General features: G+C 40.0%; 1 protein-coding gene and 1 long non-coding RNA gene across 4 annotated transcripts; one reads left to right on the top strand and one right to left on the bottom strand.

The window, feature by feature from the left end:
• Positions 1-146,356: 146,356 nt before the first annotated feature.
• Positions 146,357-277,613, bottom strand: ACVR1 (activin A receptor type 1). 3 transcript variants are annotated; one of them, XM_055572513.1, is made up of 12 exons: positions 277,020-277,613; positions 226,345-226,514; positions 219,667-219,842; positions 200,079-200,152; positions 180,277-180,540; positions 177,892-178,103; positions 173,741-173,840; positions 170,039-170,185; positions 162,907-163,182; positions 158,633-158,830; positions 148,306-148,436; positions 146,357-147,576 (listed from the first exon to the last, which is right to left on the bottom strand). In XM_055572513.1, the coding sequence occupies exons 2-12, from the start codon at positions 226,384-226,386 to the stop codon at positions 147,442-147,444; spliced, it is 1,755 nt and encodes a 584-aa protein (XP_055428488.1). In that variant the 5' UTR covers positions 226,387-226,514; positions 277,020-277,613; the 3' UTR covers positions 146,357-147,441. The 3 variants fall into 3 exon arrangements, with proteins under 3 accessions (XP_055428488.1, XP_055428490.1, XP_055428491.1); XM_055572515.1 differs by lacking the exon at positions 226,345-226,514 and having other exon boundaries at positions 277,020-277,609; XM_055572516.1 differs by lacking the exons at positions 219,667-219,842; positions 226,345-226,514.
• Positions 186,141-190,547, top strand: LOC129646407 (uncharacterized). Its single transcript, XR_008711906.1, has 3 exons — positions 186,141-186,277; positions 188,586-188,814; positions 190,431-190,547. It is a non-coding gene; the product is annotated as an uncharacterized LOC129646407 (long non-coding RNA).
• Positions 277,614-280,486: the final 2,873 nt, after the last annotated feature.

Here is a 280,486-nt window from a genome sequence, read left to right as displayed (position 1 = left end):
CTTTACTTCACACTTAAAAGGGACCAAAGAATGTTCACTAAGGAACTCTCTGGCTTGGAGACAAAGTCATCCCAGTAAAAGAAATTTGAGCTCTATATCAGGCAAGGTTTTAGTTGCAAATAAAAGAAACCTACCTTAATAAGTTTAAGCAGGAATTACATTTACTAGAGAATACTAAACAGCTCAAAACTTCTCTAGAAAAGCCCATGAACTAAGCTTGGAAGTTACACAGACAGGGGCAGTATGGCCATCCTGCTGCCATGCTGGCCTTTGAGGTGCTCTGCCTCGTGTCCCAATGGACACATACAGTGCATCTGGCACCATCAACACCCCAAGGCTGGACAGAGGATGATTCTGCTAGGATCGCTCCTGATGTTACATCTGAACACTAACTGTAGCTTTCTTCACTCTAACTGTAGCTTCAAGGAAGGCTTGGGAACCAAGCATCTCGTTTTTATAGTGAGGGATAAGGATGCCTAAGGTAGAGAATTCCCTTCAGATAAGATGAATGTTCAAAGGTGGTTCAAAAGGAATGGCGAGCTGGGAATCAGAAGCCTAGGATTCTAATCACACTTCCAGAATTCAGACAAGTTATTTAATCTTTACAAAGTTAGAACCAGAAATTCATGTTTCAGACCTTATGTAAACCCTATTTGGCCACAACTTTACCACATTTTATATTCTTCATCTATAAAATGGGGAAATCTATCTCCAAGGTTTATTTTGTGAATGGAATACTTTAGATTATTATGCAAATATGTGTTAATAGTTCTATTGTCACAAACTGGGAATAATAATATTTTCCCAAGCAGAAAATCTTTGATAATGAGATAAAAATTATGTGGAAGTCTTTTTGAATTTTTAAAAAAGTTGGACAAATACAAGGAATAGAATTTTAATCACTTATGTGAGAAGGAAATAAATACTTGAATATAATTAAAATTACAAGGATTTAGTATTGTTGGTGGTAAAATTCTTTAGAAAATACTGGATGTTTGCTTTCCTTTTTCTGTTATGATAATAAAGTTTATGTGCAAATATCGGTTGCCATGCTTCCAAATGAAAGGGCCCACATGATTGTGTTTGTTCCTTTCTATTTGCCTGTTTGTCTGGCAGGGCCTTGCTTCTCCATGTTTTTCAAAACAAAATGTAAAACATAAAATACACAAGATAAAAAAGATTGCAAATGACAAAAGTCCTAAAAATAGTTATCAAAACATTCGCTTTCTCTCCTCTAAAAGTAGAATTCTTGCTCCTAACCTCAAAAGTCAGGGATTCTTCTAAAACCTAAAAGGACAAGAAACCAAAACGAACAATGATGGAAAGCATTACTGCCCAAAGCTCCAAAGGAACAAATTTGAGAGTGATGTGAAGGATGCTGAGAGATAACCCCCAAAATTCAAACTCAGTTACTTCCTGTTGGATTACCTGTGATGCGAAGCTTTTACTATACAGCTGCCAAGTAGGGTACTTGTCTTGTGATTGGGGCCCCACATGTGTTCTGCTCTTAGAAGTTCATAATGTCATTATCAAGCCCCTCATTTCCTTCGAGGTGACTCCTACATTAGGATTATCAACTATATAGTAAATCATGACATGTTGGAATATGGGTACATTATTTTCTTGGAATGCCCCTTCTCCTTATCTATTGTACAGAGGTGTAACATATGCTGATACTTCTATTTATGGCTTCTCTGGGGATCAAATACTTAAGAAACTGTTGTGGTTGAAGAAAAATCAGCCAGTACTTGATCCATCACTGAAAACCAAGTTGGCTTATAGTTTATCACTTCCCACTCCTGCAAAAGGACTCATATCCAGTTGAAAGTAAAGTAGCCTCACTTCAAGAAAAGAGGCCAAGGAAGCCCAACTTATCTTTGATATTTCTAGCCTCTCTTATTCCCTACCCTTTTGGCCCCTGTCCTCTACGAAGAGCTCCTAATCTCCCACCCATTCTTCCCATTCAAACAAGGAAGGTTCTGAAATTGTACTGTTCAGTTCAGTTCAATTCAGTCGCTCAGTTGTGCCCGACTCTTTGCGACCCCATGAATCGCAGCACACCAGGCCTCCCTGTCCATCACCAACTCCCGGAGTTCACCCAGACTCACGTCCATCGAGTGGGTGATGCCATCCAGCCATCTCATCCTCTGTTGTCCCCTTTTCCTCCTGCCCCCAATCCCTCCCAGCATCAGTCTTTTCCCATGAGTCAACTCTTCGCATGAGGTGGCCAAAGTACTGCAGTTTCAGCTTTAGCATCATTACTGTTATTGGTCAATAAATATTTCAGAATGAACAAAATTCTATCATTCTAGTACAATAGCTGAATATTTGTATATCATGCCTTCATGGGTGTTTTTTTTTTAAGAAATAAACTTTTTTTTCTTACATGACTTTCAGAAAACAGCAATGATTATGGGGAAAATCTGAGGGCCTATGGAGACACTTACTAGAAAAAGACTCTAAAGATATCCTTCAATTAAAAAACAAATTAATTAAAATAAACAAAATTTAAAAATAAATAAATAAAGAGTCCAGAATCTTGCTCAGTAACTCAAGTCTAATAGCTTCCAAGGTTTCAATAGAGAGAATATTGTCCTGTGGTGAAGAGGTAGATGGATAAACAACTTAATAAACCACTCTGCTACCACCACATGGGCCCAGAGATTGGTGACATGGGGACCTAAATAGAAGAAAATGTTCACCTGTAATAAACCAGCTTAATGTGGAACACAACTGTTCTCTAAATTCCTAGTACTAGAGTTGATCCAGGGATGAAAGAGAGAATCAAACTTCACTTTAAGCTCTGATAGAATAAAAAGGGAAACCAAACCAGAAAGGAGGATACAACCAGGCAACACAGTTAATAAAACATTGGTTGTCCATGGTTTATCGTGGTCTAGAGAGGCATTTCCCAGCTCCCGATTGATTTCTCTGTGGCCTGTCCCACAGAGTCCACTTTAGGGGGAGGCTGACTCCAGAGAGTAACAGACATTTCCTCTTGCTCTTCTAAAGCCCCCTTCTAAATGTTCCTTCTTTTCTGAGAATGCTCCTCTTCACCACATCATCAACTCTAGGACTATCCAACTCTTAAAAGTGAGACCCTTTTTTTTTCCCCCTACCTACACAGATGTGGCCTTACCACTTCACAGAAGAACCATATCAGAATCCAAAGCACCAAAAGAGACACACACTTAGGTGCACACACACACAGTGTAGTAAGGGACCCAGTTCAGTACAGCACCAGATGTATCTGTGGATGACTCATAGATCTGAAATCAAAAGCATCAAATCTGAGTTTTGCTGAAGAGGGTGGCCTGTCCCATTACCCTGAAGCAGTGATCTCTTTAGAGACCAAGCCCAGAGGGAGGCAGTGAAGTGGACAACCAGTTGTCATCTGTTTCTTCCAGGTCTGGGAAGACATATTAGCAAGTTTTTATGTCCTTAAAGTGAAAGTGAAAGTAGCTCGTGTCCGACTCTTTGTGACCCCATGGACTATACGGTCATGGAATTCTCCAGGCCAGAATACTGGAGTGGGTAGCCTTTGCCTTCTCCAAGGGGTCTTCCTAACCCAGATCGAACCCAGGTCTTCCACACTGCAGGCAGATTCTTTACCAGCTGAGCCACAAGGGAAGATAAATGAAAAAGAGAACAGGATTTTTCATACTTTTTCGTAAATCTCAAAGGTCAAAGTATCTGATAGCACATGGCATAGAAACAGATGGAAAACTTGCTATGTTTTATCATGATTTAATTAAGATGGCTCCCACAAGCCCTAAAGTTTCACTTTAGTTTTAAGTTTTATGAAAAATTAATAATTTTCAGTGTGCATATCAAAGCACTACTGCTAAGAGCCTTTCTTCATTCATTCCATAAATGGAGTGACCATAATGTGATGCAAATGCTTTCTTGACACTTGAGTCAAATAGACCTAGATCCCAGCATCTCTTTTTTTTTTTAACAAAAATCTAAATAAGTTGGCATAATTGTTCATAAATATTTATTGAATGCATACAACATAAAAGATATTATCCATAGTCAGAAGATAAATTTGGTCCTATTGTTTCCAAAATGTGAACTTACTTTGTTGAGACCTTTGAATTATTGCCACCTCTGTCATTTGATAATTCTGTAACTATGGTCAACTTATCCTTGGGGTCTCCATTCCTGTCTCATGAATTCTCATTGGCAATTGTGAGAATTACTCTAGAATTAGTATCACTTGATGATCTAAAGCTCTTCTACACTGTAAGCATTCAGTACATGGAAATGCCCATCCTCTTCTAAAAATTTTGTTTAAAATTGACTTATCTGCAAAGGAAATAGAAATAGCAATATTAAAGTACAATAATTTCTGCAAGGTAAAAATCATTTAACTATTTAGAGTGGCATTTTGCCCTAACTTACACAGATGGTTCATCAATTCTTTCTTAATTCACCCAATACCTATTTTATGCAGAACACTGTTTCAGACACTGGTATATAGCCTGAAAAAAAAAAGAAATGTCAACTACTCTTTTGAAATTTATGTCAAACAAAAGGAAAAGATCTTAAAAATTAGTTACATAATTAATTAAAGTGTGATAAGTATTAGAAAGGGCAAATATAGGGTACTATAAAAATTACAACGGGGTGAATCTGTCAGAAGTAGCAAGGAAAGTTTCTGTTAGGAGTGTGTTGAGCAGAACTTGAAAGTAGAATAGAAATTAGTCAGAGGTTGAGTGCTTGCTTGTATGCATGTGTATGTATGTGTGTGTACATGTGTATGAAAGACTCAAGGCAAGTAGGCACTTGGTTTTAGAAAAATATGAATGCTGGAGATGAGTCTGAAGAAGTATTCAGATCACGTGGGTACCTTTTGGCCACATTAAGGATTTGTATCCTGATTTTTAAAGTAATAGGAAGTCGCTGAATTTTTCAATAAAGGGAATGACATGATCAGACTGAAATGTTAAACTATCACCCCAGCTTCTAATGTGGAGAATGGGCTGTGCCTAGGCAAGAGTGAAATCTAGGTCACTAGCTAGAGGATTTCTCAGTCATTTCGATGAAAAAGCCTTTTGGCAGGAACCAATTTTGGCAAAGGAAATAGAAAAAAGAGCAATTTGTTGAAAGAGGAGGGGGGGACAGGAAAGGGAAGAATGATTCAAAGTATCCCTCTGATGTCTGCCCTGGGTGGGCCATTCCACTCAGAAAGGAAACACTGAGGAGAGTCAGGTTGGGATTAGCATATACACACTGCTATATATAAAATAGATAGCCAACAAGGATCTACTGTATAGCTCAGGGACTATACTCAATATTTTGTAATAACCTATAAGGCAAAAGAATCTGAAAAAGCATATATATATTGAATCACTTTGTCTTCTACCTGAAATTAACACAATATTGTAAATCAACTATACTTCAGAAAAAAAGGTTGGAAGTATATGAATTCTATTTCAGATACTGAGCTCAAAATGGTGAGACATTCATTAGAGCTGTGGAGCTGGTAGTGATATATGTAAGTATAAGGTTTATAAGACTGATCTTGGCAAGAAGCACAAATTTGAGAGTTCTTTTGATATACAGGAGGTAATTAAAACCAAGGCTATGGATAAGATTTTCTATATACATTTTTTTTCAGACATCCACTGAAGCTGTCTTATGGTTTTTCCTGACTTTTTACAGTCTCCCAGTATAGTTCCTAATTGGTCCAGTCTGACTTAAAATGTTTTCAAGAATCATGCTCTATGGTACCAACATTTAGACTCTTAACCAATTACTTATTGTAACTCGTTAAGAAAATCCAAAGTTCTTTCCTGAGAAAATGTTGACTGTATGCATAAATATCAGCATACTAGCTAACTCCTATGCTGATATGTTGATCTTTTGATTGGCTAGACTTCACCTTCAGATACTCAAGTATACACAGCCGGGAGAGAACTCTGCCCCATCAAATCTGGGTTTAAACCATATGGTTTTTGTTAGATTCCCAACACAAAATAGCTACTGTACAGCTGCTTCTCAGAAAATCCAATCATGAATGAAAGAAATCCATGTTGCCTGAGAAAATATTTGTGGGGCAGAAGGGAAGCAAGATATAGTCCTCTAAGTTAATCAGTAAGAAAAACGTTTTTCCTTGGAGGCTTTTGTATTATTTTAATCGACTATACTGCCCTAACTGGGGATCATTTCCTTGAAACGATCTTTGAGGGATAAGTGATAAAGAAACAAATATTTTCAAGGTCTTAAAGCTCTGCCTTTCTTTAAACTTTCTGGTTTCTTTAGGGCTTCCCTGGTGGCTCAGAGGGTAAAGCGTCTGCCTGCAATGTGTGAGACCCAGGTTCGATCCCTGGGTCAGGAAGATCCCCTGGAGAAGGAAATGGCAACCCACTCCAGTACTCTTGCCTGGAAAATTCCATGGATGGAGGAACCTGGTAGGCTATAGTGCACGGGGTCACAAAGAGTTGGACATGACTGAGCAACTTCACTTTCTTCTTACTTTTCTTTAAGCATGAAGTAACAGAAAAGAAAGGAAGAAAAGTTAAATTTTAAATTTATAGTTCTCTGTGCTTTATAAAGAATTTGAGATGCTTTAGAAGAATTTATGGAATTCAGACACTGCTTTCTGAAAGATGCCTTGTGTTCACCTTACTTGCTACAAATAATAAATCCTTCCTTCTCCCCACCCCCAAAAATTCATGGAATGAGACATATAAATATTTGTTTATACACACACACACACACAAAACAAGGAAAAATACACAAAGCAGATAAGTATAACTAGGGTGAGGTAAAATGCAAGTATGTAGGCCAAAGATCCCTCCAGAGGTACTAAAGTTGGATTGTAGGTATGAGCCTGACATTTTGGTTTTTGGGTAAAGGGATACATCATCATTTTCTTTGTGAAACATAAGGAAGGTAAATTCTCTCTTCTAAAAGTAATTTATTCCTTGGGGTTTTGTTTAGAAGACACTGAAAGATATATTTAAAAATATTCTAAAGTAAATGCATTAATAGTAGTAGATTTTATATAGCTATTTCTGGTAGTATTCTTCAAGACTAGGACATTATTCCAAAAACAACTTAATGACAGCAATTCTATGCAGTGACAGAAGTAGAGGGAAGATGGTCCATGTGGCTATGTGATGGCCCAACTTAATCCACAGCTAAAATCTGACAGATATAGATGACTGACTCCTTACTGTCTTAGATGAGGTATCCTAAGGGAATATGCTTAAAGCTATGGATCTCCAGAAAAACACACATTGCATGCACAAACACACACAATATAGCATATAAATTCAGAAGGTTCACTAATCCTTTAGTCTTTTAGAATTCCGGTTATAATATCTGGGATCTTAAGTGCCTATAAAAAAATTCTATAAAAAATTAGAGGTACTATGAAGGAGTACTTAAGGTTGTATGCACTACCATCAGACATACTTCAGTTTGATTCCAGGTTCTGCCACTGACTAGCTATAGAGCTTCAAGGAAGCTATTTAAGATATGTAAGCCTCAGTTTTCTGATCTATAAAATGGGGCCCATAATAATCTTAAATTCATAGTCAGTTCAGTTCAGTCACTCAGTCATGTCCAACTCTTTGCAATCCCGTGAACCACAGCAGGCCAGGCCTCCCTGTCCATCACCAACTCCCAGAGTTCACCCAACACATGTCCATTGAGTCAGTGATTCTATCTAACCATCTAATCCTCTTTTGTCCCCTTCTCCTCCTGCCCTCAATCTTTCCCAGCATTGGGATCTTTTCAAAGGAGTCAGCTCTTTGCATCAGGTGGCCAAAGTATTGGAATTTCAGCTTCAGCATCAGTCCTTCCAATGAATATTTAGGACTGATTTCCTTTAGGATGGACTGGTTGGATCTCCTTGCAGTCCAAGGGACTCTCAAGAGTCTTCTCCAACACCACAGTTCAAAAGAATCAATTCTTCAGCGCTTAGCTTTCTTTATAGTCCAACTCTCACATCCATACGTGACCACTGGAAAAACCATAGCCTTGACTAGATGGACCTTTGTTGACAAAGTAATGTCTCTGCTTTTCAATATGCTATCTAGGTTGGTCATAACTTTTCTTCCAAGGAGTAAGCATCTTTTAATTTCATGGTTGCAATCACCATCCGCAGTGATTTTGGAGCCCAAAAAAATAAAGTCTGACACTGTTTCCGCTGTTTCCCCATCTATTTCCCATGAAGTGGTGGGACCGGATGCCATGATCTTAGTTTTCTGAATGTTGAGCTTTAAGCCAACTTTTTCACTCTTCTCTTTCACCTTCATCAAGAAGCTCTTTAGTTCTTCACTTTCTGCCTTAAGGGTGGTGTCATCTACATATCTGAGGTTATTCATATTTCTCCCAGCAATCTTGATTCCAGCTTGTGCTTCCTCCAGCCCAGCGTTTCTCATGATGTACTCTGCATATTAAGTTAAATAAGCAGGGTGACAATATACAGCCTTGACGTACTCCTTTTCCTATTTGGAACCAGTCTGTTGTTCCATGTCCTTTCTAACTGTTGTTTCCTGACCTGCATACAGGTTTCTCAAGAGGTAGGTCAGGTGGTCTGGTATTCCCATCTCTTTCAGAATTATCCACAGTTTATTGTGATCCACACAGTCAAAAGCTTTGGCATAGTCAATAAAGCAGAAATAGATGTTTTTCTGGAGCTCTCTTGCTTTTTCGATGATCCAGTGGATGTTAGCAATTTGATCTCTGGTTCCTCTGCCTTTTCTAAAACCAGCTTGAACATCTGGAAGTTCACATTTCATGTATTGCTGAAGCCTGGCTTGGAGAATTTTAAGCATTACTTTACTAGCGTGTGAGATGAGTGCAATTGTGTGGTAGTTTGAGCATTCTTTGGCCTTGCCTTTCTTTGGGATTGGAATGAAAACTGACCTTTTCCAGTTCTGTGGCCACTGCTGAGTTTTCCAAATTTGCTGGCCTATTGAGTGCAACACTTTCACAGCATCATCTTTTAGGGTTTGAAATAGCTCAACTGGAATTCCATCACCTCCACTAGTTTTGTTTGTAGTGAGGCTTCCTAAGGCCAAGATGAAGATTAAATGAAGTAATGCATATGAAGGGCTTGGCACAATGTCTATACGTTAGTAAGGACTTAACAATAGTAGCTATTAGTTATTAATAGTTTAATTAATAACAGAGTGAAACTATTACTAGTAGTTACATTGTTTCTGTTTCCCTAGATGACCAAGAACATTAGAGAATCGGTAATCAATCCACACTATGCTTGTATGTAAATGTAAATTGTTTCTCTAGGAAGGGTATATATAATCTTTTGTCAAATTTTCAGTGAGGTCCATGAGTGAAAAAATATAAGGACCATGGCAAAAAGGCAAACATGATTTGACTCTGTTCTCTATGAAAGCACAGATCCACACCCACAGTTCCCCACTCAATTCTTTGAGAGGACATTCACCAGCTCAGGGCAAATATTTACCTTATATGTTGTCTTTCTGAGAGACAGTAGCGGCCTCATGGGTCACTATGTGTTACTAAGCTCTTTGAGTGATCTACTTCTAGACACACCATCATTGACCTTAACTTGCCTGACCCACTTCTTAGATCCTTGGATGGGTCAAAAACACATTAACATAAGAAATGATAGAAAACCTCCCAAATAAGTTACTGAGTTATGAAAAATACCTTAAAATCTCTTTCAAAAGGCAAGCAATAGTCATTGCTTCCCTGTTTTAGCCTGCTCACTCCTTTTCTATTTCCTTGGTTATTTCACCCAATGCCTCTACTGTCCTTTTTTTCTTTTTTTTTTCTTGGCCTGCCCCAAACCCCACCCATTTTTATCCTTTTTAAAGCTAACATTGCAGAGAATGCAATGGCAACCCACACCAGTACTCTTGCCTGGGAAATCCCATGGGTGGAGGAGCCTGGTAGGCTGCATGCAGTCCATGGGGTCGCTAGGAGTCAGACACGACTGAGCGACTTCCATTTCACTTTTCACTTTCATGCATTGGAGAAGGAAATGGCAACCCACTCCAGTGTTCTTGCCTGGAGAATCCCAGGGATGGGGAGCCTGGTGGGCTGCTGTCTATGGGTCGCACAGAGTCTGACACAACTGAAGCGACTTAGCAGCAGCAGCAAAGCTAACATTTTCAATAAGAATGTTGGTTTTTTGTTGACCAAACAATCAGGGTACATTGCTTAAATCTTAACTCTTCTTCAGTGTTTATTGCATCTTGCTCAGAGATTTGTTTTTCTTCTTGCTAGACAGAAAACATGATTTACTTTATCCTTTTTCCAATTCTGAACCCTTCTGAATAATTGGTCTCCTTTCACACAAGCAAGAATGCACTATATTGACATGAAAATTTTAAAAGCTTTAGAAATTGGAAACCTTCCAAAAGCCTTGCAAAATTATGGTTAAAGATGAGACCTGTGGATCTGGAGGTCTGTGAGCTTTGCTTTCTGAAGCTCTGCCTTGGTCATGTGTTTGTGCATCATGTGACTCAAATAAAAGACATCTCCAGCTCTTGCGTTTGCTGTTTATTTTTGTTTTAGTGTAAGAATTTGCTATTACAAATTTAATTTAAAAATTAAATTGTTGTGAATTTCTTAGCTCAAGAAATTAATATTAGGACAATATCCTCGCTGTAAACAAACTGGGCCCATTATAAGTACATACAATAAAAAAAGAGGCATATGGTGCTTACTCTGTGCAACATGCATGCTCTTGTGCTGTCATATATTATCCTATTTTATTTTCATCACACTCTCATGAAGACTGCTCCCCTCCCCATTTTATAGGTAAAAGGGACTAAGGCTCACAGAGTTTAAATGACTTAACTTCGGTTATTAAATGTAAAGTTTGGATTTTTAACATGTTTGTCCCTTGTTTCTCTGACTTATCAAGAGGGATCCAATTAAATTAATCAGAAACAACAAAGGAACTTTATGAAATTATACATTTTTGAGCCCCTGAAGCCTCTAATTCAGTAGGTCTAGGTAGAACCTGGAAACCTGGTAAGGACTTGATCAGTTGTATCTGTTGTTAGTTATTAGTTATGCCGCTTCAATTTCTCTAATAAGACCAAGAACATTAGAGAAGGGGGTATTAATATTCAAAGCATTGTGTGAATATGCAAATGTGCATCTCTCTGGGAAGCCTTCCATAACCTTGTTCAGATTCTCAATGAGGCCCTTGAATCAAGAAAGTTAAGAACCACTGGATAGAGGCAAACACAAGTGGATTTGTCCCATTTTTTTTTTTAATGAAGGTTTCTATTAACACCTGAGTACACTTGATTCACCCTTTAAGAATAATGTGCTCAGGGCAGGTGTCTTTATTTTATATAGTGTTACTGTATAGGTCACAAAGTATCTCAAAGCTTTTTTTATTGTTCAAATTACAAATACCTTGGACCATCCCACTTTTCTTACTAATGCCTCTTTATCCATCCCACAGCCTCTTCGAATTTCTAAAGTCCATGTGATTCAGATTCACAGCCAGGTTTGGGAACAACTAGTGTTTACTGAACCTCTTGGTGTAACACTAATTCTATTTATTAATTGAAATCTCTTTATTAACTAGTACCAGTTTGCTGGCCTGAAATAATAAAAGTTTCCCTCAATACATATCACATTTGCATAGATACCAGAGGAGTTTTTAAACAGTATATATCTTATTACTACAGCTAAATTCACAAGAGTTACTTTTGCACACCTTTATCCTCTGAACTATTATGGACATGAATGCCCGATCCTTAGGAATGTCATCTTGGTGTGAGATAACATCCTCCTAGCACTGCAATCTATTCTTCAAATTGATTTCTAAAGGTGATACAGCACACACCCTTGGTTACTGCTCCATCACTTATTATCCTCTTCTATCTGATTTGTTGGTTGCAATGTGTCCAACCCTGTGGAATCAATTACCACTGGTCTAAATCACTCCCCTTTGTCTAGTGGGGCTTCCCTCGTGGCTCAGATGGTAAAGAATCTGCCTGCAATGCAGGAGACCCAGGTTCAATCCCTGGGTGGAAAGATCCCCTGGAGAAGGAAATGGCAATCTACTCCAGTATTCTTGCCTGGAGAATCCCACGGACAGAGAAGCTTGGCAGCTGGCTACATTCCACAGAGTCACAAAGACTTGGACACAACTGAGCAACTAGCACACACACACAGGCATATGACACAATTCTTACTCATTAACAAAAAAAAACTGGAGGTGGGTAGTCTCAGCACTGGCTTGATATATCACATTGTCATAAAGAACCAAGTGTTCCATGCCAGCCTCAACTCTGCATAGACTACATATACCCTTTTTTCAAAAGGATTTAGGTTCATGCTGCTACTGCTGCTGCTAAGTTGCTTCAGTCGTGTCCGACTCTGTGTGACCCCATAGACGGCAGCCCACCAGGCTCCCCCATCCCTGGGATTCTCCAGGCACAACACTGGAGTGAGTTGCCATTTCCTTCTCCAATGCATGAAAGTGAAAAGTGAAAGTGAAGTCGTCCAGTCGTGTCCGACCCTCAGCAACCCCATGGACTGCAGCCTTCCAGGCTCCTCCGTCCATGGGATTTTCCAGGCAAGAGTACTGGAGTGGGGTGCCATTGCCTTCTCCAAGGTTCATACCATATACTAATCTAAATCTATATTTCAGTTCAGTTTAGTTCAGTCACTCAGTCGTGTCCCATTCTTTGCGACCCCATGAGTTGCAGCACGCCAGGCCTCCCTGTCCATCACCAAATCCCTGTCCATATTTAAGCATTATTATTTTCAACAGAAACAGAATAATTTCTGTCAATTTCATAGTTGGAATTATTTGAACATATTTGATGATAACTATTAAAAGATTAATTTTAATAATATCTATTAAAACTGATTAATTTTATATATGATCAAACTAATCAACTTCCAGTGAACATGGCTAACATTAAATTATGTCTTGAAGCTTGTTAGAGGATAATATAAGCAAGGCATGAAAGGGTGTTTTATTGAACAGAACATTATATGCGAAGCTGAGTTGATAAGCAATTGGTTGCCCCACTTCAATGGTAAGATATTCTTTGGTTTCTTCAGATTCGTGAGAATCCTGAAGAATTGATTTAAAAACAAGAACTTCAACATTATGCAATGCTACAATATTTAAAAGAATAATTGATTCACACTATTCACAATGATATGGCTCAAATAATTGTTATAATTTTGGCACGGATTTACAAATGCTCGCCATTTTACAAGCACATTGTCATTGAGAGGACACAGCCAGACATGTCTCCCTTCAGTTCACCTTGGTTGACTTTTTTAAACCACTGGAAGCAAACTGGACTTGAAAGGTACTCAGTGGCTTATACAAATGCTTTACATAATATATTCCATGTGAGGGAAAGAATTTGTCTGTTCATCTCGTCCAAATTTTTATCATTGTTCTCATTTTGTTTTGTTTTTGCTTAAGAATCTTTTCTCTTTACCTTGCACTTACTTTTAAAGGCTCCAACAAAAAGCTCTCATTGCTCAACCCTCTTACTAAGTATTAGGTGTTTAGAGGGCAAGGCCAGTGCCAAAACTAGGAAACTAGTGTGCCATAGAAGAGGATCAATTAAACTTGTTAAGGTAGCTGGAATGAAAGTCAGAAAACGGGTTCTCTTTCTGGTTCTTCCACTAACTACTATGTATTTTAGGAGTACACCAATAGTTAATTAGTCTTCACAACATGTTAGGAATTTTACCAAGCATGATAAAGGGGTTTTCTCATTGAAACAACATGTTATCCCTCTGAGGGACTTAATATTATTTCCTCATCCTCTCATCAGAAAAATGAAGCTTAGAATTTACAGCTTGGTTCCCATGGCTAGGAAGTGGTAAAGCCAGGAGTTGAACCCTGACAGTATGATTCTAGAAACTTAGCTCAACTACACAGATAGTCTTCCTGCCTCTCTTAAACTCATTTTCCTCTTGGATATAATTACAAGAGAAATAAATCAATAAAATAATTTCTAAGGCCCTTCCATGCTTCAACATTTTTTAAACATCTATGATTCCAGGTTTCTTGCCCTGAAACAAGGTATAATTCAACAAGAAAGATAAGTCTCTGCTACAAATATATACATAATACAAGGTTATCCATTGTAAAAATGGCAAAGTTCAATTTAATAAACATCAATTCAGTACTGCAAATGTAGTTTAATGAGGTAATTAATAGTACATTATATATTTATACATATATTAATAAAATATTCAAGATGGGAAAGATTCAAGTTGGGGCTTGAAGCTCTGGGGAGGAAATGGCAAGTGTAAGCTGATCATTTTAATAATATGAATCAAATTCCATGATGGAGATATTTTTAGGAAGCACTTAATTCATCCTGAAACGAAGGGGGAGGGAGAAGAAGTGAGAAAAATCTTCCTCTGAAAGAAGATGTCCATGCTGAGCCTCAGCCAGGGAGTGGAGCTGGCCAGAAAGGGAGGGGGTGAGACATGGAAAGTGCAGGAGCTAAGTCACAGAGCGGCGCAACAGAATGACACATCTGGGAAGCAACACGTACTTTCTTGATACTGGAGCTTCACATATGAGGCAGGATGTAGTGGATGATGAGACTAGAGAAGAAGGTGCGGCCACATCATGGAATTATTTAAATGCTATTTTAAAAAGTGTGGATCCTAGCCAATTGGTCATGGTTAGCAAAGAAACAGCACATGTACCACCGTTCTCCCTGTCTATTCCCAAGGTAGACATCATTAACAGTCATTGATCTTCCCGCTATACCTGGACATAGATAGTCCTCCTCAAATTAATGAGCCAGGAAACTACCATTAATGGATTGCAATTTGCATTCAAGATGGATTTCATCTTCCATTTCAATTTGTAGCTGATCAGGAGCTATCCAGAAGCTCTTGTTGGGCTGGCTGTATACAGTCAATAGAGGAACTTGTTAAAAATATAGTTGCAAATTCAGTACACTGAGTGGTGCGTCATAATCTGAATTTTTAATAGTTTTCACAGATCATCTTTTTGCACTGCCATGTCCGGGGACCTATGTTGCAGAGCATTCGGGACAAGAGTGACATGAAACCAAAGTTGCAAAGTGATCCACAAGCTAAATTTGGCTTCCGTATGTTTTACAGGGCTGGCTAGGTGATTTTTAGGTATTATATTTTGCATATATATTTTATATTTCCCAATATTTAAGAATCACATAAACTCAGAATTTTTTTTCTCCTGAAAAATTAGAAAATCTGCAACACTGATCTTCCGGAATGATAACAACCAGCTGGAACTAAACAATGCTGCCTCTGGATGGAGCAGCACTTACTGTTTTGTCAGTCTTCCTCCTTCCCTGGTATCTCCCTGCTACTGTTGTGAACATCACTGCTGTTTACCATTGTATTTTCACTCTTGCTTTGCTAATGCAAATAGTGTTTACAGACAAGAGGAAAGTGAAATATTTTTTGGTCCTTTGTCTGTGTCAAAAAGCAGGAAAACAGATGACAGACCTAAAAGGCCATTCTTAGAAGCAAAAAATTCATGAATATTAGGGCATCGAGCCCTTTGTCATGAAATTTCAAGAAAGATTAACGATGTTCTTGTGCAATAGCTTTGCCAAACAACTGTAATTCAGTTTCACAATTTTAATGATACCAGGGAAGTTTCATTCTGCCCCTGTTTTTCTTACATGTTAAAGAGCAAAAGTTCAGTCGGATTGCAGCAGAGAAAGAAGCCGGACCCAGAACTTGACACTACTTGCCGCAGTGAAGACTTCAGTATGATGTGGCTGGATGCAGTTTGCCAGCAAAATCATCCATTATAACCTGGCACCACTTCTAATGAAGACCTCGGCATGATCTTAAAACACATACTGCGGTGAAGCGTCCTAAATTCAGTGGTTTATTAACAATACTGTTACACGCCCTAATTATTTGTGACCTTATAAATGGTTTTCCAACTGTATTCTGAAAATGTAAATTATCTTAGGCGAGATTTTAGAAGTAACTATTCATTAAGGGCTTCCCAGGCAGCGCTAGTGATGAAGAACCTGTCTGCCAATGCAGGAGATAAGAGATACAGGTTCAATCCCTGGGTGGGGAAGATTCCCCTGGAGGAGGCCATGGCAACCCACTCCAGTATTCTTGTCTGGAGAATCCCATGGACAGAGGAGCCTGACAGGCCACAGTCCATCGAGTTGCAAACAGTATGACACAACTGAAGTGATTTAGCATGCACACACATTCCATTAAACTTTGCAGCAAGCAGTACTGTGTAGGGACAACCATGATATTTTGTGTTTTAGATACACAAGTACTTGATACAGTCAGTCATCAACCTTTAAACAACAAAGAGAAACAGAGGATACAAAGTGAAAAATCCCCCATATTCTCTCTCCTACCCCCCACCTCCCTTCCCTCAAAGGATCCCACTTTCCTTATCAGAAGCACTCTAAACTATTGGGTTGGCCAAAACACTCATTCGGCTTTCTTCTGTAACAATTTCACTGTAAGAGCTTACAGAGAAAATGGAACGAACGTTTTGGCCAACCCAAGGTACCACTTTTCCAGACATTCCTCCATGTAGTTACATACACGATATATACTTCTGTCCAGAGGATTTCTTATCACTTGTAATCACACTGTACATTTTGTTCTGCAACTTGCACTTTCATATAATGGCATGTTTGTGAAACATTTCCTTGTCGGAATTTACCACATGATTTTTTAACCACTATACAGCATTCCATATCAACCATTCTTCTATTGATGGATATTATAGATTCTTTTTATATTTTCTTCATGATGTGTCAATTAATTCTCTTAATCATATATCTTAGTGCACATGTGTGTAGAAAAGATGTCTCGAAGTGGCATTTTCCAGTTCAGAGTGAATGTATAATTTTTTAGGTACTCCCAAACTGTGTTCCTGGCTATCATAAATATTTTAAATGTCTATCTAAGGACAAAAATATATCTCGGTTTGAATTTACATTTGAGTATTTTCCACATGTTTATTAACCATATATAATTTCTCAAATTTCTATTAGGTTGTTTTTTCTTATTAATTGACATGAAATCTTTAGATCTTAAGGCTGATATCATTTTATGTACATATGTTGCAAAAATTTTTTGTAAGGTTGGCAATTGTCTTTTGACTTTGCTCTTGATATTTATTGCATAGAAATTCTGAACTTTTAAATATTAAAATCATTTGATGCTTTCCTTTATAATTACTGAGTTTATTCAGTAATTATAAATCATTAATTTTAAATTAATAATTATAAATTATTAAATTTCCTGAATTTATTCAGAGTTATAAATATACCCTTCTTCTCTATTTTCTATACTGGTTATTCACCAGACCTACTGGCCTGGACTTGAAGCTCATAATTAGATGAACATGGATCTGCATGCATGCATGCCAAGTTGCTTCAGTCATGTCTGACTTTTTGAGACCCTATGGACTGTAGCCCACCAGGCTTCCCTGTCCATGGGATTCTCCAGGCAAGAATACTGGAGTGGGTTGCCATGCCCTCCTCCACGGGATCTTCCCGACCCAGAGAATGGACCTGCATCTCTTATGCTTCCTGCATTGGCAAGTGAGTTCTTTACCATGAGTGCTATCTGGGAAGCCCTATTTTCTATACTAGTTACTCACCAGGCCTACTGGCCTGGACTTGCTGTAGTCCAAAATGGGTCTACAGCATTCTTAAAAGCTTGGTGGGCAAGCCAGGCTCTTCAGGGGCCCTATGATAATGTGCAGTGAACAATAGGGAACCTACTTTTGTGTATAATCCAGCTCTAAAATCACATGGCTCTGGGAGTGTGGCATGTCTATAGACTGTAACTTAGACAATGACATTCCCATTATATGTATATTTGGCATCATTCAGGCTCTCTCTAGATCAGCAGAGGAATCTATCTCAACTGGGACTCTACACAGCAAACTGACTTTAATAACAATAGCAATAATAAAGCTGTTATTAATTATTAATAATCACATTAACAGTAATGAACATAATAACGCCACATATTGCCAGTTAGGTGAATCAGAATGACATGTATCACCTCATCTAATTTTCTCAGTAACCTTGTGATGTAGGCCTTATTACTGCTATGACCTTCAGCAACTTCTCACATTGCCACAGCTAGTAAACAGCAAAAGTAGATTTTAAATCAAAATCCAGAAGCTATAATTATAGCCAAGAAATTATCCTGCCTCATATCAGATGGGTTATGAAAAACCCCTTTGGGAGTAACCAAAAAACAACTTAAGGACACTAACAAAACGGGTGAGGTCCTGGAATCTAGTTAAGTAGGGTTTTGTGTCATGTAAGTCGAGCACTAAATTAGTATGAGTAAATTCTAAACTTGATATGGGTTTTTTCCAGATGGACATAAGACCTAAACGTGGAAAAATATTAATCCATAGAAGTGATGAAAAGATCATGATTTTTTAACAACTTTCTAATTATCAAACAAAACTCAAAACCACTAAAGATAGATGATAAATTCTACTATGTAAAAATAAAAACTTTCCTCATTGCAAAAGGGACCAAAAGCCACTTTGTGACCAAAGTGACATGACCAAAATGACAACTTTGTGGAGGATGGTGGGAATTTGCAACCAATACCACTAATAGATGATTAATTAATAGAAATTAATAGAAAAGATAATACAAGGGTTATTAAATATATGAATTATTGTTTAGCCTCACTGATACTTTTTAAAAATAGGAAGCAAAATTATAGTGGAGTTACATTTTCATCTACCAGTTTGGCCAGAAAGAGAGAAAAACTAGGCTGGACAGAGTTGAAGGGAAAATACATTTTGCAAAATGAATTATGAAAATACGTATTTCTTATACACTGTCAGTTGAAAAGTATATTGATACAACCTGTCTACAAAGGAAGCTTGCAATTTTAAATTTTTCAAAATAAAATTGCCCATACTCTTTTATCCAACAATTCCCCATTTAAGCATGATGCTACAGAAATGTGAAAATGGTGTGCATATAAAGATACTCACTTTATTGTAATAGCAAAGATAGGAAACAACTTAATAAGGGACTGCTTAATATTTAATAAGATAAATATCACTAATCCATACAAGGGAATACTTAGAGACAATAAAATGAAATAAGTAGCTTAAACAAACCAATCTATTATGAAGTTCAAAAATAAGGTATAGAGGAGTGCATAGATAATAGCAGCATATATGGGGAAAAGATTTATACACACACAAATACACACAGAAAATCTCTGAAGGATTCACAAGAAAAGGAAGGAAATAGAGCAAAATAGGAAAATAGGAGTAGGAGAGAGATTGATTTTTCATCAAATACTCATTTGTACGTTTTAAATTTTCAATTAAGTAGAAATTTTACTTATTAAAATTGTAATGATAAATATTATTGGGAAATATACAAGGATATCTTCAACAGGAAGCCTTATTTATAGAAAAAAGTTGAAGGCAACCTCAATATCTATCAACAAAGAAATAATTTTTTAAAAGGCGATACATGGAATGATAATACTGCTGTAAAAAATAAACTAATCCTTATACATGGTCATTCACTTTTAAGACTAAAAAACATGTTACCATTCAATAAGTTCCAGTGGTTATAAAACAAAGACTGTGTAGGTATGTGTATATGTATATATCTAAGCATGTTTGTGAAAAGAGGGCTTGAATTTTATACTCTATGGATACCTGAAAAACAGGTTAGAGGTAGGTAATCACTGTCATGTTTTATTCACCTCTGTGTTGTTTGAACACAAGGTCGTGTGTTCATTTATTATAAATATATACACTCTTAAAGATAACTAAACAATTATCCATATAATTAAAGTCATTGAGACCTTATTTATGTTTGGAAAATAGAGAAGTCAGTGACCTTGTGGTTAAATATCTTATTATTTTAGAATATATATTACTATTTTATTATTACTTTATTATTTTTCTCTGGGTCTCCCAGACATGCATATTTTCTTTTTAGTGTTAATTTTTTATTTTTAGGCAATTTTAAAGTGACATGCATTTTTTTTACTAAATATATGCAATATACTCAAACCTTAGGAAATGTATGTAAAATAAATGAGAGTTGCTTACCAAATATTAAAGTTTATATTCTGAAATTAGACCTGAAATTAGTCAACATTTAGACCTCAGTGCAAAGAAAAAGCACTTGAATAAGTTAAAAACAACAACTGGGATTTCACATTAAGTTAAGAAAACAGCCTCAATTCTAACTCTGAATTTTTTACTATGTATTTATTCTTTGAAGCTCTATGTCAGGCCAATTTACAGATGGTCTGGTGAGCCATAGGAAAATAACTCCACTTAGCTCATGAATCATAAAGAGTTACTGCAAATAGTTATTAATGCAGCCTCTCAAGGCATCTGCTTTACCCCAAGGGAATATTTTACCCATAAGTTTGAATCATGCTCAAAAGCAAAATAGGTAGATTGCTGCCCTGCTTATAAGTGAAGCTGCTTTATAATGAAGTCCTTTGGGTACTTCATAATCTAAATTCCTCACCACAAATAAAGATTAAAATTAATTTGATTTCATACATAAATTCTGCTCTGTAATTAGCAGAGTTTATAAGAAGAATCATGTTCTATGGTTTCACAATTAAATACAATTGAGTACCCCAAAATACTAGAATTCCTTCACTTTCAGATTTTTTGGAATGCCAGCTGTTAATGGACAGAAAGTGTTTCCACATGTTCTTTAATGTACTTAAATCTTCAGTTGTATTTAACAGATATTAACGAACAATGAGTCTTGCATTTTGAAAAGAACTCACTTATCTTGCATATGCCTATAGAACTAGTCCTGAATGGTTATGGAGTCCTCCAAGGACTGAAGAAGCCAAATCAAGTCCTATTCACACTTATTCAAGTACTGTTCAACCTTACTCTAGGGATGTGGTTATTTAATTTCATTGTTTTAGGGATGAGAAATGTATTGTATACTATAAGTTCTTACAATATAATTCAGTGTGGCTTATTTGTCAATGATATTACCGAGAATAAGAACACTGGATTTACAGCCCTTCATAATATACACATTAGTGATAAAATAACTTCCCTAAAATGCTGAAGATGGTTAACAGAGCTTTACAGGTAGCAGTGAATATAAAAGTATTCCCAGAATCCTATTTTAACAATAGGCTGTCTCCATTCCTACCAAACATTTTATTTATGGAAGAGCAAAATGTTTTAATTTCTACATTTTTCCCCCTATGAAATGGATATTCTGGTAAAGATTGTACTATCTAGAAGATAAGAGCAAATTGCAGTATTGAAAAGATCACTATACTGGAAATCAGGAAATGTGAGTTCTAATCAAAGCTCTGCCAAGAATTGGCCAAAGGAAAGTCAATACACAGTGGTCCTTAGCTTCTCATTTTGCAAAATAAAGGGCTAAAATTAAAATTTCCCTAAAGTCTCACTAGGCCTAAAGCAATACAGACTAATGTTAACTATCCTCATTGATATATACTAGTTGTATAAATTTGGGCCAATAACTAACTTTTTGTGCTTTAGTTTCCTCTTCAGAAAAATCAAGATAATAATAACATCTACTTCAATGGATTATTGGGAGTTACCAAAGAGTTAATCTGTGTCAAGAGCTTAATATATTCTCAATAATAATGATGGCAATGATGAAGATGATGATGACGGTGGTGGTGGCAATGACTATGATTTTATGAACTGAGCATTATGAAAGAAAATGGTAAGGTAAAAATATTTGGATCACCTACAAACTATAAAATTCTAGAAAATACAAAATTCTCATAGTGGCCAAAGAGAATTACAGTTGAGAAAATTTGCAATGTAAGTCTCATCTATGTTTATCATTTTTAAAGCCACTTCTGCCTTAGACCAGAGAAGGCACTGGCACCCCACTCCAGTACTCTTGCCTGGAAAATACTATGGATGGAGGAGCCTGGTAGGCTGCAGTCCATGGGGTCGCTAAGAGTTGGACACGACTGAGCGACTTCACTTTCACTTTTCACTTTCATGCACTGGAGAAGGAAATGGCAACCCACTCCAGTGTTCTTGCCTAGAGAATCCCAGGGACGGGGGAGCCTGGTGGGCTGCCATCTATGGGGTCGCACAGAGTCGGACACGAGTGAAGCGACTTAGCAGCAGTAGCAGCAGCAGTGACTTAGATACTTAATCATTAGATAAATAAATTCCTGATTCTGTTAATTGTTTTAAATACAAAATTAATGAAACTTAAATATCTGAGTTCAAGAACACTGAAAAAGAGTCAAATAAATTTTTTCACTAGACATAGATATTCTTTGAGAGTGATACTGCATGTATTATTCCTTGCCTTACTCTTATCTGGGCTTCCCTTGTGGCTCAGCTGGTAAAGAATCTGCCTGCAATGTGGGAGACCTGGGTTCAATCCCTGGGTTGGGAAGATCCCCTGGAGAAGGGAAAGGGTGCCCACTCCAGTATTCTGGCCTGGAGAATTCCATGGACTGTATAGTCCATGGGGTCGCAAAAGCCAGACAGGACTAGGCATCTTTCACTTTCACTTTAGTCTTATCTAGTGGTATCCCTCATACATGTTTCTCTCACCATCCTGACTCAAAAGACAGATGTTTCCCGGTCATTTGGTCATAAAATGGGAATCTTATCAAAATGAGTTATAAAAACATGAGACTAGTCTGTAGTACAAGTAAACATGAGTCAAGCGATCTGCATTGTATTTCTCCACATTTTGCCTTACTCTGATACCCTTGGTCAAAATTCTACATTACTCTGTGTCCATCTAAGTAATTCTTAAAAGTGACAAGAACACTACATATCCCTTTCCTACATTATTCAAAGAAAATCAAGAATTTGTAGTTGATTTCTCACCTTCAGATTCAGAGATCCATTTTCCCTTAGGTAACTCATACTGTAATTCTTCAAATCATCAAAATGAAGTCTTCCTGGTAGCTTTTTCACTTCCTCTTTTTCTCTCTCCAGAACAGAGCCACCATCAGATACTATATTGTGGGAAATATTTAATCACATACTCATAATAATAATAATAATAATAAAGACTCTTCACAAGTCAACAAAGTAACCTGTGTATCACCTGGGAATGAAGTTCCTAAACCAAGATCCATAATCACTTTGCCTAGATGGCTAGCAATTTTGTCCTTGAATTTAGCATGCCCATCTGTTTCCCTTCTGCTTTGTAGGGCCTCCTTTCTTATTAGAGTAGCTGTTCCCTGGAAAAGACTAGTTAGTGACTAGCAACATCAAGTAAGATAGGCAAGCCTCAGGAAGTACTATTTTGCCAAAAGATAGTGAAACTCTAGCTTGGTGTTTTCCACCTCAAGCCCATGTCCCTGGGAAACTCTGAGGGTTTAACAGATTAAAAGTTCACTCTCATTAGATTTGCAGTAACTCTGTAGTTAATGATTGACTGGGGCTATAATCAACATTATGAGAGCCATGCACACCAACCACTAAGAAATGAGAGGGGATGGAACAAAAGGGTAAAGGATACTGTTACTTCCAATGAAAGACATGGTGGTTTTGAGAAGAGACAAATTCGATCATGCTCTTCATGGGAAAGGCAAATCAAATGTGTTTGTTTTAAACTCCTTCAAACATATTTTCTGCACTATCTCCCAGTTCCAGTAGATAAAATCAGCCTTCAGCAAAATTATTAATAAGTTTTTTTGTGGAAATCTAATCTCTTCTTTTGTTCATCCAATGAACAAGGATAAACACCATTTCTTTTTAAATTTACTGTAAGCTGCAGGCAGATACCCAATTGTGTTAAAATTCTGTGTGAGATAAGAGTAAATTGGTTTAAAGCAAGGGCCTGAATTGTTTTCCTGCAAATAAAGTACGTGAGCTTTAGTAAATAGACTCAGTGACTTCTATTTTGGGTACTCAAAGTTTATTTTTACTTATTGAATGAATGTTGTTTTTCAAAATTTGAGATTCTTCAATTAGCTGTTGTGGCTAATGAGCGTGTTTGCCATTGCCTTACAGCTGTGCAGTCATCTCCATGTCTAGTATATCTGTCAGGAAGTATAAACATTCAGGGCAAAGGCTCTGCCTAAGCCAACTGACCAAGGTCCTACTCAGCGCAGGCCATAACACACGTGCACTCTTAAAGCCAGTAAAAGAAATAAAAGAGAGTTAAAACAATAAAAACAACAACTCAAATTTGTTGAAAAATGAAATCCATCTCTCCCCATTTGGTATAGGTCCCCTGAGAGCAAAGACCTTGTATTGCAGACACTGAATACAGTTCCTGGCATATTGTATATTAGTTACCTTAATCATTACTTGTTGACAATGAATTAACAAAGGAAGATATTTTAATCCACTCATAACCCAATACAGCATGGTGTAGTGGCTAGATTACTCATCTTCTGAGAGTGTTTCCTCATCAGTAAATGAAGTAAATAGATTTAATTTACAAGGCAATTGTAAGGAATAACAGAAAACACATGTGCTCATGCAGGACCTAGCGAGGGGTACTTACCATTTGTTGAATTGGAATCTTTGAAACTTTTAAAATCAATTAATAAGCAAGGAAATACATGAATTCCACTTACTCCAAGAGTTTATTTGGATCAGAACAGCCTGCCTCAAGAAGGGGTGGTGGACTTTCCCTTGACGTGTGGAATATTTTTAGGTAGTCTTCATTCTCTAGACATGGAGGCTGAATTTATAACAGCAAAGGATTTGATGAGAAAAATTTGCTGTAGTCCAGAATCTTAAATCCATTGATATGTTCCCTAGGCTCTGGGGCACTGAGTCATTCAAGGGTACTGGAACACAACTGACATTTAGGACTGTAAACCCAGTTGGACCAGCATGCTCAACTCTGCCCAGCTAAGAGCCTGCTCCAGTGAATCTATACAATCAGCATCCTATTGCAAGGACCTGAAGATCCATTTTGGAGTATACAAATCTCTTCTTTTCCTCTCTCTCTTTTTTTTTCTTCTAGACAAAATTTTTATTTTTACTGACTCATTTGAATCTGCATCAGGGAAATGATAAGTGAGTTAAAATGATACCCAAAATCTAATTTATTAAGTCCTAACTATTGAAATGGGTGTAGTAAGGGCAGGAATGCTGCTGCTGCTAAGTTGCTTCAGTCGTGTCGGACTCTGTGCGACCCCAGAGATGGCAGCCCACGAGGCCCTCCCCCCACCTCCCCCCACTACCCCGTCCCTGGGATTCTCCAGGCAAGAACTCTGGAGTGGGTTGCCATTTCCTTCTCCAATGCATGAAAGTGAAAAGTGAAAGTGAAGTTGCTCAGTCGTGTCCGACTCTTCACGACCCCATGGACTGCAGCCCACCAGGCTCCTCCGTCCATGGGATTTTCCAGGCAAGAGTACTGGAGTGGGGTGCCATCGCCTTCTCCGAAGGGCAGGAATAGATGACATTAAAACCATGGTTTCTAAACCACCCCTGTCCCCTGCTACAGTGCTGAATTGAGAGTGATTAGGGCTATTCTTCTCAGATTCCAAAATAAACAAAATGTACTTCGTCCAAATTAATGAGCTAAAAAATTTTGTGTTCTTTTCTCTTTGACAAAAAGATCTGAACCCAAGGTTAGTGAAATAAAAATCTTGGGCAAAACAACAGCAACAAAAATGGGCAGGCAAACGAATCCAACTTCTTGTGTGTTCCTCGCTGAGACAAAATGTTACAGTGATGAAGCTGACAAGGAGATTTATTCAGTTTCCCAGGTCGACGCTCTAGAACCCCTCGTTTACGGTAACAAAAGAGCACTCTGTGTCCATGAGTCCAGATTTTATTTTGGATTGTTTGGGGAGGGAAAACACAACTGCTTTAAAGAGGAACACCATGTGCTCTTGGAGACATTCAATTACTTGCCTCTAAGTAACTTACAGAATATTCTACAACTCTCACTGGTTTTCACATAAAGCATCGTTTAATGGCAGTCAACCTATTTCTTTTGTTGGAACAGGCTCTATCATGCTGTCTTATGGCTTAATATGATTCTTGCGGGCTTCCAGGAATTGTCCCCTGTGCTATGTCTAAAGAGCAATAGAAAAATAGCTTTTTTTTTTAATGTGACTACTTTTTTTTCATTTTAGAGCCACCAAAACACATTATGGATAGCAAATAACTTTAAAAAAAATTCTCTGCCTTTCCCCCATAAAGTTATTAGTACCAACTACAGATACAGGAGAAGAAGAAATCAGAAACAGTGAGATGGATATGGAGTGGGTATTTTTGTCATTGCAATAAAATGGAGCACTGAGGCATGTAATAAAAAAACGACTGCTTCTGACCAGCACCACTGATCCCCCAGAGCCCCTTTTGAATTCAAAAATACTTGGGGTTTGCCTCCTTCAAAGTATCTGGCTGCCTAATATGTAATTTTGGAGAAGAAAATGGCACCCCGCTCCAGTATTCTTGCCTGGAGAATCCTGTGGACGGGGGAGCCTGGTGCGCTGCAGTCCATGGGGTCGCACAGAGTCAGACATGACTGAAGCAACTTAGCATGCATGCATGCATTGGAGAAGGGAATGGCAACCCACTTCAGTGTTCTTGCCCGGAGAATCTCAGGGACAGAGGAGTCTGGTGGGCTGCCATCTATGGGGTTGCACAGAGTCGGACACGACTGAAGTGACTTAGCAGCAGCTGCTGCAGCAGCAATATGTAATTTTAGGAGTACTTACAGTTTCTCTGGCCCCCAAATAGTCACCTTGTCAGTTTTCATAGTTTTAAGATTCCATTAATGAGGTTTTTATCTTTGAGGTTCTTTTTTTTTTTTAAGATTTATTTATCTATTTATTTTTGGCTGTTCTGGGACTTTGGTTGTATGAGGCCTTTTCTCTAGTTGTTCCAGTCACATCTACTCTCTAGTTGCAGTGTGTGGGCCTCTTATTGTGGCTTCTCTTGTTGTGGAGCACCAGATCTAGGGTGCACAGACTTCAGTAGTTGCACTGCATGGGTTCAGTAGTTGTAGCTCCTCGGCTTTAGAGCACAGTCTCAATAATTGTGGCCCACAGGCTTAGTTGCTCTGGGGCATATGGAATCTTCCAGAAGCGAAGATCAAACCCATGTCCCCTACACTGGCAGGCGGATTCTCAACCACTGGACCACCAGGGAAGCCCCTTCCTTGAGGTTCTGAAGTATGGCATGCTCTCATAATGATATTTCTGAAACCCATAAACGTTCAACCACCATCTAAACTTTCTGCACATCTTAGAGGCAATGTCTTCTCAAGAGTGAGTTCTTTGAGGGGTCTCCTCAATCTCCAGAGGCATCTAAATCAGTGCTCTCCAACCTTGATGTATGAATCACATGAATCACCTGGAAATCTTGTTAACATACAGTCTCTGATTCAATAGGTCTGGTGTTGGGTCCAAGATTTCTATATTCATAATAAGTTTTATGATGCAATTGTCTCTGAGTCACAGACCACTCTTGGAGTAGCAAGCTTCTAGATTCTTCCCAAGGTCTCCCAGATTGGGGCTCAGGATCAGGGGTCAGCAAGCTTTTATTGTAAAAGTTCAAATTATAAATATTTTAAGTTTTGTGGGCTACCGGATCTTCACAGGAACCATTCAAGTCTGCCATATAGCGAGAAAATATCCATAGACAGAATGGAAGTGAATGATTCTATATGACTCCATCGACTGTAGCCCACCAGGATTCTCTGTCCATGGGATTCTCCAGGCAAGAACACTGGAGTGGGTTGCCATGCCCTCCACCAAGGGATCTTCCCGACCCAGAGACTGAACCCAGGTCTCCTGTATTGCAGGCAGACTCTTTACCATTTGAGCCACAAGGGAAGGTTAACAGGCATAACTGTTCCAATAAAGCTTTATTTACAAAAACAGGCAGCAAACCAGATTTGACCCATTGGCCATGGTTTCCAGACCCCTGCTCTACTCATACCTAATCAAGGGAAAGAAAAATGTGTTCAGAATGCAACCAAGAGAGCAACCAGAGAGCAAAAGTTTGGGTTTGAATATTCTCACAGGAAGATCCTGGAAGAGGAAATGGCAACCCATTCCAGTATTCTTGCCTGGATAATCGGACAGAAGAGCCTGGGGGGCTACAGTCCATGAGGTTGAAAAAAGTCAGACACAACTGAGCACAAACACGTGCACAATAGAAAATTTAGAATTCCTTTCAGAAACCTAGCCCAGTGCCCTAAATGGATAGGACCTGAGAAGTGGATGTGAAAGAAAACCTAGCCACCTATAATTTCACAATTGTACCTAAAATTTGCCTTGTGCTCAGTCTGTTTTCCCTAGTGTAGTATGGGACCTAAGTGTGGGAAAGGAACAAGGCAAGTTTACATCTTGTGAGCTCCGGCTTCAACCACCAGTCTTTTCTTGATACAGATGAAATGACACTTAAAATATTTTTTGGAAGCCAGAAAGAGAAAAGACATTCCTGATGGGTGCTGAGGTCCATTGGACCTCACCTCACAGTGACACAGATGGTCCTGCCCTTTGTTTTGCTGAATATTAAACTGCCATTCCATATGTAAGAGCCCAGATGTGTTGATACTCTCGTAGGCATTCTCATATACCCAAATTCCCTCATTTACTCATCAAATATTTACTGAGCATCTATTTTGTAACTGGGATAGCTGTAACTCCTGGGGAAAACATGAGTAAAACAGACATGTTCCCCACCATAGGGTTTTTGGTATAGTGGTGGCCTTAGACAAGTATATACATAATCGAGCTCCAATGTGCTAAGAACCATGAGGCCGAGAATACTGGTTCTCCAAGTGATAGCAAGACAGACATGTAACCGAACTAAGCTGCAACCTGAAGAATGAGCAGTGTTGAAAGAAAATGAAAAGTGGCCCAGAAGAAAAGTGTGGGCAATAGTCTGGAAACAAAAGAAAAAATGTGTCAGGAAACTGGAAAGACATTTAGTTAGCCTGAGACAAAAAATTGAACTAGAAAATGATGAGAGGTAAGACTAGTGAAGTTATGACCAACCTAGATAGCATATTCAAAAGCAGAGAGATTACTTTGTGTACAAAGGTCCATCTAGTCCAGGCTATGGCTTTTCCAGTAGTCATGTATGGATGTGAGAGTTGGACTGTGAAGAAGGCTGAGTGCCGAAGAATTGATGCTTTTGAACTGTGGTGTTGGAGAAGGCTCTTGAGAGTCCCTTGGACTGCAAGGAGATCCAACCAGTCCATTCTGAAGGAGATCAGTCCTGGGTGTTCACTGGAAGGACTGATGCTAAAGCTGAAACTCCAATACTTGGCCACCTGATGCAAAGAGTTGAATCATTGGGAAAGACCATGATGCTGGGAGGGATTGGGACAAGAGGAGAAGGGAACGACAGAGGATGAGATGGCTGGATGACATCACCGACTTGATGGACGTGAGTCTGAGTGAACTCTGGGAGTTGGTGATGGACAGGGAGGCCTGGCGTGCTGCGATTCATGGGGTCACAAAAAGTCGGACACGACTGAGTGACTGAACTGAACTGAACTGAATAAGCTGTAAGTTCCATGAGAGCAAAGTTACGACTTGCTATTTTTTGTAGCTCCCACAGCATTGGGCAAAATTATCATCTGGTCCCATCACTTCATGGGAAATAGATGGGGAAACAGTGGAAACAGTGTCAGACTTTATTTTTGGGGGCTCCAAAATCACTGCAGATGGTGACTGCAGCCATGAAATTAAAAGACGCTTACTCCTTGGAAGGAAAGTTATGACCAACCTAGATAGCATATTGAAAAGCAGAGACATTACTTTGCCAACAAAGGTCCATCTAGTCAAGGCTATGGTTTTTCCAGTGGTCATGTATGGATGTGAGAGCTGGACTGAGGATGAGATGGCTGGATGGCATCACCAACTCGATGGACGTGAATTTGGGTGAACTCCGGGAGTTGGTGATGGACAGGGAGGCCTGGCGTGCTGAGATTCACGGGGTCGCAAAGAGTCGGACATGACTGAGCAACTGAACTGAACTGAAGACTAGGGAGGCATGCAAAACCCAAACAATGAAAAGTCTTATAAATAGGATGAACTTAAAATCTGTTAGCCAACCAGAACACATCTGTGAGTGAAAGAGGGGCTTGTTAGTAATTATGCTGAAATAGCAGGCTAAAACAGACTATTCCAGGAACTTGGAACTTAGGGTCAGCCTACTTATAAACCATATGAAGGAGACAGGTGTGTATACAGAAGTAATGAGAAGCTGTTAAATATTTAGGGTAAGTGGTAACCAGATTTGTGTCTTAAAACAATCTCCTGGCTGCATTATAGCAAGGAGAGTGGGGTCTGGCTTTCAAAGTTATTGAAGTAATTTTAATGCACCCATACTTTAGGAGAATATTCTAAGTTTCCAGAGTTTCAATCCTGACTGAGAGAGAGCTGCTGCTGCTAAGTCGCTTCAGTCGTGTCCGACTCTGTGCAACCCCATAGATGGCAGCCCACTAGGCTCCTCTGTCCCTGGGATTCTCCAGGCAAGAACACTGGAGTGGGTTGCCATTTCCTTCTCCAATGCATGAAAGTGAAAAGTGAAAATGAAGTCGCTCAGTCATGTCCGACTCTTTGCGACCCCATGCACTGCAGCCTACCAGGCTCCTCCATCCATGGGATTGTCCAGGCAAGAGTACTGGAGTGCGGTGCCATCGCCTTCTCCAGAAAGAGAGCTACCACTTTGTAAAGATCAGTCCTGACACTCAGGCACAGCAATCTCCAACAGACTTGTATTTCAGTCCCATTTTTGCTAATTACTAACAATGGATGTGAGAGTTGGACTGTGAAGAAGGCTGAGCACCGAAGAATTGATGCTTTTGAACTGTGGTGTTGGAGAAGACTCTTGAGAGTCCCTTGGACTGCAAGGAGATCCAACCAGTCCATTCTGAAGGAAATCAGCCCTGGGATTTCTTTGGAGGGAATGATGCTGAAGCTGAAACTCCAGTACTTTGGCCACCTCATGCAAAGAGTTGACTCATGGGAAGACTCTGATGCTGGGATGGATTGGGGGCAGGAGGAGAAGGGGAAGACAGAGGATGAGATGGCTGGATAGCATCATTGGATGGACGTGAGTCTGAATGAACTCCAGGATTTGGCAATGGACAGGGAGGCCTGGCGTGCTACGATTCATGGGGTCGCAAAGAGTCGGACATGACTGAGCGACTGAACTGAACTGAACTGAATAATGGTATGCATTCATAATTATATTCAGATGTGTGGGGTTTTTTCTTCAATCACCATGCAATTCTCAGACACTAGCTGAGTGCCCTACAATTCAACTCAATTCTGACATTGTCTACTGGAGATAGCATCAAATCCCACAAGTTAAGGGCTCAGTCCCACAAGACTGCCAGCCCCCATCCCCCATCTTGAAATGCCAATTCTAAATCCAGGTTGTCATCTGTGCTTCTGACCCACTGCCTGTGGATTGGTGGTTCTAATGACCCTTTCCTTGGGTTTGATTCTACAGTGGCTCACAGTACTCAGATAAACACTTTACTCACTAGATTATTGGCTTATTATAAAAAGATACACATCAAGACAACCATGTGGAAGACAAGATAAAAGGAAAGTGGGGAGAAATTCTGTGCTCTCTCTGGGTCTGCATCTTCCCCAATTCAGAAGCTCTCCAAACCTGTGCTTTTGGGTTTTTATGGACACTACATTACACAGGCATGGTTGATTAAATTACTTACATTGGTGATTGAACTCATTCTCCAGCCCCTCTCTCCTTTGAGGTGACAGAACATGTGTGGGTATGGGGAAAGGAAAGTGAAGTCACTCAGTCGTGTCCAATTCTTTGCAACCCCATGGACTGTAGCATACCAGGCTCCTCTGTCCATGGGATTTTCCAGGCAAGGGTACTGGAGTGGATTGCCATTTCCTTCTCCAGTGGGAATGGGGAAGGGGACTGAAATTTCCAATCTTCTAACCACACAGTTAACTCCACTGGCAACCTGCCCCATCCCCAGGTGCTTTCCAAAAGTCACTCATCCACATAACAAAAGCCACTTTTATTGCTCTCATCACAGGAAAATCTAAAGATTTTAGGAGTTTTGTATCAGGAACTGGGATGAATATCAAATATATATTTCTTATTATAAGTCACAAAGTAACATTAGTTGTGCATAACCTCAAGAAAGTTGGTTAACTTAATTGGGCCATTTGTAAAATGGGTAAAATAGCAACTATCTTCTACAATTGTGTGAACATTAGCAATTGTCCATATACAGTGATTAACACAAAGACAATATATAATATGATGGAAACAGCAGTTGCAGGAGTAACAATACTTGTTGTAGGAGTACTGGTAGTGTAGATACTGCCACTAGTAAAATAATAATAGGAGTGGTAGTAGCTGTAAAAGTAGTAATAGCAGTAGAATTAGAAATAGTAGTGAAGAATTAGAAAGAGGTACCTGAGTAATAGAGAACACTGGAATCTGGGGGAGTGGGCTTCATAAGGAAAAAGTAATACTGGGATAAAAGAGCAAGGTAACTGACCTACTTATTCGTCAGTAGTGTCAAAGATGTGGTTGATTGACAGCTCATTAAAGTTGACATATGGTCTTGTCCCATCTACCCTTTTCATGGTGCTCAGCTAAGAGCCCTGTTTACAGTGACTGCTTGGTAAATGTGCCTGTTGAATTCAACTAAACTAAATTTGCCGTTGGAAAACCACAATTTGACTTCTGCACCAGCATTTCTGGAAGTGGAGCCAAGGTAGGGCAGCTAGAATATCACCGGCTTTCTGATGTCCTACAGTTCAGTTAAGAAGGGCAATCCTGTAGGCTCAGCGGGGTGGTTCACAGATGTGTTTTATTTCCAACTTTACTTGAAGAACTGGAAGATGCAGCACCACTGAACCAGCCCAGGATTAGGTACTTTGGGAAAAACTAGCAGCTGCCTCACTTTATGGTATATTTACATTCCTCACCACCTGGTTCCAGCCTTACCGGCAGGGGCTTGTAAACTCAGGTGCATAGAGGAAACAGGCAGGTACAGAGAGGAGCGAAGCAAGCCAAAATGGGACCTCAGTGCCTCGCAGACTGGAGGAACAGTGCTCCACCCAAATCTGGCTGCTTACACTCAGATCCAGTCAATTAACATCATTTGAGAACAAGGGCCCACAGTTTCAGTATTCTGTTTTCCAAGAGAAGTTTACAATCCAAATTTTATATTGAAATTTCCACTTTTTTTTTCATTATTTATTTGCTACTACCACCAAGAGCTGCATCTGTGGTCACTCCACCCGGGTCTACACCCAGGCTTCGCGGCTCCCTGCTGCTCCCTCCTACCCCTGGAGTCACTGCACAGCCCTGGGGCTTTCCGCCGCGGCGGCGGCGGTGGGAGGGGCACGCACAGGGACTATGCACGCACGCAGCTGCAGCGCAAGGACACCGCATGAGGCCACCGCAGCATCTTCACGCTGCGCCCTCCCGACCGTGTACCGCTCTCTCGACTGCCAGCAAAGGCAGGTATGGGCTGCAGGCTCCAGCTTCATCCATTTTCGGGGCGACTTGACTCGGCAGGTGAGTTGTTACACACTGCCCTATCGAGGGTGGGACTGGGTCCCAGTTTGCTGGGGGAGAAGCCGTGAGGGTCAGTTCTGAGGTGGCTCAGTTCAGTTCAGTTCAGTCACTCAGTCGTGTCCGACTCTTGCGACCCCATGAACCGCAGCACGCCAGGCCTCCCTGTCCATCACCAACTCCCGGAGTTCACTCAAACTCACGTCCATCGAGTCGGTGATGCCATCCAGCCATCTCGTCCTCTGTCATCTGCTTTTCCTCCTGCCCCCAGTCCCTCCCGGCATCAGAGTCTTTTCCAATGAGTCAACTCTCCGCGTGAAGTGGCCAAAGTACTGGAGTTTCAGCTTTAGCATCATTCCTTCCAAAGAAATCCCAGGGCTGATCTCCTTCAGAATGGACTGATTGGATCTCCTTGCAGTCCAAGGGACTCTCAAGAGCCTTCTCCAACACCACAGTTCAAAAGCATCAATTCTTCGGCACTCAGCCTTCTTCACAGTCCAACTCTCACATCCATACATGACCACTGGAAAAACCATAGCCTTGACTAGATGGACCTTTGTTGGCAAAGTAATGTCTCTGCTTTTTAATATGCTATCTAGGTTGGTCATAACTTTCCTTCCAAGGAGTAAGTGTCTTTTAATTTCATGGCTGCAATCACCATCTGCAGTGATTTTGGAGCCCAGAAAAATAAAGTCTGACACTGTTTCCACTGTTGCCCCATCTATTTGCCATGAGGTGGCTCAGTTTCCTTTAAACGTGCATTCTCCCCTCTTCCAGCACCGCCACCATCACCCCCGAGCAAGAGGGTCCAGTGTGGGTGTTCAGCATGGTTTAGGGTGCAGACTGTGGTGGTCCGGCTGGGGTCAGAGTCCCAGACTGGGTCTAATGGCTGCCTGTAGAAGCACCAATAAAGGCTTCCCCTGCCTTGCTCAGGCGCTGCTTTGAGTCCGAGCCTCTTGTCTCTCACAGCTGAACTCTGCCAGTCTATGCCATCCCTGCCCTGATTTGGATCTGCACTCCAAACCTGTTGGTTTGCTGAACAGTCAAGGCCTGCATGGACTCTTGAGGTAAGGTTGGAAGACAAGCTGTGGCAGTCTGGCCATAGACAGATCAGGGATGCTTCTGAGGTGCCACCTGTGTGAGCACCAGCAAAGGCTGCCTCTGCCTAATCTGATGTCGCTTTGGGTTTGAACTGCCTTTTGGTCTCACAGCTGAGCCTTCCAGTTGTGAAACACGTGAGACAGGAGCTTTTGCTGGTCTCAGGCTTGGTTGCACACCAGGGCAGTCCCAGGAAACTGGCCAGCTTCCTCTGCAGTTTTCAGTCTACCTTCCCTGCCCTGCTTTAGGAGCGAGCAAGTGTGCTCTCAGGAGTAGAGCCCAGGCCTCCTACAGCCCCCTGTTCGTCCCATTGACCCTCCGACCAGCCAAGGTGGCTTGTGTTTCCTGTATCAGTCCCCAGGACTGGGGTGCCCAATATGTGGCCAGAGCTCACATTCACTGCTCAGGGAGGATCTCCACCTGTGTAATTTCCCTTTTCCTCTGAGTCTCCGCCCAGGGGCACAGGTCCCTACCTGATCCCTTCCCTTCCTACTCGCTTCCACAAGGACCTGTCTTACAGCTTTGGTGTAGAAGAGCTTTTCTGCCAATTTTCAGTTAATATTTTCAGTGAGAAGCATTCCATATGTAGATGTAACTTTTATGTGCTTGTAGGGGAGGTGAGATCCGCACGTACTCCACCATCTTGATCTTCTCTCTAGATGTAGTTTCTTATATTCTGGGAAGCTCTGTAGTATCTCTGTCAGCAGCACACTTTTTGAGATTTTTGGGGAGAAGAGAAAAAGTCATGGCAGAGGAGGATAAGGTGGTTTAGGAATGAGGTGAGGGAATCTGGTATACCAGGATTTAGAACATTTTGTAAGCAGAAATATTAAAACATTGCTTCCTCCGGGAATAGACTTCTCAATTTGATATGATGTCCCTTTGTTGTTGTTGTTCAGTCGCTAAGCCTTGTCGGACTCTTTGTGACCCCATGGATTGCAGCACCCCAGGCTTCCCTGTCGTCCATTATTTCCTGGAGTTTACTCAAGTTCATGTCCATTGAGTTGGTGATGCTATCTAACCATCTCATCCTATTCCATGATTTCTGTTACTCTCATACAGTGTGGGAATTCAAACAGTGATTTTTATGTGAAGTTTTCTGATACATTTGAATGTTTAATATTTTAATAAATTTCTCTTTTAAAATAATTTATTTGAAACTTCATCACTGATTTCTTTCTAAGGTTCTCTCATTCTTTCCTCTTCCCAGATAGAATTGCAGTGGCATCTTAATTTTTCTCTCAACCAGTGTTGGCTTACTTCTCTCTATTGCTGCTGCTGCTGCTGCTAAGTCGCTTCAGTCGTGTCCGACTCCGTGCGACCCCATAGACGGCAGCCCACCAGGCTCCCCTGTCCCTGGGATTCCCCAGGCAAGAACATTGGAGTGGGTTGCCATTTCCTTCTCCAGTGCATGAAAGTGAAAAGTGAAAGTGAAGTCGCTCAGTCGTGCCGGACTCTTAGTGACCCCATGGACTGGAGCCTACCAGGCTCCTCCATCCATGGGATTTTCCAGGCAAAAGTACTGGAGTGGGGTGCCACTGCCTTCTCTAGTCACTCTTTTTACTGCTTCTGTAAACTAGTTCAAACCCATGTGAATCCTCTATCACCAAATTGGGCAACTTGAAACTTTCTTTTTATTGGAGTAATGAGTTTGGATATAGGAACTCCAGGAGTTCCCTGCTGCTGCTGCTGCTAAGTCGCTTCAGTCGTGTCTCTGTGCGACCCCATAGATGGCAGCCCACCAGGCTCTCCCGTCCCTGGGATTCTCCAGGCAAGAACACTGGAGAGGGTTGCCATTTCCTTCTCTAATGCATGAAAGTGAAAAGTCAAAGTGAAGTCACTCAGTCGTGTCCGACTCTTTGCGCCCCCATGGACTGCAGCCTACCAGGCTCCTCCATCCATGGGATTTTCCAGGCAAGAGTACTGGAGTGGGGTGCCATCGCCTTCTCTGCCAGGAGTTCCCTAGGTGGTAGTTTATTCTAAAGACAAAGTTTCTACCCTCAGCTTCTTAATTATGGAAATATCTGTTAGGTATAACACTTTGTTAGCAAGTATGAAAAATTTTAAAGTTGTATTTATTATCACTATAACAGAATGTCTCAGACATCCAGTGTAGAAAGGCTACTGGGCTTCAGGAGAAGACAAGAATGAGATACTGAAAATCTTTCATTCCCTTCTGTCTTAGCATCTCTCTGTACATCTGTTTCCTTCTTATTTCTCTTTGCAGCTAGCTTCCTTTGCCTCTCCAGACCACAGAATAGACAACAACCACCCCCAGCTCCTAGGTTTGCAGATTCTCATTCAATCTATTCACAGACATGAGCTTGTTGTCATTATCATAAATCTGAATTCCAGAAGAGAGCATCTGATTGGTTTCTGCCTGGTCCCATTTACCATACCCAGGTGGCTGAGTCACACCAAATAAACATGGCTGCAGTTCAAGTAAAGGAAATTTCCCAAGACAGTGTGGGATAATTTAGCTTATGTGCTCAGTGTATACCCCAAAGTATGACTCACTGAAAAAAAAAAAAATCTCACTTAACCAATGAGGCTTACCAAACAGGCAGGGTAACATAGTGTATTTGTTTCAGACTTTTGTATCTAGATAACACCATCACAATTTTTCCATTTCCAAGTGCCAACTATTCCATTATTTACTTAATCTATTTCTTGGATCAAATTTAAGATACCATATTTGCATGTTCCTAAGGAATTTTCTAAGTTACAGGGTTGATGTGTTTTATTTTTTTCTAGTATACATCTATAACTACTAAGTTAAGCAGTTAAAATGGGGAAAATTTTTTTTCATGGATGGTCCACTAATGACTCTCTCCTCTGGCCTACCTATTTATCCTCCTAACTAGGCACCTCAGATTCACTCTTGTCCATTTCCAGCCCATTCTCCATATTGCAACCTGAGTGATCCTTTGGACACACATGTGTGATCATGCTGCCTCCCCTTCCCAACTTAAAATGTCTGGTGGCCTTCCTTATTCAGTGCATGGCAACTCCATTCAGCCCATGGTTCGGGTCAGGCCCTTGGGGTTATCCTTGACTCCTTTTCTTTCTCCAGCCCTCTTCATCCTGTTTTCCGTGTATCACGTAGTAGGCTCTATCTCTGAAACACCCAGGATCTGACCTTTCCTCACCACTCCAGTACCACTGTCATGAGAGCCACCATTGGTTTTCCCCGGGTTATTAATCTAGATTCCCAACTGTTCTTTTACCCTTGCCCTCTTACAGTCTATGTCCACAGAGCTGCCAAGGTGATCCCTCTAAAACATAAGTCATACCATATTAGCCTGGTGCTCAAAATGCTCCAAGGACTTCCCATTCCATTTAGAGTCAAAGTCCAGGACTGTACTTCAGCTCCAAGACCCTATTTCCTGCTCCCTCTAAGATCTCTTCTAAAATCCTCACTCTTTCCTTTGCTGGCTATTCCAGGAATACTGGCTTCTCTGCTGTTTTAAGTATTTCAAGTACATTCCCATCTCAGGACCTTTGCCTGAGCTGTTTCCTCTTCTTAGAACACTTCTTCTTATAGCTAAGTGTTTTTCACCCTTACTTCTATCTTTTGCTAAACATTTATCATAACAAAAAAAAAATCTTTCTTTGTCACCCTTTGTATAATAAAATAGGACTTTGCACCACTCTTATTTTTTCCCCTTGCCCTTCTAAATTAATTCTCATGGTACCTATCACTACTTGACACATTACATTTTATTTCTTTATTATCTTTATCTCCCTCCCCATGTAATCCCTATGATGGCAGAGATCGTACATTCATCGTTCAAACTTTGATGATCAGAATAATACTTGTTTCTCATTGGATGTTCAAAAAAATGGTTGAATGACTAAATCAGTGAGGTAAGAATGAATGAATAAAGAAATGAATAAATGAACATAACCTTCATAGTTTCATGGTCTACCTTCAAAGTCCGCCTCCAGTCTTCTCTCTTGCTGTCACGCCTCTCCTCCATGCTCTAGCTTTTAACTTCTGAAACATGCCATGTTCCCTTCTGCACCAGGACCTTTTACTCATATATTGTGTCTGCTAGCAATATACTTTCCTTCATCCCTCTTTGCCTGCTTAAATGTCAAAGAAGAGTTCTTGTATCTATGGGCAGGCCAGATTCTATGTTCTCATAGCACTGTGTACCTTTGGGTCACTTGTCACAGTTCTAATCCTACGTTTATTATTTGATTGCCTTTCCACGAGAGTAGGATAGGGTCCTTCCCATCTGTTGACCAATAAATATTCATTGAATACATAATTGAATGCAGATTCAGGTCCTGGTAATAATTCTGTAGGTAATTTTCTGTGTAAATCTGGACAGGTCACTTTCTTTCTCTGACCATCAGTTTCCCTAATAGTAAAATGGAGAAGCTGGTCTATAAAAGGCCCTGTCCAGTTTTCCCTTCTGTCCCTTTGATTTTCTGTGGATTTGAAGGTAGCCATATTCAATACATGCCTTCTGTTTAGGTGAATGAAATCTAGGTGAATTCAGAATACATCCTACACACTCATTGAAGCAAACTCTGCTTTCTTTGTTCTTGAGCTCAAATCATCTTATAGGAAAAATTTATTCCCTTGGAGTTCTTTTTGTCGTCTTTCTTTTGTTCTCTGATCCTTTCTACTGGGAGGACACAGTTATCATGGAGTCTGTCTAACAATGAGGACATGAGTTATTGAAGAGCTCTGCTAGAATTCTCTACCAATCCTGACTCTTCCCGTAAATTATGCTGCTTCTTGAGAGTGTGTTGACTCCTTTATAGGGTTTGTCTGTTACCTCATTTATCTCAACATAAGAATGTTGAGAACACGCTTTGCTTTAAGAGCCTTATTATGGGATAAAAGAAGGGACTGTGCCCCTATAGATATGAAGCAAGCCCCAGATAAACATTTTATGAAAGGACAGTTTTCCAGTTAAAGCCTTTAGCTTCTATACTTAAGTCATCTTTACATTCGCTGTTTGATCTCTGAGAATTGCAGAATTAACAATAAAGGACCTTATTCAATATAAGCCCCCGAGTCTGTGGATAAAGGAACTGAAACCTAAAAAAACTGACTGCATTGTCTAAGGTTACAGAACTACTTAAATGTAGAACTAGGATTAAAATCTAAATCTGATTTCTGGTCTAGTGTGTTCCTAGGAACACTTAGGTTACTAGGAAACTCTAGGGACCTAAACATCAGTTACCTAAGTTGATGAGGTGGGCATGACTAAGTTAATGCAAATCAGCACTCCCACCACTGAACTCAGCACTGAGTTTCAAGGCCCCACATCACAGCGTGGGGTGTTCAATTATCTCTATTTTTAAGTATTCAACAGTCAGATTGTATTACAGACCAATCTGGGCCTGGTGGAGGCAGAATATCAGCACCCAAAACCCCTTCATTTCAAATTAAATGTAAATTCACTCTATTTTTCTTCAAGGTGGCTCTTTGCTTTAGCTAGAACTTTCCCCTCACAATTGAAAGCCTTTCTTAGGAGGCTCCTATGTGCAAAAATGTTGGCTTCAAGGCCAAGTGGGTCAGAACCAATTGCCAGAGGCAAAAGATGTATTTAATTATAATGTTTTTGTTTCATGTGGGAGAGCAATCTAAGGATATTGGTGAGTGGCTTTTCTTTGAGTACCTATGAAACTCCATGTAGCACTTGACCAAGTATATCTATAGAGTATGTCATTGTGAAGGGCTCAGTGTCTTTTTGATACTGGGAAAGCATAGTCTGAAGGCAGACTATGGAACCCTGTCCTCACATCTCTACTTTTTGCTGTGTAGCCTTAGGCAAGATACTAAATCTCTCTCTGCCTCAGTTTTTAGATATCAAGTGGAGATTAAAAGTATGTACCTGGGAGGATTGTTGTGAGTTTTAAGTGAGTTAAACAAGGAGATCCAACCAGTCCATTCTGAAGGAGATCAGTCCTGGGTGTTCTTTGGAAGGAGTGATGCTAAAGCTGAAACCTCAGTACTTTGGCCACCTCATGGGAAGAGTTGACTCATTGGAAAAGACTCTGATGCTGGAAGGGATTGGGGGCAGGAGGAGAAAGAGATGACAGAGAATGAGATGGCTGGATGGTATCACATCAATGGATGTGAGTCTGAGTGAACTCTGGGAGTTGGTGATGGACAGGGAGGCCTGGCGTGCTGCGATTCATGGGGTCGCATAGAGTCAGACACAACTGAACAACTGAACTGAACTTGGACCATGCCTGGCACATAAAACATAGTCACTACGTTTTTGTTGTTATTATTTCTTGTCTTGGAATCACATCAGTGAAAGGTGGGTGATTTCTAGGAAAAGACTCTGCCCAGAGACCTACATGGCAGCAGATGCCATGTGGGAGACTCTGAGGATCCATATGCTCTTCACTGTCCCCCAGTGTTGGCAGAGGCTTTGTTGGGCCTGACTGTTTGATGTCTCCCTCTGCCCATCCTATCTTCCTCTCCCTCTTATCTTCCTCTTGCCTCACACAGAGGTTGGTCCCTGATAAATACTCCATTTATGTTTGTAAACTCCATCTCAGCATCTGGAGAACACACCCAGTGAAAATTGACTCACAAAGGGTGTTAGTGACATATGGTAGAAGGAATTTGGAAGCAATGACAAAATGTAAAAATATGGAAAAACATTTGAACTCTCAGGGTTTCAGTTTCCCCATCAAACGGAAATTAGGTAAATGAAGGTAATTATCCTTAACATGCAATGTATTATGAGGATTAAGGGAAAGAGTAAAGGGCCAAGTCCGTAGTAGTGAATGTTTTAAGAGTTAATTTGAAACCCCCTCTATTTTACCCTTCTGTTTTCTTCAATTTACTTTTCTCTCTTCCTTTTCCTAACCCAGTCGTTTTTGCCGTTGACTCATATACTCCTTTTCCACTTTGTTTTCTGTCTCTTCACTTGTCACCCCCTTTTAACTTTAATTTAGTCTTTAATCAGTGTTGTTGAGGTCCATTTTACACAAAATGCATACATTTTAACAGTTCAGGTGATGAGCTTTGAAAAGTGTATACACATGTGGATCCACCATCACAATGAAGATACAGAACGTTTCCATCATCACAAAAGGGACAGTACGTACTTTTTTCGTCTGGCATTTTTTTTCTCTCAGCATAATGTTTCTGGGATTATCCATGTTGTGTGTGCACCGTAGTTTGGTCCTTTACATTGCTATGCAGTAGTCTATTTGTGAATGCATTGCAATGTTTCTGCATTTATCAGATGTTGGGCATTTGGCTGTTTCCAAGTTTTGGCTACCATGAATAAATCTGCCACGAACACTGATGTACAAGTCTTTGTGTGGATATAAGTCACCATTTCTTTTCCAGTAGAACTGCTGAATCATATGTTAAGTGTATATTTAACTTTATAAGAAAATGCCAATGTCATGTTGCATTCCACCTAAAAAAGTATGCATGTTTCAGTCGCCCCACATTATCTCCAGCACTTGGCATTCTCAGTCTTTTTTAACTATCCTAATAGATATGAAGTAAAAGTATCTCATTGTGATTTAACCTGCATTTCCCTGATGACTACTAACATTTCACGCTTTAATGGCCTTTTGTGTGTTTTTTGTGATTGGTCTGTTAAAATATTTTTGCCAGGTTTTAATTGTTTTTTTCTTATTACTGAGTTATATAGTTTTGGACATGTATTTTCAATGTAAATTATTTCTCAGATTATGTAGTATAAATATTTTCTCCCAATTTTTGCCTTGTCTTATTTTGGTTTAGATCATTTTTCAGAAAAGTTAAATTTTGATGAAGGCCAATTTATTATTTTTTCTTTTAAAGTGCTCTTTGTGTCCTATTTATAAAATCTTTTGACTACTCCAAGGTTGCAGACTCTCTCATATATTTTCCCCTAGAAGTGGCATAGATTTTACATATTTAGGTTTCCCAATTAGTCTGATAGTCCATTTCAAGTTACTCTTTTTTTTTTTTTTCACATGATACAAGGTACAAGTCTCATTTTTTTCCATATTGATACCCAGTTCTAGTACCATCTGTTGAAAAGTCTTATTTTCCTCCATTGAATTGTTTGGCACCTTTGTCCAAAATTGTGTGACTGTATATATATATATATGTGTGTGTGTGTGTGTGTGTGTATAGAGAGAGAGAATCTATTTCTGTTCCATTATCTGTATGTCTGTCCTTATGTCAGCAACAAATTCTCTTGATTATTGTGACTTTTTAATAGTCTTAAAATAAGATGTGTATATGCCCTCAAACTTTGTTTTTCTTGTCCCAATATAGTCTTTTGGCTACTTTAGGTCCTTTGCATTTCCACACAAGTTTTAGAATCTGCTTGTCAGTTTCTACAAAAAATGCCTGCTCTGATTTTCATTGGAATTTCATTGAATCTATTTAGGGTAAACTGGCATCTTAAAAATATTGTCTTCCTGTCTCAGTATGATGTATCTCTTTATTTAGATCTTATTAATTTTCTTAGTAAGATAATTTAGTTTTTAGTGTAGACATCTTGAATGTCTCTTGAAAAATGTACTCCTAAATGTTTTAGATGTTATTTTAAATGTTTATTTTTTTAGAATTTCACGTCCTAATTGTTTGCTGCTAGAGTAAAGAAGTAACAACTGATTTTGTGTATTAATATTCTTTGATATTGAGATCTTGCTAAATTCACTTACTACTTATAAAAGATTTTTTATGTGGATTTCTTTATACGTGTACGTGGCTAATAATATCATCTGTAAATAAAGACAGCTTTACTTTTTCTTTTCTAATATGTATGCTTTTATTTTTAGTTTTTGCACTGGCTAGAACCCTATAATACAACAATTGAGAATTGGTATGAGTGATAATCTTGTCTTATTCAGTTTCTTCCCATTAAGTTACTTGCAGGTTGTAAATGCCTTTCATTTGGCTTAAAAGCTTCTAGTCCTAGATTGCTGAATTTTTATTGTGAATGGATATTCAGATTTGTCAAATATTTGTTTTTACAGCTATTGATATGATTGTATTTTTTTTATTCTGTTAAGATCATTTCTATCAATTCAGGTTTAAAATATTATACATTTCTGAAATGAGTTTGTGCAGTAATGCCACTTGTCATGGTACACTAGCCCATAGATGTATTGCTGGATTCAATTTGATATTTTCTGTTTGGAGAGGTTTTAAATTATGTTGTTTTGACATAAGGCTATTCAAAGATTTTTTGTTTTTTTGTTTGTTTGTTTGTTTTCCCTTGAGTTGGCTTTGGTGATTTGTGCCTTTCAAGGAATTTTTTTCATTTCCTCTAGTTTGTCAAATCTATTGGCATAAATTTGTTCTGATATTCCCTTACTATTCACTTAAAAGAATCTATAGTAAAATCCCCTTTCATTTATGATATTGGTAAGTTGTATCTGCTCTCCTTTTACTTGTTCAGCTTACATACAAATTTATCAATTTTACTGATTTTTTCAAAATACCAGCTTTTCATTTCATTGATGGTTTTTGTTGTTTGTTTTCTAGTTCATTGATTTCTACTCTTATCTTTGTTTATCTCCTTCTTTCTGCTTACTTTTGCTTCAAACCCAGAAGGTTTGAAGAAAGTTTATAGTCTTCTTCAAATTTGGGAAAATTTTTGGCATTATATGCTTACATGTCTCTCCACCTACCCCCACTCACCATCTTTTTTCCCTCTTCCTGGTATTCCAGTCACATGTATGTCTTGTTGGACCCTTGATGGTGGTGGTGTTATTGTTTAATAATGAAAACAATGTATTTACAGGTTTATAATGAAAAATGTTTAACAATTATGCCACAAAAGAGAGAAGAAAGGAGATACGTTGTTACTGCTGCTATTGTCTTCTTCCTCTCTATCTTCATTTTTGAGAATAAACATTGCATTTTCTTTAAGTCCACCATATTTTTTCCCAATTCCTAATCTCCTGTTAATTATCTCCAGCAAGGGAGATGTTATAGATGTTTTAGATGTTGTAGTTTTCATATGTTGAAGTTCTTTTTTAGTTCCTTTCTATATCTTCTATTTCCATCCTCTTTGGATTCATTTTCCTCTGATTCTCTATTCTCTATTCTGATTCTCTCTTTTTCTTCCTTTCCTCCCTCCCTCTCTTCTTCTTTGCTTTCTTTCTGGCTGCATGACTTGCGGGATCTTAGTTCCCTGACCAGGGATCAGACCCACACCCTTAGCAGTGAAAGCGTGAGTTCTTACCACTGGACCACCAGGGAATTCCCTTCCTCTGAATTCTAAAGCATAATTATCATAATTGTCTTGAAGTTTCTGTCTCCTGATTCCACATTTCTGTGCAATTTCTAGATTTGTTACTATAGACTGATTTTCCTCTTGGTTGGTTATATTTTCTCTTTTTTATACATGTGTAGTGATTTTTTTATTGGATTCTGAACATTGTAAATTTTATGTTATTTGAGAGCTGAATTTTGTTGTAGTCCCTCAAAGAGTGTTTGTTGAGCTTTGTTATATTAATCATTTAGCTTATTGGCAGATAAATTTGATTCTTTCAAAGGTTTTTTTTTTTTAAAGACTTCAATAAAACACATCTAGAGTAGACTTTATAGCTTTATGGCTAGTTAAGACAACATGAGGTTGATTCTTCTGTGGTCTCCATTGAATGCTTTTTCTATTTCATAGGGACTTCTTACCCTGGCTATTTGTGAACTCAGAATATTTCCAGTAATGTGTGAACTCTGGGGGTGTTCTGCTTGCAACTCTCTGGCAGTTGTTCTCCTTAGAAGTTGTCCTTTACATACTTACAGAATTTCACCTTATGAATGTGCAGATTAATACTTAGCCGAATTATAAAGGGGACCCAGTGAATATTTCTCTCTCCATTACTCTTCTCCACATACTCTAGCTCCCTCAGACTCCTTGAACTCTAAATTTTCTCCTCTATCTAGTGAGATTACAAGAGTCCTTTGGGTTCTCTCTTTCTGCGCTAAGTTTGGGAAATTTCCTCCAGGCAGAACTACTAGGACTCATAGGGTTCACCTTCATTAGAGTTTCCCATAAATCAGCTATCAAAGTCTTATGCTACCTGTTGTTCGTATAGTTTGCTCAAGTTTCTAGTTAATTATGGCCTGACAGTAAGTCCAAACTTTGTTTCTTCCTAATGGCTTAAAGCAGAAGTCCAAATTTTCATTGTTATCCAAGGTTATACCAGCACAGAGATTAGAGTCCATTTTCCAATGTTTTTTATAAAGCGAAACAAAGCAGTTGCAGTCCCCTGTCCTTGACCCCAATACTCCCTCCCAAAAGCAATCACTTCCAAATCTTTCTGTTGTTTTCATGTTTCCTTCCGTTTTGTTTATGTTGCTATTTCTTAAGGCTTTTGTTTTTAAAATCTGAATTTCTACTGTGGAATACAGAGATGTGGCTCTTTATCATATTCTTCAGCTTTACTTCATACATGAAACTTTTGCATCACTCCATCTTCCCAACAACCATTATACCATAATTTTGGTTGAGTAAATATTCAGTGTTTACACTATGTTGGTTAGTGGTTATTTTCATAGCTGGACCATATAACATACTATGATTATTTTTATTTCTTGGACACATTTTTGTTTCCCTGGTGGTGGTGGTAAGTTGCTTCAGTCATATTCAACCCTATGGACTGTAGCCCTCCAGGCTCCTATGTCCATGGGATTCTCCAGCAAGAATATTGGAGTGGGTTGCCATAGTTGATAACTATCTTGCTTTTTTAATCACCAATCTCCTCTAGTTATGTATGTATCATCTTGGTATGTCTAAACACTTAAGGTATTCTAGCTTTATCTTATTGAAGAAGATAAAGTCTCTAGAGCCTAATGCCTTTTGACCTGCTTTTATTTGGTCTTGTCATCCAGGTCCTTAGAACATTTTCCCTGATATCTCCCTTTACCATAATCCTAGAGATTGCCTTTGCCTGTTTATTGGTTTAAATTCCCTGTTTCCTGTATCCCATGTTTTCTTCTTGGTTTACCACCTCATTTTTGGTGGATCAAATTCTCTGGTAACTACCTGAGAAAAGATACCTGAGAAATTGTTGTTATTTGTTTTGTTTTTGTGAAGTTGTATGCCTTTATTTTACCTGAATATTTGATCAATAGTTCTGCAGGTTATATTTTTATAAATACTTTTTATTTGATTAAGAGTGTTTTCTCATTTCCTTGTTTGTTAAGAATTTCTTAATAAATAGGTGTTAAATTTTATCAAATGCCTTTTCTGCCTCTGGTTATATGAAAATTTTTTCCTCAGAACTTGGAAAGTTTTGTTTTCTTCTAGCTTTCTAATATTGTTGAGATATTTGATCTCTGTGTGATCTTTTTCTCTCCAGAATCTTTTAGGGTTTTTTTTTTAATCCCTAGTGTTCTGAAATCTCATGATGATGCATCTTTGTATGTTTTAGTGTTGGTTTTCCAGATAAGAAAAAGTTAAGGTTGTATGAGTTTCAAATAGGATTCTGGGACATCCTCCCTCTCTTTAGTGCCAACAGAAAAGCCTCAGGGCAGGAGTCAAGAGGCATGCAGTACTGGCTTGAAGTGAGACATATGTGAACCAGATCTGGTTGCCATAGCAGTGACTGAAACAAGAGACCAGGAGGATCTGATGTTTTACATAAGATACATTGTGGGTCTTTTTGCTTCCATCATGCTGGGGTTCTCATGAGCCCTTTTAGTCTAGAAAGTGATGCTGAGTTTATGAAAAATGTACCAAATTACCTTTTGATGATTCCATCTCCTCATTTTCTCTGTTTTCCTTTTTTGCAACACCTGCTAAGTAGAATTTGGATTTTCTGAATTTTTCCTGAAATCTTATGTTTTCTCCATTATTTCTGTACTATATTGTATTGCCTGACTTTTGGAGAGGTTTTCTCAGCCCCACCTTCTGATTCTTTGTATTTCTTCATTTCCACTCACATCTAAATTGACAAAGAAATTTATTGATGTTTCTGAATATATGTATTTATGTATACACATACACACACATACACATACTGGATGTTATTCAGTGCTTGCAGCATTTGTTTCTGAATTCTCTGAAATATTAACTATAGCTCACGTGTTGTTTTCTGGATTTTCTTCATAAAAATAAAGTCTTTGTTTCCTCTGTGTTTATCTTTTCTTGTTAGTTTTGATCTCTGTATTTGTACTAGTGTTTCTCTCCAGGTGTTTGCTAATTAAGAGTGGAACTCTGAAAAGCTGCCTGAAAGCTCTCTGTGCATGGGTAAAATATAGCTTTCAACATCATCTCAAAGACTTTAATTCTTGGCTGGTCAAATTCCGTAGAGAAAACCCTTATAATCTTTGACCTGAAGGGTATATGACAGGCTGCCAGTGCTCAGGAATCCAAATGGGCAAAAGACTGAGAGCAGGACATTTAATACACAAACTTTTGTGGGTTAAGTATAAAGTAGAAGAGTGCATGCTGTGTTTGTGATTGGAATGTTAAAGGCTTTAGACAATATAATGGAGGTGGGCTTCCCAGGTGGCTCAGTGGTAAAGAATCTGCCTGCCAATGCAGGAGACACAGGTTTGGTCCCTGGGTCAGGAAGATCTCCTGGAGTAGGAAATGGCAACCTGCTCCAGTATTCTTGCCTGGAAAATTCCATGGACAGAGGAGCCTAGCAGGCTACAGTCCATGAGGCTGCAAAGGGTCAGACACAACTGAGGAACTGAGCATGCAAAGAAGGTAGGAAGACTTCATTCAAGAGGCAGATGACTCTATCTAACCAGAGAAGGAATTCATCAAGATGGTTCTTGCTTTTGCTTCTTAGTTGATCCTTATGACTTGGGTGGTAGGAACTCAGGGGACTTATATAGATGTAGCAAGTTGGAATATAGTAGCAGCTGCAATGAGTATCAGATCAGATCAGTCGCTCAGTTGTGTCCGACTCTTTGCGACCCCATGAATCGCAGCACGCCAGGCCTCCCTGTCTATCACCAACTCCCGGAGTTCACTGAGACTAGTTTAGGATATAACTTGGGTTTCCCAAATTTAAAGATATTTCATGTATAATAATATATATTTCAAATATGTGTATAATAGTAATCAAGTTTCTTCTAGTAATAGAAACACATTGTAAAACAAAGTGTTAATCGCTTAGTTATATCTGACTCTTTGCAACCTCATGGACTGAAGCCCACAAGGCTCCTCTGTCCATTGGCTTCTCCAGGCAAGAATACTGGAGTGGGTAGTCATTCCCTTCTCCAGGGGATCTTCCCGACCCAGGGATAGAACCTGGGTCTCCCACATTGTGGGTAGATTCTTTACCATCTGAGCCACCAAGGAAGCCCCTCATTGCAAACTACTTCAAGCCAAAAATAAAATTCTATTGACCAATGTAATTGACAAGGTCAATGATAGAATGGATCAGGTATGATAAGGACTCAATGCTCAAGTAGTATCATCAGGAATTTCCTTTTCTATATCTCTTGGTTTTGCTTTACATTGGCTTGTTTTTTTGGTGGGTTTCTCCATATGGTTGAAATTATGAGCATCAACTGGAGTCATAAGTGACTAGAAAAACTTTCTATATCAGAGAATCTTCCTTCGTAGCTCCTATATTTAGGAAGTGTCATGAGAGGAACTCTGCTGGCCTGCTTTAATGAACCAGTCATGAAGGACAGAGGATGATTAATTGAGTATTAATCACATGGGAAAAGAAGAGCTTGAGTCTGGTGCCTTACCAGGCCAATCTGATACTCTTAGTCACCTGGGACAAAGCAGTTTCTCAGGCAAGAGGAGCCCTAGGAAGGGAGAGTGAAAAGTGTTGTTACAGACCCAAAATTACTCATTTTAGCTTAATTTATACCATTCAGCAGGTAAACATGGCTTTTCCTTGAGTTTCATGTTGTATATAGTAAAAGTCACCACTGACTTTAGACATCTGTAAAAGAATGGAGTGTTGCAGTTGTGGGGCATCACACATTTATGAGTTATCCCAACTTTTAGGTATTTTCCATCATTGAAGACCCCACTGTGGAGAATGTAACTTCCTGGGGAGTCAGCTCCTATCATGACCATCAATAAATCTGGAACTCACAATAGTAATGTGCTGATGGAAAGGGTGATTCTTTTTAGGTACTTTTGTTCATGTTTCCTAGGAGTCTTCACACCTTTTCTCTATAGAAGCACCGGGAATTGTATTTGTTTGTACTTTAAGTCCTTACCTATTGGTAAGACCTTGGTAGCCTAAGAGGAAGAACTGAATCTTCTGAATCCTGTTTCATGTCAGGAGGGAAACAGAGAAATGAAAGTGTCCCAGGCAAAAGACCAAGGCCTTAAGACCTCCTGGAGTTGAAAGGGTAGGGAAAACTGCAAGGCCCCAGGACAATTAAAACCTTAATAACTATTGTAGCTTTTCAGATTCAGGGTTTTTAGGTGGTTCCAGTACATATGAAAGAGAGAAAGAGGCACGATGATTGGGAAAACATGGCTTGGCACATAGGCCAGTGGTATGGATAGAAAAGGCCTGGGCATCAGAGATATTGCCTAGACCTCATCTGGTTGTGTGGTAGTGACTGTCTTGAGCACTCTGTTGAAAAGGGTTCAGAAGCTGCAGGGAGGAGAGCTGTAATTAGTTCAGAAGATCAGTGATGATCTTCTGGGTATGATAGAAGATATATAAGCCTAATAATTCTTTCAAGGACATTTGGTAGAATGGTCTAAGGAGATGTTCAGAACTCAAACCTAAACACAAATACTTAGACTAATGCATGGAACAAGAAATCGGAGTTATAAAATGCTTTAATCTGTCAAATACTGTAGGAATTAAACTGAGAAACACATTGGTGGATTCTTTAAGATTGTTAGTTGGAGGCAGGACTTGGGGGAATCCATGGATAAATACATTCAAAAAATTATGTCAATGACTTCAAAAATCACTTGTGAGTTTTTTTGGGAAAAAATTTGTGCTTATTAGTAACCAAACAAATGCAAGGACTATTAGAGCAGACTGTTAATTAGCTATCAGCCTTGCCTAATCTTAGTGTACTTGTAAGTTTCAGTTGCCACTCAATCATTTTAAGGATGCTACTTTGTATACAAAATAATACAAAGTTTCCAAGCACCTCTAAAAGTGTTTTCCTTCATTCAGAAATCAAATGTTTATTGAGCTTCCACTGCATGCCAGATGTGCTAGGCTCTGGAATATATGACTGGTTATGATACACTTCCTCTCCATGTGAAGTTAAAATGTAACACATGGCAACAGCCACAGAGCTGGAAGAAAAGAGAGGAAGATTCATCCTGCCTTAATATTTGGGGACTACATCACAAAGGAGGTAACATTTGAGATAGGCTTTTAAGGAATGACTAAATATGTTTGCTCCATAAATTCCCCTGATACACCTGTGTGCTTTATTTGTAAATTTCTGAAAAGTTTGAGCTCCTTTATAGATAAGGTATGACAGGGAACTAAACAAAGGAAGACTTGAATTAAAAAAAAAAAGAATGTACCTATATATTATAGTTTAATGGAGTGTTGAAGCATCAAAGGAAGAGCTATAAAACTTGGAGTAAATGAAACAATCTAATTCTATATTACGTGGTGGCAGTTCGTCTATTTTTATTGTAGTAAGAGCACAATATGATCTACCCTCTTAACACATTAAGTATACAATACCATATTGTTAATTATAAGCACAATGTTGTACAACAGAACTTTAGGATTTACTCATTTGGCTTATCTAACACTTTATACCTTTTCTGTAGCTCTCCCTTTTCCCCCTCCCCTATGCCCAGGTGGTGGCAACCACCAGTCTACACTGTTTCTATGAATTTAACTATTTTTAGATACCCCATATAAATGGAATCACGTGAAATTTGTTTTGCAGTGACTGGTTTATTTCACTTGGTATAATATCCTCAGGTTCACCCATGTTGTTGCATATGGCACAACTGCCTCTTTTAAGGTTGAATGATCCTTACTGCCAAATTCAAACTTAAATTGAAGAAAGTAGGTAAAACCACTGAACCATTCAGGTATGACCTAAATCAAATCCCTAATGATTATACAGTGGACATGAAAATAGATTTAAGGGACTAGATCTGATAGAGTGCCTGATGAACTATGGACGGAGGTTCGTGACATTGTGCAGGAGACAGGGAGCAAGACCATCCCCAAGGGAAAAAAATGCAAAAAACCCAAATGGCTGTCTGAAGAGGCCTTACAAATAGCTGTGAAAAGAAGAGAAGCAAAAAACAAAGGAGAAAAGCAAAGATATACCCATCTGATTGCAGAGTTCCAAAGAATAGCAAGGGGAGATAAGAAAACCTTCCTCAGTGATCAGTGCAAAGAAATAGAGAAAAACTATAGAATGGGAAAGACTAGAGATCTCTTCAGGAAAATGAGAGATACCAAGGGAACATTTCATGCAAAGATGGGCTCAATAAAGGACAGAAATGGTAGGGACCTAACAGAAGAAGAAGATATTAAGAAGAGGTGACAAGAATATACAGAAGAACTGTACAAAAAAGATCTTCATGATCCAAATGACCACGATGGTGTGATCACTCACCTAGAGCCAGACATCCTGGAATGTGAAGTCAAGAGGGCCTTAGGAAGCATCACTACAAACAAAGCTAGTGGAAGTGATGGAATTCCAGTTGAGCTATTTCAAATCCTGAAAGATGATGCTGTGAAAGTGCTGCACTCAATATGTCAACAAATTTGGAAAACTCAGCAGTGGCCACAGGACTGGAAAAAGGTCAGTTTTCATTCCAATCTCAAAGAAAGGCAGTGCTAAAGAATGCTCAAACTACTGCACAATTGCACTCATCTCACACACTAGTAAAGTAATGCTCAAAATTCTTCAAGCCAAGCTTCAACAATACGTGAACTGTGAACTTCCATATGTTCAAGCTGGTTTTAAAAAAGGCAGATGAACCAGAGATCAAATCGCCAGCATCCGCTGGATCATCAAAAAAGCACGAGAGTTCTAGAAAACTATCTATTTCTGCTTTATTGACTATGCCAAAGCCTTTGACTGTATGGATCACAATAAACTGTGGAAAATTCTGAAAGAGATGGGAATACCAGACCACATGACCTGCGTCAAGAGAAATCTGTAGGCAGATCAGGAAGCAACAGTTAGAACTGGACATAGAACAACAGACTGGTTCCAAATAGGAAAAGGACGTCAAGGCTGTATATTGTTACTGTGCTTATATAACTTATATGCAGAGTACATCATGAGAAACGCTGGGCTGGATAAAGCCCAAGCTGGAATCAAGATTGCTGGGAGAAATATCAATAACCTCGGATATGCAGATGACACCACCCTTATGGCCGCTGCTTAAGTCACTTCAGTCGTGTCCGACTCTGTGCGACCCCATAGACGGCAGCCCACCAGGCTCCCCCGTCCCTGGGATTCTCCAGGCAAGAACACTGGAGTGGGTTGCCATTTCCTTCTCCAATGCATGAAAGTGAAAAGTGAAAGTCAAGTCAGTCATGTCCAACTCTTAGTGACCCCATGGACTGCAGCCTACCAGGCTCCTCCATCCATGGGATTTGCCTGGCAAGAGTACTAGAGTAGGGTGCCATTGCTTTCTCCACTCTTATGGCAGAAAGTGAAAAAGAACTAAAGAGCCTCTTGATGAAAGTGAAAGAGGAGAGTGAAAAAGTTGGCTTAAACCTCAACATTCAGAAAACTAAGATCATGGCATCCAGTCCTATTGCTTCATGGCAAATAGAAGGAGAAACAGTGGCAGACTTTATTTTTTGGGGCTCCAAAATCACTGCGGATGGTGACTGCAGCCATGAAATAAAAAGACACTCACTCCTTGGAAGATAAGTTATGACCCACCTAGACAGCATATTAAAAAGTAGAGACATTACTTTGCTAACAAAGGTCCATCTAGTCAATGCTATGGCTTTTCCAGTAGTCATGTATGGATGTGAGAGTTGGACTATAAAGAAAGCTGAGCACTGAAGAATCAATGCTTTTGAACTGTGGTGTTGGAGAAGATTCTTGAGAGTCCCTTGGACTGCAAGGAGATCCAACCAGTCCATCCTAAAGGAAATCAGTCCTGAATGTTGATGCAAAGAGCTGATTCATTTGAAAAGACCTTGATGCTGGGAGGGATTGGGGGCAGGAGGAGAAGGGGATGACAGAGGATGAGATGGTTGGATGGCATCACCAACCCAGTGGACATGAGTTTGAGTAAACTCCAGGAATTGGTGATGGACAGGGAGGTCTGGCGTGCTACAGTCCATGGGGTTACAAAGAGTTGGACACGATTGAGTGACTGAACTGAACTGAAACACTATTTTATGTATATACCACATTTCCTTTATCAATTCATCCATTAATGACCTTTTAAGATGTTTTCATAGCTTGGCTGTTTGTGAAAACATGGGAATATATATATATATATATATATATCGTCCTGATTTCAATTCTTTTGAATATGTAATCAAAAGTGAGATTGCTGGATCACATGGTAATTATATTTTTAATTTCTTGAGAAACCTCCATAGTGTATTCCAAAGTGGCTTCACCAGTTTGCCTTCCCACCACAATGTACAGAGATTACATTTTTCCACATCATCACCAACCCTTCTCTTTTATTTGTAATGGCCAGCCCAACTGGTGTGAAGTGGCATCTCATTTTGGTTTTGATTTTCATTTCCCTCTGGATTAGTGATGCTGAGAATCTTTTCATAGCTCTGTTGGCTATTTGTATGTCTTCTTTGGAGAAATGTCTATTCAAGATTTTTGCCTATTTTTTGAATGGGCTTTTTGTTTTATTGGTTTTTCACTATTGAGTTGTAGGAGTTCCTTGTGTATCTTGAATATCAACTATGAAATATATGGTTTGCATGTATTTTCTCCCATTCCGTTGGTTGCCTTTTCAGGCTGTTGATTATTTAATTATGAAGGCTTTTTAGTTTAATGTAGGCCCACTTGTCATTTTTGCATTTGTTGCTTGTGCTTTGGTATCATATTCTGCATGTACTTTAATTTCTGCATTATTTATTGCATATTTACAGAGTATAATCCAGAGACCAAATGAAGACCTGGAGGTGGTAGAAGCAAACCCATGTTTTTCAATAAAAAAGATAATCTTATAGTTCTCAAATAAATTTGGATTCCAAAGGAAATGGCCATCTTTGTTGAGAGACTATATAGCAAAGTGATAAAAAGTGCAATTCTGGAGCCTATCTGCCTATGTTGAGTATATCTTAGACAGTTTTGTTGTTGTTTAGTCGCTAAGTTGTAGCCAACTCTTTGTGACCCCATGGACTGCAGCATACCAGGCTTCCCTGTCCACCACTGTCTCTTGGAGATTGTACAAGTTCATGTCCACTGAGTTGTGATGCTATCTAACCATCTCATCTCCTGCCACCCTCTTCTCCTTTTGCCTTCAATCTTCTCCAACATCAGAGTCTTTTCCAATGAGTTGGCTCTTCTCAGGTGGCCTAAGTATTGGAGCTTTATCTTCAGCATCAGTCCTTTTAGCAGATATTCAGGGTTGAGTTCCTTTAGGATTGACCAATTTGATCTCCTTGCAAGCCAAGGGGCTCTCAAGAATCTTCTTCAGCACCACAGTTTGAAAGCATCAATTCCTTGGTGCTCAGCCCTTTTTCTTTTTTTGATCCAGTTCTCACATTCGTACCTGACTACTGGAGAAATCATTCCTTTGACTAGATAGACCTTCATTGGCAAAGTGATGTCTTTGCTTTTTAATATGCTAATTATGTTTGTCATAGCTTTCCTCTGAAGAAGCAAGCATCTAATAATTTCATAGCTGCAGTCACCATCCACAGTGATTTTGGAGCCCAAGAGAAAAATCTGTCACTGCTTCTACTTTTACCCCTTTCATTTGCCATGAAGTGATGGGATCAGATGCCATGATCTTAGTTTTTTGAATGTTGAGTTTTAAGCCAGTTTTTTTTACTCTGCTCTTTCACCCTCGTGAAGAGACTCTTTTATTCCTCTTCACTTTATGCCATTAGAGTGGTGTCATCTACATATCTGAGGTTGTTTATATTTCTCTTGGCAATCTTGACTCCAGCTTGTAACTCATCCAGCCCAGCATTTCACATGATGTACTCTGCATGGAAGTTAAATAAACATAGTGATAATATACAACCTTGTCATACTCCTTTCCAATTTGGAACCAGTTGGTTGTACCATGTAAGGTTCTACCTGTTGCTTCTTGACCTGCATACAGATTTCTCAGGAGGCTGGTAAAGTGGTCTGGTATTCCCATCTCTTTAAGAATTTTTCCTAGTTTGTTGTGATCCATACAGTCAAAGGCTGTGAAGCAGAAGTACAGTCACTGAAGCAGAAGTAGATGTTTTTCTGGAATTCGCTTGCTTTCTCTGTGATCCAGTGAATGTTGGCAATTTGATATCTGGCTCCTCTGCCTTTTCTAAAGCCAGCTTGTACATCTGGAAGTTCCTGGTACACATACTGCATAAGCCTGGCTTGAAGGATTTTGAGCATAACCCTACTAGCGCATGGAACAAGTGCAGTTGTGCGGTAGTTTGAGCATTCTTTGGCACTGCCCTTCTTTGGAATTGGAATTGGAATGAAAACTGACCTTTTCCAGTCCTATGGCCACTGCTGAGTTTTCCAAATTTGCTGATATATTGAGTGCAGCCCTTTAACAACATCATCATTTAGGATTTCAAATAACTCAGCTGGAATCCCATCAGCTTTACTAGCTTTGTTGGTAGTAATGCTTCCTAAAGCCCACTTAACTACATACTCCAGGATGTCTGACTTTATATGGGTGACCAAACCATTGTGGCTATCCCAGTCATTTAGCCTTTTTTGTATAGTTCTGTGTATTATTGTGACCTTTTCTTAATATCATCTTCTGCTAGGTCCTTACTGTTTCTGTCCTTTATCATGCCCATCCTTGCATGAAATGTTCCCTTGATAGCTCCATTTTCTTGAAGAGATTTCTAGTCTTTCTCATTCTGTTGTTTTCTTCTATTCCTTTGCATTTTTCACTTAAGAAGCCCTATTTATTTTTAATCTCTCCTTGCTGTTCTCTGGAACTCTGCAATCAGTTAGGTATGTCTTTGCCTTCCTCCCTTGCTTTTTGCTTCTATTCTTTCCTCAACTATTTATAAAGCTTCCTCAGACAACTATTTTGCCTTCTTGCATTTCTTTTTTGGGGGATGGTTTTAGTCACTGCCTCCTGTACAGTGTTATAAACCTCTGTCCATAGTTCTTCAGGCACACTATCAATTCTAATTCCTTCAATCTATTCGTCACCTCCACTGTATAATCATAGGGACTTTATTTAGGTCATACCTGAATGAGCTAGTGGTTTTCCCTACTTTCTTTAATTTAAGCCTGAATTTTGCAGTAAGGAACTCATTATCTGAGCCATAGTCAGCTCCAGGTCTTATTTTTTGCTGACTGTATAGAGCTTCTCCATCTTCAGCTGCAAAGAACATAGTCTGATTTTGGTATTGACCATTTGGTGATGTCCATGTGTAGAGTTTTCTCTTCTGTTCTTGGAAAAGGGTGTTTTCTATGACCAGTGTGTTCTCTTGGGAAAATTCTGTTAGCCCTGCCCTGCTTCATTTTGTACTCCAAGGCCAAATTTGCCTGTTACTCTGCATATCTCTTAACTTCCTACTTTTGGATTCCAATCCCCTGTGGTTAAAAGGACACCATTTTTGGTGTTCTAGAAGGTCTTATAAGTCTTCCTAGAAGTGGTCAACTTCAGCTTCTTCATCATCAGTGTTTGGGGCATAGACTTGAATTACTGTGATGTTGAATGCTTTGCCTTGAAAACAAACCAAGATCATTCTGTCGTTTTTGGGATTTTACCCAAGTACTGCATTTCAGACTCTCTTGTTCACTATGAGGGCTTTCCCATTTTTGTAAGGGATTCTTGCCCACAGTGTGTGCTAAGTTGCTTCAGTCATGTCTGACTCCTTGTGACCCTATGGACATGTCTTGACACTATGGACACCCCATGGCCACCAGGCTCTTCTGTCCATGGGATTCACCAGGCAAGAATACTTGAATGGGTTGCCATGTCCTTCTCCAAGGTATCTCCCCAACCCAGGGGTTGAGCCCAAGTCTCTTAAGTCTCCTGCATTGGCAGGTGAGTTCTTTACCACTAGCACCACCTGGGATGCCCTCTTGCCCATATAATGGTCATCTGAATTAAATTTGTCCATCCTGAACCATTTTAGTTCACGGATTCCTAAAATGTCAATGTTTACAATGTTCACAATTTACTGTCTCAATTTCTTTATGTATAATATGGAATAATAATAGTATCTATATCAGGGTTATTGTGAGGATTAAATTAATTAATGCATGATAAATTCCATATTCCTTGGCACATAACTCATTAAATGTTAGCTAATATTATTTTTTATGAAGACAACTAAGCTATATTAATATATTTATTCAGACTTTATTGTATCAGTTCAGTTCAGTCGCTAAGTCGTGTCTGACTCTTCGAGACCCCATGGACTGCAGCACGCCAGGCCTCCCTGTCCATCACCAACTCCTGGAGCCTTCCCAAATTCCTGTCCATTGAGTCGGTGATGCCATCCAACCATCTCATCCTCTGTCGTCCCCTTCTTCTCCTGCCTTCAATCTTTCCCAGCATCAGGGTCTTTTCAAATGAGTCAGCTCTTTGCATGAGGTGGCCAAAGTATTGGAGTTTCAGCTTCAACATTAGTCCTTCCAATGAACATTCAGGACTGACTTCCTTTAGGGTGGACTGGTTGGATTTCCTTGCAGTCCAAGGGACTTTCTTCTCCAACACCACAGTTCAAAAGCATCGATTCTTCAGCACTCAGCTTTCTTCATAGTCCAACTCTCACATCCATACATGACTACTGGAAAAGCCATAGCATTGACTAGATGGACCTTTGTTGGCAAAGTAATGTCTCTGCTTTTTAATATGCTGTCTAGGTTGTTCATAACTTTTCTTCCAAGGAGTAAGCGTCTTTTTATTTCATAGCTGCAATCACCATCTGCAGTGATTTTGGAGCCCCCCCAAAATAAATTCAGCCACCGTTTCCACTATTTCCCCATCTATTTGCCATGAAGTGATGGGACCGGATGCCATGATCTTCGTTTTCTGAATGTTGAGCTTTAAGCTAACTTTTTCACTCTCCTCTTTCACTTTCATCAAAAGGCTCTTTAGTTCTTTTTCACTTTCTGCCATAAGGGTGGTGTCATCTGCATATCTGAGGTTATTGATATTTCTCCCAGCAATCTTGATTCCAGCTTGGGCTTCATCCAGCCCAGCGTTTCTCATGATGTACTCTGCATATAAGTTATATAAGCACGGTAACAATATACAGCCTTGACGTACTCCTTTTCCTATGTGGAACCAGTCTGTTGTTCCATGTCCAGTTCTAACTGTTGCTTCAAAAACGACAGAATGATCTCTGTTCATCTCCAAGGCAAACCGTTCAATATCACGGTAATCCAAGTCTATGCCCAGGCCAGTAATGCTGAAGAAGCTGAAGTTGAACGGTTCTATGAAGACCTACAAGACCTTCTAGAATTAACACCCCCAAAAGATGTCCTTTTCATTATAGGGGACTGGAATGCAAAAGTAGGAAGTCAAGAAATACCTGGAGTAACAGGCAAATTTGGCCATGGAGTACAGAATGAAGCAGGGCAAAGGCTAATAGAGTTCTGCCAAGAGAATGCACTGGTCATAGCAAACACCCTCTTCCAACAACACAAAAGAAGACTCTACACATGGACATCACCAGATGGTCAACACCAAAATCAGATTGGTTATATTTTTTGCAGCCAAAGATGGAAAAGCTCTATACAGTCAGCAAAAACAAGACCAGGAGCTTACTGTGGCTCAGATCATGAACTCCTTATTGCCAAATTCAGACTTAAATTGAAGAAAGTAAAGAAAACCACTAAACCATTCAGGTATAACCTAAATCGAATCCCTAACGATTATACAGTGGAAGTAAGAAATAGATTGTATCAGGTATGATTATTTTTCAGACTTTTGAAACTTTAGGCATCCTAGTTAATCAGATGTGAAACCTAAGTGGGGGCATCTGGTGTATCACAAATGATGAAGTTTGCTTATTTTCTCAATAAATAAAATATAATTTAAATGTTTTCTTAACCCACCAAAATCTTTCTTTGACCACCAATGGCAATCTTCTCTCAAATCTTTGCTTATTTTTATTCTTTAAAAAGAAAATTGAGGTTTAATTAACATAGCAAAATAGACAACTCTAAGTATGCAGCTTAATGTTTGGCTTTATTTTTTTTTACATATATGCATACCGATATAACCATCAGCCAGGTCAAACAGAATATTTCTGTAACCCTACAATGGTCCAAGGGCATTCTTAACTTAAATTTTTATAATACTGATTGTTGGGCCTAGAAGGAGCATGCTTTCTCTTGGTTTTCATCTCAAGTCTCTCACCACATTGCTTTAGATGACATCCCCTGTCTCACTGAAACTTTACATCTCATGGCCTGTCCACTTAGGACATACCTGCCTATTGGTTAAGAAATAAATCAGGTTTATTTCATAGAATGTTAAAAACTAATACTTAAGTTATTACTTTTCCCCTAGATAATATTTTAAATAAAGCTTTCCATGCTTTAATTCCCAGAAATGATTAACAAATGGTAGGAATTTTAGCTATTACTATGGTATTGCTTTGGTATTGTTTTTGCACCAGAGGTCTGTAATACTCCTAAAATTGTGTCATGTTTGTGCTCCTATACACTACTGACATAAATCAAATTCACTCAGCTGGCATAGTGGGATCCTGTAACCTAAAGGTGGGGTCAGCAAATTTTTTTCTGTGAAGGGCCAGATAACATGGCTTTTTTGTTTTGTTTTGTTTTGTGTGCTATGCAGTTCCTGTCAAGACTTCTCTGTCATAACTAATCAACTGCTGTTATAGAGCAAAAGGAACCACAGGCAAGACTATAGAGTTGGGAAGGGCTATGTTCCAATGAAACTTTACTAAAAAAAAAAAAGCAGACCATGGGCCCTTTTTGGCCTGAAGACTGTAGTTTGCCCATCCTTTGTCTGAGCTTAGCCTCATACCAGTTCTGTGACTTAAACTTTTTTTCTTCATCAGTAAATAAGGATACAGCTCCCATCAAATTTTTATAAAATCAATTTTAATTTTTACAAAATCGCTTTTAATTTTTATAAAATCACAAAATCACTAACTGCCTAGTGCCCAACTAATTGGTTCATAATAATAATACATGAGCTTTGAGACTTAACCAACTAATATTGGGGTTCCTGGAAAACTGTCATCTTTGTTTCTTTTCTTCTCTCTACCCTGTTCCCTACTGTTAATCCCTATTCACAATCCCTCCACCAACACACACAAATACCACATCTTTGGATCTCTATTCTCATCTGTTCCAGTTGCCCCCTAGGGCCCCTTTTCCCACGCACACCTACCAGGCTTCATTTTTGCACGTTCCCTATCAGCTCTTCCTCTTCAGATTAGACCTTTAGTGATAGAATAAATATCACGACTGGCCCAACTTTCTAAAAGGAGTGATTTTTAGATAAATGACTTGTTCTAAGATGCCCTTGGAGCATCTCACAATAGCAGTCTAAAAATTCAAGTAGAGTTTGTGATTCTAAGTATGTTAAATTACTTCTGAGAAATTCACTTATAGCCCAAACAGCAGCTCAGCTCTGGCAAACTAGGAGAAATCCAGGCTTAGAGGATGCCATGTGAAACTGTGTACATGCATAGAGTTGTATTTACAAAGGAGGGAGCCACTGACAGCATGCACCTGCAGGTAGGTTAGGGAGAAAGGCTGAATCTAGACCTAGCAAACCACCTGTCAGTTGCTAAAATAGACAAATTAAATAGCAGGTTTGTGGCAGTGCTATGCTGTTAAACCAACTCCCTAAGGGAAAGTGGGACTGCAACCCAGCACCGTTTGTAACACTTACCAATTTCCATGGTGTAAATACTCTCACCATGGCTTCCCTTGTGGGTCAGCAGTAAAAATTCACCTACAGTGCAGGAGACACAGGCTCGATACCTGGGTCAGGAAGGTCCCCTGGAGAAGGAAATGGCAACCCACTTCAGGGAAATCCCATGGACAGAAAAGCCTGGCAGGCTGTAGTACATGGAGTCACAAAAGAGTGACTAAACAACATTTCCACCAGGGATCAATATAACAAACTATCAAGCTACCAATGGATTAACAGCCAGCTCACAGCATCACTGAATATTTCACAGTCACTTGTTCCTGTCAGTGCTTTCGCATCACTGGCTCCATAGCTTCAACTATCAGGCAGGTTGGGTAAGATGAAACAGTTTACCTCTACTGGTCACTAGAGGAATGAAAGCTTCCCAGTTTTCTCACTCAGACCAGATAGGTTTACAGGCGGCGATTTTTCTTGACCCTAGGTCCTAAGAAAATGCATGAATATTAAGCTCTTCCTCTGAATTAAATAGTATAACTAGTTAACATTATTTGATCTACACACACACACCTTACTATATTCTTCATGAGCTGATGACTGATTTCCCCCTCAAAAGTATTCACTCCACACTCTTTGTACATTTAGGAAGATTTTTGACAGAAATCTCAGTCCTTGCCTTTTTCAAAATGTAGTCCTCAAATAAGCAGCGCCACATCACCAGAGAGCATTTTGGAAAGCAAAATTTCAAGTTGCACTTTTCATGTTTTTAAACCAGATTTAAAAATGCATTAAAGTTTGGGAAATGCTGCTTTGTGCTCCATTCAATTTATAGTTAGAAGCTAGACAAAAAAAAAAAAAAACCCTGATGAAATTTGCCATTTACCAGACCACAAAAATAATCAAAATAATCAGGCTTCTCTCTTTGTAGTGATGATTTGAAAAATTCTATACAGATTTGTTTTCACTTGAGATATAAAAATATTCAGAATTAGTCTGATTTAAAACATGAAACTGTCCTTTGCCCAGTCACAGCCATGTACTCTTACTGCTACTGCTAAGTCACTTCAGTCGTGTCCGACTCTGTGCAACCCCATTGACGGCAGCCCACCAGGCTCCCCTGTCCCTGGGATTCTCCAGGCAAGAACTCTAGAGTGGGATGCCATTTCCTTCTCCAATGCATGAAAGTGAAGTCGCTCAGTTGTGTCCGACTCTTAGCCACCCCATGGACTGCAGCCTACCAGGCTCCTCCGCCCATGGGATTTTCCAGGCAAGAATACTGGAGTGGGGTGCCACTGCCTTCTCCGCATGTACTCTTAGGTAACTACTAAAAATGAGGGAAATTGGAAAGATGTTCTTGTCTTCGTTCCACCTTCCCCTTGAGCCTTCTGTCCATCATTTAATCACATTCTGTGGTAGAAAGTGTAGTGCCCCTCCCCCAAGATGGCTGTATCCTAATCCCCAAAACCTGTGACTATGTAATCTTACATGGCCCAGGGAACTTTACAGATGGAATTAATTAAGGATTTCAAGACACTAGAGTATCCAGGTGTGCCCAATGAGGTCAGAGGGCTCTTGAAAGAGAAAAGAGGCAAGCAGGAGTCAGAGGAGCTACCAAGAACACTGGAGTGGGTTGCCATTTCCTTCTTCAACGCATGAAAGTGAAAAAATAAAGTGAAGTTGCTCAGTCGTGTCTGACTCCTAGTGACCCCATGGACTGCAGCCCACCAGGCCCCTCCGTCCATGGGATTTTCCAGGCAAGAGTACTGGAGTGGGGTGCCATTGCCTTCTCCAGTGACCACAGAAGCAGACGTCAAAGTTGTCCAACCACAAATCAAGGAATGTAGTGTCTAAAAGCTGAACAATGGAAAAATAACAACAGTTCTCCCCCACAACCTCCAGAACAACCGTGATCCTGCCAGCATCAGCCCAGTGAAATCTGTTTCAGAGCTCTGACTTTCAGGATGGTAAGATTACAAATTATGCAAATTATGTGACCTTTTTTAAGTCCTAAATGTATAGTAATTTTTCTGTAGCAATAAAAACCCCAAACCTGGCTCCCCAGTTAGAATGTAAGCATTTCAAGACCACAATTGTGTTCTATTTTAACTGTGGTGCCTAACCAATAGGTTCTTCATAAAGGTTTGGAGAAAAAAATGAGTGAATGGGGTAGTAGCCATCCTTTTACTCTGCATCTAAATCTCATCTCACTCTTTCACTACATGAAACTTGCCATGGTTTTCCACTACTCTTAGGATAAACAGAACCCTTGCCATGGCCTGCATGCCTGCTGGGCTAGCCTGGTGCCAGCACTCACTTCTGGCTACGCTGGCAGTTTTTCATGTTTAAATCCCTCACCTCCCCATGTATGTGATTATACCCTATTTCTTATTTCAGAACTTTCTCAAACATCACTTTCTCCAGGGATCTCATCCATCTTTGATTTATATATTGAATTCTTTTTTTTAGCACTTCCATTTGTAAATATAAAAAAATCTTTCTCCAACATGGGATTCTAAGCTGTATGAGAGTAGAGACCATTTCCACCATATATTTCAGTGCCTGGCTTAGAGCAGGAACCCAGTAGTAGTTATGTGTTGAATGAAATTTTTTAAATAAAAATTAGTCATTGCATATATAAAAGAAAAGAGAAAATGCTTTAGTGATTTGAGTCTCACTTGTAAAAAATTATATATTAGAAAAAAAGTTTTAAGAAAAAAATCAGAAGTCTCTATACTATACAGCACTGTTGTTAGATTTCAGTTTCTGACCGCAATTTAGAATCTTCTGTATTGAACTACATTTAATGGTAGTTGATATTTATCTGATAGAGCTGTTGAATGACCTCCCTCTGCCACTCCTCCCTTCCTCCTTTCATCTTTCCTGTACGTACACATATTTCCTGTATGCTATACCTGTACGTACACCCTACTACCTGTAGTCTTTTCTTTCAGAGGTTTATTAAGTGGTACAGAGCTTGATGTTTGCAGCCTTGAGACATTACAAGTTCAACTTGTGGGGACATGAACTTCAAATTCATTGTGTCACTCTACGTTCATTGTATCAGGTCAGATATTGAGAAATTCATGATCCTTCAAACATCAATCTCTCAAGGAGCTCTTCTCCTCAGTCAAAATCAGTTATATTGGAGTGGTCTTCAGTTCCCCCATAATATTAAGAGCTCTTCAAATTCAAATACAGAGCTTTTCCTTGAGGAAGCTGGGCATCAGGTCCTCCAAGGCTTTCAGGAGCAAGAAAGGACAAATCCCAAAGACTTAACTACTCTACATTCACAATTGGTTTATTTCTGTCACTTAATACTATAATAGATAAATGAATATGAGCTCAAAAAGTTTCAGTTCAGTTCAGTTGCTCAGTCATGTCCAACTCTTTGCGACCCCATGAGTTGCAGCATGCCAGACCTCCCTGTCCATCACCATCTCCTGGAGTTCACTCAAACTCACGTCCATTGAGTCGATGATGCCATCCAGCCATCTCATCCTCTGTCTTCCCCTTCTCCTCCTGCCCCCAATCCCTCCCAGCATGAGTCTTTTCCAATGAGTCAACTCTTCGCATGAGGTGGCCAAAGTACTGGAGTTTCAGCTTTAGCATCATTCCTTCCAAAGAACACCCAGGGCTGATCTCCTTTAGAATGGACTTGTTGGATCTCCTTGCAGTCAGGCCATAAGTAAAAACTGTGCTTGAGTATCCCAGCCTAACATTCAAAGCAGCCTTATGGCTTTGGTCATGCATGCATGCTAAGTTATGTAAGTCATATCCAACTCTTTTGTGACCCTATGAATTGTAGCCCACTAGACCTCTGTGTCCATGGGATTCTCCAGGCAAGAATACTGGAGTGGGATGCCAGGCCCTCCTTCATGGGATCTTCCCAATCCACGGATCGAACCCATGTCTCTCAGTCTCCTGCATTGGCAGGCAGATTCTTTACCACTAGCCTCACCTTTGGGCAAGCAAAAGCAGATACTCATCTCTCTACTCTTAAAGTTCTTCTGCCCTCATAAGAAGATAGGATTCTTGTGCTGATCATCTGCTGAGCACTAGCTTTAAGTAGTTAACCTTCTCTTAAGGTGAAAGGTCATGTGATTTTTTTTTTTTTTAGGGCTTCAGTTTACTAAAAGTTCTAATCTCATTTGACAAACGCTTAATGGAGTCACAAACTACATAGTCTGTTTAAAGTCTGTTGGTGCTCTGCACATAGTAAAGTGAAGTCGTGTCCGACTCTCGGCGACCCCATGGACTGCAGCTTACCAGGCTACTCCATCCATGGGATTTTCCAGGCAAGAGTACTGGAGTGGGGTGCCATTGCCTTCTCCTGCACATAGTAGGGTTTTACTAAATGATGGAGAGTGATTTTAACCACTTTCTTATCATTATAAGTGCCCATCAGCATTCAGTAATATAAGTCAGTTGCTTCTTCTTTATTTTCATTTTTTTACCATTTCCACCTTGTTAAGAAATCTTAACCTTTCATCCAGGATATTTTGAATGGTGCTTTAGCTCTTAGCAGTGGTTAGATATGGAAAAGAGAATTTCATTCTTAGTGAACTAAGTGCATAAAAAAAGATTGCAGTACTCTGAAGTTTATTAGTAGATAACAGAACACGTATTAATAAGGATAAAATTAAAATCAAGAAGATGAATTCTTCCAGTCTTACTTGAATTTCATCATTAAAAGAATGGGCCCTCAACTGTTTCTAAATACTTGGAATAAGAAATGCTCTTAAATAAGTAACACCTACAAATGATACTCGGAGAAGGCAATGGCACTCCACTCCAGCACTCTTGCCTGGAAAATCCCATGGACGGAGGATCCTGGTAGGCTACAGTCCATGGGGTCGCAGAGAGTTGGATACGACTGAGCGACTTCACTTTCATTTTCACTTTATCCAGTTTTAAAGTAACTTTTTAATGTTATTCATAAGTGTGTACTCAGCAAAATATTGAAGGGCATTTTGCCAGTAGCTGTTAGTTTAGAATTTAAAATTTTACTTCTGAGATTTTAAAGAATGATTTGCACAAGTATATAAAAATAATCAAGCATGTTTGACTTTGGAAAAAATGAATAGCCTAATTGTCTAATAAGAAATCTATTAACTGCTCAAATCACTAATCATCAGGGAAACGCCCAGTGAGATATCACCTCATACTTGTCAGAAGGGCTATCATCCAAAGAGAAAACAAATAACAAATGTTGGTGAGAGAGTGGAAAAAAGAGAAACCTCGCACACTGTTGGAGGGAATGTAAAGTGGTACAGCCACTGTGGAAAACAGAACGGAGGTTTCTCAAACTAAAAATAGAACTCCAGTGTGACTCAGTGATTCCACTCCTGGGTATATAACCAAAAATAGCAAACACCAGTTCAAAAAGATATATGCACCACAGTGCTCATAACAAAACTATTTATAATTGCCAAGATACAGAAACAAACTGTGCATCAACAGATGAATGGGTGAAGAACATGTAGTATGTATACACATGATGTATGTAATACACATACACAAGACAGATACTACTTGGCTATAAAAAAGAACAAAATACCACCATTTGCATCAATATAGATGGACTTGGCATTATGGTACGTGAAATAAGTCAGACAAAGATGAATATATGTTAAGTCTAAAAGATAACAAACTAGTGAATATAATAAAAAAAAAAAAAGATTCACAGAAAACAAACTAGTAGTTACAAGTGGGGAGAGAAGGGAGGGACAATATATGGATAGTGGGGTGGGAGATAAAAAATACTGGATGAAAGATAGCTCAAAGATGTACAACACAGAGAATATAGTCAGTATTTTTAAATAACTATAAATGGAAAGTGATCTTTAAAAATTGTATTAAATATAGCTTCTGTTACAATTTTGGTATCTATCCTTCCAACAAATTATATAGCATCATATATAATATATATGTGCAAATTATGTAGCATTTGAAAAATTTTTTAAATCTATTAAATTACAGTACAACTATAGCTGTTTGGGAAGAAAGTTATTAACACAAATAATATCCATGCTATATTGTGCTGTGGTAAAACAGGTTATATGACAGTATTATTTATGTGTTTATACATTAAAAACTCTAGAATACTATGGCAAACTATTAAAAGTGGATATATCTAAAAAATGGGATTGGAGAAGGAAGCAATATTTTAACCTTCTATTTTTATATACTTCTATGTCCCTTACTACTACTACTAAGTCACCTCAGTCGTGTCTGACTCTGTGCGACCCCAGAGATGGCAGCCCACCAGGCTCTCCTGGACCTGGGATTCTCCAGGCAAGAACACTGGAGTGGGTTGCCATTTCCCTCTCCAATGCATGAAAGTGAAAAGTGAAAGTGAAGTCGCTCAGTCGTGTCCGACTCTTAGCGACCCCATGGACTGCAGCCTACCAGGCTCCTCCGTCCATGGGATTTTCCAGGCAAGAGTACTGGAGTGGGGTGCCATTGCCTTCTCCAACATTCCTATCAGCAATATGCAAATATGATGCTGTTTGATGCTGTTGTTAGGGATACGTATTGTTTTTTATTTTTTTTCACTATTTCCAACTGTGGGCTGCTAGTATGTAAAGATGCAATTCATTATTGAAAATTGGTCTGGTTAAACTCATTTATTGTAGTGGGTATTTGAATGTTCCTTAGAATTTTCTGTCTACATGATCATGTTATTTAGGAATATAGTTTTACAAGTATTGTTGTTCCATCACTAAGTTGAGTCAGACTCTGCAACGTCCTGGAATGTAATACGCCAGGCATCTTTATCCTTCACTATCTCCTGAAGTTTGCTCAAATTCATGTCCATTGAGTCGGTGGTGCTATCTAACCAGCTCATCCTCTGCTGCCCCTTTCTCCTTTTGCCTTCAGTCTTTACCAGCATCAGGGTCTTCCAATGAGTCAGCTCTTCTCATCAAGTGACCAGAGTATTGGAGCTTTGGTTCAGCATCAGTCCTTCCAATGAATATTCAAGTTTGATTTCCTTTAGGATGGACTGATTTGATCACCTTGCAGTCCAAGGGATTCTCAAGAGTCTTCTCCAGCACCACAATTCAAAAGCATCAATTCTTCAGTGCTCAGCCTTCTTTGTGGTCCAACTCTCACATCCATACATGACTACTGGAAAAACCATAGCTTTGACTATATGGACTTTGTTGCCAAAGTGACGTCTCTGCTTTTTAATATGCTGACTAGGTTTGTCATAGCCTTCCTTCCAAGAAGCCAGTAATTCCATGACTGCAGTCACAGTCCACAGTGATTTCGGAGCCCAAGAAAACAAAATCTGCCCCAGATTCCACTTTTTCCCCCTTGCCATGAAGTGATGGGACTGGATACCATATCTTAGTTTTTGAACATTCAGTTTTAAGGCAGATTTTTCAGTTTCCTCTTTTCACCCTCATCAGGAAGGTCGTTAGTTCCTCTTCACTTTCTGCCATTAGACTGGTGTCATCTGCATATCTGAGGTTGTTGATATTTCTCCCCAGAAATCTTAATCACAGCTTGTGATTCAGCCAGCCAGGCATTTTGCATGATGTACTCTGCATAGCAGTTAAATAAGCAGGGTGACAATACACACCTTTGACTCTGTGAACCAGTCTGTTGTTCCCTTTCTGCTCTACCTTTTGCTTCTTGACCTGCATACAGATTTCTCAGGAGGCAGGAAAGGTGATCTGGTTTTCCCATCTCTTAAGAATTTTCCACAGTTTGTTATGATCCACACAGTCAAAGGCTTTTGTGTAGTCAGTGAAGCAGAAGTAGATACTTTTCTGGAATTCTCTTGCTTTTTCTATGATCCAGTGGATGTTGGCAATTTGATCTCTGGTTCCTCTGCCTTTTCTAAATCCAGCTTGTGCATCTAGAAGTTCTCGGTTCATGTACTGTTGAAGCCTTGCTTGAAGGATTTTGAGCATTACCTTGCTAGCATGTGAAATGTGTATAATTGTGTGGTAGTTTGAACATTCTTTGGCATTGACCTTCTTTGGGATTGGAGTGAAAACGCGTTTTCCAGTCTTATGGCCACTGCTGAGTTTTCCAAATCTGATGGCACATTGAATGCAGCCCTTTAACAGCATCATTGTTTAGGACTTGAAATAGCTCAGCTGGAATTGCCTCACCTCCACTAGCTTTGTTCATAGTGATGTGCTCTAAGGCCCACTTGACTTTGTACTCCAGGATGTCTGGCTCTAGGTGAGTGATCACACCATTATGGTTATCTGGGTCATTAAGATCTTTTTTGTATAGTTCTTCTGTGTATTCTTGCCACCTTTTCTTAATATCTTCTACATCTGTTAGGTCTGTACCATTTCTGTCCTTTATTGAGCCCATCTTTGAATGAAATGTTCCCTTGGTATCTCTAATTTTCTTGAAGAGATGTCTAATCTTTCCTGTTCTTTTGTTTTCCTCTATTTCTTTGCACTGATCACTTAGGAAGGCTTTCTTATCTCTCCTTGCTACTCTTTGGAACTCTGCATTCAAATGGGTATATCTTTCCTTTTCTCCTTTGCCTCTTGTATTCTTGCCACCTCTTCTTAATCTCTTCTGCTTCTGTTAGGTCCTTACCATTTCTGCTCTTTGTCATGCCCTTCCTTGCATGAAATGTTACCTTGATATCTCCAGTTTTCTTAAAAAGATTCTAGTCTTTTTCATTCTTTTGTTTTCCTCTATTTCTTTTCATCATTCACATAGAAAAAATAAATAAAAATACAAGAAAAAAAGAAGGCTTTTTTTTTTTTTTATCTCTTCTTGCTCTTCTCTGGAACTCTGTATTCAGTTGGGTAGATCTTCCCCTTTTCCCTTCCCTTTCACTTCTCTTCTTTTCTCAGCTATTTGTAAAGCTTCCTCAGACAATTACTTTGCCTTCTTGCATTTCTTTCATTTAGGGATGGTTTTGGTCACTGCCTCCTGTACAGTGTTACGAACTTCCATCCATAGTTCTTCAGGCACTCTGTCTACCAGATCTAATCCCTTGAATCTATACATCATCTCCACTACATAATCATAAGAAATTTGATTTATGTCAAATGACCTAGTAATTTCCCCTACTCTCTTCAATTTAAGCCTGTATTTTGCAATAAGGTGCTTATGATCTGAGCCACAGTCTGCTCCCAGTCTTGTTTTTGCTGACTGTATAGAGCTTTTCCATCTTTGGCCACAAAAAACATAATCAGTCTTATTTCCATATTGACCATCTAGTGATGCCCATATCTAGACTTGTCTCGGGTTATTGGAAGAGGGTGTTTGCTGTGACCAGTATCTTCTTTTGACAAAAATCTGTTAGCCTTTATCCTGCTTCATTTTCTACTCCAAGACTAAACTTACCTGTTATTCCAGGCATCTCTTGACTTCCTACTTTTGCATTCCAGTCTCCTATGATGAAAAGGACATTGTTTTGGGGTGTTAGTTCTAAAAAATCTTGTAGGTCTTCGGAGTACCAGTCAACTTCATCTTCTTCAGGATCAGTAGTTGGGGTATAGACTTGGATCACTGTGATGTTGAATGGTTTGCCTTGGAAATGAACTGAAATGACTCTGTTGTTTTTGGGATTGCTCCCTGGTACTGCATTTCAGACTCTTGTTTACTACAAAGGCTGCTCCTTTTCTTCCAAGGGATTCTTGCCCATAGTAGTAGATATAATAGTCATCTGAATTGAATTCTCCCATACCCATCCATTTTATACCCATCCATCAATCCAGTTCATTGATTTCTAAAATGTCGGTATTCACTTTTGCCATCTCCTGGCATCTTCTAAATTGCCCATATCCAATTCTCCTTGATTCATGGACCTAACATTCCAGGTTCCTATGCAATATTGTTCTTTACAACATCTGACTTTACTTTCACCACTAGACATATCCACAGTTGAGCATTGTTTCCACTTTTACCCAGCCACATCATTCTTTCTGGAGCTATTAGTAATTGCTCTCCACTCTTCCCCAGTAGCATATCAGACACCTTCCAGCCTGGGGGGCTTATCTTCCAGAGTCATACCATTTTGCCTTTTCGTACTGTTCATGAGGTTCTTGAGGCAAGTATACTTGAGTGGGTTGCCATTTCCTCCAGTGGATCACGTTTTGCAGTAACTCTTCTCTAATGGGGCTTCCCTTGTGGCACAGCTGGTAAAGGATCAGCCTGCAATGCAGGAGACCTGGGTTCGATCCCTGGGTTGGGAAGATCCCCTGGAGAAGGGAATGGCTACCCACTCCAGTATTCTGGCTTGGAGAATTCCATGGACTTTATAGTCCATGGGTTCGCAAAGAGTCGGACACAACTGAGCAACTTTCACTTTCACGTCACTTCTCTAATGACCTGTCCATCGTGGGTGGTCTTGCATGGCATGACTCATACCTTCATTGAGTTACACAAGTTCCTTCACCATGATAAATCTGTGATCCGTGAAGGTGTTTACAAGTATACTTGTCTTCTAATCTCTGTGCTTTTTGTTCTTTCCTTATTGCCTGAGTGGGACCACTTATACAATGTTAAATATAAGAGATAAAAAGGTATGTTTTGGTCTGGTTTCCAGTCATGTGGACAAAACAACTTATTATTTCATCATTAAATATGATGTTAAATGTAGGCTCTTTATGGATGCCATTCATCAGGTTGAGGAAATTCCCTTCTATTCCCTGCTTCTGAAAGTTTTTTTAATCATGTATGACGTTTGCATGCATGTCAAATACATTTTTCATATCTACTGAAATTATCATATGGTGTTTTATTCCTCTTTTAATATAATGAAATACATTGATTCTTAAATGATAAATCAAACTTGATTTCTTGAAATGGAACTTAATTTTTATAAATTGCTGGATTGAGAATATATGTTGTTGGATTCAATCTTTTTATCCCCCCCCAAGTTTTATTAAAATATAATTGAAATAAAACATCATATTTAAGGTATGCAAAATAATAATTTGATATGTACAGATTGTGGAATGATTACCACAATTTAGTTAACATCCATCATCTCACATTTTGTATATATATATTTTGTGTGTGTGATAAGAACTTTTAAGATCTACTCTCCTAGAAACTTTCAAATTACAGTACTGAACGTAACTAGTCACCATGCTGCACGTTGTGGGTGTTTGTGTGTGCACTCAGTCGTGTCTGACTCTGCAGCCCCATGGACTGTAGCCTGCCAGGCCCCTCTGTCCATGGGATTTTTAGTCAAGAATACTGGAGTCAGTCACCATTTCCTACTCCAGGGGATCTTCCCAACTCAAGAATCAAACTCTTGTTTCTTGCATCTCCTGCATTGGCAGCCAGATTATTTACCACTAGCACTGCCTGGGAAGCTACAGGCAGCGTATATATATCCCCACCACTTGTTTTTTCTGATTATACTCCATTATCAATTATTACAAGATACTGAATATAAATCCTTGTACTGTAGTAATAAATCCTTATTGCTTAGCTATTTTATGTATAGGAGTTTGTGTCTGTTAATCCCATGCTCCTAATTAGTCCCTCCACCCCTCTGTCTTCCCTTTGGTAATCATAGATTTTTTTTTTTTTTAATGTCTGTGTGTCTACTGCTATTTATATAGATTCATTTGTATTTTTATATACCACATGTAAGTAATATCATACAGTATTTGTCTTTCCTGTCTGACTTACTTTGCTTTGTATGATACTTTCTAGGTCCCTTCATGTTTCTGCAAGTGAAAATAGTTCATTCTTTTTCATGGCTGAGTATTATTCCAGTGTGTATATATGAGTGTGTGTGTGTGTGTGTGTGTGTGTGTTAAGTAAATTGTCTGAACACTTGGGTTTTTTCCCATGTCTTAGCTATTGTAAATAGAGATGCTATGAACATTGGGGTTCATCTTTTTAAATTAAAATTTAAAATTTTTCCTGGATATGTACCCAGAAGTAGGATTGCTGGATCATGTAGTAGCTTTATTTTTAGTCTTTTAAGGGACCTCCATACTGTTTCCTATGATGACTGTACCAATTTACGTTCCCACCAACAGTGTATGAAGGTTCCCTTTCCTCCATGCCCTCTCCAGCACTTACCGTTTATAGACTTTTTTATTAGCCATTCTGACAGGTGTCAGGTGATAACTCATTATGGTTTTTATTGGCATTTCTCTAATAACTTGTGATGTTGAACATCTTTTCATGTCTCTGTTGGCCATCTCTAGGTCTTATATGAAAAAAATGTTTAGGTCTTCTGTCCACCTTTTGACTGGGTGGTTTATTTTTTGGATTTGAGTTGTATGACCTATTTGTATATTTTTGAGATTAATCCCTTGTCAGTTACATCATTTGCAGATATTTTCTCCCATTCAATAAGTTATCTTTTCATTTTGTTGATGCTTTACTTTGTTGTACAAAATCTTTTAAGTTTGATTAGGTCACATTTGTTTATTTTTGCTTGTGTTTATTATGACTTGGAAACTAAGAAAATACTGCTGTGAATTATGTCAGAATGGTTTGTTTATGTTCTCTTCTAGGAATTTTAGGCTATCATGTCTTATATTTATGTCTTTATATATATCTTATACATATCATGTCTTGTATTTATGTTTTTATTTTGTATATGGTATGAGGGAGTATTCTAACTTCATTGATTTACATGTAACTGCCCTGATTTCCCAGCTCAACTTGTTGAATAGACTGTCTTTTTTGCATTGTATATTTTTGCCTCTTTTGTCATATATTAATTGACTGTAGGTATGTGGGTTTATTTCTGGGCTGTATATTCTGTTCTTTTGATCTATATAACTGTTTTTGTGCCAATACCACGCTATTAAAAAAAAAAAAACTTTGTATTGGGGTATATCCGATTAACAATATTGTGATAGTTTCAGATGAATAGCAAAGGGACTCAGCCATACATATACATGTGTCCATTCTTCTCCAAAATCCCATCCCATCCAGGCTGACACATAACACCATGTGAGCAGAGTTCCATATGCTTATAGTAGGTCCTTGTTGGTTATCCATTTTAAATATAGCAGAGTATACATGTCCATCCCAAACTCCCTAACTATACCTTGCCCCCATCCTTCCCCCCGGCAACCATAAGCTTGTTCTGTCTCAGTGAGTTTCTTGGCAAATAAGGAGGCTTGTCTCCTCCACACAGAACCCCGGGACTGGGATGCCCAGATTGTGGCTCAGTCTGCTCACTTTGCAGGGAAAGGATACCTTTTTGTTGTTGTTATATTCACTAGTTTGTATTGTTTAGATTTTACATGTAAGTGACATCATACCATATCCTCCTGAATGGAAAAAAATATTTGCATGACTTGACTGATAAGGGGTTATCATCCAACATATATGAACAGCTCATAAAACTCTGCACCAAAAAAATCAAACAACTCAATTAAAAATGGGGAGAAGAATCAAATAGACAACTCTCCAAAGAGAAAGTGTAGGTGGCCAACAGGCACATGAGAAGGTATCGTGAGGACCTTCTCCTCCTACAGATTACTCCTGGGAAATAGGCTCTAACTGATGCCCTACATTTTTCTGGCTACCTGTTTCTATGGAGAACTTTCTTACAGCTTTGGTTGTATAGGATCTCTTTTGCCAGTTTCCAGTTTTCCATGAGAATTGTTCCATATGTAGATGTATTTTTATTTGTTTTTGTGGGGAGGTGCTGAAGAATTGATGCTTTTGAACTGTGGTGTTGGAGAAGACTCTTGAGAGTCCCTTGGACTACAAGGCAATCCAACCAGTCCATCCTAAAGGAGATCAGTCCTGAATGTTCATTGTAAGGACTGATGTTGAAGCTGAAACTCCAACACTTTGGTCACCTGATGTGAAGAGCTGACTTATTTGAAAAGACCCCTGATGCTGGGAAAGATTGAGGACAAGAGGAGAAGGGGACGAAAGGGGATGAGATGGTTGGAAGGCATCACCGACTCAATGGACATAGGTTTGGTTAAACTCCAGGAGTTGGTGATGGACAGGGAGGCCTGGTGTGCTGCAGTTCATGGGGTCGCGAAGAGTCGGATACAACTGAGTAACTGAACTGAACTGAGCTCCATGTTCTCTTACTCTGCCATGTTGATTGTAGCCCCAGAACTTACTAATCTCATAACTGAAAGTTTGTACCTTTTGACTGCTTTCATCTAATTTTCCCACCTCTAACAGCCAAAAATCTGAAACCTGTCTCTATGACTTTGGGGTTTTTTAATTCCATATATCAGATCATATGATATTTGCCTTCCTTTGTCTGACTTACTTAACTTAATCACAATGCCCTTGAGCACCATTCACGTGGTTGAAAACGGCAGGATTGCCTCTTTTATGAATGAATAGTACTCCATTGTATATATACATGCCACATATTCTTTAGCCTTTCATCTGTTAATAGGCTTGTTGTCATACCTTGGTTGTTGTCATATCTTGGCTATTGTAAGTAATGCTGCAGTGAACATGGGGATGCAGATATCTTTTGGGATAGTGTTTTGATTCCTTCATATGTTTACCCAGATGTGAATTTTCTGGATCATATGATAGTTCTGTTTCACTCTGTAAGAAGCCTCTATACAGATGTTTATAGTGGCTACACCAGTTTACCTTTCCACAAACAGTGCACAGGTGCTCCTTTTCACATCCTCACCACTTATTATCTTTTTGATAATACCCATTCTGATAAGTGAGATGAATTATCATTGTTTTAATTTGCATTTCTCTGATCTTGAGCACCTTTTCATGTACAGTTAACCATTCATATATCATCTCTGGAAAAATGTTTATTGAGATCTGTCTTTTTTATTTACTCAGATTGTTCCTTTGCTATTAAGTCATGAGTTCTTTATATATTTGAGCTATTAACCCCTTTTCAGATTTGAAAATATTTTCTTCTATTTCATAGATTGTATTTTCATTTTGTGGATGGTTTCTTTTGCCATGTGGAAGATATATGATATAGTGGTATCTTCTAGAAGTTTCATGGTTTTGTGTGTTACATTCAAGTCTTTAATCCATTTAATGACTTTGCGTGTATGGTGTAAGATAAAGGCCTAGATTTATTTTCTGCATGTAGTTGTCCAGTTTTCCAAGAATTATTTATTGAAAAGTCTATCCTCTCCTCATGGTATGTTCTTAGCTGCTTTGTTGTACATTAATTGACCATATATGTATGTGTTTATTTTTGAGTTCTCTGTTCCACTGGTGTTTGTTTTCGTACCAATACCATACTATTTCAATTACTGTACCTTGGTAATGTGTTTTGAAATTTGGAATTGTGATGCTTCCAGCTTTGTTCTTCTTTCTAACTAGTGATTTGTCTATTCAGGATCTTTTATGGTCCCACATAAATTTAAGAGTTGTATATTCTATTTCTGTGAGAAATGCCATTGGAATTTTGATAGATTGATTAAATAGAAATGGTTTCATGTAGTATGCACAGTAGTGTGCACAGTGGGAGAAGTATTATTGTTAAAATCTATGAGCACAGAATAAATATTACACTTATCAAATTTATTCATCACTGTCTTATGGTTAGCAGTATACAGGTCTTGCACTTCCATGGTGAAATTTGTTCTACATGTTTTATTTTTTGGATGCAATTATAAATGGGATTATTTCAGTTTCTTGTAGCTTATTGTTAGCATATAGAAAGCAACTAACATTATATATCTTTATTTGAATCCTGCAGCTTTAGTGAATTCATTGATTAGGTATAACAGTTTTGTGGGTTTGGGGTTTTTTTTTTTAGTCTTTTTAAGTTTTTCTATATATACCATCTATAAATAAAGATTATCTTTTCCCCAACTTGGATGCCAGTGATAAACCAAACTTACATTCTTGTAACCACTCCAGTACTCTTGCCTGGAAAATCCCAGGGACGGAGGAGCCTGGCAGGCTGCAGTCCATGGGGTCGCTAAGAGTTGGACATGACTGAGCGACTTCACTTTCACTTTCCACTTTCATGCATTGGAGAAGGAAATGGCAACCCACTCCAGTGTCCTTGCCTGGAGAATCCCAGGGACGGGGGAGCCTGGTGGGCTGCCATCTATGGGGTCGCACAGAGTCGGACACGACTGAAGCGACTTAGCAGTAGCAGTGATTTAAAATATGTTGTTCATCTTTCTTTCTTTTTTTTTAATTTAATTTTATTTAACTTTACAATATTGTATTGGTTTTGCCATATATCAAAATGAATCTGCCACAGGTATACATGTGAATTTTTAAAAAGATTTGTGAAAATAAAGATAGCAACTATGTTAAAAAAAAATATGTTGTTCAAACCAATTTCTGTTACAAGTATTTTGATCTATCTCCATGAGAAATACTGGTTTATATTTTATTTATAATATCTTTGATTATGGTAACATGATAATGTTGGCATCAAAAAATAGATGAACAATATTTATTTTGAAACAGTTTGGATAGGCATGGTATTTCTTCCTTAAATACTTGATAAAATTTACCAGTGATAACATCTGTGCCCAGATTTTCTTCATAACCAAGTTTTTAAATGTACTTTCAGATTATTTAACTGATACAAAGTTGTTTAGGTTTTATATTTCTTCTTGAAGAAGTTTCCGTAATATGTTTTTCCAAGAGTTTGTTCATTTCACCCACCCTGGTCATCAAATTCATTGGCATAACTTTGTCCATAATATTTTCTTGTTATCCTTTCGATGTATATAGGGTATCTTCTTTTACTGTTTTTCCTTTTACGGTTTTTCTACTGATAACTTGTGCCTTTCTATCTCTTTCTTGAAACATTGCTTTACAATTTTATTAACATTTTCAAAGAACTCAAGAAGGAACACAAAAGTTTAACAAAGAATTAGAAAATATAAATGATCAAACATAGCTGAAAAATATGATACCTGAAATAATACACTACAAGGAATCAGCAGAATAGGTGATGAAAAGGAGTGAATATGCAGTCTGAAAGACAGTGGAAATCACTGAAACTGAACAGAAAAAAAAATGATAATAATCAGGCAGTTTGAGATCTCTGGGAAAACCTCAAGCATATTACCTTTCACATAATCCAGGAAATAGAAGGTAAAGAGAAAGGGACAGAAAACTTACTTGAAGCAATAATAACTGAAAACTTCCCTAGTGACCTAGGAAAGGAAACAGACATGAGGGTCCAAGAAGCACAGAGTCCCAAACAAGATTAAACCCAGACAGATCCACAATGATACGTTGTCATTAAAGTGGCAAAAATTAAAGAAAGAATCTTGAAAGCAGCAAGGGAAAAGCAACTGGTTACATATAAGGAAGTGCCCAAAAGACAGTAAGCTAACTTTTCAGCAGAAACTGTAGGCCAGAGGTGTGTGGCCTACAGCCTATTAGTAAACATAGAACCAGGAACACTCTACCTGACAAGGCCTTCATCAGATTTGAAGAAGAGAGAAAGAATTCTACAGACAGGCAAAAGCTAAGGGAGTTAAGCAGCATTAAACTGGATCTATAAGAAATGTTAAAAGAAATTCTCTAAGTGGAAAAAAAACAGAACACAAGAAGAAATATGGAAATTATGAAAGAAAACTTCATTGGTAATGGCAGGTATACATAGAAGGCAGTAGATCACCCATTTATAATACTAGTAGGCAGTGAAAGGAAGAAATAAAGTCACTCAGTCGTGTCTGACTCTTTGCAACCCCATGGGCTGTAGCCTACCAGGATCTTCCGTCCATGGGATTTTCCAAGCAGGAATACTGGAGTGGGTTGCCATTTCCTTCTCCAAGTAGGCAGTAGATCAACCATTTATAATACCAGTTCAGTTCAGTTCAGTTCAGTCGCTCAGTCGTGTCCGACTCTTTGCGACCCCATGAATCGCAGCATACCAGGCCTCCCTGTCCATCACCAACTCCCGGAGTTCACTCAGACTCACGTCCTTTCTCTGTGTTGTCTTTCCTGGCTTTCTCTTCCGATAGTGGGTTAGTTCCTCATTGCCCTTTGGGGAAGGGAATTAATGTTAGTGTTTCCTGTGTGCAGGTACCATGCCCAACATATTACACATTTCAACTTATTTTTTGCTACTTCTGTGTGAAGTGATGGTTATCATCCTGGTTCTACCAATGAGGAAAAACTCAGAGGGTGCTTGCTAGTAAGCAGAAGGAACAAAGATTTTGTGGTACTGAAGAAAAATGCACCAGCCTAAAACTTGCGAGTTGAATTTTATTCAAGGACCTTAACTGAGGACTATATTCTCTCTGATAGCTCTGAGGAACTGCTCCGAGGAAGGAGCCAGTATATATAACAGATTTTGTTGGAAATATTTTTGGAAATGTTAAAAGACAAGGCTACTAAAATCATCTGTATCAACAACGAGTAGCTAATGGATGCACAAAACGAAAATGTAAAATATAATGTCAAAAACAGTAAACATAGAGGAAGGAGTAAAACACAAGGTTTTTAGAATGCATTAGAATTTAAGAGATTATCAGCTTAAAATAATAATGTACTTGTTGCTGTATATAAATCTGGTAAGCTCAAACCAAAAATCTATAATAGATACACAAAAAAGAGAAAGGAGTCAAAGATAACACTAAAGCTTGTTATCAAATCACAAGGGAAAATACCTAAACAAGGGGAAAATCTATTTTAAAAAGAAAAACCAATCATAACTCTGAAAACATTTAAGAAAATGTCAGCGAGTACCCACCTATCAATAACTATCCTAAATGTAATGACTAAACGCTCCCATCAAAAACAGTGAGTTTATCTTTGTGTATGGTGTTTGGAAGTTTTCTAATTTCATTTTTTGCATGTAGCTGTCCAGTTTTCCCAGCACCATTTATTGAAGAGATTATCTTTTCTCTATTGTATATTTTTGCCTCCTTTGTCAAAGATAAGGTTCCCCTAGGTGCATGGGTTTATCTCTGGGCTTTCTGTCTTGTTCCACCTTCTAGAGTAATGGCAATAAAAAATAAATAAACAAGTGGGATCTAATTAAACTTACCAGCTTTTGCACAGCAAAGAAAACTATAAACAAGGTGAAAATACGATCCTCAGAAGGGGAGAAAATAATAGCAAATGAAACAACTGTCAAGGATTAATCTCCAAAATTATACAAGCAGCTCATGCCCCTCAATACCAGAAAAATAAACAACCTAAACAAAAAGTGGGCAGAGGACCTGAACAGACATTTCTCCAAAGAAGACATACAGGATGCTAATAAACACATAAAAACACGTTCAACATTACTCATTATTAGAGAAATGCAAATCAAAACTACAACGAGGTATTAACCTCACACTGGTCAGAAAGACCATTATTAAAAAAATCTACAAACAATAAATGCTGGAGAAGTGGTGGAGAAAAGGTAACCCTTTTGTGCTGTTGGTGGGAGTGTAAGTTGATACAGCCACTGTGAAGAACAATATGGAGATTTCTTTAAAAACTAGCAATAAAACTATTAATACCATATGGCTGAACAATCCCACTACTGGGTATATACTCTGAGAAGATGAAAATTGAAAAAATCACATGTACCCCAGTGTTCATCACAGCACTATTTACAATAGCTACGATATGGAAGCAACATAGATGTCCATCAACAGATGAATGGATAAACAAGCTGTGGGACATAAATACAGTGGAATATTACCCAGCCATGAAAAGTAATGCATTTGAGTGCGTTCTAATGAGGTGGATGAACCTAGAGCCTATCATACAGAGTGAAGAAAGCCAGAAAGAGAAAAACCAATGCCATATATTGATGCATACATATGGAATCTAGAAAGATGGTACAGATGAACGTGTTTGCAGGGCAGCAGTGGAGAAGCAGACATAGAAAACAGACTTGTGGACACAGTGGGGGAAGGGGAGTGTGGAACAAATTGAAAGAGTAATGTGGAAACATACATACTGGCGTATGTAAAAAAGATAGCTAGTAGGAATTTGCTGTATGACTCAGGGAGCTCAAACCAGATCTCTGTGACAACGTGATAGGGTGGGAGAAGGGAGGTGGAGGGAGGTTTGAAAAGGAAGGAACATATGTTTAGCTATGGCTGATTCATGTTGATGTGAATCAGAAACCAATATTGTAATGCAGTTATCCTCCAATGAAAAATAGACAGTGGCTGACTGAATACAAAAACAAGATTCATATATGCTGTCTACAGCAAACAGATACACTTCAAATCTAAAGAAACACACAAACTGAACTTGAGGGGGATGAAAAAGGGTATTCCATGTAACTAGAAATGAAAAGAAACCTGGAGAAGTAATATTTTATCATATAAAATAGACTCTAAAATAAAGGCTTAAAAAGAGACAAAGGACATTACAAAAGGATTAATCCAAAAAGAAATAATAATTATAAATGTACCCAAAAGAGTACCTAAATACATAGGATAACAAACATAATGAGAGAAATTGATGATGAAGTGAAGTGAAGTCTCTGTCGTGTCCAACGCTTTGCGACCCCATGGACTGTAGCCTACCAGGCTCCTCCATCCCTGGGATTCTCCAGGCAAGAATACTGGAGTGGGTTGCCATTTCCTTCTCCAGGGATCGAACCCAGGTCTCTTGTATTGCAAGCAGACACTTTACCATCTGAGCCACCAGGGAACTAGTGAATTTTAACACCCCACTTACATCAATGGACAGGTGATCCAAACATATTAGGCCTATTAGGCCACATGAATTTTTTAAAATTTTATATTGGAGAATATTTGATTTACAACGTTGATAGTTTCAGGTATACAACAAAGTGATTTAGTTATACATATATCTATTTTTCAGATTCTTTTTCTGGTCTAGTTTATTATGGAATATTGAGTAGAGTTCCCCTTGCTATACAGTAGGTTCTTGTTGATTATCTGCTTTATATATAGAAATGTATATATATTAATCCCAACCTCCTAATTTATCCCTTCCCCCTCACCTTTCCCCTTTGGTAACCATAAGTTTGTTTTTTAAGCAAGTCTATTTATGTTTTGTAAATAAGTTCATTTGTATCATTTTCTTTAGATTTCACATATAAGTGATATTACATGATATTTGTCTCTGGTTTTCTTCACTTGGTATGATAAATCTCTAGGTCCATCTATGTTGCTGCAAATGGCATTATTTCATTCTTTTTTATGGCTGAGGAGAAGGCAATGGCACCCCACTCCAGTACTCTTGCCTGGAAAATCCCATGGATGGAGGAGCCTGGTGGGCTGCAGTCCATGGGGTCGCTAAGAGTTGGACACGACTGAGCCACTTCACTTTCACTTTTCACTTTCATGCATTGGAGAAGGAAATGGCAACCCACTCTAGTATTCTTTCCTGGAGAATCCCAGGGACGGGGGAGCCTGGTGGGCCGACGTCTATGGGGTCACACAGAGTCGGACACGACTGAAGTGACTTAGCAGCAGCAGCAATATTCCATTTTATGTATGTAGCACATATTATCCATTCTTCTGTCAATGGACATTTAGGTCACTTGCATGTATTGGCTATTGTAAATACTGCTGCAGTGAACGTTGGGGTTCAAGTATTTTTTTAAAGTGTGATTTTTCTCTGTGTATATACTCAAGAGGGGTATTGCTGGATCGTACGTGGCTTTATTTTTAGTTTGCCATAGTGGCTGTAACAATTTATATATTCCTACCAACAGTATAGGAAGGTTCTCTTTTCTCCACACCCTCTCCAATATGTATTGTTTATAGACTTTTTGATGATGGCTGTTGTGACCAGTGTGAAGTAATCCCTCATGGCAGTTTTGATTTGCACTTCTTTAGTCATTAACAATGTTTAGCATCTGTTTAGCACTGAAGAACTGATGCCTTTGAACTGTGGTGCTGGAGAAGACTCTTGAGAATCCCTTGGACTGCAGGGAGGTCAAACCAGTCAGTGCTAAAGGAAGTTAATCCTCATTGTTCTTTGGAAGGACTGATGCTGAAGCTGAAGCTCAAATACTTCGGCCATCTGATGCAAAGAACTGACTCATTGGCAAAGACCCTGATGCTGGGAAAGATTGAAGGCAGGAGGAGAAGGGGATGACAGAGGATGACATGGTTGGATGGCATCACCAGCTCAATGAACATGAGTTTGATTAAGCTCCAGGAGTTGGTGATGGACAGGGAAGCCTGGCATGCTGCAGTCCATGGGGTTGCAGAGTCAGCCACGACTGAGGCACTGAACTGATGGGATTGCAAAAAGTTGGGCAGAACTTAGCAACTTCACAGCAGAAAACTTGACTTATATATTTTATTCCATTTTCTAATTACTTGTGTTAGGAGGGCAGTTCTGTACTTTTGTTACTCTTTCATGGTCAGAAGTGGAAGCATTATGTTTAAGTGAATCTCAATATTTGGAAACAAATTTAAATTATAGAATTTAAAATTTTAAATTTATAGAATTGTTTTAAGATGTGTTAGTTTCCTACTTGCTGCCATAACAAGTTACCACAAACATACTGGCTTAAAAATGGCAATTTATTATCTTACAGGTTTATAAGTCAGAAGCCCACACATGTCTCACTGGGCAACAATAACTGTTAATGGGGCTACATTCCTTCCTAAAAGCTCTAAAGGAAGGTTTATTTCCTGAGCTCTTAAAGCTGCTAACAGGCCCTTCCTTTAACCTCAAAGCCAGCAATATTGCATCTGTCATGCCTGTTTTCCATAATCATATCTCCCTCTAACTACCCTCTTCCTGGATTCCTCTTCCATTTTTAAGAACCTTTGTGATTACATTGGTCCCTCCCAAATAATTCAGGATAATATTCTCTTCTTAAAATCAGCTGAATAGTGACCTTAATTCCAGATGTACCCTTTATTCCCCTTTGTTGTTGTTTAGTCTCTAAATCATGTCTGACTCTTTTGCAACCCCATGGACTGTAGACCACCAGGCTTCTCTGTCCATGGGATTTCACAGGCAAGAATACTATAGTGGGTTGCCATTTGCTTCTCCAGGGGATTTTCCCAAACCAGGGATCAAACCCACGACTCCTACATTGGCAGGTAGATTCTTTACCAGGGAAATATTCACAGTTCTGGAGATTAGGATGAGGATATAGTTGGGGGCTCATACCCCATAAATAGTGTGAAAAGGCAAAAAGATATGACACTAAAAGATGAACTCCCCAGGTCAGTAGGTACCCAATATGCTGCTGGAGAAGAGTGTAGAAATAGCTCCAGAAAGAATGAAGAGGCTGAACCAAAGCAAAAACAGTGCCCACCTATGAATGTGACTGGTGATGGAAGTAAAGTCCGATGCGGTAAAGAACAATACTCCATAGAAACCTGGAATGTTAGGTCCATGAATCAGGGTAAATTGGAAGTGGTCAAACAGGATACGACAAGAGTGAACATTGACATTTTAAGAATCAGTGAACTAAAATGGACCAGAATGGGCAAATTTAAATCAGATAACCATTATATCCACACAGTCAAAGGCTTTGGCATAGTCCATAAAGCAGAAATAGATGTTTTTCTGGAACTTTCTTGCTTTTTTGATGATCCAGTGGAGGTTGGCAATTTGATCTCTGGTTCCTCTGCCTTTTCTAAAACCAGCTTGAACATCTGGAAGTTCACAGTTCACATATTGCTGAAGCCTGGCTTGGAGAATTTTGAGCATTACTTTACTAGCATGTGGGATGAGTGCAATTGTGCAGTAGTTTGAGCATTCTTTGGCATTGCCTTTCTTTGGGATTGGAATGAAAACTGACCTTTTCCAGTCCTGTGGACACTGCTGAGTTTTCCAAATTTGCTGGCATATTGAGTGCAGCACTTTCACAGCATCATCTTTCAGGATTTGAAATAACTCAACTGGAATTCCATCACCTCCACTAGCTTTGTTCGTAGTGATGCTTTCTAAGGCCCACTTGACTTCACATTTCAGGATGTCTGGCTCTAGGTGAGTGATCACACCATCGTGATTATCTGGGTCGTGAAGATCTTTTTTGTACAGTTCTTCTGTGTTCTTGCCACCTCTTCTTAATATCTTCTGCTTCTGTTAGGTCCATACCATTGCTGTCCTTTATTGAGCCCATCTTTGCAGGAAATGTTCCCTTGGTATCTCTAGTTTTCTTGAAGAGATCTCTAGTCTTTCCCATTCTGCTGTTTTCCTCTATTTCTTTGCATTGATCACTGAGGAAGGCTTTCTTATCTCTCCTTGCTATTCTTTGGAACTCTGCATTCAGATGTTTATACCTTTACTTTTCTCCTTTGCTTTTCACTTCTCTCCTTTTCACAGCTATTTGTAAGTCCTCCCCAGACAGCCATTTTGCTTTTTTGCATTTCTTTTCCATGGGGATGGTCTTGATCCCTGTCTCCTGTACAATGTCACGAACCTCCGTCCATAGTTCATCAGGCACTCTATCTATCAGATCTAGGCCCTTAAATCTATTTCTCACTTCCACTGTATAATCATAAGGGATTTGATTTAGGTCATACCTGAATGGTCTAGTGGTTTTCCCTACTTTCTTCAATTTCAGTCTGAATTTGGCAATAAGGAGTTCATGATCTGAGCCACAGTCAGCTCCCAGTCTTGTTTTTGCTGACTGTATAGAGCTTCTCCATCTTTGGCTGCAAAGAATATAATCAGTCTGATTTCGGTGTTGACCATCTGGTCATATCCATGTATAGAGTCTTCTCTTGTGTTGTTGGAAGATGGTGTTTGCTATGTCCAGTGTGTTCTCTTGGCAAAACTCTATTAGACTTTGTCCTGCTTCATTCGGTATTCCAAGGCCAAATTTGCCTGTTACTCCAGGTGTTTCTTGACTTCCTACCTTTGCATTCCAGTCCCCTATAATGAAAAGGACATCTTTTTTGGGTGTTAGTTCTAAAGGGTCTTGTAGGTCTTCATAGAACCGTTCAACTTCAGCTTCTTCAGCATTACTGGTTGGGGCATAGACTTGGATTACTGTGATATTGAATGGTTTGCCTTGGAACCAAACAGAGATCATTCTGTCGTTTTTGAGATTGCATCCAAGTACTGCATTTTGGACTCTTTTGTTGACCATGATGGCTACTCCATTTCTTCTAAGGGATTCTTGCCTGCAGTAGTAGACATAATGGTCATCTGAGTTAAATTCACCCATTCCAGTCCATTTTAGTTCACTGATTCCTAGAATGTCTATGTTCACTCTTGCCATCTCCTGTTTGACCACTACCAATTTGCCTTGATTCATGGACCTGACATTCCAGGTTCCTATGCAATATTGCTCTTTACAGCATCGGACCTTGCTTCCATCACTAGTCACATCCACAACTGGGTATTGTTTTTGCTTTGGCTCCATCCCTTCATTCTTTCTGGAGTTATTTCTCCACTGATCTCCAGTAGCATATTGAAAGGGATGGGAATACCAGACCACCTGACCGGCCTCTTGAGAAACCTATATGCAGGTCAGGAAGGAACAGTTAGAACTGGATATGGAACAACAGACTGGTTCCAAATAGGAAAAGGAGTACGTCAAGGCTGTATATTGTCACCCTGCTTATTTAACTTCTATGCAGAGTACATCATGAGAAAAGCTGGGCTGGATGAAGCACAGGCTGGAATCAAGATTGCTGGGAGAAATATCAATAACCTCAGATATGCAGATGACACCACCCTTATGGCAGAAAGTGAAAAGGAACTAAAAAGCCTCTTGATGAAAGTGAAAGTGGAGAGTGAAAAATTTGGTTTAAAGCTCAACATTCAGAAAACTAAGATCACGGCATCTGGTCCCATCACTTCATGCAAAATAGATGGGGAAGCAGTGGAAACAGTATCAGACTTTATTTTTTTGGGCTGCAAAATCACTGCAGATGGTGATTGCAGCCATGAGATTAAAAGACGTTTACTCCTTGGAAGAAAAATTATGACCAACCGGGATAGCACATTCAAAAGCAGAGACATTACTTTGCCAACAAAGGTCCATCTAGTCAAGGCTATGGTTTTCCCAGTAGTCATGTATGGATGTGAGAGTTGGACTGTGAAGAAGGCTGAGCGCCAAAGAATTGATGCTCCAACTGTGGTGTTGGAAGAAGACTCGTGAGAGTCCCTTGGACTTCAAGGAGATCCAACCAGTCCATTCTAAAGGAGATCAGTTCCGGGTGTTCTTTGGAAGGAGTGATGCTAAAGCCGAAACTCCAGTATTTTGGCCACCTCATGCGAAGAGTTGACTCATTGGAAAAGACCCCGATGCTGGGAGGGATTGGGAGCAGGAGGAGAAAGGGACGACAGAGGATGAGATGGCTGGATGGCATCACCAACTCAATGGACGTGAGTTTGAGTGAACTCCGGGAGTTGGTGATGGACAGGGAGGCCTGGTATGCTGCAATTCATGGGGTCACAAAGAGTTGGACAGGACTGAGTGACTGAACTGAACTGAACCATTATATCTACTATTGTGGCCAAGAATCCCTTAGAAGATATGCAGTAGCCTCATAGTGAACAAAAGAGTCTGAAATGCAGTACTTGGGTGCAATCTCAGAAATGAAATAATGATCTCAGTTTGTTTCCAGGCAAGCCTCTCAATATCACAGTTATCCAAGTCTTTGCATGAACCACTAATGCCAATGAAGCTGAAGTTAAATGGTTCTATGATGACCTACAAAAACTTCTAGAACTAGCACTGAAAAAAAGATGTCCTTTTCATCATAGAGGACTGGAATGCAAAAGTAGGAAGTCAAGGGATACCTGGAGTAACATGCAAGTTTGGCCTTGGAGTACAAAATGAAGCAGAGCAAAGTTTAACAGAAACTTACAAAGAGAACTCATGGGTCATAGCAAACACCCTCTTCCAGCAACACAAGAGACAACTGTACACATGGACATGACCAAATGGTCAATACCAAAATCAGATTCATTTTATTCTTTGTAGCCGAAGGTGCAGAAGCTCTATACGGTCAGCAAAAACAAGACGGATAGCTGACTGTGGCTCAGATCATGAATTCTTTATTGCCAAATTCAGACTTAAATTGAAGAAAGCCGGGAAAACCAGTAGACCTCAGGTATGACCTAAATGAAATCCCTTATGATTATCCAGTGGAAGTGACAAATAGATTCAAGGGATTAGATCTGATAGAGCGCCTGAAGAACTGTGGACGGAGGTTTGTAACACTGTACATGAGGCCGTGATCAAAACCAATCCAAGAAGAAGAAATGCAAAAAGGCAAAATGTTTGTCTGAGGAGGCCTTACAATAGCTGAGAAAAGAAGAGAAGTGAAAGGCAAAGGAGAAAAGAATATATATATCCATCTGAATGCTAAGTTTCAGAGAATAGCAAGGAGAGATAAGAAAGCCTTCCCAAATGATCAGTGCAAAGAAATAGAGGAAAACAAAAGAATGGGAAAGATTAGAGGTCTCTTCAGGAAAATTAGAGATACCAAGGGAACATTCCATGCAACGATGGGTACAATAAAGGAAAGAAACGGTATGGACCTAACAGAAGCAGAAGATATTAAGAAAAGGTGGCAAGAATGCACAGAAGAAATATACAAAAAAGATATTAATGACCCAGATAACCACAATGGTTTGATTGTTCACCTAGAGCCAGACATCCTGGAGTGCAAAATCAAGTGGGTCTTAGGAAGCATCACTACAAACAAAGCTAGTGGAAGTGAGGCAATTCCAGCTGAGCTATTTCAAATCCTAAAAGATGTTGCTGTGAAAGTGCTGCACTCTATATACCAGCAAATATGGAAAACTCAGCAGTGGCCACAGGACTGGAAAAGGTCAATTTTCATTCTGATCACAAATAAAGGCAATGCCAAAGAATGTTCAAACTACTGCACAATTTCACTCATCTCACATCCTAGCAAAGCAGTGCTGAAAATTCTCCAAGCTAGGCTTCAACAGTGCATGAACTGAGAACTTCCAGATGTTCAAACTGGATTTAGAAAAGGCAGAGGAACCAGAGATCAATTTGCCAACATCTGTTGGATTATAGAAAAAGCAAGAGAATTACAGAAAAACATCTACTTCTGCATCATTAACTATGCCAAAGCCTTTGACTGTGTGGATCACAACAAACTGGGGAAAATTCTTAAAGAAATGGGAATACCAGACCGCCCTACCTGCCTCCTGAGAAATGTGTATGCAGGTCAGGAAGCAGTGGTTAGAACCAGACATGGAACAATGGAATAGTTTCAAGTTGAGAAAGGAGTACGTTAAGGCTATATATTATCACCTTGCTTATTTAACTTATATGCAGAGTACATCATGCGAAATGCTGGGCTGGGTGAAGCACAAGCTGGAATCAAGATTGCTGGGAGAAATATCAATAACCTCAGATATGCAGATGACACCACCCTTATGGTGGAAAGCAAAGAGGAACTAAAGGGCCTCTTGGTGAAAGTGAAAGAGGAGAGTGAAAAAGTTGGCTTAAAACTCAGCATTCAGAAAACTAAGATCATGGCATCTAGTCCCATCACTTCATGGCAAATAGATAGGGAAACAGTGGAACAGTGTCAGACTTTATTTTTTTGCGCTCCAAAATCACTGCAGATGGTGACTGCAGCCTGAAATTAAAAGACGCTTACTCCTTGGAAGAAAAGCTATGAAAAACCTAGACAGCATATTAAAAAGCAGAGACATTACCAACAAGGATCCATCTAGTCAAAGCTATGGTTTTTCCAGTAGTCATGTATGGATGTGAGAGTTGGACCATAAAGAAAGCTGAGTGCCGAAGAATTGGTGCTTTTAAACTGTGGTGTTGGAGAAGACTCTTGAAAGTCCCTTGAACAGCAAGGAAATCAAATCAGTCCATCCTAAAGGAAATCTGTCCTGAATATTCATTGGACGGACTGATGCTGAAGCTGAAACTCCAATACTTTGGCCACCTGATGTGAAGAACTGACTCATTGAAAAAGACCCTGAAGCTGGGAAAGATTGAAGGCAGGAGAAGAAGGGGACAACAGAGGATGAGATGGTTGGATGGCATCACTGACTCAATGGATATGAGTTTGAGCAAGCTCTGGGAGTTGGTGATGGACAGGGAAACCTGGTGTGCTGCAATCCATGGGGTCACAAAGAGTCGGACGTGACTGAGCAACTGAACTGATAGCTGGGGGGCTATTAGCCTACCTCAAAGGAGAAATAAACAATATACCATAACATCTTCCAATTTTTGATAATGGGTTTGGCTTAACACCTAAATCAAAAAGAGTAACTTCAACTTAAAAACCCTACTGTTTACAATCTTAAGTATACCATTGACAATAGACTTTAAAAAGTATTAATTTCTGATTTTTTTGGTGAAACAGAATATAGATGTGAAAACAAACTTAATTTTTTTATTCTGTTATCTATAATTACTACTGTTCTTTTTCTTATATTCACAAGTTGTGTTAAATATATAAACAGATGTAGATATAGTGTCGCTATAGTGCACCTCATGTATAGCTTTGCAAATCTTACATAAAGCTATGTGCTTTTATATCGAAGTGAAGTTCCTTTTTCTAAGGATGAGATCTTTCTGTGTGTGTTTTCTAGTTTTGTTGATAAATAATGAACCTACAGCACTGTGCAGATTTGAAGTGTACAGCATAATGATTAGACTTACAAACATTGTGAAAAGATTGCAACCATAAGTTTAGTAAACATCCATCATCTCATACAGATACAGAAAGAAAATTGTCTTCCTTGTGATGAGAACTCTTGGAATCTGCTTTCTTACCTACTTTCTAATATACCTATAGCGATGTTAACTATAATCATTAGGGTTGTATGTTACATTCCTAGTACTTTGTGCATCTTATAATTTGCTGCTGCTGCTGCTACTAAGTCGCTTCAGTCATGTCCCACTCTGTGTGACCCCATAGACGGCCTCCCACCAGGCTCCCCCGTCCCTGGGATTCTCCAGGCAAGAACACTGGAGTGAGTTGCCATTTCCTTCTCCAATGCATGAAAGTGAAAAGTCAAAGTGAAGTCGCTCAGTCGTGTCCAACTCTTAGTGACCTCATGGACTGAAGCCTACCAGGCTGAAGTTTCTAGTATTTTACTACCTTTGTTCAGTTTTCCCTCCTTCCACCATAATTCTGATCTCCTTTTTGTGGATAGTGATCATGGGTAGTGGTGGTGATTTTTTTAGAATCCACCTCTAAGTGCGATCATACTGTATTTGCTTTTCCCTGTTTTGCTAATTTCACCTAGCGCAATTTCCCTCAAAGTCTATTCATGTTGTCACAAGTGTCAAAGTTTCATTCATTTTATGGCTGAATAGTCATTCTCTGTGTGCATGTATGTGTATCACATCTTACTTATTCTTTCATTGTTCAATGGACACTTACGTTGTGTCCATATTTTGGCTATTACAAATAATGCTGCAGTGAAAATGCAGGTGCAGATATCTTTTCAATTTAGAGTTTTTATTTTCTTCAGATAAATGCACAGAGGTAGAATAGCTAGATCATATGGTAGTTTATTTTGAATTTTTTTGAGGCAACTTCATACTCTTACAATGGTTATACCAGTTAACATTCTTATCAGAGTTCACAAGGACCCCCTTTTCTCCATATGCTTGCCAACACTTGTTTTTTGATATAGCCATTCTGACAGGTGTGAGATGATACCTCATGTGGTTTTGATTTGCATTTTCCTGATTAGTGATATTGAGCATCTTTTCATGTGCCTGTCAAGCCATTTTCATGTCCTCTTTGGAAAAATGTCTATTCAGATCCTCTGCTCGTTTTTTACTCAGATTGTTGGGGTTTTTTGTTTGTTTTTGCTATTGAGTTGTATAAGTTCTTTATGTATGATTTTGGGTATTACCCTCTTACCAGATAAATTACTTGCAACCATTTTTTTTTTCCATTCAGTAGTTTGCCTTTTTACTTCTGCTTTTTTTTCTTTTCATGCAAAGCCTTTTTAGTTTGATGTAGTCCCAGTTGTTTGTTTTTGCTTTTGTTGTGTTTGTTTTGAAATAACATCCATAAATCATCAGCAAATCCATTATTAGAAAGCTTACCACCTATGTCTTCTTTTATTAGAAGTTTTATGATTTCAAGTCTTACATTCAGGTTAATTCATTTTGAGTTAATTTTTGTGAGCAGTATAAAATAAGGATCTAGTTTCATTCTTTTACATGTGAATATCCAATTTTCCCAACATCATGTATTGAAAAAACTGTCTTGTTTCCATTAAGTATTCTTGGCCACCTTGTGAAATATTAGTTGATGATACACACATGGGTTTGTTTCTGGGTCTTAATTCTGCTACCTTGGTCTATTTATCTAGTGGCTTTTTTTCTACCTTACTGTTTGATTACTATAGCTTTATAATATAGCTTAAAATCAAGAAATGTAGTGCTTCTTACTTCTTTCTCATGATTGCTTTGACAAATCAAAGTATAGCTTCATATAAGTTTTAGGATTAATTTTTTTCTATTTATGTAAAAACTGCCATTGGAATCTTGACAGAGATTGCACTGAATCTATAGTTCACTTTCAGTACTATGGAAGAGTTAATATTGTTAAATATCTAATCAATAAACATAAAATACTTTTCCATTAATTTAGTCTTCAATTACTTTCATAAATGTCTGCAATTTTCTCTGTAAAGATCATTCATCTCCTTCCTTAAATTTATTCTGTTTTATTATTTTGACACAATAGTAAGAGATTTTTTTAAAATTTGAGATTATTTGTTAGTATTTAGAAACATGGCTTTTTGTATGTTAATTTTGTGTCCTACATTTTACTGAATGTAGGACATTTTTACTGAATTTGTGAAGTAGCTCTAACAGCTTTTATGGTGTGGTCATTAAAATTATAGTAATTATTTGAATATTCTTGCTTTACAATGTTGTATTAATTTCAGGTGTACAGCATGGTGATTCAGTATTTTTGCAGATTATATTCCATTACAGGTTTTTGTACAGTAATGGGTATAGTTCCCTGTGCTATACAGTAAATCCCTTTTTAAAGCTATTTCATATATAAAAGATTTTTTTTTCTGTTAATCCCATTACCCTAATGTGTCCTTCCCTACTTTCTTCTACACTTTGGTAACCATAATTTGTTTTCTTTGTTTGTGAGTCTGTTTCTGTTTGCATATACATTTATTTGTATTATTTCTTAGATTCCACATATAAGTAATAGTATATGGTATTTGTATAGTTTGTCTTTCTTTGGTTTATTTCAGTAAGAATAATATTCTCTAGGTCCATTCACACTGCAGCAAATGGCAGTATTTCATTTATTATGGTTGAGTAATATTCCCTTGTGTGTATATACTACATCTTCTTAATCCAGTCATTTGTTGATGGATACTTAGATTTCTTCCAAGTCTTGGCTATTTTACATAGTGCTGCTGTGAACTTTGGGGTGTGTGGATGTTTACAAATTAGTGTGTTCATTTTTTTGCAGACATATACCCCGACTGGAATGGCTGGGTTGTATGGTAGCTCTGTTTTTAGTTTAAGGAACCCCCATGCTGTTTTCCTTAGAGAAGGCAATGGCACCCCACTCCAGCACTCTTGCCTGGAAAATCCCATGGGCAGAGGAGCCTGGTAGGCTGCAGTCCATGGGGTCGCGAAGAGTCAGACATGATTGAGTGACTTCACTTCCACTTTTCACTTACTTTCACACATTGGAGAAGGAAATGGCAACCCATTCCAGTGTTCTTGCCTGGAGAATCCCAGGGACAGAGGAGCCTGGTGGGCTGCCAACTGTGGGGTCGCACAGAGTCAGACACGACTGAAGTGACTTAGCAGTAACATGCTGTTTTCCATAGGTGCTGCACCAATTTACATTTCCACCAACGGTGAATGAGAGATTCCTTTTCTCCATGCCTGTCCAGCATTTATTATTTGTAAACTTTCTCATAATAGCCATTGTGACAAGTGATATGTCACTGTGGTTTTGATTTCTACTTATCTAATATACCAGACCACCTGACATGCCTCTTGAGAAATCTGTATGCAGGTCAGGAAGCAACAGTTAGAACTGGACATGGAACAACAGACTGGTTCCAAATAGGAAAAGGAGTACACCTATCTGTTAAACTCTTCTCCAAATGTTTTGTATCATTCACCTGTGAAGCCATCAGGGCCTGGACTTTTGTTTTTCTGAAGTTTTTATTACTGATTCAGTTTCATTACTGATAATTGGTGTTTCAGATTCGTTTTGATGTTTGGCAAAACTAATACAGTGTTTCAGGTCTAAAAATAAAATAAAATTAAATTAAATTAAAAAACAAAAACAAAAACAACACCTATCTTTCTCAAACTGTCCCAAAAATGCAGAAGAAATGCTTCTGAACACATTCTATGAGGCTCACCCTAATTCCAAAACCAAAGATATCACACACACAAAGAAGAAATTTATAGTTCATCTATTGATGAATATAAGATGCAAAAATCCTTAACAAAATAGTAGCAAATAAAGCCAACATATTAAAAGGATCATACACCATGATCAAGTGGGACTTATCCCAGGAATGCAAGGATTTTTTAATATCCACAGACCAGTATGATACACCACATTATCAAATCAAAGAATAAATAAATAAATGAATCTCAATACATGCAGAACAAGTTTTTGACAAAATTCGACATCCATTTATGGTACAAACTCTCCAGGAAGTGGGTATAGAGGAAACATACTCCAATATAATGGTCATGTATAACAAATTCACAGGTAACATCATACTCAATGGTAAATAGCTGAAAGCATTTCCTCTAAGATCAGAAACAAGATAAGGATGTACACTCTCATCACTTTTATTCAACATTGATTTAAAGGTCCTCGCTACAGCAATCAGAAAAGAAAAAGAAATAAAAGTCATCCAAATTAGAAAGAAAGAAAAGTAAAATTGTGATTTGTTGATTATCTTTAGCATTGTGTTTGGATTTTTCATTTTTGTGTGTATAACTATTAGAGGTTTCTGTTTTGTGATTACCATGAGATTTCTACATATCTAGTTAGCTGTCTGATTGTTTGAAGTTGCTGATATCTTAATATCAAAAGCATTTAAAAAATCCTGCATTGTTACTCGCCTTCTCTCATGATTACTGTTTTTGATATCATATTTTACATCTAATTGTTCTGTATATTCCTTAATTGCTTTTATGTGTGTGTGCTGATGGGTGGGGGCATGTCCCTGCCCAGTTTTTTGGCCTGAGGTCCTAGCACTGATGCTTACAAAAGGCTTTTGATTGGGGTCAGGTCTTTGCACTCATAAGCTGGAGAAAAGATTCCAAGATGGCACACAGGTTGCCTAAAGGTTTCCTGAGCCCACAGCTGCTACTAGGCATGTCCTTAGACACAGCCCTGCCCACCAGAGAACCAAGAACCAGCTCCACCCACCAGTAGGTAGGCTCTGATCCTGCCCTTCAGGAAACCTTCTGCTGCTGCTGCTGCTGCTAAGTCACTTCAGTCGTGTCCGACTCCATGCGATCCCGTAGACGGCAGCCCACCAGGTTCCCCCATCCCTGGGATTCTCCAGGCAAGAACACTGGAGTGGGTTGCCATTTCCTTCTCCAATGCATGAAACTGAAAAGTGAAAGTGAAGTCGCTCAGTCGTGTCTGACTCTTCATGACCCCATGGACTGCAGCCTACCAGGCTCCTCCGTCCATGGGATTTTCCAGGCAAGAGTACTGGAGTAGGTTGCCATGGGCGCTAGCCTCTAAAACAGACTTACCACTGGGGGGCAGACAGGGACACCAGACACAAGAAAATCACATTCCTGCAGTGTATAGATCCAGCCCACCCGCACTACCCCAGGATGGTACTCCAGCAGCAATGTCCATGTGGTAGAAAGCTCCTAAATATGGCTTCCACCAGCATCTATGCCCTTAGGGTTAGGTGAAGCTGCCCTCTGTCTACCTTGGAGACTTTCCAAGACCATTAGGTAGGGCTGGCCCAGGCTTCTATCAAATTACTGCTCTTGTCCTGGATCCCAGTCCACATGAAATTTTGTGTGTACCCTAAGAGCGAAGTCTCTATTTCCCCCAGTCCTTTGGGATTCCTGAAAGTAAGACGGGCTGGCCGTCAGAGCCAAATGCAGTGCTCTGGGGGCTCATCTTCCTGGTTTAAGACACCAGGGGATCACAGTGTGGGGCTCAGAACTCTCACCCCTGTGAGAGAACCCTGCAGTATAATTATTCTTCAGTTTATGGGTCATCCACCTGGGTATGTGGGACTTGATTATATCATGAATCTACCCTCCTGTGTTATTGTGATTCCTTCTTTACGTCTTTAATTGTAGAAGATCTTTTCTGGTAGGTTCCAGTGTTTTTCATAGATGGTGGCTGTGCAGATAGTTGTGATTTTGATGTGCTTGTGAGAGGAGATGAGCTCAAGATCTTTCTCCTCTGCCATCTTCCTAATCCCATACCTTGAGTTCTTTTTTTTTTTTAATTTTCCTATATCTGTGGTAGGTTTTCGATTTGTGGTTACCATGGAGATCAAGTATGTTGATCCATAACTGTATCTACTTGTTTAAATGGCATCATTGAAGTTCAAAGACATTCTATAAGATCTATATTTTTGCTTTCCTCCCCTATACTTTGTGTTTTTATTTCATATTTTACATCTTCATGATTTCCCCTTTACTGTTTATTGTAGTTATGGTTGCCTTTGCTATTGTGTTTTTGTTTTTTTAATCTGCACACTGACTTATTTATCTTCAATTGTTACCATGTTTTGATATCCTTACCATGTATTGATACTTACATTTTTATTGGGATTCTCTCCTTTCTATAGATTCTTGCTGCTTTTTTATTTAGAGATATTCAAATTTTCTTTTGGAGTAGGTTTAGAATTTTTCTATTTTTTCTTTTGCTGAGAAATAATTTATCTCCCCTTCTAGTTTAAATGATAATCTTCCTGTATAGATATCATAGGTTGCAGGTTTTTCTTTTTTCTTTCTTTCTTTCTTTATTTTGAAGTTCTACCACAGCTTTATTTTTTTTAATATAAATTTATTTATTTTAATTGGAGGCTAATTTCTTTACAATATTGTATTGGTTTTGCCATACATTGACATGAATCCGCCACGGGTGTACACGTGTTCCCCATCCTGAATCCCCCTCCCTCCTCCCTCCCCATCCCATCCCTCTCTGTCATCCCAGTGCACCAGCCCCGGGCATCCTGTTTCATGCATTGAAACTGGACTGGCGATTCATTTCACATGTGATAATTTACATGTTTCAATGCCATTCTCCCAAATCATCCCACCCTTGCCTTCTCCCACAGAGTCCACAGGACTGTTCTATACATCTGTGCCTCTTTTGCTCTCTCACATATAGGGTTATCATTACCATCTTTCAAAATTCCCTATATATGTGTTAGTATACTGTATTGGTGTTTTTCTTTCCGGCTTACTTCACTCTGTATAATAGACTCCAGTTTCATCCACCTCATTAGAACTGCTTCAAATGTATTCTTTTTAATGGCTGAGTAATACTCCATTGTGTATATGTACCACAGCCTTCTTATCCATTCATCTGCTGATGGACATCTAGGTTGCTTCCATGTCCTGGCTATTATAAATAGTGCTGCAGTGAACATTGGGGTACACGTGTCTCTTTCAATTCTGGTTTCCTCGGTGTATATGCCCAGAAGTGGGATTGCTGGGTCGTATGCTAGTTCTATTCCCAGTTTTTTAAGGAATCTCCACACTGTTCTCCATAGTGGCTGTACTAGTTTGCATTCCCACCAACAGTGTAAGAGGGTTCCCGTTTCTCCACACCCTCTCCAGCATTTATTGCTTGTAGACTTTTGGATCACAGCCATTCTGACTGGTGTGAAATGGTACCTCATTGTGGTTTTGATTTGCATTTCTCTGCTAATGAGTGATGTTGAGCATCTTTTCATGTGTTTGTTAGCCATCTGATGTCTTCTTTGGAGAAATGTCTGTTTAGTTCTTTGGCCCGTTTTTTGATTGGGTCGTTTATTTTTCTGGAATTGAGCTGCAGGAGTTGCTTGTATATTTTTGAGATTCATTCTTTCTCAGTTGCTTCATTTGCTATTATTTTCTCCCATTCTGAAGGCTATCTTTTCACCTTGCTTATAGTTTCCTTTGTTGTGCAGAAGCTTTTAATTTTAATTAGGTCCCATTTGTTTATGTTTGCTTTTATTTCCAATATTCTGGGAGGTGGGTTATAGAGGATCCTGCTGTGATATATGTCAGAGAGTGTTTTGCCTATGTTCTCCTCTAGGAGTTTTATAGTTTCTGGTCTTATGTTTAGATCTTTAATCCATTTTGAGTTTATTTTTGTGTATGGTGTTAGAAAGTGTTCTAGTTTCATTCTTTTACAAGTGGTTGACCAGTTTTCCCAGCACCACATGTTCAAGAGATTGTCCCTTTCTCCATTGTATATTCTTGCCTCCTTTGTCAAAGATAAGGTGTCCATGGGTGTATGGATTTATCTCTGGGCTTTCTGTTTTGTTCCATTGATCTATATTTCTGTCTTTGTGCCAGTACCATACTGTCTTGACTGTGGCTTTGTAGTAGAGCCTGAAGTCAGGCAGGTTGATTCTTCCAGTTCCATTCTTCTTTCTCAAGATTGCTTTGGCTATTCAAGGTTTTTTTGTATTTCCATAAAAAATTTGAAATTATTTGTTCTAGCTCTGTGAAAAACACCATTGGTAGCTTGATAGGGATTACATTGAATCTATAGACTGCTTTGGATAGTATACTAATTTTTGTTATATTGAGCCTTCTGATCTGTGAACATGGTATATTTTTCCATCTATTCGTGTCCTCTTTGATTTCTTTCATCAGTGTTTTATAGTTTTCTATATATAGGTCTTTTGTTTCTTTAGGTAGATATATTCCTAAGTATTTTATTCTTTTCATTGCAATGGTGAATGGAACTTTGACAATATCATACCACTTCCTTCTGACATGCAAAAGTATCTGCAGAGAAACTTGCTGATAGCCTTATGGAGATTCCCTTATAACTGACTCTTTTTCTCTTGTTGCCTTTAGAATCCTCTATTTATCTTTCACGCTTGCCATTTTAATTATAATTGTCTTGATGTGGTTCTGCTTGAGGTCATCTTTTTTTAAGATATTCTCTGCTTCCTGCACCTGGGTATCTACTTTCTTCTTTAGGTTTGGGAAGTTTTTGGCCAGTATCCTTCAAATAAATACATTTTCAGTTGCCTTCCTTTTCTTCTTCTGGAGTCCTTTTATAGGTTGTAGTCCTATGTAGGTTGGCATGTTTTATAGTAGATCTCATATGTTGTTTTTGTTTTTTTAATTTGTTTTTCTATCTGTTGTTCTAATTGGGTGATTTTCATTTTTCTGTCTTCCAGATCACTTATGCTTTGTTCTGTATCATTTAATTGACTATCAATTGCTTCTGGAATGATTTTTTTCTCAGAAATTTAAATATGTATTTTTGATTAGGTCATCTTTATAGATTCTAGTTCCTTGTTAAATGATCTACATTTATATTGATACTCTTTCTTAATTCAGTTAGCATTTTTATTACCAACTTTTTAAACTCAGTGTCTGGTAGACTAATTACCTGTTTTACTTTTTTTTTTTTTTCCGGTGGCTTTCTCTTATCCTTTCTACTGGGAGTAGGTCCTCTGCCATTTATTTTACTTAACTCTCTCTGTCTATGAATTTAGGTGAAACAGTAATTCATCAAAGTCTGAAAAGTGTTTTTATGTGGGAGCATCTCTGTATAGAGATAGGGGTTTTGGTTGGTTTTGGAGGAGCTAAAATTTATGCAGTGTGTGGGGATAGGACTTCCCTTCTGCTTCATGGCTGTAGCCACACTATCAGGAGCAATGTCTACTCCCCAGTTACTGAAGGGGAAGCCTTGAGTTTAATCTGGCTCTCTTCTTTAAATGTGTGTTATTCTTTCTCCCTGCCCTTGGATCTTTGGCCCAAAGGAAGGGAGTGCTAAAGTAAACGATGCCCATGCTCTCACGTAGGTTTGATGCACTGCCTGTGAAGGCATATGTGGCTCCCCTCAGAAGCAGTCCAAGTTTGTGTTTTTCCTCTTATTGTGGTTGTCCCAAATCTAGTGCAGAGTTGTGGCTTGGAGTGTGCAGGGCCAGAGCATTTTCTTGACTGGGACTGGGATTCAGGTCTTGTAGTTGCAAGAACTAAAGCAGCAGCACAGCTATTAGAGGTCTGGGGTGCTTCTTGAAAAAAATGCCAACAGTAGCTGCCATTGCCACACCTGAACCCCTAGACTTTGAGCCTCCTCTGCATCCCTAGATCGGATATTTTCCTAGGACTTATTTGCTCCTGATCCAGCATCAAGCTGTGATGTGGAGTGAATGGGGCCATAGCATTAACTCAGGTGGGAATGGAAACTGCAGTGTGTTTGTTTGTGGGGGTTTAAGGAGCCATGCTTGACCACCTCCAACTTACCTTGATTCATGGATCTAACATCCCAGGTTCCTATATAATATTGTTCTTTACAGCATCACAGTTTACTTTCAACACCAGACACATCTTCCACTGGTGTCATTTCTGCTTTTGCCCAGCTGCTTCTTTCTTTCTGAAGCTATTAGCGATTGCCCTCCACACTTTCCCCTGGTTCAATTCCTGGGTCAGGGAGATGTCCTGGAGAAGGATTAGGCTACCCACTCCAGTATTCTTGGGCTTCCCTGGTGGCTCAGCTGGTAAAGAATCTGCCTGTAATGCGGGAGACCTGGGTTCAATCCCTGGGTTGGGAAGATTCCCTGGAGAAGGGAAAGGCTACCCACTCCAGTATTCTGCCCTGGAGAATTACATAGACTGTATAGTCCGTGGGGTCGCAAAGAATCTGACATGACTGAACAGCTTTCACTTCACTTTCTGCTCTTCCCCAGTAGGATATTGGACACCTTCCAACCTGGGGGGCTGATCTTCTGGTATCATATCTTTTTGCCTTTTCATACTATTCATGTTCATGGGGTTCTTGTGGCAACAATACTGGAGTGGTTTGCCATTCTTTCCTCCAGTGGACCATGTCCTGTCAGTGAACACTGACATCTTAGAAATAAACTAAAATGGACAGGAATGGGAGAATTTAATTCAGATGACCATTATCTCTACTACTGTGGGGAAGAATCCCTTAGAAAAAAATGGAGTAGCCCTCATAGTCAACAGGAGTTTGTAACGCACTACTTGGGTGCAGTCTCAAAAACGACAGAATGGTCTCAGTTCGTTTCCAAGGCAAACCATTCAACCTCACAGTAATCCCAGTCCATGCCCCAGCCACTGATGCCCAAGAAGCTGAAGTTGACTGGTTCTGTGAAGACCTACAAGACCTTCTAGAACTAGCATGAAAAAAAAAAAAAAAAGATATCCTTTTCATCATAGGGGATTGGAATGCAAAAGTAGAAGGTCAAGAGATACCCAGAGTAACAGGTAAGTTTGGCCTTGGAGTACAAAATGAAGCAGGGCAAAGGCTAACAGAGTTTTGTCAAAAGAACATGCTAGTCATACAAACGCCCTTTTCCAACAACCCAAGAAATGACTGTACACGTGGACATCACCAGATGGTCAATACAAAATCAAATTCATTATATTCTTTGCAGCCGAAGATGGAGAAGCTTTATACAGTCATCAAGAACAAGACCTGAAGCTGACCATGGGCTCAGATCATGAACTCCTTACTTTAAAATTCAGGCTTAAATTGAAGAAAGTAGGGAAAACCACTAGGCCATTCAGGTATGACCTATATGAAATCCATTGCTATTGTACAGTGGAGGTGACTAATAGATTCAAGGGATTAGATCTGGTATACAGTGCCTGAAGAACTGTGGACAGAGGTTCATAACATTGTACTAGAGGAAGTGACCAAAAGCATCCCCAAGGAAAAGGATTGCAAGAAGGCAAAGTGGTTGTCTGAGGAGGCTTTACAAAAATAGCTGAGGGAAGAAGAGAAGTGAAAAAGCAAGGGAGAAAGGGAAATATTATTCCCAACTGAATGCAGAGTTCCAGAGGATAGCAAGGAGAGATAAGAAAGTCTTCTTTAATGAAAAATGCAAAGAAATAGAGGAAAACAATAGAATTGGAAAGACTAGAGATTTCTTCAAGAAAATTAGAGAAATCAAGGGAACATTTCATGCAGAGATGGGCACAATAAAGGACAGAAATGTCAAGGACCTAACAGAAGCAGAAGATATTAAGAGGTGGCAAGAATAACAGGACTATACAAACAAGGTCTTAATGACTCAGAAACCAAGATGGTGTGGTCAGTAACCTAGAACTAGACACCCTGGAGTGTGAAGTCAAGTGGGCCTTAGGAAGCATCACTACGAACAAAGCTAGCAGAGGTGATGGAATTCCAGCTGAGCTGTTTCAAATCCTGAAAGATGATGCCGTTTAAAGTGCTGTACTCAACACACCAGCAAATTTGGAAAACAGCAGTGGCCACAGGGCTGGAAAAGGTCAGTTTTCATTCCAGTCCCAAAGAAGGGCAGTGCCAAAGAATGTTTGAACTACCAGAGAGTTGAGCTCATTTAGCATGCTAGTAAAGTTATGCTCAGAATTGTTCAAGCTAAGCTTCAGCAGTACGGGAACCAAGAGCTTCCAGACATAGAAGCTTGCTTTAGAAAAGGCAGAGAAACCACAGATCAAATTGGCAACATTCGCTGGATCATAGAGAAAGCAAGGGAATTCCAGGAAAACATCTACTTTCTGCTTCATTATGTGAAAACCTTTTACTGTGTGGATCTCAACAAACTGTGGGAAATTCTTAAAGAAATGAGAATTCTTTAAGCCAGACCACCTTACCTGTCTCCTGAGAAACCTGTGTGCGGGTCAAGGAGCAACAGTTAGAACCTTACATGGAACAACAGCCTGATTCCAAATTGAGAAAGAAGTATGTCAAGGCTGAATATTGTCACCATGTTTATGTTATTCATATGAGGAGTACCATCATGCCAGACGCCAGGCTGGATGAATCACAAGCTGAAAGAGTGCCAGGAGAAATAACAACTTCAGATAGGCAGATAATACCACTGTAATGGCAGAAAGTGAAGAGAAACTAAAGAGCCTCTTGATGAGGGTGAAAAAGCTAGCTTAAAACTCAACACTCAAAAAACTGAGATCATGGCATCTGATCCCATCACTTCATGGCAAATAGAAGGGGAAAAGTGGAAACAGTGACAGGTTTTCTTTTCTTGAGCTCCAAAATCACTGTGGATGGTGACTGCAGTCATGAATTTAAAAGATACTTGCTTCTTGGAAGGAAAGCTATGACAAACCTAGACAGCATATTAAAAAGCAGAGACATCACTTTGCTGACAAACATCTGTATCATCACATGTCTGGTTTTTCCAGTAGTCCTGTACAGATGTGAGAGTTGGACCATAAGGAAGGGTGAGCACTGAAGAATTAATGCTTTCAAATTGTGGTCCTGGAGAAGACTCTTGGGAGTCCCTTGGACTGCAAGGAGATCAAACCAGTCAATCCTGGAAGGAAACCAACCCTGAATATTTATTGGTAGGACTGATGGTGAAGGTGAAGATCCATTCTTTGGCCACCTGATGCAAAGAGCCGACTCATCAGATAAAAGACCCTCATGCTGGAAAAGATTGAAGTCAGAAAGAGAAGAGGGTGGTGGAGTGAGTTGGTTAGATAGCATTGCTGACTCAGTGGACATGAGTTTGAGCAAATTTTGGGAGACAGTGAGGAACAGGGAAGCTTGGCATGCTGCTGTCGATGGTGTCACAAAGAGTCATACATAGTTTTAACGACTGAACACACACACACAGCCATGCTGCCATCAGAGGTCAGCACCGCTTTCATGATGCTTCCTGGGCAAGTGCTAATGTTGGCCACCATCAGTCTACCCAGACAGCATCTTAGTCCCCTGGGCTGCTCCTGTGTCCCCATAGCAAGTCTTCTCCCAGGCCCTGGCAGCCCTAGACCCAATGCTACACTGAGGCATGGAAGGTGGGGTCAGGGTGTTCTTCTGCCTGGGAGTGGGGATTGTGACATGTTGGTCATGAAGACTCCTGTGGCTGCCTTGCTTCCAGAGGTCTGTGCTACCTCTGTGGTGCTAGTTGAGTTAGCGCCAGCAATGGCTGTTGCGTCTTCACTAGATCAAGTCTTTTCCGAGTACCCTGCTGCCTTAGATCTCATGACAGGCCACTGCGTGGAGTGAGCTGGGCCAGGAAGTTTGCCCAGCTTGGATTGGGGAGTACACTGAGGCAGCAGCCAGGAGCACAGTGGTCTCTCTGCCCTGTTGGCAACCCAACACCCACACACTCCTCTTGAGCTGAGTCTAGGCTTTTCCAGCCTTTCCGCCTGCCTCAGCACTTCTCTTAGCAGCCAAGACAGCTTGTTTTTCCTGCCCAGGGCCTTGGGACTGGGATACCCAGTCTGTGGCATACTCCCCTGGATGAGAGCTCACTCATGCAGTCTATCTGTTTATCTCAGACCCCTTCCATGGTTCAGGTCCTGACCTAATGCTTTTTCTCCCATCCTACCTGGTTAGGTGGGATCTTTCCCTCAGCTTTGATCATATAGGCATTCTGCCAGTTTCCAGTTAGTTTTTCATGAGAATTGTTCCACATATAGATATATTTTTGATGTGTTTGTTGAGAATGGTGAGTTCTACGTCCTCTTACTCCACTGATCCCCTTCCAGGATTTTCTATATATAAAGTTATGTCATCTTCAAATAGAAATCATTTTACTTCTTCCTTTCCAATTCTGATGGATTTGAATTATTTATTTGCTTGATTGCTGTGGCTAAAACAAACAGTACTATGTTGAATAGGAGTGGTGAGAGTGGGCACACTTGTTTTGTTTCTGATCTTAAAAGAGAATCTTTCAGCCTTTTAGCATTGAGTTTGATGTTAGTTGTGGGCTTAATCACATATGATTTTTATCAGGGTGAGCTGATACATTTCTTCTGTACCCAGTTTGTTAAAGGCTTTTGTCATGAATTTCATCAAATGCTTTTACTGCACCTATTGAGATGATCATGTGATTTTTTTTTTCATTCCATTAATGTGATGTATTTTATTGACTGATTTGGGTATGTTGAACTATTCTTACATCACAGGGATAAATCCCATGTGATCTTTCATTTCATGCTGAATTTGGCTTAATAGCAGTTGATTGAGAATTTGTGCATCTGTAGTTATCAGTATTATTGGCCTATAACTGTCTTTCCTCGTGGTGTCAGTTTCTGGATTTGATATCAGTGTGATGCTGGCCTTTCTAAATGAGTTTAAGAATGACCCCTCCTCTTCGTTGTTGTGAGTTTTTTGAGAGGGGTGAGAGGAAGAGTTTGAAAAGGATTGATTTTAACTATTTTCTAAATGTTTGGTAAAATTCACCAGTGAAGCCATCTGGTTCTGAGCTTTTTTCCTTGGGAGACTTTTTATTACTGATTTAGTCTCCTTACTAGTAATTGATCTTTTTCTAGTTTTCTGTTTCTTCCTGATTAAGTATTGATTGGTTGTATATTTATAAGAATTTTTCCATCTTTTTCTAGGTGGTCTAGAGTGTTTGGATTGGAGAAGGAAATGGCAACCCACTCCAGTATTCTTGCCTGGGGAATCCCATGGACAGAGGAGCCTTGGGGGATCACAAAGAGTCAGACATAAGTGATGTGACTTTGCACTGTGGAGTGTTTGGATATAGTTGTTTATCCTAGCTCCTTAAAATCCTTTGTATTTCTGTGGTGGTAGTTATAGGACTTCCCTGGTGGCTCAGATGGTAAAGCATCTGTCTACAATGTGGGAGACCCAGGTTTGATCCCTGGGTTGGGAAGATCCCCTGGAGAAGGAAATGGCAACCCACTCCAGTACTATTGCCTGGAAAATCCCATGGATGGAGGAGCCTGGTAGTTATAATATCCCCTTACTGATTTATAATTTGTTGGATTTTGTCCTTTATTCCTTCGTTAATATAGTTTGCCAATTTTTCATAGAAGCAACCTTTAATTTTATCAGTCTTTTCTATTTTCCTATTCTCTACTTCCTTTATATCTGCTATAATCTTTATTTCCTTTCTTCTGTTAACTTTGGGCTCAGTTTGTTTTCCTTTTTCTGAGTTCCTTGAAGGATAATTATTTGAGATTTTGTTTCTAGGCATATATTGCTGTAAACTTCCCTCTTAGACGGATTTGCTGCATCCCATAAGTTTTGGTGTTTTGTGTTTCCATTTTTGTCTCCATACTTTTTGTTTCCCCTTTAATTTCTTCTTTAATTCTTCGATTGTTCAGTACACTGTCAATATCCATGCATACATGAATTTTCCAATTTTTCTTCTGTTACCTTTAGTTTCAAACCATTGCAGCCAAGACAGTACTTGCTATGATTTTTAATCTTCTTGAATTTGCTAAGATTTGTTTTGTGGCCTGCCATGTGGTTTATCCTAGAAAATGTTCTTGTGTGCTCGAGAAGAATGTTACCAGGTAGAATGTTTTGTATGTCTGTTAGACTCATCTGAGCTATAATGTACTTAAAATCTGCTGTTTCTCTGTTCAATCTCTGTGATATTTGCTCTACCCATTGTCAAAAATGTGGTATTAAGTTCTCCAAGTGTTATTGTATTGCTGTTTATTTCTCTTTTTTAACTCTGTTATTTTTGCTTTTGTATATGGGAGCTCCAATGTTGGGCACAGAAATATTTATCATTGTTAGCTTCTTGATGGATTTACCCCTTTATCATTATGTAATTAACTTTTTCTCTTCTTACCATTTTTATTTTAAAGTTTGTCTAAGTGTACCTACCTCTGCTTTCTTTTTTTGGCAGGGATTGAGTGGTAGAAGGAGGAAGAAGTGTTAGCATTTACTCAAAGCATCTTTTTACATTCTTTTTGTGTCTTTAAGGCTAAAGTGAGTCTCTTTCAGGCAGCATTTGGTTGTATCTTGTTTTTTTATCCAGTCATTCCATGTCTCTTGACTGGAGAATTTATGTTTAAAGTAATCTATTTATGTTTACTTACTGTTGGATAAGGACTTACTACTGCCATTTTGTTCATTGTTTTCTGACTGTTTTGTAGGTCCATTGCTCCTGTTTCTTATTCAGCTATCTTTTGTTATTTTGATGTTTCTTTTTGTTTGTTTTGGTATCAATATGCTTTGCCTTTTTTTTTTATCATGTTCTTTTGTGTAGTAACTACAGATTTTTTTCCCCTTGTGCAAACCATTAGGCTTACGTAAAATACCTTAAAATTGATAACCCCTGTTTCAAACTAATAACAATTTAACTTGAATAAAATTCCTAACTCTCATACTTTATTTCTTCCCTCACACTTTAGGTTATTATGTTACAGTTTATATATTTCTATGTAGTATATCCAATAATAGACTATTGTAGTTAAGAGTATTTGTACCAAGACTATTTAATTTTTGAACTAAAGTTTGAGTTACACATAATCATCATCATTTTACAGATTTGAAATTTTCCTATAGATTTACCATTACCAGTGAGTTTTATGCTACCTTCTTATGTTTTTATGATGATAATTAGTGTCCTTTTATCTCCACTCAAAGGACTTTAGCATATTTTGTGCTGTTGCTGCTAAATCGCTTCAGTCGTGTCCGACTCTGTGTGACCCCATAGATGGCAGCCCACCAGGCTTCCCCATCCCTGGGATTCTCCAGGCAAGAACACTGGAGTGGGTTGCCATTTCCTTCTCCAATGCATGAAGTAAAAAGTGAAAGTGAAGTCGCTCTGTCGTGTCCGACTCTTAGCGACCCCATGGACTGCAGTGCACCAGGCTCCTCCGTCCATGGGATTTTCCAGGCAAGAGTACTGGAGTAGGGTGCCATTGGAGATGGGTGCAATTATGATAAACTCCCTGAGCTTTTGTTTGGGAAAGTCTGTCTTCATTTCTGAAGGACAGCTTTGTCATGTATGGAATTCTTGGTTACATTTTTTCCTTTCAAAAATTTGAATATATTATACAGTTCTATCCTTGCTTGAAATGTTTCTATTAGGACATCTACTGATTTTTTATGGGGGGTTATTTATATGTAACTTCTGTCTCTCGTGGCTCTTAAAATTCTTTGCCTTTGACTTTTGTCAGCTTGATTATAACGTATTTCAGTGTAGCTTTACTCGGGTTCAACCCATTTGGAGTCTTTGGGCTCTCATGAATCTGGATGTCCATTTCTTTCCCAGGGGCGGGGGGGTGGGGTGGGTAATTTTCAATCATTATTGCTTTAAATATACTTTTGTTCCCTTTTTTTGTCCTTCTTGAATTTCTGCAATATGGATATTAGTTTTTTAATTAGATCTCATAAGTCACATAGGCTTTCTTCACTCTTCACTCTTATTTTTGCTCTTCTGACTGGGTAATTTCAAATATCCTGTCTTCTAGATCACTAAAGGCTTTCTCTGTGGTCAAGTTTGTTTTTAAAGCTCTCTATTGAGCTCTTTAGTCCATTTATTGTATTTTTTAGGCCTAGAATTTCTAGAGTTTTTAATGACTTTTACTTCTTTGTTGAATCTCTCATTTTGTTCATGTATTATTTCCTAATTTTATTTTGTTGTCTTTTTGTGTTTCCTTGTAGTTTACTAAATTTAGGAGGATTTTCTGAATTCTCTTTTTGACATTTCATAGGTCTCCATTTCTTTAGGGACAGTTATTGACGTTTTATTAATTTTCTATAGTGTCATATTTATGATCTTTCATGATTTATTTCCTATATTGGTGTCTGTACATTTTAATAAGTAGTATCTTCTTCTAGACTTTATGGGTTTGCTTTAGTCAAGACAGTTTTTCACCAATCAGCTCAATTTGTACTGTAGAAGGTCAGCTGATAACATTCTTGGGGAGTTGAGGCTTGCTATCATTGTTGTTGGGTGTGGTCACTGTCCATGCTCCAATTTTGGAGGAGTTGCCACTTGCTTAGAAAAGGTAAACAGGACTGTTGGCTTGATTCCAGTGTAGGGTGGGCTCTATAGCTGCCAGGGTTCTTTGGTCTAGCTTCCTAGATGGTAGGGACAATACTATACTCATAGTAGGCAGAGCTATGAATTAGCTTCTTGGGAGAAGGCAATGGCGCCCCACTCCAGTACTCTTGCCTGGAAAATCCCATGGACGGAGGAGCCTGGTAGGCTGCAGTCCATGGGGTTGCTAAGAGTTGGACAGGACTGAGCGACTTCACTTTCACTTTTTACTTCATGCATTGGAAAAGGAAATGGCAACCCACTCCAGTGTTCTTGCCTGGAGAATCCCATGGATGGAGGAGCCTGGTAGGCTGCAGTCCATGGGGTCGCTAAGAGTCGGACATGACTGAAGTGACTTAGCAGCAGCAGCAGCAGCCCTGACTGAGCAGCAGAACTGACTCCAGGGCCCACATGGCTTGTTCTTTGGGGACCCAAATAAAGCAAACTATGCACTGAATTTCCTGACCATATGGGGTCCTTTTTTCTTTTTTTTAATAGGGAAAGTCATGGGCTGTGCTGTCTGTTCAAGTGAGTGCCATTGTAAGTAGGACAGTGTCTTTATGGTCAGGCAGGTCTGGTAGCTATATTTAACAGAGGATGGCACTAGAAATTAGCTCCCTGCCTAGGTGAACTAGGTGAGCCAACTTTAAGCAGCTTCCCAAGTGTTCTTGATCATCTTTCTAGTTGGAAGTGACCAGGAGCTATACTCAGCAGCAAAAAGTGTTATAAATTAGCTCCCCTGCCTGGGTGGAGTAGGGGAACCAACTCCAAGCTTGGCAAGGTTCTTATTTGTGGTCTTGATTCAAATCAAACTATTCCCCAAGTTCCCTGGCCAATGGCTTTGCTCTGTGGGCAATCAGCTCTATTCTCTACTCTAGCGTTGCTAGGCTAAACACTTTCCAGGTATTTTGGCCAGTCTTTCTGGTTGGATGTGGCTAGTAGCTATATTCAGCAGTGAGTCAGCCTATGAGTCAGCTCCCCTGCCTGGAAAGAGGCAAACCAGTGTCCATGGCTGCCGTGACTTGTCATTAAGGACTCAAATCCGGCAGACCTGCACCCCACCACATTTCCTGGTTGTACTTTACCACTGCCTTCATTCTGCCAATGAGCAGAGCTGGTGATTGGTATTACTGCTTGTGCACTATAGGCAGAAACATAGTCTGCCAAGATCCAAATGCTATCAGTAATTGTTGAAGCTCCTACTCCCTTCTCCATCACAATCAGATTCACAGTGGTCAAGTCCACAAGCAAATTTACCTGTAATTTCTGTGGGGTGAGGCTGGCGTGAGGATTCCCAAAAATGATGCTAGGGAAGCTTGATGTCCACTCCAGGTTCCCCCTTCCCACTGGAGAAACTGAAGGGGAGACCTTTCATTGTTGTGTTGTGCTGTCTTGGGAGGAGCAATGCAGTGTCATTTTTCTTACCTTCTAACGTGATGGGTCTTAGTCTCTGTGGTGTAGGGGGTGCTTCAACCTCACCCTCATATTCTAGAGTTTTCTCAGTGGTGTCTTGTCCATGAATAGTTGTTAGTTCTTCTTGTGAGGGAGAATGAGAAAAAGAATGACCTATATTGCTGTCTTGGTTATGTCACCTGATTTTTATTTAGTTATTTTTACTTTTCATATATGTCAACATCTAATTTGATCTTTCATACAATAATCACAGTTAGGAATATGCTTGAGAATGATGTTATTTAGAGGTCATAGTAAATGATTGTAGCAAGTAACAAAAGCTAATTCAGCCTAGGCCTTATTGAGTATTAAAATAAGAGGGAAAAATCTGACTTTGTTTTGCAATATTACAAATTGCAAAGTGCAAAGAATAAGCCTTCATGTGTGAGCAGAAATTGGCAAAGAGATTCTCAGTCAAAAGTCAGAATGCATGTTTTCTTCTGATTTCTCTCCTTTCCTCATTCTTGTTTTGCAAGTGCTTTGAACATACTCCCCTACAGCTGGCTCCATCTTCTTCCCAACCAGTTGTACATCTCTGAAAAAATATAAACGTCGCAGCTTTTATTTCTTGTTTCCTACCATTGCTCAGTGGAAGCTGCTTATAACCATACATGGTGCATAATAAAGTGTTGAAGAAACATTCATAAAAATTAGCAAATGATTCTCCATTTTCTGATGATGGTATCATATTTTTAAGAAATTTTCAGCACATTCCAAAAAAATTTTTTTTCAACACATTCTATATAAATGGTATTTCAAAATCATCTTTTTGTGAAAATTTTCCTTTCAGATTTGTGTGTTGTGGGCCTTTCCCAGAGGAAACTTTTTAATAAAGATTGCAGATATGACTGTAGGCAAAAGGAGTTTCTAGAAAACACTTCCAAAGAGCAGGAAATAAGCAACCCCCCCAAAAAATCTCTCCAAACTCCAGAACAGATGAAGTTGGGTCCCTGTCACTTTGACACCACAATAGCAAAGCATTACAACTCCTTAGCTGTCAGTGCCATGAACTGTCACATTAGTGAGAGAAGAGATTTAGTGAATGCTCTATTTGAGCTAGCAGAAATAAGATTGTCACACTTTCCCCTTTATCCCAGAGCTGTTCTCATTGGTCTCTATCTCTTCTCTCTCTCCTTTTGAAATCTTTGCTTCTGTCTATTAGCCTCATGATTGATTCTTTTGATCTGGCTCTGTTAGTGGATATTATCATAAACTACCATTTATTTGAGTGCTCATATGTGTATCTGTGTCTCTACATGTTAAATAAATCATCTAAAAAGCAACTATATATTAGTTCTTTTTAGAAAGCAAAATATGTATAATGCGTATAGAAAATTTGGACTTTAGATTTTCTTGGTTTGGCAAATTTTATGTAACAACCCATAGTTCTGACTTTTTTGGAAAACTGGAAAATTGGCAGCATGGGGTCATCATTTTTGTAGAGCAGCAGTCAGTTGGAAATGGCTAAACGCTGCCTCCTTAGATCGGCTGCTTTTCAGTATGCCTCATTCATCACTACTCCCTCTTACACTCCCCTCAGCCTACCTAAGTAATTTAAATGTAAGAACCGTAGATTAGATAAAGCTGCCAGGTGAGGCAGGTATTACCGGAAGGTCCAGCAGCATTTAAGATACATCTGTTCAGCATCTACTGCAAAGGGAGGGAAATGTATTAGATACCAGGTATGTGCCAAGTGATCCCAGCTATCAAATAGCTCACAGTTTAGAACGAGAGATAGTCAAGAAAACAAACCGCCCAAAATACAATAAGGTGTACACTAAGACCCTGGTAAGAAACAAGTTCTTGTTTGCAGTGAATATTTCTCTAGGTAGGCACTGGCAGAGTAATTTCAGCAGCAGATACTAACTCAGGCACGGGAATCTGCATTCAGGACCAAAACTAGATGAGATTGTTGTTGCAAGGCAGGAGTGAGGATTATTACCTAAATTTTCCATACCTCAATTTTTTTCATCGGTAAATGAGGATAATAATAGCCTAATAGCCTCTCATTAAGTCACTGTAAAAATTGAGGTGATGTATTAGATAATGTTAAGCCCTTAGAGAATGTTTGCATGTATTAAATGGTTTATAGATGCTGCTGCTGCTGAGTCGCTTCAGTCGTGTCCGACTCTGTGTGACCCCAGAGACGACAGCCCACCAGGCTCCCCCATCCCTGGGATTCTCCAGGCAAGAACACTGGAGTGGGTTGCCGTTTCCTTATAGATGCTAGTTATGTTAATTATATATGGGCTCTAAATTGGGAACTTGGCAGAGGTGAGGGAGTGTGAGCATAGGAGACTAACACTCGGTTACAGGGAACATGTGCAGACCTCAGTGACTGTATCCAGACAAAAAACACTATATAGACCTTGGAGTAATAAAGAACTCCTGGCCCAGAACGCCTCTTACCTTAAGAGTACCCTTTGCATTTTTGCATGGCTATGTTCTTTAAAAGCACTTCTGTTTTGATGTCGCCTATCACCTGCTACAAACTTGGCTTTTAGTAAATCACTAGCAAATGGTTGTTGAGAAGAGCATATAAACAAGTGAGAAAAACTGAGACTAGATTAATATCAGAACCTTGGGAATGGCAGGGCTGAGCACAGAGATGCGGGTAAAGGGGCCCCAGCTGCAGACTCAACAGTTTTATGGGCAAAGAATATGTGGTACAATTCCTGAATACTCACAGCTTTGGGGCCGATGAGTCAACTGTACATAGTGTCCAGCAACTAGCAAAGTCACCAATTTCTTTCATACTATCTAAGATGTTTCTCAGGCCCCCAATCTTTCGTTTTCAAATTAGGGTATATTCAAGAAGAGCCCATTTTGTAAAATAGGAATAAATTTACTGTTTGGCAAGGAAGAAGCAAACCACTATAGAAACAGAACAGCAACTTCTGTCTCTTCTCTGTCTTTCTTGTCCCTTTTTTGACTGGCAGAGAGGAGAGGCAGGGCCATCCTGTGGCCAAGAGAGACAACAGGAAGGCCTTTTGGACAAACAAATCTTGCCTGCCTGGGAAACTGGCCCACTGCTGTTGAAGGCCAATTTTTTCAAGATAAGTGCTTTTACCCAACATTGTTGCAACTCTTGTCCGGTGTACAATGCCCTATGGCATGAACTCCTCTCCCTCTTTTTTGCAGCTGCCAACTTCCCCTCTGGAGCCCATAGCTTGTTTACCAGCCTTGGGGTTAGGGACTGAGGAATCCTAAAACCTGGGGACATGGTCCCTGAGCACAGTCCCTTAGCTCATTTCCCTTGAAAGCCTTAAGTACATAGTAAGATTCGTTACTGCAGTGCCCGACTACAACCCTCTCCTCTCCCAAACTCCTTATGCTATAAGAGAAGAGGAAATTTCGAAAGAATTGTTTTCACCAATAAACTCTCCAAGAAGTAAAACTTTTCTGCTTCTCATATTCTCTTCATCTTGAATAACCCCTGTCATCTTCAACTTTTTACATGATTAGGGTCAGTTTGTGTGCAAGTGAGATTGGCAGCTGCATAATTAAGAGGATTCAATGGTACTTGAAATGTTACCTAAGACTCCTTCCCTCTTTACTCAAACTGTGAGTTCTCAGGCATTGGTTCTCAAATTTAGCACCCATCAGAATTGTATGGAGGGCTTGTTAAAACCCCGACTGCTGGCTCCACAAAATTTCTCCCCATCAGAGTTTCCAATTCTTTATATCTGAGATGCAACCTAGTAATTTTCATTTCAAATAAGTCACCAGATGATGCTGATATCATTGATCTAGAAACTGCATGTTGAATCACTGCCCTAAGGTATCAAGTCAATCTAAAAATCACTAAGCACTAGACAAAATGCACATGGCAAATGGCAAAGGGTATAAAGATTTCAGATGAGCTCTTCTGGAAGCAAAGGCCTATTATTCAGTTGGGTACTGATCAATGCATGTATGTGATGAAACTACCCAAAGCTGGAGAAAGAACATCCTGAAAGGAAGAGAGGCAACTGCTGTTGGTCTTCACACTGGACCAGAAATAAGGTCTATTTTTAAGATCGAAAAATGGTAATTCATGGGGTATTTGGTAACGTACATGCAAGAGGCTTGTCTCAATATTGGGGAATAAATAACGATTCTCAGGCAGGCCCACCTAACAAATTTTGTTGTTGTTGTTTAGTTGCTCATTCGTGTCTGACTCTTTGCAACCCCGTGGACTATAGTTTGCTAGGCTCCTCTATCCATGGGATTTCCTGGGCAAGAATACTAGAGTAGGTTATCATTTCCTTCAGAGGGGATCTTCTCAACCCAGGGACTGAACCCACATCTCCTACATTGCAGGTGGATTCTTTACCACTGAGTCCCTTGCGAAGCTCCCAAGAACCAAAAGGACCCATGTTTCCAAATAACAACTGCATCCTAGAACAAAATTTAGAAATACTTAACAGAATACAAAAATATCTGTCATCCATTGAGGTGAAATTCAGTGTGTGGCATCCAATAAGAAACTCCCAGAATTATAAAGAAGCCAGAAAACAAGACCTGTTATGAGAAGAAAAATCAGTGAATTGAAACTACCCAGGATTGACGCATTTTTGAATTAGCAGACAGGGATATTGAGCAGTTATTTTAAGTGTGTTCCATATGGGCAGAACTTTGAGACATGAAAGATTTTTGTTTAAAAACAAAATACTCATTTGAACTGAAATTCTACAGGTAAAAAAATCTGCATGTGAGATGAAAAATAAGTTAAATGGGGTTAATGGCAGATTGGGCATTGCAGAAGAAAAGATTAGTGAATATGAAGTAATAGAAACCCTCAAAAATATAGCATGAAAAGAGAATTACAAAAAATAAACAGAGCATCAATGAACTGTGGGACTTCAGGTGACCTAATATGTGTGTAATTGAAGTCTCAAAAAAAGAGCATGGGAAACAAACAAACAAAAAAAACTGAAGTAATGAAAAATATCCAAATTTGATGAAAATCATAAATTCACAGAGTCAAGAAACTCAATAAGCTCCAAGAACAAAGACAAAAGTACACCAAGGTGCATCGTGATCAAATGCTCAAAAGCAATGATAAAACATAATCTTAAAGCCAGCTAGAAGGTTTAAAAAAAGACACATTATTCTAGACAGAAAAAAAGATTAGGATGGCATCAGATTTCTCATAGGAAAAAATGCAAACAAGATAAAGGAACAAGAAAAATGTCAACTGAGAATTATATACTTGGTGAAAACTTCTTTCAACTGAAGATAAAATACTGTTTCAGACATAGAAAAGCTGAGAGAATTCATCATTAGCAGAGCCACACTAAAAATTGGTAAAGAAAGGAAAAAATGTTATGGACAGAAGGAAAACAATACCAGATGAAACTTTGGCTCTTTGTTGTTTAGTCACTAAGTTGTGTCAGATTCTTTGCGATTCCATAGACTGCAGCACACCAGGCTCCTGTGTCCCCAGCTGTCTCCCGGAGTCTACTCAAGTTTATGTCCATTCAGTCTGATGCCATCCAACCATCTCATCCTCTGTTGCCCTTTTCTTCTGCCTTCAAACTTTCCCAGCATCAGGTTCTTTTCCAGTGAGTTAGCTCTTTGAATCAGGTGGCCAAAGTATGGGAGCTTCAGCTTCAGCATCAGTCCTTCCAATGAATATTGAGAGTTGATTTCCCTTAGGATGGACTGGTTTGATTTTGCAGTCCAAGGAATTCTCAAGAGTCTTCTCAAGCACCACTGTTCAAAAGCATCAATTCTTCAGCACGCACCCTTTTTTTATGGTGCAACTTTCACATCCATACATGACTACTGGAAGAACCATAGCTTTGACTAGACGAACCTTTGTTGGCAAAGTGATGTCTCTGCTTTTTAATATGCTGTCTAGGTTTGTCATAGCTTTCCTTCCAGGGAGCAAGCATATTTTAATTTCATAGCTGCAGTTACCATTTTGAAGCCCAAGAAAATGAAACCTGTAATGGCTTCTGTTTTTTTCTCCTTCTATTTGCCATGAAGTGATGGGACTGGATGCCATGATCTTAGTTTTTTTTTAATTGAGTTTTAAGCCAGCTTTTTCACTCTCCTCTTTCACTTTCATCAAGAGGCTCTTTAGTTCTTCACTTTCTGTCATAAGGGTGGTATCATCTGCATATCTGAGGTTGTTGATATTTCTCATGGCAATCTTGATCCCGGCTTGATTTTCCCAGCCCAGCATTTTGCATGATATATACTCTGCATAGAAGTCAAATAAGCAGGGTGACAATATACATCTTGTACTCCTTTTGCAATTTTGAACCAGTATTTTATTCCATGTCCAGTTCTAACTGTTGTTTCTTGACCCCCATACAGGAGGTTTCTCAGGAAACAGGTAAGATGGTCTGCTATCCCATCTCTTTTTAGAATTTTCCACAGTTTGTTGTGATCCACACAGTGAAAGACTTTAGCAGAGTCAGTGAAGCATCTACTATGTTTTTCTGGAATTCTCTTGCTTTCTCTATGATCTAATGAATGTTTACAATTTGATCTCTGGTTCCTCTGCCTTTTCCAAACCCAGCTTGTACATCTGGAAGTTCTTAGTTCATGTACTACTGAAGCCTAGCTTAAAAGATTTTGAGCATTACCTTCCTAGCATGTGAAATGAGCACAATTGTATGGTAGTTTGAACATTCTTTGGCATTGCTCTTTTTTGGAATTGGAATGAAAACTGACCTTTTCCAGTCCTGTGGCATTGCTAAGTTTTCCAAATTTTCTGGCATTTCATCTCTTAGGATTTGAAATAGCTCAGCTGAAATTCCATCACCTCCACTAGTTTTGTTTGTAGTAATGCTTCTCTAAGACCCACTTGACTTCACATTCTGATGTCTTACTCTAGGTGAGTGACCACACCATCATGGCTATCTGGGTCATAAGACCTTTTTTGTATAGTTTTTTGTGTGTATTCTTGTTTGGCTCTACATGATGGGGGTGGGGAAAGCACTGGAAATGATAACTACTTAAGTATTGAGTTGCCCAAAAGTTTGTTCAGGCTTTTCTGTAATATGTTGGGAAAAATCCAGACAAACTTTTTAGCCATCCCGATATATATAGGTTTCCATTATTATTTTAAGATTGTAAACTTTTATCAGCTAGGTTTCTTTGGGTAACCAGGAATTATCTAGATGAGTTCTTTTTCCCAATTCTTATACCAACCCAGAAGAAAATAGAGGAGGAGGCTAGGGAACACTCATACAGAACATGAAGCCAACTGGCCGTTATGTTTTTATTGAGATATAATTGATATAAAATATTTTAGGTATACAACAAAATGATTCCACATCTGTGCATATTTGGATGTGACCACCACAAGTACGTGTAGTCAGCATCTATTACTATACATATTTATAGTTTTTTTCTTCAGCTGAAAGCTTTTAGGATCTACTTGCTTAGCAGCTTCCAAATACATAATACAGTATTATTAACTATATCCAGTGTTCTTGCCTGGAGAATCCCAGGGACGGCGGGGCCTGGTGGGCTGCCATCTATGGGGTCGCACAGAGTCGGACACGACTGAAGTGACTTAGCAGCATCACATTGTACCTACATCCTCAGGACTTGTTTATCTTATAACTGGAAATTTGTACCATTTGACCATTTTCACTTATTTTGCCCACCGACTGACTGTGGCAACCACCAGTGTTTTTTTTGTGTACATACGAGTCAGAGCTTTTTCTTTTTTTTTTAAGATTCCACATATAAGTGAGATCATATTGTATTTGTATTTCTCTGACTTATTTCACCTAGCATAATGCTTTCAGGGTCTATCCATGTTGTTCCAAATGGCAAGATTCCATTTTTTTTTTTTTTATGGCTAAAAAGAATTCCTGTGTGTGTGAAAGAGGGTGTGTAAGCACATCTTTATACATTCATTGGTCAATGAATGACTTACAATGTAATTATTTTAGCATATTATAAATAATACTGAAGTGAATGTGGAGTGGCAGATGTATTTTCAAATTAGTGTTTTCATTTTCTTCAGATAAATACCCTGAAATGAGATTGCTGAATTGTATGCTACTTCTGTTTTCCCTTTTTTGAGGAATCTCCATTCTCTTCTCTCTAGTGGCTATGGCAATTTACCTTACCACCAACAGTCAACAAAGGTTCTCTTTTCTCCACATCCTTAACAAATGCTTGTCTCTTGTCTTTTTGATGATAGCCATTCTGAAAAAAGTAAGATTATTTCATTGTGGTTTTTATTTTATTGTCCTAATGATTAGTGATATTGAGCATCTTTTCATGTGCCTTTTGGTCATCTGTATGAGTTCTTTGGGAAAATGTCTATTCAGGTTCTCTGCCCATTTTTTACTCAGTTGGTTTTTTTTGCTATTAGCTCTGTGAGTTCTTTACATATTTTGGATCTCAGCCTTTTATTAGACACCTGGTGTGCAGATATTTTCTCACATTCAATCCATTGCCTTTTCGGTTTGTTAGTGGTTTCCTTTACTGTGCATAAGCTGTATAGGTTGATATAGTCCCACTTGTTTATTTTTGTTTTATTGTCTTTTGCTTTTGGAGTCAGATCCAAAAAAATCAGTATCAAGACCTATGTCAGGGAGCCTACTGCCTCTGTTTTCTTCTGGAGTTTTATAGTTTCTGATCTTCCATTCACAACTTTAATCCATTTTGAGTTAACTTTTGTGTATAGTGTAATATAAGGGTCTAGACACATTCTCATCCATGTAGCTGTCCATTTTTTTTTTTTTTTTTGCATGTAGCTTTCCAGTTTTCCTAGAACCACTTGTTGAAGAGGCTGTCTTTTCTTCATTGTATATTCTTGCCTCCTCTGTCACAGTTTAATTGATCATAAGCATGAAAGTTTATTTCTAGGCTCCCTGTTCTGTTCCATTGATCAGTGTGTCTGTTTTTATGCCAATACCATACTCTTTTGATTACCACAGCTTTGTGATCTAGTCAGAAGTCAGGGATCATGATTTTTCCAGCTCTGTTCTTCTTTCTCAACATTTTTTTTTATTGTAAGTCTTTTGTGTTTCCATAAAAATTTTTAAACTATTTTTTTCTAATTTTTTGAAAAGTGCCATTGGTATTTTGATATGGGTTGCCCTGAATCTGTAGATTGTCTTGGGTAGCATGGTCATATTAGTATTAATTTTTCCAATCAAAGAACACAAAATGTTTTTTTTTCTGTTTTTGCCATATTCAGTTTCTTTCATCTTACAGTTTTCCAAGTACCGGTTATTTACCTCCTTTGGTAGACTTATTCCTAGAGGGTGTGTGTGTGTGTGTGTGTGTGTGTGAATATATATATATATTGATGTGATGGTAATTGGGGTTGTTTTCCTTAATTTCTCAGTCTCATATTTCACTGTTAGAGAATAGAAATGAAACAGATTTCTGTATATTCAATTTGTATCCTGCAACCATAACAAATTCATTGGTGAGTTCTAGTCTTCTGTAGCATCTTTAGGATTTTCAGTGTATAGTATTTCATCTGCAAACAGTGACAGTTTTATTTCTTTGAATTCCTTTTATTTATTTTTCTACTCTGATTGCTGCAGCTAGGACTTCCAGTACTGTATTGAATAAAAATGGCTAGATTGGGCGTCCTTGTCTTATTCCTAATCTTAGAGGAAATGCTTTCAGCCTTTCACCATTGAGTGTGATGTTACCTGTGAGTTTGCTTTATGTGAGCTTCATTATGTTGAGAATGCAAGAATGTTCCCTCTGCCCATTTTTCTAGAGAATTTTTTTAAAATTATAAATGGATGTTGAATTTTTTTCAGGAGCCTTTTCTGCATGTATTAAGATGATCATATGGTTTTTATTCTTTACTTGGTCAGTGTGGTGTGTCAATATTGATCTGCAAATACTAAAAAAAAATCCTTGCCTCCGTGGGATAGAGGCCACTTGATCCTAATCCTTTCAATGTATTGTTGGATTTGATTTACTAATATCTTGTTCAGGATTTTTACTTCTATGTTTATTGGTGATATTGGCCTGTAATGTTTTGTGATATCTTTGATTTTGGTATGAGGGTAATGCTAGGCTCACAGAATGAGTTTGAAATGTTACTTTCTCTGAAATTTTTTGTAATAGTTTGAGAATGATAGTTGTTAACTTCACTAAATATTTGGTGGAATTCACTTGTAAAGCTCTCTGGTCCTGGTCTTCTGTCTGCTGGGAGTTTTTAAGTCATTGGTTGAATTTTAATACTGGTAATTGGTGGTTGATTTTTCATTATTTCAATATTTTTAAATAAGTCATAACATTCTCTTCTGGCCTGAAGAGTTTCTTTTGAGGAAGTCTGCTGACAATCTTATGGAGGTTCACTTATATAACTTCTTTTTCCTCTTTCTGCTTTTCCATTTTTTGTCTTTGATTTTTGACAGTTTAACCATAAAGTATCTTGGTGGGCTCTATTCAGGTTCAACCTGTTTGGGATTCTTTGGGCCTTATGAATCTGGATGTCTGTTTCCATAGGCTTAGGAAGTTTTCAGTCATTATTGCTTTAAATACGCTTTCTGTCCCTTTCTCTTTTCTTTTTCTGGAACTTTTTTAATGTGGACATTATTCCTTTTGATTGTGTCCTGTAAATCTTGTAGGTGTCTTCATTTTCATTCTTTTTTCTTCTAATTTCAAATGTCCTCTGTTCTAGGTCACTAGTTCTTTTGCATGGTTAAGTCTTCTCCTGAAGCTCTCTATTGAGTTCTTCAGTTTAATCATTGTATTTTTCATCTCTGAGGTTGGTTTGTTTTGATAATTTCTATTCTTTGAACTTCTTATTTTGGCAATGCATTGTGTTTTTAATTTTCTTTAATTGTCTCCGTATTCCTGTACTTCACTACTTTAAAAGGATTATTCTGAACTTTTTGCCTGACAGTTCATAAATCTCCATTTCTTTAGGGTCAGTTAACAGAGTTTTCAGTTTCATTCATTGGAGAAGGATATGGCAGCCCACTCCAGTGTTCTTGCCTGGAGAATCCCAGGGACGGGGGGAGCCTGGTGGGCTGCCATCTTTGGGGTCACACAGAGTCGGACACGACTGAAGCGACTTAGCAGCAGCAGCAGAGCTTTATTAGCTTCTTTGGTGTCATGTGAACCTGGTTTTCCATGATTCTTTATTCCTTATGTTGTTGTCTGTGCATTTGAGTAAACAGTCTCCACTTCTAGGCTTTACAGGTTCATTTTGTCAGAGATGGTTCTTCACTACAGCTCAATATGGGTTTCTGGACATGACTGCTGGTAATGTCCTAGGGCTCACTATCAGGGTTTTGTTTTGGGTGAGGTCACCACTTAGGCTCTGAGGTCAAGAGTGAGGGTTGCCACTAGCTGAGAACAGTTGGATAGGACTGCTGGCTTTGTTCCCTGCCCAAGTGAAGACTTCAGGATGGGCTCCATCATTGCCTGGGTCATAGATCTGGCTTCCTAGACTATCCTCAGCAGTAATTGGGGTATGAATTAACTTCTCTGCATTGATGGAGCATCAGGATGTGTCACAGGGCCTGCATAGCTTGTTTAGGGGACATAAATCAGGCAAGACTATGTGTTGAATCCTGAAGAATCCCAAGTATGACGATTTTCTTGTCAGCCATTCTTTGTTGATGAGAAAAGCCACAAACTTTGCTCTCTGAACAAGTACCACTGTAAACAAGGCTGTTAGATGAGCTTTGCAGCTTTCTGTGTGGTCTAGTTAGGTTTCCTGGTTGGACAGGCTGGAGGATGCATTCAACAATGGACAGGGCTATGAATCATTTAACTGCCTGGGCACAGTGGGAGAACCAGCTCCAAAGCTGGTAAGGTTCTTCGTGGTCTTGACTCAGGCTGATCCATGCCCCAAGCTCCCTGGCCAAATAGGGTCATTGTCTTGGCTTTGAAGCCTATCAGTTCTGCCTGCTGTACTTTCTGCTCAAATACTGCTGAGCTACATAGCTTCCAGGTGTTCTTGGCAGTCTTTTTGGTCAGACAGTGTCAGGAGCTATATTCAGGAGTAGGCTAGGCTATGACTCAGTTCCCCTGCCTGGGTGGGGACAGACGATGTTCAAGGGCCAGCAAGTCTTTGTTAGAGGGCCCAAATCTGACAGACTTACACCTCATCCAGTACCCTGGTCAGGCTGTACCACTGACTTGGTTCTAAAGAAGAGCAAAGCCTCTGCTTGAGACTACTAAGAAGGGTGCTTCAGGTAGAGTCTGCCAGAGTCCAGTTGCTGGTTGTTGCCAGCTCCTTCCCTTTCTCTATCATAAACAGATTCCCAGTGGTCAAGACCTGCAGATTAGATTCTCTTGCAGTTTCCATGGGGTGAAGCCAGATTGGAGGCTCCCCCAAAGCAACCCATAACACTGGGGGAACTGAATAACCATCTTGGGCTTTCTTTTCCCCCTGGTGGAACTGTAAGCTCAGGGGAGATCCTCTCTGTGTGGATACCTCTATGCCAGCCTGGGGGGTTGGGTGATACAGTAGCATAAGCCACTCCTCTTACCCGTCTAATGTAATCTGTCTTAGTCTCTGTGTTGCAGGGGGTTGTCAGCCTCACCCCTATGTTCTAGGATTCTCTCAGTGATGTTTTGTCTGTGAAGAGTTCTTAGTTATTGTTCTTGGTTGAGGGAGGAGCAAAGTCAGGAACGTTTTATGTCACCATCTTGGTAGATGGTGACATAATCTTTTTAAACAGTGATGATATGTATAATTTAGAAAAAGTTACAAATTCACTGATAAGTCACCCACTAAGTCTCTTGGTAAGTAGCAGACTGACCTGACTTCTGAAACCAGCACAAAATTGACATTTCAACATTCTGTAATGTTTTTCATTATAGAAAGATAGAAAATAGAGCAAATATGAATAGCCCAGAGTAGCACCACTCAAAGATAATAGTTAAATATTTTTGTATAATCTGAGTTTTTCTAGGCATTTTTTCAACAACTGAGTTCCTATCTGGCAAGTACATTTGTGTCCTATATTCACATCTAAAAATGTCGAAACTGTGTAAGAAGATCATTTGTTGGGGAAAAAAAGCCAACCACATACTCATAGTAAAGCAATTTAGCATACATATTCTATTGAAAAGGAAGTCAGTGCCATCATTTTCATGCAAAAAAAGCAGGAAGATGAATAATTCTTTTGACAGGCAGCAGTACATAGTATATATATTAAGAGCACAGGTGCCAGAATCAGTGTGTTCAGGTTCAAATCTCAGCTCTCTGCTTTTGGGCTATAGACTGAACACCATCAGAATCACCTTGAGCCTCATTTTCTGTCAAATACAAGTAATAGTGCCTGCCTGCTACTCTTGCTATGAGGAGTACCTGTAAAACAGCGAGTACAGTGCCCGGCACGTAGTGAACATTCAATAAACATTATTATTGAAATTATAATAACAATCTAGTGGGTAACGCTTATAGCACAAAAATATATAATATCAGTCAGGATGAAGAAAGGGCTATAACCAAAACAAACACTAAAGGTCATCAGTGCAAGAGAAAAGACAGGAGGGAGAAACTCCTCTCTGGAGAGATTTAGCAGACCTTCCTTAAATAAATGAATTTATTTATTCATTAATAAATAAATGGGTATACTTTAACAGCAAAGTTGAAGAGCTATGGAAATGATCTTGGTGGCATCACATTTGGGGATAAAGAAAAGATTGTATGGTAAGGGTAGAAGCTACTTAGGCTGATGGAGCTGGTGCAGGCTATCAAAATTCATTGCAGCAATGAACTTGGAGAATAGGTCTTGCATGGCAGGATACCTCCTGAAATACGTGAATTAATTAGGTTTTGAAAAACAGTGCCTTGGGTCCCTGACAGAGAGAGAATGTGAGGCAGGAAGCTTTGGAGAGACAAGCTTGAGAACAAAGTGCTCAGAGATAATACAGACCTCTAATAATTGATAGAATCCTTCAGAGTATTCCTTTTTAAGTGGAGAAATAATAATTTATTTAGGAGTAGGGGTGGAGGGGGAGACTGGAAGACCAGCTCTTCCCTGGAGAATATAATATCCTAGAAAAAAAAGATTAGTCCAGGACATGTGTCACTTGATCAAACACAGTAAGAAATAAAACAACAAACACTGATCTTCCAACAAACCAAATGATCTTCCTTTTCTTAGTTCTTCTCTTAGGGCGATAACATAAACCAGGGTGTGCGTAGGGGGGAGGGTGGAAACAGTCAAGGAGAAGGCACAAGGTACTGAAAAGAGCAATGGCCTAAAAGCTTAGGTATCCAATTTTAGTTCTGCTAATTAGGTGAAAAGTCACACTTTGCTACTGCCTTGGTTTTCTGATCTGTAATTTGGGGGTGTAACATCTATTCTTCCTTGAAAACTATCAGGAAAGACGTAATGGGATAATGATCTATCAGTCAAGTTTAGTCAGGGGACAGAGGCCACACCAGATTTGGGGAGGGTTTTAGTAGAGAGAAGAGTTAAGTAGGTATAATTATTAAGTGAATAACTAAAAAGGCCAAATAACAGTTTAAAGTATGGTAGAGGAGGAAATTACTAGAAGCAGCTATACACCTAAGGGTTAAACAATAAAGAAGAGAGGGTGGAATTATTAGAAATTAGAGGTTTAAAGAAGAGGACCACAGAGCTGACACTCGGATCTTGGAAAAGAGGGTTCTGAGGGGCTGGTGCTGGTGCTCTGAGTTTAGAGATGGGGCTCTGGGAAGCTGGGCTCTGCCCTCTGAGGATTGTACACTTGTCAGAAGATCCTGGTGTCTGGAGGTGGGGGGCACAAGAAGCTACTTCAGCAAATACTAGAAGAACTGCATTGGATCCACTTCCTGCTACCAGAAGGCACTGCCAGTGCTGGAATGAAGAAGGGATGCTGAGGGGATGCGGACAGAATAGAAAGGAGGCCACAAGAAGAAAGTCTTCTCTCCTTTCTCTTCTTGCAGGCCCATCTACCTCTAATGTACCCTCTCCCCTTTCCAACCGGTGTGCTCTCCTAGCCCAAGCATAACAAAGTAGCATATATAAGGGAGAGTTTTCAGTTGGGAAACAGTAGCTTCATGTCTGGTACAATGCCCACAAAGGTTCATGAGAACCTGCCTGTCTTGCAGGTGTTTTGAATAGGATGTCTCCATTACGTTAGAAAACAAGGGGGTTGCTTTAAAGAACTGAGCAAACCCAACAGGTCCTCACTCACCCTAGAGCTTTCAGTCATGATCTACAACTCAGAGGATGTGATACAGTGTAATGAAGGTAGAAAAGGTTAACTCTGAGGACTGATGTGTGGCCTAAGTAAGGCTGCACTGGTCTTGGAGTCGAGAGGTCTAGTCCCAACACCCGCATAACTCTGTCCTCACTTTGCATGCTGGATACCAGGATAGTATGATTCTACATACACCTGGCTCTTTGGAGGGGCTAGGATATTTTGTTATCTTCTTAGCTCACACATTTTCTAGCTCCTTCAAATACATATATCTTAAGTGAGGTTGGGTCCTAAAGTCAGCAAATAAGGGGGAGGTCAGCGGTGGTCTAAATTGCTTAGAAATATGCCATTTTGAGACCCACATAGAACTATCCATCTGCATAGATGATCCTCCAGTCTTAGAACAACGTGTTCAGTGGGTGAGTACCTAAGGAAACCATTAGATTGCTGAAAGGCCATGTTGTATAAATGTATACCACTAAATGCTAGGCTCACATTCAACCAGCACATGGAAACTAAAATCTGTATATTTACTTCTTAGAACTTATTCTCATATAAGTTCTGTAATCACTAAGGAGAATGGCAGGAGATATTTAAACAGTATCACTTTCTATATCTGTTCTGTTTCCTTGTTTAGCTAAAATATGTATACCTACCAGGATGACTAAAATGAAAAAGAAACTCTTAAGTTCTGTTGAAGATAAAGAACAAGCAGAGCTCTCCTACATGGTTGGAATATAAATTGAATAATCCCTTTTGGAAAATGGGAACATATACCAAACCTTATAATCCAGTGATTCCACACCTGTGTACCTACTGCTACCATCCATACTGTGTGGTTTTATGCAATGCTTAATAATAAGTGAATATTATATATGTTGTTAGGATAGTTCTAACTCTTGGGGTTAGAAGTGAGACAAGAGCAAAAAGGAGACTTCTACAAGTGCTAGTAATGTTCTGCTTTTTTTAAAAAAATTACAATATATTTGACATCTAATGTTGCATAAATTTAATGTGTATGATGTTAATTTGTTACATTTACATATTATAATTGCTGTTGCTGTGGTAATTAGCACCACTATCACACTACCTAATCTCTTTTCTAGTGGTTGGAATTAAGTTCTAATCTTTTAGGAAGTTTGTTGATTATAATATCATTGTCTATATCTTCTATTCTATGCATTAGAGTTCTAGGACTTATTTACTACTTGTAAGTTTACATCTTTAAACTTCTGTCCTATCTCCCCATCCCATTACCTAGTAATCACCATTTTACTCTCTGTTTTTATTGTTTGGCTTTTTTAGATTCCACATTAAGTGATATTATACTTAGTATTGACATAATGTGATCAAGGCCCATCCATGGGTCTCAGATGACAAGATGTCCTCCTTTTATGGCTAAGTAATATTCTATTACATATATATACACCACTTTTTTATCCATTCCTCTGTTGATGGGCACTTAAGTTGCTTCTGTATCTTGGCTGTTGTGAATAATGCTGCAATAAACATGGAAATACATATATCTCTTTGAAATCCTTGTGGAATTTGTGGATCTTTTTAAAATTTAGAATCACCAGCAATTTTCTTTCTTATTGAAGTATAGTTGATTTATAATATTGTGTCAGTTACAGGTTTTTTTCAGATTATATATCATTATAGATATTATAAGGTACTGAATATATTTCCCTGTGCCATACAACAAATCCTGTTGCTTGTCTATTTTATATATAGTAGTTTGAAACTGTTAATCCTAGACTCTTAATTTGATCCTTCTTCACTCTCCCCTTTGATAACCATAACTGTGTTTCCTCTGAGAGTCTATTTCTATTTTTTATATAAACTTATTTTCATTATTTTTAGATTCCACATATAAGTGATATCATATAGTATTTGTCTTTTTCATCTAATATACTTCACTAAGTATAATATTCTCTAGATCCACCCATATTGCTAGAAATGGAAATAATACACTCTTTTTTATGACTAAATAATATTCAGTTATTTACCACAATTTCTTTATCCATTTATCTGTCGATGGACATCAGTTTGTTTCCTTGTCTTTGCTATTTTAAATAGTGCCACTATGAATATCAGGGTGCATGTCTCTTTTTGAATAGAGTTTTCATCTTTTCCAGATATATGCCCAGGAGTGGGATTGCTGGATCATATGGTAACTCTGTTTTTAGTTTTTCAAGGAACCTCCATACTGTTTTCCCTAGTGGCTACATAAATGTACCTTGCCAACAACAGTGTACAGGGTTCCCTTTTCTTCACAACTTCTCTATTTATTGGTAGACTTTGGATGATAGCAATTCTGGCCAGTGTGAGGTGATACCTCATTGTGGTTTTGACTTGCATTTCTCCAAAATCAGTGATATTGAACATCTTTTCACATACCTTTAGCCATCTGTATGCCTTTGGAAAAATGTCTGTTGGGGTCTTCTCCCCTTTTTTTATTAGGATTATTGATTTTCTTGGACATTGAGTTATGTGATACGTGAACTGTGAATTTCCAGATGTTCAAGCTGGTTTTAGAAAAGGCAGAGGAACCAGAGATCAAATTGCCAACATCCGCTGGATCATTGAAAAAGCAAGAGAGTTCCAGAAAAGCATCTACTTCTGCTTTATTGACTATGCCAAAGCCTTTGACTGTGTGGATCACAATAAACTGTGGAAAATTCTGAAAGAGATGGGAATACCAGACCACCTGACCTGTCTCTTGAGAAATCTGTATGCAGGTCAGGAAGCAACAGTTAGAACTGGACATGGAACAACAGACTGGTTCCAAACAGGAAAAAGAGTACATCAAGGCTGTATATTGTCACCCTGCTTATTTAACTTAAATGCAGAGTACATCATGAAAAACACTGGCCTGGAGGAAGCACAAGCTGGAGTCAAGATAGCTGGGAGAAATATCAGTAACCTCAGATATGCAGATGACACCACCCTTATGGCAGAAAGTGAAGAACTAAAGAGCCTCTTGATAAAAGTGAAAAAGGAGAGTGAAAAAGTTGGCTTAAAGCTCAACATTCAGAAAACTAAGATCATGGCATACAGTCCCATCACTTCATGGCAAATAGATGGGCAAACAGTGTCAGACTTTATTTTTGGGGGCTCCAGGGTCACTGCAGATGGTGACTGCAGCCATGAAATTAAAAGACGCTCACTCCTTGGAAGGAAAGTTAAGACCAACCTAGATAGCATATTCAAAAGCAGAGACATTGCTTTGTCAACAAAGGTCCATCTAATCAAGGTTATGGTTTTTCCTGTGGTCATGTATGGATGTGAGAGTTGGACTGTGAGAAGGCTGAGCACAGAAGAATTGATGCTTTTGAACTGTGGTGTTGGAGAAGACTCTTGAGAGTCCCTTGGACTGCAAGGAGATCCAACCAGTCCATCCTAAAGGAGATCAGCCCTGGGTGTTCATTGGAAGGACTGATGCTGAAGCTGAAACTCCAATACTTTGGCCACTTCAAGAGAAGAGTTGAGTCATTGGAAAAAGACTCTGATGCTGGGAGGGATTGGGGGCAGGAGGAGAAGGGGATGACAGAGGATGAGATGGCTGGATGGCATCACCAACTCGATGGATGTGGGTTTGGGTGAACTCTGGGAGTTGGTGATGGACAGGGAGGCCTGGCGTGCTGCAATTCATGGGGTCGCAAAGAGTCGGACATGACAGAGCGACTTAACTGAACTGACTGATTCTTTATCTTAGATTTATCTAAGAAAATGCTGCTATGATTTTTGTCCAAGAATGTTTTGCCTATATTCTCTTCTAGGAGTTTTATGGTATCATGTCTTACATTTATGTCTTTAAACCATTTTAGCTTATCTTTGTATTTAATGTAAGGGAGTTTTCTAATCTCATTGATTTAAATGTAGCAGCATTTGCAACACCACTTGTTAAAGTGACTGTCTTTTCTCCATTTTATGTTCTTGCATGCATTGTTGTAAATTAAATGACCAGAGGTTTGTGGGTTTATTTCTCTGAATAAATTTATTTCTCTGAATTCTGGAAGATTATGCCTCCACTTTTGTTCTTTTCCCTCAGGATTACTTTGGCAGTTCTGGGATTTTTGTGGTTCCATATAAATTTTAAGATTATTTTTTCTAGTTCTGTAAAAATCAAAAAAAGGTCAAGGATATTTTCATAGAAACTGCATTAAATCTGTAGAATGCTTTGATTAGTATGGCCATTTTAACAAAATTCTTCCAGTCCAAGAGTGTGGGCTATCTTTCCCTTCATTGAATCATCTTAAGTTTTCTTTTTCAATGTTTTATAGTTTTCAGTATATAGATCTTTAATGTCCTTGGTTTTTATTCCTGGGTATTTTATTTTTTGATGTAATTTTAAACTGGGTAGTTTTTGTACTTTCTGTTTCTGATATTTCATTATTAATGTAAAGAAATGTAAAAGATTTCTGTATATTAATGTTATATGTTACAACCATGCTGAATTCATTCATTAGAGTGAATAGATTTTGTGTGGAGACTTTAGGGTTCTCTATATAAAGTACCATGCCATCTTCAAATAGTGACATGTTTCAATCTTTCCTCCCAACGTGGACATTTAAAAATTTTTCTTATCTGATTGCTGTGGCTAGGACTTCCAATACTATCTTAAATAGACATGGTGAGAGTGAGCCTCCTTGGATGGTTGTTGAATTTAAGGCTTTCAGATTTTCACTGTTGAGTATTATGTTGGCTGTGGGTTTGTTATAAATGGTTTTTATTATGCTGAGATATGTTTTCTGTAGACCCACTTTGGTGAGAGTTTTTATCATGAGTGAATGTTGAAGTTTGCCCAGTGTTTTTTCTGTGTCTATTGAAATGACCATGTGGCTTTTGTCTTTCCTTTTGTTAATACGGTGTATCACATTGAGTATGTTGAACCATCCCTGGGACCTTGGAATGAATTTGATTTAATCCTGAGGTATGATTCTTTTTATGCATTGTTAGCTTCAGTTTGCTAATATGTTATTTAATATTTTTGCATCGATTCTCATCAGAGATATTAACCTGTACTTTTGTTGTTTGGTAGTGACTTTGTTTGGTTTAGTTATCAGGGTGATGAATGCTTCATAGAATGACTTTGGGAGTGTCTCCTGCTCTTCCGTGGTATAAATTCTTCCTGTATGTTTGTTAAAATTCCCCAGTGAAGCCATTGGTTCTGGACTGTTTTCACAGAGCTTTATTATTACAAATTCTATTTCACTTCTAGTGATTATTATGTTCAAATTATCTATTTCTTCTTGCTCAGTCTTGGCAGGCTGTATGTTTCTGTAAACTTGTCCATTTCTTCTAAGCCATCCAATTTGTTGGTGTATAAACTATTCATAGTACTCTCTTATGATTTTTTTGTATTTCATGGTATCAGTTGTTATTTCTCCTCTTCCATTTCTTATTTTATTTGGTTCCTCTCTCTTTTCTTCTTGGTGAGCCTGGTTAAAAGTTTGTTAGTTTTGTTTATCTTTTGAAAAAGCCAACTCTTGTTTTTTATTGATTTTTTTCTATCACTTTTTATCTCTCTTATTTCCTCTCTGATTGTTATTTTCTTCCTTCTGCTGTCTTTGTGGGTTTTTTTATTTTTGGTTCTTCTCTTTCTAATTATTTTAGGTGGTAGTTTCAGTTGTTTGAGATTTTTCTTGTTTCTTGGAAGGCTTGTATTGCTTATGAACTTCCCTCTTAAAATTATTTTGCTACATCACACAGATTTAGTAAGGTATTTCCATTTTTGTTCATCTCGAGATATTTTCTGATTTCTTGTTTGACTTCACTATTTACCCTTTGGTTTTCAGTAGCATATTGTTTAGTGTCAATGTGTTTGTTCTTTTCCCATTTTTCTTTTCATTTTTGTTTTCTAATTTCATACTATTTAATTAGTTGAGGCTTATTTTGTGACCTAGTGTGTGGTCTATCCTAGAAAACATTTCTTTTCTTGAAAAGAAGATGTAGTCTGTTTTTGCTTTGTTCCTGTAGATATTAAGTCTGACTAGTCTGTCGTGTCATTTAGGACTTTTGTTGTCTTATTGACTGTCTAGATAATCTATACATTAATGTCAGTGGAGTATTAAAAATCCCCTACTATTATTGTGTTATTGTCAGTTTCTCCCTTTATACTTGGTGTAGTATTTGTTTTATATATTTAGGTTCTGCAATATTGGGTGCATATATGTTGATGAGTTTAATATCCTTTTCTTGTACTGATCTGTTTATATATAACGCCCTTCTTTGTTTTTCTCTGTGGCCTTTGTTTTAAAGTCTGTTTTGTCTGATATGAGTATTGCTACTCCTATTTTCTTGTCATTGCTACTTGCATGAATTACCTTTTTTCATCACTTTTCTTCAGTCTCTGTGTCTGGTACTCTGAAGAAAGTCTCTTGTAGGCAATATATACCAAATTCTTGCATTTTTATCCAATCTGCCGATCTGCATCTTTTGATCAGAGCATTTAGTTCATTGACATTTAAAGTAATTTTTGGTAAGTATATATTGCTATTTTAAACTTTGTTTTCCAGTTGTTTTTGTAGTTCTTTTTTATTTTTGGTTTTCCTTTTGCAGTTTGACGACTTTCTTTTGTATAATGCTTGAGTTCCTTTCTTTTTGGTTTTTGTGAATCTGTTGTTGCTTTTTGATTTATGGTTGCCATGGAAATCAAGTATGTTGACCCGTGACTACATCTGCTTCAAAGTGAGTCATTCAAATTCAAACACATTCTAGATCTACATTTTTATACTCTCTTCTCTCACATTTTGTGAATTTTGATGTCCTGTTTTACATCTTCTTGCTTATCCTTTTACCGTTTATTTAGCTATAATAACTTTTATAATTTTTTGGTTGCTTTTAATCTATGTCCTGCTTGTTTAAGTGATCTTCCATCCATTTATATAGCTGCCTTTCCTATTGGGATTTTTTATTTTCTATGATCTTGCTGCTTTTCTATTTAGAGACCCTTCCATATTTCTTTTAGGATAGGTTTAGAATCACTAAATTCTTTTAGTTAACTTGTCTGAAAAATTATTTATTGTCCATTCTATTCTAAATGATGATCTTACTGGGTAGAGTATAAGGTTGTAGATTTTTCCCTTTCAGTACTTTGAATATACTATGCCACTCCCTTCTGACCTGCAGGGCTTCTGTAGAGAGATCAACTGATAGCTTGATGGGGGTTCCCTTGTAACTGATTCTTTTTCTCTTGCTGCCTTTAGAATCTACTCTTAACTTTTGCCATCTTAATTATGATATGTCTTGGTGTGTGTCTGTTTGGATTCATCTTATTTTGGACTCTCTGTACTTCTTGTACCTGGATCTGTTTCTTTCTTGAGGCTTGAAAAGTTTTCAGCCATAATTTCTTCAGATACGTTTTCAGTCTTCTTCACAATATCTTCTCCTGAAACTTCTATTATGCATAGGTTTTATATTGTCTCATAGATCTCATATGTTGTTTTATTTTTTCCATTTGTCTTTCTGTCAGCTGTTCTAATTGGATTATTCTCAATTCTGTGTCATTTAGTCTGCTATTCATTGGTTTTATCATGGCAATTGAGTTACCTCTTTCAGTTGATTCTTCTTTATAGTTTCTAGTTCCTTGTTACAATGATCTGCATTTTTATCAGTAATCTTTCTTAATTCCTTTAGCATTTTTATTATCTCCTTTTTGAATTTAGGGTCTAGCAGACTTGGGAGGTGTGTTTCATTAATCTTTCAGCAGGTTTCCTTGTTCTTTTAATTGGAAATAGTCCCTCTGGTTTTTCATTTTAATTAACTTTCTCTGTCTCTATGAATTTTGGAGAAAGTTATCTACTGTGGTCTTAAAGAGGAGTTTTTGTGCGACAGTGTCCCTGTGTAAACTGTGTATGTCCAATATTTTTGCTGCAAGGGCTAATTTCAATACGGATGCCAGCCATGTCTTTTCTAGAGTGTGCTGGCCATTATCCCCTTGATAGGTGGTGTGGTTGGTGTGGTAGTATCTACAGCCTGTGTAGGATTTGAGGTGGGGCTTCTTTGCTCTGTTGCTGTCACCAATCTGTTGGGAGTAGGGTTTGTTCTCTAATTGTTGGAGTAGAAGTACTAAGGCTCCAGGTTCAGTCAGGCTCTATTGCTTTTGAGTGTGTGCCCTACCTAAAAAGGAGATGATTCCTGAAGCAGGTGAGGCCTGTCCAGTCACAGAGGACCTATACACTGCCCATATTGCTGTACAGTTCCACTCAGAAGCAGGCCATGATTGCATGTCTTTCTCTGTTGTCTTTGTCCTAGATCTAGTGAAAGACTATGGTATGAGATAGTCTGTGGTTGACAGTGAACATTGTGGCTGCAGGAATTGTTCGGGTGGTGGTGCTGCCTGAGATATGGGGTGCCTCTATGGCTGACTTCTAGAATCTCTCTGGCCCAGAGTTAGTGCTAAGCTGTGGTGTGGAGAGGGCAGAGTTGGGCTTTCTCATGGGAAACAAGCCACTGTGTATTCCTGCTCAGGGCTTGTCTACCAAGATTCAGGACTCAGTTGTTGCACGCTCTTGTGGAGCTGCCCACGGTGTGTGCCATCAGTGTCCACTGCAAGCTCACCGCTGCCCAAAGTCTGTGCTGACAGTGGGCTCTGCAGCTCCACTTAGATCACACCCCAGTGCTCCACTCTGTCTCTGCATAGCTGGGCTAAACCTTTGCCCAGATCTTTTTCAATGAGTCAGCTCTTCACTTAAGGTGGCCAAAGTATTGGAGCTTCACCATCAGTCCTTCCAGTGAATATTCAGGGTTGATTTCCTTTAGGATTGACTGGTTTGATATCCCCCTCTTTATTTTTTCCATAGTAAATCTATTTTAAATTTTTTCCAGAATTTCCATATTGTTTTCTTTTGTGGTTGAACAAATTTGCATTCTCACCAACAGTGTGCAATGGTTCCATCTGCCATATCATCACTAGCACTTATTTCCTCTATTATTGTTGATAGCATTATAATGTGTGAGGTGAGGTGTGAGGGTGTGAGTGTGATAACTGTAGTGTGTGAGTGTGAGGTCATAACTGGTTGCAGCTTTGATTTTTATTTCCCTGATGAGTGATATTGAACATTTTTCATGTACCTATTGGCCATTTGGGTGTGTTCTTTGGAAAACTGTCTATTTAGTTCTTCACACTATTAAAAATTACTAAATTATTTTCAGCTGTGCTGGGTCTGCCTTGCAGCCTGTGGGCTTTCTCTAGCTGCAGTGAGTGGAGGCTATTCTCTAGTTGTGGTGCACAGGCTTCTTGGCTTCTCCTGTTGTGGAGCACAGGCTCTAGGGTGTGTGGGCTTCAGTAGTTGCAGCACATGGGTTCAGTAGTTGTGGCTCTCAGGCTGTAGACACAGGCTCAATAGTTGTGGTACACAGGCTTAGTTGGCCCATGGCATATGCGATCTTCCTGGATTAGGGATCAAACTGGTGTCCCCTGCATTGCAGGACAGATTCTTAATGACTGGACCAGCAAGGAAGCCCTAGTTCTTCACATTTTTAATTGGATTTTACTTTGTTACTGAGTTTTATGAGCTCTTTATATAGTTTAGATATTAATTTGTCTAATATATGGTTTGCAAAATTTTCTCCCCATTCTCTTGATTGCCTTTTCGTTTTGTTAATTGTTTCTTTTGCTGCGCAGATGCTTTTAAGTTTGATGTGGTCCCTTTTGTTGATTTTTGTGTTTTGTCATTTGTGTTTTTTGGTGTTATATCAAAAAAGTCATTGCTAAGACCAGTGTCGAGGAAATTCTTCCTACATTTTTTTTCTAGGAGTTTTATAGTATCAGGTCAAATGTTTGATCCATTTCAAGTTAATTTTTGTGAGTGGTATTAAGAGATGGGTCCACTTTAATTGTTCTGCATGTTTTTATCCACTTTTCCCAACACCATTTGTTAAAGAAATATCCTTTCCCCATTGGGTTTCTTGCTTCCTTTGTCAGGTTAATTGACCATATATCCAGGGATTTAATTCTGGGCTCTCTTTTCTGTTCCATTGGCCTCTGTCTATTTTTGTGTCAATACCATAGTGTTTTTATGACGACAGCTTTGTAGTAGTTTGAAATTAGGAAGTATGACACCTCTACTTTTGTTCTTTATCTTCAGTATTGCTTTGGCTATTTAAAGTCTTCTGTGGTTTCATGCAAATTTTAGGATTTCTTTTTCTATTTCTGTGAAGAATGCCACTGGTATTTTGGTGGGCTTTGCTTTAAATCTATAAATGGCTTTGAGAAGTATGGACATTTTAAACATTATTCTTCCAATCCACGAACAAAGGATGTCTTTGTGTCCTTGATTTCTTTCAGCAAAGTCTTGTAATTTTATTATATATATCTTTCACTTCCTTAAATTTTTTAAGTATTGATTTTGGTGCCAATGTGAAGGAAATCATTTATTTTTCAGACATTTCATCATTACTGTATAGAAAAGCAACTGATTTCTGTATGTTGATTTTGTGTCCTGCAACTTTAATAAAATTTTTGGTTAGTTCCAACAATTTTTTCATTGAGTCATTGGGATTTTTTATGTATAAAATTGGATAGCATATGCAAATAGCAACAATTCTATTATTCCTTTCCAGTTTGTTTGTCATTTGTCTTACCTGATTGCTCTAGTTAGGACTTCCAATGCTGTATGGAATTAAAGTGGTGAGAGTAAGCTTTCTTCTCTCCCTGATCTTAAGAGGGAGACCTTTCAGCCTTTTACCACTGAGTATGATTTAGCTATGGGTTTGTTGAATACCATCTTTATTAAGTTGAGGTATATTCTTTCTATATCCCTTCTTTTAAGTGTGTTTATCTTGGAAGGCTGTTGTATTCTGTAAAATGCCTTTTCTGTGTATACTGAGATGATCATGTGATTTTTATCTTTCATTAATTAATGTGATGTATTATATTCATTGATTTGTGTATGGCAAACCATCTTGTATCCCAGGGATAAATCCTACTTGGTCATTGTATATAAACCTTTTTAATGTATTCTTGAATTCAGTTTAATAGTTTGTTGAGAATTTTGCATTTATATATATCAGGAATATTTTCTTGTGGTGTCCTTATCTGGCTTTCATATCAGGGTAATGATGGCCTTGTACAATAAATGTGGGAGTGTTCCCTCTTTCTCACTTTCTTGGAAGTTTGAGGAGAATGGGTCTTAATTTTTTTTTATATGTTTGGTAGAATTCACTGGTGAAACCATCAGGTCCTGGGGTTTTCCCTATTGTGAGGTTTTTAAAATTCAGTCTCTTTACTTGCTTTGTTTAGATGTTCTGTTTCTTCCCGATTCAGTCCTGATAGGTTGTGTGTTTCTAGAAATTTATTCATTTCTTCTAGTTTAATATGTCAGCACATAATTATTCATAATGGTCTTTTATTACCCTATTTATTTCTAGTATCAGTTGTAATGTCTCCTCTTTTCATTGCTAATTTTAAGGGTTTTTTTTTTTTCTTAGTTTAGTTTAGAAGCATGTCTATTTTATCTTTTGGAAGAATTGGCTCTTAATTTTGATGATATTTTCTATTGATATTTTGGTCTCTGATTTATTGCTGTTCTGATCCTTATTTCCTTCCTTCTGCTAACTTTGGGGTTAATTTGTTCTGCTTTTTTATTCCCTTGTGGTATAAATTTTGGTTATTAAAATCTTCGTAATTTTGTAGTACACACATTTTTCCACTGTAAATTCTTTTCAGAACCACTTTTGCTATATACTATGAGTTTTGATATGTTGTTCTTACTTCCTCATTTGTTTTGAGATAATTTTTTCCCCTTTGGTTTCTTCTTGACCCATTGGTAGTTCAGAAATGTTTTGTCTAGTTCACATATGTATATTTTCCAGCCTTTCCATGTTCTACTTTTATACTAGTCATGATTAGAAAAGATAGTTGTTTTGATTTAGACCTTAAATTTGCTAAAATTTGTCTTGTGCCCTATTATATGATCTATTCTGGAGATTGTTTTATGTGCATTTGTGAAGAATGTGTATTCTGCTGCAGTTGGATGGAATGTTCTATAAATATGTTAGGTCCTTTTGTTCTAAAGTGTGGTTCAATTCAAACGTTTCCTTATTTTCTATCTGGATGGCATATCCATTCTTAGCAGTGGGATACTGAAATCCCCTTTATTATATTGTTGTCTCTTTATCCATTTAGATCTATATTTGCTTAATGTATTTTTAAATTAAAAGTTTTTTGAAGTATAGTTGATTTACAATGTTGTGTTAGTTTCAGTTGCATGGGAAAGTGATTCAGATAAATATATGTATATACACATATATACATTTACATATGTTCTGCTGTGCTTTGTCACTCAATCATGTGCGACTCTTTGCTGCCTCATTGACTGTAGCCTGCCAGGCTCCTTGGTCCATGGAATTCTCCAGGCTAGAATTTTGGAGTGGGTTGCCATTCCCTTCCCCAGGGGATCTTCCTGATCCAAGGGTCAAACCTGAGACTTTCACATCTCCTGCACTGGCAGGCTAGTTCTTTACCACTAGTGCCACCTGGAAAGTATATATATATCTTTTTGATTTATGATTTTCTCTGGATATGTGCACAGGAATGGGATTGCAAGATCATATGGTAACTTTTTAGTTTCTTAAGGAACCTCTGTACTGTTCTCCATAGTGGCTATGCCAGTTTACATTTTCAACAACAGTGGAGAATTCCCTTTGCTCCACATGCTCTCCAGGGTGTGTAGAAATCTACAAATCTGTTTGTAGGTTTTTTTGATGATGGTCATTCTAACTGGTGTAAAGTGATACCTCATTGTAGTTTTGATTTGCATTTCTCTAATAATTAGTGATGAGCATTTTTATTCATGTGCCTTTTCACCTTCTGTATGCCATCTTTTGAGAAGTATACATTTAGATCTTCTGTCCATTTTTTGAGTGGATTTTCTTTAATTGAGCTGTGTGAGGTGTTTATATATTTTGGAGATTAATCCCTTGTATCATTTGCAGATATTTCCTTCCATTCCATAGGTTGTAGTTTCATTTTATGGTTTCTGTTGTTGTACAAAAGATTTTAAGTCTAGTTAGATCCCATTTATTTATTTTTGTTTTTATTTCCATTATTCTAGGAGACAAATCTAAAAAAAATATTGCTGCAATTTATGTCAAAGTGTGTCCTACATGTGTTTTCCTCTAGGAGTTCTGTGTTATTTGGTTTTACATTTAGGTCTTTAATCTGTTGAGTTGATTTTTGTTCATGTTCGAGAATGTTCTGATTTCATTTTTTACAAGCTGCTGTCCAATTTTCTAGTGTGACTTACTGAAGAGACTGTCTTCTCTGTTATATAGTCTTGCCGCCTTTGTAGTAGATTAATTGACTATAGGTGGGAGAGCTTATTACTGTGCTCTCTGTTCTGTCCCATTGATGTATATTTCTGCTTCTATGCCAGTACCAGAAGAGTTTTGATTGCTTTAGCTTTATAGTATAGTACAAACTCAAAAGTGCCTGATTCCACCAGATCTGTTTTTTTGTTTTGTATCTCAAGATTGCTTTTGGGTTTATATACAAATTTTTAAAAATTTTGTTCTAGTTCTCTGAAAAATGCCATTGATAGTTTGATAGGGATTGCACTGAATCTGTAGATTGCACTGTGTAGTCTAGTCATTTTGATGACATTGATTCATCAAATCCCAAATCATGGTGTATCTTTACATTTGTTTATATAACATTTGATTTCTTACATCAGTGTCTTATAGTTTTTGGAGTACAGGTTAAGGTTATTGGTCTCCTTAGGTAGGTTTATTCCTTGGTATTTTATTCTTTTTGATGCAGTGGTAAATGGGATTGTTTCCTTCATTTCCCTGTCTGATCTTACATTGTTAGTGAATAGCAATGCAAGAGATTTCTGTGTATTAATTTTGTATTCTGCAACTTTACCAGATTCGTCGATCAGCTCTAGTAGTTTTCCAGTGACATCTTTAGGATTTTCCATGAATCATGTCATCAGCAAACAGTGACAGTGTTACTTCTTTTCCAACTAGGATTCCTTTTATTTCTTTTTCTTTTCTGATTGCCGACTTCCAAAGCTATGTTGAGTAAAAGTAGTGTGAGTGGACATCCTTGTCTTATTCCTAATCTTAGAAAAAAAGCTTTCAGCTTTTCATTATTGAGTATGATGGTAGCTGTGGGTTTGTCATATATGGCTTTTATTATATTAAGGTATATTTTTCCCTATATGCCCACTTTTTGGAGAGATTTTTTTTTTCCCCAATGGATGTTAAATTTTATCAAAAGCTTTTTCTCTATTGAGATGATCATATAGTTTTTATTTTTCAATTTTTCCTATCGTGTATCACACTGATTTGTGGCTATTGAAAAATCTTTGCATACCTGGGATAAATCTCACTTCATCATACTGTATGTATGTTGTTGTTGTTTAGTTGCTAGGTCATGTCCGACTCTTAGCGACCCCATGGATTGCAGTATACATGGCTCCACTGTCCTCCACTATTTCCCAGAGATTGCTCAAATTCATATCTGCCTCCCCATTCTCCTTTTGCCCTCAGTCTTTCCCAGCATCAGGATATTTTCCAGTGAGTCAGCTGTTCGCATCAGGTGGCCAAAGTATTGGAGCTTCATCATCAGTCCTCCTAATTAATATTCAGGGTTGATTTCCTTTAGGATTGACTGATTTGATCTCCTTGCAGTCCAGGAGTCTCAAGAGTCTTCTCCAGCACCCACAATTTGAAAGCATGAATTCTTAGGCACTTAGCCATCTTTATCGTCCATCTCTTGCATCTGTACATGACTACTGGAAAAACCATAGCTTTGACTATATGGACATTTGTCAGCAAGGTGATGTGTCTTTGCTTTTCTAATATGCTGTCTAGATTTATCATGGGTTCTGTTCCAGGAATCAAGTATCTTAATTTCATGGCTGCAGTCACTGTCTCCAATGATTTTGGAGCCCAAGAAGATAAAACCTGTCACTGCTTCTGTTTTTCTCCTTCTATTTGCCATGAAGTGATGGGATCAGATGCCATGATCTTAGTTTTCTTGAATTTTAAGCCAGCTTGTTCACTCTCCTCTTTCACCCTCATCAAGAGGCTCTTTAGTTCATCTTCACTTTCTTCCATTAAAGTGGTATCTGAGGTTGTTGCTGTTTCTCCCAGAAATCTTGATTTCTGCTTACAATTCCTCCAGCTTGGCATTTCACATGTACCCTGCATATAAATTAAATAAGCAATGTGACAGTATATAGGTTTGTCATACTCCTTTCCCAATTTTGAGCCAGTCTGTTGTTCCATGTCCGGTTCTAACTATTGCTTCTTGATCTACATACAGGTTTCTCAGGAGACAAGTAAGGTGATCTGGTATTCCCATCTCTTTAAGAACTTTCCACAGTTTGCTGTGATCCACATAATCAAAGGCTTTAGCAGAGTCAATGAAGCAGATGTTTTTCTGGAATTCCCTTACTTTCTCCATGAGCCAATGAATATTGGCAATTTGATCTCTGGTTCCTCTGCCTTTTCTAAATCCAGCTGTACATCTGGAAATTCTCAGTTCATGTACTGCTGAAGCCTAGCTTCAAGGATTTTTAGCATAACCTTGCTAACATGTGAAATGAATGTAGTTGCAGTTTGAACATTCTTTGGCATTGCCCTTCTTTGGGACTGGAATGAAAACTGACCTTTTCCAGTCCTGTGGCCATTGCTGAGTTTTCCAGATTTGCTGACACACTGAGTGTAGCACTTTGGCAGCATCTTTTAGGATTTTAAATAACTCTGCTGGAATTCCTTCACCTCCACTAACTTTGTTCATAATAATGTTTCCTGAGGCCCACTTGACTTCATTTATCTTGATTCATGGACCTAAGATTCCAGGTTTCTATGCAATATTATTCTTTAGAGCATCAGACTTTACTGTTACCACCAGACATATCCACAGCTGAGTGCTATTTCCACTTTGGTGTAGTTGCTTCATTCTTTCTGGAGCTATTAATGTTAGTAATTCCCTCCACTGTAGCATATTGGACACCTTCTGACAGAGAGGAGCTCATCTTCTGATGTCATATCTTTGTTCTTTTCCATACTGTTCATGGGATTCTCTTGACAAGGAGGAGTGATCTGCCATTTCCTCCTCCAATGGACCATGTTTTGTCAGAACTCTTCACTATGACCTGTCCATCTTGGGTGGATCAGCATGGCATGGCTCATAGCTTCATTGAGTTATACAATTCCCTTTGCCATGGCAAGGCTGTGATTCATGAAGAGGCTTTTTAATGTATAGTTGGATTCACTTTGCTAGTATTTTGGTGAAGATTTTTGTGTCTGTATTCATCAGTGATATTGACCTGTAGTTTTCTTTTCTCTGTGGTATCTTCATCTGGTTTTAGTATCAGGGTGACGCTGGCCTAATAGAGTGAGTCTGGAAGAATTCCTTCCTCTGCAAAATTTTGGAATAGTTTCAGAAGGATAGATGTTAACTTTTCTCTAAATGTTTGGTAGAATTTGTCTGTGAAGCCACCTGGTCCTGGAATTTTGTTGGGAATTTTTTAATCACACAGTAAGTTTCAGTACTTGTATTTCATTTGTTCATATTTTCTATTTTTTTTCTTGGTTCAGTCTTTAAAGACTACCTTTCTAAGTTGAAAACTTGTCCATTTCGTCTACACTGTTCATTTTACTGGCCTACAGTAGCTCATAGTAGTCTCTTACGCTTCTCTACAAACGAGGATTCGAGTTGCAAACTTTCAAAATTGCAAATCCAGAGAGGTCTTCAGCAACTCAGTGAGCCTTAGCAAGAACCTCAGGCTAGATCTGTAAGGATGACTTCAATGGATTCGTGCAACACAAGATTTTTATGAACTGTCCTCTTCCAACCCTTTACTTTTAACCTTTGTGTGTCTTTAGGGTTGATGAGTCTCCTTAGGCAGCATAGAGCTGGCTCTTTTTTTTTTTTAATCCATTCAAGCTACTGTCTGCCTTTAACCTGGTGATTTCAGTCCATTTATATTTAGTGATTATGCAAGAATTTATCATTTGCCTTCTGGTGGTTTACCATCTCCCCTGGTTTGTTTTTTCCCCTCTGCATACCTTAGCAAATTGGTGGTCTTCCCTGTAATTTTCTCAGTCTCCTTCCCCCCTCCCCCCACCCATGTTTTATGACTCTATAATAGACCTTAGCTTCTGGTTAACCAAGAAGCAAAAATCTTATAGATGAAACAGCCCTTTTTATTCTGATGGGAACTTATCTTTGTTCACCTATAAAAGTTCCCCTCTTTAATCCTCTTCTTATAGTTTTGACATCACAATTAACCTTTTTATGCCATAAATTTATTAGCAAGCTATAGTAGTTAGCTATTCTTGAGTTTTTTTCATTTAAACTTTATACTATCATTAAGTGTTTAACAAACCATTCTAATGTAAAGTTAAAAGTTTTCTAATTTTCACCTTTATCAGAGTATTATGAACTTCCATGTTTTTCTATCACTGGCATGGTTTCATTTCAGGTTAAACTCTTCTAAAATTTCTTGCAAGGCAAGTCTATTGGTGAACTCCTTCAGGCCTCATTTAGGAAAGTCTTTATTTCTCCTCATATCTGAAGGATAGGTTTGCTGTTAAATTTTGGTTGGCAGTTTTTATCCTTCAACACTTTGAATATGCCCTTCTTCTCTCTTCTGGCATATAGAGTTTATGCAGAGAAACCCATTGATAGCTTACTCGGGGATTACTTTGTAGGTTACTTGAATTTCTCCCTAGTTGCTTCTTCATCATTGATCTTTTATTGGAGTGTTGCTTTACAGTGTTGTATTAATTTCTGCTGTACAATGAAATAAATCAGCTGTATGTATACCTATATCCCATCCCTCGTGGGCCTCCCTCTCACCCACTCATCTAGATCATCACAGAGCAGCAAACCAGGCTTCCAGTGCTTTGTAGCAGGTTTCCCACTAGCCATTTTACACATGGTAGTTTGTGTGTCAGCCTTCATCTCCCAGTTCATCTCCTACCCCACTACCCCCAACCATGTCCACACGTCTGTTGATTTTTGATAGTTTTATTAGACTGGGTCTTGGAGACAGTCTGTCTGCATTGGGATAATAGGTTGTTCTATTACATTCATGGACCTGTATGTCCAATTCCTTCCTCAGGGTTGGAAGTTCTCTGATTATTTCTTTAAATAAACTCTGCCCCCTTCTCTCTCCTTCTGGTACAGTTATCTAGTATTTGCTTTTCTGATAACTCTGAGTTTCTTCACTTTTTATAAACCTTAGTTCTGTCTTTTAAATGAATCATTTCTAAACTCCTACCATTCAAGTCACTTATTTCTTCTTTCATCAGAGCTGTTATTTTTGCTCACTAATGCATTCCTCATCTCATTCATTGACTTCTGCTCCAGAATTTACTTGGTTCTTTTTAAAATTTCAGTCTCTTTGATAAAGAATCTGTGATCATTAAATTATTCCTAAGTTCACTGAATTTCCTTTCTGAGTGTTCTTATAGCTTGTTGAATTTCTTCATAATAGATATTTTGAATTTTTTATCAGTTAGATCACAATATTCCATGCCTTTGAGTTCAGTTACTGGACAATTAACATTCTTTCTGTGATACCGTATTTCCTTGATTTTTCCTAGTGTTTGAGGTTATGTACCTCTGCTTTTGCTTTTGATATAGCAGACACTTTTCTTAGTGAAGGATTTGTTTTCTTTGGCTGTCACAAATCAACAGGCTGGCATCTAAAAACCTTCTTTTGTGTTCCAGAAGATGACACTGTAGCTCACGTTTCTGGTTTTTCCTTACCAGGGTTAGTTTTCAAGGCTGCATTCAGGAGCACAGAAAGAGCCAGGAGCTGTGGGCTTAGTTGCCTGGGGCTTTGGGGATGCCCAGGACCTGACAGGGAGATCCAGGAGTAGGATACTCCCAGAGATCTGTGAATAGACTGCTAGCTGAAACCCCAAAGCAGATGGCAGGAAACACATTATTTTGGTGTTCTTTGGCATTCTTGTTTGCTTCCTTCCATTTCCTCTCCTTCCTCCCAGTCACAGAAATCCCCCCTCAGAAATCGAAGAGCTGCTGGAGACAAATAGCAGCCAGGCAGTCTGTCCCTCACATTTGGGCTTTCCATCTCTACTGACAAAGAGGTAGCCACCGATGCCAACACAACTGTAGAGCACTGCGGTGTCATCCTGTGCAAATCAGGTGCCTCAATGGAGTCCCCTCTCTCCTCTGCCTTTAAACTCACCTCTGTCCAGCTCTGTGTCCTGGAACCTCCCATCAGGTTGGCTGAACCTCTACAAATTCTCTCTCTCCCATGAGTGTCCAACACTCAGTTCTATACTCTTCAGGTTTTCCTTTTCCTGATCACAGCAAGTAGGGGTGAGGCAGGCTTACTGTCTCCCTGGGACCCACAGCCCTTCTGAAGTTCTATTTTGAGGTGCAGAGATACACGGTAATCCCTGCTGTCCTGGTATAATGTGCAGAGGCACTTTTGTTCAGTTATGGATGTGACACCAAAGAAAGAAAAGAACTCATGCTGCCGTGATCCTGACATTCCTCTAGAAGCTGGTGTTCTACTTCTTGATCTAGGTGCTGTTTCCATGGGTGCAGTCAGTGTTTAAATTTATAAAAATGCATCAAGCTGTACAATTTTATATATGTATATAATACTTCAAATGTTAAATACAATTCCACTCCAGTTTTGGTGAGTATACAGCCAAAATAATTGAAAGGGGGAGGACTCAAAGAGATATTTGTACACCCAAGTTCATGGCAGCATTACTCACAATAGCCAAAAGGGGGAGGCCACTGAAATGTCCCTCAAAAGATGAATGGATAAACATTGTATATATAGACAGTGGGATATTATCAACTATAAAACAGAAGGAAATTCTAATGTATGCTGTAACAAAGATGAACCTTGACATTATGCTAAGTGAAATAAGCCAGTCTCACACAAGGACAAATACTGTGTGATGCCATTTCTATGAGGTACTTAGAGCAGCCAAACTAAAGAAAGAATAGAATGATGGGTGCCAAGGATTGAAGGGAGTGAGAAATGGAGAGCTGTCATTTAACAGAGTTTCAGTTCTGCAGGATGGAGAGAGTTCTGTGGCTGGATGGTGGCAATAGCAGCAAAACAATGTAAATAGACTGAATACTACTGAACTGTATACGTAAAAATGGTTATGATGGTAAAATCTGTTATGTGTTTTACCACAATTTTTTAAGTTAAATGTGACCTTAATATATGCTGTCCACATAAATGTATACTAATGAAGTTATTAACTTACCTCTGATGAACATTCCAGAATTTTAACACCTCTACTCTGAGTTACTCTAAACCCTACATTTTAAATCCCATTGAACACAAGTAAAAAAAGCCAACAACCAACTCTCCCCAAGCAGCAAAGGTAGGTAAGATGCTGAAGACTGCTTTCCCTCACACAGGATCTTTACACTAAACAAAATGCTTCGACCTTCTTCTTTCCACTTACATTCACAAGTCTCTTTCTAAGGAGGCAGGTCAGACAGTTTCCCCAGCTTTGTAGTGGGGGTAACAAACCTAAGAAAAAAATAAAATTGCAGCCCCTCCACCCTACCAAGTTTAAATTTTCTGGTACCAAATTTAAGATGGAGGGCATCCTCCTTAGAACCTTAAAGTTCGTTAATAGACTTTAAATGCAAATTTGACTTACAAATTAGTTTTGTGCTTCTGTTTCCATAAGAAAATGCCTTATAATATGTAGATCTTTTTATATGTTGAACAAAATTCACTTTGACTTGAAAACATTTTATTTAATTTATACAAATAACTACTAAATACAAAAAGTAGATTAAAACAAAATAGTTATTTTTTTCTGGCAGAGTTTAAATGCACATAATGGATAATTCCGAAGAAAATGCATTTTCCCCACAGCGTTCAGGACTAAAATTCTACTGAAATCTTTGCTTCTAAATCAGTAATATATTCGGTGGTGTCACGTGGGTAATGGCTAAATACGTTCTGCATATGAACTGAAAAAAAGTTACAGTCTACACACATATAAATGTGAAGCACTTAAAATGTGAATTTAACAGATAATAAAAGAAAATGTCCATTTCAGAGTATAGTGTTAAAAACATTTTGGTAATAAAATCATAAGACCACATAAAAATAAGCTTTAACATATGCATGCAGCAGTTTTGTAAAAACTGCTACCTGCACAAGTAATAAATAATTTGCAAAGTTGTGTATAAACAATTCCTAATGTTCAGCATCATTGTAAACATCAGCACATGTGTAAAATGCAGCAAAGTCTGACATTACATTTTGTTTTGCCAAATTGAATTCCTATTATCCAAAGACAGACCAGTGGAGTACACAGCCAACATTTTGGCAAGTTGGGTCTTTAAAATTAAGAGTAACAGTGCAAGTAAGGAATGCAAAGAATTCCTAGTGCAATAAAGAAGAGAAGCACAGGCAATATTGCTGATTAAAAATTCACCACCTCCTTGAGTTTCCCGTGGGGAGTGTCTAGGAGACCTGTGAAGATATGCAAAGCCACTGTCTTAATGCCCAGATCTCTTTTAGGATTTCTCTGTGTTCCTCCAGTTCCCTACCTTTGCAACATTGTCTGTCCAACGTTAAGTCTCTGCAGTGTGAACAGTTTGTGAAATGCCCAGGTCACAGTCATTGAGCGAGGTTAGGGTGGTTTTGGTGTCTTCCCCAGCACGCAGCCGAGTAAGATGTCTGCCTTGTCAAAGCAGCCATTCGGGGAGGGAGACAGATGGATTCTGTTCTGATAACCAGTCAGGCCAGCAATAGGTCCCAGCTGGACAACAATAATGTCAGATCTTCCTTCTTGACACCATGAAAAATGTCAACAGTCAGTTTTCAATTTGTCTAGGGAATTATCAATTTTGGTCAAAGTCTTTTTGATACGCAGGGCTGTGAGTCTGGCAGATGGATTTTGATACCAGCATTCTTTCATCAGCTTGGCCAGGGAGGTTAATGTCTGAGGAGAGAAAGAACCAACACCACAGTGAATAAGAAGCTGGGCAGATGTTATGCCAACCATTTTGCAGGGCTCTGCAGGTCTTGTGATATTATTACCATCTTCCTTACACAATAATCAAAGCCTTGGCTACTGGTAAAGAAGCCACTCTTGAGTGTCTTAATGCTACCATCTGACTTTATCAAGTCAATTACATACACCAGTCTGGACCCCTTGATGGTTTTATGGGTATTAAAAGCCATAGTACTAACTCAGAGTTAATACTGAAATATGCAAATGGGGTCATTTCTCAATGTCTTAAGATTTGTTATTACTGCTTAACAACAGCAATTAAGGATTGGCAGCATTAAACAGCCTATGTTTGGAATTTCAGATATGCAGAGACAGAAAAGAATTTAAAAGCATTAATTCAAGTCTCGTGGTTTACTGGTGAAACTGCAGCCCTAGGGCTAGTGGCATAGTAATGACTCTCCCAATTCCTGGAGCTGGTCAAGGGTAGAAAATCTTGTGAATATTGTCATTTGTTATCAAGATTTATCGATGTGGCTCTTTCAAGAATGAGACCACTTTGTGAACCTGTTCTACTAGGTCTAAAGCCCTTTTACATAAAATAGGGAGAGAAAGCAACAGCACAGATCACTCTACCAGCCGAAACTCTGGTACGTATAGAGTTGTATACAAGTGTACAGACAGTATAGCTCTGAAATGAAGCAAGCATAGTACTCTTACCGGGTCAGAGAACCATCTGTTGGGTATGTTAGGCCTCTGTTGATCCACACAGACTACCTTCCTCATATCTTCAAAACTTGGGTCATTGGGAACCACATCATAGAATGGTGGCTTGTAATCCTCCACAATACCTTCATACATGGACAAGAATTGTGTTGGTTAGCAAAAGAATAGAGGTTTCCAGGGTATTATTGATGGGCATCACAGGATACAATGCAGAAAAAAAAGAAAAAGTACCAATCACCTTTCTCAAACTTCAAGATGATCCTAAAAGCTACAGGTAGGTCTTAAAAAAATACGTGGAAAACAAAGCAAAGGAAGGAAGCCCTGCAGAGGACTTAAGGGCAAAAACTGTTTAGAAGAAAATGTGACTGCTACTCAAAGAGAATCTCTTTGATTAAATAGGGTCAAGATACCTAAAGAAGGTACATGACTCTAGTAACTTCAAACCATTAATGAAATGAAATGCAGTTCATGAACTAGAGCTAGAGGTAAATAATCCAAAACCATCAGCAAAATACCCCTTTCTGTTATTAGGGAAAAAGTCACTGCTTTGAAATAATCCATCCCCTTTGGAGGATGCAAATATGTAATATGAAATGCAATTTCCTCATTCATCCAGTATGTTCTCAGTACCCTCTGTCATTCACAGCTGTCTGTCTGATGGCTCTATTATTTCCTCTTAGATCAAAAGCACAAAATAAAATGCGGAGGACAGTCATTGGAAAGGAGAAGAATGGCTAAAAAGAATGAACTCTTCCTCACTCCCAGGCAATTATGAAAGTGGCTAATTTCTGCTCCGGCATGGTTTTCAATGCCTTGGAAATCTTTTTCCCTAGCAAAATTACATCAGTTCCTTACTCTTTGCAAAGAAAAGTAGTTCCACAAACAGAAAAATTTAAAGAAATAATTTGGAATGAGAAAATGGATTCTTTTCTTTATAGAAATAAAACCCAGGAAATCCATTACTTTTCTTCCATCATCAAAGGCCTCAACAATGCGGCTAGTGGATTCCCTGGTTTACTGCCCTCTCCCTCCATGTAACTTCTCTTCCTTTTAAATACCTACGAGATCGGTTATTGGCACAGACGGGAAGATAACTGTTTTGCAATCTCCTTTTCATTTGTCAAAGAAATTAACAGTGAGAAGCTGTTCTAAAAGATCCCATATAAATACAAACCATTTATGGAAAACATTAGTCATGATAAGGAACATCTGTTAAATACTATAGTTTTGTTAAACTTCATAGATTTATTTTAAAAATGGAATGTAGTCTAAATTAGATTTAAAAATTATAATTGATATTTTAAAATCTAACTTACCCACATTGCTTGACTGTGATTGTAACGTGTACTAGTCAGTGGATTAACACCTTTCCTGGCAAATCATAAACAGTTCAGACTGGGCATAAATCCCTGCTTTCAAAAGATGACTTAAGATACTTCATCTCAGAGGCCTTACCTACTACTGCTCTAGTCAGGTCCCTAGGAAGCATTCAAAAAATATTTTAATTCTTTTCAATACACATATTACTAGGAGACATCACATAAAATAGATCTGAACACAGATCTGCAAGATAATTTATACCTTTATAAGGGCCACATGAATTTATAAGAAACAGTAGGATTGTGCCTACTTTATCATTCTTTAAAAATCTAGCATGATAGCCATTTGGGAGTAATTTGCTTAGCCAGCTTGGGAAGGGTTATACAACTATGAAGTTGAATTTTTATGTAAATGCAAAAGTACAGTTAACGGTTTTTAAAACAGAATTTGGGAATACCCAACAGTAAATTTCACTATACAAAGATAAAGTTTTCTTTTGGGTTTATAGTTCTCCATATTTTAATTTTAACTGCCATTTTTAACAAAAGGAATCAAGTTTAAAGAGACTTTAATTCATTATGTCTGGGAGTTAGTCACACCTCTTGTCAACCATTGGACAAATGGTTGACTCTCTCCATCTAATGTTGATCATGCTTCCGCAGAATAAAATAAGTCTGGGATTAAACTCCACCATCATCTGGAACTCCCTCTGGTCAAGGAAAGCAATTATTTCAAAGTATATTACATACCAACCATGTGTGGAACATCATACTAAACACTGAGGATGATAAAAGTATAAGACATGCTCTCAGTTTTCAAGGAACTCTAGTGGAAGATGAGGACAAGCCCCTCTCTTTTTTTGCTTAGATAATGGAAATCTTGTTTAAAAAAAAAAATTGTATTTTACCCCTTTATATATCTTGAAAGGCAAGGATAGACGTTCTAAGTTTTACTTGCTAGTTTCCAAATTGGCTTAAAAACCACTTTAATCCCTTAAACTGTGTGATCCAGAGGCTGTCCTTTGCACTTCAGTTCAGTCCCTCAGTCGTGTCCAACTCTTTGCAACCCCATGAATCACAGCACGCCAGGCCTCCCTGTCCATCATCAACTCCCAGAGTTCACTCAAACTCATGTCCACCGAGTCGGTGATGCCATCCAGCCATCTCATCCTCTGTTGTCCCCTTCTCCTCCTGCCCCCAATCCCTCCCAGCATCAGAGTCTTCTCCAGTGAGTCAACTCTTCGCATCAGGTGGCCAAAGTACTGGAGTTTCAGCTTCAGCATCAGTCCTTCCAATGAACACCCAGGACTGATCTCCTTTAGGGTGGACTGGTTGGACTAAGGATATACAAATAAAGATGTGATGTTGGTGATGAAAATAATAGAATATGGAAAAAAATATAAACTAGGAGTAGGGAGAAGAGGTGGGGGACGCAGTGCTCAGGGCGTTTGAGAGAATTAAACCACACTACCTGTGTGGTTTAAGTACCAGACATAAACCTTGTGCTATGGAAGCATAAGAAACTTTCTGGGAGCCAGGACCTGAGGGAACCGAGAGATAAGTTGTCGAGAAAGACTACGGGACAAGCAAACACCAAGGAGAGGGGGCACTCCAGGCAGGGGGAGCATAGGAGGGGATATGGGACAAAGACAAGGGGTTTACAATGATCCTTCCATGTTGGAGAGGGGCAGGGACGTTCTCTTGGCTGATATGGGTGCACATGTGGTGGGGAGGGTGAGAGGTCAAGGTTAGGCTGTGAAGTGACTCATGTTGTCGAGGCAGGAAGTTACTTACAACTATTCCTCTTCTGCCAGAAAACAAGTGGATTTTCAGTCCTTTTACAGTAGCACCCAATAAGCAGCTGCCAAATCATGAGCCAGCGAAGAGAACAGCGTGCACTCAGCAAAAGGGACTAAAAATACAAAGTACTTCAAGTGCCAAAGGAGTGGTACAGCAACAAAGGATCCAGGAGCACAGCAGGAGAGGAGCTCTTCAAGAGTGGTCAAGGAGGGACAAAGCCTGCCAGGCCTTGCTTTTTCACGTTAGGGGAGTGAAACTTCAATAGCCATGGAAAGAATCAGAGAAATTATCCATAACCTCTTCCCCAACAACTTTGGACATGTGTATCTGATTTATACAATGAGTTTTATTCCTGGACATATATCTAAGTGACATTTTTCTCTGGAGCAAATATACCTTTACCAACAATATCCCTGGCATTAATTCACTGCATGGTTCTAAGTAAAAGCCTTAATTGCCAGGCCTTAGTTCTAACACCTGTACAGGACACATCACGATCTCAAGAATGCCCTAGACAGGGCTTCAAACCACATGAAACACCAGAGGGGTCTTTCTGAAAATGCAAGTATCCAGAAACAAGGCCTGCCTTGTGATCCTCCATACCCGAACCATTTGGCTTTCAAAGTTTTGGGGATTTTTTTCAATTGCAGATAAGGGTTTGTAGAGTGAGCTATAATTTGAACAATCTGAAGGTGAGGCAAAGATACAAGCATGGAGCTGCTGTATAGCACAGGGAGCTCAGGTTGGTGTTCTGTGATGACCTAGAGAGGTGGGTGGGGAGTGGGACAGAGGGCATATATGTATGCATATGGCTGATTCACTTCATGGTATACCAGAAACTAACACTGTGCTGTACAGCAATTATACTCCAATATCCAGTAATTAATTAAAAGAAAAAAATAATACGTCCATGCAATGTTAGAGTCAGGTAGATCACAGCCTTCTTTTCCTTCAGAAGAAGAAACTGAGGCCCACTCAGGGAAAATGTACTTGTCTAAGCACACTGCTAATTAATGACAAACCAGAATCCATTTCCCTGTTAGTATTCTAGATCTCTTCCCAACAAGCCCCGAATGGGACAGTGCGTACATCTCATCACAACAGTGGGCTCACTCACTCCACTGCCCCACAACTTGCGTGGACACGTCCAAGTGACAGGTGAGGGAAGCAGAATCCCCAGCACCGACATACAGACAGAGTGATACCATTAACAGCTAATGCCTACAGGGATTATAAAACCCTTCAGCAACTAGAACATTACAGCTAAAGCCATTTTACATAGAATCAGAGTGCTTTATGGTTGGCTTCTGAAGAATCTCTAAGTTAATAACAGTGTTTCCTTCAGGGATGACCTGTGAGAAAACAGTTCACAGATAAAACTTTTTCATCTTAATTAAATAACTGTATATGTATTTTTAACATTATCTTCCATTTAATGTCATGGGATACTGGCTTTCCCACTTCCGGTAGTGACATTCATCTCCTTTTAAAAAGAAATGTTTGAAAAATTTCAAACGATTAAGAAAATAATGGTACAAGTGGCACTCGGATAGGAAAAGATCATAAAGGCATTACATGTATGAAAGAATCTTGGGAAGCACTGTTTTCAGAGATGCGTTTTTTCATGGTAGGAACAAGATTCAAAAACATGCATCTATTGAGACTTGCCTGGTGATCCAGTGGCCAAGACTCTGTGCTCCCAATGCAAGGGGCTGGGGTTCAATCCCTGGTCAGAAACTAGATCTCACATGCCACAGCTAAGATGCAGCACAGCCAAATAAATATATTTTTAAAAATAAATGAAAAATGTTACTTGTCTTTAAAAAAAAAAAAAAATCTACTTGTGTTACTTTGCTTAACACTCCTCACAGGAGGGTTTCAAACCCCCTGTTTTCATGCCATGGCCCACATAAAAAACAAGTGACAGATAAATGGATGGCACTCTCACAGCTAAAGTGATGACAGCCAAGGGGTTCCAGTCCCAGTTCCCCTCGACCCTGCCTCACTGCCAGAGATTTCAGAGAGTCACACCTGTAAACCAACAGGGCGCACTTGCTGGGAAGCCCTTTCTCTCCCCAAGGGAGGTGCAGCTTTCTGAAACAGGAACACAGTTGGAAGGACAGCTCTGTTCTCTGCTATCTGTTCTCTGCTAAGCAAGTACCCGTGTGGCAGCGATGATCTCATCCCGCCACCCCCACTCCAGTTCATGGGCCTGTGGAACCAGGTACATCAAAGTCAAGACTAAATGCATCCTCTGAAATCCGTTAAAAAGTCATGTCCACTACTGGGATTCCCAGCAAAGAAATAGCGCCACAGCAAATGATTCAGAGACTGCTGCCCCGTCGAGCCCTACTAAAAATACTGATTAACCTTACAGTTGTCAGAGGAGACGTCAAAGGGCCTACGAGAGCTGCGCAGCCACGTTCTGAGTTAAGCTATGACCAGACACCTTACATGTCACATACCTCAACCTACAGCGAGATGCTCCACTAGAGATCCAAGCATTTGCTGGCTGTGGAGGCCTTACGAGAAGAAGAATGCATCATTCACTTGATGCCGGGGCTGTTAGAAGGTTGACATCACAGAGGCTTGCCTTGGTGGAGGGCTGCTCTGAAAGGTGTGTCAAGGAGCGAGACCAGTAAGCAGCAAACATCACCCAGTAAAGTTCTGCTGGCCTCTCGTTCTTCTGTCGTGAGGTCAATTGACTGCCCTCCTCTGGTCTAGACCTTTAACTCAAGGCCATAAAATTCCAGGAATCAAGAAAAAAATCCTTCCATATTCCTGCCCCAAACCCACACTTAAAGCCTCAGACAAACCTGAAAGAAATCACTTGAATACTTAAAAATTTCTCTAATATGTTTCTCCCCTTTGTTCAAACCTTAATAGACACTGAAGTAGTGAAATAAATCCATGAAACACACTGGTAAGTTGCTGAAGAAAACTGAGTCGAGGTTTCTGTACACAAGCCCATTGTGCTTAGGAACGACATGCACACATGGCTCCTTGGCAAGTCCAAGGACTCACAGAAGAGGTTTTCCAAAGTATGTGTGCCAAACACAAGCTTATTCTAACAAGTATTTCCTAGTCCACACCCCATTAAGAGATGTAGCTTGGCCAGCAGGGTTTTTTCAGTAAGATACAAATGCTTTTTGACACACTGGATTCCATCACAAAATAAAGCCAGTCACAGGGCAACAAAAATATGTCTGCAGAACCCTCCTGTGGGCAGGGAAGAGGAGACACGTGAGGGGTATAACAGAGGCTCATGCTGCTCGGATGATGCTACAGTCAAAGATGTGCCAAAGGAGGGACAATGAAGATCATTTCAGTTTTTAAAGCCAAAAGCAGATGACCACAGTATTAGAGCAACACAGCTCTGCTGTTTCTACATACAGGGTTCTAAACACTGAAAACTGAGGCTTCAGAGAAGGGACTTCTGACCCCAAGAAGGAACGGCTGCAGGATGTTTGGCTGGGGCTACTAGAGGTATTTTGATCAGACCCAAAGCTAAGTGGCACAAGTGAAGAGCTGTGATGCCCACTTACCTATGGTGTCCACATGTCAAGTTCTGTCTCCATGTCACACTGAATCCAGGTAACCAGAAAGTAGTGTGTCTGCAGAACTGTATATTAAAGGAAGAAAGGAAGAGTGCTGCCAGAGAAGTAGCAAAACTCCAGGAAGAAAGGCCACACCCTAGCTACAAGACTGAAAGGAGAAAGGAACCCTGCTTTGGCTTGGAAGAGAGAGCAAGTTTCACATATCAGAACACAAACCAAGAAATCCTGCATACACAGGCTCTATCGGCATCCTAGGGACAGTCTTTATTTCCTGGCCTGATTGAGACTGATAGAATATGTTCCATTTTTACCTGAGATCTCCAGAGTACAGTCGCTGACTACAGCACAGCATCACCTGGGGCCCTGTTAGAAAACAAAATCCTGGGTCCAGCCCCAGACCTATTCATCGGAGACTTGGTGGGGGAAGTTCAGTAGTCTGTGTTTCTAGGTGATCCTACTGCACACTTTGCAGCTTAAGCACTAGTGATCCAAGCAAAACCCTGCCTTAGATCCACATAGAAAGTTCACCCGGAAATGGTGAGAAAATGGTTTTCCTTCTGACCAATTCCAAATTCAGTATCAAACTAAACACAAACAGTAAATTCCAAAAGACACTACTGAGATGATTTCAGATGCGAAAATGGACTGAACTCTCATTTCCTGTACAGACACAGCATGAAGTTTATTATTAGCAGCAAAGAAATGTAAAGTTCCCATGAAAATATAAAATGCAACATATTTTTATACTCATGGTTCACTTGAGGATTGCACTGCTCCAGGAGAACTATCTGGTCATCAATTTTTACAATGGACTCAGGAACTCAAAGGACGCATAATTATAATGACCTTCCTAAGATAAGATATTCATATATTTAAATGAGGTACATTTAATATGCAATAATTTCAAAAATATATATCCTTTTAATGTCAGTTCTTAAAGCTAGTAAGAAAGTGAAATAGGTACATCACACCCTGGGGTGAGTGGGATATTGTAAATTAGAACAACTCTTATGGAAAGCAATTTGGCAATATGTGTCAAGCCATAAAAACATCCATATTCTTTGACCTAATAGGTCTACTTTGTTTCAGATTAAGAATAATTCCCTAAATGAAAAAGTTATATGAACAAAGACATCTACTATTGGCCCCAAATGGAGGAGACAGGATATCTTAGAATATGGAAACAGTTAAATTCATGAACTGACCATTAATATGACCACCAAAAATGAAAACAGATTAACATTAAAAAACCACAAATGAAGAAGATACAAACTGTATCTAAGAATTACAGAATTACAACTAAGTAAAATATATAATATATATGTGCTTGCATAAAGAAGAAGGCCAAAGAAGCATGAACGTTGGAAGGCAAAGGCAAATCCTACTCATTTTTATGTTTGGGGATAATAATAATAATAATAATAAATATTAATAGATCTATCTGCAAGCAGCCTTGAACACTCGCAAGTTTGAGTTTGGATAAACTAATTTCTGTCTTTGTGCATGTACATATTCATGGGAGAAGGGAAACTCGAGAAAGAGGGAAATACCAAATTAGTCATTGTCAAGGGACAGTGGCTGATTTAAAATGAGACTTAGCACCTCCTAAAAATCAAACCACAGAACAGTAGCTCAACCCACAAAATTTTAGGAAACAGAGAACAATCTAAACCATGATGTAAGTAGATCAGGAAATCAGAAAACATCCAAAATAGTCTCTCTCCCTCTACCCTTCACAATTTTCAGAAATAATGTTAGAAGATAGACTGAGAAAACTGTGATTTGTTGAGCTACATTTTAAACCAATGACTCTAATTTCCAACTGACTCCTATTAATCACAGCTGATCTTCAAAAGCCATTTGGGTTTAAGCCTGTGACACAGGGAACGAATTTGCAACACGAGTTCTTACAAAGCCCAAGTCCCGAGTTTCTGCCAAGTTCGGCTTTCATCACACAGGCTAGCCTGGCACAGCTCCAGCACCCACAGCTGGATTGCTACCATCCTGGCCTTGGAACATTAACTTCCTCTTCATCTGGGGCAAGTTTCCCATCACACGGTTTATTATGACACCAATCCTTTTCTAACCTGTTTAAGATAAACTAATTAGAATTTGATTTTCAGTTCTAAGCCTCTCAAGAATTATTAGGGAGGGGCATGGGGGAAATGAAGTTGCTGTGTAATTTCAGGCAAAGTTCAGACAGAACTTTATAAATCAGCAAAACAATCACTCTGTTGCAAACAATTCTCAAGGCGCTTGAATGGCACAAAACGCAAGTCAGTAGCTCCCAACAATTGAGAAACAGTTACCAAGAAAATGTTCATGACTCCATCCAAAAAAAAAAAATCTTTAAAAGAACTGTCAGATTACAATGTTTGTGTGTTTATGTTTAATCTGAAACAAGGAGTTTGATACCCTTAGAGAGTTTGTTAAACTCTGCTTGGGGGTAGGGGGGAGGCAGTGCAGAGGAGGGAACGCTACCCCAAAGGCTTGCCAATTTAAATTATTACACACTAAAACTATGTTACCCCAATTCCACTTCCCTCACAGAACCTCCTATTCTCTGGCTGTGTTATTCTCAAAAATTATGGTTGCCCCAAGAATTTCAATCATTACAAGAAAGTATCAGTGGAAGGTGAGATGGAGCTTGTGTTTGCGACTCCATGCATTCTCTAATACTTTAAATCTAGGATCCCAGTGGGTCCCAGGAAGGCAGAGCATCTCCTGAAAATGAGTATCAGTTTAAACATATAGCATTTTCTTCTGCTCTCCAAGAACAATTTCCAGATGTGTCCTCTGTGAAGTAAGACTTCCAGTTGTGAAGGTGTGAAGAGGTCGATTTAGTGGATTCGAGAGATGCTGCTCTGATACCCGCTTTGTGGGTAGATGAGATACATATTGTACTTGAATGAGAATAGGTATTGCCTCCAGAATGCAGTAAACTTAAAGTTCAACAGTGCATTTTTGGTATTTTTGGCTGATAAGAAAGATGGAGGTGAAAAGTTATAGTAGGGAATATAGGTTAAGAGTTATCGACAAATATGTGCTTCCCTAGCGGCTAAGGCAACACCACCATTTCATGAAACTTCCTTATACGAGGACCAGGATGAGCCTCCGATTCAGAGCTTCCTAAACGTAAACTTCACTTACTCAGCAAGTACAGCCTGCTTCTTACAAAGGAGTGAATTCCTAGTGTGCAACCTGAGTCTCTTCTCAATAATCCAAACTTGAGAAGTAAACTTATCTACAATAGCAAGATTCACCCTTAGATTTACTTGAGCATTCGCCTCATGGTAAACACCACTTGGGAAAAGAGCAGAGGAGGAGGAAGGATAGGAGAAAGACAGAATCATGAGGATGGAGGAAAGAAGAAAAATATGGACTGAAGGAAAAATACCAACAATCAAGGAATATGTAGCCTCTTGCAGAAATACTGTTTCTACCACCATCTCCTTTTATGCAGTTGAAACAGACTGCCCTTAGGCGCCTTCCACCGACCAGCCATAAATCAAATATAAATGCCGACAGCTTCACAAATATGATTCATGGAACAATGTGGACTTAAATATTCCCTTTGCCCTTTTAAAGGTAGCAGGATCAAGAGGACTCAGACAAGGACAACATTATATGAGATCAGTTACCTACCATTGCTCACCATCCGCCTGGCCACCTCCCACAAGACAAGTCCAAAGGCCCAAATATCGACTCTCTTGTAAGAATCAAAACAATCCACCTGGATAGTTTCATCGAGAACTTCGGGGGCCATGTAGCGTTTGGTGCCCACACGGGGGTTGTTCCCCACATCGAGCTGATTGGTGCTCTGGGAATGCATGACTGCCAGGCCTAAAAGGAAGAAGACAACAGTGTCAACCCACTCCCTTTCTCACAGAGGATTGCAGAAGGTTTTCAACCCAACCCAGTCAACTGCGCCCTCTTGTGGCATTCAAGGTGACTGCCACATTTCCCACCCCCCACCACCCCTAGTCATCCCTGGAGCGCTGTTGTGATGACTTAGGTGAGAGCAGGAAATAGGGCTGATGCCAGAAACATCCTGGGTGTATTAAGTTAATATAGGAAGCTCAGAGACAAAAAGATTTTGAGTGAATAATACACCAAATCAATATGAAGCTGGTGTTCAGAATCCACAAGGAAACAGACTCACTTGTTAAATGGGAGCCTCAAAAGAAGCTCTCAGCTCCAGTACAGCTCCCACTGGTCTCCAAACAAATTTCAAACCGTTTGAAGAAGGGACTTTGAGGTAATTTATCACTACACAAAGAGGCGACTGCTCCAGGCCCTGCTCTATCCTTAAAAAAGGACCACTCACCTGAACAGTTGTTATTGTTTAGTCGCTCATTCATGTCGACTCTTTACGACCCCCTGGACTGTAGCTCGCCAGGCTCCTCTGCCCATGGGATTCTCCAGGCACAAATACTGGAGTGGGTTGCCATTTCCTTCTCCAGAGGATCTTCCCAACCCAGGGATCGAACCCACGTCTCCTGAATTGACAGGTGGGATCTTTACTACTGAGCCACCTGGAAAGCTCCATCTGAACAGTAACCTGGGCCAAACCCACAGGCTTTTTTCTCAACAGCCACATGTACAGAGAACAGTAAGCTGACCCCAGATTCAAAGCACAGCTCTCATGTTAAATGGGTTTGAAGCACTTTCTTAAGCCATGACTCATTTCGGAATTCCTCAGCCAACTAAGGAGACCCACATTCCTCACAGACCAAGGGACAGATACATGCATGGTTTATTTGAGAATGGAATTTTTGATGCATAGGCAGACCAACTGAAAATGATTTCTCTGACACTGAGAATAATGAAAATTGCCAGAGTGGAGTTAGCAGGCTGTGTAAACCGTTGTATCCCAGTGGGGATCCCTCAAGTCATCTGTGGAGGATGCTTCTCCTCCCAGTCTATGGCTCTGAAAGGGTGGGATGACAACTCCATATAAAGCCGGGAGATAGCATGCATGTCATCCCAGCCTTAATAATTACCAGAGACACTGGCAACTGCGTTTGACTCAGACTGGTTCCTCTTTCCCTTAATTTTGTAATTAATCCTAAGATTCCATAGCTACTATGAACATTTCCCAAATCATATATGCCCTGCCACCATTTCCAGAACCAAATAGTCAAGATAACAGAATACAAAACAAGTCCAGATTAAATAGGCATAGAGATGCTAGCTGTGGTGGTTTTAAAATATACCCATGAGTGTTGAAACTTCTCCCTTAAAGAGGGGAAACTCAGTTCCCCATGCCTTGAGCGTGGGCTGGACCATCAAAGACAACAAGGCAGAAAAGTCTGTGTTATTTTCAAGATTAGGACATAGAAGGCATATGTTTCCCTGTTTGCTCTCTGGGGTCATTCACAGTGCTGGAGGTAACTCCAGCAGCCCAGTGAACAGGACCATACGATAAGGAGCCGAGCATGTCATGTGAGTGAGCAGCCATGAGAGTGAGCCATCCTGGAGGTTCCTCCAGCCCCAAGCAAGCCTTCGGATGCCTGCAGCCCTGACTGACGGCATGACTGTTACCCTCTAAGATCCTGAGCCAGAACCATAGCCTTGAGTTGAGCTTGACTGTTACCCTTCTAAGATCATGAGCCAGAACCATAGACCCAAGTTGTTCTGAGACTGCTGACTTGACTGTGTGAGATAATAAATTTGTGTTCTTCTAAGCTGCTAAGTTTTAGAGGTAATTCGTTTCCCAATAATCAGTAATTACACTAACTAAAGAGACAAACCAACCAAATGAAATGTACCTCAATTCCTATTTCAAAAAAACTGGAAAAACTTGAAAATGGATAGTAAATGATATTAAAGAATAATCAGTAACTTTTAGGTGTGATAAAGTATGATTATGCAAGAGAAGTATTTCTAGGGGGTTCATTTTGAAGCATTTAGGAGTAAAGAATTGTGACGTCTACAGTTTATTTTCTAATGAATTTGCAAATATATATACTCAAGTCACATATAGATAAAAGAAATTTGGCAAAATTTTAGTAACTGTTGAATCTAGGTGTTGTGGATATGAATGATCATCAAACTATTTTTTCAGTCTTCATGTTTGAATTTTTTTATAATCAAAAGTTAGGAAAATACAATACTGGTATTTTTGCTAAAATACGGGTAGTTTTGCAATATTAATAACAATGTAATTGTGACTCTTAATTTCTAGATATAAAGTAAAAAGCTAATATAAATTGTGGTCACATAGGAATAATCTCCTGTACTACTGATCTGCTTCCCTGAATACCCCTTAAAACATAAAGTTGTGTTTGAAACCATGAATCCAACTGGAGGGCTGTAGGCCAAAATAAATGTAATTAAATAATTAATCAGTTGGGTTTGCTGCAAATTTCTCCCAAGTCCCATAAACCAAAACCAACAGCTGCCTCAGTCTGCCCATCTTCCCTTGGCCTCTGAACTATAACAGTATCTACCATTTAAATGATTATTTGCAAAGCATTTATAAAATTTCTGAATCTTACACAAGAATCGTGTGAGGCATAACTGACTTTCAGTAACATGAATTAATACATGAACACACTATTATAAAAGTTTCAAACACCAGAGAAGTACAAGGCACAGTATCACACACTGAAGCCCCCCTTGCTAAGCTCCCCCACTCCTGCACTGAGTATAAGCAGGTCAGCAATTAGGGCAGGTAAACAGATGGAAGGACCTGCACAAGAACACTGGCTCAGTAACTGGGAAACACCAACCACCTTAGCTTCACAACTCCTGGCAGAGTCTAACAGTCTTCTACTCCACAACTTGCCACAACCAAAGTGTTAGTGTCATGCCTTCTCATACTTGGAAAACACTGTAAAATAATTTCTCAATGTGAACACAAGGACTTTAAAGGGATTCAAAAGAAAGAAAGTCTTCTGATATGTCAAATATTGCGTTTAATAACAAACAATTTTATCATTTATGTAATTAGAGCTCATACTGCCTAAACCTTTATTAGCATACCTACAAGACCTACAATGATATGAAAATAAGATAAACATTTTTTATCCAAGTAGAGTGGGCATCCCCAATAGTTCACTGCAATGAAGACCCAATATTACAATTCAGTTCTCATTAGCCTATCGTTCAGCCAGTATTCTAGGGGTCTAGGGTAAGTAGGTTTTATATAGAATGCCACTGTAAATGAAAATGATCTTATTTATAATGCAATTAAAGCTACATTAAGAATCACTCTACCACCTAAGAATGAGATATCTCAGCAGAGCAAATGGTAAATTGGTTTGGGGATTTTTCCCCTCCCCTTTGATTTAACTAATTTTGCGTTGGTTACAGAAGAACAACTTTAGATACCATTTTAAAGATAAGCTCATTCCATAGGTTATCTAACTGTGTGCCTACTTTGTGTAAAGGCTTGTGAAATCAGGAAGCACCAGTACTGGTTGCCTCTCAGGGTGGGTTGGGACAGGAACGAACTGGACCAGCCCAAAATGACTTTCTAGGGTAACAGGAAGGTTTCTATCTTGACAGGGATTTGGACTTTACAGCATCTGTCAAAACTCTGAGAGTTAAGATCTGTGCAATTAATGTGAAATGTAAATTTTACCTGAAAAGAAAAAAGTAAAAACTTGCAGTGAATGATACAGTGGTGTGTATGCTGAAGCCACTGGAAGGAAGGGTTTTGTCTGTAGTTTACTTTGAAATGTACAAAGACTGAGGTGTACTGATAAATAGGAGGCTGGATATGTGATAACAGTAAAATGTTCATGGGAGAATCTAGGTGGTAAATATACAGGTGTTCACCACGAAGCCATTTCAATTTGCATTCCTGAAATTTTTTGTAACAGTGTTAGGAGAGAAAAAGATGCAACCCAGCTAAACGGGAACATGACAAAAGTTAAAAAACAGTAAATTAAAAAATACTTTAAAAAATTTACCCAAATCTGCTATGCAACACTGTCCATTCTTCTTAACCAGGATGTTTTTGCTTTTTAGATCTCGGTGAGCAATGGCCGGTTTCCCTTGGGTCCCAAAGATCTCTATGTGCAAATGTGCGAGACCGCTAGCTATGGACAGCACTATTCTCAGGCAGCTCACTGTATCCAGAGTAGTAAGCTGAAGGTAGTCGTACAGCGATCCCATTTCATGATAATGTGTGATCAACCACAACTGTGTGCTGGAGTGTCTTGATGTCATGTCTGAAGCAATGAAACCTGGAGAGCGCAATGACAAAAATTAACAGACAAGTGAGAATTCCACATTACAGCTTAAGTACACAGAAACAGTGACCATATAGTAGAGATCACCCATGACAAAAATAATTAAACTCATCAACTACCATGAAAGAAGGTTTACAGAGGCATCAGCAGAGAAACAGAATGTACTTATTAATGCATTCAAAAGGCATTGCTAATGAACAGGAAATTTTCATATTCACTTCCATTGTAAATAATCCTTTAAATGTTTTTTTAGCTTTTAAAAATATTTTACATTGCATTAAGATTCAGATAGGAATAATGTCTTTGTGCTTACCCACAATGATAGTGTCAAACCCTTCATCGTGCTGGCATTCCAAGCACAGATCATTCATCGTCCACCCAGAGAGAACATAAAACCTAGAACCTAGACACCTGTGTTCCAGTCTCGTATCTGCCTGTGATCTGCTGTGTAATATTGGACAACTCGTTTGCGCTCTTTGGATTGTCTCTGTTGTAAAATCAAGGGGTGAGTTTATATTAAATAGCTGACTGATTCATTAAATTTAAAAAGGAATCTATCAAATATAACAAGCATCCTCTTCATCAGTCACACAGGACAATCAAGATGATGGTATTTGTAGGCTAGAAAACACAGATTTGAAAAGGAAATATTACAGTATAATGTGAAAACAGCCTTATTGTATACTAATATGTGCAAAGGACAACAGGAGCCCAGAGCAGGGAATCACGGTAACTCAGACTAGATGTTACAGCAGGCTTCCATCGAGAAGTGACTACTGAAGTGGTCTTGAAGTGACATACTCATCCTGTGATAAACCATAAAAGAAAAGAATATGAAGATTTATATATATATATATATGTATAACCGAGTCACTGTGCTATAAAGCAGAAATTAATGTGACACTGTATGTCAACTATACTTCAATAAAAAATTTTTTTTTAAGTGAGATATTGAAAGATGTAGATACAGAGGAAGGAAGAAACTTTTCTAGACATTCTGAGGGAACTTTTCAGGACACTGAAGGAATCTGAAGTCAGAGGCACTTCTTAACCTGTGAAATAGTGTACCTGTCTTTTCTGCTACAGAGCAGAATAGATCTAGCATTATAGATCTATGCTTTATGAACACACTTGATGGAGAGTGAAATTTAGAACTTAGAAATAAATATAAGGGGATTTTTTTTTAAAAAAGACAGATAAGACTTGAAGAATTAAATGACTTGTGAAAGTGTGAAAGAAAAGGAAAACACTGAAAATGCTTTACTACTTTATATAAAGTACTTTATATAAAATTTGTAACACTTTCAGAAATTTTGATTTTTATAACATTTTCACAAATCGGGATTTTTCTCAATAGACTAGTAGGATAAATATCATTATACTCATTTTACAAATAATTGAGTTGCTGCTGGGAGGTGCCAAGGATCACACAGCTATTAAGTTGCTACTAACTCCAAGTTTGATGCTAGCTGCCCTGATGCACCATACCTTGCATAAGAAAGTGCTGGGAACAGAGAGGAGTACCTAATCTGATCATCAGCAACAGAAGCCGTTACTAATTAGTGAGAACTAGCAGTGTGCCAGACAGGTTTAAATACCCCGTGTGCAATCCTCCAACAACCACATGAACAGGAAGGATTACATCACTAACATTAAAGTCACTGACACTAAGGCCAGTGACGTTACTGACATTAAGGCCAATAACGTTAAAGTCATTGACATCAGCATCAGTAAGCCAGCCAACAGTCTGGCTCTAGAACCCATTCTCTTCCCTACCAATTCATCCTGCCTTCAGACAAGCTGGCTTCTACTCAGAGAAAGACAATCCTGACATCTGTACCCATGGGACATCTGTAAAGTGAACTGAATAACACTTCGACACCTTGAGGTGGTCCCCCAGCCAGCCTTAGTCTCTCACTCTTCACCGTTCTCCAGCCTGTCTTTGTGTCCCCATAGCTGATGCTCTTGAACCCTTAGCTGACCATAACATAAATCAAACTGTGCACTTAGATGTTAGTTATTCTTGTGAAAGAAAGTATTTCTGCTACAATAAGGTACTATTGAAGAGCTGTGCTGGTGCTTAGTCGCTCAGTTGTGTCTGAGTCTTTGTGACCCTATGGACTGTAGCCTACCAGGCTCCTCTGTCCATGGGATTCGCCAGGCAAGAATGCTGGAATGGGTTGCCATTTCCTCCTCCAGGGGATCTTCCTGACTCAGGGATCTAACCCACGTCTACTACTGTGTCTCTTGCATTGCTGGCAGATTCTTTACCCACTGAGCCATCAGGGATACCCTATTGTATAGCACAGGGAACTATATTCAATATCCTGAGATTAAACCATAACAGAAAAGAACACATAAAAGAATGTGTGTGTGTGTGTGTATGTATATATAAATGGATCACTTTCCTATATAGCAGAAATTAATGCAGCATTGTAAATCAACTGTACTTCAGTTTTTAAATATTTCTGCTTAATCATTTTTACCACATAATATCCATCCTTAATGATTTTCTCAAAAATGGGTATCCCAAACTATAGAAGCACCACTCAAAAGAAATTAAATCACTGCAATAAATTTGTGTAGCCTTTATTGATTCCTCTGGCCAAGGGAGAGCAGCATCTGATTGATTGAGTGATTAATTAAATAAATAAGTAAATAAGATTCATTCTCTCACCTTCTCTAAGTCCCCAAGTTCTTAGAGAGGGATTTTTTCTGGCCCTTAATTATGCTTTAGACCTTCAAGAAAAATGACTTTCAAATAAGTTAGTTAGTTAGTTCAGTCGCTCAGTCGTGTCTAGCTCTTTGCAACCCCATGAATCACAGCACGCCAGGCCTCCCTGTCCATCACCAACTCCCGGAGTTCACTCAGACTCATGTCCATCGAGTCAGTGATGCCATCCAGCCATCTCATCCTCTGTCGTCCCCTTCTCCTCCTGCCCCCAATCCCTCCCAGCATCAGAGTCTTTTCCAATGAGTCAACTCTTGGATTTTTAAAAGCTGTTTACCACTCGAGTGTGAATTTGTAACTACATTTGCTGCAACATGCTAGAGCATTTTTATGGGACATTTGCAGTTTGAGAAAAAGCCCTCTACTGTTAGTGGAGACTGAACAGGTGCCCGTAAGTTGGAAGTCTGGCCCAACCATTGGATGTGTTCATAACACAGAGAGAAAGTGATTAGGGCAAAAGCCTCTTTCAGAACAGCCAAAATCATCTTCCCAGGCTCCTCAAGAACTAAAATAAAACCCAAATCTTAAGTGAGGTAAGCAGTACCCTTGTGAGCCTCTTGAATGGCAGCTCTTGTGGGAACCAGGCGCCAGGCAGCTCTGACTGTGGAGGAGTGAGGTCAGCATGCCGAGGAGCATAGGGTTTGAGAGTGTTAGGCTCCAGAGCAGCACTACTAGGCATTCACATGGCTCACCATTCTGAGCTGGGTGAGCCCACCTCTGTTACATGAAATCACCGTCTTGGGGGCTGGGAGAGAGGCTCAACAGGGAGGGGACATATGTATACTTATGGCTGATTGACACTGTTGTACAGCAGAGACCAATACAACATCGTAAAGTGATTATTCTCCAATTAAACATTTAAAAGAAAAATTTTTTTAAGATTATAAAATATATAAAGAAAATCACCACCTTGGTTTCCTCGTTTCTAAGATATGAATAGCACCATCCTATACGTCAAAGGGTTCCTGTGAGAATAAAAGAATCAGTACAGGTAAAATGCTTTGTAAGATGCCTACCACACAGCAAGTTTTCAAGTGCAGCTGGTTACTCATAGTTCAAAATAGCTCAGGGTTCAATTACAACCCCAAATTTTGTAATTTAGTATCTTTTAGGTAGTTTCCTTCCAGTTGGTCTAAAAAAGTTCTGACATTAAATGGTGAATTAGTACCTTTTAAGAGTATGAGACACTTCTACAGATGGAGAGTGTAATGGCTGCACAGTATGAATGTACTTAAATCTCACTTACATGATTAAAATGGTCAACTTAATGGATACTGTACCATAATTTTTTAAGTGCTATAATCTGTGTTAAAAATTTTCTTGAAGGATAGTTGATGTACAATGTCGTGTTAATTTCTGCTGTACGGCACAGTGATTCAGTTATACATATATATACACTCTTTTTCATATTCTTCTCCATTACTGTTTCTCACAGGATGTTGAATATAGTTCCCTATGCTATAGAGTGGGACCTTGATGTTTACCCAGTCTATATTTAAGTTTGCATCTGCTAGTCCCAAACTCCCAATACTTCCCTCCACCATCCTCCACCCCCCGCTGCCACAAGTCTGTTCTCTACATCTGTGAGTCTGTTTGTGTTTTAGAGATAAATTCATGTCATATTTTAGATTTAACATGTAAGTGATATCATGTGTACCATAATTTAAAAAAAAAAAAAAGAGTGTAAGATGACAGGAATTCCCTGGTGATCCAGTGGTTTATTGGGACACAGTGTTTTCACTACCAGACAGGGTCAATCCCTGGACGGTGAACATCCCAAAAGCTGTGCAGCTTGGCCAAAAAAAAAAGTTTTTGGACTGAGATTCTCAGATTAACTCAGTCTCCCTGGTTTTAGTGATGAGAAAAGGGTGCTCAGAAACATACAGCTCTGGCCCAGAGTCACACTGTGGGCCTCTAATTATATGAGAGTAGAAACCAGCCTCCCAAGCTCCCAGACACTGTTCTGAACACCATAACACAGCCTCCCATCATTCACTTACCTGCTGACTTCTACACGAGACAAGAAGAAGAAAGAGTTGATTGTTTTAGGGAGATAAACAGTGAGGCCCCAGAACTGTGTGTGTGTGTGCGTGTGTGTGTATAATTATGTATTTCTTGGGGGCTAGAGTTGGCAGTACTCAGGGGTTGGGGGAAATCATGATCTCATATTCAAAACAATATGCTCTTTTGATAGAAAAGAAAATGATCACAGAAAACCTCCAAGCCTCTACATTCAAAAAGCTGCTAAAGAAGAAGTTAAAACTGAAAAAGGTAATACATTTTCTATGTACCTTCTCACCTAAAGGGACTGACTACATAGTAAAATTAATCCATGTAGCTGTAATTATGATGAGGGTACCAGAGCTCATGAATTCAGAATTTCCGAGGATCATTAGGTAAGAAGAAGTGGGCAATGTTTTGCCTTCTACACTCACACTGAGGGAACCTAACTTCTCTCCCATGAATTGTATTGCAAAGGTGCCTTTCAAATTTCCAGAGTGACTAAATCCAATTTAATCAATATTTACTGAGCACCTACCATGTGCAGGGAACTGTCCCCGGGACGGGGTGTGAAAACAAAAACCTTATCAGTTACAACCAGGAAAATAGGAGTATCTACCCTTCTACAGTCATGGGGAAGATTAATGAGAAAATGGACATGACATGCAGCAGTGCTTACTGCATGGTAACTAATCCTGACTGTTGTTACACACACACAAACTACAACATAAGGCAGTGTATGGTAAGAGTTACACAGTGGACGTACAAAGTACAGGAGGGCAGAAGAGTACAGGTAGACCCCTTGGGAGAGTCTGGAAGGGAACTGGGAAGTTTTGATGCAAGAAGGGGTGGCTGGAGCAGGGGTATGGGGAGAGTGAGTGAGCAGGAGCCACATGACAAAGGCATGGACGATACCCAGGAATAACAAATATCGGAAGTGGCTGCATGTGGGCATGTGTATAGCGGAAGCAGCAGACACTCCTTGAGACCTCAAAACAGAGCACCTGGAATGCTGGGTTCAGACATCACAAATGTTGCAAGCGGTATGAGAGTCAAAGACATTTTGAGCAGAAGCCTCTCAGCTCCCCAATGGAAGATAACTTAGTATCACACGATGGACTGGAAAGGCAAGACCAACAGCAGTGATACAAGTGAGGAGAACTAGGTGAGGCCTGGGGCCCAGCGGGGACGGGAAGGGAGAAAAGGACACCAGAGACGAAACATACCATCAAACCGTTAGAGTCGAGCATTGAACAACTTTCATACCATGATTTGCAGACAACGTGACTCAGGCTTCAGTAATACACCGGCAAATACCACACTGGCAGTACTGGACTAGAAATGACTTCTGGCAATGGCCTTCCTATAAGCCACACCCAATCCAGCAGCCATGAAGTAGCCAACACTATCCTATAATAAAGAGTCCAATTCTATAGAAACTTTACATCCACTCTTAAAGAAGCACTCCAGGCAGCACTCCTCGCACAGGTATTAGTATAAACACATTTAGAGAAACTTTTCAAAGAGAAGTCGACGGACTCAAGAAATATTCTAACCCTTTATACTTCCATAGCAGTATTTCAATCAGCTCTTCACATATTTCACAAATGTTTCCAAGCTTTAGTTTCCAAATTAAAATGTATGCTAAATCCCTCTCTAAATCTGGGCTTTAAAAAGCAATGCCTTGTTTGAAGGAATGTGCATTTAATTATGATGTCCCTGGGAGCTATGAATCTCTAGGAAATCGTCCAAAGATCTTTCTTAGCTTGATTCAAGTAATAAATATTCAAAAAGGGTGGGGTAAGCAGAACTACGGAGGAAGCCTTGAAGTGAACAATATGGGGCAAATTTTTGTTATTTAAATAACAACCTGCAGAGGAAGACTTAGCAATAACAATTTCCTTTTCATCATCCAGAGAATCTTCAAACTTAGCTTCTCTGCAGATTTAAACAAGAGATTGGTGTGAAAAGAAAATTCAACAGTGTATATAAATGCTGACGGCCCCTATGTCACCATTCAGGAGAGACTTGCACATTCACAGACACCCAATCAGAGAGGGCAAAGGCAGGCAGTTATTTCTTTCTAGAAAAAAACTGATGAGGGGATTGTGTACTTACCTAAGATATTTTCATGCCTCAGCATCACAGTGTTGTACAATTCTGTTTCCCTAAACCACGACTTCTCATCCCGGGAGGAAAAGATCTTCACAGCGACGTTCTCCCCTTGCCAGCTGCCCCTCCACACCTCGCCATACCTGCCTTTCCCTGTGGAAAGCAGCACAGAGGTGACACTGGGCAGGAGGACAGGACAGGTCACCAATTAACACTGTGCCCGCCACTCTCAACCCTCCCTTGGAAAAATGCCACTAGGGAATATACTGGGTTGGCCAGAAAGTCCATTTGGGTTTTTCTGTAAGATGTTATGACCAACCTGATAAATACCACTACTTCTTGCTTATAAAGACATCCAAAGGCAAAGTGGAAACTGCCCCTCCCAGCCTATTGCGGTATCACATTAAACACTCTCAGAACCTGTATTCGTACAACGAGCTGCTGGCTACAGAGTTTACATTTATTTACATCCCTCTCTGAAAAGGTATGAAATGCATATGGTTTGTAAAAGCACATGAAAGTTAGTAAGACTCAGAAAATGGTATAGATTATTAGACTTCAGTGTTGATGAAAACCAAGAAACATGTATGTGGCTAAATTGAATAGCTTATGTGATTCCTCCCCTTCATAATGGATCAACACAGACATTTTCTAAGAGTCCAAATTGGTGAATTTACATAGGCCTTTCTATTTTTCACAAAGGAGACTATGAAGTTTGAGATGTGTGCTCTGAAGGATTAACACATACGCACACACAAACAGAACAATACTGGTGTAGGAAGTAGACGGGCAGCCACTGCCATCCGTAAAGGGTTTCTTGGCAGAGGATATATTTCCAAAGAGGATCTGCAAAGTCTTACACATGTAATCCCAGAACAGTCCTAATTTCTGAAACTGGTTATGGGTGTTCCCTTGTGAGATAGTCCCTGTGAGGCCACAAGTGGGCGACCCCAAAAGGCCACTTGGAGAAGACGTTTTCAAAGCACGGTGACTAGCTGTGATCTGATCCATGGAGGACAGTCCCGGCGCAACTGGCAGCATGTCAACAACATGCTCCTGCTTCCACTCTTCTCCTTAATTACAGGTAGATGATCAGGGAGGTTAGGTGGAGGCGGGAATTACCATGAGACAGTGGGGATCATCACGGGGTATAATCAAAGGTGAAGATGGATGCGGAACCTAGAGCACTGCAGCAAGAGATCCGAGCTGCAGAGCAGTGGGGCCTTCCACCAAGGCAAGTGGCTGATGGTAATCTCAGCTGGTAATGACTGTACACAGGAATATATGCATACACAGGAATACAGCTCTTTGCTGCAAAACTAAGCCACCGCGAACCCAAACATGGAGACGTAAAGCATGTCTGTCCAGAAGATTATGTCCTGAAGCATAATCAAACCTGCTCAGTCTAGATTCCCTTATGATAAGCAGTGTCTCCCTTCTAAATACCAATGACTAATCCAAAGGGCATTAAATGAACCCAGTAAGGGTCTCTGTGGGCCACTGTCAAGTCACAAAAATCGTATTGGGTGCAGGATTAATTTGAATAAAGTCATGGCAATTGTCCAGCATTTGTAGTTTAAGATGAAGACCAGTGCTAAGATCTATAGCATGGACTGCTACAAAATGGAACACTAATCTTCTCCTGCCTTTGGTTCCATTCTGTATCTTTATTAGCCCTTTGTTCTCATATTCCCGTTAGGAAGGAAAGAAAAATACCCCAGAGCATTGTGGACATTACTATATAGTTGCCTCAAATCCTTTTTATAAAGGAAACAGAGACAGATGTCAGCCTAAGTAGACAGAACTGAAACAGAAACCTACTTCAGTGCTCTTCAAAGGCTTTTAAGTTGTCAAATGCTTTTTGCAAATGCAACCTTATGCATAAGTTCCTGAAAACAGAAGCAGAGCTGCCTCAAAGTCCTGGCCATGGAGACCCAAAAGAGGATGATTTAACACCTGAAATTTAGAGGTTCATTGATCACCACCTGTAACAATTGATCTAGTCCAATTCCCTATATTTTTCAACCAAAAATGGTAAGATACTATCCAAACAGTTCATGACATATATTTTTATTCAAGGCTGTACTACATGAACACTAGAAGCTACTGAAATGCATGGCTCTTTAACATTAAGGCAGTAAAATGATGAATCTGAACTATTTTTAAAAATGCTGAAGAATATCGTTACAACCACAAACAGTATGCATTTTTAAAGATGCAGTATCATTTTGTCCTCTGGACTCTGGGGTCCACCTCTGAGGGCTGCTGTTGCGTGAATGGTGAGTACCATGGGACAGCAGGCGGTGGGTAATGTCCCCCTTCACTGCCTTCTGATCCCAATCCAGTCACCCTTGTTCATAAACAAATAGGGTGTTAGCTGGTATAAGAAAACTACCTTGGTTGTAAGCAGTGAGCATGTTGGGAGCTTTTCCACTTTTGTTAATATTTTCCCTACTCATAGTCCACCGTGGAGGAGAAGCATGAAGTGGGAGTTCAGAAACAATCACAGTAGCTATAGCAAACCTAGAGAAAAGGCCACAGGCTCCTGCCAGCAGCCTGTGTTCCTGCAGGTGGCGGTCGCTGTTAGGACTACCTCTGCCACCTGCCTTCCACTGCTGTATTTGGGGATGTCCTGGCTCCCATGAAACCAGGAAAAGTCAGAGGGTAGCAGCCAAGGGTGAAGCCGCCTAAGATGGACAGTCACCTCCCAAAAGCCAAAAATGAGATGGCAGGAGCTGCAAAGCCAGCTCACGCCTCTCAAACTGGGAGAACCAGGAGGAGAGTGTGGAGATGGTTCTAATCCATGACTGCTACTGTGGGCATCCCTGCGCGCCATCTAAAGGAGAAATGAATGGAAACTGTCATGTGAATGGCAAATATCCAAAAATCAGGGCTTAAAAAAAAAAAGCATGCTGCACCATCTTCCAAGAGGACAATTCAGCAGTATATAAGACAAGGCATAAAAAGTTAAAAATTTGACCCAGGAGCCCCAATTCCTGGAATTTTATTCTGCTCGCTCAAAAGAAGCAACGTGTGCCAATTTTTTTTTTTCAAGTATTGTTAAAGTTATTACTCAACAGACAATTACACAACCACTCAGATACCTGTGATGTGTACAAATACATGAAAATGTACATAAGCTTAAAACTAAAAACAGGGACACATTACATACACACTATGATTACATCTCTACACAAATATAGTCTGATACAGGAAACAAAAATGTGAGAGGCCATACAGAAATGTACATAGCTCCTTTAAATAAAGGACTTATAAGGGTAGCTTTGGCGAATTTATTTCATTTTTTTTTTTAAAGGGGAAGAATGAGAAAGTAAAAAATTGCAACAATCAAGATTATTATCCAAAAACCAACTTACCTCAGATTCACCAATGCCTATCTTTGGTCAGGAACAGCCGTATTAGTTCATTTTCAAGCAGTCCCTATATCATAAAGGGTTTACTTAAAACTGAAAGCCTTTGACTAGGTATTTTCTATACTAACTAGTGGCAGACTCCTTTGAAAAGAACTTTACCAAGTTCAAGTGCTCCAACACAAGTCACAGAGCAGAAGCACGGCTACTCCACAGGGCTGTCTCATGCCTCCTTACATTTAACAAGCAGGGGACAAGCAGCAGCAGGTTTTCCAAGGTCCATATTCTTCTAGAACCACAGCGAACAAACCCACAAAGAAAGGGAAAAGAGAATTACCAACACACTCCAGCAGTGTGATCTGACGGGCCACTGTTCTCTGTACCAGAAAAGGAAGACCAGAGCCGCTTCCCGACGTACAAGAATGATCCAATAAATCCTGTAGTTCAAAACAAGGAGAAAGAGAAAGGATTGAGGGACCGCTTCCAGGTCAAAGCGTGCATCTGGGTGTAACTTGCATGGAGGCTGCAGTCCTGGACACGTGGCCCGTCGGTGTGCATGGAAAGCCCCACTGGATGAAGGACCGGTCTTATTCCTTAGGAAAACCTGAAGCTAGCCCCTTCCCTAATATGGGATCGGTTTTCCTGAGGGATCTTCCTGAGTAGTCCTTTCTTATACCCAGAGTTTTAGAATAAAATAGCTGAAGAAAGAAAATGAGTGGACCAAGTCGAAGATGTAAATTAAAAAGCCCAAAATACAGGGCTGAGCCCAAAGGAAAGCAGTAGACAGAAAGTGGAGCAAAAATAAAAGGTTTTCAAGTCCAAAGGCTGAGCACAGCTGGCCCTACTCTGCCCTGCTCATGATATCTATCAAGGGATGTACGTTAATTGACATGCCAGCTAAGGAACTCTAATAAGGAACAAACAAACTGGGAATGAGGAACAAACAACTCTCATGCAGTGGCCATGTGCATCCTCAAACTGGTACACGCAAGCAGAGAGAGGGACCAGGATGCAGGCTACCTTTAAGGTGGGCAAGGGACAAGAGTCACGAAAGTAATACCTCTCTGTCATTTCTTTTTTTAAAAAACAGTTGTCTACTCTTAAAATTTTTTTTAATTGATGAAAGATTCTTTAAATTCTATAGTGCTTTACAATTTTCAAAAGTTTCTCACACATGATTTCATATACTGTATGTCATTCTTGATGTCAATTACCCACAAAGCAGAGAGACAAAGAAATATAACTTCCATTAAAACATAAAACCATACCCCAAATCTGCTTCTGGGCTTCCCTTGTGGCTCATCTGGTAAAGAATCTGCCCGCAATGTGGGAGGCCCTGGGTTCAATCCCTGGGTTGGGAAGATCTCCTGGAGAAGGGAAAGGCTACCCAGTCCAGTATTCTGGCCTGGAGAATTCCATGGGCTATTATATAGTACATGGAGTTGCAAAGAGTCGGACACGACTGAGCGACTTTCACTTCACTTCACTTCCAATCTACTTTTAAAAATGAACACACTGCAAAAAAGATTCCCAATTAGTTCATTCATAAATTTTCCATTCTTACTTTCAGTGCAAGCCAAGAAGCAGACGCTTTTTTGAATCAGGAATGGATTTTCTATAATAAACAATACCGTGCCTATGGTGATTGTGGTAATGTTACAGCAATGCTGAGCTAACACTCCCCAAAGCTCCTCCCTTCCCAAACATTGTAGCTGGCCAGCTGAAGGAATACATTTCTTTGTTCAAATTTCGTCTTTTACCTAATCTGAGCACCACTATGAAATACTGTTGATCAGCAAAATCACCAAAATCTGAACATCCAAAGAAAGAAATTTAGAATTCTTAAAAGCCACAAAATAGATAATCAGCAAGAAATTGAATGTAGATGAAGTAGTTTCACATCTCCCTAACTCTCTCTTTTGCTGTTCACTTTTCTCTTTATTCATCCATTTTTTTGAGAGAATAATTTTGAAAATTAAACTGTGTTTTGTTTTAATAATGTGCAGTCCTGGTTCTAAACCTAGTTCATAGACTTCAGGAGACAGGGGAAAAAGAAATATCAACCGAAGACTAACAAACATTACTTCAACTCTTGGATGCCAAGGCTTCTTTTTCAGTGCAGAGGAGCCGTTTAGCAAGGTACACATTGCTGAGTCATGTAAATGAGACTATCACTTAAATAAGCAACTCTGTAAACCAATAATGATGACTTGTTTCAAACAGCGTTGTTTACTATGTCATATCGTGATATACTGTCCTTTAACATGGCTGAGTGGAGAAGACTATCTTAGCATATGCTACCATTCTGCATTCAGAATTATAGAAGCCATTTAGATAGTAATTTAGACTAGAGGTTCCCAGCAGTGCCCAATGTGATTAGTTACATTAGCAATTCTAAGAAACAAAATTCTGACTACTAGATCTCATGCTTTTCCTAAAGTTTTATCAGGATTCAACCTTGTATCTTCCTTGCTACTAACTCAAAGAACTCATTTAGTCTGCCTTAAAATGCGAAATAAACTTCTACGTATACTTCTAAAGAAAAACTGGTTTTCTACTTTCTGAATGAAATGTCCTTATTCCCTCTCTTCCCAGTTTGATGTAGCAGAATTTAAACAGGTAGGGGAAAGAAAGCTAACCAAGGTTCCTTCCCCCTTTTTTTCATACAAAACTTGACTGTGGTCCAGCGATGGAGAAGGCGGTTGGATAGGCTAGTTCCCAGCCTGTATCAGCCATCAGGACGAGCTAGTTCCCAACCTGTATCAGCCACCATCAAATGTCTGCACAGCTGGCTAAGGGCAGTCGTCCCGGTGTAGCACCTGAGCTCCCAAGACTGGTGAGAGCAAGTCTTTTCCAGTAAAAACGCTTAACTGCAGAACCCCAAGTCACTTTTAGCTTTGTTATCTAGCAGAACAAGACTTAATTCAAGACAGTTTTAGGCAATGCACAGTCATGGCATTAAATAACACCGAATCACATTGGAAGCTGCCACCCTGACCATCTTCCAATTCATCAGTCAATGACAAGGAGAGCATCGATTTGGTATCAGCATGACTTTTAACATCTTTCTAATATTCACAGATCTTTGCCTTTTTAAAAGGGACCATCTGACTCAGCACAGTACCCCTGTAGAATGTTATTACTTTTCCCTTCAGCACTTGACGTAACCTATTCATAGCATGTGGTTCTCTTTCTCACTTAAAGCTTAAAGGTGCTTTAAAATTAACACTTGACAAACAATTTCAAAAAGTGATTAAAATGATGAAATCACATTTTAAACTGCAAAAAGAGTAACTTTAAAACATACAAATACAATGGTTTCTAACTGTGCAAGCCGCAGGCCGACGGTGAGCCAGAGAAATGCGGCTGATCTGAATGGTGTGTGCTGTACGTGTCAAATACACAACGGATTTTGAGATTTTATTTTTTAAAAAAAGAATGCAAAGTATCTCATTAATAATTCTTTATGATTATATACTGAAATGATTATTATGTTAACTAAGTCATGTTAAATATATTCTTAAAATTAATACCATCTGTGGGTTGTTTTTGTTTTTTTAACTTTTTTAAAGACAGCAAAGAGATCAAACCAGTCCATCCTGAAGGAAATCAACCCTGAATATTCATTGGAAGGACCGATGCTGAAGCTCCAATACTCTGGCCACCCGAGGCCAAGAGCCGATTCACTGGAAAAGACCCTCATGCTGGAAGAGACTGAGGGCAGGAGGAGAAGGGGGCAACAGAGGATGAGATGGTTGGATGGCATCACCAACTCAATGGACAGGAATTTGAGCAAACTCTGGGAGATGGTGAAGGACAGGGCGGCCTGACATCTACAATCCATGGGGTTGCAACCAGTCAGACACAAGTTAGTAACTGAACAGCAACAACAACTGGAAAATTTTAAATTACACGTGCCCCACATATTTCTATTGGACAGCACAGGCTTAACCAAAGGAGTGCCCTCCACAAGGGGGCAGCACAGGAGCACAAAAAGTGTAATGGCTGCTTTTTTGGGTGTCAGGTTTTAAAGTCTTGAATTACAGGGTGTTAAAATACTCTAGACAGGAAAGTGATTTTTAATATTAGGCAAAGGGTGCCTTTTTTTCTAAAAGCCCTATTATTGCTAAAAATAGAGTAACTGAGTACCATAAACTCCAACCCTGCCCTCCCACCATCAAAATTATAGGTGATCATTGTCTGTCCCTGTCCCTTTACTCCCAAAAGAAAAATAACTACCAAGATTCAACTAAAATAAATCCACTCACTCATTTAATGTAAATGTCTGTCTAAAATAAATGTTCTCACGTAGAGGAGACTAAACTCACATAAGCGTGCCAGCATATACTCGCTTAGAACGTAAGATTCCAGTAGTACGTGTGCAGACGGTCCAGTCACCAGTAACTTGCTTAGCATTTCATACTTGAAGTTACAAAGCATCTTCAGCCATCTCTGTCACGCTAGGGGTCCCCTGGAGCCCAAACTCACTGCTAAAGTGCTGTCTCCAACGTTGGTGGTGATGAGCCCTTCGATGGTGCCATATTCCACATCTCTGGGGTTGAGGCGTTCTTGATTGCGCCTTTTAAATTTTCGGAGAGCGACTCCCAATAGGCAGGCTAGAAGGCATACTGCGAACACTACAGACAAAATGATGAGGCCAACCTCCAAGTGGAAATTCTGTGTTCCAGGAAAAGATTTCCCTGGAGATGGGGGAGAGAAGAGTAATTGGCTATAGGATCATTGTTTTTAATGTTTAGCATAACCAATACCTAACAAGTAGCTCCGGATCCCGACCACATAGTTGTATAAGTCGCAAAGTGCTAAAACGAAAATACTTTATAACACCTGGCCAACAGCCCAGTCATTTAACCATTATTCATTTAGATACAATAGGATTTTGAAAAAATTCCACTGAGAACCAACTTAATGCATCTGTGTGAAAAGTGTTTGTAAAATATAAAGTATTATATAAGTCTGATACTATCCTTATTAAATTAAGATTTGATCTATAAGGATATTTTATCATCAAGCCCTTACAGACAGATATTATGCTGCAATATTCCTATGAGAAAGTGCTATCTGAGTTAAGACCAAATTATCCAATCTGTGGGCCTGCTCTTCAGTGTTACCTTGGATATCTATTGCTGTATTCTCATTGCTATTTTTACATCATGATTTATGCCTAGGAACCTATTCATTCAACTTTCTTTAACTCACTTATTCAACATTAATTCACTCACTTAAAACATTCACTCTTTGATTCACTCACTCACCTAATCACACACTGACACTCTGGCTCAGACATCATCACATCACCCATTCAAACATTTATGCGTTCATTCACCTAAACACTCACGTGTCACAGAGGCTTTCATTTTGTCTAGTGAGTTAAGTCAAAGTTTCTTACTTGGATAGTGCAGGTCATAGTTAAAAGATCCCAAAGCAATTATCACCTCTGAATTTCAGACTCCCTCCTAAGACATTATACAACCAAGCCCTGTTCTTCCCCACGAAGGTCTGATTCTTTCCATGTTCCTGGCCTCTTCAGTCATCCAATCTCAAGCTGAATTTCCTTTATAAATTTCTCTAAACTTTCCAAATCCAAATTAATCAACAACTTGGCACGTAATACTCCAAGGTACATGTCATTTGTAAGATAAAGTATAAAACTAATTATGTACAACATTAAATTATAAATATCATGCCTCCCTAATTAAATTAGAAATTCCTTAAGCAAATAAATTTTGTACTACAACTCTCATCTGGCAGGGTCTTCTGCAGATGAGAAACTTTTCATACTGTAGACATGATTTTTATGTGAATGCAGACATTTTTCATGGTCCATCCGCTCTATTAATCACAGTTTAACTCACAAAGTTTAAAAGTTTATTCCATCAAGTACCCTTTTTAGTTTTAACCATTTAATACAAAATCTCTCTTATTATTCAATCCTATTTGCTTATCAGACTTTAACCTTTCTATAGACCTTAAGGTCCTCACCATAATTTTTAAAATTATGAATTATGCAACATGATCTTATATCAGTTTTTTGTTTGTTTTTGTTTTCATTTTTCTGTCTCTCTCTCTTGCTAGTTAGCATTTCTGGCCTTGGATGCTCCTCATAATCTCTCCTATAGTTTGTTTCTTTTTTGTGTGAGTATAAGATTGATTAAGGACACCTATTAAAAATGTGCTATATATTAAGACAGTAAATTTGGCTTGAGCTGAATCTACAGACTAAGGTACATTAATATTTGTAGGGACTTTGAGATGCAGTTCAGGGCTCATTTTATGGGGAAACAGTTTCAGAAGAGGACTGAAGTCCATATTGACTATAATATGGAGAAGATTCCACATAACCTATAAGGTTGAGATGAAATCTCACCCAGCTTCAATTTGCAGTGACAGATCACTGGGCATCTGATACAGGAGAGTGGCTTTGTCTCCTTCCTCTTAAGGAGGAAGGTATTCCTCTCAGATACCAGAGCCTTATGTTCCATTTTCTTCCCTACATACTCAACATAGAGACAAGTACCTAATAAGCACAACTGTTTTAGAAATTATGATCTCATAGCTCCTTTCAGACAAAGGTATCAGGAGCTACTCACCTTATCATGACACCAAGAGACATCTGGTCTGCCAAATCGTCCCCATAGTAGATATCACTCTGCTCACTTTCCCCGATACGCCCATCCTCGTTATAGATTCCAAAAGGCCATGCCTTTCTCTTCCTCACTGGACCTAACTTTCTTGTCACCCATTGTGCAAAGAGTAGGAGGAAAGCCTTGTGGCTACTCACATTTTTAACCCACAAAGAACCAGGATAAGACTGACTAAAACCCTTGACCTAGAAATAGAAAAGTCCATGGGAACCTTTAGTAGGCAGCTGGGCCGTGATGTTCCTGTTACACCAGTCCCCTTGGCAGCACTCCACAGCCTGGCCAGGTGACGGCGGGGTCTTACAGGTCATCTTCCCCTGCTCGTAGACCTGGAAGCAGCCTTTCTGGTAGACGTGGAAGCCATCGTTTATGCTCAGCGAGGAAAAGCACTGCTGGCCTTCACAGTGGGCCTCATCCCCACAGGAGAGGCCTTCGCACACACACATGTAAAGCTTGGGGTTTACCTTGGGCTTCTCATCTGCAGAGTGGGGAGAGAAAGGAAGACGAACAAACAAAAATCACTGTGTGGGTTGTAACCCCATTGGGGGAATCACGCGGTCTCTCCAAGACCAATACAAACACATTAGCCAAACAGAAGAAAGTCAGGTGAAGCATCACCACTGGTCACGATCTCTCATCTGACCAACCACCAAATAATAATCACCTCTCAAGATATGAATGTGTTTCTCTAAGCTGGGTGTGCTTTTAGATCCTACTAGGCTGAAGAATGGTTATCATCTGTTACAGGCTTCGGAAAATGGACTTCTCCCATTGTGGCTTTCACGGTATCTTTGGTCTGGTGGGCTCTCGTACCCCAGTTCTTGAATCAGAATGTTTTTACCAGAACATAATGCTCATTACTTTTATTTTTTGTAGAAGAGGTTCCTAGATACATGGCATCTGCTAACACCAGCTCCCGCCAGCTGCATACAGAACCCCGTAACTACTCACACAAGGGCAGCTGATGTTCCTGCCATCACCTGTCTGCTTCAGAAACACAACAGTACAGTAAGAGTTCACAAAGGTGCATGGTCTATAATTACATATCCATATTATCGATAGTTTCGCTTAGATGTCTAGATTACTTTTTCCGTAGGAGAACACTGAAGTTTTTACATTAATTACTATGGGAATGCATCACCGCTAAAACATTTTCAACTGGCAGAAAAAAAAAATTGGCACTAATTATTGAGGATGGAAGCACAAAAGGACAAAGGGAATAGAACAGTGTTTGAACAGTAAAGTAACAAGTGGGACTAAAGGAAAAGCCTACACAGGTTGGTCCAAGGCACAAGACAGATCATCAGTGAAGCATACCTCACCAGACCTCCTAATTGTCTCTTTCTGAAAACACTCATTTTCAGTTTGATCTTTCAAATCACTCTTTTCTTTCCTGTGTTAGAATAATTAGTTCAGACTTGCTGGTACCAACTGTTTCCACTAGTGGAGAAGGAAAGTGAAGACAGCAGATAAACAGCCAATTCCTGGAGGCCCCTGGTTAGTCTGCTGAGGCCCCTTTGACCAAAGTACTGTTCATATAGAGGGGTGGCGCCTTTCAAAACCCCCTGAAGGTCTGCAGCACACACAGACTGCCTTCCACTCCCTGAACCCTCTGTGGCAGCAGGTCAGCGAGAGAACGGCTTCCTTCTTAAAATAACAGGTCGGACGGCTGTGCTTTCAAGAGGAGACCTTAAGGTAAGGTCTTTGAAAATGTCAAGTTCATTTACACAGATTTGTGTGGGTATGTGTGGAGGTGTGGGTTATCTCAAAAAGAGAAAAGCGTTCTTCATCTTTCTTCTCCCCTCTTCAAAGCAGTGAAAAATAGTTCACTGCCCACTGTAATGTGGGTGCCTCGTCCCACAGAGTAAGCGCATACAGACACACAGACACAAGCTTTCTATTTATAATTGCCTTGCTAGGTTTTTTGAAAACCACAAGGGGCTCATCCAAGAGCAGAGACATGCCCGAAAGCAGAAAATCCAAAATAGCCGCTGACAGTGTATGTATGTCACCAGTCTCACCCCCAAGGAGCAAGAGCCCTCAGACATTTTTAATGAGCAATAACGCTAATGAGCCGAGGGGTAGTCTTTTATTTTTCCTTGCCTAGAGAAATCCAAGAGAAATTCCAGCACCAATCTATTTCTATGAGGATGAGAAACATATATATCTGTTGACATAATCCAGCAAAAAGTTTACTCTTGCCAAAAGCAAGTTGAAAGATAATATTTCTAGGGAGTCTAGACACGCTTGCCACTCTCGGATGGCACAAAGCTGTGCTGAGAGTTGCCAACTATGCTGCCCAGCAGGTGATGGCTCTCTGGAGGGAAATGGATAGGCGGGGTGAGGGGCAGAGTTAGCGGTGTCATACTGACTTGCGATCAGAGCTGAGAATTTAAAAGTGTATGTTGAAAAGCTGTTGAGTAATGTAATTTATGTAAATGTGAAACACAAATGTGTATTTTAAGACCCTAAATAATTTTTAAAGGTCATGGATATCCAAAAATACATAACTGAACACATTAAAGAGGTTGTATCTGTTGATGCTTGGTTGGGGAAGAGGGCTTGAAGGGGTAAAACGAAAATAACACAGGAGAGAAGCTGGCCACAGACTGATAATGAATAGAGGAGGATGAATCATTTACTTGCTACACGTAGGGTCTGCCAGGAACAACAACAACAACCCCAGGCCATAGAGGGCTCACTCATCACTGATTCTATGGAAACAGATGGTTCAGGGTACCAAAGAATTAATCGCACTTGGTGGTTCTAATAAAAAAAAAAAAAGTCAATTAAAAGAAATAAAGTAACGACAATAATAATTTCTCTAATGTGCCTTCAGAGTGGACTTGGTTCTTAAAGTCAGAGCCCAAACTCTAGGAGCACAGGCACAAGATGTCTCCTGCCTTGCCAAGGTCTCTGGCTTTTGAAAGGACATGGGGATGGTCTGACAGATGTTTAAATTGACCTAGAGGATATTGCCAGAAGTGAGCAGCCTCAAGTACATACCACCTTTAGTAAGATTCAGCCCACTAGACCCAACCCTGCAGTGCATCCAGGCATAACTGGGTACAGATCTTAATCAGATTTTATCCTCTGGGGTCATATTCTAAGTTAAAAACCAAGGTTTTCAGATCTTCCCTGCCACAATCAGAAAAAAGGAAAAGAGAAGGAAGACAACTCTTAACTCTATGTAATAATTAACTCAGTCTCTGATATGGGACCATGAGTTCAGTTCAGCAGTTAGCAAATGGGAAAGTATAAAAACTCCACCAACTCTGCTTCCTATTTTGCTTTTCACCAACATTTACTTTTCTTAATTTGTGAATTCCCATATAACTGATTAGCAGAGCCCTTAGTGAATCAGTTTTTTTTATACAGCCAAATATAAAGACCTTAAATTCACAAGAATATAAGAATGACCCCATGCACCCACACACACATCTACACCAGACCCAAACATTAGTTAAACGCCACTTTGGCAATCTTACCCAACAGAGTAGATCAACCTAAGACACCCCAAGAGGATTTTCTGAGCCAGGATCACTAATTCAACAAAGCAGGTTACAAGCAAAGTAGTAGCATTTTCAGATCTTAATATTCACAATTCTAAGATGCACAGCAGGCCTCCAAATGCCTGTGCCTCGCTGTTTTCATCTTGTTAAAATTTAGGAATAACCGTGACATGTGTGGGCCTGGGATATCTTATTTGGGGTAGGCTGGTGGGGTGGGGAAGTGTGAGAATTATCACAAAGCCCTTTTTAGGGCCACAAACAAGGGTCTGTGGACCTCTAATCTCTCAGACTGAGATATAAATACACTACACATCAGGGAACACCGAGGAAGGATAATCACCTTCTGTGACTGATTTTCAACAGTCCAGCCAGGAAGCACCACATCTGATATGAAGCATTTTACACTTGCCTGTGCAAATAACTAGGAAGTGCCCTGGCAGAAGGCAGGCAGTCTACTCTACCTAATTGACGCTCATTTAAATAATTCAGTAATTGAAACGTCAAGCCAGAGGTATTCCCTCTGTGCAGAGCTCACCCACACTGTTTGTTCTAAAGGCACCTCCCAGCATTACTCAGTGTTATGGCTGGCACCCTGTGCCCTCTGGAGCCCCAGAACCAGGCCTGTGTGAACACACTGGCAGCCCACGTCTGGCTGGGAGCAGCAGGGAGTCCTCGGCGCCACCTGGAAGGATCTGGGGCTGGCTCTGCAACCACAGGCTCAGGCTGGGGATCCCAGGGGTTCACCAAGGCCGAATCTTTTAAGATTCTCCTTGTTCTGGGCAATACCCAGCTCACCATCTGGACACACCTACTCTCACAGCCTAATCCTGGACTGGCAGAGGAAGAGGCAGAGCAAAGAGCATCGCGGATTTTCTAAGACTGTCCACAGTTTGGGATGATCTTGTGCCTCAGAGTAAGAGGACCCACATTCATGTCTTAAGTGGGACTTGAGCAACCTATGCACACGATGAAGGGATTTCCACATTCTCCTGCCCACCTGCCCAGTCATGCGCTACAGAATGCTCTAAGGCATTTCAGTTGATGATCATTCTTAATGGTGCACAAAACCCCAGGTTTCCCACTGAAGTCTTTGACACAGAAGACAAATGAGAAAATGCTCGAAGTCAACCAGCCTGTAGCTGTGATCCCAGGAATCAGCAAAAGGAACAGCTGAATTTCTCACAAGCTCACCTCAGAGTGGCACAAACAACACTGTAATGATTAGACTACTGTCTATTAGACTATTGTCCAATATCTCAGAACTTTATAGGCTAAAAAAGGAACCCCAAACATCCGTGGACTTCTTCCAACAGTATAAACAGTTCATTCATTTGAAATGACAGCTTCTATTAGGCTCATAGATATGGGAGGCCTTCCATCAGCTCCTAATCCGAGAGTGCAGTATGGCACCTTTCCAGAATCTTCAGCATTTGAGATCTCTGGCATTAAACAAAGGCTTACGGAAGGATTTTGCAATGCCAGGTATCACTGCCAGCAAGCCTGCTCCTGAGACAGAAACACAAAGGTCTGTCCAGACTGCCTAGTGAAGGGCATTTGATGGTCTGGCAAGAAAGCAGGCTATATGCTTGGAAATAAAAGACACCCAGGTGCCTAAATGCTCTCATTATAAAACATCCACTTAGGGAACCCAAATCATTTTTTTTTTAAACCTGAACAGAGAAATTGATATTTCGTAAAGTTTTACAAGCCAAAAAGAAAATAAGAATAGGGGCAATTGAATAGGATCAAATATAAATTAGAATAATGACAATAAAAAACAATAGTAGGGTTTCCACAATTTTGAACTCATGATGCCTCCACTCTGAATGTGCCCTTTCTCCAGGGTTCCCTCACGGAGCTAATGGTGCCCCCATTTCAGATCTACAAGCCTGACTCCATGACCCTCAAAATGGAGATACACAGGGAATTCCCAGCAGTTAGGACTCGGTGCTTCCACTGCTGGGGCCCAGCTTCAATCCTTGGTCAGGGAACTAAGATCCCACAAGCTGCGACCCTGTCTCCCTCAAAAACAGGGGGAGACACAGTGGTCCCCCTGCTCTGGCTGACCTGCGCTCCACCTTTCCAGCCTCACCTCTGATGCCCTTGGTTCTGGGAGGGGTTCCTCCTGCTTCGGGAGCCCAGGTCTGCTAGGTATGGAATTCCCCACCATGGGATGCTGGGCTTCCTTCCTGAGGACACTGCCCAACTCGGTCTGTGCCCGTCTTCCCTTCAGATCTCACCTCATTCTCCTCAGAGGAGCCTTTGTTCACACCCCCAAGTGTAAAGCAGGAGCCCCTATCTACACGCACACACACGTGTCTGCACGGCTGTCCCACATCCAAGTCTCCCCTCCAGACTGTGCACCCCATGAGGGGAGGAGCTGAGCCCACTCAGCTCACCGTTAGGCTCCCCACAACTGCCTCAGCCCCTGGCGGGAGGACACGCCTGATGAACGTTGAGCTCCAGAATGAATTTTCTCTTCACAGACAGGATTTAGAGGTGGGAAGAGACATGATGCTGGTTTTCAGAGCAGACTGAGCCTATAAAGTCTTTAAATGTCAGCAGAGATCTTCAGGCAAGGCTTAGTCACCGAGCCAGCATGTCTGTGCAAACCCCTTCTCCCTGCAGGAGCTCGCCACAGCGTCACAGCTGCTCACCTACTCGGGCTTTCAAGTGTGGAAAATCGGTACTTTTTGTGCTATGGTAGGTTTTCTGTTTGCTTGTTTGTATGTGTTGGAAGAAAGAAGTAAAATGCAAGAGTTCTGAAAACAAGGAATTCTTTAATATATCAATAGAAGAGCAGGGCTTTTATGGGAGGTCCTTCCAGCCTCTATGATGCTATGGTGATCAGAATGATCAAAACAGAGTGCCCTGGCTCCAGCCAGTTTAGAGAGGTCTTGCAGGACTTGCCTGCTCAGCAGGGAAAGGATGAGCCTGGTCTCTGCTACCATTTTTCTCCTATCAGTGAAAATAATGGCATTTTCAGCAGGGAGTGAGGAAAAGTGAATTACATCATTTTCCCCTTCTTGCTCTGCTGAAGGTGATAAGGATTCCTAAGTCACCCTGCATTTGAACTGCTGAAGCTGGGGGGTGGGGGAGAGTTCCATCTGTTTATTTTGTGTCTGGGCTGACTCCTTGTCTCTGAAATAATCCCTGTAGATGAAGTCTACTGCAGCAGCCACACCTTTTATTTCAAAGCCAAAAACTCAGTCTGTGTTTAAATGACTAACAAGTTAAAGAGCATTGTGGGGTATTGACCTAAGACAATACTGGTCTGTCTCTTCCGTGATTTTTATGATTCTATGAACACAGCAAAGACTTAGCTTTAACATGTGTGCCATGTCTGTGAAGCAACTCCTTCACAGGGGAGAAATATGGGGGTCATTATTTAATCTTTCTTCACTTTGTCTCCAAACTTCTTGAATTGGCGCTTCATATAAACAAATGATTACCAGGCCTAATGGAAAGTACCTACTGAGGAATTCTTTCCAAGACAATATACCCCTACTCCGCCCCATGTATTATTGACAATTCTTTCATCTAAGTGAAACTCCAGTTGTTGGGAGAGTAACAGAGAGGACCACAGGCTGAAGGAGGGGGAAGTGCACTGGGGAATTATAAACACTTCAGAGAAGTCATTTCTTGTTTAGATTCAGGAGATCCGGTGACGCGGTATCATCTATAGCATGTCTTAGGCTTGAAGCTCTGCTCACAACGTGGGAAGAGATGTTCCTGACTCATTTGGGTTGTCTCCACCACCCCTTAGGATATCTGGGCAGTGTATGGCTGCTCCAGCGAGTGTTTCCTACACAGGCTCTATACTGAAAATATACTGCATGGGACCAGACGGCAAAGAAGGGCCAACAGAGCTCCTGCTTCTGTTCCCCTCCAGAGCCCATGACCTTCTTCTCTGGGAATCAGGGACAGAGCCTCCAAGGTCACCAATCTCTGCTTACCATCAGCCAGCCGCCACCGCACCTCCCCCACTCCCTTTCCGGAAGCTTTCAAACCACAGAGATAAACCCTTCAAAAGATGGGCATCGCTCCAGTTTGTTAACAACAGTCTTAGACTGCCAGCCTCTAGGTATCGTGACACCCAGAGCTCAAGGCAAAAACATCTAGAAGTAGTTAAATCCAGCTAAATTCCTCCTCTCAAGCTCCCTAACCTATCTCATCCCAGAGAAAAGCAGAGATGAGATATTTTCTAGACTCTCTCCTTTCCAGCCCAAATGAAGCCAAAGAGATCAAAATACCCAAGGGGGAAAAAGCCGGGGCATAGCCCAAACCTCTGACATTGCTGCTTTCCTGTCCGCCAATTTTCCAATCACGTCCCAAGGTCCTGTAGGTTCACAACTCCATGGAAGGTCAAAGAAAGAAGGAATCCCATGACTACAAGCTTTGTGCATCTGTATTATAATGTGATCTTTGCTTTGCCTATCCTTATTATCCCAAGTCTAAAATTGAATACAGTCCACAAGAATTCATGAACTCCTAAATTCAACACACTTAAGACTGGCTTCCTCATCATAGACTGAAGATCCTACAAGTCACCATGAAAAAAGCTGAGTGTGGGTCATTTTCAGTTTACTGTTTCTGCCAAGCCCACAGAAAGGCTCCTCCAGGTGCCTACACTCTAGGTGGAAACAGAAAGCCTTTCTTCAGAGTGCTGTGAACCAGAACTGGCTTTTCAAACACACATTCCACACCCCTCACCGCCCCTCTCCCCAGCTCTGTGGCATAGCACGCCATTCCCAACTTCCATGATAATCTTGGACCTTGGCAGGAGAAAGGCAGCTAAATCCGAGATGTGTCACGAGGCCACTGGCTGGGGAGCAAGAAAATCTAAACACAAACCAAGGCAAGAGCAACCGGCCAGGGTTTCTGCAGAGTCCCTTTGGCTCCCATGGCTGCAGAGCACCAACAGCCTAAAGATAACCCATGTCTCTAAGAAGGGGCACTTTTAAATAGTAGCTTTAGTACTACCAGTCACTTTAGAAGTTTTTCCTTTCAGAGCCTGCTTCCATCCACACCGGCGTGCCAAGCCTGCCCAACGATGGCAAGCCCGCAGCAGAGATGAAAGCCCAGAAGGAAATGGAAAGAGTCCCAAAGGGAAACAGACAGCTCCTAACATGCTGGGATGGTATTCTGTGCCCACACTTGGACTGCTGAGAAAGAATAATCTAGCAAAGAGACACCTTGTATAAGTGATCCATTGACGGTCACGGGGGATTAATGAGCAGGTAAAAAATAAAGCAAAATAGTTTAACTCAATGTCTCCCGCTTTCTCAAACTGTGGCAGAGCACACCATGATGGCTGCTGTCCAGGGTTTTTTTAGGAAAGCCTTTCCCTCCAAGAGGAAACACAGCCTCTCCATTTGTCAGACCCCGTGTGGCTGAGCAAGCAGAAGTGTGTGGCGTCTTCAGCACATACCGTCCATACGCAGTCACGGTGGCCACTCGCTAACCACAATAGTGCCCAGTGGAACCGCTTGGAAGAGCCTGCTCCTTTTTTGTTTCCTTTGAAGCCAGGGCCAAAGTTCCCAAGATCTTCCTAAGAACCACTGAGATCCACTCAGCCCTTCACCTTAGCCAGCAGCGGAGCCCACGCTGTCCTAAATGGCAGTCGGCCCAGGGCTGGTGTACAAAGGACAGGTGCATAGTGGGCTATTTTCAGCTGCTATCAGCTCAATCACGAGCCGCACATGCTCAGTAGGCAGGCAAGTTTTGGTTGCCTTTCCAACTCTGGGCAGCCAAGACACACACCTTTCACAGCTGCCAGGGCAACCAGCAGCCTGGTCCTCCTCCCAAGACGGGAGCAATGAAAACAGTGTGACCTGGCCAGCCACCATGCCAGCCAGCCAGCCAGCCAGCAAGCTGCACCTCTCATGTCCCTGCCCGGGTTATTCTGAGCTGGGCTTACTGACACTCCATGGCAACACAGGAACAAAGGGCCAGCTAGAGAGGGATTTAAATATCTCACAAAAGTCGCTAGAAAAGTCAGCAGCTCAGCCTTCTGTTTCCATAATAAAAGTAGCGGTGGAATTATTGTTAGATTATTGTCGTTTGCTGCTGTTGTTAGAATTTGTGCACTGCCTACCACAAAGGTCTTCTCTCGGAACTAAGGGTTTTGTTTTTGTTTTGTTTTTGTTTTGTTGGCCACTATCGAGTTGCTATAGTTGGGATGCCTTTGAAAAGGCAGCACGTGGGCCTGTCTGCCCAAACCCTGCGGGAGGACTAGTTGTTCCCTGTCCCTTCACCTCTCATCTTGCTGTATGTAGCCTGTGATCCACTTCTATCACACAATTCCTTCAAAACACACAAATTGTGCCTAATTAATCTTTCAGTGGGCTTCCCAGGTGGCTCAGTAGCAAAGAATACACTGGCCAATGCAGGAGACACGGGTTCAATCTCTGGGTCGGGGAGATCCCCTGGAGAAGGAAATGGCTGTCCACTCCAGTATTCTTGCCTGGAAAATCCCATGGACAGAGGAGCCTGCTGCGCTATATAGTTCAATAGGGCTGCTGCTGCTGCTAAGTCACTTCAGTTGTGTCCGACTCTGTGCGACCCCATAGATGGCAGCGAGTCAGACACGGCATAGCAACTAAACAACAATCCTTCAATAGCTCTCAGTGCCCTCAAGATCCAAAGCAAACACCTCATGCACAAGGCCCTGCCAGGCTACTTAAGCCCTCAACTCCCAACCCGAATGCCTTCTTCAAGCTGCTCTGCCCTGCTGGACCCCCTAGGCAGAGTCTCCCATCTACCCACTTCTCTGGACTTGGCCCTTCCCCTGTTTAAAAGTCCTCCTCAGTTCTTCCTTTGCTGGTCTAATGCCTGTCCATCCTTCCAAACCCAGCCTCCCTGGACCGCTGTCTCCAGCCCCAGCCCCATGTGCCATGTAGAATCTTCCTGCTGACACCCCAGTATGGCGCTGTAACCTGTGTCTCCTCCATCTCGACTTTGACTCTTCGACAGCAGGAACCCCTTTCCAGGTATGCTGACATCACCAGTACGGATCCTTGGCCTCATGCTGATCAATCAGCTAAAAGAATGTTAAGACTGGTTCTCTTTTCCCAAACTTGGAATAAATTCTTTGAAAGGATATGCTTTCCTGTCCTGTCCCCAATCCAGATCAGTTTCTTGGTCGCTTATAATATTATCTTTTTTATATTATGATAATTATGCATTTTGTCAAATACTCATTGAGCACCAACTATGTGCTGGGCACTGTCTCAGACACTAGAGAGAAAACAAAGACCACGCCAAGTCCCGACCTCTCTCACCCTAGAGCTCACTTTGCACGGATGGCCCCTCACCACCACTCTGTTACTGTCCCACATGGCACTGCAGATAATGGCTCTTAACAGGTAAGATAACCCACATTCAGAAACACAGTAAAAAGGAAGAAGATGGCTCATGACAGTGTTTGATGCTCTTCTGAGAAAGTCCTGATTCCTATGCAGGCCAAGAGTCTTCCTTTCAGAAGGCACTCTGACTAGGAATACCGTTTAATGACCAAAAATTACCTGGCTGCTGCTGCTAAGTCAGTTCAGTCGTGTCCGACTCTGTGCAACCCCATAGACGGCAAGCCCACCAGGCTCCCCCGTCCCTGGGATTCTCCAGGCAAGAACACTGGAGTGGGTTGCCATTTCCTTCTCCAATGCATGAAAGTGAAAAGGGAAAGTGAAGTTGCTCAGTCGTGTCCGACTCTTAGCGACCCCATGGACTGCAGCCTACCAGGGTCCTCCGTCCATGGGATTTTCCAGGCAAGAGTACTAGAGTGGGTTGCCATCGCCTTCTCCGAAAATTACCCTAAACCTTAGCAAAACTGACTGTTTGAAGCTCATGAAATAAGAAATGATGTGAAAGATAAACAGAAGCCATGAGTGTTTAACTCTACATGGCATTCTGCAGCATTATATATTTCACAGGAGTCAAAGTTTGAACTGGACTATTTGTTTTGCTTTCTCTATTTTTTACAACTTTCCTAAATGGGTCTGATTTATTATTATTATTTGGAGGGGAGGATTTTGTATTGGCTTGGTGTCAATATCAGAATTCAGAAAATAAACCAATTCAGCAAATAATAAATAAAAGAGGCTACTTCCTGCTCCAAGTCACCATTTGAATAAAAAAATATAGGTAGGGGTTTTTGTTTTTGCTTTAAGGTGTACTTTACCACCCCCTTCCAAGAGGAACTTCTCATTCTCCCTCCTGTTCCTTCTTTCCTTCCCACAGCCCACAAATATACATATCCTCAGAAAGTCCATGCTCCACTCTAACCCATAACAAAGAATTAGATGCAGCATTGTGGAGGATCTAGGAAACACCCAGCTCCGCAGAGCTCAGATTCAGCTGATTAGAATCAGGCAGCAGCTGTTCCAGTGTTACCACCAGGGCTGAGAAGGCACAAATGCAAACTTCCCTCTTCCTGTCAAATCACTGGCTTGCAGAGAGCGAATGGCAGGCTACATACAGTTGTAAAATAATAATAATAATAAAAGGTCTGGAGCAACTCTGTTGGAGACTGTCTGGGTTAGCTGTCAGAGTTCTCACCTGAGGGCAGCAAGGACATCCGAGCAATAGGAGCTCTTGGGAGCAGAGGGGAGCTGTCTTTCTTAAACTGTGGGTTATGACCCATTCTGGGTAGGCAAATTGATTTAGCAGTTCAAGAGAAGGTTTCTTTCTGTCTAAATGAAATAAAACTAAATAGAATAAAAAAGAGAAGAAACAGGAGTACATTAAACATAGAGTGATAGGTCTTTCATGAAATTTTCTTTTCAGATGAGTGTGAGTCCTACTCCATGATGTTTCTAAATGCAGGTGCACTGGGTCCAACTCTAAAGTGTTTCTTACCGTGAGTCAGAGAAGATCTTGAAGGTTGCCCCGCCCTGCGTCTTACACTATCTTGGAATCGACATGAGTTCTGAGTAATTATGACTATTGCATATAACCATTATCAGGGGAAGTTGCCTGAGGTCATGCTAGATGGCAGAGGGAGGTTTCTCAGCAGTATTTGGAGAGTTACAAATTAATTTTTTTTTAATTTTTTACTGAAGTGTGGTTTCTGGTCCAGCAAAGTGATTCAGTTATACATACATGTATATGCTTTCTCATATTCTTTTCCACTATGGTTTGTTACAGGACACTGAATATAATAATTCCCTGTGCTAGACAGTAGGACCTTGTTTATCTAATTTTATATATAGTAGTTTGTATCTGCTAATCCCAAACTCCTATTTATCTCTCTACGCCCTTTCCCCTTACAAATTAATTTTTTAACGTGTTTTGTTTTCCTTGGTGTTTACTTTTCAAAAGCAAAAAATAGCACACATTCCTACCAATCTCCTGCTTCCCCAGTTTTTCCATAGGGAGGAGAGGGCATCCATGTTCTTACCCCTTGAGACCGAGCTCTGTAAGAGAGAAGGGTGGAAACTGTTGCGCTGCCCACTCACTGCTGACCACAGGAAACCATTTAATGAGCTAGGGCCTTGGATTTGCTTTCCCATCTGTTCAATATTTGACTCTGATTGAATTTTCAAGTCCGTTCCGCACCCTACCACTAACTTCTTTCATATAAATGCATTGAATATGAGCATTTTATAATGTTCACTAGAAAAAAAAAAATTGGATGTGGCTTTAGTTTAACTACATACAGCTGAAACAAACATTCCCCAGGAAGGAAAAGCTGAAAGGAAGCTTTGTCACAGCTCACCTTGCATCAATAATACACTCACTCTGGTAGGTGAGAAAATGTGACAGTAAAGAATCAGTACCTTGAGCGTGCACAGCTTCATCTGATATGTACATTTTAGGTCCTCATGACTAACAGCTCAGTGCATCTCATCTCTCTTCCCAACAAATCACTCATACGATGATGTGTTAAAAAAAAGAAAAAGATTTTATTCTGAACAAAAGGAATAAATTATAGTAATGAGAAATGAGAGCAACAAATTTAATACGGAGACATTTCTCTTACATTCATTCACCCCTTCACGAACTTCCTGCACTCTCAATAATGAGAAATTCAAAGAAAGGCTTATTCTATTCTTCACCCCCAGTGGCAAAGAGGGGCACCTTTGTCGACCCTAACAAAAAGTCTATTGAAGTGATCTCCTTCCTTCCCTCATTGGGTAATTGGGCTGGAAAGTCTGAGTAGTGATGGCTTTGGAAATTCTAAAATCAAGTCAACCCAGAAAATAATTTAGTACTTAGCAATCTTCTCCAGGACAGGCCAGAATCTCTCACGGCAACAAAACTTGCTATAATAAAATCTAACTACGGCTTGCAAATATAATAAAATGTGGGTCATCTTAGCTTTGAAATATTTTTGAAGAAGCAGTATGGTATTCCACTCTAAGTTATTTGTGTCACGCTCATCCCTGCAGAAGCTCATGGAGACAAAGGTAAAACCAAACAAGGAGTTTCTGGGGCAAAAATGGACTTCTCCCGGGTGGCATGATAGCAGTATTAGAGCATGATTAGTCTTATTAATGGGAAGGAAAAGGAAGGATATACGGGTAATTAGGACTCAAGTGCTCTTCTCTGTGAGAGCAAATAAAACTCTTCCTGCAGCTGGAGTTGTATATGTAATGAATGTGAAAAATGCATACTAGTATGAGAGAGAAATAAAAAACACAGACCCAGGTAAAAGGAACTCATCATTCACTATTATGAGCTCTCAAGTCAGCCTGTCATATAGGCTGGATTGAGCTGGTTCCAGTATGTGCCGGATACAATGTCAGCGGATGTAGCTAATTTAGGGTACCAAAAAATGCAAAATTCTGAAGAAGACTGATAATGACAAACTCTTGAACACTATTCCTCAAAGTATGCGTGAGTACTAAGCAGCTTTTGTTGTGTCTGGCTCTTTGTGACCCCATGGACTGTAGCCCACCAAGCCCCTCTGTCCATGGGATTCTCCAGGCAAGAATACTGGAGTGGGTTACCACACCTTCCTCCAGAGGATCTTTCTGACCCAGGGATTGAACTTAGGTCTCCCCCACATTGCCGCCCTGTTCAAGCTGTATAATCTTAAGCAATAGTCTAGATTAATTCAAAAGCACATTCCCACTAACCTATTTCATTAGGGTAATGGTAAGGATTATGGGAAAATAATATATATAAAACAGCCTAACATCTGACACATACTAACCACTCAATAAATAGTACCTATAAATCATTTAAAAAGTGTGGTTATAGTAAGTATTTTCCAGACTCATGAGGTCTTTTTGTCCCCAGAGTATTTAGGATTCCATAGAAATTGTAAATGTTCTAAAGCAGGGGTCCCCAACCTCTGGGATCTAATGTCTGAAGATCTGAAGTGGAGCTGATGAAATAACAATTGAAATAAAGTGCACAATAGATGGAACGTGCCTGAATTGTCTTGACACCATCCTCACCCCACCTCAACACTGTCTGTGGGAAAACTGTCTTCCACGAAAGTGGTCCCTGGTGCCAAAAAAGGTTGGGGACCAAGTCAAACTTTGCCAAAATCACTGTTTGGGACCTGTTATTTAAAATGTTATCACTATATCTAATCAGTGTTTAACAAACATTTGGGAGTATTTTGGTAGACTAAAGGAAAGAACCTTTGTTTCTTCTATTTGTTTTTAGTAGACTAAAAGGAGTACAATACCCAACAACATATATTAGAATTTTATTTTATGCACCAAGAATGCCATCTAGCTCCACTGAAGCCCAATTAATATGGTGCCACAGCTACTCTAATACAAACATCAAACATGGGTCCATTTCCTTGGTCATCTAAAACCCTGCATGAGACAATCTATGAGGCTCATGTAGTTATCTTCCCTATTATTTACCTCTTTCAGTTAAGTATTTTGTACTTAACATTTACTTTATGACTAATGTTGAGTATATTAGAGTGTATTACAATTAAGGGTTCTCAGTGGTGTTTTAAAAACTTTTTCTAGTAAACATGCAAAAACAAAGAATCTTTTCATAGAATATGCTGTTGATAGTTAACAAGGAGTTGAGTCATAGAAGGAAGACAAGACTAATATGATTAGAGCACTCTAGGTTATAGCTGGATATTGTTTTTTTTTTAAAAAAAAGCTATTGTAACTAAAGGATGATGTGTTTTTTCCATACTTATAAACATCCTAGTGGTGGTGTTATATTCAATAGCAAAACCTTAGTGGCATCCATTTCCATTTCAGCCAGACTAACGCATTTCATTACAGATCTTCACTGTGGCAATAAGAGGTCATTTGCTTGATTCTTTGGGCAGCTTAAGAGCTTAAAGCAGGAAAAAACAACCAATGGCTGAATTGCTAATACTTTTTCATAAAGGCCCTTTTCACTTCCTCTTCCCCGATTCGTTCTCCACTTCTTCTCTATTCATACTACATTTCTACCTCAATTTCTTTTCCACTCTCTTTTTTTTCTATTGCCTACACCATGAGTCCAACCAGGACAGCGCATGAAATTTGAAGGACTGCCCTACCATACTGTGTATCTAGAGAAGCACATGGAATTTGGAGGGATTTCATTTCACAATGGTCTTTACTTTTTTGTTTTATTATGATCATATTGTATAGCCACAAAAAAAGGGAAAATCTGAGCAACTTGCCTTTTGTCTCTAGCCATTATCAAGTGTCCTCTGGGGGATAAAATAAACTCCTCAGCTGAGAACTACGGTTAACCCATCAAATGTTCCCAGTCCATTTCTTCTCATTCCTCATTCCTTCAACCTAAGACCATTCAACCTATCTTCTAGTTAATATACCTTCTACTCCTTTAAACTTCCATGCAGGATCCTTATTTCATATCTTTTTGGTGCTAATTTAAATGACTGCAATATTATTGGACTCTGTTAAACAACACTGCTTAGAGTGGGATACAGACTTTTGATACCTAAATTGGTTGACAACAGTGCTTTCCAATGGAGAAGGCAATGGCACCCACTCCAGTACTCTTGCCTGGAAAATCCCATGGATGGAGGAGCCTGGTGGGCGGCAGTCCATGGGGTCGCTGAGGGTCAGACACGACTGAGCAACTTCACTTTCCCTTTTCACTTTCATGCATTGGAGAAGGAAATGGCAACCCGCTGCAGTGTTCTTGCCTGGAGAATCCCAGGGACGGGGAAGCCTGGTGGGCTGCCGTCTATGGGGTCGCACAGAGTCAGACACGACTGAAGCGACTTAGCAGCAGCAGCAGCAGCAGTGCTTTCCAATAGAAACATAGTAGGAACTACTTTATGTAACTGTAAATTTTCATAGTTGTAAAAAGGAACAGATAAAATTCACATTTTTACTGTCTTCAAAACCCAGTGTGTCTTTATACTTAACAGCACATCTCAATTTGTATTAGCTGCAATGAGAGTGCTCAGTAGCTACATATGGCTAGCTCCCAGACAGGACAATGCAGATCTATAATATATGTCAATGAATATGGGAAGGAAGCAGGAACAGATCAAATATTATGATGCTTTTGAACTTTGGTGTTGGAGAAGACTCTTGAGGGTCCCTTGGACTGCAAGGAGATCCAACCAGTCCATTCTGAAGGAAATCAGCCCTGGGATTTCTTTGGAAGGAATGATGCTGAAGCTGAAACTGCAGTACTTTGGCCACCTCATGCAAAGAGTTGACTCATTGGAAAAGACTCTGATGCTGGGAGGGATTGGGGGCAAGAGGAGAAGGGGACGACAGAGGATGAGATGGCTGGATGGCATCACTGACTCGATGGAAGTGAGTCTGAGTGAACTCTGGAAGTTGGTGATGGACAGGGAGGCCTGGCGTGCTGCGATTCAAGGGGTCGCAAAGAGTCGGACACGACTGAGCAACTGGACTGAACTGAACTGAACATATAACAAAATAAGCTTCTAGTATATCAAGTTCTGTTTTTCCACAGTGTTGGCTATACTAACTCGTCATATTATATGCCTCCTTGGAAACTTATCAAATGTATAAAGCCGATCACTATACCTCCAAGAGCCTGTAACAGACACATAAGACTTTCTGGCCTATCTGCAGACACATAAGACTTTCTGGCCTATCTGATCACAAGGCTGAGATTCACACCATAAGCACCACTTTTCATGGAGCAACCCTTTTAAAATAAAGTTCAAACTGCTCAATGCACAATAAAATATAGTTCATTTATATATCTAGGAAGATTTATACCAACATGCTAAAAGCAATTACATGTAAGTGCAGGGAATTATAGGCAGCTTTTATTTTCTTTTTCTCTTGATTATCTCTTTTGTGGACTCTGCATGGGCAGTATCATCCTTAAGTAGCCTTTTACAAATGGGGAGAAGAGAAGATAGAACGAGTAAAGCCCACAGATACCAAAGCATTTTGCCCGTGTAATCTCACACAACTAAGTTACCTGTGCCCCTTTAGGGTCTCACTGTTCCACTAAGCATTCATTCACATGAAAACTCTTTGTATAATTAATTGAACTTAATACCTAACACTTTTATTCATAAAAATATAAAGTATGTCTTACACTGTCTTAATGTATATGAAATTTACTCAAAATACAGCCACTGTGTCAAAGGACAAATAGTCCCTGTTTTGATTCTACCAAAATTTGTTCACCAATTCAGAAAATTCAATCACTGCAGGCAAGATCACTTGTGCTAATTAAATCACCAATATAATAAATTCACTAGTACCAATAAGAATACAAACATTTATATACACACACACATATATATTAATCTTTGATGTCTTAGAAAACAGAAAAGATACCAATACATTTTCTGTTTTCTAAGACATCAAAGATTAATACATATGTGTGTACATAAATGTTTGTATTCTTATACAAACATCTGTTACTTCATTATATCTTATAGTGCACTCATATCCAACTATACTATATTACATTTGCCTATAAATACCATTTTAATTATATGGCATAGTTAATTACATATTATTTTAAGAGAATTTTCTATTTCAGATAAGGACTTACACTGAATTTTTAAAACTTACATTTATAAGAAAGGTACGGTATGTATAAGAATTACATTTTAAGAAAATCAAGGGGCATTATCAAATATATATTATAAAAAGGGGGTGTTCACATGCCCCAAAAAATCTAGACACAGAACTTATACCCCCCTCATAAAAATTATTCAATTAATATTAATAGATCACAGACCTAACTGTAACATATGAACACTATAAACTCCTATTAATAATGCAGAAAATCTAGATGACCTCATTGAGTAAAGCAATAACTTTTTAGAAGTATGATCCATGAAAGAAACAATTAATAAGCTGGACTCCATTAAAATTAAAAACTTCTGCACTGTGAAAGATAATGTCAAAAGAATGACAAGACAAACCACAGACTGGGAGAAAACATATACCATATTTGATAAAGGACTGTTATCCAAAACATGCAAAGAGCTCTAAAAATTAAACAATAAGAAAACAAACAACCCAATTGGAAAATGGGCCAAAGACCTTAAAGACACTTAAATAAAGATATACAGATGGCAAATAAGCATGTGAAAAGATGTGCTTTTCTGCATACTTCATACATCATCAGGGAAACGCAAATTAAAAGAATGAGACACTGCCACATACCTGTAAGAACGGCCAAAGTCTACAACACTGTTACTACCACAAGCTGGTAAGAATGTGGAACAGTAGGAACTCTCAGACATTGCTAGTGGGAATGCAAAATGGAACAGCCACTTTGGAAGACAGCTTAGCAGTTTCTAACAAAACTAGACATATTCTAACATACAACCCAGCAATCACAATCCCTGTTGTTTGAGGAGTTGAAAACTTATACCCACACAAAATCCAGTACACAGATGTTTACAGAAGCTTTATTCATAACTGCCAAAACTTGGAAGCAATCAAGATGACCTTCAGTAGTTGAAGGGATAAACTATGGTACATTCAGACAATGAAACAGAACTATTAAGCCATGAACAGATATGGAGGAAACGTACAAGTGTAACACTAGGTGAAAGAAGCCAATATGAAGAGGCTATACAGTGTATGAATCCAATTATATGACACTCTAGAAAAGACAAAACCATGGAGGCAATAAAAGCATCAGCAGTGGGCAGATGTTGCAGAGGTGGAGCGGGACGAATAGGTGGAGCGGGACGAATAGGTGGAGCTCAGCGGATTTTTAGGGGAGTAAAATACTCTGACACTTTAATAACAGATATAAGTCATTTTACATTTGACCAAACCCATAAAATGTACACCACCAAGAGTGAACCCTAATATACACAAACTATAAACTAGGATGATTATGATGTGTCAATGTAGGTTCATCAATTATAACAAATGGATCACTTTGGTCGGCGGAATGTGGATAATGGAGAAGGCCATACATGTGTGCAGGAAGTAGATGACAAATCTCTTTGCCTTCCTTTCAACAGCTCTAAAAAAAATAGTCTTGAAAATGGGGGAAGAGGAGGATTAAGTCTGACAGGATTAAGAACAAGCTAGTTGACAATAAAGCGAACATTACACAGTATGCTTATCCTACCCAACTGTGAGCCACTTACCTTCCATACTAGGGGAAGGGAAAGCAATCATCACGAGCACAGGAAGAATCATCACTCCATCCACCATTGTACAACTGTGGAGGGAAAAAATAAGAGAGTTCAGTAAACCAAAAAAAATGTAACTGCAGGAAGACAAATGAAGCATACCATCTTTATACTTGTCATTCAAGGCCTTTCTTACAAATCCCTCTTACATATGTTGCCTTACTTCTTAGTAATTTAAACATGTACCCTTTACATGGATCTAAATAAATCATCTTAAAGTGTTAATCAGATTTCTCTCCTACTGGTGGCCCATCCAAGACAACATTCTCTGAGTCTACCCTCTTATAAAGAGCTCAAAAGGGACATGAAAAATTCTCAGTTATAACGCTAAGTATTCCTAAAGGACTTATAAGGATGGGTATTCGTAAAGGACTTAAGTTTGAATTTTATCTTATTCCACTGAACTCAGAATTGGCAACAAGAATTCTGAGAAGCATGAATAGACTGTTCTAACATGATTCTCCAAGCCAGGCTTCAGCAATACGTGAACCGTGAACTTCCAGATGTTCAAGCTGGTTTTAGAAAAGGCAGAGGAACTAGAGATCAAATTGCCAACGTCCGCTGGATCATCAAAAAAGCAAGAGAGTTCCACAAAAAACATCTATTTCTGCTTTATTGACTATGCCAAAGCCTTTGACTGTGTGGATCACAATAAACTGTGGAAAATTCTGAAAGAGATGGAAATACCAGACTACCTGACCTGCCTCTTGAGAAACCTGTATGCAGGTTAGGAAGCAACAGTTGGAACTGGACATGGAACAACAGACTGGTTCCAAATAGGAAAAGGAGTACGTCAAGGCTGTATATTGTCACCCTGCTTATTTAACTTCTATGCAGAGTACATCATGAGAAACGCTGGGCTGGAAGAAGCACAAGCTGGAATCAAGATTGCCGGGAGAAATATCAATAACCTCAGATATGTAGATGACACCACCCTTATGGCAGAAAGTGAAGAGGAACTCAAAAGCCTCTTGATGAAAGTAAAAGAGGAGAGTGAAAAAGTTGGCTTAAAGCTCAACATTCAGAAAACGAAGATCATGGCATCTGGTCCCATCACTTCATGGGAAATAGATGGGGAAACAGTGTCAGACTTTATTTTGGGGGCTCCAAAATCACTGCAGATGGTGACTGCAGCCATGAAATTAAAAGACACTTACTCCTTGGAAGGAAAGTTATGACCAACCTAGATAGAATATTCAAAAGCAGAGACATTACTTTGCCAACAAAGGTCCGTCTAGTCAAGGCTATGGTTTTTCCAGTGGTCATGTATGGATGTGAGAGGTGGACTGTGAAGAAAGCTGAGCGCCAAAGAATTGATGCTTTTGAGCTGTGGTGTTGGAGAAGACTCTTGAGAGTCCCTTGGACTGCAAGGAGATCCAACCAGTCCATTCTGAAGGAGATCAGCCCTGGGATTTCTTTGGAAGGAATGATGCTAAAGCTGAAACTCCAGTACTTTGGCCACCTCATGCGAAGAGGTGACTCATTGGAAAAGGCCCCCATGCTGGGAGGGATTGGGGGCAGGAGAAGAAGGGGACAACAGAGGATGAGATGGCTGGATGGCATCACTGACTCGATGGACGTGAGTCTGAGTGAACTCCGGGTGTTGGTGATGGACAGGGAGGCCTGGCGTGCTGCGATTCATGGGATCGCCGAGTCAGACACGACTGAGCGACTGAACTGAACTGAACATGATGCTAAAGATTAAGTGACTGAATAATCCAAGCCAAATTACTATGTTTGAGCTTTACTTTTCCTCAAAAGGATTAGAGGGGAAGCAATTTACAATCATCATACAGCGCTAAAAAAGAAAAAAAAAGTCAAACACAAAACTATAGCTTACACTTCATCTAGAACAAAGCAATGTATTCTTACATTACTTTAAATTTAACAAAGCATAGACACAATCAAGACAGGAAGAAATCCAATGAAACTTTAACCTGTGAAACTATATTGGAGAGAAAATAAGATATATAAACTTTAAGTTGATACTGCCCTAAAACTACATGGGCAGAAGCTCAATGTTCTGAGTCAAAGGACAGCAACAGAGAACTTTTCCATTTGAGTAATTCCTGAAAAATTTTGGAAATTATGATGAGAGTTTGGTTATAGTAATTCTTTATTACAAAAATAATTTAAAAAAATTAAACCTTGAACTAGTTGCAATCTTCTGGATGGCAAAAATAGAGAAAATGGGTAAAGTTCTTTAATGAAAAGGTTCATGTGCTATGTTACTCTTGTAGCTTTAAAGCAAAGAATAAGAACCCATTGCTATCTAAGTTGTTTGGAATGGACACCTTCTGACTCATCATCTTAAAATCAAAATTTTTTGTTAGTGATTGCTCATGCCCCACACCTCTATTCTGTCTTACCACCCCAATTTGTCTACAATTGCATTTCAGACTCTCTCTTCTCTAACAGCAAGGTGAGGGAAAGGGTTAAAGGAGAGTTTAATGGACTTCTTTTTTATATTTTTAAAAGCACATGAAACATGAGAGACCCTTTTTTCTGTTTCCGTTGTTGTTATTGTTATTATTATTATTTCCATGTTCACCACAGATCTTTTCTAGAGCAAGCCCTTATTAATATACAAACGCCTCACCTCTCCCTGGGATCCTTACAAATATCTGCCTTTGAACAGAAGCACTCTGTTGGTTCCCTCCACTCCAGGTGACCTGAGCCTCCCCTCTACTTCTCTCCTACCCAACTCCCTCCTCCTGCCATTCATGATCCAGTTCAAAAAGCAAATGCCTGGTGCAATAGTTCTCCATCAGCAGTGATTTCACCCCTCCAGCACTGGTCTAACACCACGCAGAATTAATCATTTGTCTACGTCAATCTCCAGCACTGGCCTACTTGCCCCCAAAGAGGTACATACTTCCACAGGCCATACAAAATAATTCATTAAATTATGGAATGAATATACTAAAACTTGCATCCTATTTAAAAAATGATTTAATCTAATAGAGTGATAACTTCATCTTTTATGATAGTCCACTACAAGTGGTATCTTGCCGAAGTGGGAGTTACCTAATGTGAAAGAGTGGACATGGTTTGCTTCTAGAATAGTCAGGCTTGAAGGTTTATTTAAGTGGAATCACAGGTTGTAAAGAATCCACGTGCAATGAGGGAGACTTTGGTTTGATCCCTGGGTTGGGAAGATCCCCTGGAGAAGGGAAAGGCTACCCACTCCAGTATTCTGGCCTAAAGAATTCCATGGACTGTATAGTCCATGGAGTCACAAAGAGTCAGAAAAGACTGAACAACTTTCACTTTCACAGGTTGTTATGGCTAGATACAATGAAATGAGCCCTCTCCACATTGCAAGTGTTCAAATCCATAAAGGATACTACAGATTAAATATGTTATTAATGAGTACCAGAGAATAGTAAGAAAATGGTGGAGCTGATATCACTGTTCCTAGTGGTTAATCAGTTTACTAGAGAAAAGCAATTAACATTTAGTTCAATGTGACATGAAGCAGGCTCACCAACTTCAAAATTAAAAAATACATTAAAAACTGATTTGCATCCAGTATCACAAACAATAAACATTATCCTGAGTGACTTGAGATTTTCGTCAATAATACAATGTCATTACCATTAGCAATACCATAAATATTTCATCTTAAGTCTTTTTAAAAATTCTCCTTTATGTATGTTTTATAGTACGTAGATTTATTTTATATAACACTTATAAGCAACATACACATTGGGGGTATACACTGAAAAAGCTTTTTAACTGATGAGATATAATCATCAAAAGCCTTTGAAAACCACTGAACTATCACAGTCTTATCTTTGAATTTCCAGCCCATCTTTTCTCCTTCCTTCCACAACTATTGGAAGCCTGCTATTAACAAAACAACTTGAAATTTTTCCGGAGGGTGGAGCAGCTTCCCTGGGGAGATTATATCTAAACAGGAACTAGAAAGATGAGTAGGAGGTACTACAAAAAGGGCGAGCGTATGTGAGTTCTCGTTTGTGTGTGTGCGTGCACATGTGTTTGTGTTGGAGCGGTGAACACTCTGGTGGAGACAGGAGGGCATTTAAGGAAAATGGCAGTTTCTCAGCTTTGACACAGACCCTGTGGCAAGGGGAAGCATGGTGCATTCTGAGGACTTAAGACATATTTCACATGAAAAAAAAAAAACCACCAGGCTAGGATACAGAGAGCTTATAGAGAAGAGTGATAAGGAAAGAAAACCCAAGAAGGCCGGGGAGGTAGCCCCCAACCAGAACCTGGGTAAAACACGGTAAGCCCTAGTAAGTAAGCCCCCTACTCACCTCCCTACATTCAAAGCCTTCTCCACTCCATTGTCCTTAGCACACCAACTGGCCAGCTTCCTGCCTGTCTCTGGACCTCTCTATATACGTTGCTGCTACTCCCAGTGATTGGGTCCATCTTTTAGGATCCAATCTGGCAAATTCCTACTCATCTTTCAAGTCTCCAATGCACTACCTTCTAGAAGCTTTCCTATATCCTCATATTCCCTCATTATACTCTCACATACCATTTTGTTGATTTCATTCATAGCACTTATCATAATTAATAATTACATATTCATACTCATATGTGTGCTTTGGAACATCTGCCTCCCTCACTAGACTATAAACATTATAGTAAAATCTATAGTCTATTTTGTTCATCACTACCAAAGCCAAGTAGGTGCACATTTAATACTTGCTAAATTCAAATTTCCCCTGAACTAATCAGTTCAATTTAACTTTAAATTCCAAAGAATTAGCAATGCCCCCTCCACACTCCTAACACACAAGCATCTGCAAAGGAATAGCAAGATTAAAGCATTTATCAACTGTTAACTTTATTATCTAGAATTTAGTGCAGGTAGTAATAGTCAACAGGTAACAAGTCCAAAGGTTTAAAATCAAGAATTCTTTCACAATTTAAAAAATAATTCTAAAGACAATCACCACTGGCAATTTTTCCTGTCACAAAACCAACAAAAGTTCATGCCCCTAAACACCTTTTAACTGATTATTATTGTGCAAGCAAAATTGAAACAATAATTTAGGCTCCTAAATGGAAAACAGGGGAGGGAAAAAAAAGGAGTTAAAAATTCAGGCTTCCAAACAAAATCTGCTGTTTATAGATAGATAGCTCAAAACCTGCCAAAAATCTTTGGGGAAAAAATGTCAGCATCATTTGTTGGTCACCACTTTTTCAGTGTCTGGACTGCCTCTGCTGACCAGTTAACTCAGCTACTAAAAAAGGGTACTTTCAAAAGTAAAAAGGTAAACAAAATGCAGAAAGGAGAATATTCTGGAATAAATTTTCTGATCATATTTTACTTATGAAAAACATCAATATGATAATGTCCCAACTTGAAGCCCCAGGGATCTATAAGTTTAAAATATGCTAAGAAAACACTGTTTTTAAAAGTAATTTTAAAAGTACTCCTCTGTACTCAAGTATTTTTAACTAAGGAGTTTCATGTGGGCTGGCCCCAAAGAGAAACCGATAATGGGAGACGAGAGTGGCGATAATCAATAGTTCAGGGATGTTTTAATTTAGTGATTTAAAAAATTTTTGATCTCAGAATCTCTTTATACTCTTGAAAATTATTGAGGACTCTAAGGAACTTGTCTATGTGGGCTATTTCTATCAACAGTTATTCTATTAGAAATTTTTTAATTTTTTAATGGAGAATGTTTTAATTACTATTTGTTTTTAAATAACAACATATTATCCCATTTTTTCTAAATTAGAAAAAAAAAGAACTAAATGGAAACACAAATGTAGAGAAAAAATGTATGGGTACCAAAGGGGGAAAGGTTTGGGGGTGGGGGGGCAGGAAATTGGGAGATTGGGATTGATATACCTACACTATTGATACTACGTATAAAATAGGTAACTAGTGAGAACCTACCATATAGCTCAGGGAACTCTACTCAGTGCTCTAATAGTAACCTAAATGGAAAGGAAATTCAAAAACACAGGGGATCTATGTATATGTATAGCTGATTTATTCTGATGTACAGCAAAAACGAATACAACATTGTAAAGCAACTATACTCCAATAAAAATTAAAAAAATTTTTTTTTAATTTTTAAGAAGTATATTCCCCCCTCAAAAAAAATTGTAGTGAGCAAAATGGTATTATTATGCATTTTGACAAATCTCTATGTTTGGCTTAGTAGAAAGCAACTGGATTCTCATATATGACTCTGCATTCAATCTGTTATGACATGTGGCATCAGCTGAAACATACAGAATCCAGCTTCACACATGAATATGTCTGTGTGACTGAAAGAAGAAGACACTGTGGAACACCCCTGAGATAGTCTTGAAAACTCCAGAGAATCCTGGACCATGCTTTGAGAATGGGCGCCTCACTCCTAAAAGAGCGACTCTTCTACCATACCAGGTAATCAGATGGTACTAAATATTTTAAGCTGAGCATTTGCTCAATACCTGACAAAAATGTTACTGTTCCACAGGTTAAGAAATATGTTTAAACTCCCTCACATCGAAGAAGTACACAAGTCCAGTGGTCAAGGGAAGCCATTATACACATCTATTTCATGTTGGAATAGCATTTTATGGATGCAATTAAATAGTGTTTAAATGAGACATGAAACTGATCAGAAGGGGTCTGGTGTCCATCTGCAATCCAACTGAATCCTTTTGCAATATTCTAAGTCCTAAATCCATAACTGAAAACACCCATAGGCTACTGGGGGTTATAGAATATTACCTGAAGGAGTCAGAGTACAAAATTTTGCCTCCAGTACATACCAACTCCTTGCTGTTCTTGGACAGTGCTCTCTATCCCTGGTAACTGATCTTAATATTTCAGACACAAGGCAAAGAGAGTTACTCAGAAAAAGGATAGGGACCTCCTGTCTTAACTCACATCCCTTCTTTAAATCAGTATCATCTCTTAAAATGTCTCAGGACTGCTCCCATGGGAGACAGGACAGTCCCATGATATTCTACTAAAAACAGACAAACCATCAGGGCAAAACAGAACTGCTTTCCAAATCCCATGGTACTTTTCAAACTCCATTTATAGATCAGACTGATATTCAGTTAAGGAGCTAGTCTTTAGCTCAATTTTTAACATGTGTGGGCTTGAGACCAAGTTTGGCACTTCTTTTTCTCATCACAGTTTTACAGCTGGATAAAGCCACTGATACACTGCAATATATTCCCTCAAAAATCACAAAGCATTTTGATGTCAGTCACAGAATAACCACAAGTATAATACACTTCTATATTCAACCTTTAGGGCTCATATTAAGTAATCTAGTTGATTATTAGTGATACTATAAAAGATACTTCTAACACCTAGACTTATGAACAGCATACAATTTGTCATCCGTATGTAGAGGATGAAAGAGAAGCTGGAAGAGGAACCCTGAGATTCTTTCCCATCAGAAAATCCTACAAAATGTCCATTTGTCTGGCCTGGTGGCCTAGACTTATTAGGTTTGTTCATTTGTTCAGTGAATAATTCACTGGGCACCTACTCGTTCAATAGGGACTTGTTTGATACTCTTCTCAATTCAACTTCTAACAATCTCCAAGTTAGAATCTTGAAAGATACGTTGTACTTTCATCCATTCCTATTTTGAATGACTTTTCCACCATTCACGTAAAGATGCTCACTCACTGTTGGTGAGCACTATCATGACTGTCCTGTTATATATCTTTTATATGGCCTATGCTATGCCTACCACAAGGGAAAAAAAAAATTTCCCTTTACTATAATATAAATTAGAGTGATTCCGCTTTCCCTCAGTTATCTGTCTACACCACATCGTTAGTATAGTAACAGTAGTGATACTTAGGTAACCAAGCACTGTGCTTAGGGGCCCTATGTATTATCTTGTTTAACCTCTCCCCAAAACACTCTATAATAGGGGTCCCCAACTTCAGGGTTTCAAGCCTGATGATCTGAGGTAGAGCTAATGTAATAATGATAGAAATATAGTGCACAATAGATGTAATGTGCTGGATTCATCCTGAAACCATCTCCCTCTCCCCCGTGATGGAAACATTGTCTTCCAACAAAACAGGGCTTCCAGTCCCTGGAGCCAAAAAAGCTGGGAACCACTGCTCTAAAATAAATATTCATATTAATTCCATTTTACCAACAAGAAAAATCAGTAGGTAAGTAGAAGTAACTCGCTCAAGGACACAAAGTCAAACTCAAAGCCCACCTAACCAGAGTTCAGGTCCTAATCAACCAACATACACAACCCTCACTAACCAGCCAGTCATTGTTTAGCAATCTGTTTTTGTCATCCTTAACATTTTATCCAAGCTTCAACACACTGTGCATTTTATCTTGATTTTCCTCTTGGAAAACAATCTTTACTCATGGTTATTTGGGTCACCTTTCAAGCATGCCCTCTTTCCATTTCTCTAATCTCAGAATTAATTTCATATACTCTAATTATCTCCCCTACCCCGAAAAAAAAAAAAAAAAAGAACTTGATGTGAAAGGAAAAATAAGCCATGTTGCTGGTATACAAGTAGTTTCTACCTCCCACCTACCATCCTCATTCTTCAATTCTCTTGTAACTCACACGGTAAAATAAAAACCAGAATTAGTGTAAGTCAGGCACATTTGGGGGTCAAAGTCAGACTCAGTAAGATAAATTCCAGACACAAAACTTTGAGGGAAGGTATACTTACAACCACTACCTCCAAGTGGGACAGAAATCAGCCATTATGTGACAATAGTGATGTCCCTTCTCTGCTCAACAAGCAGAGAGAGAACCCAAGGGCAGCTTGCTCCAAACTACCTGGGCCTTTGGAAAGGGTGGGGAGAGAGGGGCTGTCAGTTATAGATGCAAAGGCTAAACCAAAGCCATCATACCGTATAAGTTAAGTCAGGGTCTTTTCTCCAGTTCACAAATGACCTGGTAAATATTTTTAACACCACACTCTGTCTGAACTGGCAATGTGCAAGTTGCCAGTACTTGGTTTTATATAGACTTCACTGCTGCGGGAGGGTTTCTGGTGGGGTGTTACTTTCAGAATATTAGCATGTAATTTGATCTTTCAAGATAGATGAATACAAATAGCTTCTTGGACAAGTACTACAGAACTGAAACCCAGCCCCTGGATCAGTTCATCTTGTGGTCAGAGGAAATAATTACAGATGATTTCAGGAAAGAAAGCACTTTGACTGAAAGAGTTACACTCCAAACATTCCAGCTGCGACAGATGGAACCAAGACATGGTTTGGAATGGACAGGAAAAGAATAATATTAAAAAAAAAAGGGGGGGGGGGTGAGGGGCGGGGAAATGAGGCTTAATTGAATGAAAATAAATAAGCAGTTTAAGTTAAGCTACCATGTAGAACTGAAGAATCCCCAGTAGGTTTATTTTAATTGTATACAGGACGGAACTGACTTTGTTACACCCCTACCAGATACACAGATAATAGCTAAGCTAAGCTTCCGATACCAATGTTTTGATCACCCACCACATACCTTCCTGGTATGTCAAGACCTGGTTTTATTTCAATGCGCCTGACTACATGGAAACTCTCCTTCATTTTCCACTTCATTCCCTCTGTATCAAATAGCCACGGCTCTCCTGCTTTGTTTCAACTGATAGCACCCATCATCTCCCAGCTGTTTTGTTTTATTCTCTTAGGCAGCTCAGGGCTCCTCTCTCTCCAGTTTACAAACTGGGAGTTTTTTGGTTTTGTTTTTTTAACCTACCAGTAGATAGGAACCTGTTATTCGCCCCCTCCCACCCACACCCCTCCTCTTAGATGAGGCACTGTGACGTCCAGCGAACATCTTACCTCCTCCCCAAGCCCTCAGTTAGATGCCGTCTCAGCACCTGCCACGTTTCTAACTGCCTGCAGTCTCCCCTTTAGCCTTAAAGTCAGATCTTCCTATCCCTCCAGGCATCTGACAAATGGTGGCTTGGGCACTGCCATCTGACACAATTGTCCCAATTCTAAGGCCAATAGGACTAACCTGTAATAATTTGAAGGGTGGGGAGAAATTAAGATGTCAGCACTAGGGAGGTATATCTCTTTTTGTTTTTCAAATAGGAAGCACTAGAGCATACTTCTGTGGAGATCCAGCCTGACCACAGCTCTTCTCATCCACGCTCCCCTACACACTCCAGTCCATTCCTCCTTCACACCTCCCCACCCTCACCCCCTTTGGTGTGCTGCCAACTTCTTCACGGCATTTAGTGCTGTGTGCAATTTGTCATTTATGTACTAGATTATTAGTTTTTATTATGACTCTCCCTCTCCCATTCCTTATTCCACACACCAAAATTCAAGCAGCATGAGAGTAAGAACTCTATCTGGTGCATGGCTATACATCCCTGTGCCTGGCACATACCAGGCACGCAATATGAATTAAAGCACATTAATTTTAACTTCTTAGTCAATACTACACTTTGGGTTGGGTTGGGTGGTGAGGTTTACGGGATTTGTTTTTTTTACAGCCTGGCAAGGAAGTGACTGGGGGAGGAGGCTGCCCCTCATCCTCTATGGAATATAGCTCCAACCAGGTATTGGAGATAAATTAAAAGATATCATTTGTAACCTGGATTTCAGTTTTCAAGGGTGTCATCCAAGAGCAGCAGCCAAAGAAAAAGATGGCTGGCAGACTCCGGGTATACCAGACGACTCCCTGGTGGACACTAGCCTATTTGGCCAGGACTGCCTGGCTCTCTAGTTGCAGACACCAGCTGATCTGCCCAGAGCCATCCCAAGTGACCTCGGAGACAGCTTCTGGAGCTTGAAAATACATCTCCTACGAGTCAGAAATTGACATATTTCACCCACCCCCACCTCCCCACCCCACCCCACCCCCGTCTTCTAACAGTTATTGACGCTATTTGGAAAGCCATGCTTCCATGCCTATTAATAACCTTCAGAAAGAACCCTGAGGAAGTGTCAAGAGAAAAATAGATCTGGCTGATGGAAGCCAAAGACTCAAGCAGAGGTTACAATTAGCAATTAATACATTTAAAGAAAAAGAAAGTTGTAACATCTTCTGTATCATATGTTATCTGTTCAGGAGGCTTGAAACAGAACACTGAGCCAATGAATTCAACAAATGCTGAGTCAAGAACACCAGTCTTTACAGAAAGAAACTCTTTTAAAGGCCCCTTATCTGTTTAAATAGAGCAGCTACTAACTTTATCCTCGCATCAACAATTCCAGAGAATTTAGCCTGACTGATATCATTAAACCTTTATAGTTATTTATATCTTTATAAAGTTTCTTCAGGTGACACTTTAAATAGTAACCAAATCAATCTATTCTAAAATAATGGAACAACTAATTAACATTAATCTTTAAAAAGACTTTCCTTAGTGGTCTATTCTCCTCTCCCCTCCCCCAGCGAGAATGTGATTAATGGAATTCTCTCACAACTTAGCTTGAAATATGCTTTTGCCAGTCGAGCAGCTAAAGCAGAATCAGATAATTGTGGTATGACTCAACAAATGCACAGCTGTTCATTTAAATATATCCATCAAAAGTATAAATACGATCATGAGAAAGAAAATGAGCCATGTACACAGGGTCAGTGTACAAGATGAACAAGTTAGCAGCGAAGTAACCATAACAGAAAACAAGGAGGAGGAGAAACGAGACAGGGAGAGGCTCTGGGGCCACGTGGAAAGAGACCAGGAAACCGGCATAACCAAAAGCCACCCACGCAACCCCAAACGCTCAATGGACCTAAATCAGAAATTAATGGCAAGTAAAAATAAATGCACTCAACTAAGTGAGAAGAAATAAAATCCAGGAAATAGAGGATGCCCCCAAGTACACAGAGGTAGGAAGCTTATAGGGTAAAAATGATGAATCGAACCTATTATGAAAAACAAAGACCCTGAGGCAGAGAAAAGCAGCAAGAACAGGGTACTCACCTCAGTCCTCTCCCCACAACTTTCAAAGACAGACATTAGGAAATCCAGAAAATGGAGGAATCCCTCCAACAGTCAGTCCCAAAGCAAACAACTGAAGAACACCACCCCGTGGCAGGCAACCCCTCTGGGATGTTCTACACGTGTTACCTGAATACGAGGAAAAGGAAAACAAGAAAGAGAGAGGATGTGAAGAGGAGCGGGAGGAGCACTAATTAAGAGCAAAGGGCCGATGACAGCCATAAAAGCCCTGCTCCTTCCTTCTTCCTCAGGGATGGACATAAAGGCCCAGTGAGAACTTGAGAAGCAGAAGGACCTCTCAAGTACTCTTGGTTATTTCTCCTCTTTCAGTGTGTCATTCAAAATATTAACACATAGAACATCTAATCCACGATGACCATTTCCAAGCTCCCCGAACCATCAAAACTCTAGAACTTGCCAAAATGTAACCTCCCTGGTGCTGGTGGGCCCTGACCGCATGCCTGGCCTCGCCATTCAGTCACCCTCCTGCATGAGGAACCACTCACATCTCCACTGTGACAAGCAAACCTCCCTTACATTGTTATAAGTGAAACTATTTCAGCAACCACCACCTCCCTCAGTCCCAAGCCCTCTTAAATCTACCCTCTTCTCCCCTTGCAGAAAACTTCCTACAAAGAGCACTCTACAGAGCTCCCAGCACCTCCTCGCTGTCTCTACTCAGTCCATTACCAAATGCCTCCGGGTAAGGTTCTAACTCTTTGTACACTTCACCTTATCCTTCAGATTAACAAGGCAGCTTCCTCGAAACTCAGACTTGGAAACCTCACTCCCCAAGATTTTTCTTTGATTGACCTGAGATGAAGCCAAGGAATCCCCCAGACCCACAGCAGTTCGGGTGATGCTGAGAATGCTGAGGGTGGCATCTCTGGTCCACCGGGCAGCATGGCAGGGCTGATGACCTCCTTCTCCCCCTGGGTTCTTCCCTAGCTGGGATTAGGAGGCTCCATCTCTCTGCTATCTTTACGTTCCTGGTTTGGACCAGCTCAGTTTCCTTGGGTGGTAGGTTCTTCTTCTGCCTCTCTCCTCTTAGATGCTGGCTTCTCTTGAGGCATCACATCTCTTGGCCTTCCCTTCTCCTCATTCAAGATGCTACCCAGCTTCACCAGCACTGAGCCAGCCCGAACCACCAGCTGAGGATGCTTTCTTCATTCACATTTCCCTTCCCTGACTATTCCTTCCTTATCACCTTCTTTCTCTATCATACGTCCTCGTCTTTTCACTGTATTTAAAATTAAAAAAAAAAAATTTTTATAACAGGCATTTCAAGTTACATAAAGAAAAAGGATAATAAACCCTATTTTGACCTCCCAGTTCCCAAAACAAACAATCTCATTTTCCATATTCTGCCCATTTTATTCCTGATGTATTTTAACAAGAATCCCAGAAGTCACATCATTTCACCCACAAATTCTCTAACAGATAAGGACTTTTTCTAACATGACTATAAAGCCAGCATTTCACCCAACAAGATTAAGTCTTTCTCCTCCAAACATCATCTAAAAGCTAATCAGTGGTTAAATTTGCCCACTTTTCAACAATTATAAACATCCCTTTTTCCTCCCCCTGAAAACTGGGAAGAGAATGGGGATAGCACATCAAAAAGGAACTGTTTCTATCGCCTTTCAGTTCTCATCACTAGTGATACAGTGTTAGGATTGGGGCAGTGTTGACAATATGTGTGCATCCTGTGGAAGGCAGCAAATGTGTAACTATAGCCAATTCAAATTCTATTGTTCCGGGCTGTTCCGGACAACCTAAATTTTCTGGGTGGAACAAAGGAGTTAGAGATATAATACTGAAAAGGTTAAATAAGAACCATATAAGCTGAATTTGAATTGTAAGCATCAGTATGAACTCATTGAGTATCTATATAGATATATATATATAATAAATATACACAGTATATAATAAATATACATGGTTATCCTCTGCCCATTAAACCAACCTACCCAGCATCAGTGAGCATTCTGGATGCCCAGACTGTGGACCTAAATTACCATTTTCTACCAAAAGAAAAAGAACAAGTTGAATTCAACAAACACAATGCCATCACCCAGCCAGTGGGAAATTAGAGGTCAAATGGCTGGGTTCTCAACAAATAAGCTATAAGAAAAGCAAAGGGCTGGAGGGGTAACCTAAGTTTTAGAAAGAAAGTGAAGTCACTCAGTTGTGTCTGACTCTTTGCGACCCCGTGGACAGTAGCCTGCACCAGGATCCTCGGTCCATGGGATTTTCTAGGCAAGAGTACTGGAGTGGGTTGCCATTTAGGAAACTTCAAAAACATGAAAAGAAATGCAAGACTAAACTGTAGTAGCTAGATATGCACAGGCAGGTGATGAAACCACACAGAAAGGCAATGAAGCAATTACTACAGAAGTCAGGAAGCTGGTTGCCTCTGGAGAGAGAGTGACACGTAGGGGACACGCCAAGGAGCTCTAGGGGGCTGCTAATATTCTGTCTCTTGATCTGCATGGAGGTCACAAAACATATTCACCTTACAAAAATTAACTAAGCTATGTATACTTTGTGTGATATCTGTATCTGTGTTTTACTTCATATAATAAAAAGATAAATAGGAGAAACAAAAGAGGAATGTGTATTATTTAAACAAAGGTGCAGACTAACACACACCCACTCTCAGAGGCAGTAACAACACTGAGTATCAAATATATATATATATGCAAAAATTTGCCCAGGTTTGTGTTACAAACAAGTTTATACAATAATCTTCTGAAATGTCAACTACTTTCTATCTTCAGTGGGAATATTGTTTTTTCACATTCCAAGTTTATTAATTTTTAATAGAGAAATAGGCTTCACTTACCAAGTCATAATTAGAAATCAAGTATTAAAATAAAAGTAACAACATCTTATAAGTTGGTCCTTCCTCTCTCTTACTTCAATTTTACATATGTTTCATGGGTCAAGGATATACAATGATTATAGAATCCAAATCAGTGTTTTCCAAACACTGTGCAACATTAATCACCAAATAAGAAAAATTAACACCATAAAGCTATGGACCTTCTCTCACAAAACTTATTTAGCACAATCCCAATAATCATATTAACAGGTTTTCTTCTTAGGGTGGAGAGAGTGGTGACTAGATATGATTAAAGTCCTTGTTTTTTCAAAACCACACACACAGATAAATAGAAAAATTCTATAAAATTAAAATTCTATAGAAGGAAATTTAAAATAAATATGAAAATTCAGTAAAATGGAACTACTCCTACAAGAGGGAAAAGAAACATATTAAGCTCCAAGAGTTTAAGAAAAACAGTATGATCCTGCTACATGCATAGGTAGAGAGATCAGTGAAACTAAACAGATATCCCAGAAATAAACCACAATGTATATGGGAATTTATAAGACAAAAGAAATCAAAAGAGAAAATTTGGGACTATTCAGTAAAATTGCAATGACCAGTCAATGTGACAGAGACTGCTTATTTTCCACTAAAATTCCTTCTTCACTTCTTGGGCACATGCTGACCAGCACAGATTGCATTCCCCACCCTCCCTCACAACTAGATGTGATCACAGGACTAAGTTCTCACCAATGGAATTAGAAGTGACATGTGATCACTTGCCCTGGACTTTCTCCTTCGTTCTTCACTAGGAAGGAACCCAGCTATGGTAGCAACCCAGCTATGACCATACAGATAACTACAGAGCCACAAGACAGACAGAACCTGCCTCCCAGTGACCAGTGGATATGGGTGGTTCTGCAGACTTCCTCTGCTCACACTGGAACTGTTAAGTGAGGACAAAAATCAACTTCTCTGTTCTTTGACCCATGGCATAGTTCAGTTCCTTGGTTACAGCAACTCAGCCTTATCCTAATTAATAAAGAACCTAGAGAAAAACTGAGTTAGATTCATACCTAACATTCCACGTGGATCAAAGATTTAAGTCTAAAAAAAAGAACAACATGACACTGCAAGGAACCATGAAATAAGTTTTTAGCTCTAAGAATGGAAACAGTCTTTTAATTGTGATACAAAATCCTGAAGCCAAAAAAAAGTTGATTATATATTTATCTCTATAAATATTGGGGGGAGGGGGGGTGGCTGTGCCACATGACTTGTGGGATCTTAAGTTCCCTGACCAGGGATCAAAGCTGGCCCTGGCAGTGTCTAGTCCTAACCACTGGACCACTAATGAATCCCCTCTATAAATATTTTTAAACATCTTTTATTGACTATCTCTTCCACTATAATGTAAGCTCCATGTAGCAAGAATTGGGATCTATTTTCTTTACTATTGTATAACCTAATGCCTGGAACAAGTGCTTAATGCATAAGAGGGATTCAATAAATACCTGCTAAATAAATTGATTAATTTAAGTATAGAAAATCTGGTGGCTCAATGGTAAAGAATGGTAAAGAATGCCAATCAGGAGACACAGGTTCAATCCCTGGTTCGGAAAAATCCCCTGGAGAAAGAAATGACAACCCACTCCAGTATTCTTGTGTCTCCTGCATTAGCAGCTGGATTCTTTACCACCATACCACCTGGGAAGCCCCACTCCAATATTCTTGTCTGGGAAATCCCATGGACAGAGGAGCCTGGCAGGCTAAAGTCCATGGGGTCACAAAGAGTCAGACAGCGAATAAAAAACAGCAACAACAACAACAAAAACACAGCAAAATAATTATTTTTATACAAATGACCAAATATAAGTATCACAAGGATGGGGTGCTAATTTGTTCATGTATAGGAGCTCCTGTGAACTGATAATAAAATAGGAGCTCCTGTGAATTGATAATAAAAAGATCAATAACCCAATAGAAAACAGACAAAGGAATTAACACAGAGGGAACAGAACAGGAAATACAAAGGGTCTTTAAACTTATGAAAATATGCTTGGTGTCAATCAAAATAAGAAAAAATGCAAATTAAAGCTCCATTAAACTGTCATTTTTCACCTATTGATTTGGTGAAGAAGAAAACCTATCAGTTTGACAATTATACTGTGATTGGCATGGGTATGAGGAAGCAGGGTTCTCATCCATTGCTGGTGGAATCTAAAACTTTGCAGGCTCTATGAACTTGCAATTTGGCAATAAATTTCAACCCAAATTAAAATGTGCATAATTTTTTGACCCAGCAATTCCATTATTAGAAATGGATCCTACAGATACGTTCACAAACATGTTTAACATTATATATGTACAAGATTATTCCCTACAGCCTGGTTTATGATAATAAAATAGGAAATGATCTATAGTCATCAATAAGGTACTGGTTAAGTAAATTACAGCCCACCTCTAAATGGGATGTTAGGCTTCCATTAGGAAAGAATGCAGCATTAATATTAAGAACTTCCAAGAGACGGTATTTCAATGAAAAAAGAACAAAACGGTGTATGTTGTTATCACTTGGGTTAAAAAAAAAAGAAAGAAAGAAACTGCAATAATCTTTAAATTATATGTTGATATATACACCTAAAATCTCTGAAAGAATACATTAGAATTTGGTAACAATGCTTGTCTCTAGGGAGAATACTGAGACAGAGGGAAGTGAGGACTTATTTTTCACTCTTTTGTACCTTTTAAATCTTATAAACATTGATTATTATATTCCTAAAACTAAGTATTTTATAAAATAATAACAATACAATTATTCATTCCTGGCCCCTGATATCTAAAAACTTTTTTGGTGGTTCTCGCTGTCAACTACACTAGGAAGCTACTGAGCTGAGTAATTTTAACCCTGTCTCATGAGTAAGAATCACAGGGCTAGCAATTAACTAACACCATCATTTCTTCCTCCTCCCTCAAATAACTATATATGCAAAATAAAGTCAAGTCTCTTAATTCCATCCCTATTCTTCATTACCTCCTCTTAAAACTCATTCAACCACATGCCACCTTAAATGGGCATGAAAACATCTCAAAATGCTCCAAGGACGGTAGCCAGAACTAACAACTATGCTAATATATTAACACAGCCTAGTGCCAAAGTTCCTTCCAGGCATCCAGGAGATGAAAACTTGACATAACTGACACCTCGGCAACAGCCTCAAGCTGCGCATCATCTGCTTGGAAGATAAAAACTCACATCCTCAATGACTAAATGTCCAATGTCAACAAGTCAAAGCTTTTGTTTCTGCCCTAATGTGAAAGTTCTCCCTGCACCACCCACATCCCCCTTTAAATTTATAGGCTAACCCCTCACTTGACGACTGGTTGTTATTATGTTACAGCCATACACAGAACCCTAAGAAGTCATTACTTACATTAAGACTCTTCCTAAAAGGGAAAATCCTGCTTAAAAGGAAAAATGTCTACAGCATATCAAGTAGAAGGAAAAAGCAAGCTGTAAAACCAAATATGTAGCCACTTCCATCAATTTTTAATTAATATACACAATCTGTGTGCCTATGAAAAGTTTGTATATGAAAAATTGTGTGTTATAGATTATTAGCTATAGGTAAAAGAAAAAAAGAGGGAGGAAATTTTATCTTTATATTGTTTTATACTTTTTGAAATTAAATAAAAATACACTTTCACATAAAAAAAATACAGTTTCTGAAAATAATATATTAGAATGTTCCTCAAAAAAGAAAACACTTGACAGCTACTAGAGATCTTGCCCCAAAATTCTGAACCTAAGGAGGCTGCAGAAACCTCACGCTTCTGTCTCTGTGTACAAGATGCAAACCATATCCAGGCAAACACAACTTTTAGTTCAGAAGCACACCCACCAACACAGGCCTCTCCTCACAGAAACATCTTATAGACCCTATGTAAGCTGTTTTTTGAGTTACCACCATAACTTAACACAGCCTTAACAGCACTTCATCTTGAGAGTGAGACTTCTTTACATGGATTTCAAAGTACTCCAAGAAAGCACATTATGAAAATATAGCTCTGGGAAAAAGAAAAGTATGGAGACAATTAAAAAAATCAGTGGTGGCCAGGGAGTGGGTGGGTGGAGGGATTAATAAGCAGAGCACAGAGGATTTTTAGGGCAGTAAAACTTTTCTGTAGGAAAATTCTACTAAAAAGGAAAAATGTCTATAATAGGGGAATCTATATTAATATACATTTGTCCAAATCCATAGAATGTACTACAACAACAAGAGCAAATAGTAATGGAAACTATGGGCTCTGGGCAATTATAATGTGTCCACGCAGGATCCCCTATTGTAATGAATGGACCACTCTCCGGGGGAGACTGAGTCTGGGAGAGGTAAGGGTGTGTGGGGACGGGAATGTCTATGAGAACTCAATTTTCCTATGAATCTAAAACTGCTCAAAGACATAGTCTACTTAGAAGGAAAGGGGGAAAAAATAGTAGTAGTCCTGTAAGGTGAAAAGAATGGCAGAAGCATTTTATATATAGGGAAATGGTAGTATCTGAACAACTTGGCAAAGTTGAAAGATAACCAAGCAGGTCCACTAAAAAAAAAAAAAAAAGCCTAGCTTCAAGGTAATACAAGGATAAAGAGCCACTGGGTTTGGTCCTAACTTTCTTACGTTGGGTTCATACAAACTAACAACTGATCATTATGGCCAAGAATTTCCTGTGTCATAAAAGAGGGGAGTTGTTAGAACAGCTCTACAGCCGGCCCTGGTGAGGCCACTGAGAGCTCCTGGTAAAAGCTTGGCTACCTTAGAGCTGGCTCCCAGGCATCTCCTCCCACGGTCCTTCCAGCAGTGGGCTCTTCCCCAAGGCTCCGTTCACTCACTCCTAGCGGTGGGAGAGGCACTCCTGGAGTCTCCAGGAATAAAGAGAACTCTCCAGTAGCTCTTGCGCTGGCAGCGTGATGCTCACAAGCAGCCCAGTGCTGGAGAGGGAAAGAAAAATTAAGCTATTCAGAAGAACAGTCTGCAGTTGTGAACGTGCAGGCTAAAGAAAGTGCACACTGGACAAGCCTTTCAAACGGAACCACCAGCCACAGCTGATTTACCATTGCAGCAAGGATGGAGAAGGGTCCGAAACAGACAGGTGGTAGGCTGAGATCATGAGTTCACACGAATCTTAAACATTTTTCTACATGACACCAAAGCCCATAGGATGTGAGTTGGTAAACTTCAAAATCAAGTTCCTTTAAAGTCCATACACCACGTACTCTAGCCATTACAAAAACAAACCAACAAACAAAAACAATGGTTTTGCATATATTAATTATTTTATGTACCTGGGAAAAACAAGGTTCAAGCTGTCTAAAAGTACAGAATGAAAGTCTCTCTCCAGACCCCTGGCTGCTGTGAGAGATTCCCCATGTACCAGAGTAATCAGTTTCTCTTGCTTCCACCCAGAATAACCTGATTTGGGTCCATTTTCAACCTCCATTTTCGGTGGTAGAGAGATCTAGTTCAAAGACTCATAAAACAAAGGTGGGGTTGGAAGCACACAGAGGAAGGGAAAGGGGCTCCAGATAACTATCAAAAAAAAAAAAACAAAAAGCCACCCAAGCTCCCTTTTCCTTTAGGAAGACTTCAAAAACATCAACATTTGCCAAAGGAAGAGGAAATTTTTATTAGAAGCAAACTTTCCCATTCAAAGAACAGTGAAAAACTTACGCCTTTCAGAAAACAGCATTTTTTTTTTTTTTTAACCTCAAGGACCACTTTGCCAAGAACACTTTCAGGTAAATAAATTTAAGCAGAAAACAAATCCAAAATACAGCATTCCTCAATAATTATTTGAAAGTAAAATCACATCAACCTTGGAATTGAAGGGAAATGTTTTACAAATAACTTCAAAAACTTGCCTCACTTCAGTTTAAATTCACAATCCAATTGAAAAGAGAATTGAGAATATAAAAATAAGACGGACAAAAAAATAAGATACTAAAAATAAGACACAAAAAAATATCCCCTCGTAGAAAAGGTCAACCAGAAACTTGACATTTTCAGCAATCATTTAGTGACGTTAAAGAGTAAAAATCCATTTCTAGAGTGGACATCTTTAAAAACAAACTCCAGTTAAGCAGTATCCACAAACCTTGAGTTTCAGAACAAACTGTTGAAACCTTGGTATTTTCCAAGACCCCGGGCCAAGGAAATTTGGCAGATTCACACTAAGAAGTTACATTCACGTCTGCTGAAGACTAAGTGCATTTTAGAAGGTGGCCAGTTCAAATGGCCCAGTTTGTCTCTGCCCTTCCTAGGGCCGGCCGTGTCTTCAAGTTATAGGTACTACTGGGGGAGGAGCTTTAGATAAGCAAGAAAATGTAATAAATACTGTTGCATATTTTTCTGATTCTTTTTAAAACAGTGCTTTTTTAAAATTACAGATGTACTTCTAATTTCCCTGCCAACCTTGCCCTATCACCTTTCCTGAAGGGAATTCCTTTAAGACGCTGTTCAGGCTCTCCTAGCTTGCTTCAGCCTTCCCTAATGATTGACACATTTTCCAGATCTTTCTATTCTAATTCCTCTGTATTTATATTCTACAAGACTCACTCTATATGACCTGGTACTTAATCCTCTGCCTTGAACTGCGTTTATCTCAAAAAAAAAAAAAAATAAATAAATAAAAAAAACTAGGCAAGGATCACATATTATTCATTTGCGCTTTCCTTTCCTCATGGTACCTAGCATACAGTTGGTGCTCAAGAGTTACTAGATAAAAATCAAGTCTTCAAATTAAGCATAGTTTAATATTTGCTTTAAAATTACTAGGCTCTCAAATAACCCATAGGTTGAAGTCAAAATTGTGGTGTACTATGTAGAAGAACAAGTCAGTAAAATGAGAGCAACGGTGGAAAGCAAATTCCAAATCCTTAACTCTTCAAATGTTCTCCTCAGGACCCATCTCTGCACCAATACCTTCCATGCCAATAGCAACCGTGACAGATCTTGACAGGTCTTGTTCAAAACCCCAAGAGCGTTTTAAAAAATAAAAACAAACAAAAAAGAGGCGTGTGCGCCAATTACAATCAGTGCTATAAAATAAATACCTATACAGATCTCTTTTGATTTCCGTGATGACATCCTAATAAACCCATTGTTGAAATGCCCTAAGCTGAAAACGCATGCAGCCACCAGACATGGTAGATGAGCCCGGCCTATCTCAAACCTGCTCAGAACCCTTACATCAGCTTACAGTCAGGCAAAGTCACTTCCCACAAAGCTATTTTAGAATGAAATGCTGAATCTCTCATGTACTTTATTGAAAACTGTACGGAAAGTGACAACCAGCATGCCTGTGTGTTGGCTGTTTACCCTGGTGATCACGTGGCTGACTGGGAGCTACCGCTGCCCAGCCTCAGGAGACAGCACTGCATGTCTCACGTCGTTCGTTAGGCCAGGAAAAGATCAAAATTCACAATTCAAAGTACACTTTCCACTGAATGCGTATTACTTTCGCACCATCTTAACACTGCAAAATCGTGAAGTCGAACCATCGTTAAGTCAGACACCATGTGCATATAGCAAAGTGCTACAACCTGTCACAAAACTTTCACTGAATTTTTTCCAAAACCTTGGCCAATTTACTTGTTTAGCTATGGACGTTTAATTATTGGCAACTAATCATGCCTTGTGAAAATCTGACCCATAAAGGTTAGAGGCACACTCCTGTGAAGTGGAGGGTGAGCGTGAGGAAGGGGAAAAGGAGAAATCCAAAAAAATGTTCTAACTCCAACTGCAGGCTTAACATAGTAGTACATTTTTCTTTAATCCAATTTACGAGAACATGCATAGTTTCGTAAAAGTTGTTGTAATATGATGGGACTGAGTAACAAGCAAGCATAAAAGGTACTTAAAATCAGACATGTTCTTGGCAGTCAATACAGCAGCTAAGCAACAGGAGAAAAAAATCAGGGCAAGTTTTCTCAACTTTTTAATTATAACTATATTCTTGGCTTCTAGAAGCTGTGACTTTCAAATACTACAGATCCTTGCCCTTTCAAGACATCATCCCTTGTATAGTGATAGATGTTAATTAGACTTATTGTGGTGATCATTTTGCAATATACATAAATATTGAATCACTGTAATGTACACCTGAAACAAATATGTCAATTGTATTTCAATTTAAAAAAAGACAAAAGACATCATCCCATACTTTCCCTGTCTATCCACCCAGCCTCACAACCCAAATAAACCATGGTGTATCTTGCTACAGAATTACTGTTAACTGAAATGAAGCAGAATATGACAGCAAGAACATAGGAAAGAGTCAAACCCAATTTTCCAACCTACTAAATGTGATCGTACATAAATCACTTAACCCCTGTTTGTTGCAATTTCCTTTGCCATGAAACAAGGTTAATATCTCCCATCTTTAAGAACTGATGGCACTTCTCTGGTGGTCCAGTGGTAATGCAGGGGGCTAAGGTTCAATCTGTGGTCAGGGAACTAAGTTCCCATATGTTGTGGGCAATAAGCCCACACACTGCAACTAGAGAGCCCTCGCATCTTAATTACTGAGCCCAAATGCTCTAGAGCTCGTGTTCTGCAATAAGAGATGCCCCAGTGCTGCAACTACAGAAAAGCCCCCATATGCCACAACTAGAGAAAAGCCTGCATGCTGAAATGAAGACCAAGCAGAGCCCTCAAAAAAGCTTTAAAAAAGTTAGTAAAAATGCCAGCTATCATTTAGTTCTAGAGCTGTGGTAACTACACACTTTCATTATCTGATTTAATCCTAAGAACACAAAAATGGAGAGGAAGGTCAAAATCTGTGTTAATTACCAGTAAGTTAAAACTGTATCCTGACTATTCCTAAGAATTGAAATGAGTTCTTGTAGTAGATAGTCTTAGTTCCCTTCCCTGTTTACTACTTCTTAAAATAATAGAAGTTCTAAAGGAGCATGGTAGAAAAGCATAAAGTATACCAATCCAAAACAATACACAAATCATCCACGATACTGCAAGTGTCCTCTTGTCTGGCTCTAAAATAACATCGCTATAACCAATCATATAATGTCAAGGATGCTTGAAGAATAATCTACTCCAGATACTTGAATATGTGGGCAAGGCATTATTTACAAGTAATTCTGAAGAAAAGCAGCAAGAGATGTCAACCAGTTCCCAAGATTCCCAATCTCCAGTCGGAAAAAAAGCAGGTCACACGTCCTACACGACTGATGTGTTTGGGGACACCACAGAGCCCACGGAACTAGGACAATCACGTAAGCTGAGGAAAGACAAAGGCTGACTGAATCAAGAAGTAGAGAGGAGCACAAGGGTACAGCAAATCTCCTTCTCCAGGGACTTCCAAAGTCTCTATAGCCATTAAGCTTTGGGGTTTGGGAAGGAGAAACTGAAATTTTCAGAAAGTTCCCCAGAATTCCCCAAATTATGAGCTATTAGAGAAAAAAAAAAAACCTTCCAAACACCCTTTTCCCATTATTATAGATACCTAAAAGAAACGTTAAAGAAATAAGAAACAAACTCAATAGTATTTACAAAGAACTATATAGCCTGTAACAAATGTTCAAATGCTGGCAAATGTCAGTGAGCATTATTGGGGAGCATTCCAATAGCAAGCCAAATCCAGCCCACAGTCTGCTTTGGTAAACAAAAGTTTTATTGGAACACAGTGCACTTGTTCATTTTACGTATAGTCTGCGGCTGCTTGCACATGGAACGGCAGAGTTGATGGTTGTAACACAGTCCATATGGCTTGCAAAGCCTAAAATATTTACTATCTGGCCCTTCAGAGGAAAGGTTTGTTGATCCCCGAAATAACCTGCATTTGGATCTATGAAGAAGGTTAACAGCACTACACAGAATCACATGTTGAAACTGCCATCTTAAAGGCCTATTTTGCTTTGGAAACGTATTTCTTGGAATACCACTCACAGGATTCGTATACCACACGCAATGCATATAAATTTGTATTTAGTTTATTTGTAAGTGTGATTCACCAGTAGCAGCAGACAGGCCCACGAGCACACATTTATAACACAGCAACAGCTACAAGCAATCATGACCAAGTCTCTCCTCTGCACTCCTATCATGACCTGGCTCTGGGAAACGTCAATCTTATCCTTCACTTCCACAGGTTAGCTTTCAACTTGACATCAGTGGATTCCTTTGATGTATTAATGTCTCTATGTTGATTGTTTTAATTGTCACAGGAGAACTGCAACACATTTCCCATTTACCTGTTTTAACTGATTTTTTTCTGGTAATTTGGAAAAATACAAATTTCTCAAGATATCCTGGGAAGGAATTCTAGCCTGAAAGCACTATTCTCTTCAGGTATACATTTAGATTCAGAATAGGACTCAAACTCACTAGCAAAAGACTTGGGGAGAGGAGGCAGGCATGAGAATGAACCAAGTCTCCAGGATGTTTTAAGGAAATGATTGAAAAAGATTAACGTCTGTCTCTCGCAGGGACACGACTTAACGACTGAACAACAACAAAGCCTAGGTAGAAGACCAGCCAAAGTGGGGACAGGAAGAAGTGAGATTTCCCTGGGATGGATTTAAGGTCTAAATATCAGAGCACTTTCTCTTCCAGAATTTTAATTATAATTTGGCTTAGAAGAGAGGTGTCTACTGTGAACCATGACAGGAAGGAGTACAATTAAGTACCAGACTATATTTCTGAACATAACCTGCTGATAACTTATAAACTCAAATACCATCATCCAAAGTGATTCGATGGCCCATCAAAATTCCATTTTTCTGTCCAATCAAAGGCTCATTTATTTGTGCCAGAAATATAAGCACAAGGATCATGATAAAACTCAAGGAAACAAACACACTGGAATACAGTAGCAACGTGAGGGTTCCAGACTTGAACCAATGAGTTCTGGGTTGAGTCCTGCCCTGCCAATCACTGCACAGGAAGTCTTGGGCCAACTGTCTGAGCCACAGTCTCTCCCTTGCAGAGGGACAAAATGGACATCAGGACTCCCTTGCAGAGGTGCCACATGTGAAGTACAGGACATCCAGCAGGTGGTAACAGATGATAGCTATTATTAAAAATTTAATATTTAAGGAGCAGGTGTAAGAAGAGGAAATATTGAGGAAGACTGAGAATCACAAGGGTTGAATTAATAGGTTGAATCATATGAAATTGCCAAAATTTGACCACTATGACTCATAAAACTAGTAATTTTAAAATAAATACTATTAAAAAAAAACCTGAAAGGAGAAAACATGGACAACTAATACCCCATACTCATTCCCCCACCAGTGGCAGCCTAGAAGAAATCCAGACACCAGATGGGAAGGCTACAGACTAAAATAGAAAACACCTTCGTCAACTCCTCAGCAGATAGGAGGTGTGACTTCAGGGAAAGGAAGATTCGACAGAGACAGAAAGAAAGACAGAGAAACACACACACCCCCTCACTCACATGCAGCCCGTGTAACTCACTCGCTCGCTCTCTCTTCCTGCTCTCTCCTCTTCTTTCCTCATTTCTTTCCCCACGCAAGACCAAAAGGTGACTTGTTAACCATTTTGGGAAGAAAATGCAGCATTTCTGGTCAGCTGATGTTACCAGCTACATAACAAGCCTTTCTGTAGTCTTGCAGAGCAGCTGGCAGCTAGATAAAGAAATTCAACAGATCCATCACATTTACCTCCTTATTTTTCTATCTCCTTTTCATACCATAGGTATTAGTTTCTTCAAATCTTGTTAGTCTTCACCCAATTAATAGGTCTGCAGTTATTTCATGGTCATGTCAATTCCTGGATGAGATCTGAGTTTTGAGAAATCCAACGAGCCCAATCCAAGGTAGCTCTATCCCAGCTATATTTAAGTCTCTCAGAGGTTCTGAGGAAAGAATCAGACCATCTTCAGTAGAGAGGAATTAACAACAGGCAAAGGTAAGAAAAAAGGAACTTGTCATTTCTTCCATTGCCTCAATGCACTACTCTCTAAACAGAACCAATTTCACCAGAGTCAGATCACCTCTCTCTGTTGGGTCCCCCTTTCACCTACGTAAATCCCACCCTTGAAGAACTTCCATGCTCCCCATTTCCAGGAGGCATGCGTATTTTATCTGCTGTCTGGCAGGGATGTGGTAATCCTTGATGATTACCCTCACATGTAACACCATGCAGGCTTTCATCAGTGGATGATCTCAAAGCACTTTTTACAAGAGTTTGCAGGATTACCACCCACATGGGCCGGAACCAGATTTTCTAGTTTTCTAATGGGATGTTTGTTTCTCCAAAGCTCCACTCTGGGATTCCTGGACAGGCATTAGCAAAGCTTCAACAGTGAGTTTCTTAAAAGTAGGCACTCTGTATATCCAACGTCCTGCTGTATCTCCAATGCCTGGTTCAGCATCCCACTAGCCTTATGTAAATATTTGTGGAATGAGCGAAGCTTAAAATTACAGAGAAACAAGAAGTAGTAAGCATTTCAAGCTCATAAACTTGATAAAGAAAACATCTCAATCACTAAATGCTAAGTTTCTGTGCTGTGCTTAGTCGCTTAGTCGTGTCCAACTCTTTGAGACCCTATGGACTGTGGCCCTCCAGGCTCCTCTGTCCATGGGGATTCTTCAGGCAAGAATACTGGAGTGGGCTACCATGCCCTTCTCCAGGGGATCTTCCCAACCCAGGGATCAAACCCAGGTGTCCCACATTGCAGGCGGATTCTTTACCGTCTGAGCCATCAAGGAAGCTAGACTTAAATTCAAAGCAGCACAAAATGTACCACACTCTTATTTGGTGGGAACAGGTTAACACAAGAAACACATAAAGAATTATAGAAAAATTACTATTTCATAAAAGTAGTCTTCATTTTAGAATGGCAGTAAGTTTTCCTAGTACATTTATTCACAAGACAACTACTCCATGGTTAAGTTCTTCAGAACTGTATCTAAAGAAATTTGCAGAAACACTGAAGGGGGCTATTACAAAAGAGTAGTACAAAAATAAACGAACAGAGAATTAATGCTTTTAAAAATCATTCTTCCAGGACTTTCCTGGTGGACCAGTAGCTAAGACTATGTTCCCTATGATGAAGGGCCAGGTTTGATCCCTGATCAGGGAACTAGATCCCACAAGACACACGAAGAGCTCGCATGCAGCAACTAAGGATCCTGCGTGCTGCCAAGGAAGACTGAAGATCCTATGCATCACACTAAGACCAGGTGCAGCCAAATAAATAAAAGGTTTTTAAATAAAAACCATTCTTCCAATGCCCTCTTGCAACTATTTATGTTACCAACCTAAACAAAATTTCCACCAGATCATTCTTCCTAATTAAAGTTCAACAAGGATAGACTGAATAAAGGCAATCAACATTCTTTTTCTAATTGTTTGGTTTAATTTTTATTTGCCTATAGGCACATAGGCATTTCCAAGGCTAGGTGGGAAACTGCTTGCCCCTGTGCAGACAAGGTAACAGACCAAAAAAGCCCAAGTAAAGTTTTAAAAAAGTAACAGTGAACAAGATTGTGTATGGCTGTGTTTTCTTGTTGTTGGGTGCTCTGTACGTGTACTACATGTCCATAATTAAGTCTGGTAAGCTAAGCATTTTATAACTGGTTGCCAGACCTGTTATAAGTTATCTGAATAACTAACAGGCAAGCTTCTTGAAGAGAAAAATGGCTTATTTATTGTTCAGCTTTACAATAACTGGGTACCATACCATCCCTTCCATACCAGATAGTCAACAAATACTTGCTGACTGATGAACAATGAGATTAATTTGAAATAAGTTTAAAATCAAGAATCCAGTGGACTTGGGGTCTACCACTGATGGAGCAGCCTTGAACATTAGACTTCTTCAAGCCCTGCTCTATTATCTCAATAGGATTATTTGCAGAGGGTCAGGGGGCAAATGGGAGGAAACACTGCATGTATGAGCTAGGCGCACCCCTGGGCCAGAGCTGGGAAGTCACCTGTGCTCTCTGGCTTCCATTTTTCCTACCCAGAAGCTGAGATTGGTGATGTAAGTTGCAAAGTTCCCTCCCACCTCAAATATTCTCTGTTTAGGTATTTCATTTACAATTAGTAACAGGATTCCTCAAGAATTAACAGAAAAGACTACCTATTTAATTAAAGTCGGTCTTCTACTCCTGTACTGAAATGCCAAACCAATCCACTCATTAAAAAATAATAACAATTTTCATTTAATTTAGCAATTTAGTTCTAAGCTCACAGAGGTTTGATTTTAATTTCTTTTGGGGTTTCCCTGATAGTTCAGTTGGTAAAGAATCCGCGCAATACAGGAGATCCTGGTTCTATCCCTGGGTTGGGCAGATCTGCTGGAGAAGGGACAGCTACCCACACCAGTATTCTTGGGCTTCCCTGGTGGCTCAGCTGGTAAAGAATCCGGCTGCACTGCAGGAGACCTGGGTTTGATCCCTAGGTTGGGAAGATCCTCTGGAGAAGGGAAAGGCTACCCACTCCTGTATTCTGGCCTGGAGAATTCCAGGGGGTGGCAAAGAGTCAGACACAACTGAACGACTTGCGCTTTCACTTTCACCAATAATTTGTTTCCCAAATGAAGGACAAGCGGGTAAGAAAACTCACAAAAGGGAGTAGAAAATCAGTGGGGCGGGAGGGTCTACCAAGACCAGTCCCTCAAGGAGCATGAGAATACATCCAGTTTCCAGGTCAAGGAATCTGGATTAACAAAACTAAAGTCAGCGTGTCCATCTCACCCACCACTCCAAACCTGCTCATCTTTGTTCTGTCTCATGCAATGGAACCACCAATGAACACTGATGACCAAACTGAGGAGTTCTGCTTACCAACCCACTGCTGCCTTTGCCCTAGCCCTGACTATCTCCCAGCAGCAGCACGCTCACTCTTCCATCGCGATCTCCTCTATGTACTCACCAACAGCGCCCACAATGGCTCCTTGAGCATGTGCAGATTCCTGGCCCAAGACCTCTCCAATGTCTTTCAGGCATCACCCCACAGGTACTTAGACAGGACCTCACAGTTCCCTGAGGATATCTTAATCGTGTTCGCCTTCTGCCTTTGCACTTGTCTACCTGAAAGGTGTTTTGTTTTTTTTTTTATCTGTCAATTCCTATGCTTCAAGATCAGCTCAAGTATCACCTCCTGAAGGAAGTCTTCCCTGAAGCCCCCATGCCCACACCCTGTCTAAGATATATGTACTCTCATCTGTTGTTTCCAAACTCAGTTATCACGGCACCTAAAAAACACACTTCAATTTTTTTTTTTAATTTCACTGCATAGTGAGTCTGCGAATTCCTTGAAGATAAGTAGCATTTTTTCATTTCTGAAACATCAGGGATAGTCTTATAAACAAGGGGTCCTTAATAAATGTTGATAGATGAATGGATGAACCCTAATAATGGATTCAAAGCAGAATAGGAACTCTCTAAGGGAAATATGAACAGTAAAAATTGAGAAATAACTATACTAATAGAAAAAAGGAGGTAGGCTTACCAGAATACACGTTTTGTGTTGTCATGACCTTTCAGTCAAAGCATTAAAACTTCCCCAGAACCTAAGTTAAAGAGACTAAGAGAGAACTAAAAAAGACAATATGTAAACTAAACTTACACACGAAACCAGTTTCCTACTGACTTACATATGAAAACAAGGAAGTATTCCCTACTCCAACAGTTTAGACCATAATCTTTTTCTAAATCACACATATACAGAAAAGTATCAATAGCTTGAGAATAACACTCAAATATGCTAACACTGTAATATTACTGGAAATTAAAATGTCAATAGAATTTAAGAGGGGAAATGATTCATCTTATAAGAATAATGTTAATTTTCTTTCGGAGAAAATTATTCCTGAGGTGGTACATGAAGCCAGGCCTCCACACAATTCCCTAGGTGAGGCTCTCACTTGGGTTGCAAGATCAAACCAGTTCTAAAGGAAATCAACTCTGAATATTCACTGAAAGGACTAAAGCTGAAGCTCCAATACTCTGGCCACCTGATGAAAAGAGTTGACTCATTGGAAAAGACCCCGATACTGCGAAAGATTAAGGGCAGGAGGAAAAGGGGGCAGCAGAGGATGAGACGGTTGGATGGCATCACCAACTCAATGGACATGAATTTGAACAAACTCTGGGAGTTAGTGAAGGACAGGGAAGCCTGGTGTGCTGCAGTTCATGGGGTCACAAAGAGTAGGACAAGACTTAGCAACAGAACAACACCAGGCTCTCACTCATTGGTCTCCTCCCAGATGTCTTCAGTCAAGGTGCTGGGGGCCAGAATGGGAAAAGGACGAGTTCTTCTCACCATGACAATGCTACCTTCTTAATGGTTCTCCCCATCAGACCCATTTTTTCAACCTCAACCGTTTTACACCACATAGTAGGAAGAAAAGAATACATACCTAAATAACTATACAGTTTAAATGAACTTAATAAACACAAAGATCGTAAAAGAAAGGAGCCCATAGCCAAAGTTGAATGTTAAGGAAAAGAGAAGGAAGATCCAAGGAATAAGCTTGCTGGCTATTACCACTGACTGCCTGGTATCACTTTGCATTTATACACAAAGCTGCTTAATGCATGAGTCATTTCGAATCATGACTGTATTGATTCATTTAATATATTCAAAAAACCCTGCAATGAAGGCAACCTAGAAGTCTTGAGATGCAGATGATTCTCCATCAAAATAAGGGAAATAGAACACATATTTTGAAAACTCAAAACCATAGATAAATGCTCAGAAAATCTGTACATGAAAAAGAATGAAGTTAATACCATTTACACCAACAAGGATGCAACTAGAGATTATCATACTAAGTGATGTAAGTCAGAAAGACAAATACCATGTGATATCACTTATATGTGGAATCTAAAATATGGCACAAATAAACCTATATATAAAAGAGAAACAGACTTTACGGACACAGAATAGACTTGTGGTTGCCAAAGGGAAGGGGTGAACTGGGAGTCTGGGGTTGGTAGATGCAAACTATTACATTTAGAATGGATAAACAAGATCCTAGGATACAGCACAGGGAACTACATTCAATATCCTGTGAAAAAACCATAATGGAATGGAATATAAAAAAGAACATATCTATGTGTGTAACTGAGTCACTGTGCTGTACACTGGAGATTGGCACAACACTGCAAATCAACTATGCTTCAATTAAAAAATTGAATTAAAGAAGAAAAAAATTTTTAATGCTATTGCTTTCTCCTTATCAAGTGGGCAGAAGAATGTGAGATTTCTTAGTCTATCAAAATTGAACCTAAGTTTGACAAATAAAAGATTCAGAATTTACTGTTCTGGAGGAGTCTGTCAATAAAAACTGGTGTCAACTGAAGGAGTGGTCCAGGAATTTGGCTTCTACTTTCACTTAGTTCAGAAGATAATATGGAGCCCAACTTCTACTTCAATGATCTTAGCTTCAAATCAGTCTTATATGCTAATGGTTTCTTTTGGGGATGATGAATATGTTCTAACATTAGAGAGTGTTGACAGTTGAACAACTCTGGATTTACTAAAAACCACTGAATTGTATACTACAAAAGAGTGAATGTTTCGGTGTAAGAACAAGTCAATAAAAACCGTTATTTAAAAAATCAGGCTTAAGCTCTTATGCTTTTTTCTATATAACTTAGACCTTGAGCGTATGCTGTAATGTGCCTGCTAACTGTATGAGCATATTTTGTCTCCTGATTCACTTTGTGGAAAGAGCCAAAACTCTAGGATCACACAGTTTGGGAACTGAACCCAAGTCTGTCACTTCCCAGGCTCAGGGATCTTGAGCACATTACTGTCTGAGCCCCAGTCCCCAGCTATAAAACAGACAGACATTACCTATCAGATGAGAGGCTGAGCATCTGCAAATCATCACCAAGCTCAGACTGAGAGTGTGTATGTGTGCTTAATCCGACTCTTTGAGACCCCATGGACTACAGCCCGCAAGGCTCCTCTGTCCATAGGGATTCACCAGGCAAGAATACTGCAGTGGGTTGCCATGCCCTCCTCCAGGGGACCATCCCAACCCAGGAATTGAACCCAGGCCTCCCACGTTGCAGGCATATTCTTTACTGTCTGAGCCACCAGGGAAGCCCCAGACTGATAGTAACTGGCAGGAAATTAAAATGGGATGGGCTCTAAGAATGACATATTAGGAATAAGGAGAAATAGAATAGATGCAAACGCAGGAAGGATGTGGCAAATGCAGAGTCAGGACCAAAGCCAGACTGCCTAGAATCAGGGCAAACTCCTCTGGAACCCCTTTTTGGTTCTAATGATGCTTTGGGGTGCTGGTGAGGTGAACTGGGATGATGGGGATCAGGCTAATCCCAGAGCAAGTGCTATTACCAAATTTTCTATGTATACTTCAATCTCTGGAGTCTTCAAGTAATTTGATGAGTAACCACAAAGCAGAGACATTTTCCATACTTCTATATCCCCTCAAGTGTCATTAAGCATTCAGTCCACTAATGGAATTATAGCCTCTTGATTTGGTTTGCTATTAATTAGAACACATAGGTTGGCACCAGGATTCATGTAATATAGATTAATTCTATATAATAAAACATGCCTGAAGTTTCTTATATTAGCAGCCTTTGCATCACAAGCCTCAAGATTCCACACCTGTGATTAATTTATATCAGCACAAGTTGAAACTTTGGCTTTTCCATCATTTGCGATACTGCAACCCTTAAGAAACAATTTACCTGACAATTAATACACCTAATCTATATTTACCATCAATAAGCCAAAAGCCCAACTGGGCCAGAATTTCTACAGTGATTATAGTGGTTTTAATGACATCATTCCTCATGGAAAATGTGCACCATCTGCCAAGCAACAATTATAAGAAAGAAAAACATTTTATATAAAGTGTGTATATATGCACATGTGTATGTACACACATATACACATATATATATATTTAAAAAACATGTTCACTTTATGCCACACATGTTTCTACCCTCAAAAAACAATTCCAGAAGAGTTAAAAAGATGAGTAAGCTGTCCTGTCCTCCCCCCAGGTAACAGCTGCACCACAGCCAACTGAATTCTCTCACTCCAAGTTGCTTAGGAGACCAACAGGTTAACAAACTATAGTCTTCTGCAGCAGCACTTTAAAGTGATAGGAGATTAGGAGGAAAAAATAAATTAGCAATTGTTGCTATTCACCATCCACACTGTCAACAATTCTGAGAAACATTCCACTGAGCTTCAGGTCACTAAACCCTTGTCCATTTTATAAGTCTTTGTCTCCTGATTTTGCTTTTATACTTTTTAAATCCCAGAGGGAAATGATAATGTTCTGTAAGTGTTAGAATGGCTTAGTTTCTAAAATTGGCAGGAAGGAAAAGGCTAGCTTCTATTAGTTCTAATTTTGAAAGCATTAAGTCTTGGGGGAGGGACCTCTGAGATAACCTTTTATTTATTTATTTTAGCTGCCTCAGGTGCATTTTTGTTGGTTCTATCAGCATTGCTGTGCAATCAGGTTTATTTTAAGACAACACATTCAACTAAGTTTCTTAGACTTGTAGCCAAATTTAGACTGACTTAACCAGAAGGTGTCCTTCCATAGTTTTCATGTTGGATTTATGAAGAGTGGCTTAGATACATGTCGAGAAGCTATTTTAAACATAACTTTGTATGGTGAACTTTCCTACACACACAGTCACATAAAACGCTTTAACTTCTACTTCAGAGTTGCAGTCAACTCCTAATGCCTTTGGTAAAGACAAGATCCAATATGTGAGGTAATTTAGGAGGTGAAAGGCAAATAAATATAAACATTACATGGAAATAGGGGCCTGCCAGGTTGGGAAAAGCTTCCACAAAAACTTCCATATGTGAATATATTCTCTCTAAAGAGAGGTAAGTGGTTCCCAACTCTGACGTTTATTGTACATCAAATATCAACAATGGTAAGGAAACTAAGTATCTCATATGGATTTACTGTCATTTCTCAAATAACTATGAATTTCTGTATATGTATATATCTCCACATGTAATACATATTACATGAATATATGGGTTACATATAAAAAAAATGCAACTGCAACCTTTAGTGAAGGCTCTAATTATTATCATCATTATTTCAGGAAATGACCAGCACTCCAGGCCCTACCCCACCCCCAGGGGTTCCCCGTTTTTAACTCTCTTCTCCTGCACTGTGGTTAAAGCCCAGAGCAGAGGCTGACGTGTCCTGCCTAAGTTAGAACTCAGGCCCTGCCATTTGCAACTTTTAGTGCCTTAGGCATATAAATTAATGTGCCTCATTTCCTTCATCTGCAAAATTAAGATAAAAAGAATTGGACCTGCTTCACAGAGTAGGAATCATAAGGGCCGAATGAATGAATACATGCAAGGCACTCAGAGCAGAAGCTGACATATGAGCACCATGAAAGGGTAAGCCATTACTATTATTGATGTTGTTGTTATTAGAACCAGAATCTTGACTTTTGTGATACTCACTTCCTTTCTTAATAGTTCTTACCTTTTAATGGACTAAAAAATAGTTACTTTTTGTCTTTGAATTCCTTTCTCCTCTCATTATGGAAGAGGTTATAGAGTGCATAAGAGAGGGTGGTGCTGAACAAGCTCTAATGGGCATCAGAACTTCTCGACCTAACTAATAAATAAGAAATGACTTGCAGAACTCACAAGGAACTGCAATCTAGTTCTGCCCAAAGGTAGGACTGAAAACCAAAGGCCAGTCCAAGGATCCCTCAACCAGTAGAGTCTATCCACAGACTAAAGGGAAACTTTCACATTGATGACAAGTACATAGATTCCAGGGCTTCCCAGGTGGCGCTAGGGGTGAAGAACCCGCCTACCAAGGCAGGAGACATAAAAGACTCAGGTTCAATCCCTGGGTTGGGAAGATCCCCTGGAGGAGTGCGTGGCAACCCACTCCAGTATTCTTGCCTGGAGAATCCCATGGACAGAGGAGCCAGGCAGGCTACAATCTATGGGATCGCACAGAGTTGGAAACAACTAAAGTGACTTAACACGTAAGCACATAGATTCCACACTCCCCAGGGCTAGCTACCCACTGAGAGCAAGTCACCAACAATCAACTAGCCAACTGACATCTTGAATTGAATATACATACTGTTCTTTATCAGTAGGGATACATATGTGAACATCTATCAAGAACACTACAGAGTCATTTATACAGTAAAATCTAAAAATGAAAAGCAAAGTATCCCATCTGGAACTCAATCAAGTCCTTCAAACATGTAAAATTCACACAGTGATGCCCTGACATTCAGAAAAAGATAAGCCGAAGAGTAGTGCAAGTGTGACGTGCTAAATAAAGGCCATTCAATATCAATGAGGAATCACAGAATGGGTTCCTCAGAATGGGCTCTCTAGTTGCCAGTCAAATAAAAACTATACTAAGAAAGACCACATACTTTTTTTAAAAAAATGCCTAACATGAAGGCTTCACCTGAAAGAGCATAGTCTGCTGTGGGTCTTACTCCGCTATCTTTAGTCACAAGAGAAAAAAGCAACTTGATACACTACGGCCACTGCCCCTTTGTGTGGCCTGGGAGGGAGAATCTGCCACCAGGAACCTCGAGATTGCTCACAATCCACATGGACTTTCTGAAAGGGGAACACAGGCGGCACCTACAATCACCACTTACTGCTCTCCCTTATACATTTTACCCTGGAGAAGGCAATGGCACCCCACTCCAGTACTCTTGCCTGGAAAATCCCATGGATGGAGGAGCCTGGTAGGCTGCAGTTCATGGGGTTGCGAAGAGTGGGACACGACTGAGTGACTTCACTTTCATGCATTGGAGAAGGCAATGGCAACCCACTCCAGTGTTCTTGCCTGGAGAATCCCAGGGACGGGGGAGCTTGGTGGGCTGCCGTCTATAGGGTCACACAGAGTCAGACATGACTGAAGTGACTTAGCAGCAGCATACATTTTACCCAGCATCTTCATTCTGTGCTGAAAGCCTCCTATCCCAGGAGGGCAACGGGGCAAGTCTCACTCCTAGCCAAGCCACCATCGGGTATTTTTGTCAAGATTCCCTTCCCCCCAGGGTGCTTGGACACACATGTCCTGCCCTGGCTTTGCCCACCAGGAAATGACGGCCACCCTCTCTCTGCCAGCAGGACTTGGTTTTCTTCAGCTCTGAGTCCCCAGGCCCCGGCATGGTGCCTGAAACACGGCATGCACTCAAGGAAGTGTGCTAAAAAAATAACCGACTGTGTCTGTCTCTTCTCCTCCACGGAGCTCTCCTGGATTTAAAAGCAGTGTACACCCGGACCCTCCCTCATTCTGACAGGTCTAGATAAAGAACACCCCAGGTCCTCTTCTGGATGCCCACTGCAATGTACAATGAATCACTGGTTCTTTACAATTTGTTTCGTTCAAACTGCACCCAAGAACAGCAGCAGCCTTAATGAAGCTAATTCCTCAAGCTTTACATTTCTTTCACCTGTAAAATGAGGCCACAGATACCAACTTCCTAATATATGTAAAGTCTGTGGCATAAGACTTGGCACAAAAGTCAATATCCAAATTATCTGTTCCCTCACCATCACATATCACACATTAAAAAGTCAAAGCAAGGACTTCCCTGGTGGCCCTGTGGCTAAGACTCCGTGTTCCCAGTGCAGAGGGCCTGGATTCAATCCCTGGTTGGGGAACTAGATCTCACACGCTGCAACTAAGAGTTCACATGCCACAACTAAAAAAAAAAAATCCAAATGCTGCAAATAAAATTTTTTTTACAAGTCAAAGCAACTTACATTTCAAACTCAAAGGAAATGGAGACAGACTAGGGTACTGGAACCTCTTAGGAGCTGCTTTCTACAACACTCAAATAGCACTTCTTTCAGTCCCTCCTCTGGAGACCCCAGGGCTTACATGGCTGTGGGACAGTAAGTGCCCAAAGTCAGGTCTCGGCTCACAGCCTGGCTGGCCCAGGATCCGAGCAGAGGGCTTGACTCAGAGAATGGGCTCAGAAAGTACAGAGAGAATGAACAGAACTGAACCAAGCCTTTGTCACTCTTCAGAATGAGATTTTTTTTTTTGCTTAGTTTGAGCATGGAAATTCAAAGATACTTGGAGGGTGGCAGAGGAACTAGAGCAAGACATCTGTGACCAGTGACTTCTCTTGGTTCTTCAGTAGAACTCTTCACCCTTTAAGAATCCTAACACTTAGATACATTTTTATAGAAATTAACAAGTTCCTATTGTCACAAACCCAAATTAGCACAGACAAATAGGCCTGGAAACTACCAGCCAATTTCAGTCTGTGAGTAACCATTAGGTTTTAATCAGATGTGGTTCAATTTCTGGAACAGTGAGCATTAAGAAGGGTTCCTCAAGGAAAGTGGGCAAAAGGGGAGAAAGGAGGCGGAGGAGGGGGAGGCGGAACGGAACAAAAGAACCGCCCCCAAGCCAGCCCTGTAACACAGACTCTTGACTCTGCCCCTCTCTGCAGCTGTTGTCTCCGGCAGTTGGCACGGAGCGCTGCCAGTCTGGGCCCGGCTTCCAGTGAGGGCAGCATGGTTTTATTGGCTACTGAGGCAGTGCACACACCATTAATGGAGTTTTTATCTCTCCATTTTCCTGTCAGGACGGAACCAGCCAGTCTGACTCTGTTATTATCATTAAGAAAGCTTTTTTTTTTTCCCTTCCCCACACACACTCTTTAATCCAAACAACATCTGGGAACTTCAGCCTCTATCATATAAAAGGGAAACAGATTTAGAAGGAAATGGGGGCAGGGGGGGAATACAGTTCCAGACACACTGAACAATAACCGAATTCTAACAGCCAAACTTATCTGTAGCCACCTAGTATCAGTGAAACACCGCTCACTTCAAAATGCAAGGTACTTTCCACCACCCTGCTTTAAACCTCCTCTAGACCTTGACTGTTGGAGAAGGAAATGGCAACCCACTCCAGTGTTCTTGCCTGGAGAATCCCAGGGACGGCAGAGCCTGGTGGGCTGCCATCTATGGGGTCGCACAGAGTCAGACACGACTGAAGCGACTTGGCAGCAGCAGCAGACCTTGACTGTATGGAAAAAATCCCATTTTGACATGTAGCCTTTTTTAATTTTTTTTTTTTTTTCTTTTGGCCATGCAGCTTGTGGGATCTTAGTTTCCCAGCCAGGAATTGAACCCAGGTCATGGCAGTGAAAGTGCCAAGTCCTAACCACTGGACTGTCAGGGAATTCCCAACATGTAGCTTTAAAAAAAAAAAAAAGAAGAAGAAAATTGCTGCTTTCCTAGAGAAGTTCACTTGAAAACTTCTAAAGAATAATATTTAGAAGGTAATTTTTTAAAGAATGATTTTTTTAAAAAATGGAATAAAAAATAAAAACCCTTTACTAGACATCTCTAGTGTCAGGACATCTCTAGTGTACAAACTAATAGGGAAAAACTGGTGCCATTAAACCCAGAAAACATGTCCTCCTGTAACAGACAGCTGTCTCCTCTGTCCTTTAAGTGTGCTTTTTGCTTAGATTATGCTCCGTGAGTCATGGAATCAATACAGGAAAATGCACAGATTGAGCTACACTGCGGATTCACTCAGCAGAGCGGGTTCAAGCCCCACAGCTCCTCCATCCCCTTCCTGTCTCTGCACATGCATCTGGGGTCCCCAGTGTCCTCGAACATGCCACGTGGGCTCCCCAATATCAGTCCTTGCAGCATCGATTCTACATGAGCAGAACCTAAAAGCTACAGACCTAAATATGCAGATGTACAGCAACCCATCACACACCTCCACCCCTGCTCTTAAGTTTTCTAGAATGTACCAAGAACAACTATACTTAGATTAGTAGGGATTAACTTCCCCAGAAGTGCTAATTACCAAGGGGAAGACACAATCGGAACTGAACATTTCAGGAAAGCCAAAATACAAGCGTCAGCAAAGGTTAATAGTTTATTTTTAATTTATCTTTTTGTCCCATTCAGCAGAAAGAGGAGGAAATCACTGTCTGTCTAAGCCACAGGCTCCCACTCTCGGGAAGCTCTGCCTTAGAGCCCCTTGCAGTCTGCTGTTAATGACAGTCTCAGTAACCTGATCCTCACACGGTGGGAGACGCAAGTAAGCACCGGCCTCTCTCTGGTCTCGCCTTTCTATTGTCCCACCCTGCAGGGCCAGCTGTTTCTGACAGCCAAATTGCTGCGTGCTAAGCAGTGAATGCATTCGGAGAAGGAATTTTCATTTCTATAATGCATAGGCCTCTGTGGACAAATTATCCAGCTTATGGTGCTGGCTGCAGGATGCTGCTCCGGGCTTGAAGCACTGCCAGAATGCGGCCTCTCCTCCTCCCTTCTGCCCAGCCCGGAGCTGACAAGACCATCACCCAAAATGAATCTGAGCGGCCAGAGAGAAACAGGACATGTGCTTTCAGGGACAGACAAGACATATGTCAAGACTGGCTGTCCGGCTACAGTCTTTGATGTAATGGCACACAGTGAAAGCTAACTGTGCTAATGTCACACCACAGAGCTACCTAGTGTGGGATCCATTAAGACCTATTGTCATTTGATAACCTGCAGGGAGTATTTCTGGGGCATCAGCAAAATCATTGGCCCTGTGCTTCAAAGGGATGTCAGACTTACCCAGAAAACACACCCAGAACTTAGAAGGCGGTAACCACTAAGCAACAATCCACGAGGTGGAAAAACAATACTCTTCCATGATGACAAAGTCCCCAACAGGTGATTTATGGAATCATTTTGTAGGAACCGTCTGCCTCCCCAGTTTCTGTCCACACCACCTTGCGCCTTCCAGCCATAACCTCTGACTCTGGGCTGGGGCTATAGCTCCTCCTATTCTGAGAGGATGGCAGGGTAGGGGAAGTAGACCAATCAGCACACTGCATTCTTCAGAGGTGTGGGATGTGGCTTACGCTGGTCCAATCAGAGTGACCCTTGGGATTTTACAGGAACTGCTAGAAAACAAAGTTTGATTTTTCCATTATACTTGAACCTCAGAGAATATACCATAGTTATTTTGCTATCAGGAAGGGAGCACCTCGCTGAGAATGGAGCTGACAAAGGAAGAAGAGTTAGAGGGGAGACAACAGGGTCCAGGGGTCATTGCTCGAGTCCTGGGTCAACCCAGATCTAAAACTTGCCCTACTCTAGACTCCTCAGTATGACCAATGTTAGATTCTCATTTTACTAAGGCTAACCCACGTTGTGTTTTCTGCCACTTGCAAATGCAAACTAACAAATGAACCATCGTTCCATCCTAAGAACACCCAGGCTGCTGCTGTTGTTGCTCAGTCGTGTCCAGCTCTTTATCCCATGGACCCACCAAGCTCCTCTGTCCATGGGATTTCCCAGGCAAGAATACTGGAGTGGGTTGCCATTTCCTCCTCCAGGGGATCTTTCTGACCCAGGGATTGAACCATGTCACCTGTGTCTCCTGCATTGGCAGAATTCTTTTACTGCTGAGCCACCAGGGAAGCCCTGGAATTCTCCAGGCAAGAATACTGGAGTGGGTAACCATTCCTTTCTCTAGGGGATCCTCCTGACCCAGAGATGAAACCCAGGTCTCCTGCATTGCAGGCACATTCTTTACCGTCTGAGCCACCAGAGAGGGCCCCAAGAACACCCAGTGATGAACACAAAACGCATGCTATAACCTCACCATGTAAACAAGAAAAACATTTTACATTTGGGATACTTCCTTTGAGAACTTTGACTTTTCCCTTCTAGTACTCATACCCCAAAGCGAGTGAACACATGCGAAGCGTCACCAGACTGTGGCCTCTTCTGCAAGGCAAGTCTAAATATCTTGCCTGAATTCAAGGAGTTGAGGAAGCTAAAATCATGATCCACATTTTCTTTTGGTGTCATAAATCTCCATAAGATGTGGTCCATGCAGCACAGAGAAAGGGGATCCCAGTTAGTGAGTGGTTGCATCAATGAAGCCAACTCAGAGAAAGGCTGAGAAACCACTGAAGCCCTGACCAGAAGGGGGAGAGGGATCCCTGCTCTGCCACTCGGGGTTCGGGTCAACCACAGCAGCACCTGCAGGCTGAGAGCTACCCAGGCCATCATGAGCACCACATTGTGCAGCCATCTGTTTTATCATTAACCACTGTCTGGCCAACAAGGGCAGGGTTCAGTTCAAGAACACCAGGAACTCTAAGGCGGGAGGCATATCCAGAACCATGATGGGCCCACAGCCACTGGCTATGACTATAAATATCCTCCTGGCTGCTCGCCTGACAGCAACCACACTTCCTGCTCCCTTGTTGGTAACAGAATGGCAGGCCTTTCCCCCAAGAAGTTCAGCACCACCTACCAGGTATGGCAAAATGATGAAACGTGCATGTGAACTTACAGACACCCTAGCGAACCCTGTTTCTCACCCTACTTATTCTTGTCCATACTTGGTTTGGATCCCCAAAGATCAAAAAAGAGGGGACTTTAAAGTTGAAAATCATGTAAGATCTCAGTGCTTAGAAAACCTGTAGAACACACAGACTCAAAATTGTGATAGAGGGAGGGAGGGAAGAAGGGAATTAGAAGACCAGCTCACCCTCAACCCCTTCTCATCGTGACAGTCACAAAGGAACTCCAAACCCTTATAATTCATTCTTTTACCTGAGGGGGCAGGAAGCAGGTGAGGGCTGAACTTAAATCCTCACCTGGGGTTGGGGCTGGAGAGAGCAGCAAAAAGAAGCAAAAGAAGGCCATTAAGAAAGAGAAATCATGTAAATAAGTCAATGGCCACATGTATCCATCAGCTTCTCAGGGACAATAAAAGGGATCAAAATTCTCAGGACTGACTTAGGCTTAATGGTTAGAAGACTGATCTAGTCCCTCAAACCTGGAGATCACCCCTCCCTCGAACCTGGAGATCACCCTGGTACTTTAGGAGGAGTCATTCTAGGGAACTATCCTTTGTCACATCCGTTGAAAACCAGAAACTATAATAAGCCATATGCTGAAGACGACCCTGGCTGAAGTCTCTGGTGTTATTTCCTCCCAGTTCCTGGCATGTCTGGCACATAGTTGATGTCCCAACACATAACGGCCCCCAGAATGGAGGGATCACTCCTCTAAACAACTGCCTGACTCCTAGGAAAGGCTGATTCAGAAATGACGGCATGGAGTCCAGGGGGCATTCTGAACCCCACCACAAGTTCACCTCCTTTCCTCCCCATAGCCATTCGTGGACCTGACTAATGCGTACTGAGCCGGGGGGCGGGTCTTAGGCACTGGAGGTATGATAGCAAATATGACCAAGTTCTTACCCTCGGGCAGTGTACGTTCAGGCGGAAAACTCCACGTGGAAGTTCTTTCATTCATCTAACTGTGAAAGAGCTGCTCTAAGGCCCTAAATCCGAGAAGACTCCCTCAACTGTATGAAAATTATATGAACACATGCTCCTACGTAAGGAATACTTTAACTCATGAGCCAATTAACTCTGGCCAAAGTCTTCAACATCCAGAACCTAGAGATTATTATACAGAATGAAGTAAGTCAGAAAGATAAAAATACTGTATACTAACACATATATATATATCGAATCTAGAAAGAAGGGGCTGATGAACCCATCTGCAGGGCAGCAGTGGAAACACAGACATAGAGAACAGACTTTTGGACAAGGGTGGGGAAGAAGAGCGGGAGAGGGAGATGAATGGAAAGAGTAGCATGGACGCATATACACTAACATATGTACAGTAGACAGCCAGTGGGAATTTGCTGTATGATGCGGCAGCTCAAATCAAAATCTGGTGCTCGGTGACAACCTAGAGGGGTGGGATTGTGTGGGAGATGGGAAGGAGGTTGAAGAGGGAGGGGATACTTATATACCTATGGCTGATTCATGTTGAAATACAGCAGAAACCAACACATTGTAAAGCAAATATCCTCCTTAAAAATGAATAAATTAAAAAAAAAAAGTCTTCAACCTCCAGTAACAAAACCAACATTCAAAGTCAGATACGGCCCAATGCACTCAATTTCTAGCACTCCGTGCCCAATCCTCCCTCCAGCCCCGAAAATGTCCAACTCTTTGCGATCCCATGGACTGCAGCATGCCAGGCTTCCCTGTCCACTATCTCCCTGAGTTTGCTCAAACTCAAAGTCAGTGCTTAGAGAAAGGAATTTTAATCCAAAATATCACCTCTGGGCAGGAAACCGTTCTGAGGCTCATTCTACTATGATCTCTTTTCTTCAGTCTGTAAACCAGTAAGGTAGCAGATGAATTCAAGGTTTCCTAGTACAAAGAACAATGTATTTAATCACATCTCTGTGATAAAAACCAAGCGATACAGATTAAACCTCTAAGACCTTAACAGTCACAAAATTATGGCTAAAAACACAAATTTAATACTAACTAAGCCATACTCTAACCTCTATCCTCCCAGTTTGCAGGTAAGAACTTTGAACTAATGAGAAGTGTAGCTTTACAGAGAGAGCATAATAAAAAGCATCACATCAGCTCAGGAATACAGTCACTAAGTGTGTTTTTATTCCTATCATTTTTCAAATAAATACCATACAAGCAGCAAGGACTGACGTACTCAACACCAGACTACTCCACACACATTGGACTGTTTACTAAACCCTGTTAGAATCTGACTGTGGGGAACATGGAAACACTCAATACCACTAGTGTCCCAGTTTTCCTTGCAAAGTAAATAATAACAGGAGCCACAATTTTTTGAACACAGATCAGGCACCAGATACTGCCATGATACAGACCTGCATGCATATTACCATATTTAATCCTCCCAGCATGCGTAACAACACAATAGGAATTATGTCCATTTTGCAGATCATTTGGGCTTCCCTGGTGGCTCAGACGGTAAAGCGTCTGCCTGCAATGCAGGAGACCCAGGTTTGATCCCTGGGTTGGGAAGATCCGCTGGAGAAGGAAATGGCAACCCACTCCAGTATTCTGGAAAATCCCATGGATGGAGCATGATAGGCTACAGTCCATGGGGTCGCAAAGAGTCGGATACGACTGAGCAACTTCACTTCACTTCAAGAAGAAAGCTCAGAGAGGTTAATTAACTTCTCCATTGTTACAAAGCTGGAAACGTGGCAGGATGAAATTGAAACCCATACTTGCCTGACACCATCAGCCATCCTTACCCATGATGTTAAAGTCTCTGCATTCGTTTCCAGCCAGGATATCATGGGAAAGGATTAACATGAGCCTTACGGAGCAATCCTGCTATAGAAAGCTGTCACTGTAAGTAATGGTTACATTTCAGACTCAAGCAGTTGTATTAGGAGTCACGGTATAATAAAACTACAAATGAAGGTACCACCAGCTTAACAATAACCAAAAGGCTAAATATCATCCCTTCAAATGTTTAAAAGGAAAAACATCAGAGTGCTACTTAGACTGTAATAGGGTTAGACTACCAGCATCCATTCAAAGTAAGACTGAGACTAAAGAAAAAGAAAAAAGAAGATATTATCAGGTGACCTTGAAATTAAGCCAAATGAAGAAAATAGTTGGGAAAAGAGCCTAAGACCTGTGCTCCCCACTAAGCTGAAAAGCAGCTGTGCTTACAGGGCAAGGCCAAGGAGAAATAAGCCTGCTGGGCAGATGATCCTATGAAGTCACGTCCTCAGGGAAAGAAAGGTTGGGGACTGCCCTTGTCATGATCCTCCACTGTGCTGAAGGAGATCAAATCCAGATGCCCACAAGAACTGTCTTCTACGTTTATAAAATCCACTGGAAAGGACTCCAGGGGAGATCCACACTTCCAGGAGACCAGGCAGACCCAACCAACGGAGACGGATCTGCCAATCAACCTCAAAGCTTTCCCTGGCCGATCTCCAAACCCACTGTCCCCAGTAGGTTTGCTCTTGCATTTCTCTGTTCTGTTTCAGCTCCGCAATTTCACTATCAGCTCTGCTTTCTCCTAGCTACTCACTTAAGATTCCTGAGAAATAAACCCCCCACCCCACCCACCCCAAAAAAATAGAATACCAGAAATAAAGAAAAAACTTGCAGGGAGAAAGATCACTTTCAAAACAGCATCCTGATAATCATTATGGTAGGATTTTTACATGCCACTTTTTTTCATTAAAAAAAAAAAAATCTTTTATCAGTTTCTTAAGCACTCTGCCAAGAGTTAAGGGTTACAGAGCAAAAGAGCCTTCCTGTCCTCAAGTGCTTATAGTCTGGCCATGCAAAATAACAGGACAGGGATGAGGGGTTCCAAAGCATGCAGTTATGCCAATGATGTCAAGAGGTTAAAGAAGCAAACCATGATTGCTGGCTGAGGTGTTGCAGTGGGTTAAAAGGGGCTCCCCCTCTCCACCCCCAAAAGATATATCCCGGAACCGGTAAATGTGACTTTATCTGGAAAAAGGATCTTTGCAGGCACCATCAAATGAAAGATCTCAAGATGAGACTGTCCTAGATTATCTGGGTGGCCTCTAAATACAATGAAAAGTGTCCTTATAAGAGACACACAAAGGAGTCAGAGAGAACAGGCAAAGACCATGTGAAGACGGAGGCAGAGATTGGAGTAATGCAGGTGCAACTCGAGTAATACCCTCACCCAGAAGAAGGTGGAAGAGGTCAGGAAGCCAGGGTCCCCACCATAGCCTGGCTGGGCTCAACATTTTGATTTCAGACTCTCATCCTCCCAGCCATGAAAGAATACATTTCTGTTGGTTTAAGCCACCAAGTCTGCAGTAATTTGTTATGGAAGCCCTACAAATCTAATACGGATGATGAGGAGAATGCTGCTCAGAGGGCCTTACAGCACGAGGGGCAAGGGACTACAGGCAGGTAGGCAGGGGGAGGAAACCACACAAGGAAAGAGTCAAGCTGGAATGAACAATGAGGAAATGCACGCTGCCACATTAGAGATGAGACAGAGAAAGAGGGAGGGAGGCAGGGAGGGGTGAGGTGAGTGGGGTGGGAGAGAGAGGGAGGGAGAGACAGAGAGAGGAGCCTGAAATGTATTTGGGTGAACAAGCAACTTGAATGTCTATCTAGGTCATATTAATTTTATTAGCTAAGAGGGGAGTCACCAAAGACATCTGAGCAAGGGAATAAATTGTACAATGTGGTGTTTTAGGAAAATTAATCTAATAGTAAAAAGGAGACTGAACTAGAAACAAATATCCAGCAGACTTTGCTTTTGTGAAGAAAGATTCCTGAAGAACAGAAACCAAGTATCCACATTCTAATCCCCAGAATCTATGAATATTACCTTATATGACAAAAGAACTTTCATAGATGTGATTAAATTAATGATCTTGAGATGAGGAGAGCACCCGTATTACCCAGGCGGGCTCTAAATGTTATCACAGAGGTCCTTTAAGGAGAAGGCAAAGGGAGGTTTAACAGCCAAGAGAAGACGTGACAAGGGAAACTTACTGAAGGGATGTGCTTGGAATTTGTGGAAGAAGGAGCTGCAAGCCAAAGGAAATGGACTGTCCTCTCAGAGCCTCCACAACTGTAAGAGGACAAATTTATGTTTTTCAAGATATTAAAAGTGTGTCATGACTTGTCACAGAATATCTCCTCCTCTGAAATTCAGATAAACCTTTCTTCCCCCGAACTCTTCCCAAAATTATTCATTCTTGCTTCTCCCCTTGGCTCATTCAAGTTGGTCCCCTTTTATTCTTCCAAAGTTCATACTCAGCATCCTCTGTTTTAACACTTCCTGGAGTTGCTTTAGGCTTTCGTGTACTTCAAAACTCAACATTATTACCAGTATATGCCCTATAATGGGGCTGGAGAGAATCTAGTTTACTCACCCACCCATCTTGTTCGAGAAAGAATTTAGGAATAAGTTGTTTCCTTCTGGGGTGATGAAAATGTTTTCTATCTTTATCAGTGTGATACTGATATGGATGAATACGGATGAAAAAATGCATTGAGTTGTATGTTTAGGATTTGTGTATTTTACTGTATGCATGCTATATCTCAATAAAAATGTAAAAGAGAAAAAAGAAAAAGCTGATTCCACCTCTTCTCTTGAGAACAGGAAAGTAACCATAAAGTCTTCAAATAAGAGGGAAAGCAACATTTGTCACACAGAGCCACTGAAGTTTATCTTTAAAATAGGCTGGGTGGGTGAAGAAAAGGTTGAGCATAAAAGAATGTGTATATATGGTCCCCAGAAGGGATCTTCAGATCAGCTCTTAGAAAGGACATCAAAAGGAATAACTAAAAATATAGAAACAAGAGAAATGTACTAGAAATACCAAACGTTTAGGAAGAATTTACATAGGAGTATCTTCCAAAAATTTTTGACCCCCAACTGTAATAAAAGATATGCTACATTTCAATTCATTGCACCCAAGCATACATAAAACTGAAAAAGAATTTCATGAAGTACTTATCTGTGCAACATATAAGTTTTTATTTATAACTTTTAGTTGGAATGTTGAGTCTGACTCATTAAATTGATCCAGTAATAGATGGTAACCCAGTTTGTAAAAGCAATAAGACCCAGGTAGCAGGGGTTGAGCTGGAAAGGAAGAAAATGATAATATCAAAAGGCAACTAATTTTATGGCTACAGGGAAGAAAAGTTTAAAAGTTTTACTTTACAAAAGAGAGCCAATTAAACACACACACACACACACAAACAAAGAAAAGGCTTTTAAACAATTTGTATTAAAAGGAAAAAAATCTGGGAGTTCCCATGGGCCTTGGCTCAAGCCCTGGTAGGGCAATTGAGATCTTACAAGCTGCAGGAGCAGCCAAAAATAAATATATAAATAGGGTTGATTCAGGTAAAGAAACAGGAGGTCTGTTTTTTAAAAAAGAAAGAATCTGTATTAAACAGAAAGTTTTCTTAATATTCTCATTAAAATTTTCTTCTTAATCACTGCCAAGTCCCAGCCTATCAGGGTCCCAATTTTGAGACTCAATTCAATACTGAATCTTCAACTTAAGGAATCTATATGTTCTGAGATATGAAAAGGTAAACAAGATATAATCCTCACCTTCAAAGAGTTTATAATCTACCAATAAAGAAAAAAACTGAAAAATACAATTACAAACAGTAATGTTGTAGGAACACAAAGGAAGGAGAAACTGCTTTTAGCCAGATGAGATATGACAAAGACCATATGGAGAAAGAAATGGTATTTGAACTGGGGATGGGTTCAAATTGTTTATGTACAGAGGCACTTAGACACAAAAGTATACACAGAAAGCTGGCAAATAAATAGTTGGCCGTGGCAGATCCAAAACATGGCTCCCAAATTCTTTGGCTCTCTTGCCATTAAGAGATGGAATCTACGCTAATCCTAAGAGAAATGCAAATCATAACTGCCTTGAGGTAACACCTCACGTTGGTCAGAATGGCCATCACCAAAAAGTCTATAAATAATAAATGCTAGAGGGGATGTAGAGAAAAGAAAGGCCTCCTACACGCTCAGTGGAACAGTAAATTGGTAGAGCCATGATGGAGGACAGTATGGAGGTTCCTTAAAAAGTTAAAAAATAGTTACCAAATGATCCAGCAATCCTACTCTTGGGCATATATCCAGAAAAGAAGAAAACTCTAATTTGAAAAGATATATGCACCCTGATGTTCAAAGCAGCATTATTTACAATAGCCAAGACTAGAAGCAACGTATGTGTCCATTGACAGGTGAATGGATAAAGATGTAGCATATAAACATACACACTTGTGCACATGCGCACACACACAACAGACTATTACTCAGCCCTAAAAAAGAATGAAATAATGCCATTTGCAGCAACAAGCATGGACCTAGAATTATCATACTAAGTGTAGTAAGTGAGTAAAAGACAAATATCATGATATCACTTATGTGTGACATCTAAAAAAATGAGGCAAATCAACTTATTTATAAAACAAAAACAGACTTACAGTTACCAAATGGGAAAGCGCGGGTAGGACAAATTAGAAGTTTGGGGTTAACAGATACACACTACTATATATAAAATAAATAAACAACAAAGACCTACTGTATAGTGTGTGCATGCTCAGTCACATTCAACTCTTTGCAACCCTATGGACTGTAGCCCACCAAGCTCCTCTGTCCACAGGATTCTCCAGGCAAGAATACTGGAGTGGGTTGCCATTTCCTTCTCCAGGGGATCTTCCCAACCCAGGTACTGAACACAAGTCTCCTGCATCTCCTGCTTGGCAGGCAGATTCTTTACCACTGAGCTACCTGGGAAGCCCACTGTATAATACAGGGAACTATATTCAATATCTTGCAATAATCTATAATGGAAAAGAATCTGAATAGGAATATATATATATAAACTGAATCACTTTGCTATAGACCTGAAACTGACACAGCATTGTAAATCAACTATACGTCAACTAAAAAAAAAAAAAAAAAGATGTGTGATCTGTCTCCCCCTTCCCCTGCCCTTGAATCTGCGCTCCGTGATGGCTTGACCAACAGACTACAGTAAAAGTTTCCAGGACCAAGTCTTAAGAAACTAGCAGCTTCCATTTTCTGTCTGCTGCAACACTTGCTCTTGGAACCCAGCCGCCATGCTCTAAGGAAGCTCAAAATAGCCCATATAGAGAGACCACATGTAGGTGTTCCAGCTGACAGCCAGCATTACAAGCCAGACATGTGATGGAATGAGCCTCCAGACAATTCCAGCCCCCAACCTTCAAGCATTCCCAGCTGAGTTCCCAGACACTGTGAAACAGAGACAAGGTAGCCTTGCTGTGCACTTTCCAAATCCCTGCTTTGCTAAAATGTGAGTAGAGTAAAATGGCTTTTGTTTTATGCCACTACATTTGAGATGGTTTACCATGCAGCAACAGATTGACTGGAACAGTACAGTCAAGAGTATAAGAGGATGTGGTTGAAGATAACCATGGAAAAGAATCTTAAGGAAGATGCCACACATCTTAAAGTCAATCTGAACAGTTTAGAATTTCTTCTATATGCCATGGTAAGCAGCTGACAGGCTGAAGGTCAAGGGAGTTACATGACTGGATTAGGAGGCTATATTAGCAGCCGCACACAGACAGGAGCTCTAGCAAGTTCAGAGACACACTTGACACAGATACAATAATCTTAAGTGTGGATCTCATAATTGTCCCCATTTTACAAATGAAATTCTTGAGAGACGAAGATCACCTAGAATCATCTGACATCTAATTCAGTAGCAAAATCCATTGGCTCTATCTTTAAAATATATCCCGATTCCAACAAACTTCTCATAAACTCCAACCCTGGTTCAAGCCTTCACTATTTCTCACCTAGACCAGTGATCATCCAACTAAATTTACCATCCATAATCAATGAATAATTCTACAAAACACCCTGTCCAGTGAGTTGGGTCCACAGATAACATGGTAAATTACAGCAATATCAAAGTGCCCTAACAGTTTCCAAACACATAAGCTCAATTTCTGTACCTATCATATAATAAATACAAATACTTCTTGGGATAAGCACGATGGCCTGTTGTTTCCAAATCCCCTACAGACATCAATCTTTGGGATGTAGGAATGAAAAAAACAATTCCTGAGAATTCTTGAAATCACAAATCATTTAAAAAAATATTGCAACATTCGGGGACTTCCCTGGCAGTCCAGTGCTTAAGACTTTACCTCCCAGTGCAAAGGGTACAGGTTTAATCCCTCGTTGGGTGTTTAAGATCCCACAAGCCTCAGGGTCAAAAAATCAAAACACAAAACAGAAAGAATACCGTAACAAATTCAAGAAAAACTTTAAAAATGGTCCACATTAAAAAAAAAAATCTTTAAAAATGTTATTACCAACATTCTTCACTATTTACTACTGACATCTTTTAAAACTTGTTTAATAATTAAGAATGTTTAGTAGTTATTTACAACAACTGAAGTGTATAGAAAACATTCAGACACTTGAATAATGGCAGGAAACATTACTTTACACTATCTGAATAACCTAGCAAGGTTAGCAGCACTATGCAGAATCACATGTCAAAACAGCCAATTTAAGGACTTATTTTGCTCCCAAAATTTATTATCTCTTGGCACACTACACACAGGGCTTTATTTTTAAAATACTCTACACATAAGTTTATTAATGTTTATTTGCAAAATGACTCATTGTACCAGTTGGGCCATGAACATACTATACACATATAACCTGGCAATAGCAACATACAAGTCCAACTGGTTATATGGTGATACTTCTTTCGAGCGTGCTCTTCTCAATTCCCAGAATAGTCAACCTTAACCTTCTACTCCATGTGTCAGCATTTCCTGCTCTGGCTTTCCACTTGAAGTCAGTAGTTTCCTTAGAGTCAATAAAATCTCTGCTTCGACTGTGGCTAGTGACTGCCTCCTGGACAATGCAAGGATCCATCACCTTAAAGGATGGAAATTGAAAAAAGAGAAACAAGCTATCTCAGAAAATTCCAAAACTGGGGGGTGGGGGGTGGGGGATGGGGTGGAGGAAGTCAGCAAAAACCAAGTCAGAAAGGATTAAGTGATCAGTAGATGCTCTGGAAAAATTAAAATGAGGGGAAAATGTCAAAGTCAACATACACAGACCAAAGTTCCAGGCAAATTTGTCAATGGATTTCAAACACTTAGCAAGAGATAATCCCTGGAGATCTCAATGCTAAGAGCAAGTTATGCAAGATGAACCTAACTTGGTTTTTCAATATGACTCCAAAACAAGAAGCACAAGGAAACATATTTTAGAAGAACATCTGACAAAGTCTCATATGAAATATCTGTGGTCAAGATAAACAAAAAGAGGGCTTCCCTGGTAGTCTAGTGGTTAAAAATCTGTCTGCCAATTCAGGGGACATGGGTTTCATCTCTGGTCCAGAAAGACACCACACACCAAAGAGCAACTAAGCCTGCGCTCCACAACTATTAAGCCTGTGCTGTAGAGCCTGAAAGCCACAACTACAGAGCCCATGTGCCACAATTACTGAAGCCCAGACGCCCTAGAGCCTGTGCTCCACAAGAGAAGCCACCACAGTGAGAAGCCCGCGTACTACAAGTAAGAGCAGTCCCTGCTCGCTGCCACTAGAGAAAGCCCCCACGCAGCAATCAAGACAGCACAGCCAAAACTAAATCTTTAAAATAATAATAAAAAAAGACAATGGACAAAAAGATAAGCAGATATATCTGTGAGTTACTGCATTCAAAGAGCGCAGTAGAACTCATCTCTTCCCAAAGTGACAGAAAAGGAATCCCACAGATTCAACAAGTTAGTGCTATGGAATGAGACCTGACAAACTGGAAATTAATCAAGGTAAATTTAAGGTCCTACATGTAGTAAAGGAAATAAAAGACAAAGACACAGGTAGACAAGAAGTGCAAGGAAAACAGGCCATGGCAGCAGAAATTGAGATTTCCATGAGTAATCAACTCAGTAAGTACAACAATGTGGATCTCTGAAATACAGCAGTTTCCATATGTACAAGCATGGCAGTCAGAAAAATGAAAAGAGAGAAAAATCCACTCAAGAATATTGCAATCAGTTCTAAATACCAATTTTCAAAGACTTTCAATCAAACAGAAGCATGAGCAATAAGGTGAGTGGGATGGCAGTGACCACTGGGAAGCCCTGGCGAGATTCTTAAAAAATATCAGGATGAATGAGATAGGTCTGATCATGTAAATATGATATTGTACTCTATTCCTTATAGCTGAAAAAAGAACATCTCTTACCAAGGACAAACAGACACTGCACATACTGTAGACCAAAAAACCCAACCTTCTGACAGTCAGGGCTGTGCAAAGGTAGAGAGCTCATGGTAGAAATTGCGTCCCACAACTTTGCAGAACTTCAGCGAAGCCTGGGGATTCACTCAGAGGGTACAATTCAGAGCATCGCTGACTCTGGATGGTCAGACTAAAGAACTCCTCATAAGCTTGTGACTCTACCACTAAAGAAGAGGCCACTGAGGAAGTAATGAATACACATCACTTCAGAAATATGTGACCAATGGCGGCAACTTCCGAAGAATAGAGGCAAAGATAGCATTATGTTTCAGAGAAGATGACCAAAGGCTGAAGAAGGAGCAGCAGCAATGAAATGAGTAGAATGAGTAGACTCATTTTTTGAAATGCTTCCTCAGGAAATGGCTTATGAAAGTCATAGGGTTCAAAACATTTTGTTTAATGACAGGAAAGATGTAAGCCCATTTCTAAGCTCAGGGGAAAAAGCCAACAAAAGAGGATAAATTGGAGGAGTTTGAGGAGAAAGAGCAGGAAAAAAAATAAAGAGCAAGACCTTGGGAAAGGAAACTAAACTCAACCTGAAAATATCTGGCACAGGATTAAGTGCCGGATAACATTGTTAAGACTCATCTTCACATGTACAAACAAAAGTATTTAAAATTATGCTCTTTTAAATAGTTATGCAAACATACCCAAGATAGGTACCAATTTTACAACAAATATTACAGTCTGCCATAGTTCCATGATCTACACGATATTAATTCCCAATAAATTTATCACTTGCAAGTAATTCCTAAAACCATACAAACATCAAGATTCCTTTAAAAGAGTCTAAACATCATAGTATCAAAATGTGATGAAGCAGAGGAGGATTGTCCAACGTACTTAACTCTCAGGCAGTAAGTGCTGATAACTGACTCAATGGACATGAATCTGAGCAAACTCTGGGAGACAGTGGAGGATAGAGGTGCCTGGGTGCTGCAGTCCATGGGGTCACAAGGTGTCAGACACAACTTTGTGACTGGACACGAACAACAAATTGGGGTGTACCGATATGTAAAACAAAAGACAAAATTTTAAAAATTAAAACAAAATTTAAAAATTCAAGGCATGAATGGATTGCTGTAATAAAAGGTAGTATTGTTGAGATGTTTAAGAAAGTTCTCCCAGAAGACTTATCAGAGAAGTGATGTTTTAAACAATAACATCTCAAAACTAGATTTAAGTCAACATGAATAGTTTCCACATTGAAATATTTTTCAAAACAGACTAAGCCAAATGAATGCTATTTTCTTGAATTATCATTATCATCCTTCCTGTTTCTAGTTTCACAATTACTCAAATACATAAAATAGATTGTATTAGTCTGCTCAGAATATCAAAATAAAATGGCATATGTTGGGTGGTTTACACAACAGTAATTTATTTTCTCACAATTCTGGAGGCTGGGAAGTCCAAGATCAAGGTGCCAGATCAAGGTGCTGGCCAATTCGGTTCCTGAGGAAGACTCTATTTCTTGCTTATAGATGGTTTCCTTCTTGCTGTGTCCTCTTATAGCAAAGAGACAGCAAGTTCTCTGATGTGGCTTCTTACAAGGGCACTAATTCCATCAGGAAGGCCCCACCCTCATAATCGTATTTAACCCTAATTATCATCCAGCAGTCATGTATGCATTTGAGAATTGGATTATACAAAAGGTTATGCTGTGCTGTGCTTAGTCACTCAGTCATGTCCAAATCTTTGCAAACCCATGGACTGCAGCCCAGTTCAGTTTAGTTCAGTCGCTCAGTCGTGTCCGACTCTTTGTGACCCCATGAATCATAGCACACCAGGCCTCCCTGTCCATCACCAATGCCCAGAGTTCACTCAAAGTCACGTCCATTGAGTCTGTGATGCCATCCAGCCATCTCATCCTCTGTCGTCCCCTTCTCCTCCTGCCCCCAATCCCTCCCAGCAACAGGGTCTTTTCCAATGAGTCAACTCTTCACATGAGGTGGCCAAAGTATTGGTTAGATCTCCTTGCAGTCCAAGGGACTCTCATGAGTCTTCTCCAACACCACAGTTCAAAAGCATCAATTCTTCAGTGCTCAGCTTTCTTCACAGTCCAACTCTCACATCCATACATGACCACTGGAAAAACCATAGCCTTGACTAGATGGACCTTTGTTGGCAGAGTGATGTCTCTGCTTTTGAACATGCTCTCTAGGTTGGTCATAACTTTCCTTCTAAGGAGTAAGCGTCTTTTAATTTCATGGCTGCAGTCACCATCTGTAGTGATTTTGGAGCCCAGAAAAATAAAGTCTGACACTGTTTCCCCATCTATTTCCCATGAAGTGGTGGGACCGGATGCCATGATCTTCGTTTTCTGAATGTTGCGCTTTCAGCCAACTTTTTCACTCTCCACTTTCACTTTCATCAAGAGGCTTTTGAGTTCCTCTTCACTTTCTGCCATAAGGGTGGTGTCATCTGCATATCTGAGGTTATTTTATTTCTCCTGGTAATCTTGATTCCAGCTTGTGCTTCTTCCAGCTCAGCATTTCTCATGATGTACTCTGCATAGAAGTTAAATAAGCAGGGTGACAATATACAGCCTTGACGAACACCTTTTCCTATTTGGAACCAGTCTGTTGTGCCATGTCCAGTTCTAACTGTTGCTTCCTCACCTGCATATAGGTTTCTCAAGAGGCAGGTCAGGTGGTCTGGTATTTCCATCTTTTTCAGAATTTTCCACAGTTTATTGTGATCCACACAGTCAAAGGCCTTGGCATAGTCAATAAAGCAGAAATAGATGTTTTTCTGGAATTCTTTCGCTTTTTTGATGATCCAGTGGATGTTGGCAATTTGATCTCTGGTTCCTCTGCCTTTTCTAAAACCATCTTGAACATCTGGAAGTTCACGGTTCACATATTGCTGAAGCCTGGCTTGGAGAACTTTGAGCTTTACTTTACTAGCGTGTGAGATGAGTGCAATTGTGCGGTAGTTTGAGCATTCTTTGGCATTGCCTTTCTTTGGGATTGGAATGAAAACTGACCTTTTCCAGTCCTGTGGCCACTGCTGAGTTTCCCAAATTTGCTGGCATATTGAGTGCAGCACTTTCACAGCATCATCTTTCAGGATTTGAAATAGCTCAACTGGAATTCCATCACCTCCACTAGCTTTGTTCGTAGTGATGCTTTCTAAGGTCCACTTGACTTCACATTCCAGGATGTCTGGCTCTAGGTCAGTGAACACACCATCGTGATTATCTGGGTCGTGAAGCTCTTTTTTGTACAGTTCTTCTGTGTATTCTTGCCATCTCTTCTTAATATCTTCTGTTTCTGTTAGGTCCATACCATTTCTGTCCTTTATCGAGCCCATCTTTGCATGAAATGTTCCCGTGGTATCTCTAATTTTCTTGAAGAGATCTCTAGTTTTTCCCATTCTGTTGTTTTCCTCTATTTCTTTGCATTGATTGCTGAGGAAGGCTTTATCTCCCCTTGCTATTCTTTGGAACTCTGCATTCAGATGCTTATATCTTTCCTTTTCTCCTTTTTCCCTTCTCTTCTTTTCACAGCTATTTGTAAGGATCCTCAGACAGCCATTTTGCTTTTTTGCATTTCTTTTCCATGGGGATGGTCTTGATCCCTGTCTCCTGTACAATGTCATGAACCTCTGTCCATCATTCATCAGGCACTCTATCAGATCTAGTCTCTCAAATCTAGTTCTCACTTCCACTGTATAATCATAAGGGATTTGATTTAGGTCATACCTGAATGGTCTAGTGGTTTTCCCCACTTTCTTCAATTTAAGTCTGAATTGGACAATAAGGAGTTCATGATCTGAGCCACAGTGCCAAAGAATTAATACTTTCGAATTGTGGTGCTGGAGAAGACTCTTGAGAGTCCCTTGGACAGCAAGGAGATCAAACCAATCAATCTTAAGGAAAATCAACCCTGAGTACTCATTGGAAGGACTGATGCGGCAGCTGGAGCTCCAATAGTTAGGCCACCTGATGCGAAGAGCTGACTCATTGGAAGAGACCCTGATTCTGGAAAACACTGAAGGCAAAAGGAGAAGAGGGCAGCAGAGGATGAGATGGTTTGATGGCATCACTGATTCAATGGACATGAACTTGGGCAAACTCCAGGACAGAGTAGGGAACAGGGAGGCCTGATGTGCAGTCCATGGATCACAAAGAGTTGGAACACAACTTAGCGACTGAACAACATCATCCCCCAAAGACCCCATCTTCATATGCCATCACATATGAGAGTTAGAGCATCAACATATGAATCTGGGGGAAATACGCACAATTGACTCCATAGCATAGTCAGATAATATTTTTAAAAGTCATCCTCAGAACTGCTACCAGTGATTGTTCCAAAATCCAAATCTGATCAGATCCTTTCCTATCTAAAATTCCCTAATAGCACAGTTTGGAAGGAGGATGTGAATTGTCCAGCAGAGAAGAAGGAATCCTTACAATGTAGGTTTCAACCACCTCGCCAAATTTATGTCATATCAACTCCCACATGTACCCTAAGCTACAGTTAAAAACTCAATTACCTGCCACGCCCAGTATGTACCACACTCTCCTTATGCCTTCTACCTTTAGACTACATGTTCCCTACTCTAGAATATTTCTGCCCCTACATAGTTAGGCTTAGTTCCACTTATTCTTTTCTTTTTTTTTTTTTTAAATGCTTTGGTAATTAGTTTTTTTCTAAAATTATTTTCTCATTTATTGTGGCTGTGCTGGGCCTTCGTTGCTATGCAGGCTTTTCTCTAGTTATGGTGGGCATGTTCTTACCGTGATGGCTTCTCTGGTTCTGGAGCATAGGTTCTGGGGTACGTGGGCTTCAGTAGTTGTGGTTCCTGGGCTCTAGAGAAAAGGCTCCATAGTGGTGGCCCATGTGCTTAGTGGCTCCATGGCATGTGGGATGTTCCCGAATCAGGGACCAAAGCTGTGTCTCCTGCATTGGCGGGTGGATTCTTTACCACTGAGCCACCAAGGAAGCCCCTCTACTTAAAGTGTGTACGTAATAACCTCCTTTGAGTTGGAACCTTCTCTACATTTCTCCTCCCTAAGCTGGTTAGGTGTTCCCCCTCTGGACTTGCTCCATCTTCTGCCCACCCCTGTGACAGACAGCACCTGCCAGCCTGTACTTGAACCGCTAACTTATGTGTCTCCCTTACTAAGCTGGGAATTCTCCTGAGGCCAGGAATAGCACCTTTGGTCCCTGTGTTACCAACACATATCAGTACAAGGCGTATCACACAGATGGTATCCGCCCCCACCCCCCCAAAAAATACACAGATAAAAGCATGAGTCAAATAGATGATAAAAGAGTTTAAGAAAAAGACAATGGAAGCATTTTTTACTTCCGACATTTCACATCCATTTCCCATGGACATATGTCTAGTTAGTAAGACATATGCACAAAGCCTTGGTGATTATCTCAGTCACCAGCAAAAAGGAACACAACACAGAAATCACTCCAGGGTCAAGAGCGAAGAGAGAGGAAGAGAACGAATAGAATTGGCAAACACAGAACACACAGCAGAGTGTTTATCTGTGAAAGAAACTTCACACTGCCCAATGTCACGGGTTCATTTACTACCTTTTAATATTTTTCATAAACGCCAATGAACAACTGGTGGACCCCTCACCAAATAAAACATCTCATTCAGACTTGCAGATGGCAATTCCGGGTTATCAACTGATTAAAGCATCCTCCTTAGAAAAACAACTCACTCGAGCCTCCCTCAGCAGAAATGCCAACTTTTAATACAGGAATCAGAGCAGAACTGTGGGTGGTCTTGGGGGAAAGGCTTTATAAACTGTAAAATCCACCGGTGGTCATTACTGTCTGAATTATCCTTGTGAAGTGATGGTCCTTCAGCAGGACAGTTGCTGAATTAAGTGAGAGAAATGACTTGGTGCTCCATCTGACTCATATTTTTTCTCCTCTCAAGAGAAACAAGCTCTAATGATACATTTTCTGATGACCAAACATTAACTCATCCACTGAAATCTCCTCAATGACTAAAAAGTTCCTTGCTTCATAATAAACCAGTAGCCTGAAAAGTTAATGTAAATACACACAAGGGAGTCAAATTTTTATATTTTTTTCCTCAAGCCATGACACCCTAACAAAAAGTCATCTTAAGAGCAGATTTTTTAGACATGACTCTAGAAAAGGGGTTATCCACTACTTGCCCTTCGTAGAGGCAGGGGGAAAAAAGTGCTCTAATAAGCTTCCATCCTGTGGCTGTAATTAAGGTTGAAAAAGGCCTTCAGTTTTCCCCTTGAAGACGTCATTAGATTCGAATGACTCCTGTCTCATCCTCATCTCCCCTCAATGTGCTCTTTTAAAACAGCCTCCATGTCTTTCCACTTCCCCTGGGCAACTAACTCCCTGCTTTCAACTTTTCACCACTTATTCAAAACGTCTCCTTTCTTGTCCTAAAAATTGCTGATTCCATTTCTTTACTCTCTTTCATCATCATTCCCCTTCCCCAAATCCTAACACTAGATCTTTAATGACTCATGGGAAAGATAATTAAAAAAAAAATTGGCAGTGGTCCATTGTGATAAAATAGAGAATGCGTTACACAAAATAACATCTCCCTTGATTCAAAATAACAAGTATTTATTGAGTGCCCACTGTGTGACCTGTAGGAGCTACAAAACAAGATCAGCTTTCAGTGAAGCTGCAAGCTTTGTGCCAGGGGCTGATTCATCTCCACATCCCTCCACTCAGCTCATTAAAGTATCTCATACACAGAGGAGGGCCCCTCTTGAAGTCCAGAGAGGTTTGGGCCTCTTCCACTGTGATGCCTTCTGGTATTATATAAAGAAATGCCAAAACTCAGTGACAAAAACTGTGTATGTTTTAAATATTTACAAAACATGCCAGGCAATATTATTGGGCTGGTCTCAAGATAATTACATGGTCCAGTAATGAGACAAAAGTTCAAAGCTGTATGATCCAGGACGCCTTCTTTCAATCCTGTTGGTGTATTTCTGGGCTCTGTCATTCAGAAGTAGTATTAAGACCAATGTGAAGGCCTTGAAAGTGGGCTGCTTGGGCCAAAGAGAACTTCTATTCACCACCACCACTTCCCAAGGGCCCTACATAACGGCGAGTGGAGGAGTCGTGGAAGAGTCGGGAAACAACTTCAACAGTGAACACAAGGTCTCTATCCTCAGGGAAGTTACAAACTAATTTTTTTTTAAAAAGGACACACTTTCCACCCCCATCCCTCCCCAAATATAACGGAAGAAATGTTGCACCAGAAGACCAGGACTCCATCCTGGATCCATCTTTAATCATGGACAAGTCCTCAACACATGGAAACTTCAGGATTTTCTTTTTTTTTTTCCCCTGTAAAATAGAATATATTAATTTTGGCCATGCCTTCTATACAAAGGTTATCTAAAGGCTCATATAAGATGCAGTGGTATTTTAGTAAACTGCAAAGCGCTCCACAAATGAAAGCTACATAGGCCCAATGGTTGAGTATTTAATCACATGCTGCCTTATCATTGCCATTAAAAAAAAAAAAAAAAAAAAGACAGTTATAAACATATAAATTCAGAATCTGGCATTGTTGTGTCCGGCAAACAGTAAGAAAAGGGGAGAAAAGGTGTGTGGCTATGACCTGAAAGTAAAGCAGTCTTTTGGGGCCCCAGAAAACTCTGGCAATTTTTCTGTGAATATCTGAATAATCCTTGTAATCGTTACTCCTTGTTGAAAGAACTTCCATGAGTAACCACAGAGATGACTACTCAAACAAACCCAGATTTACTCCCTAACACCTCATACTATGCCAGGCTTCTTCTGCAGTTAGAACTTCTAGAGTCATTTGTGCGAGCAAGTCTCCTCCCTCTCAACCCCTCTAATCTCATTTCCTGGCTCATGCTAAGCTTACACAAACAGGACTAGCCTAAATTACCAAAACAAACTGCCCTGGAGAACCCTTATCTGTTTGGGTCACAGGACTACCCTCCCCTTCCCTTCCTCCAAGTGGGTGAAAAAGACACTCCCCTGGGCATCCCACCCACTCCTCCGCTTTCCAGACTCAGGGTCCCTCTCCCTGCACACATCCCATGGACCTGTGGCAGATCACTCTCTCAGCCCTTCTCCCCAGGCAGGTTGCTTCCCCACCTTGAACTTCATGCCTGGACCTACACAGGCTCTCATTGGAATCCAGCTCAGCCTTTTCTCCTGAGCTATGAAGGCTCTTCTGACAGCTCCCCCTGGATGTCCCAGAGAAGCTCAGGCAGGACTAGTCAAGTTGAGCCTGGCCCCGTCCAGCACTCCCCGCAGCCCCCATTCTGCTCTGCTTTCACCATCTATCCACTCCTGCCATGACCTGAGACTCTCCTCCTCCTACCTCACCGGGATCAGATCAGTGACTCGCCCACCTCAGCAGCCCTGAAATCACCACCATCCTCTCCAGCCACATCTGTCACCAGTTCTTGACCAGAATGCTGTTCCCTCTGGCTCCACATAAGTGTTCTGCAAACTGGGACATGTTTGACTGGTGGTCCCCCCAACATAATGCTCCATGGGTCTTCATTTTGTCACTCTCCAACAGTTAATGTTTCTCCTATTACATAGCAAATTATTAAGGTGCACATTGAGACCACATTTCCACAAATATAGTTGTTTTGAACAAATGATCATGCTCCTTAGAATAATGTGGGGAACCTTTAAAAATTCTGGGTACATCCCAGACCAATTAAATCACAACCTTAGCGGGGCGGGGGGTGGGGGGGTGGGGGGGGTAGGGGGCGGGTTAGAGCAAATGGTTTGGAAATTCCAATGTGCAGATGAATTTGGGAACGACTCTATTAGAATGAGCCTGAGAAACAAGTATTTCAGGGAAAAGGCTTGAGACCATTTTTAAAAAATGAGTTAGTCAAAGGTATGGTAAACAGATAGGAAGGGTGCTCAACTCACCCTGGTTTGTCCAAGGCTCTAGCACTGAAGATCCTGGCATAGCTCTTCATCACAGGCAAATCAGGACAGTGGGTGACCCTACTCGTCAGATGAGGCAGTGTCTGAAATTTGGGAATGAGTGCTAGTCTTTCCCAAAATGTGTTCAGCAAAATACTATCCCCTCTCCCTGGGGTGTGAACAGCTGTGCAGCCATAAAGGGTTCCACTGTGGAATAAACTGGAAAGACCCCAGGGATATCCCAGGATAGATGATTAAGTTAATGGTTTTCCTCATTGCCAGCTTCCCAAAACTTCCAACATACTCTAGTCACTTACACTGTCTGACAGAAGGACATAGCCTGCATTTCTCAAGCTCGTATGAGAGCCTTTGCTGGGGAGCCCTGTATGACTGAGGATTCAAGAAACTTTTTGTTAAATGTTGCCTCACTTGTACCTCCAGGCAATTTTGGGAAAAAGTAAATCTCATGATGTCACTTCTTTCATGATCAACCTCCTGTTTAGGAAAAAAAAAAAAAAAAGCCCAAGGGATTTCCTTGATAGTGCAGTGATTGAGACTCTCCATTTACACTGCAGGAGGCATAGGTTCGATCCCTGGTCTGGGAACTAAGATCTCACATGCTGCAAGGTTCGGTCAAAACTTTGAAAAAAAAAAAAAATCTGTCTCCTTTTCTAGCTCTCCCATCTTTTATCCCTTTCTGTGTTCTACTGTTTTACAAATTTTTAGAAGCATTCAAATCACCTGGAGATAGTGCTGCAACGCTGATTCTGATTCAGTAGTACTGGGGTGGGCCTGAGACTGCAATTTTAGTGATGCTAACTCCCAAATGATGCCACTGCTACTAATCCGACTCGTTGGATGGCATCACCAACTCGATGGACATGAGCTTGAGCAAGCTCCGGAAGTTGGTGATGGACAGGTAAGTCTGGCATGCTGTAGTTCATGGGGTCACAAAGAGTCAGAAATGACTGAACTAAACTGAACTGCTAATCCAAGGACCACACTTAAGCAGTAGGACTCTGGTCACTCTCAGCTCTAAAGGATGCTGTCTTTCCTACAAGCCTCTGTGCCTCAAAAGCCCTTTTCCCACCTGATGCCTTCCCACCCATCTTTTAAGATGCTTGAGAACATCACTGTCCTGAGAAGATGACCGTGCTGCCCTTTCAAACAGAACCACACATCCCAACTTTATGCTTACAGCTCCGTTCTGGTGCTACACTGTTATAGCTTGACCATATTTCTGTCTCTCCCAAGCTGAGCTCTCTAACAGCCTGTCTGTCTCTACATGCTCAGCGCCTGGCACAAAGTAGCTAGTCAACAAATCTATGTAGAAGGAAGGAGTGGTTACACAATAAAAGAGATGCATGATCTTGGTCCAGGGAAGACTTTTTAAAAATAAGGTTGTTAGCAGAATCAAATTTTAGGCTTCAAGTTTTGTGGTTGAGGATCTTCAGCAGGAGAAACAAGCAGAATTTATGCTATCATTGCAGAATCAAATCACAATGGATTATCATCGCCTATTTGTTATAGGATACAAAACAATAAAATTCCCAATTTTCTTGAAACGAAATCCAGAAAATCTTCTGATTAACATTTAACAGACTAAAATCACTAGGCATCATGGGAAATGAAACACCACTGACCTCTAAATGTGCATTCATCCACTTTACGGAGAATCCTTTCGACAATTCTAAGTTTAAACAAACCTTTGTAAAAAGACTACTCCAGCAGGTTTAATGTAGTCACAGCTGTCAAAATCATGGGCAATGTATCACACTTAAGAGAGCAGTTGAAAATGTGTCAATAATTATAATTAGACACTTGTACCAGATCTAATATACTTTCAATACCTTTTTACTTCAACTGATATGAAATTAAAACCAGTTACTTAAAACTGCAACTCTCAGATCATAATTTAATTCTAAAGTAGATATAAAACCTGTCACACTACCGAGATGGAGTACATTTTACTCAAGAGGAGAAAAGGCCACAGTATTGTAATATATCATTTTAGGTAAGGTGACCACCTTTAACATGCAAAGGGTAAAATATATTATCGAGGTGCAAAATCTTCCATTATTTACTTTACCCGTCTGCATCTAAAAATTTCCTCTTCAAAATTATGCACGACCCACACAGCCCAGAGATAATAATTCTTAACATTCCAGTTTATTTCCTACTAGCCTTTTTTTTTCTATGTCCATCTAGTATACAACTACAAACCTGAATTGTACTATGCTTTATGTTTATGGAATTACACTGTTTTATAGTGTCCTGCTTTTTCTACTCGATGTTGTTTTGTATAACCTCCATGGCCAATCTATTTATTCCAAAATTTTCTTCATGCCTACAATGGATAAGGCAATACACTGTACTAGGGACAGGATACATGTACACAGGGATTACCAGACAGACACAGTTCCTGCTCTTGGTATTTAACCACAGATATACTGATTATATATATACGATATATATGCTGTGCATTACATATGCATACATACATATGTATATGTATACATACACATATTATATATATAGTAGTACATGCAAGACACAGAAAAGGAAGCACTAACTACATGGAATAGCCAAGAAAAGTCTCTTTGAGAGGGTAGCTTTTAAGGTGAGATCTGTCCCTGGAAATTCACCTAATATTTCGTGATCATACATAATTTCCATGTTATTCATAATGTGTGTGTATGCATATACACATGTATAGTTTCTGTGTATATATACCTAACCTTTATAGGTTCTGTAGAACATTTAGATTCTTTTCTTATTTTTTTAACTATTTTACAGAGACTTGAATAAATTTGTATACTCAAAGAGCTTTAGTAAGTGATTTTTTTTTTTTTTTGATGAGTAACCAGGGGCTCAAAATCTTTTCCAGAATAATTACATTTATATTAGCAGCCCAAAATTTCCAAGTCTTTCAAGTGAAATAATCCAAGCATGTTGCTTAATTTTAGGGGAGCCAATTCCAAAAAACTACTGAAGTACAGGGAATAAACATGAATTTTATATTACATTTTATTTACTTGGTTTTGAATTTTTAAGTACATCTAATTTGGTAACCACCAAGAAATCCAATCATCTTATTAAACTATACCAGCTAAATATCTCAAAATTTTAAACAATCCCCTCTTTTACTTTCTTCATACTATAAAATACTTTGAAAGAGTTAAAGCAGTCCGCTCTGGCCTGTTCCATAAAATTTTTCTGTTTCTTAAAGATTGTCTATCATAGACCCATTGCTTTTTTAAAAATGCTATTACAAAAATAAAACATTTTTCCCTAAGTCTAAAAATCCATTGGCTCTATTCTTGATCAATAATAAAAAGCTGACTATATGAGTTTCTTTGTCACTAAAGGCCTACTTATCACTCACCGTATTTCAGAGAAAAAGAGAGAGAGACAACCAACCACGTAAGCTCTGCTTTTAACATAAAGCACAAACCAGATACAGTGCTTTAAAACAATCAAAGTAAAGCTGTGGTTAGTAAGGCTCCCAAAGCCCAGGATTCTTTACAGACTCAAAATTATATAGAGGGGAAAGGCTCCATCAGCTCCATTTACTGGAACAGCCAAAACAGAAGACAACTGGAAGAGAATCAGCAAATTATTAAACTTCAGAAATAGCTGAGTCTGTGCCCTTCCTGACAGATGAGGAGAGAAAAGTGCCACAAAGAAAAAGGTTGATACAGTGACTTTTGGGAACCATATCACTGGTTTACACCAGAGAATAGATAGTGCTTGAGTCTTATGGGTTACTTTCTCATTTCCACTATGCCATTGTGCTTCAACCTAAACTGTAAATTCAAATGTAAATATCCTTTAATTGAGCAACTCCAATTCTAGATATTGACCCCCAGATATACAGGAGATAGGGCTTCCCAGGGGGCTCTAGAGGTAAAGAACCCACCTGTCAAAGCAGGAGAGATACACAACATGGGTTCGATCCCTGGGTGGGGAAGATCTCCTGGAGGAGGGCATGGCAATCCATTGCAATATTCTTGCCTGGAGAATGCCACGGATAGAGGAGCCTGGTGGGGTACAGTCCATAGGGACACAAAGAATCGGACACGACTGACGCCACTTAGCACAACACACACAGAGCGCATCCAAGAGATAGACAGATGGATCTGAGTTACACGGTTTCAGATCTACATATCCATCTATATATAAATCAATATGTAGATATAGTAGTAAATGTAAAGATAGTCACTGCAACATTGTAACACATAATGTTACCTAAAATAACAAGTGAAAGACTGGCTGAATGCATTATGATACAGCCACACAATGAAGTACCTTTCAAAAGAATGAGGAGACTGGATGGTACTGATAGCAGAACATTGCCGAGGTAAGTTAAAAGAAAAAAGTCAGGTATAGAATTGAAATGTGCACAATATGAAACACTTACGATATAGGAAAAACACATCAGTTTGTAAATGTAGAGACTATCACTGGAAGGATACACAGTTAGTTTTAATCATGGTTTTTCTCCAGAAAGGGAAAGCAGAAGGCTGAAGAACAAGGTACCTTCCACTGTATGTCCTTCCCATACTTCAAGTCTTGCCGTGAGCACATGCACCATAACACAAAATTGGTTTCTAAAACATAAAATACTATAATGAATAAAAATGATTTGGGGGGGGTGGCCAGGACCCAGGATTGAACCTGTGCCCCTTGCAGTGGAAGCACAGAGTCTTAACCACTGGACTGGCAAGGAAGAAAAATTTATTTTTGAGGTTCTGGTGGGACACCAGAAAAAAAATTGTAAGAACTCATATTAACATATACATGTAATGAAATAAATCTATGTATGTATTAGAAATAAAACTCCAATTTGAGAAAAAATAAATAAAGAGTAAGATGGCCCAAAATGGAGACTGAAATAGCCAAGACAAAAATCTTTCTGAGAACAAAAGAAAGGCTCTCCTGGAAGATTTCCATGTTCAATACCCACACCTGAAAAAGATCACTCAACCTTGCTTAGAATGTCCTAGAACAATAGAACTTTTAAGGATTAAAAGGGAACCAGGGGAGAAGGAGAGTAGCTGAGGTGGATGTAGCTGATTAAGTAACAATGAGTTGGAGGGAATCCTAAACAAACAAGCCAAGATAAGGGGAAAAAATGCCTCTGAATTTGAAAAGGACATTCCATTCTAAACTGGATAAAGGCAAGAATAAATCCCAAACTGAACCATTCTCTTTTGACTTTTTCCCCCAATCTCAGGGCATCGGTGATACAATTAAAAAAAAAAAAATCATTGCTTGAATTCTTTTCAGCTAAATAAGGCTTAGCAAAATAGGCATAAACGTAAGTTAAAGGTGTCACTAATCAAAAAGTATATCTGCCTTTGATTGTATGAGCAGATGTTCATCAGTTCCCATGTCCAAAAGCTGAAGACTGTTATTGTACTCCCTTGTTCGGATAAACATTTGGTTTATTTGCAAGACAGGGTGCACTTGACCCAAAAAAAAGTCAATAAGAGACTTTGAACTGTTTGTAGCTTCTTCATTTATCATTCAGATCTTAGCCCATGTTTTCCCATTTCCAAAAGGCACTTCCATCGTCTCCCACAGCTTCAAGTCCTTATTTCTAAGGTTCCAGTATCGTATTTCCAACTCCTCCCTAGACTCAAACAAGCCCTCTTCTGTATCCATGTCCCACCAGAACCTCCATGCCAATACCACACCCCATCTCAAACCAGGTCCTCTTACTAACCTTCTGCTTTAAGATCAACACCATTCTCCTAGTTACTGGTGTTCCAAAAGTTAGATATGCTTGCCCCACTACCCATCCCTCCCTCTCTTCACAAAAATGATTTAATTAATCTATGGCTTCTCCAGCCCAAAGTCAAAACCATAATCCTACTTTCATTTCTTCTTAGATTCTGGCCATCTACCCTCATCACTAGACTGATCACCCACAGAAGGCTATATGACAGGGTCTCACACTCATGCCTACAGGGACAATGCAGTTAGCAGACCGCAGTAAGGCTGGTTAGGAGTCTGAAGAAATAAACAATAAATAGCAACTGAGGCTGGGCCTCAGTACCTGGGGGAAAAACAGGAGGAGCCAGGCCTCTGGCGAACACAGCAAACACATCCCCTCAGACAGACACGATCACAGGTTTCCTGCAGGAATAGAGGCCTGCTGCTGCCAGAGCTTGCAATTCCGCAGGAGTAGGTGGAAATTTGGACTTTTTTGTGCGAAATTTCCCCCTATTTAAATGTTGGCAACCATTTGAAAAAAATGTTTTGAATGCAATATCAAGCAGGACAAAACTGCAAGGTGGATTCAGCCCAGAAACCTTCAGTTTTCAAGCTCTGCTCTACAGCATGACGACGTGGGGATGCATAGTTTGGATTAAAGCTCAGACGTGGGACCTCAGTCTTCTTCCGTCACCCCTCTAAGTCTCAGTTTCTCTTTCTGTAGAATGAGGATAATAAGATGAACTAACCGCATGGAGTTGTGTGATCCTTGAATGAGAGAATGCAAATAAAGAGCCTGATCAGGGCCTCCTTCACAGCTACTATTATGTTATTGATGCTCTCTAAAAATTAAGTCTAAAACCTTCAGCCTGGCATTCAAAGTAAACCATAATTTGACTCTCAGTCTAAATTTTCTTCTAAAGTGCTGACCTTCAGGTACTCCAGTCACATTGCAAACAGCTTTTTAACTTTATTAATTTCCATATTTGCTTAGCCAAAAAAAAAAAAAAAAAAAGTGGGAGAGGGGCAGGGTATGCAATATAATCATTTAAATAACACTGGCCATTCTACTCAGGACACTTTGGCCCTGAAATTAGTGCAAACTGGAAGACAAGAGTCTGCTGTTCCTTTGCAATGTCTCAGGTCTTAATGCCTCTCCAAGAAGCTATACCTCAAGGCACTGAGTCTGATTCCAGTGATTAAAAATATGTACAGTTCTGTGTTTTCCAACTAGGCTCTTAAACAAAAGCCAGCTACCTCATATTTACTTGCCCCATTCCCTGCTTTGGGAATGTTGCCTGTTCCGTAACCTACACATATACATAAGAGATACCTCTCCAAATGATAGCATCAAAATGGTACCTCTTTCCAAGGCCAGCTAAACAGCTACTTCCTCAAAGGAGTTGGTCTATCCTTATCCCTCTGTATCTTGTGACCAAAATACTTGGGAGTTCTGCCCTTTATAGTTACATGTGCAATTCTTCAAACCTTTACTCATGTGCCCCTTGAGATCAACTTGGTTTTTTACTGAACTTGATAAATGTTTAATAAATGAAGAACAAAGAAGGGGGAAAAGACGAAGCGGCAGCAGCAGCAAGGCAAGGAAATGTTAATGATAAGGACAATGACAACAACGATGGTTGCTGCCATGGGATTTATGCTCTTACTTACATCTTTTAATGCAAAGAGCTGTCCCCTATTAATCCCATGTTGCATTTCTAAACAATAAATGTACAGGGTCACCTTCCCCACCTCTCTCTCATCCTTTTGGGGCATGTTACCTGCTGTCCCCTTATTACTGAAAAGTCACCTTTTCATTCAAATATAATCTAAATAAACAGGGAGCTAAATGGCTCCTGCCACCAGTTTAAATCAATTAGCCCCACCTTCGATGTTGGTTGGGATCAAGATAATGATGCACTCTTGAAGCTGGTCCAAAATCCACAGTAGTCACTTTAACCTGATCTGGAAGAACAATCAAAGACCCCTACACAGAGAAAAGAACAACAGGATCGGGGTGGGGGGGGAAGGTGGGGGAGCAAAGTGTGGGTCATCTGTAGAATGACTAAGGCTCATACAAGAAGAAAAACAAAATTCTCACCCAGATTAGCAAATATTCAATAAACGAATTACGGCTGATTTTCACAATACCTAGAACAGGTTTTTTCAAGCTGCTGGTTAGAACCCATTAGCAAGTTGTGAAATCAATTTACTATATAGAGACCAGAATATTTTGTAGCAAAAATTGAATTAGAAATTAGAAGGCACTGCAACATTGTTCTGTAAAATATGTAATTCAGCTTTATCTTTAATATGCACGTGTATGCGCGTGTATGTACTTGGTCATGATGTAAAATGAATTACCAAGAGTCAAAAATGTTTTACAAACATTGAAATAGAACGTGCGTGTTTATATAATCTCTGGGGACTAAGATTTTCCATTTTTTACTATATTCATAAAATAAGAGAATGTCTGTTCTTGAAACCTGTTGTGCACAATAGTTCAGTTCTTCAGGTTCAAAAAAGCATATTAAAAATTATCATTTGGCATATTTTTCCCTTACCATTTCCTATTCCCAGAAAGGGAAGTAAAGGTCACTTTAGAAAACCACCTTCACTTTTTCTTCCCTCCATATATTTCTTTGTTGTTGTTGTTGTTAGGCTGGTTGCTTAATTTACTCAGTAGTCTGTATTTTTTAAGACTGATGCAAATTATCAACACATTTATTGAGCAACTATATGCATACAAAGCATTCTGTTAGGAAATGTGTGAGAAAGGTGACATGACAGTATTTATTTTTTTATATTAATTTATTTTAATTGGAGGCTAATTACTTTACAATATTGTAGTGGTCCCTCCATATATTTCTATCTTGTTTAAGTTCCTGACATCAAGTTACAAGCTCAAAAGCTCTAGCTCTCTTAGTGATATTTGCCTATAAGCATTAAACTATCACTTAAAGAGAGTGAGCAAGCACAGTCAATTTTCACCCAGAGTGTAACATCACTCATCAGTCTTCAATAGTGAAGGTTCAGAATTTGGTTTAAGATACCTCCTCAGCCTAGCTCCTCTAGTCCAAAAATAGTTTTGCTCAACTTCTTATGTTTTCCTCAGTCCCTGCTCTCCAAACTCCAAGTATCACCCTACATCTAACATTTAGCTTTGTCCAAGATCACCCCTATCTTCCTTTATCCCCTCTGCACATTTCTCATCAAACTCAAGGTTACTTTTTAGTTCAGTCAATAATTCTTCCGTAACTACCTTAAAAAAAAAAAAGGAAACAAAAACTACAGCAGTCTTATTTTCAATGGTCTCAATACTGCATGGTGGCCATCAAGGCCTATTTGGCTTTCACAAATGAGTAAGGCACCCTGCCATCAAGCATTCAAGTGGAAAAGGTCTACGTGGGATACCCACTCAAAGCAGCCCTTAAAAACCTACTGAAAGAGGAGTTTACTTTGGATTCCATCCATTTACCCAAGAGGTCATCCACCATCCACCTCTCACACGAGTACTGCCTGCCACACTATTTTCACTGTCCACTGTTTGAGAACAAATGCAACAGGAGAAAGTCAGTGTCAAGGAGTCAATTCACCAATGTTTGAGCACCAGCCCCACTCCCCACCGCCCCACACATACACAGTACTTCAGGAGTCCTAGCTCTGCAGGGTAGGAAAAGTTGAGATATTTTTCTCTCAAAAGAAGTGTCATCTTGAAATTCAAAAACAATCCCAAAAGGAAACATATATTGAAAAGAATAGATGTCTTTTGAGATCACTAAGTACAAGTTATAATACTATACATAATAAAGGGATATAAACAATAGTTCCTTCTACTTAAAGAGTGTCTTTTGTCCCCAGCTCCCAAACTCACATTTAAGGACCTGTGTCTGGCATCATCATCTCTTGAGACCGCCTCCCTGATTGTCCAGAGTACTGGGTTATTTTGCCCCTCACGAATGAACCATCCACTCATTCTCTTAGTAATTAAAAAATGATTTACTGACTGTGTGGTCTGGGCCAGGTATTATATAAGGTGCAAGAGATACACAAAAGATGAATAAGACACATGGAGCCCATTAAGAGGATTTGAAAAGTTTTCAGTGATGGAAACTGAATTCTTCAGAATTTTAAAAATAGAGAAATGCATAACCTCAAGTCCTTGCTCCCAAAGAGATCAGTCAAATCCCAGCATGAGTACTGAAGATGGCCAAACATTAGAAGAATGTCAAAAGGTAAAATCCAGGAAGCACATGCTTGCAATGAAAGCACTCTGAGCCCTAAAGGATTTGGTTCTCCCCAAAAGTGTGGAAAAGAAGGACAAAACAGCCAAGACTTAGCCTTATGATCAAGAGAGCTGAACTCCTACAAACCCATCAGGACATCTGTGCTAAATAGGTCCCTCTGACCTAGTCCATCCTCCAAAACACAAACTTCACCTGCTGCATGAACTTCCACAAAATCTGCAAAGGCTAAAATTTAAAGTCACTTTCCCAGTCACAGAAATAAAGGTCAAATACCCAGAGCAAACAGTGAAGCAACTCCAATGGGCAAAGTGGAATGTTGGTCAGAGACTCAAACCTAAAAATCAAACAACTGAGAAGTGGTGGCTCTGGAAAACAAAGCTCTCATGATCACAGAAGAGTCTTTAGACACATAAACAAGCCCAGATTTCCAGAGACACACAGAAGAGCACAAGAACATTGATCAGTCGTGCAGCTGGTTTGCGTATTGGGGTAGAGGGAAATACATTCATTTCAACTTCAAAAAGGAAGCTGCTGGGCCTCTTAATGATTTTGTGAGCATAAGTTCAAGTAAAACTACCTTCTATCTGAACCAAATGCTGTGATGTGCCAGTCATGCCCACGTGAGGAAGCTCTTCCATAAGTGGTCTTCCCAACAGACAAATCCCGATTTAGAACTTCTGATTCTTCAACTAGCATGGCAAGCTAGGGCACTCTATGGCTAAGGACTAAAAGAGAAGAGGTAAATCTTCCATTTGGTTCTTCTAAGAGCTGGAGTTGGCTGCAGAAAGAAACAGCAAGTTTTCACTCCAAGAGATCAAAGAAGGCATTTTGTACCAGGAAACCCAATTCAATCCTCATTTCCAGGAATAAAGCCACAGTGCCCAATATTTGCTTGGGAAAATAAAACAGGAGACTATGTGGACTCCAATTAAAATCTCTTGACAGCTTTATTTCCCAGCCTCACCAGTTTAAGGCCGTGAACATTTTAGCCAGGCACTGATTTAACTTAAATACCAACTCCCCAGTCTGAATGGTCACACTTACCACCGGGTTAAAAAAACGAAAGCGTTTTAACACTTCTTGACAGTATTCTTTGCCCCGTCCTGAGCACGAGATGTATAAGACAAGGTGATACTGAGAAGTGCCAGCCTCAGCCCAGCCCATCTCTCCCATGACCGCAGTCAGGAGAAACCGCACAGCAGCCTGTGCTCTTCTTTTAGTCACAATACTGGAAATGAGAGTGGAAGCAGGAGAAAATGGGCGGGGGGTGGGCAGAGGGGCTCACCTCAATCTTACTTGGGTATGACAACAATCTTATTTGGGTATGCTTTAAAATTATCACTTGGGTTCTCGTCAATCAGCCAACAGTTCTGGCATGCCTACTTCACACAGGCACCAAGCTAAGTCTATACAGTACAGGGAAATATTCCCCAAGTAATCATTATGTTAATAGCTAGGTGTTTAATTTTCTTAATCTTTTTCAAAAAAGTATATATCCTGTATGTAGGTTATAAAGTCTAAAAATAAAATCAGCACCCATGAACCCATCACTCAATCAAAAACCAGAATATCAACCAACACTGTATCATCTACCTACCTCCTCCATCCCACCCATATCCCCAGGTGCCTGCAGCGCGTGCAAACACACACACACACACCCCCCCCCACACACACGCGCGCGTGCACACACACCCCACACACCCAGGAATTCATTATCCAGAACATGAGTTTCAATCTAAGTGTCAATGCATCTTTAGGATTATCTCCTAATCATTATAAGTGAGTTGGCTTTCCAAATACAGCAGTGATATACTGTTTCTTCTTAAAAAGCGGTGTCTTTAAGGCTTTTTTTTTTTTTAGGTAAACTGCTGCTTTAAAGAGAAATACTAACAGACTAAGTGAGACAGACTTAATTATGGTAAACTCATGACGATAGTGTACAAATGAATTAAATTTGGCAAACACTGGCAAAAACAGCCGAGAACATGGGTTTCAGCATCCCACAAACTCCTGGTTCAAATCCTTACTCCACCCTTGATGAGCTCTACAGCTTAGGGCAACTCAGTTTTGCCAAGCCACAATTCTTTATTGTAACGGAATGGAATAATAATAATAAAACATATGGTTGTTGTGAAAATATAATGAAAAAGTGTGTGTAAAGATCTGAGCCCACTGCCTGGCACACATCCAGTCCCCTCCTCCCCAAATCATCATATCTGTCATTAAATTCACTCAAAACATATCAAAGGATTTTGCCACCACCAATAGTTTATATTTCCCTAATTTCTAACATGTAAAAATAAATCAAGAGGCAGGGATCCAATAGCAGAACAGTCACAGAGGACAATTCCTAGCCCCAGCTCTTGTTTGCCTAAAATTATAGTATACCCTCATTGATTCCATCTCCACCTTGCGACCTTGAATAGCAGGATCATTTTTCAAATCCACTTCTGCCCCGGCCCTTCCTCCCGGAGAAGGCTAGACTACTTAATCCAACCTTACCTAGAAGCCTATTACAATCATCACAGGACTAGTTCTGTGTAATCTAGAGTAAACTAGGCATAGTCTCTCTTTACTGATTCAGTCACTGCTTTCCATTCCACGGACAGGTGCACAAATTTGGCAAATCACTACTTAGAAAAACAATCAGTACTATTAACAGAATTAAATTCCTCACATCTGAAGTTAATTCGTCACATTCCGGAACAGGGCATACTCCTCCATCTTTACCCTCCATCATCCTTAGTATCCTTTTAAGTTACTCAGAGGTAACAAGAAACTTATTCGTATTCAAATGATCACTCTGTTCCAGGGTACAAAAGCTGTAAAACTACTACCTATATCAAGTTTTATCTAAAACTACTCTCTCCACTTCATGTAAATCTCACCCATACTGAAGAGAATGAACCCATCCTGGCCTTTGTTTTTTCATCTGTCCAGAATTTATTTCAACATCATTAACCACCTTTGAGTATCTTCACAAGGGCTGATGGTAGAAATGTGATTATCCAACACACAATTCCATCAACCTAAGGACTACGCATCTCAGCCTCAAAAGACTTCTGTTTTTTAATTCCAGTATAGAAAACAAAAACAACTGAATTACGAAAAAAAAGTGGTTTGGTCTCAGAAGCCAGGTGATCCAAATCCTGTCTAGGCCTAAGATAACCTCCCGAACGACCCCTGAGTCCCCATCAGTAAAATGGGGAAGATCCATGTTTCACACTCAAGCATACTGTAAAACTGGAGGGCGAGGCCAGTGTCTGAGGTCAGCACAAGTCTAGCGTCTGCTGGCTGCCAGAGCCCGGGCCCCCAGCCAGCCACCCACCTCCAGAGACAAGTGCCAGGACATACTATAGTGTTTCCATTTAAGGCCCGCCACTTGGATCAGCCCATCTCTTGAAATTTCTTACCACCACCTTTCCAGGAAGAATTTTTTGGGGGGAAAGGGGAGGTGGTGTCTATTTTTTGCCACCGACTTTCCTTGGGCTGTCAGAGCAGTCTGCATCTCTGGAACAGGATTCTTTAAAACCACTGGGCTAGTCTGTGTTTAAATGCCAGGCCTCTTTTCAAAAATATACAAAATGCGGATGAGATCAGTCCTTTCTCTCACGATCTAACTCCCATCACATACACTTCAAAAAAGAAAGAAAGCCCAATGAAATTAACAAATCCATTGAATTACTTTCCTACCTCTCTGCCAAAGCCACAGTAAGCACAACTTTTTAACCAAGACTTTTCTTCTGCTACTAAGTGGAATGTTTTCTTCCCTAAGGAGCTTCTTCTACAGCTTCTCTCCCATGCAAGGAGCGTTCAAAACTCCAGAGGGAAAGAAGGCGGGGGATGGGGGGGGAGGGGGGGAGGGTCGGGGAAGACTGGGAGACCTATCTAGCACAAACTGGACAGAGCTGAAACAGTCTAGAACCCGAAGGGAGTGCTTCCAGCACGGCAGAGGCCCACCTCTCTCCCCAGAGCACCCACGGCTCCAGCTTCACTGTTTTGGTTACAGTGTTGAAGGAAGGGTTTTAAACTTGGCAAAGTACCGTGCAACATCTGTAACCACATTTGCCTTCTGGGGATCGGAAGATGAATCCCACATTCCTGGCTTTGAAGCTTTTTGAAACTGCAGCTCGGAAGAACGGAGGGAGGGAGGGAGGGCGTTGAGCAGAGTTTATTGGCTGTCTCTCCAGCAGAAAATTCCTCTTGGAAGAGACGGATATTTTGAGGGTGGGGGTGATTTGCCCATCCCTTGACTCTCTACCAAGCTCAGCTGGGAAGGTGAGCCCCGTGGTCAGGCGGCCAGATCGATTTACAAGTCAGAGGCGCACACCCTGAAGGAGTTCACTACGGGCACACACACTGCAAACCCGAGACCACCCCACTCCATGCCTCTGCCCTCTCCCACATCCCACCAGCAGTTCAGGCCCACAGCAAGACAGTTTTGTTCCGCGGCTGCTTCCCCCACCGAGAGTGAATCGGCTTGGGGGGAGAAAGGAATGAAAGCGAGGGGGAGGCACCGCAGACGCCCACCCTCCCACCCCCAATTCCTGCCCCTTTTCCCGGTAGGTTCTCCCCTCCCTCGGTCCCCCGGGCTCCGGCTGGCGCGGCGGGCGACCTGCCCTCACCTCTTGTCCGGCGGCTGCGGGGGGCTGAGCCGGGGGGAGGCGGAGTGCTAGCCAGCCGGGCGCTGCAGGTCGGCGCGGGGCGGGGCGGGGCGGTGCAGCCGGCGAGGGAGCCCGGAACTCCGCGGGGCTGAGGGCCGGCGGCCGTCCCCGAGCGGCAGCGGCGGCGGCGGCGGCGGCGGGCGGGTGCGGGGGGCCGGGTGCTTTCCAGCCCTGGGGCCGGTGCGGCTGGCCGAAGAGCAGCCTGGCAGCAGCAGCGGCGGCGGCGGCGGCAGCGGCAGCCACCCCGGGGAAAGAGCCGGGGGAGGGAGGGGAGGCGGGGTGAAGAGGAGGCGGAGGAGAAGGAAAGGGAGGAGGGCGGGCGGAATAAACTTCCCGAGGCGCCGCGGCACGGGCTGGGAGGACGGCCGCGGGCGGGGCGGGCCGGATGGGGGCTGGCCCGAGGGGCAGTCGCGGGGGGACGGTCACTGAGAGTAGAAAAGTTCCCCCAGCGCCGAGGGGTAGGCTGCGGCGGCGGCGGCTGCAAAGAGCCGGAGCCGGAGCGGGAGGAGCGGGAGGAGGAGGAGAAGGAAGTGGCTGCGGAGCGCTCGGCCAATGAGTGTCTGGAGCTGTGATTAACCAGGCAGCAACACATCATTTCCTCCCGGCGCGGATCCAGGGAGCCGGGAGGGAGAGGGAAGACGGCGGGGCGGGGCCGTCCCCGCGCCCCCTGCAGGCGCCCGGCCGGGGGCGAGCCCGCCGAGCCCCGCCGAGCCTGGCCGAGCCGCCCCTGGCGCGCCCCTGGCTGTCTGGCCGGCCCGGAGGAGGCTGCGAGCGCGCCGCCTGCGGGGCTCTTCGGAGGCGGGGAGGCGGCGGGGCAGGCCCAAAACGGGCTCCTGCGGCCGGGGTGGGAGGCGGAGAGGCCGCGCGGCGGGGTGAGTGCCCAGGTAGGCGCGGGCGGAGCCGTCTGGACAGCTCCCGGGGGGCGCGCGGGGCGGGCGGGCCGACTGCCTCCCAGCCCGGGACTGCGGGCGGCGCGCGGCTGGACTCCTACTTAGACTGGATGTACAGAGAAAAGCCTCGGCATTCTCACCCAGGCCATTTCTGACCTGCCTTCAAATCCCCTTCCACTTTGCTCATTTCCTTGCAAGGTCTGGGGTTATGCAAGAGCTTGCCATTTTCGCAGACCGCCTCCTTAGGAATAAAAATATGCATTTGGGGCGGGGGGGGGGGAGGCAGGGCGTCGGGGGGGCGCTGGTGTTCTGCGGTAATCTAGCCCTGTCCTAGGCGCCATGGGAGCTTACAGTGGAAAGGAAGGAACATTCCCCGACACAGAGAGGTTGACAACCCCGGTCCTTAGATACACAAAACACTCCAGTGTGCTAATATTATCCAGAGCATCAAAAAGGCATGTGAGGATCAAATTTTGCACGGTGCCTGATGAGTATAAGGAAAGCACTATGCCATTTTCTCTGCCCTCCAGAAGTTTACAATGTAGTCCTATTACAAAGCCAAATAAAAGCAAGAAAGCAATAAATGGTAATACCATAAAGTATTTTTATCTCTACAGGTTCATTCATGCAGCAGGCATTACTGGGTGACTGCGGTACTGCAGAAGGTTGCAAAGAAAATGGATGATCTGGTCCCTGCGGGTCAGGAGTTTACAATCTAATTAGAAACACAAGGCAAATATACATGAAACTCCTAGAAAAGAATCCCCAGGTATAATATAAGCAAGAAGATGCAGAAGGAGAAGGGCTTTGTACCTGTATGATTGGTGGGAATTTGGAGAGGAAACTCCAGGTCAATCAAGCATGTGTGCCTGTATGTACCCATCTCCCTCTGTAGAACAGTGTGGCAGAGACGTCAGTGTCTTTTGGCTGAAGCATCATCCCTGCCACTTAAGACCTTTGTGACCTTGGGCACATTTTTACCCTCTCTAAGAAGGGAGTACAACCTGTCTCAGGAGGTTTGTTGCACGATTCAAATGAGATTACACACATGTGGGAGCTTCTCAAGCTTCTGTGTAAATATTTCTCAGTCGGGTCCGTTTAGGGAGTCCTCATGTTACTAACCTCTTCAGGTAACCTTCTTTATAGTATGTGGTAGGCTGTAAGGGGCTTCCCTGGTGGCTCGGCCCATAAGGGCAGGGACCAGGCTTGGTTGTGCTCACAGTGTATCATCATGCCTATCAGACTGGCACATGTGAGTACTCAATAAAGGTTTGCTGAATAAGTCAATTAATGAATCCTATTATGATCTTAACTGTTCCTTTTATCTCTTCCTTCATAGTGGTGTTTTTGTATGGCTGGCTCAATGCAGAACCTTCTAACTTAACCCTCATGTAAACTAAATTGTATTCCAGGAGACTCTCTGGGAGGATTCTGGGTAGTTATTTGTGGCCTTGTAACATAGATAGGTTGATTGAGTATGTGTGTGTGTGTGTGTGTATAAAAAGAGGATACACAAGGATACAGCCCTTCAAACAAGCCCCACTAACACAAGGATACAGTCCAGATACAGTCGTTTGGCTTGGATGTCTTAATCCAGGGTTTCTCAGTGTTGGTGCTGTAGACATCTTTGGCTTTGGCTGGATAATTATTGTGGGGTGCTGTCCTGTGCAGGGTAAGAGGTTTTACAGCACCGTTGACCTCTATCCATTAGAAGTAAATAGGACTCCCTCCACAGTCATGGCAACCAAAAATGTCTCTTGTGCTCTGTGTGAGCTCAGACACTCAGTCGTGTCTGACTCTTTAAGACCCCAGGTACTGTAGTCTGCAGGCTCCTTCTTCCATGGGATTTTCCAGGCAAGAATACTGGAGTGGGTTCCATTTCCTAATGTCTAGGGAGGGTACAGGGAGGTGAAATCACTGTCCATTGAGAACCATAGCTTACTCCAACATCTAATCCACTGATTTAACTGGTGGAAAATCACACCAGTAAAGTAACTTAGAGGAAATACATCTTCTGTTGGTCTAAGATTTCCAGATCTCCTCCATCGTATGTTTCAAGGAGCACGACTCTTGTTAATTAATTGCCTGCTGCATTGTGAATTGGCAACTCTTCTGTTTTCTGCATATCCTCCTCCTTTACGCCCAGATCAACATGTTCATTTCTAAAAGTCAACAGCTTTGAAAAACTATTAGGAAACAGTCTTGAGCAACCTAAGAGTCGTGTACAATATTTTCCTTTAAAATTGGGGGAATTTATTACACAAAATTCTGCAGAGTGTAAGTAATATAGACTATAAATTGTAAATTTTTAGAAATGATTTCATTTAAAATAACTATGTAATTCCATTGAGTGATTTTCTCTCATCTTGAAGCCATTACTTTTTGGCTCCAAGTGAGTTTTCCTTTCATAATGGTATGAAGGAACATGTCTTATTAAAACCTATAAAGCAAAAATCAGCTTAGTTATTTATATCAACTTTCAGAAGCAAATTCTTTAGAAGTATATTGGTGGGATGTTTGAGCTGGTGTTGATGAGAA

The sequence above is a fragment of the Bubalus kerabau genome, chromosome 3 (genome assembly GCF_029407905.1).
Source record: "Bubalus kerabau isolate K-KA32 ecotype Philippines breed swamp buffalo chromosome 3, PCC_UOA_SB_1v2, whole genome shotgun sequence".
Classification (NCBI taxonomy): Eukaryota; Metazoa; Chordata; class Mammalia; order Artiodactyla; family Bovidae; genus Bubalus; species Bubalus kerabau.
Note: the sequence above shows the minus strand (reverse complement) of the source record. Positions and strands in the feature narration are given on the sequence as shown.

Coding starts and splice junctions, on each gene's coding strand:
- ACVR1 (XM_055572513.1), bottom strand. CDS start 226,386: ATGAGGAAAGAAGAGGAGAGAGCAGGAAGAGAGAGCGAGCGA. Junction 180,541..200,078: donor CCCTTCCCCTAGTATGGAAG/GTAAGTGGCTCA, acceptor CCCACTCTGCAG/ATGAGAAGCCCAAGGTAAAC. Junction 163,183..170,038: donor GAGGCATGAAAATATCTTAG/GTAAGTACACAA, acceptor TGCGCTCTCCAG/GTTTCATTGCTTCAGACATG.